General features: G+C 35.9%; 1 protein-coding gene across 2 annotated transcripts; it reads left to right on the top strand.

Annotated features, from left to right (window-relative positions):
- Positions 1 to 89,703: 89,703 nt before the first annotated feature.
- PTCHD4 (patched domain containing 4) lies at positions 89,704 to 282,202 on the top strand (the record flags this gene model as incomplete). 2 transcript variants are annotated; one of them, XM_081296193.1, is made up of 3 exons in its annotated part: positions 89,704 to 90,129; positions 149,030 to 149,510; positions 280,569 to 282,202. In XM_081296193.1, the coding sequence occupies 3 exons, from the start codon at positions 89,704 to 89,706 to the stop codon at positions 282,200 to 282,202; spliced, it is 2,541 nt and encodes an 846-aa protein (XP_081152319.1). The 2 variants fall into 2 exon arrangements, with proteins under 2 accessions (XP_081152319.1, XP_081152318.1); XM_081296192.1 differs by having other exon boundaries at positions 89,704 to 90,303.
- Positions 282,203 to 288,358: the final 6,156 nt, after the last annotated feature.

Raw genomic sequence — 288,358 nt, 5'->3', positions numbered from 1 at the left:
CATGCATGAAGAGTAAAAGAACAGGCATAATATGAGTACCAAGAAGTCACAAGAAAGCAAAAGGAGACATTAGCATTGATATTTGTGAAACTTGATTAAAAACATCAATCTATACATACAAGTTGCTCAACAAAACCCAAGTAAGATAAATACAAAGAGATCTGTATCCAGACACATCATTATAAGAATTCTAAAACATAGAATTGAAAGCTGCAAGAGAAAATGACTCATCACATACAAAGAAACATGAAGATGATTTACAGTAGACTTGTCATGAGAAATAATGGAGACCAGAAGGCAGCAGAATAACATATTCAAAAAGCAGGGGAAACAACTGTAAACTAAGAATATTAATTCCAACAAAACTATCTTTCAAAATGGAAGATGTGACAATTTCCCAGATAAATAAAAACTAAGAGAATCCTTTGCTAACTGCCTTGTAAGAAATACTAAAACAAACTGAAAATATATAGATCCAAGTGCTAATTGTTATGGGATGGATGTGAAGTGACCCACCCACCCCCCCCCCAAAAGCTCACATTAAGTAATTCAGGAATGTTCAGAGGTAAAATGATTAGATGATGAGAGCTAAACTTCATCAGTGGTTCTATTTGATGGTTGATAATCTGAATGGACTCACTGGGTGGTGAATGTAGGCAGATGGGGTATGGCTGGAGGAAGTTAGGTCACTAGGAGCATGACTTTAGATTTTATATCTTCTCTCCTCTACCTAGCTTTCACTTGAATTCTCTCTCTTCTCTCTTTCTCCCCAACTTCCAGGAGCTGAGCTGCTTTCCTCTGTCGAACCCTTCTGCCCAGAGCAATTAATGATATTTGTATAGGCAATGATTTTCTGAATAAGATACAAAAGTATGATCACCAAAAACTAAAATGGACCCATTTATTATCAAATTATGCTTCATCTGCACAAGAAGGGAAATAATATAGTGAAAAGACAACCTATAGTTGGGAAAAATATTTTCAAAATCTCCATTTGACAAGGAATTCATAGGCATCAGAATATACAAGGAACTCAAACAACTTAGCAGAAAAAAATCCAATTTATAAATCAGCAGATGATCTGAATAGATGTTTCTCAAAAACTTATGTACAAATGCCTAATAGGTATGTGAAAAATTGCTCAATTTCACTAATCATCAAGGAAAGTAAAATCATATCACCTTGTCCAAGTTAGAGGGTTATTATCAAACAAAAAAGAAAAAGAAAAAAATAACAAGTATTGATAAAGATTCAGAAAAGGGAGAACTCACACTCCAGTTGGAAATGCACATTAGTAAAGTCATATGGGAAACAATATGAAGTTTCCTTAAAAACCTAAACATAGCTAAGTACAGGGGGAAACACTAATAATTCCAGCTACTCGGGAGGCTGAGGCAGAAGGATCACAACAAGTTTAACGTTAGACTAGGCAACTTAACAGGACTCTTCTCTAAATACATACATACATACATATATACTTACATACATACATACATAAAAAAGACAGGGTCATAGACTAGTGCTTGCCCAAAATGCACAAGACCCTGGGTTCAATTCCTAGTACCACAAAATATAAAATAAAATAAATAAGTACAACCTAAACATAGAACAACACATGATACTGGAAGAAACAGAAATAGAATTATTGTATCAAAAAGACACCTACTCTTTCATGTTTATTGCAATGCTATTCACAATAGCCAAGATAGTGAATCAACCACCGTGTATAAAATGGATGAATCGATAAGAAAATGTAGTTCACATACACAATGGAATATTATTTAGCCATAGAGAAGAATGGAACTCTGTCATTTTGGGCAACTTGGATTGAAGTACATATCCTTATGTGAAAGGAAATAAGTCAGGCACACAAAGACAAGTGCTACCTGTTCTCACTCATATGTAGATTGTTAAAAAATGTTGATCTCAGAGAAACTGAGCATAGAAGATGGTCACTAGAGTTTAGTAGAGGAGGAGAAAAAGGAGATAGAGAAAAGTTAGGTAGCAGGCACCAAAGCATTTTTAGGAGAATTTAGTTCTTCTATTCGATAACAGTAACTATAGTCTGCAAACATTTATATTTCAAAACAATTAGAAGAGTTCAAAAGTTCCCAACACATATAAATGATAAATATTTTAGGAGAGGGAAATGCAATTACACTTAACTGATAATTACACATCATATAAATATATTGAATTCTTAAACGGAACACATACATAAATCAAACATGGACAATAAAATAAAAGAAATTATAAAAGAGAAAGTAGAACTATTAAGCACCCACTGATCTTTATTTCAGTATCTTGTGTACTACAGGCCTAAAAAAGGTTGATAGAAAGGTTTGCAAGCTAAGGGCCTCACTAATTTCCTGAGCCTAACTTTGAACTTGTGATCCTTCTGTTTAGCCTCCCAAGACACTGGGATTACAGGCATGTGTCACAAGGCCCAGCTGTTATTTAGTTTGAAAAACATTTTTAAAAGCTTTGTTTCAAGTTTTTTTTTCCAAAGGACAACTAGTAACAGTTATTACATAATTATTTATGATATACTCAAATATATACTTATTATTGCATTCCTTAACTTATGTAAAATCAAGTTATATAAGAAATGCACATAAAATAGTCTTTTGGTTCCTATAATATGCAAAAATTTAATTTATTTAACTATAACTGATAAAGGACTTGGATGAGAACAAAGCTACCTAATAATCTCTGTAAGTATATGTAGTTCAACTTCCTCTCTCAGGTTTTTATTAATAATTGGAACAATGTATCATTGAGTTTGTAACACATATAGACATAGTATGTATAATGATTTGGGGGTAAGAGAAGAAAGCTACATAGGCACAAGATTTCTATATCTCAGTGGAATTAAGTGAGTGTTCAATTAAATGTATTCTGATAAATTAAGATGATCTGTCAGTCATAGAGCCACCACTAAGAAAATAATTCAAAAGAAATATAAGCAAAATATACATTCTTCTTCAGTACACATGGAATATTCTTCATATGCCAGGACATAAAACCAGTTTCAAAAATTTAAAGGAATTTAAATCATGCTAAGTATGGACCCTAATCACAATGGATTGAAATTAAAGATCAATACCAGAAAGAAACTTGGGGATTCATAAATGTGTGGAAACTAAACAACATGTTCCTTAGAAAGCAATGGGTAAAACATGAAATAAAAAGGGAAATCAACATACAAATTTTAATTAAAAACACTTTATTGTTTAGAAAGGTTAACAATCACCTGAGCCTTTGGAGTGTTCCTGGTGGGTGGTAGTTGCTAATGATTGGGTTGACTTCATCAATATCTTTAAATAAGATAACAGTGAAGTTTGCCACATGAATTGACTCTTCCTTTTATGAAGGATTTCTCTGTAAAATCTGTTGTTCAGTGTGGCCACCTTCATCAATTCTATTAGATAGAACTTCTGGATAACTAACAGCTAGTATCTTGGGGCAACTTCAACAGCAGCTTTGTTACTCACCTTACACTTCTGTGATGAAGATGCTGTCTTCCCCTAAACCTCACAAATCAACCTCTCTTGGCTTCTAACTGTTCTTCTGCATCTTCTTCAGTGTTCTCAACCTTCATGGAAAAAAAAAAAATTGAACAGCATTGGACCTTGTTCTTGTTGGGTGTGTGGGAGACTCCCCCTTCTCCCAAGAACATCATGGAATCCCTTACCCTTCCCCATCCTCTCTGAAGGGCGCCAAATTCAGAGGTTTTCTTGACCAATCCCCAGCAGGACACAGTGTCCCCTCGCTGTTCCTGCCCATCAGCACCCACCATATCCCCTAAGCAATTCTTCTTAAGTCAAAGCTTGTAAGCACACGCTCGCTCTCTTCTCTCTCTCTGCCTTCCTTCCTCTCCTCTCTCTGTTCTCTTCCTCTTTGCCCTCTTCCTCTTCTTTCTCTCCTCTTTCTACCCTTTCTCTCTGCCTCTCCGTTTCTTCCCCTTTGGGCAGCCACCCCGCCCCAGCCCCCAGTAAAATCTCTTGGTTGAATCTCCATCTCGGGTGAGTCACTCACCTTTCAGTTCTGAATTAAGCTTTGGCTTTAGGGAATGTTCCATTTCATTTTATCTTCTCTCCAGATGAATACAACTTTCTCCATATCAGTGGTAATGTTTTGTTGTTGTTGTTTTTATTATTATTATTTTTTTTTACTTTCTAAATCTTCATATGTTCACTGGAATAGCACTGTTAATGTCATTAGAGAACTTTTCCTTTGCATTCACAACTTGGCTAACTGGCACAAGAGGCCTGGTGGGGAAAATGCACTGATAGCTTCAACTCAATTCAGGGATTTACATGCCTTTGGTTACAATTTGTAAAACGTGCAGTATCTGTGAAGCACAATGAAACAAGGTATGCCTGGACATATACATGCATATGTATGTATCTACACATTGAGCTCAACATGATGAGCTGAACATTATAATCTCCATTTGATAGAGGAGGGAACAGAACTACAGTGAGGGTAAGTGACTTCCTCAGGTTTCACAGGTTATAATTAGTGGAAGGAAGGAGAAGAGGGAGGTAAATTCAGACCACCTGAATCACCCAGTGAAATCAGAACAGAGAAGGGAAAGGTTTCCAAGACTCTCCCACCTTACAGCACTTGCACTGATGTGCAGAATCACGGTATTTTGGTGGATTTTGAAAAATATTTTTAATGGTAATATAAAATTTTATTAAATTTTTATTTTACTGATATGGAACATAGGGGTTTATTCTCTAATTGCCAATTTAAACTTTAATTTCAAAGTTTTTTTTTAAATGCACTTAGATGTGTTGGTTTTATCTACTTTCAAGAAATCTTTTAACTTCCTGATAGCCGTTAGTTTTGAAAACTCTTAATGAATTTAACAGCATCTGAGGAGGGTTACACAAATGTAAGATTATAACCCAGTGTGAGAAATAAGATTCATAGAGAAATGCAAACTACAAATGATTAAAAACTCTATGTGAATATTGTTAGTTATGGGTACTAAGGCAAGAAGAAACAGTTTAAGGGAACAAATGCGCTCAGAAAATAAATGTATCATTTTAGTCTTTCAAGAGGCATCAATTGCTGTTTGAACAAAACACAAACTATAAAAGCATCAGAGGAATTTATCCATACACATTTGGCTTGCTATTGGAAAGAAAGTAATATTTGGGAAGCACATCAATACCAGAGATATTTCTCTTCTATATAATCATAGCAACTACATTTTTAATAATTGAGAAAGACAGGTACATGCATAGGAGAGTAAAAAGAGAACTGCATCAAACGATATTATTAGTGGTTGTATGTGTTCCAATAAATTCTTGGACCACTACTAAGGCAGTATATAGAGAGCTCAAGAAAATGGCATTGAGAGGTTGTTAGGGCTAACTCATAAATAGGAAATGAGCTGCAGGATACAATGGAAAACAGTGACAGGCCAAATGGTCCAAATCCTAAAGTGCTGGGAGGAAATGATTAAAGGGTGGTGGGATGTTCTCCAGTTCCATCAATTTACCAGACAATAACATAATTTCATTCTTCTTTATGACTGAGTAAAACTCCACTGGGTATATACATAACAGTTTCTCAATCCATTAATCTATTGAATGAACCTGGCTGGTTTCCTAACTTGGCTATTGTGAATTGTGCTGCTATAATCTTGAAGAAGCTGTATCACTATCTTATGCTGATTTAAATTTCTTTGTGTAAACATTGAAGAACTGGATACCTGGTTCACATGGTGATTCTCTTTCTAGTCTTTTGAGGAATCCTCATACTAATTCCCAGAGGGGTGCACTAACTTGAAGTTCCATCAACAATGTGTGAGTGTACTTTTTTCCCCACATCCACATCAGCATTTCCATCTTGATAGCTGTCATTTGGACTGAAGTGAGAAAAGTACGGAAAAGGCAATCAGAATTTGTTAAAAGGCAGAGGTCAGATATCATAAAGATAGAGGGAAGATCAGTGGAGTCGAAGGAGGAGATTGAGAGGAGGAAAGGAGGAATGGGAAGGGGAGGAACTATGGAATGAATTTGACAAAATTATGCTATGTGCATGTATAAATATACCATGGTAAATTTCACCTTTATGTATACCTATAAAAAAACAGATTAAAAATAAACAAATAAATTAGTCGAAAGAAGACCAGTAGAGGAGAGGAAGGGGAAATAGAAGAGGGAGAAGGGGAGGGACAGTGGGGAGCACAAAGGTTTTAAATAGAGTCCATTAAATTCCATGAATGAGTGATTGTGTCAACATTAGCCCAGTGACTATGAATAATGTGTAATGCTCCATTAACAGCATAGGAAATTATTAGAAATATATTAATATTCTGGTTTTTTAAAATATTTATTTTGTAATCTTAGGTGGACACAATATATTTATTTTTATTTTTATGTGGTGCTGAGAATCGAACCCAGTGTCTCACAAGTGCTAGGCGAACACTCCACCACTGAGCCACAACACCAGCCCAGTATTCATGTTTTTAAAGACAAGGGAAACTAAGGTACACAATAGTTGAGACACTTTTCCAAGAGTGCCTAGTAAGTTTTGGAAGTGGAATTCAAACTTAAATACAAGTAATTAAATATATATGTTCTTTTTTATTAAATTATTTATTTATTCTAATTTGTTATATATGTCAGCAGAATGCAATTCTTTTCATATTACACATAGAGCACAATTTTTTATGCCTCTGGTTGTATACAAAGTAGAATCAAACCATTTGTGTCTTCATATATGTACTCAGGGTAACGATGTCTCTCTCATTCCACCGTCTTTACCTCTCCCTTACCTCCCTCCTCTTTGTCCTATCCAAAGTTCCTTCATTCCTCCCATGCTCCCCCCATCGCCATTATGAGTCACCATCCTCATATCAAAGAAAACATTCGGCCTTTGTTTTTCGGGGATTGGGTTACTTCCCTTAGCATTATATTCTCCAATTCCATCTATTTACCTGCAAATGCCATGATTTTATTCTCTTTTAACGCTGAGTAATATTCCATTGTGTATATATACCAAAGTTTCCCTATCCATTCATTTACTGAAGGGCATCTAGGTTGTTTTCACAATTTAGCTATTGTGAATTGTGGTGATATAAACTTTGATGTGGCTGTGTTCCTATAGTATGCTGTACTTTGGGTATAAACCAAGGAATGGGATAGCTGGGTCAAATGGTGCTTCCATTCCAAGTTTTCTAAGGAATCTCCATACTGCTTTCCATAGTGGTTGTACCAATTTGCAGTGCCACCAGCAATGTATGAGTGTATCTTTTCTCCCATATCCTTGCCAATATTTATTATTGCTTGTATTCTTGATAATTGACATTCTGACTAGAGTGAGATGAAATATTAGAGTAGTTTTGATTTGCATTTCTCTACTAGAGATGTTGAACATTTTTTTCATATATTTGTTGATTGATTGTATATCCTCTTCTGAGGAGTGTCTGTTCAGTTCCTTGGCCCCTGTATTGATTGGGTTATTTGTTTTGGGGGGGTTAAGGTTTTTGAGTGCTTTATATAACCTAGAGATTAGTGTTATATCTGATGTGCTGTGGATTTTATTTAAGCAAAGTGAATTAGGTGAGACATTATAAAATCACTGAAATCCAGTAGGACTAAGAACCAAGAATGTGGGTTTTAATCACTGAGTAACTGTCAGTTCTTCTTGAGTTAGAAGCACACCCCTTCCTGCTTTCATGAATTGCTTCATTGACTGTGAATTGGTGGTTCAATGATTGTTTGGAGAATGATGATTTGTACATAGGTGTATGTGATGATTCCCTGCAAGGATGAGGCATTCCTGCCCTCTGCCAAGTACAAGTCTACACTTACTCCATCGATTAGTCACTAATAATTTTACCATATTGTGATGCATCACCATACTGTTCTTATAAACATCTATTACACAGTGGGAGCCACAGAAATAGTGTTAATAAGAAATAAAAGGGCTGGGGATGTGGCTTAAGTGGTAGCTACATGGTTCGATTCTCTGTACCACATAAAAATAAAATATATTGTGTCCACCTAAAAAACTAAAAAAGAAATATTAAAAAAAGAAATAAAAAGTTTTATTCCAAATTTCAGAGCCCAAACAAAACCAATACAGAAGTCCTTTCTTAACTGAAAAGTTTGCTTTCTATGGTTTCAGTTACTCGTAGTTAACTGCAAACTAAATAAATAGAAAATTCCATAAATAAGCAATCCTTGAATTAAACTTATGTCTATTTTGAGTAGCATAGTGAAATCTTGAGCTATCATCCTTCCCCTTGCCCAGGCTGTGACTCATTCCTCTGTCTGGTATATGTCCACCCCATATACACTATCTGCCCATGAGTCATTTAGTAACCATCTCAGTTATCAAATAAACTTTGCATTATCATAGAACTTGTGTTCAAATAACCTTTGTTTTACTTATAATGTCTTCAAAGTATAAGAGTAATGATGCCAAGAATTCAGATAGGTAAAAGAAAAGCCACAGCTACTTTCTTTATTTGAAAGGACTGCAAATTGGTACAACCACTGTGGAAAGCAGTATGGACATTCCTGAAAAAACTAGGAATGGCTCCACCATTTAATTCATCGATCCCACTGGATTTAAAATTAGCATACTACAATTGCATAGCCATATCAATATTTATAGCAGTACAATTCAAATAGCTAAACTATGGAGACAACCTAGGTGTTCCTCAACAGATAAATGGATAAAGAAAATGTGGATATATGCACAATGGAATATTACTCATCCATGAAGGAGAATGACTTTATGGTATTTGCCAGTAAATGAATGAAATTGGAGACTATCATGCTAAGAGAAATGAGTTAGTTGAAAGAGGTTGCCACTTAGTACTAAAGATGATGAATGAACAGATGGGGAAAGAGAAAATTGCTTTGCATTATAAACTCTTTTCTATCATTTAATTTTTACCATATTTAATAAATACCATTATATAAAGTAAATGAACCCTTGAAAAAGAGTATCAGCTGTGTTTAAATCTTCAGCAGTACTAAAAGAGACTTTTACAGTAAAAAACACCTATATTTGAAAAAATAGTATTCAAATAAACAATGTAGTGAAGCATCCCAAGGACCTGAACAAATAGGCAAAAAACAAATCCAAAATCAATAGAAGAAAATAATGTATGAAGTTAAAAGCAGAAATAAATAAAAACAAAGTCTGAAACATAATCATAACAATAAAAAAGATCAATGAAAGGAAGAGTTAGTTTTCTGAAAAGAAAAACAGAATCAACAAGCCTTTACCTAGACTAACCAAGGTGAAAACACAAATAAATAAATCATGAAAAAAAAAAGACTTTACAACTAATGCCACAGGACACAATGGATCATCAGTGACTATTAGGAACAAAGATATGCTAACAGTCTAGAAAACTTAAAATACATGGGCACAGATGATCGAAGTTGAACCATGAGAACACAAAAACCTAAGGAGACCAATACAAGTACAGAAATTGAATCATTAATAAAAATTTCCCAGAAAACAAAAGCCTAGGACCAGATGGCCTCACTATTGAATTTTATCCAAGTTTTAAAGAACTAATACTAATTCTTTTCAAACTATTCCCAAGAATGGAAAGGAAGGGAACACTTCCAAACTATGTCCTATGAGGACAATGACTAACAGAAAAATAAACAATATCCTGATGAACATAGATGGGAAAATTCTCAGTAAAATACTAACAAATAAAATAAAATACTAACAAATCAAATCTAAAACATCATACACCATGATCAAGTTGGGTTCATACTAGAGATACAAGGATGGTCCAGTACACACAAATCAGTAATTTAACACATCATATCAACAGAATGAATGATAAAACATATGATCATTTGAATAAATGCAGAAAAAGCATTTGATAAAATTTAATATTTCTTCTAATAAAAGCCATGAGCAAATTAAGTATAGATTGACCGCACTGAGACAATAAAGACTGTATATGACAACCCACAGCCAACGTTATAGTAAATGGGGAAAAGCTGAAAGTGTTGTCACCAAGATCTGAAATAAGACAATGATGTTCATTCTCACCTCTCATTCAATAAACTACTGGGAGTAGAGAAAGTTTCAAGAGAAAGAAGTGAAAGACATACAAATAGAAAGTCAAATTATTCCTGAAGCTTGGTTCTTCATATATAGAAATCAAATATCAAAAAAAAAAAACATAAAACAAATTTAGAATAAATTTGCAGGGAACAAAATCAATATATAAAAATGGGTACTGCCAGGCTGATGGTTCATGTTTGCAATTCCAGCAGCCAGGGAGGCTGAGGCAAGAGGATTGTAAATGCAGAGTAACATAGCAAGGCCTTAAGCAACTTAGCAAGACTCTATACAAAAAAAAAAAAAATTAGAAAAGTGCTGGCAATGTGGCTTAGTGGTTAAGTGCCACTGGGCTCAATCCCTGATATTAAAAAAAAAATTCAGTAACATTTTTATTCAGCAATAATGGGAAATATGAGAAAGAATTTATAAAAATTATCCTATTTATGAAAGTTACAAAAAATGACTAGAAATAAATTTAACCAAGGAAATAAACAACTTCTACAATGAAAATTATAAAACACGAATGAAGAAATTTAAGATGAAATCCATGGATTAAAAGGTTTATTATTGTTAAGACATCCATACTACCTAGTGATTTTCAGATTACACACAATCTCCATTAAAATACCAATGACACTTTTCACAGAACTGGAAGAAACAACTCAGAAATTCATACATAAGAACAAAGGGCCTTGAATAGCCAAAGCAAACTTTGACTAAAAAAGCAAAGCTGGAGGCAACACAGTACCTAATTCCAACACTTATTCAGAAGCATGGTAGCAAAACAGCATAATATTGGCATAAAAACATACAAATAGACCAAGGGAGCAGAATAGAGATCCCAGAAATAAACCTGCACATCTAACAGATGACTGATTGTTTACAAAGGTGCCAAAAACATACATTGGAGAAAGGTCAGCCTCTTCAATTGGTACTGAGAAAACAGGAGGACATGGGTAGGCACAAGATTAAAACTTGACCTCTCTCTTTTCATTCTCGACAAAAATCACCTGGAAATGGATCAAATACTAATATGTAAGACTTGAAACTGAAACGACTAGAAGAAAACATAGGGAAAATACTTCAAGACATCAGTATAAGCAACAGCTTTTTGGATAGGCTACAAAAAGCACAGACAACAAAAGCAAAAATATATCAAACTGGAATGGAAAATGGAATTATATCAAACTAAAAAGCTTGTGCACAGAAAAGGAAATAACAGTGTAAAAAAAGACAGCCTATACAATGGGAGAAAATATTTGCCAACTATTCATCTGACATAGGATTGGTGTCAAGAACTGCAAAATCTTTAAAACAATTCATCCATGTTAAAAATGGGTAAATGATTTAAATAGACACACCTCAAAATGAGAAATGCAAAGATCAACAAAATATGGTGCAAATGCTCCATATCATTACCATCAAGGAAAGGCATATATTACATTGAGATATCATCTCACCCCAGTTAGAATGGCTATCACCACAACAAAACATAAATAAGTCAAAATAGATTCTAATAAGGATAAAGAGAATGTAAATTAGTGAAGCCATTATGAAGAGCAGTATGGAGACTCCTCAAAAGATAAAAATAGATCTTGCATATGATCCAGCTATCCTACATCTGGGGATTTATCCAAAGGAAGTAAAAGCCACATTCCAAAGCTACAAGACACTCCCATGATTATTGCAGCACTACTTGCAATAGCTAAGAGAATCCACCTAGGTTCCCATCAAAGAATAAACAGGTAAATAAAACTTGGGAGAAATACACAATAAAACAGTCCCCTGCCACGAATGGAATCTCGGCATTTACAGCAAAGTAGGTGGAACTTGAGGACACTATGTTATATAAAATAAGCCAGACACAGAAAGATAAATATTCCATGTTCTCTCTTATATGAGGAAGCTGAAAAACATCAACATGGAAAGAGATTACTAAGGTTTGGAAAAAGTATAGAAGAAGGATGGATAAAGAGCAGTTGGTAATGTGTGCCAAAAGAGTTAGATATAATGATATAATGAATAAGTTCTTGTGTTACACACTACAGAAGGAGGATTATAGTTTATAACATATATTTTATGCAAAAAAAAGACAGGAAAGAAGAGCTCAAAGTCTCCAAATATAAAGAAATGATGAAAAGAAAATGATGATAACCCTGAGATGATCAGTGTACACTGTTTGAATGTGTTGAAATATTACCTTGAACCTGATTAATATGCACAACTAATACATGTTAATGAAATGGATATAGATAACTACATGACCTGTAATAGATTTCAGTTTAATAAAGAAACCCACAAGGCATAAAATCTCATTGAATACTGTAAACTAGAAAAGGGGTTGGTTTTGAATTGGTGAAGCTGTTTTAACAATCAAAATAAATTTTGCTAACCTTTCTGAGAGTATTTGGAATCATAGTATCACTCCATTGAATGCCATTGAATGAATAAGGAATCCCTGTTTTGTCCCTGACCATGCACCAAATATGAAATCACACCACTGAACAAAACAGACACAAATCTTGTCCTCAAGGTTTACAATTTAGTAGAAAACAAAGAGTCAGAGACTTACTCCATTTTGTCAAAGCTCAAATATCATCTTTATTACACAGCAAATAAAGCTGACAGTGATTGCTTTACATCTTAAATAACTTAGAAGCATCAACAGTTTTCTAAGTTCAAATGTCAGCTCAGATATCTTTAACTTGAACTGTCTTCTGTTTGGAACATAAATCTATAACTTCACAATCAACCATAAGTATGCAATATGATGGAAAATATAAAATGTGATGCCACTTTGTCAGGCAGCAGACAAAAAAAGAATCCTATCAATTGTAATGTAGAAACATGGTGACTCTTCTTACTCCAGGATAAAATACTTGTCAAACAATTTCCTGCTAGGACTATAGCAGCAAACAGGTCACCCAGACTTGTTGCAAGAAACCGTAGTTAAATGCCTGTGGCCCTTATCAACAGTGCCCTTGGATTATACAAGAAAGCCAAATCCTGAATACAGCTAGGCAGTCTATTGTCAAATATAGAAGAAAATAAAGTTATAATAAAAAGAAGTGCTGTGCCTGAAACCTGTAATCTGAATTGACTGATCATCCATTAATTTGGGGCCTCATGGGCAGAAGCCAACTGTTTTGGCAAAGCAACAGCCTGAACATAAATAAGACTGCAGGCCCTCAGTCTTTTTCCTAGTACATTCTGTAAAAATTAACTGCTAGATGTAGGAGTCAGCCTGGGGACAGAGATCAGATTATGGGCATTGTCTTCTTACACATTGCTTGCTATTAAATTAAGGGGCACAGCTAACACATGGAGGCCATTAAATGAAATAAAGAGAATCCAAGCTTATTAATCATGTCTTCAAAGAGAAATCATTTCTCAAAGTTTAAAAAAAGCAGCCTATGTCTAAACTCCTCGTGACTTAAATTGCAAAATGTTGTCAAAACAGTTTGGTTCATCAAGCTGTAAATGCACACTGGCCATGGCGCCCTCCTACTGCATGTTAAACCAACAGAATTCAGCAATTAATCTCAGAGTCCTTCAAATGGCACCTCCCCTCCCCCCCCAAAAGAAAGAAGTAATATCACCAGCTAAATTTATGCTGAAAATCTGGGGTAAATTAAAAGGTGAGATGATTAGAGAAAGCGATACTAACATCCTTCTAGCTTATTTTCTTTTAATGACTTAGCAATTCCATAGCTCGGATATTGCTTTCCAATTAACCATATTCATCAACCTGGAGCCATTTTCATTCCTCCAAAGATTAAATATTGATGCCCTTGTACAGTGGCAATTATTATGCATTTTCCCTACATTTATGTTAACTTTATTGTATATCAGTTATAGGAAAATATTTTCCCATAAAGTTCTGGGGTCTTTTTTTTTCTCCAACTTGGAATCAGTTAAGAAATTTAATAAGAAATCATAATCATAAAACACTTTATGGTCAATAAAAATAAAATCTCATGGTTCATAGTTTTATTTTTAGTTCAGTTCTCATTCAGTGACTTCCTTTCCCTACAACAAATGTTATTAATAAACAATATCCATTGTTTTCTTTCTTATTCATCCTTACTGAGCTCTCTAGTAGCATAAAATATAGACAAGATTGACAAAAAAATGCAAATCTACTTGTCTAGTTATTAACAGAGAAGAATAAGTTTAAATAGTCAAAATCAAGTGACTCATCTCTATAAACCAATGTTTGTCAACCTATTTTGTTTTTGGTATTGCCCTCACCATGGAAAAAAAATGTGTATATTTTTTCCTAATCCCCTCCAGTAAATTAACAACACAGATACACTATGTACCCATTTATGTCTCTTAGTCCTTTTATAAAGTCACAAACCATAGTAATAACTGAAATTTTTCGGCCCCTGGAGAATCAAGTTGTTCCCTGAGGAGTATGAAGCCCTCATTAAGAACAAATGCAATAGATAAAAAGTTATCAAATATTTCCACCACAACATTAAACACTAAATTTAACAAGAATACAATAATGAACACTTCAAAAGAATTATGAATGTTCTCACCATGAAGAAATGATAAATATTTGAAGAGATGGATGTTAACCTGATTTAAACATTATGCAATGTATACATATATTGAACATTACATAATATTCATTAAAATGTATAATTTTATGCTTTTATGTTCCAGTTTAAATAATTAACAATTAATTTTCTGATATGGTGGGCCAAAATGCTTACCCGTGAAGCAAATTTTCTTTGAAGTTTTATTTAAAAGTTCTCACAGTTTCCAGTCTAAATCAGAATAGATCCCTATTTTCTTTGATTTGCAGTATATCTTTTTCCAAAATCTTTCATTAAAGTAGGCGCAGTAGAGAATGTGTCCTGTGCATCCTCTGGCATTTTGTTCCCTGCCGTGTTATGACATACCCTGCCTCATTGATATTCCAATTCAACTACAGTACTAAAAGGCTCATGTTTTTGGTCACTGCCCATAGATTAATAAAATGACTCATGCTGGCCTAAAGCAATTCCACGCCACTCTCTGGCCTCTTGTGCATTTTCTACCTAATTCCTGACTTTCTTCCTCAGGGATAAAAATGATGACCTATTCCCAGAATGTTGAGGCTACATGCTAAAGAAAGATTTTGCTAGAGTCGTGAAACTAGAATTAGTTTTCTAGGATAGAGAATCAGTGGTGTCTGCATATGTCTGCTGAACCAGGCCTTGTGTGTGCTAGGCAAGTGCTCTGCCACTGATCTAAATCCCCAATCCCCTGCCAGATGCCTTTCTCTCCACCCAAACATTCTACATCCCAAGTGTTATTGCAACAACAGAAGTTCTACTCACCTCCTAATACTATCGGGAAATAATTCATAACTGTTTACAACACCCCTGAAAATATGATGTTGTGTCTCTTATATATTATAATACTGATCTCTGGGATGTAGCAAATTAATCCAGCATGAAATGCTGGGGTATCATTCTGTTAAGTTATACAACATGACACACATAGAATCAAATGGTCAAATAATGAAGCAAATTAACATATCATCTCACATAGCTACACGCTTACCAAAACTTCTGAACACACTCCACTATTAACTCTCGTCTTCATGTTGTATATTATATCTTTCCACTTGTTCCTCCTATAGATTACTACTTTGTATCTTTCCACTTGACTCTCCCTTTTTCCTCTATCCACCCCAACCCTCAACAACTTTTTATTATCTATCTCTATGTGTCTGACATTTTTAAGAAAATCCATGTAACTGAAATCCTGAAATATTTTTTTTCTGTTTCTGGCCAGATTGCATTTTTTTTTAGGTTTGAAGAGAATTTAATTAAGAAATGCTTTCTACACCTCAATTCTACTATGACAACTATGCTAGATCAATTTTTAAAATAATATATAATTTTAGTAGGACTTTTTTCCCCCTTGTTCCACCATTAAGCTGAAATAAAATCAAGCTTAACAAATTATCTAATTTAAATGTTGTACAATGTATTAAATATTATGCAATGTACACATATATTAACTATTGCATGGCATTCCAGAAATATATATATAGTGTTTATATCAATTAAAAGTAAACTTAATTTAAAAGTAAAATAACATAGAACAAGAAAATTGATGTTGGCACAACACTGCCAATTCTACTAAAGTCTTACTTAGATTTAGTGAGTTTTTTCCATTTTCCTTTAATTGGTGCATTATAGTTGTACATAATGGTGAAATCTGTTGTTACATGTTCATACATGCAGACAATACAACAATATGGTTTGGCCAGTATCATTCCCCAGTTCTTCTCCTTCCCCTCCTCTTTTCACTCCCCTGGTCCATTTCCTCTACTCTGCTAGTCTCCCTTCAACTTTCATAAGACACCCACCTCCTACCTTTCTTTTTCTTTTTCCTCTCTAGTTTTACCATATGAGAGAAAACATACTTGAATTTCTGAGTTTGGTTTATTTTGCTTAACAGAATGGTCTCAAGTTCCATCCGTGTTCCAAAAATGACATAATTTCATTTTTCTTTACAGCCGAATAAAACTCCATTGGGTACATATGCCACAATTTCTTTGTACATTCATCCATTGATGGATACCTCAGTTGTGAATTGTGCTACTATAAACATGGATACACATGTATTGCTATAGTAAGTTGATCTGAATTCTTTAGGATAAAACCGAGGAGTGGTATAACTGGGTCAGGCAGTGATTCCATTTTTAGTCCTTACAGGAAACCTTATACTGATTTCCATAGTGGTACTAATTTATAATCCCATCAACAATGTAAAAATGTTCCTTTTCTCCACATCATCTCCAGCACATATTATTGTTTGTATTCTTAATGGTTTCCATAACAAATGGTATTTTAGGATCATACCAGTGAAAACATTCTTACTAAAGATAAATTATATGAGAGAAACAGAGGAGTAATAAAAATAAATACGATGAAAATTCCAACATCATATAACCTACCATCTACAGATGACTGTTATGAGTTAACATCCTTCCAACTTGATGTTATTTAAATTATTGTTTGTAATTTTTACATAAATTATATTTTATAGACTGAATATTTCACTTTAAGATATATATAAATATCCATATTTATATTTATCTTAGTCCTGAGCCCCAATGTGACTATATTTGGAGATAGAGCTTTAACAAGGTAATTAGGTAAGTGAGGTAATAAGGGTGGGTCCCAAATACATTAGTTCTGCTGCTTTTATGAGAGAAGGAAGAGGCCTCTATAGGACTGGTGTACTTATAAGAAAATGAAAAGGAGGAAGAGGGGCACACCACACATGCACACACAGAGAAAAGACCACATGAGAACACAGCAAGAGGCAGCCATCTGCAAAGCACCAGGAGAGCCCACACCAGAAAACAACCCTGCTGGCATCTTGATCCTGGACTCCAGGAAAATAAACTTCTGCTGTTTAAGCTATCCAATCTCTCACATTCTGTTATACAGACTGAGTAGACTAAAACATACCCTTCTATAATGATCTTTTGGTCATTATTATTCTTTAATACCTTTTAATAAATATTCTCCTATCATTACTCTAAATGAAGTGAATTCCTATTTGCTTCAATTAAGGAGGTAAAGATATACCTGCAGCACTTGGTATATCTTTATATCTAGAATTATAAGAAAGCCTGATTGAGTAAAATTAAGTACTGTTTTAATTACTTTTTTACTATTTCATAATCGATGGCTTGTTTTCAATTCACACTCACAATTCACCTTTGTATTTTCTATCAATTAACTTGAGTTATCATTCCTCTTGGGTAGTAACTTTAGAACTTATTTGATCTTCCGCAATATTCTTCCTCATAACTATTTAACACCTAGATAGTTATTTTACCTGCTTTAGATCACATAATAATGAGTTCAACAGCCAAATATATTATATATGATGAAAAAATTGGATAAAATTTCCAGTAGAATTGTGTATAGAAAGAACATCTTCACTATAGTTTGGTGTCCCTTCCATTTTTAAATCTCAGGTCTAAGTGACTGCTGTGACTAATTACTTGTGCTCACAAAATGGAAACTATGTTTTCATAAATGTTTATCTTTAATAATTTTTGTCAAGGAATACTTAATTATGCTGCTCACATCTATCTGTAAATATGCAGGCATAACTTAGGGAGAAGTTATTTCCAGTAGTTGTCACAGAATTGTTTCCATGTAAGATTATCCCTGGGATCTTAGAAATAGCATAATCCTGATAAGCTCTTAAAACAAAAAAACAGCTGCTGATTACAGCACTGAATAAATGGGTCATAGTGACCTCACTGGCCTTTGAGCTGACAGGTGCAATCATATAGTGAATTCTCCATGGCAGTCAGAGGTAAACTAAGGACACGTAGACTCTCTCATAACCTCATCCTTTATTCTAAGTATCACCGTCTGCAACTTTCAAAATGAACATCAATCTTATTCCCAGAACTCTACTTACTAATGTTCATAAAGTAAAATGCAAAAATCTTATGTATCAGTATGCAAACGAACCCTTCATGTAAGACTGCATATTGTTTATTCTTTCTTTGAAGAAATTAAATGAATTTAAAGTCTACATCTACACAACGTTGTCTTTTTCATCCCCATAGGCTCATTCACATATATACCAACATCATTAATATTAAATAAAAATAAATTTGAGAAATCACATTCATTTCATGTAGATTAATTCCCACAGGATCTGTGTCATTTCTTCATTAGTGTGCCCTGCAGGGGATGCCAGTGTTAGTGCTATGAATGAAAAGCCTATGCTTATATATTGCTTAACTTGATGATTAAAGTAGCCCAAACTGGTGATAATATTATTTTTATAGCATTGTTTCACCTATTTCCATTCTCATTCTAACCTTCATTAGGGTTCATTATTTGAAGTTATTGATCCTTCTTAATTTCAAATTTGGTAAGCACCTTCTCTCCAAACGTGCCTAAACATCTTCTTTCTGCCTGTCATTTATAAGATTTTCCAAGAAGTAAGTTACTACAATAAAGTTGAGATTCATGGACTTATCCCCAGATGTGTAGATGTGTAGACTAAAAATTTATTGTAGTAATACTAAAAAAAAAAAAATCCATTCCTTAGATCCTATCCCCCATTCCTTGAATTCTACCCCTCTTAGCTTTTCCCTCATAATACATCCCAATTCTCTTATCTCCTGTTCATATTACACACACACACACACACACACACACACACACACAAACACACATATCACACATATACATACACTCAGTGATCCTCAATTCTCCACACAGTGCCAGTGGTCCTGGGAGGAAAATCAAAAAGAGAAGTTCAAGTAATGCTGTGTCGGGATTTTTGTAAATATTCTGGGAAATGTTTACTTAAACACCCTCTCCATCTGCCCCCAAATGCATTTGTGTTTTCTTCTTTGTATTCAGTTTGTGATTTGCTAAGTTTGTTAACTATATAGATTTATATGCTTCATTAAATTCAAAAGAAAATTTTAAAGCATGCAGATGGATATTTTGAAACTGTAGAATTTCCCACTCTGTTTTTAAGGAAATATTACTAGTCATAGTTGACCAGTGAAACACATCAGTAGGATGGATGATGGATGGATGGATAGATAGATAGATAGATAGATAGATAGATAGATAGATAGACAGACAGACAGAAAGATGATAGACAGTTACATAGGTACATAGATGGATAAATGGGATTGGGTAGACTCCCAAGATTATGGAAACCAAGAGGTTCTTTAAGAACATACAATCTACAAGTTAGAGATCCTGGGATAACATAAGCCTCAGAACCAGAGATATTGATGGTATAATTCCTGGTCTGAGGCCAAAAACTTGAGAAGGGGGAATGGAGATAACTGATATAAGTTCTAGTGTCCAAAGATCAAAGAGCCTGGACTTTGGATATGGAAGGGCAGCATAGGGAGGGTGTTCCAGCTCCAGAAAGGAAAACCAGCAAATCTTTTCTCTCCTCTTTTTTTTTATCCAGCTGAATGGATGTTGCCAGTTCACATTTATGTCAGATCTTCATTCAGAATGCATCTCATACTCACCTGCAAATCTGCTCTGTAAACTCTCTCACAGACATGCCAGGCAGTTAAGGCTTTACCAGCTCTAGGTATGCCTTATCCAGCAAAGCTGACAAACTCAAAAATTTACTACCACAAGGACCTTCAGACTGCAGAATTTGTACTCTGTTTTCCTTCCACATGTTTTAGCTTGGGAATTCAGCAAATATATGAAACTTAAATTGGCCAAGTGTTGAGATTACTTGAATCTCCAGGGTTTTGTGTTGGGTTGGTGGGGTTTTGTTGTTGTTGCTGTTGTTATTTGTTTTGTTTGTTTGTTTGTTTTAGTATGATGTGACTGATACTGAGTTCTTTGTTTTCTCTGTGTGTCCCCAGTGATCCTCAGCTCCCACAAGTCCAGATTCTTAAGCATTAGCCCACAAACAAAACTGGCAGATGCCTCTAATGACAAGCAGATACAGAGTCCCGGTTTTGCTCTGAAAGGGATCACCTCTCAGGAACATCTAGGACCCCTTGCTGCTGAAATCCACGATACATATTTAAAATAAAATGATCATTTGTTTTCCTAGTTTGTTGGATATTTTTCAATTGTAAAGAAAGCATTGGAGTAACACAAATTACTTCAGCTTATTCCAAAACATTAATTTATAGTGTGGTAAATGTCTAAACAGCCCCTGAATGATTGATTCTACCAAAAAAAAAAAATCCACATCTAAAGAATCACTATAATAAGAAAGTAAACACTCAGAACATACAAAAGCATTGAGAAAGTAAATAAGAGAAATTCATAAATTTATCAATTTAATTCAAACAAATAACTTTGTGACATAACCTTGAATCTAAGGAAAGGTTATTAAATAGAAGCATGAGTTTTACAAGATAAATTTTAGTAGAACAAATATTGGGGGAATTGAAGTTATCTAAGTCATTCCAGTCAACCACAAGATGGAAGAAAAGTCTCAGCATAAAAAAAAAGAAATATGAAGCATAAAAGAAGATGGAAGAAATTACCACAAGAAGAAGAAAAGCTAATTCTGCTTCTTTCATTATTACTCCACAGAATGTAACAAGGTCTAAAGAGAAAATGATACCTTTTTAAAATTTGTTTTAATTAGTTACACATGACAGTATAATGATCTTGACATATCATACATTTGAATCATATGGGGTATAATTTCTCATTGTATGACCAATGTGATTCTGCAACCTGTACACTCAGAAAATGATATCTTTATTGTCTCCTCTTCATTCTCAATAAAGGGTCACAACATGTAAAATGAACTAACAGTGGGACTTTTGAGGAGTGTTCTATGGAATTCCTGGGACTCCTTTTGAAGAGATGAGGTGGTAGCCAGCCTTCACAATAGCCCTGCAGTGATTCTTGCCTCCTGATTTTCATGTCTTTGTATAATCCACTTCCAGATACAGTTTACCCAAGTAAATAATCGGGTTTGACAAGAATGGAGTGAGCCTTTCAAAGCTAGGTTCTAAGAGACATTACCACCTCCCCCTTGCTTACCCTCACATGAATCTCTCTGTGGGAAGCCATCTGTTAAGTGATAAGGACACTTGTGCAGACATGTGAAGGGATTTTTGTGGCAAGGAACCGAGGCCTTCTGCTGACAGCCCACAGCAACCACGAGCAGATCTTTCATCCTCAGTCAAACTTTCAGAAGGCTGCAGTCTTGACTCACAGCTACAATCTTACGAACATCAGGATGGAATTGCATAGGTTTATTATTCTGATCCACAAAACTGTATGAAAAAATGTTTATTGTTAAGCCTCTATTTTGTGGTGGGCATAATTTGTTACATGGCAAGGGAGAACTAATACAAGTAACTAATAAGGGTATGGCATAGGAACTCAGGAAAGAAAGATAAAAGGTAAAAGAAATACATAAAATCCTAGGGCTTCTTCTTTCAGCTTGTCAGTATGTCCAACAACCCTCAGGAGAAGACCTATTATTCTTTTCTAGGCAACTGAGCATTGTTTAGAAGTCCCTTAAATAAATGCACTACCTGTGACGATCTTCCTTTTAGATCCTTAAAAAATGTATTTTTGCCCTACATTTCAGATTACCGCCCCCACACACTTTTTGGAACCATATCCTTCTCTTCCTATCTCCCCTCCAACCTCAATAAGTCCTAATTATAAATATCAACCCCATTGTTTGCAAAACAATTATACATTATAAGAAAAATCATGGTGCTAATAAAGTTAGTACATATATAAGTTTATCATGAAAATAAAGAATCCAAGAAAATTCAAAGGGTGAAGAAAAAAAACAACACTCAGATATCTAAGTTGTCATGTTTGTAAAGTGTATAATTTCTTATGCACCTATTGAGATTTATATGAATTTTCAGCACATGCTTCCTGACACTTGCTTCAATGTAATTTTCTCAGAGACTTTGAGTAATTTTAATATCCATCCTACAAAAGACAGTCAGCTGTTAATCTGGGCTTACTAAATGTGCTATTGGACAAAAATAAATTAAATGGTCTAAACTACTGGTAAAAATTCTTGAAGTAAAAATAGAAAAAGTCACAGTTACAAACAGCCATTAGATTCATCCCGTGGCACTGAAGAAAAGTTCACTTCTTTTTAACTTTCCTCCCTCGCCTCTGGCCTTGAACTTTCCCCTCTATCTGTCATAGTATGACAGAAAGTTTGCACAGATGGCAAAAAGTTAAACAGCAACATAAAGCATTTACCTGAGTTGCTAAAAGCATTTCAAGAAGAGTTATGAAAGTTTCAGGGAGGATAGTTGCATAACCAGTTGTCTTGATGATCCACAATTGAGGTTGAAACTCACAAGGAGGATAGAGTAAGATATCAAGGGGAAACTAAGAATTCAAGGAAAACTTAATTTTTCTTATTTTTTTAAAAAAACTACTTAGATTTCCTTGGCCCAAATTCTTTCTTTCTTTATTTTTCAGTTTTAGGTGGACACAATATCTTTATTTTATTTTTATGTGGTACTGAGAATCAAACCCAGGGTCTCACGTATGCTAGGCTAGCACGCTACCACGTGAGCCACATCCCCAGCCCCCCAAACTTTTGATATAAATTTTTAGTAATGATAGATGTGTTAGTCATTGCTCTGACCAAAATGATAAGAAAAACTTAGAAGAGAAACGACTTATTTGGGGCTCACACTTTCAAAGGTTCAGTCCATGGTCATTAGATTTCATGGCTCTGGGTCACAGGTGAGGCAGAACATCACAACAGAAGGGTGTGGCACAGGGAAGCTTCTCAGTTAATGGCAGCTAGGAAGCAGAAAGAAAGGAGGCAGGGAAAAATATAATCCCCAAGGATATGCCCCTAGTGACCTACATCCTCCAGCCATGTCCACTGCCTATAGTTACTATCCAGTAATCCATTCAAATTTTTAAGCCATAAAATAGATTCATCCATGGATTAGATTATAGGTCGCATAATCTAATCATTTCATTTTTGCCCATTCTTGCATTTTAAAACATGAGTGTTTGGGAGAACACTTCATATCCAAACCATAACAACATCCTTGAACTACACAATAACTTTGCCAAAACTCCACTTAGCTTCATTTTAGAAAACTAAAAATTGAATTAGACATTCAATTTTGTGAGTGATAGAAATAGAGAAAATGTCAACAACAGCGTCTCATATTCTGTAGAGATGTTTCCACTAGATAAAATACACCACTGAGTTTGCAATGGAAATTTGCTTAAGAATGTTAGTAGGTTAGGTGACAGCTGATCAAATTTATTAATCCTAAAAAGATTTTATTATCTTTTTCCAAAAGGATATATTTCATATTAGAACTTCTAATTTTTTTTATTTAAAAGATGTCTCATTCTAAATGAAAATAAAACATTCAGGAAGATATTATTATTGATTAATATTGATTAATAATTGTGCATCTTACATGCTGAATTTGATCTTTAATCAGTCATCTTCATTAATGAAATAATAGGAGGAAAATTACCAATTGCAAGGCATTCAGAAAACATCTAATAAATACCTATAGTTAAGATGTAAATAGATGGTTGATAGTTAAAAAGTCACAAAGTCAATGAGTTTTTCATATTAATAGACAAGAAAAAAGTGTTCAGCCAAAATATATTTCATTCACCAACAAACTTTGTGAACCAAGATATTCCCTGTGACCCATGAACTTGTAGATCACAGAAGACCACCTAACCTCTTGCTGTGCAGAAACCACAAATGGATTGGGCAAATAGATTTCTGAAGAAGAGGAGGAAGAACTGTCAAAGGGTCCTGGAGAACAGAATTTAGCAGTTGATTTAGTTAATAACAATGACAACAGCAAAAGCCTCATGATGGTAAAGATTAGAAATTAGTTCAGTGCCCTTGGTTCTTTCTTAGTCTCCTTAACCTGTGTGGTATATTTAGAATTCTCAAAGCACTTCTCAGACTCTGAACTCTGCCTTAATGTTTTCTTCCTTAACTCCTCACCCAAAGGTCCTTGAATGATCTATGACCCACGTCACTACCATCGGTCTGGATCTTCCTTCTGAATCCAGACACGTACATCTAATCCATTACTTACCATGTCCAGATGGGATGCCTTAAAGGAAATCCAAACTCAGCAGGTCCAAAGGTGAATTCATCATCTTCCCTCTCAAATTCCAGGACTGGGGTGTGACAGCTCCTTGAATATCAACATATCAACTCTTTGGGCTATGACCTCATTTCCATCAGTCTACAAAGTTTCCCCATGAATGCATAACCTCTTAACCACCTTGCCTTGTCAACTCCAATTCATCCTTCAGATCTCAAAACAAATAGCCCCTCTTTGGGAAAGTCTGTCCTGAGCCTTCAGTTTAGACGAATTGCCTATTCTATGACTCTCTTGCTATTTTTAATATTATAGTTACATGTCACATTTATGTCTTTTTTATTTTATTTTTTTATTTTTTTCACCATTTTTTATTGGTTGTTCACAACATTACAAAGCTCTTGACATATCATATTTCATACATTAGAATCAAGTGGGTTATGAACTCCCATTTTTACCCCAAATACAGATTGCAGAATCACATGGGTTACACATCACATTTTTACATACTGCCATATTAGTGACTGTTGTATTCTTCTACCTTTCCTATCCTCTACTATCCTCCCTCCCCTCCCCTCCCATCTTCTCTCTCTACCCCATCTACTGTAATTAATTTCCCTCCATGTTTGTTATCCCATTCCCCTCACAACCTCTTATATGTAATTTTGTATAACAATGAGGGTCTCCCTCCATTTCCATGCAATTTCCCTTTTTTTCTCCCTTTCCCTCCTACCTCATGTCTCTGTTTAATGTTAATCTTTTCTTCCTGCTCTTCCTCTCTGCTCTGTTCTTAGTTGCTCTCATTATATCAAAGAAGACATTTGGTATTTGTTTTTTAGGGATTGGCTAGCTTCACTGAGCATAATCTGCTCTAGTGCCATCCATTTCCCTGCAAATTCCGTGATTTTGTCATTTTTTAGTGCTGCGTAATACTCCATGGTGTATAAATGCCACATTTTTTTTATCCATTCATCTATTGAAGGGCATCTGGGTTGATTCCACAGTCTAGCTATTGTGAATTGTGTTGCTATGAACATCGATGTGGCAGTATCCCTGTAGTGTGCTCTTTTAAGGTCTTCAGGGAATAGTCCGAGAAGGGCAATAGCTGGGTCAAATGGTGGTTCCATTCCCAGCTTTCCCAGGAATCTCCATACTGCTTTCCAAATTGGCCGCACCCATTTGCAGTCCCACCAGCAGTGTACAAGAGTACCCTTTTCCCCACATCCTCGCCAGCACTCATTGTTGTTTGACTTCATCATGGCTGCCAATCTTACTGGGGTGAGATGGTATCTTAGGGTGGTTTTGATTTGCATTTCCTTGACTGCTAAAGATGGTGAGCATTTTTTCATGTACTTGTTGATTGATTGTATGTCCTCCTCTGTGAAGTATTTGTTCATGTCCTTGGCCCATTTGTTGATTGGGTTATTTGTTTTCTTATTGTCTAATTTTTTGAGTTCTTTGTATACTCTGGATTAGGGCTCTATCTGAAGTGTGAGGAGTAAAAATTTGTTTCCATGATGTAGGCTCCCTATTTATCTCTCTTATTGTTTCTCTTGCTGAGAAAAAACTTTTCAGTTTAAGAAAGTCCCATTTGTTGATTCTTGTTGTTAACTCTTGTGCTATGGGTGTCCTATTAAGGAATTTGGAGCCCGACCCCACAATATGTAGATCGGAGCCAACTTTTTCTTCTATCAGACGAAGAGTCTCTGATTTTATATCTAGCTCCTTGATCCACTTTGAGTTGACTTTTGTGCATGGCGAGAGGAGGGGATTCAGTTTCATTTTGTTGCATATGGATTTCCAGTTTTCCCAACACCATTTGTTGAAGATGCTATCCTTCCTCCATTGCATGTTTTTAGCTCCTTTATCAAATATAAGATAGTTGTAGCTTTGTGGATTAGTCTCTGTTTATCTCTTATGCATTTGTGGAATTATTTACTTAATAATTGTTAACTGGTCCTTCCAATGCTACTGGTCCACGAGGGCAGGGAACACATTAGCTTTAATGACAATTACTGACACAAACAGGCTGAATGCCGAAAATAATGAGACAAAATGAAAACAGAAAAATGGCAACCTATATAGGATCTTCTGAAAAAGTCAAGTCTTGTGTACTTTCCAATATGAAGACTTAACTTTGTTAGTAACAAACCATTGTAGTTGTAATATAAAGGCTATATTAGTTGAGGAAAATAATAGACACTCTGTGACAAGGAATTAAAGGCAAAAGACAGATGACCAAGATTGTTTTAAACATTGTTAGGAATTACATCATTTTTTCAATAATTCAAAGTGATTGCTAAACCCAATTTTAAAAATTGAATGTTATTAACTAGAATGTTCTCCCTGAACTTAAGGTCAGTTGAAGGACTACTTTGTTATTTGAATTGAACATCCACTTACATAATATTTGTATATAAAGTTTTCATATATTATTCTCCTTGATCATCATTTTTTTGTTTCAGGGAGGATAATTACTTTCTTTTCCCCATTATAACATTTACTACAATTTATTGTTAATAATAGTATAATACTTTACCTTCCATGATTTCATTATTATTATACTTAAAGCTATATTGGAACAAACATGAGAATGCCATTAATTCAGATTATGAATCATTGCCCCTGTAAAACTTGATCTCATTCTTCATATTTTGCAATACTTTTTAAGTAATAGGATTTTTTAATTCTCTTTGCTATTTTTCTTGAAAGGAAGTTTCAGAGTAGAAATAAAATAGCTAAATTTAGCAGCCAAAAAGTGTCATCATAAACCATCAAAATCATTTTAATTTGTGATAAGATAAAGTTGGACTTCCTAATTTTAGACTATTTCTAAGCCAATTTTTAAAGGAAAAGCACAGGATTTACCTGAAGTCATGAGGAGGAGGCACCTCATCTAAGTAAGATCCAGGCAGGATACAGATTTATGGAAAATGCTAAAGATTCTATGTGTATATAAGTTCTCAATATTCAAATAGAATAGGCCCCTGGGTGTTGCTGTTTTAGGCACAGGGAAGTGACATCTGCTCATTAGAGGGAGGACATGTGATGGATCTTGCGTTCCTGCAGCATGTCACACATGTGTCACCACTCTTCTAGTTTGGACAATCTAAGAGAAGAATAAATAGAAAACTATTTTCTGTAAAAACATGGTTATATTGTCTATTGTGTGTTTTTGTTTTAATTTTTGCACTATTGAGTTGAGCCTAAATTTTTTATTAAGTTTAAATTATAGTAATAATTTAATGTATTAATAACACAGGGTTGTGGGGGGTACGGGTTAAAAAGATGTAGCTCCAAATATACAAACGTGCAGTTACAGATGCTAAATAAACCTAGAAATCTAACGCACAGAATGAATCTATAAATAATAACACTGTAATGTTTACTGGAAATTTTCTCAAGAGTAGGTTTTAGGTGTTCTTACCACACACAAAAAGATGACTATAAGATATAAGATATCATATGGTATACTTTAAACATGTATAATAAAATCGAAAGATTTAGAATAGACCAAACAATTAAGGAAAGGCTAGAAAACATTTGAGTACTTACATGATCTGTTTGTACTTACTGTATTATAATTTCATAGATTTCCTGTATTTTGGGTTGTTTGTGGTTTTTTGTTGTTGTTGTTCCTTCTTGCAGTGAATTTGAGTGGTTTTCTATCCTTTCAAACAAATGGTCTCATATAAGCACCACTGGAAAAATGAATAAATTAGAAAAAATTTGCTTTTTTAATAAAAATATTATTTATATGCTTATCTGTATATATTTCCTGCTGGAAGGACGTTCCAAAGCCTGTTGCATTAAACAAGAAAATATTTGCCATCTTTCTATGTATACTACTATAGACTAAATTGTATTCCCCCCTCTCAAATTCATGCATTGAAGCTTTACCTACCAGTGTGACAGTATTTAGTGACAGGGTCTTGAAAAAGGAAATCAAGGTTAAATAATGTGGTAGGGTAGAACCCTGATCTAATAAGGCCAAGCACCAGAGTTTGAATCTTCCCTCCCACTCCCGCCCACCCACAACACAGAAAGACAAAGTGGAAATGGCCCACTGTAAGCCAGGAGGAAATTCCTCATCAGAAAGTGACCCTGCCATACCTTGGTCTGGGAGTTTTAGCCTCCAGGTCTGTGGATAATCAAATGTCTGATGTGTTGAAGCCACCAAAGTCCATGTTTTTTTGTTACCACTACCTGAGCAGGACTAAGACAACAAGCCAACCCAGCATCTTCTAAATCTATTGTACTCTTAATATCAGGTGAATTTATATGTAGCATATTATTTCATATATAAGAGACTGAGGCAGGATAATTACAAGTTCAAATCCAGCCTCAGCAATTTAGCAAGACCCTGCTTCTAAATAAAACATAAAAAGGCAAGAAGGCCGGGGATGTGGCTCAGGGCTTAAGTGCCCTTGGGTTCAATCCCTGGTACCAAATATATGTATATAAAACCTCCATGATTGTGGATCTTGAGGCTGAATTTTATCAAAGAAGTAACTTGAATTGTCTCTATTTTAAAAAGTTTAAAAGAAGGAAAGTCTTTGAAACTCATTCTACAAGCAGAGCATTACCCTGGTAAGGACATTATATTACATTTAGCAACAAAAACATACTAAATATGCAGAAGAATGTTCCTGATGAACACAGAGACAAATATTCCCCCCCAAACAGTAGCAAACTCAATCCAAAAGCACATCAGCAGCATCGTACTTAATGACAAAGTGGGATTTATCCCAGGAAGGCAAGGATGACTCATCATGCGTAAGTCAATAATCAGTGCATCCCATGAACAGGATGAAGAACAAGAACTACATGATCGTCTCAGCAGAGGCAGAGAAAACGTTCAATAAAATCCAACCCTTTATGATATAAACTTCCAAGAAATTAGCAATAGAAGGGACACAATTTAAAAAAATGTCCAAATGTGGCAAACACACGGACATATTCATAATGAATAAGGAAAAGCTGTGTTTCTTTTAACATCTGGACCAATGCAAGGAAGGCAACTTTCACTATTCTTATTCAACATGGTACTGGAGATCTTAGAGCGATTAAGCAGGAGAAAGAAATAAAAGGCATACAAAATCCCTTGGAAGGAGGAAACCAAATTATAGCTGTTTGCAGATGACATGAATTTGTACACAGAAAAGCCCAACGACTCTATCAAACATTTTTTGAAAAGCAATAAGCAGATTCTGCAGAATTGAAAGACACAAAATCAACCTACAAAATATAGATAACATTTGTTGTTGTTGTCATTGAGGTGAGGCCTTGCTATACTACACAGTCTGACCTTGAATTCTGGGGCTGAAGCAATCATCCAGTCTCAGCCTCCCAAGTAGTTGGTACCCAGTGGTACACAACTGCACCCAGCAATCAGTACCATTTTTTATACACCAAAACATGCTTACTGAAAAATAAATCAAGAAAGTAGTCCTATTAACAATACTTACTAAAAAAATCACAATGCCTAGGATTGAGTTTGCCCTAAGGAGTAAATGATCTATACAATTAAAATTATAAAATAGTGATTTTAAAAAATTGAAAACATACACACACACATACACATATACACACACAAATAATGGAAAGTTATCCATGTTCATGGGTGGGAAAAAAGTAATAATATTAAAATGACCATACTACCCAAAGTGATTTACAGATTGAATTCAGTCCCCACTGAAATATCATTGGAATTCTCCACAGAATTACACATGCACACAAAATAAATAAATAAATAAGATCCTAAAGTTTATATGGAAACATATTTTAAAAATGGCCAAAAAAGTATTTATCAAACAGAACAAGACTTCAAATATCACAATATTTTATCTCAAAACACACTGAAAATCTATAATTAAAACAGCATAGTACTAGTGTAAAAATAGACACATTGACCACTGGAATAGAATGAAGAGTTCATAAATAAGTCCATGAACCTATAGACCACTGATCTTTTACAACAGCAGCAAAAAAAATAATACCTTAAAAAAGGTTGGTCACTTCAATAAATGGTGGAAGGAAACTGGAAAGAATATATGCAGCAAAATGAAACGATCTATACTTCACATTTTATCAACTCAAAATGGATCAAATACCTAAATGCAAAATCAAAACTATGAAACTACTATTTAAAAAGACAAAGGAGGTCTTTCTTTGGGCATTTATATAGCAGTAATTATTTGGACAAGACTCCCAAAATCACAGGAAACAAAAACAAAAAAAAATAGTCAAATTAGATTATATCAAAATAAGAGGCTTCTGCATAGCAAAGAAAATAAGAGAGTGAATAAACCACCTGAAGAATAGGAGAAAATATCTTCCAATTATTCATCCAATAATAGGTCAATGCCCAGCATATATAAGAACCCCCAAACCCCAAATCATCAATGTCAACAAAAACCACACAAATAATACAAATAAGAAACAGGTAAATGATCTGAAAAGAAGATCATAAGTGACCTGCAGGTCTATGAAAACATGCTCGACATTACTAATCATCAGGGAAATGTACATCAGTACTACAATGAGACATTCCATCATTCAAGTTATAATGCTCATTACCAAAAAAAATAGACGATAAGAAGTGCTGGGAGGGACATGGAGAAAAGGGGACCCTTGCATACTGATGGTAGGAATGTAAATTATTACAGTCATTGCAAAAACAGTAGGAAGGTTCCACCAAAAATAAAAATATAAATAGAATTAGCTGATTCTTGTTTAAATTCTTATGCTATAGGAGTCTTATTAAGGAAATTGGGGCTTAATCTGACATGATTGAGACTTGGGCCTACTTTTTCTTCCATTAGGTGCAGGGTCTCTGGTTGAATTCCTAGCTCCTTGATCCACTTTGAGTTGAGGTTTGTGCATGGTGAGAGAGAGAGATTTAATTTCATTTTGTTACATATGAATTTCCAGTTTTCCCAGCACCATTTGTTGAAGAGGCTATCTTTTCTCCAATGTACCTTTTTGGCTCCTTTGTCTAATATAAGATAACTATAGTTGTGTGGGTTAGTCTCTGTATCCTCTATTCTGTATGATTTTGGTGTCAATACCATGCTCTTTTGGTTTCTATTGCTCTGTAGTAAAATTTAATGTCTGGAATAATAGTGCCACCAGCTTCACTCTTCTTGATAAGGATAGCTTTGGCTATTCTGGGTCTCTTATTTTTCTAGATGAATTTCCTGATTGCTTTTTCTATTTCTATGAAGATTGTCACTGAGATTTTGATTGGTGTAAGGAACCAACTTTTTGTTTTGTCAATTTTTTCATGCTGCAGTCTGGCTGGGCACAATTCAGGAGCCACTTGTCAAAAGAAACTAACTTTATTTTTAGAACCACAAACGCCAAACAAAACAGCTCCTCAGGAAAAAACCCTCAGAGCCCAACTGCCACCACCGGCTTCCCACAAGCCTCTCACCCCCACACCACCCTCCCCACCTCCCACAATCCTCCTGTTCTTGAGGCCGATTGGCTGGGTCGTGTGGGCGGAGCCAAAGAAGTCCCCCAATGAGCAGCTCCGTGGAGGAGCCAATCAGCTAGATGTTGCTGGGGCCGCTGTGAGCCAATCATCAGCTGGCAGTCTGAAGGGCAGGGAACCAGCCCAATGAACATCACCTCAGAGGAGCCAATCAGCTAGATGTTGCTGGGGCTGCTGTGAGCCAATCATCAGCCGGCAGCTGGAAGTTTGCTGGCAGCTGGAAGTTTGCTGGGGCCCCTTTGGCTGTGGCTCTCAACATCTCCCCCTCTCTGTTTAAACAACAAGCATGTGGCTTGGGGACCGTGCCTGCCTTAGGTTGTCCAATACTACATATGGTCCTTACCTGTCTTCGGATGAGCTGACCTCAGGGCGTCAGCCTCCTGTCTTAGGTTGGTACCATTGTAATTGGATCTTACCCGTCATTGACTACCGGTCCAGTATACAGCCACACCTGTGGAGAGGTCTTTGAAGCAGAAGGGAGGAAGATACACCAAGCCAACTGATGGCTCTTGTTGGAAAAATTGTACCACCAATGACATCATCAGCAAAAATACCCCAACACTACCACAAGTTGCTGCACCAACAGATAGTTCACAATGCATAGTCTAGGCAAGTCTAGGCAAGTTCTGCACATAGTCTAGGCAAGTTCTGCACATAATCTAGGCAAGTTCTCCAAGCAGTTCAGTGATGGCTATTGCAGAAGCTGTAGATTAGTTTTATCTTTGTCTTCACCGGCACTGGGATGAAGATAGGAATTCTAGCAATAATGGCTAAAGAAAAAATTATGTAACATTCCAGAAGGCACTAAAAGAAAACAATTTTCTTAACAATTTACATTGTCTTCACCGGCACTGGGATGATGATAGGAATTCTGGCAATAATGGCTAAAGAAAAAATTGTGTAACATTCCAGAAGACACTAAAAGAAAACAATTTTCTTAACAATTTACATTATCTTGAAGAGAATTATTAAATATAATGAAAAGGTAAGGTGAGAATTATTAAATATAATGAAAAGGAAAGGTGAAAGTAAACAAACAGATCTGTTAACCTCCTTTTTTGTTTACATATTAAAACAATTCTTAATAGTTATTTACCCAATTTAAATTAAACCATTTAAATCACGTGAATAAAAAAATATTTGTATCCATTTTTTCATGAGCGCTCATCATATATGATATATGGACATACGTACATTCAAACATATAACACAAAACACAAGTGTGCACACATAATATAATACATATAACACATAACATAATAGTAAAGGCCTTATAACTTTTTACAGGTGAAATCTCCATTGCAATGTTTAAAAACTCTATAGTCAAAAAAAAAATAGAACTGATCAGCAAAACATTAACCTAGGTCTGTATGAGCTCAAAAAACAAAACAGAACTTCATGATATGGGAAAGGGCAATAATAAAATAGATATTGAAAAAAGCATCCTGGTTCTGTCGCAGATGTAAGGATAGCCAAATTGGAGTTTTGGATATCAGCTGTTATGGATTTGAGCCAAATCATCTTCTTTTTGGTCTGTAGAAATCGCGTTAGTTAATCTCTCTGGAATCCAAATCGGCTGCTGTTCTCCCTGTGGAAACACACAAACAGGCCCCCGACTCCAGACAATCACTGGGTCAGGACTTTAGTTAATCTCTCCGGAATCCAAATCGGCTGCTGTTCTTCCTGTGGAAACACACAAACAGACCCCCGACTCCAGACAATTACTGGGTCAGGACCTTTCCATTGTCCTGTTAGAATATCTTTCCAAAGTACCTTGGGCTTATGTACATTTTTTGGACACATATGCCTTTCTGCAGCACTAAGTCCTGATGAATCCAAATTTAAAAAGTTTAGAGTAAAAAGGGTTATTTTAAGTTTATCTTTGGGGAATATATACCCCTTCCCAATTCCATCTTTTTGCTTTAATAAGTACATTTTAATAGTTTGATGAGCTCTTTCAACTATGCCTTGTCCCTGTGGATTGTATGGGATTCCTGTTATATGAGTAATCCCAAATGATGAGCAAAAAGGTTTAAAAGAGGTAGAAGTATAACCAGGGGCATTATCTGTTTTTAACTGTTTTGGAATGCCCACAGTGGCAAAATTTTGTAAGCAATGAGCTCTAACATCTTTAGTTTTTTCTCCGGCATGAAGGGAGCCCATCAAAAATCCAGAAGAAGTATCAACTGTAACATGCAAATATTTTAATTTTCCAAATTCTGGCAAGTGTGTGACGTCCATCTGCCAAATATGGTTAGGTATCAATCCTCTAGGATTGACTCCAAGATTAACTTGTGGTAAAAAGGTCACACAATTTTGACATTGTTTTATTATTTGTCTAGCTTGTTCCTTAGTTATTTTAAAACACTTTTGTAAAGTATTAGCATTGACATGGAACCTTTTATGAAAATTTATAGCTTCTTCTAGTGTAGAGAAAATATGTATGTCATGTGTAGTTTTATCTGCTAAATCATTGCCCAAACTAAGGGCTCCAGGCAATCCTGTATGTGCCCTGATATGTCCTATAAAGAATGGATCTTTTCTGTCCCAGATTAAACTTTGTATAGTGGAAAACAAAGAGAAAACAGTAGAAGAAGGGGAAATCCTACCAGCATCTTCAAGGGATACTATAGCATTAACTATATACTGACTATCAGAAAATAAATTAAATACAGAATCTTTAAACATCACAAAAGCTTGTAATACTGCATTAAGCTCTACCTTATGAGCTGATTGTTTGGGTACTAAAAATGTAAAAGTTTGATCAGGTGTAACTATTGCTGCTGTACCATTATTTGACCCATCAGTGAATATATTTGGAGCATTCATGATAGGTGTTTTTTTTTTTTTGTCATTTTTGGAAAAATTACAGGATGCAATGACCAAAAAGACAATAAAGGATTAGATGGTAAGTGGTTATCAAATGAAACATTAGATTTGCACATGATTATTGCCCAAGTATTTAACTCATTAGCTAATTCATCAATTTGATTCATAGTATATGGAGTAATAATTTTATTGGGAGAAATTCCAAATACTCCCTTTGCTGTTTTTATTCCTTTGAGTATTAATTGTCCTACAGCCTCAGGATACCTAGTAAGAATAGTGTTAGGAGAATAAGATAAATGTATCCATAATAATGGACCTTCTTGCCAAAATACTCCTGTAGGAATATTTTTTGTTGGTAGTACAATAAATAATAAAGGCAAACTTATATCAATTCTATCCAAATGCATATTTTCCATATATGTTTCAAAGATTTTTAATGCCTTTCTTGCTTCAGGCGTTAACATTCGGGGTGAATTTGGATCTGATGGACCTTTTAGGATATCAAATAAAGGTCCCAATTCTCCTGTTGGAATACCTAGATAAGGCCTTATCCAATTTATGTCTCCTAATAACTTTTGAAAGTCATTAAGTGATTTGAGTTGATCTACTCGTATTTGAATTTTTGGCGGACGGACCATGGTTGAGGATAATAGAACTCCTAAATAATTAATTGGAAAATTCAATTGTACTTTATCTATTGCTATCTCTAGATTATAATTTTTTAATAAATTTGTAAGTGTGGCATAGCATTCTAGCAATGTGTTTTTAGCTTTTGTGCTAATAATACATCATCCATATAGTGAAATATTTGTAGTTCAGGATTTTGATTTCTAAGTGGCTGGATTACTTTGTTAACATAAATTTGACACATAGTTGGGCTGTTAGCCATCCCTTGAGGGAGTACTTTCCATTCATATCTCTGATCAGGACCTTCATGATTTAGTGCAGGGATAGTAAATGCAAAACGTGGACTATCCTCAGGATGAATTGGAATTAAAAAAAACAATCTTTAATATCTATAACTAAAACATACCAAGTTTTTGGCAAAGCAGACAATTGAGGAATCCCCAATTGAGCAGGTCCCATAATGACCATATCATTATTAATGGCTCTTAAGTTTTGCAATAATCTCCATTTACCAGATTTCTTTTTGATGACAAAAATGGGAGTATTATGGGGAGATACAGAAGGTTGTATATGTCCTTCCGCTAATTGTTGTTTGACCAGATCATGGGCTACTTGTATCTTTTCTTTAGTCAAGGGCCACTGAGGAACCCATACTGGTCTTTCTGATTTCCATGTAATTTTTATTGTCTCAGTGGCCCTTTGTGAAAATCCAACCCATGTCTGTCTGTTCCTTGATCTATTTGTATTGGTGCTGCTATACCTTGTTCTTGTTTTTCTAATCTTTTTCCTTTCCTAAAACCTTGTCTAGCCATAATAGTGGGTGCATTTTGATTGATGTTATTTGTTAATGTCAAACCTAATTGATCTAAGACATCTCGTCCCCATAAATTTACGGGAAAATGATCCAATACATATGGCTGTATAGTTCCTTCACATCCTTCAGGATCCTTCCAATCTAATACCATTGCACTTCTATCGGGATTAGTCGCCACTCCTAGGCCTCGAAGCGTTTGAGTGGCTTGTTGTAATGGCCAATGTTTTGGCCATTCTTGATGAGATATGGTGCTAAGGTCTGCACCTGTATCCAGTAGCCCATTAAATTCATGTCCTTGAATATTTAGTTTTAGCATGGGGCGAGAATCTAAATTTAAAGAAAGCATAGCCCAATCTACACCTGTGGAGCCTAATCCCTTGGAACCTCTTTCTACAGCATGACTGGAAAATTTATCATGTAGGCTTGGTATTATTAGTAACTGTGCTATTCTATCTCCTGGTGAAATTATTGATATACCCTTTGGAGAACTGGCTATAATTTTTATTTCACCTTCATAATCGGGATCAATTACCCCAGGACTTATCAAAAGTCCTTTTAGAGTAGAAGAGCTGCGTCCCAATAATAAGCCTACTGTTCCTTTGGGAAGAGGTCCTTTTACCCCTGTGGGAATGATTTGAACTCCCATCTCTGGAGTTAGAACTGATCTGGCGGAGGCGCAGATGTCCAACCCTGTGCTCCCTCTGGTTTGTCTGATGAGGGATCTGATGGACAATGTGTCCTGGGCACTACCCTGATGGGGTTGCTGGGTTCCTCCAGTGCTCCGTATATTTGTGGTTTGGGGCCCCGGAGCATTGGGGCCCCCTGTCCATTTTTTGGCAATGGAGCCCGATGCCTTTGTCCACGATATTGTGGATAAACACCTTGTCCTTGTTCGTTTTTTGATAATGGAGTACCCTCTATGGTGGTTTGAGAATGGCATTCATTAGCCCAATGTAATGGAGTACCCTCTATGGTGGTTTGAGAACGGCATTCATTAGCCCAATGTCTCCCTCTATGGCATCGTGGGCAAATACCCGGTATTCTACTCCTTTGATACCTAGTTTTGTTAAACCCTCCTCCTATGGGGCAATTCCTTTTAAAATGTCCTGTTTGTTGACAATTGTAGCATGTTCTTGGCCTGGTATATAAAGCCTGTTTTACTGCAGCTGCCACAATTTGCCCTTGTTCATTAATGTCTCTGGCATCTAAAGCCTGTTTTACTGCAGCTGCCATGACTTGCTCTTGTTCATTAATGTCTCTACATAATTTAATATATGTGTTTAAATCTTCCTGTTTCCATGGTCTAATGATATCTCTGCACAAACAATTCGCTTGGTCATAAGCTAGTTGTTTTATTAATGGCATTGCTTGTTCTGTATTCCCAAAAACTCTGGTAGCTGTTTGAATAAGCCTATCTACAAATTCAGCGTAAGGTTCATTAGCTCCTTGTATTATCTTAGATAATTGACCTTGTAAACCTCCATGTCCTTGTAAAGTCTTCCATGCCTTAACTGCATCTACAGCAATTTGTAAATATACACCAGGATCATATGCAATTTGTTGCTGCCGATCCTCATAAGGTCCCTTTCCTAACAGCATATCTAGATTTCTCTGAGAATAACCAGCTGCTGCATTTCGCCTAGCCGTCTCCTTGCAAAATTCCTCATTGGCAACCTTCCATAACAGGTATTGTCCTCCATTTAGCACAGCTTTACAAATATTAGCCCAATCTGCTGGCGTCATGTTTAAGTTGGTAATGGATTCGACCAAGCTTACAGTGAAGGGTGCTTGAGGACCATAGGTTGTTACAGCCTCTTTTAGCTCCTTCACTGTTTTGAAATTTAAACCCTGGTAAATTCGCTGCCCTCCTACCTCAAATACAGGGCATACTTGAGATCCTGTCTCAGGATCCCAACTATCAACTGTGGGGGTTGGGAGTCTCCTAGAGATTTTGATATGTTGTATCAGTGTTCTCATTTACCTCTAAGTCTTTTTAATCTCCTCCATGATATCTTTTGCAACCCATTGTTCATTCAAAAGCATATTACTTAGTCTCCAGGTGTTGGAGTATCTTTAATTTTTATTTTATCATTTATTTCTAATTTTATTCTATTGTGGTCTGATAGAATGCAGAGAAGTATCTCTATTTTTTTTATTTACTAAGATTTGCTTTGTGGAATAACAAATGGTCTATTTGAGACAAGGATCCGTGTGCTTCTGAGAAGAAAGTGTATTTGCTCATTGTTGGATAATATACTCTCTATATATGTCAGTTAAGTCTAAGTTATTGACTGTGTTATTGAGTTCTATAGTTTCTTTGTTTAGCTTTTGTTTGGAAGATCTATCCAATGGTGAAAGAGATGTGTTAAAGTCACCCAGAATAATTGCATTGTGGTCTATTTGACTCTTGAACTTGAGAAGAGTTTGATATTGATGAATGTAGATGCTTCATTGTTTGGGGCATATATATTTATAACTGTTATGTCTTGTTGATGTATGTTTCCCTTGAGCAGTGTAAAATGTCCCTCTTTATCCCTTTTGATTAACTTTGGCTTAAAGTGTACTTGATATGAGGATGGAAACCCCTGCTTGTTTATGTAGACCATGTGAATGGTACATTTTATCCCAAACTTTTACCTTTAGTTTGTGGGTGTCTTTTCCTATGAGAAGAGTCTCTTGAAGGCAGCATGTTGTTGGCTTTGTTTTTAATCCAATCTACCAGCCTGTATCTTTTGATTGGTGAGTTTAGGCCATTAACCTTTCAGTTTATTATTGAAACATGATTTGTATTATTGGACATCTTTGTTTATTTTTGGTAAAATATTTTCTTTGATATGAGGATGCTGACTCATAATGGTGATAGAGGGGGGACATGGAAGGAATGGAGTAACTTTAGATAGGGCAAAGAGGAGGGGGGAATGGAGGGGACAAAGGGGTAGGAATAATGGTGTAATGAGTTAGACATCATCGCCCTAAGTACATGTATGAAGACACGAATGGTTTGAAAATATTTTGTGTACAATCAGCGACTTGAAAAATTGTGCTCTATATGTATAGTATAAAATGAATTGCATTCTGCCTTCGTGTACAACATACTAGAATAAATAAATAATACTAATAAAAATAGAATTAGTATGAGATTGTGCAATCCTAGTGTGGATATAGATCCAAAGGAAATTAAATGTAGATGTTGAACAGACATTTCCATTCTCATCTTTATTGCAGTACTATACACAATAGTCAAAAATGGGAAACAACTGATGAATGGATAAAGAAAAATCACATATGTATACAATAGAATAATATGCAGTCACAAAAATGGATGATATGTCATTTGTAGCAATATGAGTGGAACTGGAATATATTAAGTACAATAAGATAAGCACAGAAAGACTACATACGAAATGATTTCATTTGTTGGTGGAATCCAAGAAACTTGAATTCTAGACCTTGAAAGTAGAATGGTAATTCCCAGATTTGGGGGAAAGCACGGATAAGAAAGGATTGATAAATATTGGTCAATGGGTATTAAGTCTCAGTTAAGTAGGAGAAACCAGTCAGATATTCTGTTACACAGTATGGTTTCTATGGGTAATAATAAGGTGCTACATATTTCAAAAAAGTTAGAAGAAATAAATTTTAATGTCTTCATGACAAAGAAGTAATAAATTCTTGAGGAAATAGAATAAGATATGCTTACCCTGATTTGAACATTACATAACACATACATTTATTGAAAGATTACATTTCACTCAATAAAACTATGCAATTTGTATAGGCCGATGTGAGAAAAACAATTGTCAGCAAGGATGTGGAGGAATTTAAATATTTGTGCACTGGTTTTGGTGGTATAAAATGGTATATCTGCTATGGAAAGTAGAAAGTTCCTCAAACATTAAAAATAAATTTACCATATGACCCAGAAATCCCATTTTTAGATATGCATTCAAATTACGTGAAATTAGTATCTCAAAGAGATATCTAAACTCCCCATGTTCATTGTAGTACTTTTCACAGTAGCCAAGAAATGGATTTTTGCAACCTTAATCAACAGATGACTGGATAAGAAAAATGCTCTCTCCCCCACCACCCACATACACAACAGAATATTATGCAACATTTAAAAAGAAGGAAATCCTGTCTTATGCTACAGAATGACTGAACCTTGAAGACCTTATGCTAGCTGAAATAAAACAGTAATAAAATGATAAATACTTTAAGATTCTACACATATGAGGCATCTGAAGTAGTCAAACTCCCAGAAGCAGAAAGTAGCATGGCCTATGCCAGAGCTGGAAGGAGGATTTATTAAAACAATAATAGGTTTATTGGTCACTGAATGTAGAGTTTCAGTTTTGCCAGATGAAGAAGTTCCAGAGATTTGTAGCATGACAATATGCACATAACTAATATGATAACATGACAACTGTAAACTTAAAAAATGGTTGTGACAGTTTTATGTCTTATGTTTTGACTACAATAAAAAGAAAAATTAAAAGCATGGGAGAGGGATGATACATTGATATCTTCATGTGCTTAGAAGGGACTTCATAGAGTTTGGCTAAGAATTGCATGTGAACTGGCTTCTTCCAAAGATGGCAATAAAATAAAAATATTATTTACTTGAACAGGCATTATAGAGATTTACCTACTTTTTCCCATTGTGTGAAATCATAAAAACAATGCCAAACTTCAAGTTTGGACTTTTTCACTCCAATAAAAATGTATTCTAGCAACATTTGCATATGGAAAGATAGAAATTAGATCAGGGCTTGAGATCACCATATACAGAGGTGAGATCAAATCTATGGGAGTGAAGGATAAAAATAGAGAAGAACAGAGGCCAAAGGATCATTGAGAAACATTAACAGTTTGTGGTTCCAAAAAAATAAAGCTAGAGCTCAAAGAGGAAAGCTTAAAAGGTCATAGAGGATATTCCATCACAAACATTTAGCTTCAGCTAAAAGATCACAGGTATTTTTTCCACAAAAACAAGTGGTTTGGTCTCTTCTTGTTTTCTTATTTTAGTACAAAATAATAGTCAATTCCCACAGGTAATGCTTTATCTTATATTTTATAAAGCATCACTGATGTTCCAAAAATAATACTGTAGGGGGGAACAAAATTAAATCCAATTCAAAAGCACAGCTTGATGCAAGTGTTGGAAAATTATTTTTAAAAAATAATTTAAAAAATGGTTCCTAAAAGTCACACAAGATCTGAAATGCAGAGAGAGGGAAATGTGTTTGGAAAATTAAAAAAGACATTCATGCTTTAGAAAAAATTGGATAAAGAGATTTCCATCTAATTGTTGTGTAGTCATTTTGCCAATAATGATAACCAATTTGCATGTTTAACTGAAAAGAAAACAGCAAACAACATCAGAATGCAAATGAACGTTTTGGTTGTTCCTTTTAATAGCAGGTAAAACAGTTACACAAAACCAAACATTGAACAGAGAGAGCAAAGAACTATCAACATTCAATTTAACATTTGGCCAGTTATTCTGGTAGTTGCTCTTAAATATGCATATGCATATACAAATACCTTGTCAAAAGCAATACCAAATGTCATATGTCTGGGGGAGAATGAAAATTTAAGGTTGTTGTTCTAAACATAACTGACCATTCTGACTAAAGTTTAATTTTAGCCAAAATTTCCCTATTATCAACTGTTTAGTTAAAAATTATAAATGTTTACATATTAATATTGTTAAAATGCCAAAACAATGAGTAACTGAAATAAGATTAAGAAAGTCAACTCAAAATGTTTGAGATAGGGTTTGGAGTGAAAAATTGGCAAAAGATGTAACTTAGAGATGGTAGACACTTCTGTTACAATGTCTTCCCAATATTTCTGATTAGGTTGCCCACTATACTCAGTATGCCATGATTAATCTGCTAAGAGAGAACTCAGAGAGGGAAAATATTTTTATTGAGAGATGGAGATGCAAGCATAAAATAAATAACACCATTGTTACGGAGAGGGATGCATTTGTTCTCATACCCCATCAGTTTTCAGGCCCTGAGTTCAATCTTCTTCATTTCTGGCAAGGGAAGGAACAGATCTTCTCTAACCAAGCAAGAGGATAGTGAGTTCAGGTCAGGGGACTGTAGGTTTACCTTCACCACACACTGTCACTCTCCATCAATCCTTCCTGTTAAACAGTAAGCTCTTAAAAGACAAAGGCTATTTTGTTTTTCATTATGTCAAGTAATAAGTAGTACTTTTTTTTTTTTTACAAATTGTTTGCTTTATTCCATTTTTTATTCCTCAGTCTAGAAGGTTCTAGAACAATTTATTCTATTCTCACTCATGTCCACATTCATTTTGGATATTAGCTTCTATGTTCATGGTGTAATTCTTGGCTCTATGGCCTTAAGGCCAATACCTGTAGCTTCATCTTCCAATTAGAAAAAGAAGTGGCCTCCATCCAGAGCCTAAGGGATGATAATAATGTAGGAAATCAAGATCATTATTCGTTACTGTCATATTTCACATGCCTCTGTATATTTTGAAATCATTTAAAAGAAACTAATACTATTATGTAGCAATTCCAATGTGTTAAACTATTAACTTGTATAACCTACAGCACTCCTTTAAGTCAGATAACATTATTAGCATCATATTTACAGAGAGAAAAACTGTAAAATTTGGACTTATTTTTTAATAGTTTTTAACAATTACTACTTTGCATCATGTTGTGTAATTAGAAGAACATTTTGGAGAACAAAAAATTCATTAAAAATACAAAAACAACAAAGAACTTAAGTTAGGATGCTAAGAAGACACATCAAATTTCAGTACTTATTTTATAAAGATGCACATGAGTAGCATTTTAAAAATGAACCTTTTCTTGCAAATGTACTTGCCCATTTTATAAAACAGTTAACATAAAAGCCAATAAAATTTACTTTCAAAATCGTTTTTATGCATGCAATGAAAACTACCTAAAAAGTTTGCTGTATGATTAATTAGGAATCATTGAGGACTAAGTTACAGAGAGAATTCTGAACCTCAACACTACATAAATTTGTAGGTGAAAAGATGAACATTACAAAACTACCTAGCATTTCAAAAAGTGAGGTTCAGTTCAATTACAAACAATATATGCACATTAACAAAATCATCTCAAACACAGTGGTGAGAACTTCATGATCTAATCCATATAAAATACCTGGAACAGTACAAGTCACAGTGGGAGCTCAATAAATGTTAACTGCCACAATAATTAGTTATCTGTGTAGTAACCCAGATGAAAGAGGAGAATCATCTGGATGCCACAGACAACACTCACAAGAAGATCTGTCTGTAATATTGTACAGTGTCATGGTTTGACATCAACAAAGACTACTACTTGGGGGGGAAAGTAAATCATAGAAAGTAGAGTTCAAAAGAACTAGAACACTGAATTATGGACCAATTTACATTTGAGATATTGTTGGTGAATCAACGTTTTAATAAGATAGCACAAACTGAACAAGGAAAAAATGAAATACAATTTCTTGCCCTGAAACAAGAGATGGTGAAGCAGCCATTAAAAGATGAGAAAGATGTCCTGTAGCTCAGATATTTAGTGAAGACTAACATTTCCCAGACAGAACATTAGAATGATCCCCCCTGCTACCCTCCCCCATCTGACAGTGGTAATGGTGAGACCTGGTTTCAAACACTTTCTCTGCATTCATGAATCATGTGACTTTGGACAAGTTACTTAAACTCCCTAGGCCTCAGTTCTCTCACCTATATACTGGAGATAGTAGTAGTAATATAATGTACATATAAATATATTAAAGGGTTGTAACAATAATTAGAAATACTGTAAGTAAAGCACCTGTGAACACAAGTACTTAGGTAAATAGCAGTGATTGTGTTAAACTGAAAGGGAAACTGAAGTTCATGTTGTTCTGCTATGAAATCAGTGCCTGATCTTGAGAAGTTGCATCCCCTCCCCAGGTCTCAGTTTATTCATATAAAAAATGAAGTCTGATTGGTTACACATCCTTTTATTTATTAGTAATCAGGTGCTCACTACTCTGCAAAGTATGAAAACTGTATAAAATATCTGCTGTATCTCTCAATATTTAAGAGAAATTTTATATCCTTCCAAGACTCATAAATATGAATCCTGGCCTAGAACTACTACTTCCTTGGACTTTCTAAATTCATCAGTACAGCAATATGTGTCAGTGAAAGCACATTATATGCACAAAAGAAAATCAGTGTATGTTTGTGAGTATATAAAGAATTTTGGAAAGGCTAACAAGAGTAAATGGGAAATATAGTTCTTGGAGTATCTCAAGAATTATACTCCAAATGATATTAGTAAGATAATGTGTATCAGTTATGACTATTGCTATATAGAAATTTTGAGTAAAACTTCATGTTTCCTCAGTGAAAATGTGAAATTCCAGTATATTAGCAGCTCTTATATTTGCAATTTAATGTAAGAAGATCAATATAAGAATGCATATATTAAAAATGGTAAGCAGGACCCAAACTTGTTTACTTTCTCTCCTTCAAACTCTAGCTTGAATTTACTTTTTGTATTTCTTTAAGTACCGATGTTCAAGAAATTTCCACCACATTTTTTTATTTGTGTAGTTTCTACAATTTGAGTGACTTGATGAATTCTTAAGGTGTACCCCAGTGTACACCTCTGTGGAAACCAAAGTCTTCTCTGGGATATTTTACTTACATTAAATAGCTGACTTATTAAAATCATCAATATAGAATGAAGTTTGGATTTTAGAAATTAATTAGGAAATAAGTTTAAGATCAGGCTGTTGATAATAGTCATCCCAAATGAGTACAATGATTCAATCCACAAGAATGTCTAAAAATTTTTCAGGTTGAAGGACTAGGTTCCAGTTTGTATATAGATTGCAATATGCTATTGAATGTCTCTTTAGCTTATGTGCAGCCTCCTCAGTTATTTATATATGTAATTATTTCCGGCATTATTTATGGTATTACATGGTGTTGATTATATATCTCCTCTACCTGAGGATGAATTTGCCTTACTATTCTTTGTTGTCTCCCAAACCACATAATATTCATTACATAAAGAAGCAGCCAACATATCACTACCTTTTTGTGTGTGTGTGTGGTGCTGGGGATCAAGCCCATGGCCTTGTGCATGCTAGACAAACACTTTACCAACAAGCTATGTCACCAGCCCAAAATATCCCTACCTTTGAAGCAGCTTACCCAATTCCTAGAAAGGGTGTAAGCATTCAGGGGGGAAAAAATCCTGAAATTTTACTAGAATGAACACACATGATGTTAAGTATTTACCTTTTAAATTTTGAATTATTAAGAGAATTACTAAATGATTCCATGCTTCAGTAAGAAATACAAACTATTTCCCTAAAACTAAAATCCATTTTGCTTTTTAAAACCTTTTAGAATTTTTACATACTACTTATGAGAATGTCAAGTGGTATTTGCTATGGCATACTATTCTTTAATGGGACTTAACAATTGTGCATATGGAAACATTATGCACTCATTGATATAAAAACCATACAGTTCCTAGGGTATATGTAGAAGATGCTTCATTTAGCATATATTTGTGTGTCTTCAAAACTCTTATATAGTCTGAATATTCTGGCCCTTTGCCATTCCCATCTTCCCATATCGGGTACAAGGTTAAATGAAAGACTGAGGAGAAAAGCAAACAGATTCAAAAGTTGAGAAACACAGAGGACGTGGGCAAGTGTTTTTAAAAGTTGTGGACTTCCAGATCACAGACAAGTCTTAATAGCAAGCTCTGATACCTACTAAATATGTAATAATATGCATTTATTTATGTTCTCTGAAATTTAGTTAATTTACCTGTAATATACAATTATTTTCCTTATCACATGTTTATTCGACACGATAATTTATGTAATATATATAAGAATAAATTTACCATAGATAAATATCCTCTGAATTTTTTAAGATACAAAGAAGAAGGGATATTAGGTGCTAGCAAACTTGCTACAGTTAACATGCTGCAATGAAGCTAATTTGGAATAAGCTCCATACCTCCTCCGTTCTTCTGCATATTCTTTTCCTTCTTTTTAATTCCCTGATATTGCACAATCCAACAATGATCAATTCTGCTACTAGCTCCCACGCACTAAACAAAACCATCAGTATGGCCAAGTTGATTTTGTTGGATGCATGTTTATGTTGAGAAAGTAAGATGGCAGAATGTAGGTAACAACATTTAAAAGGCAAAAGTGCTTAGTTGGTAGCAGTTACTCCATACACCCTGTTTCATATTTTTTCCAAAGGAAGGCAGACAGCAAACCCTTTTAATATAACTTCAAATGCACTGATATTATAATTCCATAAGAGTTTTCTTTGATGCACTATAGAAATAGGCCATTAAATTTGCATGTCTAAAGGAACTTTTCAGTAATTACTTTGCTTAAATACAATTAGTATATCAGTCTGTAAAACTGCAAGAAAAAGGAGGACAAAGTAAGTGATCCAGCTTTGTTTCACTGCATGTGTGTAGAGAGGAACTAATCAGTTTCTTTTAACAGCTATACCTATATTTTAATCTGGCCTAACAATTTGAAACAACAAATTTCATGAACCCTTTTTAAAAGGGATTGTCTGCTCCATCTTCAGGTATAGAAGTTTCCTGGTCTTAAATAAAAACTGATTTAAGAGTCTTCCTTAGAGGAAAAATTTGGAAAAAATACAGTTAATATTCCCAGAATGAAAGAATATTACATCCCAGAAGTAAGTGGTACATATTTTCTATTGTCAGTTCTAAGTCTAATTAGTAGTGTAACTTTTTGGAAAACATGTTTTCATGTTTTACCTTTCGGAGATTCAATTGAGTGTTCTATGAAACTACCTGATTGGACATCTAAGTCAGCTTTCTGTCATTACATCAAATGCCTGAGGCAATCAACTTAAATGGTTTATTGTGACTCAAGTTTGGGAAGTTGAAACCTATGATCAATTGGCCTTGGGGCTTTGGGCCTATGATGAGACAGTGCATCACTGTACAAGTATGTGGCATAGAAAAGCCATTCACTCACCTCATGGGTAACATCAAAGAAAGGAAGAAAAAGAGACCTGGGAACACAATCCCCTTCAAATGCATGGCTCCAGGACCTCCCACCAAGCCCCACCTCTTAAAGACCCAATGGCTCCACACTGAGGAGCAACCTTTACTATATAGATCTTGAGAGACAATTAAAAACCAAGATTTGTATAAATAAATAAATACAATCACATTGAATATATGGCTCAACATGGAAAGACCTCATATCTTTACAGTTTTGAGTCTTCCAATCTGCGAACATGATATATTGCTCCACCTGTTCAGTTGTATAATTTTATACTTTCTCCCAGTAATCAATTTTGGGTTTTTTTGGTAGAAAATATAAATTTTAGTTTTCATACCTTACCTTAAATCTACTTTTAGATATTTGATGTTTTCTGTTACAATTGTAAATCATGACATATCAAGATATCATGCCATATTTTCCTAATAATTCTAATCATTTTTCTTATGTCCTATAATCTTGTTAAAATCATTTATTATTATAATAGTTTGTCTCTAGATTCATTTAAATTTTTGACAAAACCATGTCATCTGTATGTAATAAAGATATTTTATTTCTTCCTTTGTCATATATACATGCCTTGTATCTATTTTTCTTTCCACTATTATACCAACAAATACTTTCAATTAAATGTTGTATAAAACTAGGCTGCCATGTCTTATTCTCAGACGCAGTGGAAATCATTCACGAATCACTATGTATACCACGATAGTTCTTATTTTTTTTTTAGATAATCTTTATCAGCTTAAAGAAGTTTATTTTTATTATCATTTATTTATAATATTTTACTTATTTATTTAGATGCACTTTGTAAAATGTTTGATGATATATCAGTATTGAATTTTACCATATACTTTCCTGTATCAGTTACTACAGTAAATGACATTTGTTTGTTTTTGGTAAATATTGAAAACCCTTGCATTCCTGAAGTTTCTGATATGCTGTCCTATTACCACATTACTGGATCCAATTAACTAATGTCTTATTTAAGATTTCTATTCCTAAGCTGGTGAAAGAGAAATGATTTTATTTTATTATTTTTGTCTTTTAATGATACAATCAGTTAAGGATCAAAGTTTCTCTTCTTCATAAAAATATTGGGAAAATATTTCTTTTTTATATTCTCTGGAAATATAAGGATTTGTGGAGGAAGAAAAAAGAACAAAAGTATACCACCAAGGTTCCATCCAGCACGCGCTCTCTCTCTCTAAGTATTATTTTAAACCACAAAGAGTTCTTGGAGGCATATTCAAAGATATATTTTTAATTGATTCTTTTGCTCTACAAAAAAAAAGAAGGGTAATTCTTTTAATTTATCCCTTCCTACTCCCTTGAAGTTAAACTGAATGCAATATTTATTACAAAAATCAATGCTTTCAGTGACTGTTACTTTGACAATTACATGATAAAATAAGTTCTGTTGCTGTGGCTTTACCAAGTAGAGCATCTTCTCTCACAGCAGATTTCCTGTGGATTTTTCCAAAAGCAAGATTTCTTAGAACATCTAGCAAAGAGGAATTCAGTTTTTGAAACACAAATCCTACCTAAACATTTCACTCAATACCAGTGTGAGCATGTGCAAGAATTTTAACTCTTATCCTCATTCATAAAATAGGACTCAGTTCCTTGTCCTTCCCACCAACTGAGTGTAGGATCAAACGAGATACTGGACAGAACAAAATTTATTTAAGCAATGTGTAAATAGTTTAATTTAGTATGTAATAGTATTTAAAATAGAATGATTTACCAAACAAACAGAATCCAATATAGACTTTTAAATAATGTTTACTTTGCTGTGAGGCATTATTCAAAATATCTTATAAATATAAACCTATTTAATTTTCAAAACAGCATGGTTAATAGAGCAATTATTATCCCCACTATATAAATAAGAAAACTGAGGCACAGATAGGTAAGGTAACTTGACCAAACTTTCACAGCTAGTATGCAATTGACCTGAGATTTTTAGCACAGTTAATCTGGATCTGAAATCTATTTCCTATGTACTACTCTTTCTAATTTTGAAAATTTTGATGTTTTGTACAAATGTTAGGAACTGTTATAATTATTATATATTTTTATTTTAATTGTTCTTCTCAAACTGGGAGAGTGATATACTGAAAGTTTATGATGATGTGTCACAGGTGTATTCCAAAATTAAGCCTTAGCCATAGACCACTTCTTATTAGAAGATTTGAGGAAAAACTATTAAATAATTAAGCTTGTAAATTCATTAAGACTTTTATTTTATATTAAATAATCAAAATAGCTTAGAAAATTTTAAAAATCACAAATTTTATGACAAAACATGAAACTTTAAATATTTTCAAATGCAATGTGGAAAATTACATTCCCAATATATTGATAGACAAAGATGAGAAGCTATGAAATACACATAGTCAGCAGCTGGTTAGGAACTAAAAATGTATTAATTGATAATAACACATTCCTGAGTTATATCTGGAACTTTTTATGTGGTGGCTGGCAGAGGACTTTGTGATTTTCATATATTTTTCCATTTCATATTCATTTTTTTTCCTCCTAGATCTTAGCTCTGGAATTGCACCATGATGACCAGAACCAAGAAGCTTATCCCCAACTGCTGGGAATATCACAGTTGATGGATTACAGCTATGTCCTTGCTGGGAACTGCCCTCAGCTGGCTACAGGGAGATGCCTTACTAAAGGTTAAGCCTCTCTTCAGGGTAGCCTTGGCCCTTCGCCTGTGACCAGCTGATGTGGGAACACAAGGTTAAGGCTTTGTGCCTCAATATGGGAAACTCTGAAAGACCAGCACAAATAGAGATCCAATAGGGGTGTCTCCCCATAGTAGGCCAGCTTCTCCCTTGGTTCTGTTCTTTCTTTAATGTTTCTTTAAGTATTTATCTTCAGAGATTATTCATCCAAAGCTCCACTCTGTGTGTCAGAGATTGTTTTCAGGGAATCCAATCTAATACAATTGCTTTTTGAATTATTTAGCATCGTGGACTTGATCATGGTTAAATTTACTTTTTTTTAAAGAGGGGGGGAAAGAAATTCAGAGTGTTGAAGGGCAGAATTAAATGCATCAAATTTTCAAGCATCATGTTTGGCTGTACAAATTAACCCTAAATTAATGACCCCAAGTCATGACCCCGACTCAGGAGCAAATGAGGTCACACAATATGGCTACCCACAAAAAAAGTCACAGCTGGTACAACTTAAGGAAGGTGGAGGTCTCACTGGCAGAAGGTGTTTTCCAAGGGAAAGGAACAAGGCTGAGTTTAAGGCAGGATTTAGAGCCTGAGAGTCCTAAGGCAAATGAGCATTGTGACAGTGTGCAGAGGGATTCAACAGTAAAATATTACAGTTTAATAAGGCAAAAGAAAAATGCCATGCTCTGTTGTTAAGCTATTAGCATCATTGTCCTCATTTTGAACCTTATTATAAATTATTTGTTATAGATCACATTTTCATCCCTAACTCCTGTGGGTTGTTTTCTTTACATAATAATGAAAAAAAATTCAGAATTATTTTCATTTAATAGCAAATAAAAGCATGTTGCATCTGAAACAATGCACAGATTATTTAGTGACTCCAGTAGTTCATCTCAGTAAGCCCTATTTTCCTTCCTGGCAAAAGAAGGGTAAAAGTAATAATACCAAAAATCACAGACCTTTTATCAAGTGTAAATTATCTATATATTAGCATGTGTGCAAAAATGCTTATTTTTTCAATCACTAAAAGCTTTTTATTTTCGAAATACTGAAAGTTCAGGATGGTTGTTTTAGTCATGCCTCAAGAAAATCAGGAGCATCCACTCCACTGAAAACAACACTGGACAAAATATAAGAATCATCTTCATAAAAGTTGCAGGAATTACAAGGTCAAAGCAGCAGGAAAAGCAAAAGGTAAATGAAGAGGGAAGCTACTGTTGCCCTGAGGATATTTGCAAATTGCAGCATATTTGAATTTTCATTTGATGGCCAACCAGGGTAAGGTGAACAGAAATTAAAACCAAGGAACAACAGCACTGGGAATTCTAATGGGACAAACTTCTCAAAATAATCTGAAACACAAAAGGGCTTCATTCTTCGCATAAAAGTGAGCCCCAGAGTCAATCAGCCTTCATGCTGATGGGTAGCCTCCAGGTCACATTTCAGGGATGCTCCAGCAAACCTCAGACTTTCCACAGGTTTTAGATGGCTTTGAATTTGTAATGTCTCAGGCACCTGTGAATAGTTAAGCACCAGCCTTCTCTGGAAGAAGTTACATTCATAATGGAGCTCATATCTGCACCATAGATAGTACACACTGCAAAGGAAGCACAGGAGGAAACCAGGGAATCAGAAGTAACAAAATAATAGAACACAACATTTTTAAGCATTGAAATCATTAGAAAACAACTAAAAAATAATAGTGTTTACTTAAAAAACTAATGAAAAGTTTAAAAATATCTGCAGAAAATTGAAAACTACTTTTAAAAAGTCATTGTGCATTTGAAAAATAATAGACTTTTTTTTTAGAAACAAAAATACATGAGAGTTAAAAGAAATTTCCCAAAGGCCCTAACTCCTATTACTATCACCTTAGCGGTTAGAATTTCAACACACAAATTTTAGGAAGACACATTCAGACCATAGCAAGCATCTACTGGAGAAATACTGAGTTAAATGAATGTGCTATAGGCACTTTATCTGCAGTTTTATTTAGATAATAATATAATGTGCTTCCAAAACATATTGCCTTTTTCACATCCAATACTAATATAAAATTTTGTAAGGATGCAAAAAATGATAAGCACTGTTTATAAAGTCCTTCTATGTGATTGTCATTATACTAAGCTTTTTTTAAATACACAATTCCATTTAATTATAATAAACTAGATACCATTAAGCTCATCTATAGATAGGAAACTTAGGCCAAACATCACAATTTTAGTCGATACAAAGACTAGGAGTAAAATTCAAGTCTTTTCTGATTTCAAAGAATATCCTTCAAAGTAATCATTATGCTCTGTCTGAGGGTTTTGTTTGTTTATTTTAATATGTCTCTGTAACATTGAAGAAAATATAGGTGCCACTGCTGGATGTGGTGTCCCACCCCTATAATCCCAGCAACTTGGGAGGCTGAAAGAGGTAGATTAAGTTTGAGACCAGCCTTAACAACTTAGTGAGACCCTGACTCAAAATTTTAAAAAGAAGGAATGGGATTGAAGCTCAGGTGTAAAATGCCCCTGGATTCAATCTCAGTACCCGTCCCCCACCCGCAAAAGGAAATTATAAGTACTACATACAAAAAGGTCAAAAAAGTTCAGCAAAAATTTATTAGTTTTATTTATTAAGCAATGAACTTCTTTATAACTTACTCTGATTATCTTTCAAAAATAATTTATAATTAATAGATTTTAGCAATCAATTATAATTAAGCAATTTACATTTATTGTTTAAGATATATTTGTGTTAAATGTGATTTTAGAAAGATAACTGCTTCCCATATAATTTGTATTAGAAAGATCATGCATGCTGACAATATTGACCTACTGCTATTTATTTATTAAATTTTAGAAAATTAAGTTTGTACTTATTAATTTAGAAATCTGGAGATAGACTATAATTACCATTGTAGTATTTTATCACCAACCACCATACTTACTATGCAAAGTGTTTACATTTTTTTTTCAGTCTAGGCCTAAAAACAGTGATTTCTATAAAAGTGCATTTGGGAATGTTTTTGAGAAGTTGGCATGAAGGGGATCATGTTCTTCTTTTGCCTGTCGTTGGTGTAATGAAATGAGACAATTTCGTAAATTTGAAAAATGTAGCTAATTAAGAAAAACATTTTGCAGACGGTTCTCCACTTTAAAAAATTAATTTAGAAGTCAGGGATTTGGACCTCTGAGCAGACTTCTCTATAAGCAATAAATTATTAATTTATCTTGAGCTCCCTAGAGCAACCCTTAACCTAAGCTTAACCCAGTGCTTCTGAATTCAGAGGCATAAAGTTCCCAGCACCATGTTGGGAAAGGGTTGGGGCTGCCTATTCTACATTTTGAATCAGCTTCCAAGCATGATATGGATCAAGGAGACCCCCAATTCTTAAAAATTGCAATTAACACTGGAAATAACCAATAAAACTAACAGAAGCATAGTTTGAAGAAGTCTTGTTACATTGTTTGAAAGGCTATAGAAAGTGCCAGAACCAAGACAGGCCAATTACCAAGTTAAAAATCATTCAACTGGCATGTCTATAGGATACCCTAAGTGCAATGAGGACCAAAAGGGATACTAACTGCCTCAAAGCAAACAGGAAAAACAAGAGATTATTCTGATTATTGCCCTCAGAGGTGGCAATAAGCTGTTCCATCAGCTCTCAGCCTTTTTCAAGTTGCTTGTGCTAAGATTGAGGACCTCACTGAGCCAGTATTCTCTGCTTACTTTGTTAGGTAGTAGCTAGTAATAAGCAGTGAAATGCAGGCAAGGTCACAGGTGTTCTTTAAATCACTTTAGAGTCTTCTTTAAACTATTTCCAAAGTAAAAAGAAAGTAAAGTGCTGTAGTTAATTTGTAGAAAAGCAAAAGGGGCTAACTGGGAAATATGTCAAGATAAAAGAATTAATGGGACTAACTCTTGCTAGGGTCCATTGGTGTTGACATGAAGCTAGGAATTAGATGGCTAAAGATGTCTTCATTTATCTGGGGAGGAATATTCCTTTAGTAGCTCAGGGCCAATAAGGTAACTTCTGACCAGCAATTGACCCTATTGCCCACATTAACATGGTATTGACTTGTTGTGAAGACCCCCCTAAATAGGATGGCCACCATGACAGTTCCAGAAAGGACCAACTAATGTCAAAATCTCCACCACCTGACAGAAAGGAGGAGTTCACAACTTATTGGTAAAGAGTACAGAAGGTGGTCCTCAGTTCTCCGGGCAAACATCAAATAGTAATAAAATTGGGGGACAACATTGTCTCCTTTGTCATTTTCTGCTTGGAGGTGCCTCTCTCTCTCTCTCTCTCTCTCTCTCTCTCTCTCTCTCTCTCTCTCTCTCTCTCTCTCTCTCCTGCTTTTTTGCTTAAGCCTCACTTTTCTTTTACTTTATTTTCCCCTCACTTTCACTTCTAATAAAGTTCTCACGCATGACTTTTGGTGTCTGACTTTAAATCTTCTTTCTTCAGAACACAAGAACTGAGATTTGGAGTTTCAGCTCTCTGCTTTCCTGTGACAACTTACTAGTTCCTGAATGGACACCAGGCTGACGAGCATGGCCATCCTGTAGAGAGAAGAAAAATCAGTAAGGGGAATGGAGTGTCTCCCTACAGCTGTCCCTGCTCCTGTCATGACATGCTCCTCACTGTCTGCTCTGTTTACAGAGCCCTAACAGGGCAACCTCAGTTTTTTCTTCTCCAACCTCTGGCTCTTCGGTAACAATGTTCACTTGTGATCACACACTGTGAACTAGAATATTGCACCGATGAGAAAACATTGCTTCACAATGTGTACCTTAAATTAAGTCATTCTTCCTCTGTGTTTAAAAATATGGTGAGACATAAACACAAATGAACTCATGTTTCACCATTTAAGATGTTTACTACTAACGTAATCAATAATAAGACATGCACCAAAATAATGAAATTGCAGTTAAACATGATGAACATCTCTCCAAAAATAAGATGGTGACATAAAGAAGATAAAACATCAACACACACACACACACACACACACACACAGCAGAAATTATTAGTATAAATTGACGTTGACTCTTTAGAGTCTATATCTCATATTTTATAACACTGGGACTTTGTTTTACTTCCTTAAACTTGCAAGTTTCCCCTTTGCCCATGCAATCCCAATTCCATACTTAGAAGTAGTTGCCTTTCCTACTTGGATGTTTCAGTATCACTTTCTTGGCATTTAAAAATGACAGAAGATGGCTTATCTGGATGTATAAACACTAGTGAATGTTGTAAATCTTTATAGTCTGCTTTTTGACCAATTTATAAACCAATGTGTCATAACCATTGAAGGAATTGTAGTGCATGCTGCTACTGTGCTGCAGACAGGGCACGATGCTTGGGAACAGTGCTGCAGCTGCCCAGCTGGTGTTGCCATGGAATCCTTGTTCCTGTGATACAGCCAGAGAATGTAAAACCTCAGAAAGGAATTGCATGGGTGTCACAGTATTGCTCCTGTGAATGGATTATCAGTCTAGGATTATCAGTCATTCATATTAAAAAGAATTAAAGTATTTATAAGGCCACTGAATTGTTCAAGAATGTACTATACATTTAAATAATTTTTATTATATGATATTATGGAATTGAAATATCTGTAATAACAAAACATGGCAAATCTTGGTTATTTGGAATAAATTATACATGTTAGGCATGGAGAGAGATATTTGAAAACTACCATATTCATAGTGAAATTGTGCTCTTGACATTACATATATAGTTCCACCTCACCTCTTTAATAGTGTTGTGGCAAAGCACAGTTTGTATATCAGTTATGGTTCGTATGAGTAACATTTGTGGGAAGGATTAAGAGAACCAGAAAGGGATGGTGAGGTACTCAAATATTGGCAATATGAGGAAGCAGTTGCCACCTATAAGGCTGAGGAAAAAGGAACATAATTTTTTTTTTCTTGTTACTGGAACCCAGTGAAAGCTGTGACCATGGGAGGCTCGCCCAGACTTGCCCAGTGGGAAGTCTGGCAGTAGATAGAGGAATACAGTAGCAGCTGTGTCTCTAGCAATGTGGCAGAAGTAGCAGTGTATAAATACCAGAAACCATTTCTCACTCTTCATTTCTGTTGGTACTTGTATAAGTGAATCCAAACTAAAAGCCAAAGGATAAGGGAACACCAGGTCAATCTCTCAGAAATCAGAGAAAGACAAGAAATTGGATATAGAGGGACTATCAAAGATGAAAGTTGAAAGTATATAAGGGTATTTCTAATTATTGAGCGACTACTGTGTGCCAGGCCAAGGGGATACAACAGTGAATGAAACAACACACTGCTTTCATAGAGAGGGCAATTCTGTGGGAGGGCAAAACAAACTGACATGTAATGTGCCTCAGCCCTCCATCTCTGCTCTCAGCCAAGGCCATTAATCAAGGAAAACTGGATGAGGGGCAATGAGGGATGAAGAAAAGACAGACAGTCATACATAGAGAGAAAAAGGTGGGGCCAAGTGGGACACTGCTCTTTGATGGAGAAACAGTTTCCCAGAGCTAGCTAAGCATGTTTATTATATAGGTTTCATCATAAAAAGGTTATTTGTAGGAAAGTTTTAGCAAAGCAAGCAATCTGAAGAACACAGGACTGGGGAGATAATAGGGTCATTTTGTTTTGTTCAGAATCCTTTATCTCTGGGAATTGGTGTCTAAACTCAAGGTCTTGAATGATAACTGTGGTGTGTCTTTGCATCCATGCTTCAATGTCACTATAGCAACTGGGCCATCTTGACCTGCACCTTTGCACAGGCAGTTCCCAGAACAACATAGCCACAAGAGAGTCAGAAAGACCCTGATTCAAATCACCTCTCTCCACAGTAGTGCTTAACAGGTGCCAACATTGTTCTCTTTTCCATATGTTGCCTCAGTAAATAAATTGATAGCAACAACTTTTAAACACTCTTTAGTGATAGAACATTGTAAGTTGTGCCCTATTTTTATTTTTAGAATCTTTTTTGTTTATTTGTTTTAGTTTATTATTTTTCTTAATTTATTTTTTGCATTGCCAACAAGATCAAAACAAATTTTACTCGGCATCCTTGGTGCACATAAGTGATTTCAGATATGAAACTTCTGAGTCCAAAGGAAAACATTTCTTTTTTAACCTATTAGGTTCAGAAAAATACCTCTCCAGGAAACTGCACAGATGTACATACTCATCAAGAATAGTGCCAGGTTCCCCAGATGCTTGCAGTAACTCACTGTTATCTCACTTTCTCTAATCATCCAAGAAGAAAGTGGTACACTATTGTTTCAGTGTTTTTCTCTGGTTACTTTTGGTGATAGTAAGCAAGCCCAATTTTATTTATTATCAATTTATATCTGTACTCACCAAGTACTTGTCATCATTTGTTCAGTTTTTTTATTGGGTTGCTTGACATTTTTTAAATTATTGGCATTTTTAACATATACTATCATTAGTAATCTATTATATGTTATATTTTTTACATTTTTTGCAGATATTTTCTCTCCATCTGGTGTTTGTGTTTTTACTTTATTTGAGATAATTTTCATTCTACAGAATATTGTAATAATCATGGTCTCATATTTCTCAGTCTTACCTTTTATAGATCTGGGCTTATAAAAATGTTAAGAGGTCATTTGCCATTACCAGCATTAAAAAAGATATTCTTGTTTTTTTTTCCTTAAGGATTCTGTGAACAACTTCTAAATGTAGGCTTTTGAGTTGTAAAGAGTTCATCTTTGTGTATGACCACAGATATAATTATAATATTAATTTTCCCACCTGGATTTGCAATTATGTGTGCTATTTACTAAAAAAAAAGTCTTTCCCTCAATTATTTCCTGCCAACTATCTATAAGATCACTTCCCTCATAAACTTAAATAAATTCCATTTTTTTTATATGTTCAAGTTGTACAACATGATGTTTTGCTATATATGTAGTGCAGTCTTTACTTCAGTCCAACAAATTCTCTTTTCATCACCTCCCATAGCTTCTTCTGTGTATTAAGGATCTCTGAACTATACTCTCTTAGGAAATTTCCAAAAAGCAATACCATAATATTAACTATAATCCCATTCTGTAGATCTATAAGTTGTCACTCTGTGTCTCTGACCCATATTTACCATCGTCCATCTCACCCCTTCTCTTTGCCCTTGATAGCCACTGTTTTACTATGTTTCTACAGATTCTACTTTTTAAAAATATTTCTTGTATGAGTGAGATTGTGCAGTATATTTCTGTGTTGAGTCTTGCTTCTTTTACTTAACATAATATCCTCTAGTTTTACCAATGTTTACACAAATGGCAAGATCTCCATCCTTTTTGAGATGGAATAATACAACACAGTTTCTTAGGTTGATTCTTTATCTTTGTCATTGTGAATAATGCTGCCATGAATGTGGGAGTACAACTGTCTCTTTAACATACTGATTTTATTTCCTCTGGATATATGCTAGATAGTAGGATTGCTATATCATACAGTTGTTCTAGTTCTAATTTTTGAGAAAACCTCATATTGTTTCCCATCATGGCTATACCATTCCACGCTCACAAAAACACTGTACAGGAATTCTCTTGTCCATACTGGTGCTTATCTATTTTTTTATTTATTTGGATTTTTTCAATAATAGCTATCAGCTATAAGAGCTGTGAAGTTATTCCTCATTCTAGATTTTCTTTATATTCCTTGATGATTAGTGATGTTGGACAAGGCCTATGAGCCAGAAGGAAAGAGGAGGAGTAAAAGAACTAGGGAAAGACAGAGAGATGAAGTCAACCAGTCTCATTCATTAGCCATCTTCCTTCAATAGGGCATACAATGAAAAAAGGAAATTCCTGAAATCAGATTGGAGTTTTTGATTATAACAAAGTACTGGATATTTTAATGGATAAGTTGATAAACTGTAAATTAATGCAAATAGTAATTATTCGTTTAGAATTAACCAAGTAGCTTCACAGTTTGCTTGAGCAGGGAAAAGTAGGAATTCCCCACAGAACACTCATGAAAGGACAATGAAAATCAAAATAGTTGCTTTGTGACTAAATCCCATGAGTCATGTTTATTTACACTGTGATTGTAGATGTTTGATTTGATGACTTCTGAGAAGAAGAGTAGCATCTCCCTTCCAGTGATGTTTTTATCTACGTCCATAGCATGTTTCATTGGATTGACTTGCATACTTTAAGCTGATGCAGCTAGGAGAACAAAGGCTCCCAATTCTGTCCTAGTAAAGTGGACCAAATATCATAATAAAACAGGCCTCTTTACCCAAATAAATAACCTTCACATTGAATTCTGTTCTTTATTATAACAGTATTGCCACATCCATTTTTTATATTTTACATCAGATTTTTTCCATCCTACATTTTTATGCTCTGTATTATTTTGTCTGGAGTACATTTCTTGAAAAACAGCATTTAAGTAATGTTGCTTGAGCTGTCTATTTGTTTTTATTCTTAGTTTCTCTGTTTAACTTTTTTACCAAATCTAATAGCTCCCTCCTAGGAAAACTTAACTATTCATATTTATTTTCATTGTTTTTGATGTATTTTAATTACCTGTATTGTTTTTATTTTTATTGGTGCATTATAGTTATTCATAATGGTACTCATTTTAATATATCCATACATGCACAACACAAAATTTGGTCTGCTTTTTTTTCCTCTCATACTTGTAGTCATGTTAATTTTACATGTTTAGATATAATGAGACTTAAATATGGTAAATTATTTTAAACTATTAATATACTATTGAATCTTGATATCACAATTGTTTTCTTCTTAAGCTTTTGGTTAAGATTCTATATTCCAAGCAATAGATGCACAACGCAAAAAAAAAAAACAAGTAAAAAATGTGCATGTGTCCACGTGTAGGCTTATGCAAGTTAAAATAGAACAATTAGAGGGAATTGGTATAAGCAGGATGTCTGGACTTAGCCAGTGTCAGGGTGAACTCTTCCCTCCTGTCTCCAAGCTTAGATTACTTTCTTTGCAGCATCATTTTCTTGAACTCCTTCTCCACACAACCCCTATTTGAATACTGAATGACTTAAGTTTCATATTCTTATAACTCTGAGTCTTAAGTGGGAACAAAAAATCTTTTAAATCTCATATTCCATAAAACAAAGTAGCAGAAAAGAATTCTGTTGCACCTAGTTTCAGTCATGTTAGACCAATAATTGTCCCTTGGGAGGTGGGTCACCAACACTGGAGATACTCTGTCAATGGAAGAAAAAGGAAAGATATCTCATTTCCATTTGTCTCATTCATTTGGGACAATCAAATTTCAGTATTTTAGATATTTTACAATTTATATTCATTCTTTGTGAATGAATTAAATTGAAATCTAATACACATTTGAATTACTTTTCTACTTACATTTGATTTTCCCAGTATCTATATCCAACTCAAAATGCAATAGAAACTAGAAACTTTAACATGTTTTTATATCCCCTTATCCACTTTGTCAACTTATGACCTAACTTGTAAAAGTTTCAGGTTCATTTCAATTTTACATGTCATATTGCCAGCAATTTTAATTATGCTCTTCCTGGCCCATCTATTCTCAATCATAATGATTTTGTCTGGATTTACCTTACTGTTACAAATGGTCAACACAGAATACAGGGTTGAGATTCACTAATATGGCTAATAGCAGAAATTTCTTGTGGGAAAATTCAAATGACATTCTTAGTAGAATATCTTCTTGTGGTAAACACTGTTTACATAAAAAAACACGCACCTAAAACTCTGGAATATATTAAGTAAACTATATTAATTAAAATATATCTCCAGCTCTATATCAGAGTACCTAATTTAGAAGCTCTGTACACAAACCAAGAAATTCAGAGAGGTCAAAGAGTTTGCATTAGATGTGCATCAGACATGCACTGACATAATTGGCTCTAGAGTCTCTGTCCTACTCCTCAGATCATAATTTGTCATTGCTATGAATCTATTTTTTAATATAATGAGAAAAGCATGGCTAAAAATAAACATTTGTTTTGGGGTACTGAGTTAACTGGTAAAGACTGTGCTCAGGATTTATTTTCCACATCTCTGTTCTAGTTTTTTTTTTTTCCTTTTCATCTAACCTGCCTCTCATGCATACCTCATGTTGCTGATATCCTGTGGAATTGATGTCCTGTACCAGGGCATGCAGCAGAAATGTAGCAAAATTTGAGTTACCACCATGAAGAAGAAATACAGTAATTTTGTCAAAGTTCCAGAAAAGCAAAAGTTCCAAAAGCTTCTAGAAGGTATGCTTCTTTCAAAGGCCCTTACAACATGTCCATCTATGACAGCAACTGTTGACCTTGGGAGCAGGTAGCCCTTTAAGCACTGGGATTGTGCAAGCTGGCAACCACCATCCAGAGATCTTGCAGTTTGGAAAGCCCTCTCCAAGTGCGCATTAGAAATCTGGATCAGGTCTGCTTCAGTGATGCCAACCTCATTACTGCCAGGAAGGAAGCAGCTTCTCAAATGAAAGGAAAATAAATAAGCTTCTTTGTCATATCAATTCCAGCAAAAAAAAATATAGCTGAAATGCTATTTAATATGAAGCAAATTGCTGTGGAGGTTCAGAGCTTATTGTCATTTTAAGGAATCTGCATCTAGTTACTTACATCTTCAAAAGGAGCACAAGATACAATGTACTGTTTACTGAGTAATTTCAGTGGTTCCCTTTTAAAGTATAATACTAATTTAATTTTTATGGTGATTCTTATTGCCATTATTTGAATATTCTTTTCCCCAAATCCACTCAAATAGGATGGGACATCTCTTGAGTTGTTAAGCTCTAGACAATATTTTTGTTGAAAACATCACTCTCTTTCTTCAAACACCAGGTGGCAATAGATAGTATCAGAAATAAGCATAATTATGACAAGGGAAACATCAATTTCATACGCATAAAATTCCACTACCTTCTTCAGAAAAGCTTGAATTTCTTTTTTGCAACCAAAGTTACTCCTATATTTGCCTTTTGTACCTTGCATCAGAATTCAGTTCTTCTTGCTGCAGTAGCTTTGCTGGAAACCGTGACATTAATGTTACTTGAAGATGTCATCAGTGTTTTCCGCTCCTGGTCCTTTTCTGATGTCTGAGAACATTGGTGTGGATGATTATGGCTGACAACCTTAGAAACAGAAGTGGGCCATCGTTGCTAAGGCTGGAAGACCTGACAGATAATATACAAGATCTCATCTATTAATCAGGGACATAAATGATTAAAGTAACCTATTCTTTGTTCCCTACTACATTTGCCTGAAATTGATGTGAAAGGACACCTGTAACCTCTCCTTCCTGCTAACAGGCTTGACTATACTCACTGTATTGCATCTATACTCAGGAAGGTGAGCTGTTAACTATTCACAGACGCACTGAAATGAACTCTATTGGTGATCTCTTTACATTTTCCTTCTTTTACACAACCTAGACTATACCCATGTCTTCTATTTGCTCTTATTATAATTTTATACTAAAAGCCTGTCTTACTCATTAATCATACTCATTCTGGGTCTTACTCATCTCAAAGGTGCTGGACACAGAGTAGGTGGACAGTGAAGCCTGTGAAATCTAACAATTTGAAAACAAGGTGGACTTTAAAGAGGCAGCTTGGATGGTACCTTGAAATATTTCTTATTCAATGGTTGACCTTTTAACTAGTGATTTATTAATTGCAAAGGAATGAACCTTCAAATTTGATTCAGCTAAATTTGTGTTATATTCCAAATCTATCAATAATCAATGGTAAAATTGAAATCACTTGAGTTTCGATTTCCTTGTCTTTCAGATGGAATAATGATGCTACTTTCAGGATTCTTTTAAGACAATTACACTAAGTGACAAAAAACCATTAAGCATTACATTTGTCATATATGATATGAATTTCTCCATCTTAATAATAACAATTTAATTATTTCTATCTCTAGCATGATTATATTCATGAAAGCTTTTTGAATTTTTGTTAATTATTCAGTTCTTAAAAATAATCAAACTATAAAGCTTTATTGGAACCATAGAAATTGTGAAATATAGTGGTTTGCACGTTAACATAGCTGTGAGATAACTCTGGGCAAGCAAAATCCTTTTATGTTATCCAGAACTAAAAAATAAATTAGCTATGACATTCCGGTTGAAGCAAAAGTAGAAATACTTGAGTTCCATCTCAATGAAAATCAAATAGGAAAATCCCTAAATTTATAAGATTCTTCAAAGAGTACCTCTTAAATCCAATGATGATCCAGTTCCATCATTTCATAGATTGAAAAAAAGCCAAAGATCCAAGACACCATATTGTCCCCTTCATTAATATCAGGCTGTGACAAGAAACAGGCATTCTTATGTCCAATATATAATTTTTCCATTTTTTATAGGCCCCATATATCCAATCTGAAAAAGACAATTGGCCATACACTGGTCTTTTCAGTCCCCTTACAACCAGATCACAATCATAATATCTAACGTTTGAGAGTTTTCTTTTTATCAAAAACTATGTTACACATTTTGGAATTATTGTTTCATATACACCTTACAAAAAAAAAAAAAACCCGTATGGTTTGAATACTGTTAAAGTGCATATGTATTGAGCTACCACACTGTGCCCTATAAATACTCACAACTATGTATCAATTAAAACTAAAATATACTTTTAAATTTAAATATTTAATCAAACACTTTTACTCTGGTTATTTTAACATACTCATTAGTTTTTCCTTGTCTAGTACAACATATATTTGTACTGTTGTTATATTAATTATGCATGTTGATATTTTATTCAAGGTGGCAGAAAAGGCCACCACAATATTGCCCCAAACTATCTTCAGATTCATCTCCCAGTGTTCTCTCACACTTTTCCTTTCCTCGAAGCCCAATGAATTTCTATATATCTTCCTTAAAATGTGTTGCTTTATGAGTCTATGCTATTGCACATGTTCTCCATAGTCAACCTCCATTCTCCTGTCCATTGAAATATTTCTTCTTCAGGAAGCAATTGAAATATCATTTATTCTATCCTCAGATAAATTTACTTTTTATGTTAACGTGCAAACCACTATATTTTACAATTTCTATGGTTCCAATAAAGCTTTATAGTTTGATTATTTTTAGTTCCTTCCTCCTCTGCACTTTTTCTCTATTTTTTTTTCAAAACATAATAACATATTAGGTTATCTTATAATCGATTTTCTTATCTGTCAGAAGCTTCTAGAGAGAAGGGACCATGTCCTGCTCATCATCTTTAAACCCTATGAACTTGCATAGTGCCAACAAATCTATTATAAATATTTCTTTATAACTTCATTTTTTAAAAGTCTGTGAAGTGTGGTGTATATATTTTAATTCACATTTTGCAGGTGATAATATGAGGGTAGATTTGGCAATTACAGTAAATCCGAGTCATAGCTGGCATCAGATAACAAGCAAACTGGCAATGGATACAGGACCGTTCCAACAAGGAATTGCAAAGATGTTCTATGTTTCATGGACATGCAATAGTTTAATTATTTTTTAATGTAACTGTGGAATAAGCTTCCCTATTCCATTGATGAAAAGATATTCAAGTAAGGGGTTATCCAAGTAAGTATTTGTTAAGACCACTATACATTCTGGGAACAAAATGTGTTTGAGGTTTTTTTTTTTATCTATATTATCTCCTTTTAAAACTATTGCTTTATTGAGATATAATTGACACACTAGAAAATGCACATGTGTAAAGTATTTGGTAAGTTTTGACACAAGTGCACCTCTATGAAACTATCAACATACTAAGAAATGAAGAGCTAGAGCTGTGGCTAAGCAGTAGCACACTTCACACTTGTCTAGCATGTGTGAGGCACTGGATTCCATTCTCAGCACTGCGTATAAATAAATAAAATAAAGGTCTATCAACAACAAAAAATATTTTAAAAAAGAAGTGAAAATGCTCATAAAAACCAAACGTTTCCTCATGCCGCTTCATAAGGAAACCTATCCTGTCCCCATCTTCAAGCAGTTATTAATTGGTTCTGTCCCTAGAAATTAGTTTGCTTTTTCCAGAATTTTATATAAATGGAACTACACAAAAGTGGTTTTATTGATTTGTATATTTTTAATTTGGCTTCTTTCACGCAATGTAATTATTTTGAGACTCATCTGTGTGGCTATACATTTCAACAGTAATCTGTAAAATCCCTCCTTCCTCCTTCAACCTACTATGAATTCAAGGAGACAACATATATTTTTACTTAAAATATCACCTACTCACGTTTATATTATTGTCTTAACGCTTCCTCACAATCTTTGGACATCAGTCACAGTTCTTTCACTGTGTTTTTTGGAGAAATACATTTCTTGATTTCAAACATGTCTCTTGGAAAAGAAGGATTAAGGAAATTGATTTTATAACTTATTGAAATACCTATGTTTTCTAATGTGGTACTGCTATTTTTAGTTGATTACATTAGGTAGCATTCAGTGGGAGCCTCTATAGACTTCCTTCCTCTCTCATTGATCTCAATATCTCTCCATTTCCCCCTTTTTTCTCAGTATCCATCATTCCAATGGAAGAATTTTCCCAAAATGTTTCAAATCATTTCCCTGAAGTGCAATCTCCTCATTGTTACTAGTCATGATTCATATCTTCATTTTCTTGCATTATTTTTTTCACATATTAGCCCATTGGCTGCACCATAATACTGTAATTCATTCCGGGAACAAAGAAAGAATGTAATGCATCAGGTAGAATATGTTCCTTTTCACCTGGAATGCCTTTCTGTTTTCAAACCATTTTTATAGAATATTTTTTTCTAGACTCACTTTGAATTGCTTTTTGAATCTTCCCAAATCCATCTTTCTTTTTAATTTTCAGTACTGCAAATTGAACACATGGGTGCTGTACTACTGAGCCTTTTTTGTTCTTTATTTTGAGACAGCATTTAACTCATTTAACTCAGATTGGACTTGAACTTGCAATCCTCCAATCTTAGTTCCCTTAGTAGTTAGAATCACAGATATATGCCACCACATCGAGCCCCCAAAAGAATGCATATCTTCTTTCCATTTGTTCCCACAGCAATTATCTTTATAATACTGTTTGCATCACTATTAAAAATTTAGTCCTATTAACTTTATGGTAGTGTGAAAAACACACACAATTGTTTTTCTGTTGCTTTCAAGCTCTCATTGGCAGCTTTGAATCACTGAAAGAACCTTGCACCCATAGTGTTGTGGTTTGGATATGAAGTTCCCATATTAATGCAGGAATGTTCAGAGCTGAAGTGATTGGATTGTGAGAGCTGTAACCTAAATAGCCCATTCTAGTTTAAATGGACTAACTTCCAGGGTGGTAAATGTAGGCAGGTGGGTTGTGCCTAGAGGAAGTGGGTCACTGGGAGTGTACCCTGGAAATGTTCATCTTCACTATGGCCCCTTCTCCTCTGTCTCTCTGACTCCCAGAATCTAGGTGCTAAGCAGTTTCCCTCTATTTCACCCATCTGCCATGATGTGCTGCCTCACATTGGACCCAGAGCAATGGAATTGGCCCACCATGAACTAAATGTCTGAAACCATGAGTCAAAACAAACTATCTCTCCTTTAAGTTGTTCTTGTCAGATATTTTGGTCACACCAATGCAAAATTAACCCACAAGATGGTAAATAAATATGATTTTAGTAGTTTCAGTGCCATTCTCCCTCTTCCAAAACAAAAACTTCCATGGTAATATTTACATCACCCTACTCATGAACAAATATTGTCTTCATAGCCAATTTTCTTCTTATCCCAAACACCTTCATCCTTAAAAGTGAGAGAAGATTAGTATACTGAGATGGGAAAGGGGGTGAAAAAGTAATAATATGTGATTGGATATAGGAATTAAAAGGGGAGGAGAGGTTGTCAGATTTAATATTCTTTTCTTTATTTCTCCCAACCCATGTCTTGAAATTTAGTGAGTATAAGTTACATTGTTTTTTCCTGCTCAAAGTATTACAACTTTTTTTCTAGTCTATTGCTCATTAATGATGAATAATTTTACAAAATTTCCTCTTTACATTCCTCCAACCCACAGTTCTGCCTTCAGAGAAGATAAAGTGACTTCCCCCCTGAGGCTAAGGAAAGAACTTTTAAGTTTTAATTTCTACAATAATTAAATATTTATTCTATGGCTTGGAGTGATTCCACTGTCTGAAATTCATGCTTTCAAAAAGAGATCTGCTTGGTCAAGTCATTTCACCTTTTAAGATGTTAATTTTCCTTCTGAAATATGAAGGGAGTTGAGATAGATGATCTCTGAAGTTCCTTTTATCTCCAAGTCTCCATGAATCTGTGACTCTATAATACGTGCCTTGCAGGAATTCTGCAAGAACTAATGTTTTTGAAACCATTTAAGACTCAAGGCTGAAAGGTTTTATGCTAGTGCCAAAAACTATTTTTAGTAAATGAAGCATGCCAGGGAAATCTGTTGTGCCTGGGGATAGCTGCTGTCAGTGGCATCCCCAGCACTGCCTGTGCCCAACATTGCTCCAAAAAGGGGAAAAGGGTAACAAGAATTCTACAGATGGAGCCGGAAATCATGGTGAGTAGAGAATATACACATGCCTGAATGTCCAACAAGAAGGTGACAACTAGTAGAAAAAAAAAAAAAAAGAAGGTGACATGTGTATGTAAATACAAGCGCTCAGAGAAAAGAGTTAGCTCAGGAAAGGCTCTTAAATTTTGCCTCAGACAACAGATTACTTTCAGAAATCATGATACATTATATAGTTATCCCAGGACAGAGTAGCAGGCCTGAGTCTTACCTGATGTTTCTTTTCTCAGACCTTTTGTCTTAATGTTCTCTCATCTTACTACCTCTCACTATAGACTGATGTAGATGTAATAAATGCTTTTGGTACATATTGACAGAAGACTTCAATGCTTAAACTGAAAATAAGGATTAGAAGTGCATAATCTAGTGTTTAGGAAGGTTGTAGAAGAGATAGATTGTCATCAATATTGAGAAAGCAGGTATGAATTGGGATAATAAAAGAACGAAGGCAGGTTTAACCTCCACTGCCACTTTTGTTATTGCATGGTCACATGCCCTGTACCAATGTCTTCTTCCAAGTTCCAGGCCACACTGAAAGGGCATGTGCATGCCACTGAACAACCAGAGCCAAAGCTGGAGGAAGGAGGTGGTTACCATGGAGACCTGACTGCAGAGCCCATTCAAAGACTCCTGTGGTTCTCAAGTTCCAGGCTGGAAATCTCAGCCTGTACCAGTACAATTCCAATAACATTCTGCCTTACCTGGACCACTCCCTTGACTCTGTTGGAAAGATGAGCAGGAGGCCACCCTGGTGGATACTGACAATGATTGCAGTGGAGGATCTCCACTGCAAATGCACCACCTTCACTGACACCAACTAGGAGACTGGCATGGATATCTGGGCATCTGAAACCTTTAAACATTCTGCTGTGCAGAGCCCTCCCTTAGAATCTCTGCAGAGATTTTGATTCAGAAGGTCTGGGGTGGGGGCGGGAGAAGCTACCAAACTCCCAGGTATTGCTTAACTGACTGAGGTCTGTGCTTTGAATACCATTGCTCTGAGTTCTGAGATGCCTTGTGTAATTTCATTGCATTATTGCTACCACCAGATGTTGAAAAATGAAACTAATATTGCTTTTGTTTTAGGTTAAAGAGCATAACAGCTATTAAAAATGTGAAAAGTTAAAAGTCAGTAAAATGTGAAAATGTAAAGAATTTTAATATTACAATGTTCATCTATATTGTCCCTCATTTCACTTATGCTAAATAGTTTTCCTAGATTCATCTTGCTATTGGAGACCATCAACCCAGGATATGGTAAGCTCTCCTAAAATAGGTACTATCAGAAATTGCCTACTGTGGGACTTTAAAGGAAAACTACATAGAAAAAGTGGTTATGTTAGGCAAGTATTTATAACTTTGAAGACTTAGTTGCAAATTAACATTTGCTGTAAATTAAATTAAAATGATGAAATAAAGCATACATTTAAATATTGTGGAAGCATGCTTTAAAAAAAAAAGGATGATTAACCACACCATTGTGACTTTATTTCTGCGGAGAATGAAGTAATCAGCTCAAGACTTAAGGAGGACAATAAATGATTATTACACACAAATTTTCTTAGTGACTTAAACTAGAATGGATTACAACTGCTACAAATGCTCATTCTATATTGCAATTTGTTCTGTGCGTTGTTTAGTGACAAGTCCCCATGCATGGCGATAACACGCAATTCAACAATCATTATCTGTCTTATTTTCTCATAAAATAGTGATATTCTTTCTGGTAATTTTTTTACCATTCTAGTTTAGAAAAGTCATAAGCTTTGGAATTGGTAAATTTCAGTTCAAATACTAGCAAAGATGATTATTAGCAGGATGACCTCTCTTTTAAAAAAAAAAAAAATTTAGTTGTAGATAAACATACAGTACCTTTATTTATTTTTATGTGGTGCTGAGGATCAAACCCAGTGCCTCACATATGCAAGGCAAGTGCTTTACCACTGAGCTACAGCCCTAGCCCCAAGATGGCCTCTCATTAGCTGCAAAATAAGCATCAAGAACATCAGTTTCACAGGGTTGATATGAGGACTGAAGACAAAATAAGCTAAGTAACTGTTACTTAGTAAAGTGGCCAAGAGGTAGTAGATTATTTTTTTATGGAGGAGTGATGTTTTCAAAAACTTCCCTGGGAATGACTTTATCTAAAGATTATATTAAAATATATATTTTCACCCATATGAATATGCTAATTCACAATAAGGCAGGTGCTAGAGAATACAGGTACTTTGGATTAGGCAGAGGGGAGTGAAGGGAGGGGATAGGCATGGGAATAGGAAGGATAGTTGATGAATTGAACATTATTAACCTATGCACATATGATTCATGACTAGTATGATTCTACATCATGTAAAACCAGAAGGATGAGAAGTTAGACTCCATACATGTATGATATGTCAAAATGATGTGTCAAAAAATAACAATTGTTAATTTATAAACATTGACATAAAAGAAAGTAGATAAGAAGAAACTGAAAGAACTGTGTGTTTTTCTGAATTCATATTTACTTAATATTTTTTAAAAAAATAAGTTTGGAACTTCTAATGCTAAATACCTCACTGTCTGAAATTTAAAGAGATAATCATGATTTTATAACAATGTAGGTTCAAATTCTAATTTTATTTAAAAGTTTCATATATTCTGAATAATATATACTGATAGTCCATATTAATAAATAAAGAGTGAAATTTCTCAGAGAAACCAAATTAGTGGTAAACATTAAAGGATACAATGCAATTGGGCTTCTCAAGCAAAACAAAATTCTGTATCAAGATGGCAGATGGAGAATACTAAAGAAAGAGAAAAAACAAATTGAAGTGAAAAAAAAACAAAGCAAACTAATTACATACTATTTCAGAATGTGAACAATTAACAAGCCATAATCAATATGGAAGACATAGGATGGGACACACACGACAGAAAATTCAAATTCAAGACATTGGGAATAAAAATTTCAAGTGTCACTGGTAAGTGTAATGAGTGCTCTCATGATAAAAAGTTTTTCTCAACCTGCTCTATGAGGTATCTTCTTCATTTAAAAACACATTTAAGGGCTGGGGATGTGGCTCAAGCGGTAGCGCGCTTGCCTGGCATGCGTGCGGCCCGGGTTCGACCCTCAGCACCACATACAAACAAAGATGTTGTGTCCACCGAAAACTAAAAAATAAATATTAAAAAATTCTCTCTCTCTCTCTCTCTCTCTCTCTCTCTCTCTCTCTCTCTCACTCTCCTCTCTCACTCTCTCTTTAAAAAAAAACACATTTAAGTGAATAGGCACTTCAGAGCAGCAACAACAAAACTACAAAATTGTGTACAAGAGAGAAATTCAACAATGAGTGTCATGCTAACGAGTGCCAGAATTAAACCAATACTCTATATATTAGTTTTCAAAAGGTTATCATTTGGATTTCAAACAGATCTTCTATTAATATAATTATTAGTTGTCTTTATAACAACGTGGTCAAATTGTATTAAAATGTTAATATTTTATTACCAATAAAATATCAAAAGAATCTGTTAGAAAAAAAATTATGTGGATATTAACAGATGCAATTCTTCATCTTATAGAGACAGAATTACAGAATTTATACCTGTTCCACAACTTAATTAATAACTGGAACTTCCTGGAATTTTAAAATCCAATGTGATAGAAAATATAAAACAATAATCCTCAAAACCATGTCTGCATCATAATAAGCACATTGTAAATTCTTCTATTAACATTATTATTTAATTAATATTAATTTTTTTGGGACTTTCTGGCCTGGGAGCTACAAGTCTCACTCTATTGTGGTGTCAGTATACTTCTGTCTTCAATGTGGGCAAACTTAATCAGAGTGATGATTAATCCCATGTTTCCCAAAATCAGAGATTTGAGCAAAGCCTTTATGTTGGAAGAAAAGAGAAATTATTTCAAATTTTGAAATTTCCACTAGATAAAAACCACAATCCTTTAGTCCCTCAAACACTTAATGGATATTTAAAGATTTTCAGATCATTCAAGTCACCTTAAATAACACACATGGGCATTTTCACAATTATCTACACTCATGAGGTTTTACTTCATGCACTACTTTTGTTTGAACTATTCCATTACCATCTGTAACACAATTTATAATCATTAAACAGAAACCAAAAAGCCAATTGCTATTTATGAAGAAGGGAAATATTTTAAACTCTAAATCACTTACCACATCAGAACTTGGGATTTTTACAAAATAGATCTTAAATCAAATCAACATAGTTGTTGAACATCTAAATTATGCAAAGGGATGCAAATTAATCAATACTTATTGAGGAGACCAGCCTTCCAAATGGGGCATACTAAAAGGTGATCAATGGTGATCTCTCCCTCAAAATACAAGATTTTGCTGTTTCATCAGATCAACCACACATTTGGGGCTACCTTATGCAACCTCTTACAAGACATGGCAAGTCATCTATGATCCTGAGTTTTCTTATTGATAGTCTTACAACATAACATGCCCACACAAAAATTTATTTTGATTTTTGAAATAAGATATAATTACTAGTTATACTCTCAACTTTTGCAGCCAATTGAGCTATATTTTATAAAAAATATTCTTACTGAGAAGATATTTGTTTATAATGTCAGTAAAGCATATTTATTATATGTTTTATCTAAAATTTAATAGCTTAAAGTTTACCATATAATAGCTTCATTGAGAACAGAAGTTGGCCCTTTTCTTAGCCGCCCAACTTATAATAACTGAGAGCTGAAAGAAGTGATAGTTCACATCATATAAGGCTACTTCTTTTTAGATAGTTATGACTTTCCATTTGCTTCATCAGCTTTTTCTTTAAAAATTATAAGATTTGGAACAGGACACATCTGGATTTGAATCCAGGCTCTGCCATCTAGTGGTAGTAAGACCTTAAGAAAGTTATTTGTCCTCTTAGAACCTCAATTACTTCATCTAGAAAAGTGTAACAATTAATATTGCTCACAAATTTGTGAGGATTAAAAAGACAATGTATGCAAAGGCCCCAGCTCTTAGTAAGGGTCCCCTAAATGTTAATTATGATGATTAACATCATTAACATCAAAATTGCTTTATTAATAAAGGGCATTAGGAAAGACAACTTGGTTTATCAAATTTGCTGTTTTATTGTTGAAAAATTAAAAGATAGTGATTTGAGTGTATGTTATGGGACAAATATCAGACTCCAGGTGTTAGAGCTCCTGAAGGTGTGAAACAGACACACGGAGAGAAACACTGAGAGAAGTTTACAAGAAACTAACACCAAATCCCATTTACAACATTCTAGAATGAGGTTAGCCCTGTCCTGAAGCAATGCTGGGTCACATCATGACATAGACTTAGGAAGGAGGGGAAGGTCATTAAGTAGGTGATAGGAGGAGAACTGGTAGCAGCCACTGTCTCTCCCGTTTTCATATTTTAAATGCTAGACTACTCCATCTTTGCTTAATGTCTACTTTCAAACAAACACTTCTTTTAAATTTAATATATAATTTTGAAAATATATAGCAACTAAAGACAGAAAATCAATGTGATGTTAATTATTCTTCTTATTTTCCCTTTTAGAAAAGAACAAGAGAGCTGGGTGAGGTGTTGTGTACCTGTAGTTTCAGCTACTTAGTAAGCTGAGGCAGAATTTTAAAAATGCATTACAACTATAAAGAGTCAAGGGGGAAACATTTCATTTCTTTCTACAGGTATAATATTTTTCTCTACAAATATTCTTACTTTATTAATCCAAAATGAGAAAGGCAAGAGGAAAAGTTCAAATGCCACTGCTCATTTACATCACTCTACCATTTCCTATATGTAGTAGACACATTCTTAATTTACTTGTAAGTGGACTTGCTCTGAGAAATAAGTGAATATGTCTTTTCTTTTTCACCTACACATATAAACAATCCTCATTCTACCCTACTATTTCCCACAGAGACATATCAGGAAAAAAACCAGAAATGATCAATATTTAGGGGTTTGTATTTACCTTAGATTTTTATTTTTCTTAAAGAACATACTTCTAGTGAGGGCATCTGCAACCTTTAGCCCACAGACTAAATTCAGACTGTTATCTGTTTTTGTATGAAGTCTGAGCTAAGGGTAGGATATTACTTTTAAAATAGCTAAAATAAAATCAAAAGAAAAATACTGATTTGTGGCATGTGAAAACTCTCATGAGATTCAAATTATAGTATCCATAACTCAAGTTTTATTAGGACACAGCCATGCTTATTTGTTTGCACTATCTATGGCTGTTCTTATGCCATATAAGCACAGTGGAGTAGTTTTGACACAGACCATACTTTGCATTCTCATTGCTGCAAATCACAGTGACACAATTATAATTCCACAAAATTTCCGGTGCCATGAATAACACTGTAGTATAACATTTTAAAATTATTATTAATGTTGTGGGTCATGACAAAAAAAGAACAGTGGACTCTAAATATTTCAATCTTATGTTAAAATGGAAAGTGGATTATTTCATTGTCATTAAGATAACAAAAATACTTTTTAAATGTAATGACACTGTATCTATGCTTTAAAAAAAGTAACCCTGTTGATAATACCAAACTAAGCACTCATCATGCTTCTATAACTCATTACAAGGCAATAATCAGAAAAAACAGAAAATTTCAAATGGAGTATCTCTTCACCAAGAATTTCTTCACAAAAATAAAAAGGTAAAACTGAAGATGCAACTAAATTTCTCAGCATTTGCTCATCAGCCAAGTTAGGAAATCTATTTGCCAATGTTGACTTATAAAATCATTATGATTAAAACAGCTGAAGAAATGTAGCCAGAGAAAGTAATTAAAATGAACAACTCTTTGGCAGGAATGGTTTCTCAAAGAGTTCAAAACATGGGGAAGCAATGTTAATAGTTTAAAAACAAGGCAAAAGCTCTTGAGTTGTTTTCCCTGACTCTTGATAAATTAAATGTTATCCATGCTAGTCAGCTGTTGACTGTTAGAAACATGGATGAAGAGTTTCAAGTGAGTATCAATAATCTATGTAAAACAAATACAGGTAAGAATATTTTCCCAAGAGCTAAGAAAGTACTAACTTAGTACTATCTGAAGTGGAATCTGCTAAGATGTGTTACAATATATGTTGGTAATCCGATATATGAACTAGAAAAGGACTTACCATTTATAAATTTACAAAGGTTGTGATGGAAACTGTTGAAAGCCTATGGTTATTCATTGTATTATTCATCAACAGGTACTTTGCAGGAAATATGCTAATATATTGTATAATATTGAGTTAGTAGTGTCAACAGTAAATTTCATTCACTCTTGTGTCTATTGAGTGAGCTTCAACTTAGAATCCAAAATGAATATTTTCTGAATAAATATTGTCAACCAGTATTATAAAACACTGAGCACTTTTAAAATTACCTTTTGTTATGAACTTGATAATGTTTCTTAATGAAGATTAATAAGGCCAATGAATTCTTATATTGAAATGTATGTTCCAATAATGTCACTTCCACACAATATGAAGTTGCTTGAATCCATACTGTCAAATGCTCTATATACCTTGTGCTGTTAAAACAATCAAATATATTTTTACTCTTATGCAAATTGTTAATAGTTTAAATTATGATTTAGATATAAAATATTTACAGCAACCTTTTCCTGATAAAGATGAAAGTCTGGATGAATTTTCAATATCTCAAAATCCATTTTGCCCTACAAATGACGAGCTTCAATCTAACCTTCAATGGGAGGTGATTAATCTACAATGTAATCACATGTTAAATGTCAAACTTCAAGAAGAGTATTAGAATATAGAGTTGCCGTCCAAGATGGGAACATGTTCAAATCATATGCTTACATATCAATATCAGTTTTTAGTAGTACCTACCTATGTAAAAAGGGATTTCATAGATGAAATATATAGAATCTCACACCAGATGGACATTGAGATAAATACTTGCAATTGGTTTTGATATTATAGAATACAAAATTTGAACCTCAATATATGTCCTTTAAATCAATGTTTTAACAACTTACCACAAATTTAGTCACTTAAAACCTCCCTCAGAAGACACAGTGGTACATACATGTAATTCCCAACTCAAGAGACTGAGGCAGGAGGGTTGAAAGATCTATACTACTCTTGGCAACTTAGCAAGAGCTTGTCTCAAATGTAAGAGTAGGTTTTGTAGCTCAGTGGTAGAGCATCCCTTGGTTCAATCCCCAGTACCACAAAAACAAAACAAAACAAAAACTCTTTCACTTGCTATCTCACAGTTTTGTAGGTCATAACTCCTTAGTAAATTATGGCTCACCTGAGTCCTTTGCACAGAATCACCCAAGGCAGAAAAATCAAGTGTTAGCAGAGCTGTATTCTTTTCTGGAGGCTCCAGGCATGATTCCACTTCTAAACACATTCTGATTTTGGACAAATTCATTTCTTTGTGATGATTATAGCACTGAGAAATTTATTTCCTTGCTGATTATCTTGGGGACCAATCTTTGCTCTCTGAAGTCACACACCCCTTATTCCCATGCATTACACGTGGACCCTCCACTGCTGGCCAAGTAAAGTCCCTCTCATGCTTCTAATTTCTCTTCTTTTGTTACATTTTTCCAATTCTGACCGGAGAGGGCTCTCTGCTTTTCATGGGCCATGTGATCAGATTAGGACAACCTGAATAAACAAGGCTAATCTCCTACTTTATCCTACATAACCTTGATTATGCCTACCATGTCCCTTTTGCTACACCAAAGGATTCCAGGCTTAAGACGTAGACACATGAATCTTCCTATAATATCCAATTGAGTATAATGTTATTCTCCCCCAAAAATCCCTTTCTTATCTTTAATAGTTATGTGTTATAAAAAATGTACTTTATTATTATTGTTCTTTTTTGAGTTTTGTTAATTATAACCCATGTGTAAATTTGTTTAATCTCTTGCTGTATAAATAAATATGTAGTATCTTCAATTTTGACTTTAGGTTGATAAGCCTAACATGTTTATTATCTGGCCCTTCATACACACAAAAAAAAATTGATGACACCTGTTTTAGAGGAAAAATAAATGGATGCTGACTTTCTGGAAGGAATTATAAAAATATGTTTCCAAAAGTAAAAAACAAAACCCCAAAACTGTGCAAATGTGCCAACAATTATATTACTTTTGTCCTAAGAAATAAAGTATGTGTGGGTTCACATACAGTAACAGGCTTTTTTCTTTAATTCATAAACATTAATAAAGACAGAAATTTGGAGCCAAGTCACATATTTATCAATAGGAATAGGGGTATGGTTAAGTAAATAAAGTAATTTCATTCTTCTTAAAATTATATTAAATACAAATAATGTTGTATTGATTACAGGCATTTTAATATTCTTGCAATGAAGGTAGATTTTAAAGAGAACTATAATTAACTTATTTTATAAAATTAATTGATTTAATTTGAAAATATATTGAAGAAACAATAAAGCCAGGCTTTGGTCTGGAGTGGTTAATCCTCATATAGAGCTTTGTGAGTATGGTTTAGAGGTGTGGAACAATCTTCAACAAAGGGCTAAAAAAAGCACAGAGGCTGCCCTTTGGGAGTGAGACTGAAAGTGGGTGATGTGGATCAGGGAGTCTTGCTTGTCATTGCAGGGTTAATATACTATTTGGTTTACTTAGATATAAGTAATAGTATGAAATTATGCATAGGTGTGTACACTTGTATGTGCACAAAGTATGTGTTCTATTTCTTTAATAAATGGGTGTTAGGGCTATCCTTCCATCGGGAAACCATTGTAGCTGAGGAATTGAGAGAACTAATTACCAAGATTGCTCCCTTTGACCAAACAGACCAGAGTTGAATGAAAAAAAAAAGTTATTGATTGAAATTTCACAGCTCTTGAGAACAATATTTCACAAGCTATATTTTTCCTTTTGATGCTCATGTTCTAATGTCTTGCTTCAATGTTCGTGACTAAGGAGAAGTCTTCTGAAATATGCTGGTTATAAAATTCCTCCCTTCCCATAAAAAAAAAGGAAATCTTTAAGCTAAAGTCTTCTTTTATATGGAAAATCAGGCATGATAGACAGAATATTTTTCCTGGATACTTGAATTGATAATTTAAAAGCCAGTCAGGAGATACATAGTTGTTCTTAACAAAGAAATATCCAAGATATGCCAAGAACACAGAAGACCCAATATCAGCAACCAAATATCAGAAACTCAAATATCAAAGAACAGAGGATTTGAAATAAGCAGGTCTGGAACCTCCACTCTATTATCTATAATAGGTGGTAATGGTATATGATGTCACAGAGTTCCTTAGTAGTCAAATAAGAAATAAATATAAAGTAAATTTATAGTATTTAGAACACAGCAAACCTTAACATAGTGAAGTTTCTCTGCTATTATAAACTTTCCTCCCAAAATCATATCCTTCTTAGTGTCTATGATCACATAAATATATCTAACTATATCTATGTACCCTTTTTTCTTTTTTATTAATTTTTTAAAATTTATATATGACAGTGGAATGCATTACAATTCTTATTATATAGAGAGAGAGCACAATTTTTCATATCTCTGGCTAAATATAATGTATTTTCACACCAATTTGTGTCTTTTTTTTAAAAGAGAGAGTGAGAGAGGAGAGAGAGAGAGAGAGAGAGAGAGAGAGAGAATTTTTAATATTTATTTTTTAGTTCTTGGCGGACACAACATCTTTGTTGGTATGTGGTGCTGAGGATCGAACCCGGGCCGCACGCATGCCAGGCGAGCGCGCTACCGCTTGAGCCACATCCCCAGCCCCCCAATTTGTGTCTTCATACAGGTACTTTGGATAATAATGCCCGTCACATTCCACCATTATTTCTAACCCCATACCTCTTTCCTCCCCTCCCACTCCTCTGCCACATCTAGAGTTCATCTATTTTTCCCACGCTCCCCCTCTCTACCCCACTATGAATCAGCCTCCTTATATCAGAGAAAACATTCAGAATTTGTTTTTTTGGGACTGGCTAACTTCACTTAGCAATTATATTCTCTAACTCCATTCATTTACCTGCAAATGCCATGATTTTATTATCTTTTATTGCTGAGTAATATTCCATTGTGTGTATATGCCACATTTTAATCCATTCATTTATTGAAGGGCATCTAGGTCCGTTCCACAGTTTAGCTATTGTTAATTGTGCTGCTATAAACTTTGCTGTGGCTAATATCTATGTATCCTTAAGTACAGTTATTATGTATATTCAAAGTCACTTCATTATTGTATTTTACTTTCAAGTAATTATATGTTTCCTTTGACATTAGATATATATTTTAAAGACAAGAAGCACTCAAATAATCATTGCATGATTTATATAACAAGCCCCCACTTCTATATATTCAGAATTCCACTTAATCCTCATAATAGCCCACGAGGTGTGAGCTTGCATTCTCTCTCTGCTATTCATGATGATGATAAAGCTTAGAATGATTAAATAATTTGGCCAGACTAAAAGCTGGCAGACTTGAGGCATTTGAACCAGGATTAGTCTGTATCCAGTGCCCACATTCCTATCGTGCCATATTGCCATGATCCTCAAAACACCATAAAAATGTTATTTTCATTGCTTTTATGCTTATTTTCGTAAATGACTGAAGGATGTTCATTGTCTGTTTTAAATGTACATATCTACATTTAATTCATTAGCAAATTGTATATATTTTCACATTTGTGTAACTCTCAAGTTCTTTCATTTCTCATCATCTCATCCTTAGTACCCTGATCCAGTTTTCCCTTTTCATTGACTCAAGTATTTGTATCAGTTGTCTAAAAGTCTCCATTTTTGCAGTCTCAAGTTCCTTCTCTATGCTGTAGTAGAGGTAAGTTTGAACCCCAGTCTATGTTTGTAACACTTCCCCATTGCTTCTGGGAAGAAGACCTAATTAACTCTATCCTACCTTCAATGCAGTCTTCATTAGGAGTCGCAAACCTGCCTTGCATGTACAGGTGGTTTTATATAGTTGGTTGTTCAGTAAATCTTTGGTGAAGGTGTTGAATGAAACTGGATTCCAAGCCTCTTAATATACTTGCTTTTGCTCATTCCTTCAGCCTCATCTTTTGCTACTCCCTCCCTTGACCTTACACTTTGTAATTAATTTGTTCAGATCCTGAAAGCACAAGGAAAGAATTAGATATCAGAAACACAATACTAAAAACAAGAAAGGTAAGCCCCAGGACCTAGGCAATCTCTTAACACTAGGAGAGCTGAGGCTAGTGACTGGGCAGCTAGGAGGTCCAAAGAAAGAGGTACTTAGGAACAAAACAAGGACGGACACAAAATAAACCAGAATAGACCTAAATCAACAGCTGTAAGGGCTGACCCTCAAGATCAAAGCATTTTGTCCTATCTTATCCTTAGTGACACTCATATTTCTCTTATCTTTCTTCTTTTATACTTCTCTTAATTTGGGAGAGCTACTCTATAATAAATTAAGTAACTATTATACTATTGTATGTAGTTATGTGCCAGAAAGTCCAGAGACTGGGGATACAACTCCTGAGGGTAATGGGTATTGCCCCCACGAAGCCCACAGGCTATGTAGGTCATCTCAATACAACAGAGCAAAGTCTATACTTGATTTTATGACTATTCAGGGAAGGAGGGGCACTTGGCCAAAGATGAGGTCCCAGAGAAAGAAGTTCATCACATTTTCTATGTGATGTTCATCACATTTTCTATTCATATGTCAACAAGACAACTAAATATCCAGACATTTAGTCTGCATGTTTTCTGGAGGTGTGTGGATGTATTATGGCACATTAATAGTTAAGTGAAATGTATTTTAAAAGTTTGCATTTGAATATAAACTCACTGTGCTTACATTGCTTGTCCTGACTAAAAGACTGAATATTTTCCAAAGGTCATAGTAGAATTCTTCACTTTGTTTGACAAGCTGAAAACCAAATTTTTGAATGTAAAAGATAGTCTGAGTTTGTCTGTTGTCTAATGCCGTTTCACTTACACTTTTTCCGAAGAAATCCATTTTTCCCCAACAAGAAAGCTCTATTTGAAATAAAGTCAGGTGCAGGTTCTGTTACACCAGGAATTGGGTTCTTCCACTTCTTTTTTTTCTTTTTTTTATTGATTGTTCAAAACATTACAGAGCTCATGATATATCATCTTTCATACATTTGACTCAATTGGGTTTTGAACTCCCATTTTTACCCCAAATACAAATTGCAGAATCACATCGGTTACACACTCACATTTTTACATAATGGCATATTAGTGACTGTTGTATTCTGCTACCATTCCTATCCCCTACTATCCCCCCTCCCCTCCCCTCCCCTCCCATCTTCCCTCTCTACCTCCTCTGCTGTTGTTCGATTCTCTCCCCTTATTTTTTCCCTCCCGCTTGCCCCTCACAACCTCTTATAATTTTGTGTATCATTGAAGGTCTCCTACCATTTCCATATGCTTTCCCTTCTCCTTTAGAATGTCTGTACCATTGTAAAAGGAGAGGGAGGATCCTAAGAGGTGTGGTAAAAATCATGAGTAAATCATCTAGTTCATTCATATTATTGTCCCAGGTTCTCTGTAAATTCCTTCCAGGTATCTTCAGCAATATGCAATAACATCAAAAGGGAAACTATTCAGAAATCACTGTTATAGCTTTTAGGAGCAGCGATGTACCAAGGGTGGAGAGGGTGAGGTGGTGGAAGCACCTTACCCCAGGTGTGGGCGATAATCATATTGACTGTAGAAAATTTAAGGAAATAATTAAATGGAACAAAATCTGGTATTCTTTTTATAATCAGCACTATTCTCATTCTAAACAAGATCAGTGGGCAAATGTTCCTCCCAACCATGTTAGACAATACCCTCTGTGTCATCTCTACCACTACAGCCCCCTTCTTGCTATTTATCTCTCTCCTTCTACCCTACTAGGCAAGGGCTGCTGTTACTGGAGCTAGGAAATACTGTGCTCTCCCACTACTGTTTTGTTTCAAGTGATGTGAATATTGATATTAGATGTTTCAATAATAAACATGGAGCTATATTAAGGGGTGGTATCTTTTAGTAAGCTTCCCCATTAGAATGCCTCTTATCTGATGCCCACTTTTGCTCAAGAAATTGCTTCATAAAATTAGTTATTTTTCCAGGCTTTGTTGGGAGAACTGCCTTGTTGGGGAAGAGGATTCATTTCATGGTCAGGACTGCATGGTAATTAATGAGCAACTCATCCATCCTTAAGAAGCAGGTTTCTCTCTGGGCATAGCAATAGCATTTCTGAAAGCTCAGTTTGCTAACTGACCTGATTTGAATATAATCACAAGCTCTTTGGGAAAGCATTGTGATTTTGCAATAAATGATATAACAGAAATACAGTCCTGAGTTGATCCTCAAGAAAGAGATGTATTTTAAGATTAATTTAAGTAAAACTTTGTTAAGCACATTTCAGAGGAATAAAATAATTCCCATTGGAAGGGAAGTAATAAGGGAGAAATAAATGTAAGAAAAAAGAAAGAAACAATTGTAGAAAATTCTTGAGTTATTTTATAGGAAAAAATGACTTGTATTATATTTGAATTTAAGAAGAAAAAACAAATGCAAAATTAAATTCTCTAGAAAAGTGTGGTGGACTTCTTTCTACATTAGAGAATGTTTATTTAAATGATTAAAGATCTAACATGTATAAAGCAGCATGTATCTAAAAACAAGTAAAAGAAGTAAACTTTATGTATTGATCCAGTAAGACTATACTGTAATTTGACAGACAGATTTAATCGTCAACCCAGATATTCTTCTGTCTCCACAGTATTCCAAGTATTTCTCCAGCCTCCATGAATCTTTTTTTTCAGACCAATATCAACCTTTGTGTTCTTGTATTCTGAAGAATACCACTCCCAATCCTTTGATAGTGTGCAAATACATGAGTTACCAGGAAAGAAAGGTTGAAACTTGAGCAGATTATCAATGGTTACTTTTTGTTCAGATGTAGCAACTATATCAAAAGGAATCCCACAATATCATGTAATCATAGCTGACTATCTAATTCAAGTCTTACATTATTTTGCACATATATGTCTAAAGCTTATTGATATGGAATGATTTAGTCAAAGTAACACAGACATTAAGCAGGAAAAGATCCTAAAGGTTAAGACAAAGCTAGAATATTGCTTGTGTGAAATCTCCAGAACTTCGGTCACTTTATACTATGATTTTGTCAAAATTTTGATTTTGATTCATTTGAAACAGAAGTGGGTATCCGTAGCCATTTTTTCTCTTTTTGAATACATAGTTGAATATTTTACATTTAGAATGAGAATGGTGTTTACTTTAGATTTTAAGCATACAGAATACTATAATGTGATAATAAGGTTGAACCTACAAACCACACTTGGTACCCAAATTTGGGTTACCAGTTAATGCAAACCCTTTCTAAACTTCTCACCACTTTAAGATATTTGCACGGACTCCTCAGGTCAGTGAGTTCTAGCCTACATAGACACGGTGATCAAACACAGATTTTTCTATACCCGTAACCAATTTAAATAGAATTTTTTAAAAATATCATTAGACCTCCTGTCCATATTATTATAAAGCTTTTTAACAAAATGAATTAAATCAGGAAAACAATTCCTTTGACAGAATATAGCTTTATTTTCTATTCAAAAAGTTTGGTCTCCAGAAGCAAATGTGATTCATACAGAAAACCCTACCTAGCACCCAGGTTAGTATCACCTGCCCAATATCCAAACATCCCCATGACCATACCATTCTTCCTAAAAGAACTTTGATTTAAAACAATACACAAAGTAAACCCTAGATAAACTTCCACATGACAGTATGCTCAGAGAAAAGGCTGGCCCTACTCCCAGCCCTAGTGTGACCCCAGATTGATCTAAACTGATCACATTATTCTTCTTCTCATCAGTGATTGATTTAGACATGACCACAGGAAATGAGACTTAAGAGGAAATCTGTTGGGAGTCATCTGGGAAGGTGCTTCTTCACTCTTAGAAGAGACACATAGGGTAGGTTGAGGCTACTTTTTCTTTCTTGGAATCTTTTCTTTCTTGCCTGGATGTCTTACCTGCAGAGCAAGCACCAGTCTAGAACTCATGCTCTATGGAAAAAGCAGAAGGAAGAGAATGATGGAGATTCCTAACGACACCCTTGATCCTCTAAATTAGCTAGCTCTGTAACTGTTCTTTTAGACATCTTGTTATGTGAGATAAGAAATGTCTTTATAATTTAAGTTGGTTGCAGCTGGAGACATCCAAAATGCTAATGACTAAAATTACATTTGAAATGGCATCTCTCAGCTGTGCCCTTCCTGGATACAAGAAGCCTGAGATAAGAGGTCCCCAGGAAAACTCATTAAGGCCATCATAAAAGGAGGTCAAAGAGTATTTTTTATAACTCTAAAGCCAGCATTGCTTGGGACATCAGTGGCTGAACAAGCCCCATACAAAATGACAGAAGGAGATCAGACATTAGTCTTGAACATGTAATGGGGACTTGAGGCCAACAGAGCAAGAGAATCCAGCAGGAAGGTGAAAAAAGAATTTGCAGTTGGATAGTCCAACTCAGCTCCTCTGCCCACTGGGCACACAGCTAAACTGCATCATTCAGCCTCTCTGGAGTTCCAATTCAGTTGAAGAATGCAAGAAAGGGTGCATGCTATTTTCAAACCAAGCTGTAAAAATGTACCAGGTGTGCTTCTCCAAGTTCTCTTCCCCTGTCAGATGGTTAAGTAGAAATGATTTCAAGAATAACTTTAGAAGTCACTAGTAGAAGGTGGATGAATAACTTTGTAGAACCAAGGCCTCTCTCTTTCCTTGCCAACCAGGAATATCCACAAAGAACGCTAACTGTAAATAAGATATAAACTTTCATTATTTTCTTAACCACTGAGTTTTAGAGGCTTATTTGTTAATTGCTAGTATTACAGGGGTTAATTAATACAGCATATATATAGTTTTGATTAGAAGTGATATGACCACAGTGATTAAGTGGGTTAATGTCATCAAAGTTTATACACAAGGAAACTGAGAATCAGAAAATACAGTATCTCAGCCAAAACACCCAGGAAGGAAAATGTGGACTGGCTTAGAACTCAGCTATTCTGTGACTAAGCAAGGGTTCTTGCACACCCTGCAAAAATACAAGCAAATAAATCTCATTTTTGTTTCCAAGGCTTAAAAAACAATATTGACCATATATCAGCAAAGATGAATCCTGTGTGTACTAAGTAGTTTTGATTATGATGTTGTTACTAATTGGCTCCTAAATGCACTACTTTTGGCTTTATATTAAGCTTTATTTTAAATTGAATTTGCAAGAATTATCATGTGATTGATGTCCACTAACATTTTGGTGATAATGAACTCTTTGTACATTGATCTGGAATAGTGCTAACATGTTCCTTCTTCTTAGCCTATAATTTATCTTTTTAATGAATTCCTAATAGAATTTAACATTAGCTTTTCACAATATCAAAATTAAGCAGCCATGCCCTTCTTCCTTCATTTAAATAAATTTTTCAAATAAAAAAATTAATAACTTTTTTGTTATAGAAAAGCAATTTGAAAATTATCCATAGAGCCAGGATTTTCAGTGTTGAGAGAGAAGGTTACAATACAAGTAAGCAAGAAGAAGGAGCTATAGTGATCTGTGTGGCAACAGATTAGAGTTGAAGGCATCAGTATAAAGACATATTGATATTTACTTTACTATAAACTCAGATTTAGTTCAGGATAGTCATAAAATAACTACTTGTAAAGTATGCATGTATACAGAGTTCTACACACCCAGATTTTAGCTGAGAGAGATTACAAGCAAAAGGATATAATGACACCAAACACATCTAGCCCTCAGATATGTTTCTAATACTGTTCTCAAAACATCCTTGGAGATATGCTGATTATAGGAAAGGTCCTGGAAAGACACAAGATGAATACCTTGCAACACTAAAAAGTAAGTAATACTTTTTAAAAAGAGAGAAAAATACCCCAGAATAATACAGCCTGTCAAAGCAACACAGGAATCAACCAAAAGAGCTCCCAGTGGGGCTATAGTTGAAATAATTGGAGCAACAACATAGCACTGAATTATAAACCAAAGTAAAAGAAGAAATATGCAAAAGTCTATGAATTTTTATCAAAATAAATAAAAGAATGAATGAATAGAGTAGACAAATAGCCTGTGCAGAGTTCCAAATAACTGAGACTTCAGCCTCTAGAAGGAAGGGGGTGGAATCTAGCTGCCCACTTCTTCAGTGGAAACTGCTCACTGTAACTCCCCCCCCAAAGTAACAGCATGAAAGAAAGTAAAGAATCAACCTGCAATGAAGAAAGCCTGACCTAAGGAACGCTGCTTCAGGCAGGTGATCAAGTTCATAGGAACCACAGTAAGACACAAGGATAGAGTATACCCCTGAGGTGATTTGATGAAAATGGTACTTCATGTTCTTCCCCCTAAAATTTCTAATCCCAGTATAACCACGAGGGAGATACCAGATAATTCCCACTTAAGGGAAATTCTGCAAAATATCTGATTATCAGGCCTCAAAGCTGTCAAGGTAATCAAAACCTAGGGAAGTCTGAGAAACTGTCACAGCCTGAATAGGCCTAAGGAAACATCACAACTAAATATAATGTAGTATCCTGGATGGACTCCTGGAATAAATAAAGGGCACAAAGTCGGTAAGTAGTATATGCTTATAATCCCAGTGACTCTGGAGGCTGAGGCAAGAAGATTGCAAGTTCAAGGTCAGCCCCAGCACCTTAATGAGAACCTAAACAGCTTAGCAACACCCTGTCTCAAAATAAAACATTAAAAGTTCTAGGGATGTAGCTCAGGGTAAAGGACCCCTAGATTCATCCCTAGTAAAACACACACACACACACACACACACAAAGAGAGAAAAAAGAAAAAGGACATGAAATAGAAACTAATCTGAATACATTATGAACTTGATTTCATAATAATGTATCAATATTGCTTCATTAATTATAATAAATATACCATATTAATGAATGATATTAATAGGGAAAACTGGATACAGTTATAAGGGAACTTTCTGTACCACCTGCAAATTTTCTATAACTAAAACTAAAAGTGTTCTAAAACAAAAGAGTTTTTATAAATCTTTTTTATTAGATGATGGGATCATCATCTAATAATAAACAGAAACATCTTAATACAGACTTCATCTTTTTTTTCTATGTATACTTTTATTTTTCAAGATAGTTTCATACTGTATATAATTTTTCACTTAACATTTAACAAATGTATTTCCATGCATTATGATTCTAAAACATAATTTGTGTTTACCTCATAGTAGTTCATCTCAGGAACACACCATACATTATTTAGTCAATCATCTTTTGGTTTCTTTGTTCTTCCCTAATTCTATTGAATTTATTGGAGGAGGAAGCAAGGGAAATGAAAAGAGTAATAAAAGATGACATCATTCGGACATTAGTTTATTGGCAAGATGCGAGGAGTAGGCCTATCCATTGCTACCAAAGGAAACACATGGGCTGAGAAAGAAAACACCCATATACCATCCCAGCTTCACAAATAACTGAGTGTGACCTTGAAATCAATCTCTACAATGTCTAGTGTCCTTATTTATAAAATGGACTGAAAGGCACTGGATAATTTATTCAACAGTGTCCATTCCTAAAATTTCTTGTAGCATATTTTGTAAAAAGACAATTTCTTAGAAAATTTGATATAAAAGATATGGCCAAGTATGCTTAATGTAATACAGAGGCTGCAGAAAATGGATAACAGATAACACTTTGTCTGTGCTGTATACCCAAAAGTTTCTGATCATGTGGCACTACTGGAACACATTTTCTGAAATTATATGAAAATCTAACAGTTGGATACAAAGGGAACATCACATTAATGGAGAAAGACTACTGTATGAATGTTGCAAGGACACTGTGTTCATCTGAACACAAGGAGAGACCGTCTAACAATTGAGCGGGCTTCCTAGAAAAATTGCTGAGTTCTTAGATGTGGAAAATGTTGTTGCACTGGTGGATGCAGAACCGTCAAGGATATTGCAAAGCTATTCCTGCACTCAGTAACAATTCAAATTGAATGGTCACCAAGGTCACTTTCAATTTTAAAAGGCTAGAAATTTTTCTGTAATCTTATTTATGACACCATCCTTTAGACTCTTGTCCTTAAGCAGAATCTCTATTTCTGAGTTCTCTGCTGTCTCACTGATTTCTTAACTGAAGAATCAATTCCACCACAAAAAAATAAAAGGCATCGATTTAGAGGATGAGTTCTTCAGCTTGTTTGTATGCATAGATGGGTACCTTTCTAAGCATCTAATGAAAAATTGGTCCTTTTGCTCTTAAAAAAGTGCATAAAACATCTCTCCCAATTCCATCTTCTCTATGAAGTCACTCCAAAGAGAATGGAAACTTTGAAAAGCCGATCTCCAATTCACAAACTTCTGAATTTGTCCTCAAGATTTCTTCATATTTTTTTTCTACAACATAACTTGTGAATGCCCCATTAAATGAAAAATAAATAAATAAAAATAATATACACGGACACTAATGTTTGAAATTGATCTGATCTGAGGGAAAGAGTTCCTGACCTTCACACTTTAAGGTGCTCAGGGAGACATTATGGGTGTTTTTTTTTCCCCCATATGGTGAAGGAGACTCATTGTTTTCCACAGGGACTATAGTGTGTTTACCTGTTTTCTACCTAGCTCTCTTTCTTAGGCAAAACTACCTGACCTGTTTGTTTCTTGAATTCCACTCAGGAGAAAATGAATCTAAACTACATATCTTGAAACAGTTCCAATGGTAGGGAAACTTGGGCGAGGGGCTTGAAACCAACATTAAGAACTTTCTGTTCTTAAACCTCAAGAGTAGAGGAAGTGAGTGTATAAGAAACCACATTTGCCTGTAGATCTTCACTTTGAGAAAACACACACACACACACACACACACACACACACACACCCTAAAGCACAAGACACTTCTATTGGCAAATGCCTCCTCTCTAACATCCAAAGGAAGGAAGGCATCCTGAAAGCCCCGACGCAGCACAGAGGATAAAGGGGGTCTCTGGCAGCCCCCAGCTGCAGTGGACTGGTATTGAAAGAAAATCCCTTGCCTGCTTTGTGGGATGTTAAAATTGCAGCATCATCCTCTACTGCTCCTTTTCTTTGGCCAAAAGGCAGAATTCGAGGGCACAAGGAAACTGGTGGGACAAGAAGGCTGCCTTCTCAAGCCCTGGAGCTCCCTCCCTCCACGCCCCACTCCTGCTTAGATTCTAATTGCCCCTGTTCCAATGGGCCAGCAGCACCTTCACCCATTTCCTCTTCCATTCACTCCAGCGGAGAAGGAAGAGGGAAAACAAAACTCTAAAAATAACTGTCAGCATCTTAAAAAAAGAAAAGCTTAGCTGCCCCCTTTCCCCATCTACTCCCGCCCTTCTCTTCTCCCCCCCTCCCCCCCACGGGGCACATGTCTGCTTCTTACAACACCGAGGCACATGGTTCCAGTTAGGCACCGAACCCCATCAGGACAGAGAGGAAATCCACATCTGTGGGACGCTCCGCACAGAACCACCTCCAGCGAGGGAGGCCGGGGGACTGCAGCACCGAGATGAAGGGCTAGACCAAGGGAACGCGGCTCATGCGGTGAGAGGCAGAGCGGGAGGCGGCGAGGGCGCGGGGAGGCCAGGGAGGGGGTGGGCCCCGCCGCGCCCCCGCAGCGCCCGCCGCCCGCCCCCACGCGCGCTGTCGATATTTGCCCGCCTTGCTGCAACTTGCTGCAGTGTTTGAAAGAGTAGTAGGAGCGCATGGAGGTGGGGCCGGGGAAAGACCAGGAGGAGCGGTTGGGGGGTGAGCGCAGAGGGGGTGGGGAGGCGGCGGCGGTGGGAAGGGGGGTGGCCCCGAGGGGATGGGATGGGGTGGGGGAGAGCGGGATAGCCCGGCGCTTACACGTGTCACATGTGCTTTTTAAGAAGGCCGGGAGTGCCTGCGAGCTGGATCTGGTGGAGGATGCTGCGGCAGGTGCTTCGCAGAGGGCTCCAGTCGTTCTGCCACAGGCTGGGCTTGTGCGTGAGCCGGCACCCGGTCTTTTTCCTCACCGTGCCCGCAGTCCTGACCATCACCTTCGGCCTCAGCGCGCTCAACCGCTTCCAGCCCGAGGGCGACCTGGAGCGCCTCGTCGCTCCCAGCCACAGCCTGGCCAAGATCGAGCGCAGCCTGGCCAGCAGCCTTTTCCCCCTGGACCAGTCCAAAAGCCAGCTCTATTCGGACTTACACACCCCTGGGAGGTATGGTAGGGTGATCCTCCTCTCCCCACCCGGGGACAATATTTTGCTTCAGGCTGAGGGGATCCTGCAGACCCACCGAGCCGTGCTGGAAATGAAGGTGAACCACAAGGGCTATAATTATACTTTTTCCCATCTGTGTGTGTTGAGAAATCAGGATAAGAAATGCGTGCTGGATGATATTATTTCAGTGCTAGAGGATCTCAGGCAGGCTGCCGTCTCCAATAAGACAACAGCCAGGGTGCAAGTGAGGTATCCCAACACTAAATTAAAGGTATGCTCCTCCTGCATGCTTCTGCCAATTAAAGAGGCAGCACTTCATTTCTTGCCCTAAACAAGCAAAGAAAATGCAGAGGTCTCATCCTTAAGACTCAGAAGCTGATGCTTCTTTCATTTCGGGGTGGTGGTGGGGGAGATGGGTAACTGAGAGAAGAAAACAGGCAATGAATGGTACAACTAGATACTAAGAAATTCAAAGCCAAATCAAACAAATGCCAAAAAAAAAAAGAAAGAAAAAAAAGAAAAAAAGTTTCTGAGACCCTGCAATTACATCTTTGTTCGGGGTTAATAAATCAGTGAATGGAAGGGGGAGGGGGAATCCTGATCAATTGGGGGATTTCTTTTCATTATGGGGCTCAATGTATTTCTTATTACTGATTACACATCCACCTGGTGCCATATCCACCTGACATCTTCATCCTGGCTTGATTTTGACATGTATGGAGTTTGTATTTTGGTGCCCTGTGAGCATGTGTCTGAGAGCAGTGGGTTATGGATATAGTAAGGCTTCCAGGAATTGTGCTGTGTGTGTATGTGTGTGTGTGTGAATAGCAAAAGAAGCAGAAAAATTCAATATATATAAAATAGGGATGTACACCTAACTGATGACTTCATTTACCTAGTCCTGCTTTATTCCTTTCCCATAAAATAAATTCATACCAAAGCATGGTTATTATAACAGCCCTATAACAAATGGAAAGGAAAAATTCTATAATCAGCAAAAATTACAAAAAATCATTATTTCAGCATTAAATATACGGTGTTCTTTGGACTCTCAATTCAAATTTTATTGCTCACATGAGGTTTCTAAACTCATTCTACATTGTCAGGACTGAGTTGCTGCAGGCAATGAGGCATGCAGTCTCCAGGTGACTGAAGTTTCAGGGACAAATGTGACTTCTAGAGGAGTCACTGCACCATTCATGTGCTTGACCCTGAAGACTCAGAAGATGCACAATCAAGAACTCCCAAGACAGGTGTTCCCCAAGAGGAAAGAATGTGCTTTCTGCTAATGTGTATGAGGATGTGTGCATGCTTCCATGGAGAAAATGGAATAGGAAGGCCCCCCAGCTTCAGTAAATGAACAGCCTAACATAGAAAATCATTAATATACTTATTAATTTGTTTAATATAGTTAGCTTGTGTGTACAGTTAAAAATAACTTTCTCAGGATTGTTGAGTGAAAAATATCCTCCTTTTCCTGAATAAAGGAGGGCTTAGTTAGGGATTCCTCAGGAAACCTCATAACTTGCCTCCTTTTAACATGGCATCTTGTTTGAATGGATCCAGAGGATGAGAAGAATCTCAGTTTTACAAAGCTGAGCAGTCCCTTGAGGTTTAGTGAAACTGGGCAGATGATTCATTTGCTTTAAATCTAAGTAGAGGGTTTGCCTACTTCATACTTATTGATGGGAGCATGTTGGGTATGTGTGGTTGGGCAGCATGCTTTTCCTTTCCTGAATCCTTTGCCATAACCATTATTGCTTGCTAAAGAAAAGATGTGGTGGAGAGGTAATTTTCCCAGCCTATTTTAACTGAGTTCTTTCTTATGCCAGTCATCTGGAGTAAAGAAAAATTTGCAACTGTGTCATTTAAATTTCAATTTGTCTTTCCTATTGAGTCAATTTTGTAGTTTATTAATATGTGGTATTAGTAGGGTCTCAATCACCTCTATTAAGCAGTGAGAAAAGGTGAAAAGACTGTGACCAATCGGCAACTATGGATATTTTGTTTATCTGGCAATATCATTTTGACATTTACAATACAAAACCCTTGGGGGTAGTTATTTTACTTATCTAGTGATCATTGGTTGTGCTCATATGGTTTATTATGTGCTCTTCAAAGCACCTGAGACAAACTTAGGGCAAGAAAAGCAAACTTCTTACCTTTGGGGGTTTAAAAGTAGTAGATGCCAGCATCCTCACCCAGAGTTACCTGTTAGTGGGGACTCTACAATCATTGGGTACACCACTGAGCTGACATGATACTAGACCCATAATATGTGTTCCATGTAAACTTTTTGACTGATTGTTTGCTTAATATACATATGGATAGTAGTCAGTGGATAATCATAAAGAAATGGAATAATTGATTACAAAGGCTAATGTAGTAATAGTATAATTATTTTATTAACCATAAAATGAACAGAAGAATTACAGAAGGACTAAAAGTCCTTATTATATTGTATTCTAATATCAGTGTTTCCTCAAAGGTGTTGGTTTGACTCTGTATGCATGTCATCAGTGGGAGTCCTTAAGCTGTATTTGGGTCAATGAGCCCTTTGAGATCTTCTGAGAGCAATGGGCTCTCTCAAGACCAGACAATCTCACACATGCTCATGCAGTATAAAAAAAAAATTATAAGTATCATGAGTGACTAGAATTCTACCAAAGGCACTTCAAGGGCTCCCAGGATCAGAACTCACTAGCACAGAGTGAAATGAGAGGCCTTTTGGTTTTATAAGTGTTATTTGGAAATTAATTATGTGTGGCAGTGGTTGTCAAAGTGTGTCTCTGTGATGCTGATGCATGCTAAAGTCGAATAACTACACCTATAGGGGATGCAAGATAATATTTTATATGTACATTTTCTAGCTTTCTAATTCATTTACTTTCTCTACCATCCATGGGTTACTGCTCTTCCCTACTCTGTTTAATATGGAAAATTTTAGTGCTGAAAAATTCTGTTGGTGGGCAAGGATCAGGAGTTGAGGGAAATTGTAGAATAAATATCGGTGTCCTGGATAATGTAAGAACTGAAAATCATTTGATATGATAGAAGCAGTAGGTCAGTGCTGGAAGATAGTCTGAAGATGTGTAAGCACTGATTGACAGAAAGAAGTAGTCAGAAATCTGAGTTATGACAATCAGTTCATCTTCTAAGTACTGTTAAGACATACACTTAGTCCTGAGCAGAGAAAGGTTTAGAACTTCTGATAAACATGATTATATTGACAAGGTGATCCAGCTAAGCAGGGACACAGAAAGTTGTCTTCTATGGAAATCAAATAGTGACTTAGATTGGAAAAAAAAAAAAAAGCAGTTGGCATAGAATGCCATAGAAGAAACGAAGCACACTCAAGTTTTCCAAAGCTATATAAAAAGTATGCCAAAATCTGAAATCAGTTCACCTAATAATAGTATTCTACAAACTGCTCTTCATTATAATCTTTATGTTAAATCTTTGATGAAGCCTAAGGGCCATGTCTTATATTGCTTTTGTACCATCACTTCTCCCAATCCAACCTCTTGCATGTCTATGTAGATAGTGTCCATGACAAACACTCATTACCTAGTTTATTGGTTAATTTGTGCCTATATTCTGCAATATCACAAAACTATGACTGCTTTTGAACCTCTGTGACGTGCTTTTATTTTAAAGATTTCTGTACAGTGATTTTATAACCTCAATAACACACACACACACACACACACACACACACACACACACACACACAAATGCAATATGGCCAGGTTAAATTTTTAAGTAAAATGCTTAATATAGTGTTGAAACTAGCTTCTAATATTTAAAGTGGGATAGGATATTAATGTGGAACAGGTCCTCAAGATTGGTAAACAAGGACTGTTCTAGCACCAAGAAATGTTTTATCATTCAAACAACTCAGGTGACTGTGGGTAATATTACCCTGATTTTTAGGTAGGCATCATAACCTTACTTGTCAACCTAGTTAGTTCCATGAATGTAGCATTCTCATATGTCCCCAGTTCTTTATACTGAAAGGCATAAGTAAAAATGAAACAGACAATGTGGTCCTTGGAAATGGGTTTTTAGCTAGTCTAGATTCCAACCTCCTGGCAGACACAGAAAAAAGAATGCAGCAGATTTGACTTCCTTGAAGTCACACTTCCTATTAAATTCCACCAGTAGACACATTCCACTAGTAGATACACCTCTGAACAGATTTTTAAGGGAAGTCACTGTGTACATCAGTGTACCATGTCTGAGAATAGGAACAAAAATAGAGTCCCTGCTTCTTAATAGAAGATGTTGTTTTTTTGGGTAAATTTTGGGTGCATCCTCAGTGCTTGGAAGATATTGCAGTGAACTGTTTGTTTCTAATTTCAATAGAAAGGCAATTGGCCAACATGAAAAAATCAGGACCTGCATTATTTTTAAAGACTTCCAAGGAAAGCTACTTTATAAATTTTTTTTCCTTAATTCATTCTAAAACCCTATGAGATATAGATATTAGGACCTTCTCTGATATTTTGATTTAAGCTTATCTTTCTGATTCTACCTCTTCATAGGGGAAAACATGTAACCTTATTAAATATTCAATTTGTATTCTAAGTGGTGTTTTATATATGGTATTTCATCTAATACTTAGAATTGTGAGTCAAGGGGAATATTTGAATTCTTGTTTTATAGGTAAAGAACAAGAAGGTTAAATGATTAACATGAGGTCCCCATACCAGTACATATTGGAGGTGGGATTTAAATTCAGTTCTATCTGATACCAAGACTTATATTCTTAACAACACATTATTAGATCCTGTCACTTCCTGCACTAATCTACGTAATTAAAACCCTTTGTACTAAGAAAGAAGTTGGGCCATACTTGCAAAGCCATTTCAAATCCATGTTAAAAGACCACTATTGATCTTCCACCCACTTCCCTTGCTCACTCAGAGTGACAGGCTCCTAGGAAGATGTCATGGCATGAAGCATCTAGTTGGGACAAATTCTTACCATCTGACGAATGTGGGACCTGCCAAAAGAGTACAGCAAATACCTCATTGGCATATGATCTCACCTTTAATATAATTTCCCATCAACTCAGAACAAACTAGGGTAAGGCTTTAGGATCAGCTGAAAGTTTTAAAGTTGTGATGTGGCCCAAGGTTTTGAGCCAGAAACTTTTGTGCCAAATAAGCTTGGTCATTTCTGGCTTAAATTTGCTTCAAGGGGGGAATAAAAGATGGCATAGTGCAATGCACTTTAAATTGAGCAATATTCAGGAGCCTACTTCTTTAAAAACTGGTTTTGTGACATTAGACAGATCTCATCACCAATTGAAGTATCAGCTTCTTCATCTTTTAAAACAACAGAGCCAGTTTAGGAAACTGCAGGGATTCTTGCCAACCAGTAAACTTCTTATGTAACATTCCACCCTGTAGTAGATCGCTATGATCATAGTGGATTGAGCATATATTCTAGAATATTTCTCCTCTGGAGTAAAGTAGATATGCTTGATTAGATTTGAAGGATGCTGTTAAAAAAACATTAGTCATAGTGTTCTAACTAAATTACCACACATATATTTTCTGTCCACTGTACCAGGATTTGTTTGTTTATTGAACTTTCCTGAGCTCCAAAAGTGAGCTAAAACTTCCTTGGCATTGGGGCCTGTCTCCTGCTCCTTGGCTTTAGGAAAGACCTATTTTAACCCAAATTAGATAATTTCCATAGGTGGTAATGTGTTTTTCCATTTTGGGTATTCAAGGATTAAGTAAGGGTTTAAAAAAAAAAAACTCAAAGGAACAGAAATGATTTTCTGAATTCTTCTTTCCATTTCTTTACTTTCAGCTAGTCTAATCATGGTTTTCTCAGTGGTTCAGGACCACTAAGGGCTTGGCATGGAGATGGGAAGTAAAAGTCAAAGAAACACTTATGTGATAGAAATGTATGAATGGTCTAAGTTATCTCCCTACCCCCTAAAAATAACACTTATTTTCCTATCCCTGATACCTTAACCAATAATTTATTGCAACAGTTTTCAATGTTTTTTACTTTAAAAACCAACATAATTGAAATCATCTTTATGTAATGCTATTCAAAATATATTGTGTTTAGAGAGTTTTTCATTTTAATCTATTGGCTTTTATACCACAATTGGACCACATTGCTTTTAATTCAGTTTTAGTGTTGATCAACATATTCTTAGGTCTACTTCAGATATGTCCAGACATTTCTGTAAATATTCAACTTAAATATCTTTAAAGAAGAAATATGAAAATCCCAAGCATCTAGATTGACCCAAGATAGCTCTAGATTGGAGAGCAGGCTGATTTCTCCCCTAACTTTGTCAAACAAATCACTCAGGCCCCTACCCCAGGATGGAAACACAGGAATGACTCATTTTTCTGAATTGTTCTGCCAGTGGGCTTGGTTGATAAGGTTGCATTCATAAGGGCCCTGGCACACAGAATCAGTTAAGCAATGCTTATGACCTAACTTAAAAGCATGCCAAATTGTATTGTAATCCACAAAATTAATTTCATTTTTGTTTTCTAAGACCTTCCTCCTTAAAATATTGTGGATAGGCCAACAGCATCAGCATCACCGGGAAACTTATTAGAAATTAAAACTTCCCAGGTATCACCTCAGACCTACTGACTGGAAATTACACTTTTTAAAACAGGTGATATATATATATAATAGAATTTGAGAAGCTATGAGACCCAAGTTTGACCTCTGTACTACTAATTCATGACTTGAGTTTAAAGTCACATGTGTTGTTTCAGATCAAAAGTAGCATAAGGACATAAGGTAAAAGAGCCTCTCACCAATGAGGTATGTGATGGAAACATAAGGAAACGTGTGCTGAATTATCAAGGGGCCATTCCAAATTGAAGAGCCCTCATCCCTATCATCTACAATTGGGTCTGCTACCTACTTAAGTTTAAAGCTCACTATTGTCATTCAATATTTTCTGAAAATGTTGAAATTAAATCTAACCATCTCTTTAAGAAAAAAAATAGTTGCATTTTTCTCAAGCTCTTTTGCATTTGTTTCACAATAATAGCAACATTAAGCCCTAGTTAGCCTAATTATGTTAATATGATATGAGAGCACAAGGTATAGGAACCATACATAGGAGCAAGAATATTTGGGAGAAAATTAAACACAAAATTATAGTAGAGGGTACTTTCAAAGTGACATTATAATCCCTGCTTTTTTTCAGACAAGATTATTATGGTAGAGTTGTTCATTGAAATCAAGGCTCATTCTCTATCATTCTGACAAATTCAGGATCCCTGAAAGGTTTCTGATGAGCAGCACTCAAAAATGAATGGACCCTGGTTAGGTACAGGATATGTATTGGAGCAGTCAGTGTTTCCTTTCTGGAGCTACCTTCCTAATGTGGAGAGGTCTTACCTTGGGTCTTCTAACTTGTCCCCTGCTGTCTCAACAATTACAGGCAGAGTGCAGTTGGTCCTCGATATCTGTCGGTTCTGCAATCATGGTTTCAAACAACTGTGAATGGAAAATATTAGAGAAAAAAAATGCATCTGTGCTACACATTACAGACCTTTTTTTTTTTATTATTCCCTGAACAGAACAACAACTATTTACATGTCATTTACGTTTCATTGAACATTATAAGTACTCTAGAGATGATTTAAAGTATACTGTAAGATGTACATGCAAAGGCCATGCTATTTTATGTGAAGGACTTGAACATTCCTGGAGTTTGATATTGGCAGATACCAAGGGAAGACTGTATAGGCTCTGGGTTCTACAAGGCCAGGAACAAGTTTAAAGGGTTCTCATTGCTGCAAGGGGTTCTAAAACAATTCCTGGTGTTCATGGAAGATGCTGGTTTGACTGGATGTTTATGGTTCATCCTCAAAATTGCCTCCTTTCTAATGATCAAGTCTATTCATGAGTTGGAGAAAGACAGTATATAGTTCTGATTGTCAATGCAGGTCATTCTAATGAGGGTAAGATACACATCATATCATGTAAGTAGGACTCCAGACATTTACGTATGGATTCATAAAGGTAGATACTAGGTCTGCTTTGTGTCAAGCACTCTGTTAACCACTACAGATTCAGTGAGAAATAAAACATATGTGGTTACTGTCCCCTGAGGGCTTGAGACGAATTTAAAAAAAGAGAAAAGTTACACATAAAATTCATAATCATAGATTACCATGAATGAAAAATACATGGTAGTATGAGGATAGGTGCTGAGTCTTATAGTATTGAAAACTATTTTTTCTGAGGAAATGACTGAGTGAGCTGTACTCTGAAGGTAAGAGGAAGTGAACCTAAAGGGTGGGTTAGATGGTGAGGACAAAAGTTTGGTGGGGAGATGTTGGAAAGGGAAGGTACTGAGGTATGAGATTGATTGAATTATTTTATGTGTGTGTAGGAATATGGCATACTGAATCCCACTATTATGTATATTTATAGGGCACCAATTAAAAAAAGGAGTTTGATGGGGAGAATGTGGTACCTTAGAAGTGCTGACATCAAGCCACTATTGATGCAAGTTAAAGATTGATGATGATGATGATGAAGGTGGTAAAGGTCATGTTAAGAATTTCACAGGAATCAGGAGTCAGTGTTTATGACATAATTTAAACCAGGGTTTATGGACCAAGTTGGTCTAGGTTTACATCTTTACTCTTACTAACTGTATGAATTTTGGCATGTTGTTTAACGTCTTTGTAACTGAGTTTCCTCATAAGAACTCATACTACTTAATTTTGAATGTATTAAATTAATTCATGAAACCTGAAGCAGTGCCTCTCAAATTCTTGTCCCACCTGGAGCTTCTGTTAAAAGTGCATATTCTGTTTCAGTAAGGAGTCTGAAGTAGGTTGCATTTCTAGCAAGCTCTTAATGGAACTTGTGTTTCTGTTCCAAGATCCACACCCCAAGTAGGAAGGGTATAAGACCCTCAGAACAGCACTTGGTTCATTGTACATTCTTAAGCATTTAGTGGTTAATGCTTGAACACTGACTTTCTACCTTTATCCAGAAGACTTATGGAATTGACTAATTGACATTTTTGTGACTTCATTATCAGAGGAAAATGCCTTTTTATGTTAGCCCTCAAAGCTGCAAAATCTGTCTACCTGGTAGAATAGTGCTCACTGTTTCCTGAGCCAGAGCAGTGTGATGGATCTGGATCCCTCTGCCTTTTGCACTGCAAAGCTGGAGCCTCCTGCAGGATCTTCATTCTGAATGTGACAACTCTTTGCTAATAACAGCTTTTGTGTTACTGTGACCAAAGGACCTGACAAGAAAAGCTTAATGGAGGAAAAGTTTATTTTGGCTCACAGTTTCAGAGGTTCAGTCCACGGTTGGCTGACTCCATAGCTCTTGGCCTGAGGTGAGGCGGAACCCTGTGGAGGAAGGGCATGATGACAGAGGAAAGCAGTTCAGGACATGGCAAGCAAGAATAGAAAGCTCCACTCATCAGTGACAAAATATAAAATATATACCCTTAAAGTATGCCCCTAGTAACCTATCTCTTCTAGCCACACCCTACTTGCTTACAGTTACCACCCAGTTAATCCATATATCAGTGGATTAATCCACTGTTAGGTTAAACCTCTCATAATCTAATAATTTCACCTTGAAAAATTTTTGCATTGTCTCACACATGAGCTTTTTGGGGACACTTCATATCTAAATGATAAAGTTTCTCAATTTTACTGGTTTACTTTCCTTTCCATTCTCATATGTATGATTTTTTCCCCGTAAAAAAGTCTTTTGATGATGATTATGATTCCGACCATAACCACTGAGAATTTTCCTTGGCTAAGCCCCCAAATTCACTTGCAGTTTCAGACCATGTACATTATATGCTGCAAAATAAAACAAAACAAACACCCATCCCGAACTTCCTGTTTTCTTATCTATAGTCATGCTGTTTCTTTTGCCTAGAATATCTTTCACACTGTCTAGATCACACACATTTCTTAAAAGCTGAGACCCCAAAGTGACTTTTTCCATTGAGCTTCTTTAAGTGCTTCAGAAGTGGAAGTCACTCTCATGCACTCTAGGTAGTTCTCTTAATCTCAAGCTAAATGGTGTTATGGATTGGTATCAAGTCTCTGCTAAAATATAACTGAATGTGCCAAATGAACTAATAGGAAAGGTAGTCTTCTGTGCATAAGAAGGGGAGGATCTAACCAACAAGAGGAAGTCTGTGGAGGAAGCCCTTGGAGAAAGTTGTGAAGGAAAAGGGCAAAAACCCATTCCAGTCAGTCTAAAAGTCCTGTGTCTGTGTCTAAGCTCTCATGAGAGACGGCTATTGAAAGTCATTGAAAGCTATTTCTATGAGTGGTCCTAAGATACATGAGACACACACACAAGACAGCTTTGGATTCAAGAAACAAAGTGCCACCAGAAGAGTGAGGGAAACTTGCCCATCTGTATACAGCATCTACAGGGCTTCAGCTCAGGAGAGGCTGCAGAGAATGTAACATGATTTGGGCACCCTGTAGAGTTGTCAGATTTAGCAAATAAAAATAGACCAAGGACACCAAGTTACATTGGAATTTCAGATAAAGATATATATTTTTAGTGTAATGTAATAAATATTACAATCTTTCCTTATCTGAAATTCAGATTTAACTAGGTGTTCTATTTTGATCTGGCAATCTGAACTCTGTAGAAATTCACAGAATCACATCCATAGACTTTAGCACAGACTTCAGGGTATCATGGGATCACTAGTACTCATTCTAATTTATGGTAGGGGTCACCAGCCAGGAGACTAGAGAGGAAGAACAGGAAAAATCTATTTGTAGACAAGTAAAAATATTCATTCATTCTAAAAACTCTAAGAAATGCACAGGCAAAAGTTTGCAGGGGCCACAGTCTTAGTCAAGTGTGGAAGTGAGCAACTAAAAATTACTCTTAATATGACCTCATTTGTATACTCTGGCCTTAAGGAACCCCAGTTACATTTATAGTTTTTAATAGTTCTAAGAGACTTAACTGGATAAGTTTTCCATTTAGCCTGAATGCTTTTGTTTTATATTTTAACAGATGAAACTATTTAAGAGCAAATTTTGATTAATGTAAATAGAAAATGGGTGCATCTGAGTGAGAATTTATTGGTTGGAAATGCTAGCAAACCATAAAGCTGAACCCCTAGACAAGAGAATTTACCCATTTCATGTATGTAACATTTCATTGAAAACAAAGATGATGCATGCTGTTAACATCTAATAAGTATATGTTTGCTTTAGAACTTGTCTTACTTTCCTTCGAGATTAAGAAGCTCTTAAGAATAGATATATCTTGTTTGCATTTGTACCTTTCTCCTCATAATTTAAAAACAGTATTTTACATGTAAGGAAGCCCTCAGTAATATATATATATATATATATTATATAATTAATATATATATATATATTTTTTTTTGGGGGGGGGGAAGGGGATTCTCATTGAGTGTTGATTTGGGTTACCTAGATCTGTTTGAATATCTCTGACAATACTTTATCACTAAGAATAGAAAACAATGGTTACCATCCTCGAGGTCCATAGGCAACTCTCACATAGTACCCATTTTTCATGGGAAAAGCCTAGCTTGCCATTTCCCTCTTCCCAGGAGTTGGCTCTTCCTGTACAATTCCATGTTGGAGATAATCTCCATAGGATGGAGGCCTGAGTAGGTGAGTCAGAACATGCATAACAGGGCATGAGGACAGGAGCAGTAGGGCACTACTGAATGTCCCTAGACACAGATAACTTGCTTGAGTTCCCCAAGGAATGAGAAAAGCCCAGTGTCTGAACTAGTTTAATGACCTCCTTTCATAGATAGTGCATACTTCCCTAAGGGAATAGCACATAAAGCTGATAATAGCAGGTTGGCACTTAGGTTCATTACATGTTTTTGACCATTTTTTACCTTGGGGATTGTTTTTAAGGAATTAGGTTATTTCTAGTTTGCAAAACCTAAGATATTTTTCATTAACTAATCACATCAGAGTTTCTCTTCCTACAAGTTTTATATTATTAGAATTAACTTGTCATAAAACGTTTATTATACAGTGATATAATATTTGTCATCTCCTTGTGATAGAAAAATATTTTGGTAATTTGTAACTCAAGTGATGCTACCTCCTCACTCTCCATCTCTCCTTCAGCTAAGTAGGCTACCGACTGGATGGTGATTGAGCTATAAGCATCATTGGCAATCTGCTCCACAGAGCCTAAAGCAACAACTGTTTCTATTGAGGTGGGTCCTGTTTCTTCATGGATTAAGATAGGGGAGCCAGTTATAGACTATGAATGCCTTTTAATTTTTTTTAAATTATGATTAAAAGGATAGTAAATAGGAAACAGACAGTTTTTCCTTTTCCTTTGTCTGATTTCAGATGTTTTACTTAACATCTTTATCCCTCTGCTTTTATGTGTTAAAAAAAATGCTTTTGTTAATTCCCACTCTGCAGAGTTTCAAAAACTCTTGCACTTGGTAATTTCCCAACAAATTGTACCCTATTTTATTAGTAATACCCCAAATCATGACAAAACCATAGAAAGAATAGGAAAAAAAAGTGAAGAATCATTTGCCACCCCCCTCACCAATTGCATAAAACAATTTTCAAGTCCTTGCCTGTAAAATACACAGTGGTCATGATAGGGTTCGTGTCCCTTTTGAACCTATTTATTTTCACTGTTTCATAAGTATGGTCATAATTATCATTTTACTGGTGTAACAAAATGTTCAGCAAGGTAGCTGTGACATGATTTATATAACATGCATTCTGGGGCAGTGTTTGGGGAGTTATTTTCACAATCCTTACCAGGCATAAGGAAGAGAGCAAAACTTTCTGGCATGACAATTGAAAATGTAGGAAAAGAGCCCTTTCTTATGTGATTTAGAATTTTGCTTTCATAAGTACATCCATTTGTGAAAGTAAAATATAAATACAGGTCAACAAGTTCTAGGGGAGCAGGTGTCCCAAGAAAAATCTTGGAAAGAAATAAGGAGAACCTGAGTTATTTATAAACCAATGCAAAATGTTATAAATTGCTTTGTTAAAGACCACATCCAAGGTTTCACTTCTAAGATTACCCTGTGGTTTATCATATTAAGAAATAATTTGGGGCTAGGGATGTGGCTCAAGTGGTAGCGTGCTCTCCTAACATGCGTGAGGCACTGGGTTTGATTCTCAACACCACATAAAAATAAAAATATTGTGTCCACCTAAAACTAAAAAATAAATATTAAAAAAGAAGTAATTTTTACTGTTTTCCACTTGGTATAGATCAATGATTCTTCAAAGAAACACTATAGAAACTTTTTAATTACATGATACCCAGGGCCTCTTCCCAGACCAATTAAATCAGATCCTTAGGGAAATGACCAGGGCACTGGTATTTCCCAGCTCTTTGAATTCCAGTAAGTAACCAGATTGAGAAATACTGAAGGACCTTAGACCAGAAAAAGACACCACCCTTCCCCTATCCTACCCAGTTCTTGTGTAGATAAGATGAAAAGATAAAGAAAAGAGTTTCATCAAGACTCATGCTGCTTCTCCTGAAACTCAGCCTCATGTCCAGTCTGATCTCGGGTCCCAAAAGAGAGAACAAATACCCTGACACTAACTACCACTGTACTATTTTCCCTCTAGGTGAGCTACTTCTGTAGGAGCTCTAGCTAAATGAAGCAACTTTATCCTCTTTCGTGCTTCCCTAATCTCTAATAGACTGCTCAGAAATATGATATCTAACTCAATTTTCTGTGTTATTGCTCATCATTGGGAATATGTATCCTTTGACACTTTAAAAGACATCCTCACTTAATACATTTATGCAAGGAGATTAATAAAAAGAAAACTATAGGCACATGGTAAATGCATTTTTTATTATGGTGACGGAGCCAAATGTAATATTAGGACTTGAAATAGACTTTCAACTTTTATTAAATTGTTATTAGCTTCCTGGTTTCCATCAAGATAACCTAAATCCCTACCCATCCTGAGATAGCCAGTATTTGGCCACCTTCATATTAGTTCATTAATACTATCTACTGTTAGCTTATGCTTTTGATAAGCATGTAGTAGGAGATAAAAAAATGTATCAAATGAATGAAAGATCAGATAAATTAACTCTTTGGCTTTTTAACTGTCATAAGAAATGTATGATATGAAAGAATTATAAAATGTTTCCAGTTTTAGGTTAACCAAGACTTACTTGAAAGTCTTCAGTCAAATTACATATCTTTTGTCTCTTCACCTGTGAAAGTAGCAATATAATTATTTTCTAGATGTATCTTCTGATTTTAGCAAGCTTGAAATCTTTAACTCATTCATAAATAGATCCTGGCTGCCCTGGATTTTAGTGTGGCAAGTCAACCTGTACTAAAACAGTATTAACACAATGTTTAATTAAAGAAAAAGTATGTTCATTAAAGTGTAATGAATATTTAAAGTAGTTTCAACTACATAGGAGCCATAGCAATCTAGGTGCCCTTCTTGGGTCACTAGAAGGCTTTTCCATTAGCTACACAGTAGGTTTACAAATCATATACTCTTTCTCTTGTTATTTTTAAATGGCAATTATAAATCACTTGATACACAGGGTGAAAGGATGTTTTCCCAGTCAATAAGAGCAATGTGGTGTGCACCATGGCCACTGGTAACTGTTATACATTACAGTAGGAAAGCCGAACATATGGCATCTCACTATCACCTTTTACTTTAAATACTTTATCTGGCAAGCAGGTAAACACATTTTACAAAGTTGAATCCCTATGCATATTCACATAAAATAAGAATATGAAATATGCAGTTATCCCATATAAAATAAATAATTCATCTTATATTTACTGCTCTTAAAATGTGAAATAATTGTGACTATTATAAAGGAGTTAAGCATAACAGCAACATATTTTGTGCATATAGTTTCACATGCCTTCTTCTTCGAGAGAGATTTTTGGAAACTTATCTTACCAACACACTTTAGAAAGTTTTGTTATATATAAAATTTCTTAGTAGACTACTCACTATTTAACATCTCTCTAAGAGAAAATTATTCCTCATATATATTTAAAACAAATGATTTCTGTTTGTTCTTCTTCCAGTAAAGAAGGAGAACCCTTGAGAGCTTGTTTGGAGGATATTTGGGGTAAAAATGGGAGTTCATAACCCAATTGATTCTAATCTATGAAATATGATTTGTCATGAGCTTTGTAATGTTGTGAACATCCAATAAAAAAGAAAAAAAATAATAATAATAAAAAAAAAGAAGGAGAACCCTCTTCAAGCCTATCTTTTTTGAATCATCTTCTATTTATGGCCTTAGAATTTGTGATTATATTCTCTTAGCCTTCTCCTCTCTATTGAGAACTTCTTCTTAACCTTTTTGCTTTTAGCATCAAAAACATTGAACTTCTGCATTTGAAATACTGATATGTCTCCTGTCTTAAGTGCATATGTGTTCTTTTTTAAAAAATTTTTGTAGTTATAGATGGACAGCATGCCTTTAGTTTATTTGTTCCATTTTTATGTGGTGCTAAGGATCACTCAGTGCCTCACACATGTTAGGCAAGTGCTCTGCCACTGAGCTATAGCCCCAGCCCTGATGTGTTCTTTATAAAGTTATCCTGTATCTTCCCTGCTCTAAATTTTCTTCTCCTTATTTTTGCCTTATTTCAATGAATAGCTTTTATCAATAGAAATGTATTCCATGCTTACATTTTTTCAGACTCTGTTAGGCACCAGGGCTACCAATTACAGAGATAAATCAGAAAATTTCTTTTTCCCAAATCTACAATCTAGTGCGGAATAATGACAAGTAAATAGGAAGCAGCATGGAAACTTGAATTGTAGAGGTTTGTCCAAAATGATCCAGAACTGAATAATCCAGAGCCGGTACTTCATCAGACTCAGTTTCAAGAGCTCTATAATAAAGTATTTTTTTTAAAAAGATATTACTGGTAAGAAAAATCTTTCAGAGATGCTTATTTCAATTGGTAACAAATGTTTTCAAAATGTATTCATTAAAATTGGGGTCAGTGGAAAGCTGCTCTCTGTAAGCAGGGAAATATTTTGCTATGATCAGTTACTCTGAAGGTTATGAAGTCAGCATAAAATCCCAATAATGCTATAGACTTAAAATTGAATACAAAGCAGGAAATTTTTATGGGTATGGACCAAGAAATAGCAAAATGAAAAAACATGAGGGTTATTAATCATCTTCAGAGCCTGGCTAGAAGATTGTTGAAGAGTGGAACTTTCCATGACCCCAAAATCATCCACCTTCAGGTCTTTCATCCATAGTGTACAGTAACTGTTAAAGTAAGTGTGGGATTACTTAATCAGTAAAACTAATGCATTTACACAAGTACAGGACATCATTTAGAAATCATGAAGCATCTACAGTGAAGACCTCAAAACTGTGGAGCAACATAGCATAGGTATTAAGCATTTTTAATAAGGACAAAGAATAAGAAGCTAAATTCTACTTTTGTTTAGATTAATAACTGATTTAATAATCATCTGCGATGTAGTGCCCACCTTACTGGTAAATTAGCATTTTTATTCTCATAAAACAAATGAGTCATTTTTATATCTTTGACAAAAGGTCACATTAAATATTTCTGGAACAGAATGGGTAAAAATAGTCAACAAAATCTCACATTTTACTAATTGAAAAGTTGTTTGATGTATCTTCCTGAGAATTAATATTTATCTATCAATTATATGATTCCAAGTGTCTGTGTTGAGCAACAGACAATGGAAATTAAATTTGCATTTTATAAGGATTTTTTGTGCTAGAAAAGTGAAGTATTAAGTGATTTTCAACGAATTAAATCATCACAGGTAGAAAAATATAGATATTGTTAACTGACCATCCTATAACTATATGTTTATTTTATTTTACATATCTCAGTGATGATTTCAATTCCCTGGATTCTTCCTTTTATATTTATTTGCTTTCTCTAATGCAGACATAGTAACATTGCAGGTTAGGAAGTCTCTTTCTTCAAATATTTTGAAGGTATAGATAGATTGAATCCTGTCTGATCATTTGGAGCAGACCCTGACCTAGACAACATTCAGGAACTCATTGGATTGTCACAAACAGCCCAGTGAGAACACTATAGTATCCTAATTTTTAAGAGTGAGAAAACTGAGCAGCAGATAGTTAAATAACCTAAAAGTCCAACTGAACAGGTTGGAGCCAGTATTTTTATTTTAGCACCTATGTTTATCATTACTAAACCATGGGCAAGCCATATAGGTCTCTCAATTTTTAGTTTCATTGCACATAATATTTCTAAAGTTATTCCTAATGATTTTCATGGGAAACTCAAGATTAAAAGTAGAAAAGGATTCACTGGATCATCAAACTCATCCTCCTGCAGAACTAATAAAAGTATATTCCCTACAGAATTTTTTCCAGAAGCAATTTAGTCAGTTTTATTAAGTTCAATTTATGTGCACCTCAATTAATTGATCGAATTTCTGCCACTTTTCTTGGAATACTCCTTCAAAACCCTAATAAACTTGACTAATAACATGACACATCTCTATTATAAAACTATTTCTCTTTATTATGATATTCTTTTGTTCCTTTTTCTATTAACAATATAGAATGACCTTAAATAATTCTTCTTATTGTAATAATTCATGCTGATACTTACTTTTTATGAAGTCCAGAAATCAAAGTCCTTTCCTTGGCTTTGTAGAATAGGAACTGTTGTAAACAAGGATATTTTTGATGCAGCTTTTCAGGTATATCCTTCTGCCATAAATATGGACTGTTGGAAACTAGCAACCAAAATCCTTCTAATTTTATTTAACAACTGCTACTCTGGGGGTAACCAGAATATCTTCAAATAAGATACTGGTAAATAAACATTTACAGAGTTCTTACGGTGTGCAAAATAATAATGGATTGTGTGTTTCCAAAGCAGAATATGATAGTGTTCCAACCAGAAAGTAATTTACAACTTAATTGGCATGTCACATATATACAGTGAGTCTACAAGGCAATAAATGTCCCAAGAGGGACGCAGACACTACTCTTATCACTACTGCTATAGATAGGAATTTAGAGAAATAATGGATTACCTTTATCATTCCCTAAGACTTTTAGGGTGAAGTGAGATTTGATCTAGTTTCCAAAACAATGGTTGGAATCAGTGTGGATAAATTCAGGGAGAACACTTTGGACAAAAGAAGAACCAGTGTTCAGAGATTTTCACTTGGGTGGTAAATCATTTTATCCTCAATGAACAAATGAGACAATAATCCTGTTTCCTTGAACTGGGGCAGGTAGGCCAACGAGAGTCATAGAAATCTCTCTTGAAACAGTTTATTAGAAGATCATCAAGTATACCATTATCTAAGTGAATTCAAGAACATTTTAAATTCTTTAGGCTTGGGTTTCTTAACCTTGGCATTGTTGGTATCGGGGGTTAGATAATTAGTTGTTATAAGGGCTGTCCTGTATATTGTGAGATGTTTAGCAACATCTTTTGCCTCTGTGCAGTAGATGCTAGTGCATTCCTCCCTTTCCCCAGTTGCAGAAAGCAAAAACAAACTCATCTCCAGACATTTCCAAATGTCCCTGGGGTACAAAAGTGCCCCATTGAGAACCACTGTTCCCATCCTATGAACATTAAAGGAATTGGTTCTTTTGGATTTCTCTCCTGTAACACATACCATCAGGAAAATTATCTTTGTACCCAACCTAAATCCTACATATGGCATGCTGTCAGTTCTCTTCAGTGGTCTCAAGAGTGTGCATCTTCCACGTTGGGAGGATTTAGTCCACTTGGCAGGATGCTGGACACTAATCTCTCTAGAATTTCTAGGATGCCCAGTGAAAACCACAAAAAAATGCTCACTAATATTTCTTATTGATGAAGGAAAACTCTAGGCTTGTTCGCTTGTCAAAATTGTCGTCCTGTTTAGATTAGAAACCTATTTCAATTGTAAATCCTGTTGGTGGGGGAAGCTCAGCATTTAGGAGATAGCACAGCTGGTACTTCCTGGATGTTAAATAATTCATCTTCCTTAGTTTGGAGAGTCAGAAACAGCGAGCTGCAATGCTAAATCCTCAAGGTAATATTGCAAAGCCTAGTCACTGGCGCTAAGGAGGTAAAGTCATACTAAATCACAGAGGCTATCCTCCACAGCTTCGGCAGAAGCCATAAAGAGAATATAATTTGCTAACCTGATTTTCCACCATTTGGTAACACGGGGAAGATAGGTTACTCTGGGAGAATCTTTTGAAACTCAGCTAAGAAAATTTGGCCTTTATATGTATTGTATATATTGTCATACCTGTGTCACTTGTGCATACAGTTCAATTTTTAAGTGAAATGTTTTGACCTTCCTAAAAAATATTTTTCTCCGAAACCAGAAGGTAATCATGGAAATGGGGAACCATCTGTTCAATTGCAGTTTATAGAAAATAGATGACATATGATCAACTGTTTGATGATAAATATTTCTCATTAGACTTTTGATTGTCACACTTAGCTATTTACTGAATAATCCATTTTAATCCAAATTGTCCTACTACTTGTTCTAAGCTTATCTTGGATTTTTGGGTTACTCTGAAGCTGCGTTAAATCCTACAGTTTTCTGTAGTAGTTCCTTATCACTTTTTAGGTAACCAGTAATCTTAGAACTTCTATTTCTATACTTAAAAAGTGGTAACACTCTTATCAGAATGCCTATTTTATATCTTAATAAGAAACCTCCTTCACATATTGCAGGGTCCGTGTGTGTGCTACTACATATGTATGCTCCTGTCTTAGTCACTTCAGGCTGTTATAACAACAACAACAACAACAACAACAACAAATGATAAACAGAGTGACTTAAACCACACCAATTATTTCTTACAGTTCTAGAAGTTGGTGAGTCCAAGTCAAGACACAGACAAATTCAGTGTCTAATGAGACTTACTTCCCGGTTTATAGACTGCTGTCTTGTTTCTGTGTCTTCACATGGTGAGAGAACTCTTCTGAGTCTCTTCTGAGGGCACTAATCTTATTCATGAGGGCTCCACTCTCATGACCTAATCACTTCACAAAATCCTAACCTCCAAACACTATCACATGGGGTTTGGGATCTCAACATACTACTTTTAGGAGGACACAAATATTTTGACCATTATATTTCAGTGTAAGCAAATCTCATTGATTATGAGGCTCTATGACTGTAAATGAAACCCTTATAATCTGATCTATGCTATTTGAGTGGTTGAATCCATGTGATATAAACAACTAAAACAATTTTTTTCCCATTGGTCAGGCTCTGTACATTTTTATTTAGCTCTACTGAGTGTAAATGTAGGAGGTAAAGTATAGAAGTCTGCATGCAGCCCTTACTGTTATAAAGGCAATGCAAGCTTCTAAATGACAATTTAGTCTTTTTCCAGGGGGATTTTCTCATGGTATATCTAGAGACAAAAATTGAATTTCCCAATGGAAAACTGATCAGGTGTTGTCTGTAATAGCTCTATTCTTTTGAGAAAAACAAAACTGAAAAACACTATAATCATTAGAACAAGAAGGAAGGAAAGGGAGGAAAAGTTCTAGAAAACAAAATCTCAATTTCAGTTCATTTATTAAACTCTTACTTCATAAAAACAACAGGGGAAAAGACATTCTGGTGATTGGACCCATGGGCCAGACAACCTAATATTCAGGCTCTGGTAGTGAATCTAAGACACCACAAGCAATATTCAGCTTAGAGAAGTGGTGCCAGGGGAGATTTTATAGGCAGCCACACTATTTTTCCCTTCATGATGTTTTCTTCAGAAGTTAGGCATATAACCTGAGCTTCTTAATAACACAGCTTCCTTTAACATACCCCAAAGAGGAACATTTAATTCAAACAAGCTTCCATTTTATTATGTTTTAAAGATGTCTTCCCTGGGAAACTTCATTTTATGAGAATTTTATTTCATTTTAGGAATTGACAAGTGGTATCATAAATCAGGTGTAATGCTACATGATATGATATATATTATTAAATAACTTATGGGACCTTTTAAAAGTCAGAACAATTGACAAAGCCATTTCAGTATAATATTAGTAAGTTTAGAAGGATGCAATGGAATGAAAATAGAAATTCCTAGAGAAGTTTAAAATGAGGGTCTCTAAGGGCTGGGGTTGTGGCTCAGAGGTAGAGCACTTGCCCAGCATGCATGATACACTGGGTTCGATCCTCAGCACCACATAAAAATGAAATAAAGGTAAAATGAGGGTCTCTAAAGATAATATCTTATCTCTAATATTACACATTTTATAGTCAGATGGTAAAATATGTAAGTATATTTAATATTATAACTAATATTAAATGGTAAAAAAGAATCCATCTTATTAGTCAAATATATATTTGATTAAATGAAGCCATGGTGGTAGGAATATACCTAACACTTTTATCTGACAAAATTCCATTCAAAAGAGGTTAGGAATGTTTACTAATGTCTTCAGAAGACTGAGACTGCCCAACAGAGCTCCTTGCATCTTGAATTATTTTATTTCATAGAGGAGCTGCTCGAATAGGAATGAACACGAATTGAATGTGGGTGAATGTCAGGGAATCAGTAGCCACGATAAGGAATGTGAAGGGTTTACCCATGAAGGAAAGACATTTGAAAATTACCTCAACTGTTCAGCTATGGCAAATTCCAAGGTTGTTTTGGACTTGTTCTCTCAAGCAACTTATATTCATTTGTTCCCTGGCATTATTTACAAATCTGAATATTGACTCTCCAATTTTCCATTTTTACTGTTTGTCAGAATGTCTATTCAAACAAATTATGAAGTAGCAAGCTTGACTCAGTCACCACTAAACTAAGACCTGGCAGGTACTAAGCCTACAACTAACTTTTGGACATAGACATTAACCACCTTGTTAAAAATTTTAACCATTCATTCATTCATTCAACTTATATTTTAATAAGAAGCTCCTGTATGCTAGGACATATACTGGACACTGAGGAAATGAGGGTACATTAAACGCAATCTCCCTCTCCAAGCTGCAGAGATTAGTGGGCAGAAACCTGATTTCTACAATCAGATAGACCAGGGATTGCTTTCTGGCCTTGTCACTTACTAGCTGTGTGGTGTCGGATAAATGACGTTATCTCTAAGCCATGGCTTCCTCGTTTTAAAATGAGGGATAATAATAGGAAGTATCCTATAGATTAAAGGAAGGATTGAATGAAACACACTTTTCCAGTGACAATAATAAAATGAGCAAGGATCTTTTATTAGTTTTATGCTTTGAAAGGAAGAAAAATTAATTAACTAACTCATAGAAGTATTTAAGATGGGGATCCTGGGAACCTCTTTTCATCATCTAAATAAGAAAATGGAAATGAAGTACCTCATGTGGCTATAGATATTTCTGGAATGATCAGACCTTATTATTTAGAATTATTTTAGAATTACTACATTAGAATTATTTTAGAATTATTACAATTAAACATTTTTAAATGGGATCCAGGAATTACTCACTTTCTTATTTCTGCTGAGTTAGAGAAAGGAAAAGAATTATCCTATAGTGAAGCATTAGGCCTAAGGAATACTTTCTAACTCTAAAGGTTGTTAGTAAAATTTATCACCCCCAAAAATGTATTTTTGGAAATATGACATGCTGCTGTCTACTCTGAGTGATTTGGATGCGGAACTGACTGGAGCAAGAGGGGTGAAATCTTTAGGATCTTCCTCTCCTCCCTTGATTGATGTAGGGATGATATGCAGAGTCGACAACTTATAATAAAACACCATGGTAGAGATGGAAAGGGTGTAGTAAAAGGTCAGGAGAAATAGATGCCAGTTATATTTCTAGAAGGAATGGGGCATATTCTGTAATGCGTGGAATTGCATAGTCTTTTGAAGGTTTCATACAGAAATACTTAAGATTATATATTCTGTTTGCAAATCTGCTTAAAATTGCAGTCTCCAAATCTTATGGTGCTATTGCATTGAAATCCAATGGCATTTCAGTTAATAAGATGCTGTTTGACAGGATTTTTCAGGCATCATTTGGAATGCATGGCAGGAATATTTGGAGACTTAGACCTCTAAATTCCTATGTTCTTTCATTTTCAAAATTCATATGTTACTCATTTGAATAAAAGAGGACTCTAAGAACCCCAAAATGATGAGTAAATAAAATTGGAGTATACAGATGCCTGTTTTACATGCTACAAACCAGGAATTGGCAAACTGTTCTGTAAAGTGCCCGGCAATCCATAAACAAATGAGAATGACTATGTGCCACTCAAACTTCATTTTTAAAAACTGACAAGGGCCAGTTTTGTTAGTGGGATGTGCATTGCAAACTCCTGCCTTGGATATTTTTAAAAATAACCAATTTTTCAAAATGATGAGTAGTGCTTTTCCTCTAGTGGGTATCATATATCTACAGCCCCAAATTGGGATTGTATATCCGTGTTTTCTTTCTGTCTTCAGAATATAGCATCGAAAACTGAAATTCAACCAGAAAGACTCCATTCTACAAAAAATTAGACAAATATAGTACATGTTCTTATTTCATAGTTGCATTCAATTTGGAAGTCATTTGTGGACCATGAAAGGATGAGTGAAGGGAATGCAGTTCAGATGACCGGAGAATATCCTGAAAGTGCGTTAAAACTTTCTGACAGCTGAGTAGAAAATATTAGATTTCTTTCCCTCTATGCAAATATTGTTCCTTTCATAAAAAGGCCTCAGTATGCAAGTGTAAAAATTAAAATATTAATGAAATTACACAAAATAGTATCATTCAACTCCCCCTGGGAAAGGCCTCATAAAATGAGACATTTACTGGGCCCTGTAATGAGGCTCAAATGAGGAATAGAATGTTCCTATTCTTTCCTTTCTCCTGTTCTTCCCCTCAAACCTCTGCAGTCTTTGCATTCTAATACTCATATATTGGAGACAATTTTACTGTAGATTCTGGATCAAGGGTGTAAGCCTGAAGACTCTCTGCTTCTGTCTCTGGGTTAAGTAGCATTTCTTTTTTAGACCTGGTATAACTGGTACAGTGCATCTTTTAAGTTTTATCCCCTCCAGGAGGCAGACAGCCTCACTTTTATAAATACCTGACATCTGGAAGCACATTTTTCATTTTTGAACATGGGCAAAATAGGTGCCAATAGCTTAGCACTTATTTTGGTGGTGTTTCTTAGTCATTATACATAGAGAAGTGAGCAAAGGCATTCAAACTCAAGGAATGATTACTTTGAGAGGCTTGAGATCTTGTTCATTCTTTCCTATTGTAAAGAATACCTTGAGGCAAATATGTGCTACAAGTTATTGCTTTAATGACCTTAAAGAAATGTACAGAAGGAGCAAGTATACAAAAGGTAATGCTGGTTGTGATTGTTCAACCTGTAATTCCAGCTTCTCAGGAGGCTGGGAAAGGAGGATTCCAAGTTTGAGGCCAGTTTGGGCAATTTATCAAATGCTGTCTCAAAATAACATTTTAAAGGGGGGCTGAGGATGTAACTTAGCAGTAGAATGTTTGTCTGCCATGCTTGAGGTCCTGAGTTATTTTCCAGTACTGAAAAAATAAACTTGAGAATAAAATGCAAAAAGTAAGAAAGTAAAATCTTAAAATCACAAGTCATAGTCTTCTGATTTTGAAAGTCACAAAAAGCTACGTCTCAGCAAAGAAGAATAATCAAATACTTTTACAGGGAATGAATAATACTTATGTAGTAAATTTATAAGGCACGTGTCTCAAATTGGCATCTTCACATTGCTAATATTGTTTGGATACAAAAAAGAACAGTTTGAGCTAGAAAGAATTGCTGGAAAACAATTTTGGAAAGTCTTGGGGTTAGCACAGAAATTTATTGAAATATTTTTGTGCATTCATTTATATTAAAGGTCCGATCATATCTTTATAGCAAGGAATACATTTAATAGATGGGTTTGCTTATAACTTTGGGCTTTTAAAAAAATGTACTGATGCTCTGATTTGTCCCTGTTCTAGTGTTTGTTCCCTTGAATTATCAAATTTGTTACTAATAATTTCTCTCTGTTCTGTACACAGCAGAAAATCAACAACTATGTTTAATACATCAGCTAAAGAACTAGACCCAAGGCCACTGACATTCACCAGAAATCAGAGTAGACCTCCATTTGGTCATCTTTTTGTGGTTACAATCCCTGGATAAAAATTAAGCTAGTGAGAGAAATAAGGCAGCTCTTTGAAGTATTGAATTTTCTTGGTAGATTTTTTTCTGATTTATCACTTTGTTGATTGATATGATATTTATTAAGTTCCCACAGTATCAGAGTCTGCCTAGTGTTTTGACCAAAGCAAGACCTAGAAACTGCAGAATACAATCTGTAGGGCAGAAAAGTAAGGAAGAAACTGCAATGCAGTTGCCTGGGGAGGTTGTCTGAAAGAGCAGTCCAGCAAGCAGCATCTAGAATAACAAAACTGGGTCAATGACTTGGTTGGAAAGGGCAGCTGTCTTCATTTGGGTTCAGTTTTCTATCCAGAGGGCCGAGCTGGTATTTCTATCATACCTGTCAGCCTCTGTGTAAGAATTGCTTTATAGGGAGCAGGGGCCCTTTCCACAAACTTGAATCAGAGTTTATATTTCTACTGCATTTTACATGGAGATACATTGCTTGGCACTATATTTCCATTACTATCCTTATTTTACAGGTTGAATAACTAAGATTTCTAGAAGGAAATTTTTTAAAGATGCAAACTCCAGCGATACAGAGCTAGGACCCAGAGGGTTTAAAGGCAAATCTCACTCCAAGTTTGTGATGTTTGCCCTCCTGCTTGCTTGATGGAAGCTATGTGTTTTCATTTTTATATCTAGGTAGGAATGCCCTGTACGGAAGTGTGGATTGGGATTAAAATTGTTGAACACCCATATGAGAGTAAGCGAAAATATTGAAGAAAAGTTGAGGAGTGGAAAAATTTCTTTCTCCTTCCTGGAGTTAGTCAGTGAGAAGAAAATAACGTATTTATACCTAACACCGTGTAGCTGGCCCTTGTTAACATCCCCCACCATTCAGATTGTGAACTTTGAAGGAGAAGAGACCAGTCTGTTTGGCTCCTACAGTTTTGACCTTGAGCACCAAGATTCTAATTAATCTGCCAATATGTTTCCCTGCATGTCTTAAACTATATCAGTCAGCAAAGGAAATCTGCAATGTGTAGCTTTTTCTTCCAGCGAACAAAACACTTTGGATTTTTTTTTTCTAATTACAGAATTATTTTTACAAATAATTTCAGATGACTTTTAAAAGATAAGGAAAAGACATGGAGTAAAAGAAAAGATATGTCTATATATATGCTAGTCATTATATAGTTACTAAACTTCAATTCTAAATTTGGGTCAGTTTTCTGAATAACTAAATGGCTAATTTTTTTTTTAAGGAAACAATGCATGAGCCTTTTTGCTAGACATTAGGGGAGCTACTGTTTTTTCCAAACTCTGAATCACAAAGGATTGGTGTGCTGGACAATAATTTCTTTGACATTTTTGGTAAGCGCAGAGGGAGATCATATGTAGCTTTGGATATTAGTATCCTATGATAAAAATGGAGAGGGTGGTGTTAAAACAATTTAATTATGGGAGTTCTGTGAGAGGACTAAATGGATGTATTAAGGTAGCTAGACCTCACATGTTTAAACTGGTACCAAGGAGAGATTTTAACATATCCCGTGGAGTGAGTGGGCAATATGTCCTTTAGGTAGTCTTCACCATGGTTACTTTATTTAGCTAAACGTTTGGTAAGAGTTGGATTTCACAGTGTTTGAAGTTGGATTCTTTTATAGGAGCCTAAGAGCTGGTGTCCTATATTACTAAGGGAAGTTGAATGTGGTCAAAAACCAGAATCAGCAGTAGCAAGATCAGTATTCTATTATGAAAATGGAGACTCTAATTATATTCTCACCTGGGTGGAGGTCTGCTTTCAGTGGTATGAATCAGTTTATTCACTAGATTGAACTCATTACTGCTAAATTCCCTAGGAAATGGTCTTTAAAACTAAGTTTATCTCACCATGATACAGAGGGCCTGGTAATTTACAAGTAATAATATTTAGATTCAAGTTAAAACATGCTCTTTGGAATGGATACCTGTTGTAATCATTACCATAAATACAATGATGCTGCAATTTAAAAGACATCTTGAAATGCCCTCAAATGCCTGGACCTTCTCACTCACACTTGAACAAAATGAGACCTGCCTCATTAGGTTTTGCAATGCACCATGAGTAGTGAGGCAAAAGGGGATTCTAAGCTTGACTCCATCTATTATGGGATGTGTTGCCTTGGACAAGCTTCTTGACTTCTTTTGGAACAAAAGTGAATAATAATACCCATTTCACAGGCTTTTTGAGGCAACCAAAGCATAGTAAAGTATCTAGCCCATGGTAGACACTTAATATTCAGTTTTGTTTTTCACTGTTGCCTCCTCCTTTTCCATACTACCAAGTTGCTGATGAAACACTCATTGTCTGTGATTTAGAATCCTCCCCCTGCTGGACCTCAAATGTATCAGTGATCATTAAAACTCACTAATGGAAACTAGAAAAACAAGACATACTCTTTTCCCCCTTTCTTTTTCCTCTGAGAAAAAAACTGAATTACAGTTTGGGCGTCCACTGACAGAGGGAGGAAATTGCCTCAGGACCTGGGAGCTGTACTTTTTGCTAATCTACTTGTGTTAAGGAAAAATTTAGTATGAATAGTTAAGAGGGTCCATTTCTGCATTTCAGAACTGAAGAAGGTAGACTTTTTGCAAATAAAGATGAAAAATATAAATTAATATATAAAAGAAAATGTGAAGAAGAGGGAAAGCTGACATTACCCTGTGTGGCCGGCTGGCATGGTCTCACAAGACTGAGACTGATACATGCATGTACCTGAATCAAGAATTAGAATCATAGCATTATTAGTGTTTTAGGCCAGGAAAAGAATTCCTATTCTCTTGCTACTCAAAGTGAATTTCACTAATCTGTAGCATCAGCATCATCTAGAGAATGTTAGAAATGCAGAATTTCATTTCAAAAGCACTGAATCAGAATCTGCATTTCTGCAAGATTACCAGATGACTCTTCTGAACACAAAAGTCTGAGAAACACTGGCCCCTTTTCATGTGTGCTTCATATCTGATATGCATTATCTTTTTTTTCATTGAGTCACAGATAAGCTGATGCTATCAAATAGGTTGAAGACAGTGTCCTCCAATCAACCTCTGAAAAACTCTCAATTCTAGTCTGATATCACTGCTTAAATCAGCCTGTTGTTCAGAAATACAGATTCATCTCATTAAATATCATCATCATGAATATTTTTCTTCATGGTTCCCTTAACAATATCATGAGACATTTTCTCTAGCATTTTAATTGTGCAATGTATCATGCATACAGAAGAACACATGAAAGAGAGATGTATAGTTTAAAGGATAATTACTGCCTGGCAAACACTCAAATAAACATCGGGGTCAAAATATAAATCAAATTTAGCTCAGCATCTCTCAGACATCTTATCCCAGTTGCATCCCCTTTCCTCCTTTGTAGTGATAATAAACCAAAACTGTGAAAATTCCTTTTCCTGTTTTCCTTAATAGTTTTCCCACCTAAGCATACATCCTTATATAATATAATTGGTTTTCACTTATTTTTGAACACTATATCAATTGAATTCTATGGAATGTGTTCCTGTCACTAGGCCTTGTATTAGTGTGATTTATCCATGTTGTTTTGTTCAGTTTTAACTGATCCCTTTGCTTTGCTGTTACAATACTTTACTGAGTGCTGACTTTACAGATTATCTTTTCTGATAATTATGGACGTTTATGTTTTCTGCTCTTTGGGACCATAAAAGACAATACTTCCAGGAGACCACGCACCTTTCCTTGTGCATTTATACAAAAGCTTTTCAAGACTCCTTAACAGAGAGAACCTCCCAGAGCCATGGAATCTCTGCATCTTCAGTGTTATTCCACAATGCCAGAGGTTTTCCAAAGTACTTTTACCAATTTGTGTTCTTACAGTCATTAGAGACTTTTCAGATGTGGCCTTGAAGAAGTCCAGGTGCACTGGGTTCTCTAATCCTTTGGTATATCAGCCTGTGACTCTGTTTAAAAACAAAACAAAAAACACAATTCAATTCATATTTTCATCATCCTTACCTATTGTTTTAGTTTCTCACCTTCCTGTCCTTGAACAATCAAGGCTCAAATCAACATTGATCCATATAGACCCAACCAGGAATCTGCAGTTGCTCATCTCCAGGCTTCCGAAGCCCCTCTGTTCTCTGGCATCATCAGCACCTCTGTAGGCAGTTCACAGTCACCTGTGTTCTCTTAGAAGAGAGGGTGGCAATTCACCTAGGTCAGGAGTCACAAATAATTTAAAGATATCATTCAGCAAAGTTTTCATCATCTATTCCTTCCTCAATTTAAATCTCATTTCCCTTATATTCTTTGCATTTCTTCATTCTCACTGAAAGAGAAGACCAAAATTACATTGTAGTTTTAGTCTTTATTTTCTTCTTTTTGGTCAACCAGTAGGAGTTATATTACTAGCCTGAAGCAGTGGGTGTATTTCTTCTCCAGTCTTTATCCAAACAAGGAAAAACAAAACAAATCAAACCTTAACAACAATAAACAAAAATAACTTTTATTATTATTACTACTTTAGTACTTGTTAGCTCACTTTGAATTTACCCTTCTGGGCTCTTCTTACAGATCATAGTATTCTTTTAAATTGCCTCTTTTTTTATTTGGACTTATCCTTTTAAGAGTTAAGTTTACTGGGGGATATTATGTGTCATCTCATTTTCTATATGTTCTTCCACATTTTCTTCCTTGGTGGAATTACTTCTGTTTCCTTAGTCGGAACAATATTTTTGAGATGTTGCCAACCTTTGATCTCCCTTTTTCTGTTATGGAGTTGCATGTCACGGATTCTGTCAAGTTTTTCTTTTAAACCTCTGAAATCTTCCTTTCTAAAGTTCACAGTGCATGTCTGACTAAGCCCACACTTGATCAAAATGAGAATTTTAAAGTGAAGAAAAAACACACATGTGTGTGTACTTCCTTTATGATGGAAAAGACCATTGGCTTTTAGATTTTCTGTCTCTACATTTTGACGGTGTGGTATGTGTCTTCTTTATCTACCGACTTCCTCATCTTCTTGCTTTCCATCTTTTCTCATAGCTGCTCATGACTCTTAGTCTGAGTTTTTAGCATAACCTCTTTCTCTCTGTACATCATATTCTTCTTGGCCAGCTTCTCTTAACCATCTCTGTGTATACACAAGTTCTTAATTTCTCAGGAAAAACAACAAAAATATTAAATTTTTTCCAGAGTGCAGTGTGACTCATTACCATCATCTGACATTGCAAGCATTCGATAAAGGAGGTCTATGGACTTGAGTTTCAAAATTGTAGGTGCACCTGTTAAAGAAAAGATTATCCAATGCTACTGCATAAATAATGATAAGGCAGACTTTATTCAGAGAGATTGCCGTGGCAGGCTGCAGCAATGGGGTTTTGCAGTGAGGGAGAGAGATTGGACCCAACTATGGATACAGCAAGGAAAAATGGGAATTTATAGCCAAGGAGCTGAATGGGAGTTGGTAGATAGAGAAATGACAATGGACTTGGGAGGATTCTTGCTGATGGTGGAGGATGATGAACATGATCAGATATTCAAAATGATCATACATGGAGGATGCAGGATTCTGACACAACTAACCTAGGAGAATTCTTGATAAAATTGGGCAAATACATACATGAACATGGAAGTCCAAAAGTTAAGGTCTAGTTGAAAATTAGCTCAGAAGTCTGAGTTTGCTCAAGGAGAGAGTATTGAAACTCACCTAAGAATTTATTAAAACAGATGTTCCTAGGCCCCACACCCTTGAGTTTATGATTCAGAGAATCAGAATTTGAGAGTTTGAAGCCTACCAAATTCCTCCGTGTTTTCTGGCTATTGGCCTAGGGAACATGCTTTGAAAACCACTGTGATAGAATGAAACAGCATTTTTCTGAAAATTTTATTTTCCTGATTCAGAGTGACCCAATTCATCCTCATTTTGTTGTTTTGTTGTGTTTTTTTAATAAATGGTAGAGTTTGAGCCATTAGTGTGGAATTCTGTGCTCTCATCTTTTGTGTCTTTCAGCAGTTGTCATGAGGAGGCAAAATTTCGATGTATGCAGTTGAGGAGAGAAATAAAGAATGTCCACAAGCTTCTGCCCCTTTCAGTGCTTTATTCACTTAAATTACTCAATACAATTTCACTCTATAGGTTCTTAATCAAGAAAACGACAATCCTTAGTACTAGGCACTGCAATAGACATAATCAATTCACATCAAACAATTCTAGATTAATTGTAGGCATTGCAAACAATTCTAGATTAATTCTAGGCACTGCAAAATACACTTAATCATGACGGGCTAGTGACAGACATTCTCTCTGCATGCTAAGTTCAAAAGTCTTTTTTTTTTTATTGGATGTTCACAACATTACAAAGCTCATGACAAATCATATTTCATAGATTAGAATCAATTGGGTTATGAACTCCCATTTTTACCCCAAATACAGATTGCAGAATCACATCGGTTACACATCACATTTTTACATACTGCCATATTAGTGACTGTTGTATTCTGCTACCTTTCCTATCCTCTACTATCCCCCCTCCCCTCAGCCTTAGGCTTTATGTCCAGCAGATGCCCACTCACTCAGACTTCGGTGACCAGGTCCGAAACCAAGGCAGGCTTTTCCTGGCATGGAGTGGATAACCGGTTGAGGAGAGGGTCCTAGGGAGAAGTTGTGGCTCTTACCAAGGTCCAGACAAGGCAGTAGAGTTTGAGAGCAGTGAGGATCACACAGAGGATCAGGAAATTATGACAGTGACGGGATGTCAGGTCCTTATCAGGCTCTCCAGCTCAAGTGCATTTTTGTTTCAGCTGGCTGAATCCCTGTTCATTTGCTTTATTATGTATACTAAATTTGGGGGCTTTTGACCCCCCTTTCAATCCTTATCAGCTACCACCAGATTTCTCCATGACATCATTTGTCCAGGGGTCAGAAACATCTGGTCTGGTGGTCTCCACTATGATCTTCTCTCCTTTCCCTGTTATCATTGGAGGATAGCCTGGCAGGGACTTCACCTTGTTTATCAGGGTGAGGGGAAGTACAATGTTTGAGGCCATACTGGTGGGTTCTGTGGTGTGTCTGGTGAGACTGTAGGTTTCAAACTGGAGTCTTTAAAATGGAGTTGCTTAGGCTCAGGCCTAAGGCCATCCTCACAGAAGTGTATTATATGTGTTAGGAGAATAGTACCTCAATGTATTTTTCTGCTAAAGAAAGGAGTTTTTATTCATCTACCACACAGATAATAAGGAAAAAAGATGATAAAAGGAAGAAATGTAAAATTATTTATACCTTGCATGTGAAAAACATTTTAGTAAACAGGAATAATAGAGCATCATGATGATGTAGTTTGATTCTTGTGAGAAATGTGTTGCCTCTTCCTTCTTGGGGTGATGGTGAATGTAGACTGTGGGTAACAGTAAATGACTCTAGAAAGGAAGGTTCTTTCTGTTCCTGGTAAGGTGGCTCATACCCATATACCTCTAACTAGCAAGACGTTAGTTTACTTCCTCAAATTTTTTATCTCTTAATCACTGGGAAGGGAGATGATTAAAAAGTGAAAATCCAAATTTTTACTGACTGGAAAGAGTTTATCCTGATAAGAGGTGGAGTCTGTAGTGATTAGGTCTTGGGTGAAGGAGCTGCTGACAGACTTGGGGAAGCTACAGTATGTCACAGCTTGGAAGTAAAAGGAACAGTAATGGAACAGGACACAGGAGTACCAGAACACCCTCTCCTACATCAGCACCCTCCCAGTTACACTACTCAAATATATGCATAAAATTTCCCTCTGTTCAAATATTAATAATGCTATAAATCTCTGAGATCCTAAAACATTAATATCTCTAATGATTTCCCAGCATCAAATGTGTTCTATAAAATATTGATCAAAAGGTCCTTGGATAATCTGTAGTTTTTCCAAGGAAATTAGAAGAGTGCAGTAGTGGCCAACCACTTACATTGACATCTAGCCCCTAATTCTGTTCCTTGTGGTAAGGCCCATACCCCAAAGTCTCATCTGCCAGACTCTACTTTGGCAACCACAAGTGCTCAACTAGTAATGATTGTCCTTAGACATCTTTTATCCAGATGTGCCATCATGGAGATCTAAACCTGAATTTTTAAAACCTCCCTTTCAGGCTATGAGTACCTGAAATTGCTCTATTTTTGTGTATACGTGAGCACATGCATGTGCATATATACATCATGCATTTGTTAAATAAAGGAAATAGCACAGCTAATAGTAGTAAGAACTGTGCAGTATACTCAAGCTCCTTTTTTCCTCCAGTGTCCAGTGCCCTAGGGTTCCCTAAAATACATAGTTTCCGTGATGCTTCAGGAGCTGCCTTATGTTTCACTTTTCAAAATCTGTTTATTTAATGGGTGGTTACTTCAGTGTCTTGGTCTGTGCTTTTAAAAGTAATAGAAGTTTCTGAACTGCTTTGCTAGTGAGAAATAAATAGCACTCAAATTAATCATTTCCCTCCATAATTAATATTCTTAGGGGTGATTTTCCAGCAACTACCCCGCCCCGTATACCTTGTTATCTAACACATGAGAGTAGCTAAAAGTTTTAGTCCAAATAAGAGTTTGAGTGTGAAGTTAAAGAAATCAGTGGAAAAGATGTTTAAGAGAAAATAGAAACCATGTAAATATACTTGGGCTGGTCTAATTACCATTTTGACATTAAGAGAAAGATATTAATTATCTGAATCCCATCCATCAGCCTGCAGTTCATGCTTTGCCCTTCTCTACCTGTTGTTACAAGTCTCCACACATCTAGAGTTTTCATTGAGTGGACTATTTCTTACTTCCTCCTGGGCACTAAGAAAAGGGCAGACATTTGGCCTGAGGTGGTGCTTGCAATGGAAGCATGCAAACTCCACTGAGTCCACAGAGGCAAAGGTGGAGGCCTATGTCCCTTTGGGTGACTGAAGCAGCACCCCTGGAGACATTCATTCTTGCAGTTGACAAATGCTGACATTGGTCCTGGAAGTCAGAGAGAGAAAAAACCATTTAGTTCCAAAGATTACTGGAAAGGATGGAAAGAGTACAAAGCATCAGAGGCCCTTAGGCTTCTCCATCTTCATTTTCTAAAATCACCCACTCACACAAAAACAATGCAGCTAATTCCCTTAATTACAACATTCTAGATCCACATATTTCAGGTAAATGGGATTTCCATAATATTGGAAGGAGGTTAATCTTTGTAACCCTGAGAGAGATGATTTATTGTAGTGGCTGCATTTCAAACTTAAAATTTGCATATGTAGATTAGAAGACCAATTGGTTTTTCTATGAATCATACATAACCTTGCCCTTTCTGTTCAGAAAAGACATGACACAGGAAGAAAAGATTTTTTGCTGGTGAGGTGTATACTTTGTTCCATAAATGATTTTTTGAGAAGAAGCTTTATGGTACGTGATTGCAAAGCAAAAAAAAAAAAAAAAAAAAGGAAAAAAAAAAGAAACATTTATTCTGCCTTAAAGGAATTTCCAGTAGAGAAGAAACAAAAATAATGAAAATACCACATAACAATTACAAAGTCAGTAGTGATATAGAAAATATTGCAAAACTTCAAAAGAGAGAAATTTTTTCAAGCTTAAGGTTTTTGAAAATTTTTATGTCAGTTCTGACTTTTTGTTTTCTACTGATAAAAACTTCTCTTACAAATTAACTGATTTATCATAGCCATTTTGGGATGTTTTCTTAGAAATACAGATTTTTTTTATGGCCATATTAATCCATCTTGAAAATCTGCTCACTTTATTATAACAGGCAAATGTATTAAGTTATCAAACTTATTCTTAATGCTACATGCTATTTCATAAATAGGGGCTCATTTTCTTGATTCCTTATTAATGAAGTTTGAGTCTGTCTACTAAAAATATTGGTATGTAAAATTAAGTTAGAACTTTGGAAACATTCACACACACACACACACACACACACACACACACACACCCCACTACCACTTCTTAAAATGCACTACTGATTCTTGTGGCCCTGAATACTGAATAATGAAATTTCTCTTTACAAATAATTTCTAGCATATTCAATAACCTAATCTAAAAACAGCACTCTTTTCAGGACTAGCTCCATTCTTACAGATGCCTGTCTGTGAAAGGGGAAAGCTGTGGGGTCACCTCTAAAGATTTTCTTTATGTTTTACCCAGCACAGAAGAGTATTTTTTTTTCTCATTCTTTTAGCTGTTTTTAAATGTCTGAGATAAGTTTTCTGGAATCTGTCATTACTATATGCTAAGCACATGGTCCAAAGAAGTCCCTGCTTCTGTGGAGAATAACCAAGTCAAGGACAAGGGTACATCATTTTAATGAAATGCAAATTTCTCATTAAAAGGCAAATCCTTCATCTTCAACTTGACTGGTGGGAATTCCCTATTAAAGCACTGAAAAAAAGTTCCAGCTGAAGACAATTCTTTGGATCTGAATTACTTTCCTTTTAACGAATTAGAAAATTTGAGCACATTTTAAGCCCATGTTCTACAGAAAAATTATTCTGAGATAGCTAAGCAAATGTCAGTAAATAGGTTGAGCTAATACTGCTATAAATTTTACGTTCTTAGAGAAGAGATTATTTATGAGACTTGTTAGAGACAGTAAGGAGACTGATTGAAGTGGGTCTATCATGTGCATAGAGAACATCGGTGTTGTATGTTACCATGGAGGATAGAGATTCGCTAATTGTGAACAGAACAAGAAGTGAGGGTTTATACCCAAGAAGTAGGATGGGGGTCAGTGAATGAAAAATTACTAAGACGTAATTAATGTGAGGAGTTAGGGGAAATTCTGCCTAAACTGGCCTACCTGGATTCTTGCTGAACATAGGCCAGGTGGTTAAACATCACTAAGGGGGTGGTGAAGGAAGAGAAACACAATTAGATATCAAGGGTGGGAGGTGCCTGCTCAATTGTCTTTTCAGGTTTCCTACTAAAACTGGATTTTATAGGGAAGAACGCAGATGTGTCTAGAAAGAAGTTTCAAGAACCTGATTAAAGTTTGTTCAAGCAAAGAATCTTTGCCAATTTTTTCTTCTTAAACACTGTGATACATTTTATGATTTTTTTGTCACCTTTTATTTGTTCATTAGGGACCAACTGAATCATCCACTGCAACTTGTAAGTAGAGGATATTTGATGTTTGCTTGATGGTGTGAGCCATCAGGCATTTGGTGAAGAAATTGAATGAATTGTTATGAAAAAAAAGAAAAAGAAAACCAAAGATTAATAGTTCCAAATCCAGATAAGAGTCCAGAGGGCAATCAATTGAGATTTTTTCATCATTAGGTGGCAGAGTAGGAATGGCAGTGATAATCTGAGAAGTGTTCTCGTTTGCAGTTTGAATGTCTTTGATGACATCACTGGTTATTTTGGTGAATATTCTTAGTATCCCACACAGTGGTAGGCATGTGTATGATTTGCAGTGTGAAGATGTCCTCAACATTCATATCAAGTTGTCCACCTTCAGTTTATGAGGCTTTGGGAAAAGAGAAATTTTATTCTTTAGCAATGCCATGTCAAGAAGGTAAGAGATGAAAAACTGGAAATGTTTGTTTTGAGAGTTGCAGCCAGATATTGTAGGAAGTTAGAATTTAAGATCTCCTCTAGTTTTCAGAGAAATAACAAAAACTTAGAGACAATAAACAGTCCTAGAATTTCACAATGACAAGATGTCCTACAGTTTTCACAAAACATAATTTTTCCCTCTATAGTCACCCCATTTCTTTCAAATAGAATTACACTAAAACTTACTTATTTGCAAATAAGTAATCTTATTAAATATGGTCTGATTATTTATATAAGTGTAGCACAAAAGATCACTGACTACATGGGTCCTGTTTTTTGTTGTTTGTTTTGTTTTTAAGTTTTATATGTTGGAACTTTTCATAAACAATCTCAAATTGGACATTTTAAAAGCCTATCAAAAGTAGGAAGCCAAGCCAGGAATTTATCACCAGACTTCCTATAGATTGTGGTGAATTTTATCTTCTTGAGATCTCCCAAACACCCTTAGGTTCCTGGGCTTGCCAGGGATTGATCTTCTGTATGCACCTAGAATGTCTGTAATCCTGTAAGCCAAATATTAGGCTGTTTTTAATTTTTTTCTTTGTAGTTGTAGATGGACAAAATGTCTTTATTTTATTTGGTTTTGTTTTGTTTTAATTTTTATGTGGTGCTAAGGATCGAACCCAGGGCCTCATGCATGCTAGGCAAACATTCTGCCACTGAGCTGTAGCCCCAGCCCCTGCCCCCCAGCTGTTTTTTAAAAAGGGTCTTTGTGAGCATTGGCTGCTTAGTTCTTTTAAAGTGGTCACGTTTTGATTTTATGCATAATTTTAAAATACAACATTCCAGTAAAACCTTGGCAATGTAATCAAGGTTTTCAATTACATCCTGTTATATGGATAATAGATTATTATTGAATTCATTTAAACAAACTATATAGGAATGAAAATAAAAGCTCTCAGTAAGCACTTCTCAATTCCAGAGGGAATTAGGTAAGGAGAAAAAGTAATTGTTTTATCTTGTTCATAAATATATTCTTTACCAGATTTCCATAACATATAGGTAATGTAAGAGAAAAGAAAAGGTTTCTTTAAGTTGGAAAATAAAAAAGAACCAGCAAAGTTCCTAGCAGAAAAAACCCTAAAACTTGTAACCACTTGTATCCGTTAATTCAGTCCCTTAAAATTAGTTATTGTTTTGCTTAAATGTAGGCCAGTAATTTTATGAACCCATCATTTTTTTTTACAGGGGTTCTGGAAATTCTCACTCAGTCCAATGTATGATCTCAAAATTATCAGATGTTTGTATTTCAGGTTACCTTTCAGTCTATTCCATGAATCCCTTTGAAAATGAAACATTTGGCCTAGAGTTGACAGCAAATTCTTCTCCAGAAGAAACAAAGTCAAAAATTATCTTTGGTGATGAAAGACTAAAGTGGTTGACATTCAAGATCTAATGAATTTATTTGATAAGGAAATTTCATTATTTCTGTGGCATATAATATTTAAAATTATAACTAGAATTATTACTGATAAAATTATACCAGGACATATCAAATTTCTTGGTATTTCTTACAACTTCTGGAACACTTTATGTCAATAACATATACAAAAAGTAATACAGGGTTGGGGCTGTGGCTCAGTGGTAGAACGCTCACCTAGCACGTGTGAGGCCCTGGGTTTGATCCTCAGCACCACATAAAAATAAATAAAATAAAGATATTGTGTCCAAGTACAACTGAAAAATAAATATTAAAAAAATTAATACAAAGAAGGTCTTAAGTCACTTCTGACAATACCTCCCATGGGAATTAGCATATCAGGTAAACAAAATTATTTTTTAACATGTAATTTTTTTCCTAGATTAAAAAAAAAAAGTCCTTTGAGATTTTCCAGAAAAAAATTCAGGGTTATCTGAGAAATTTCAAAGTGAGTTTGGGGTCAAAAAGACATTATTTAGAATTTGACTTGGGGGAAAAAAATGGCAAAAGATCCAAACCCTTCATTGAATAGGATCCCAAGTCACTATGAAGCAATTCTCTGGCACTCTGAAGTAAGTAAGAACATGATACAGTTTATCAGAAAGCATAGAAAACCATGTTGAAAAGACCCATAATCTTTGTTTCCCAGGAGGATTACTTAAAAGGCAAAGAAAAAGCCTTGCAGTTTTTTATTAACAATCGAAAGATAATCCAAGAAAAATTCTGGCTTTGCCCTGGTGTACTTTTGACATTGTCCTTCTCTTTATAAACTTATAAATAAATCTATTTGAGTCTTTGCCAGCTTGACCACACATAAAAGCCCTTTTCTAAGATTCCTTTTCTACACTACCTTCTACAATTTTCTTATGTTCATTCAGGTTTTGTCCTATATTTTTCTCTTTCTTGTTCTGGAACAACCAGTCATTCTACTTTAGGAGAAATTACTCTCTTTTAAACTTAACAAAAACATTATCCTTCATATCTCATAAATTGTCTTATCAAAAATACATCCTACTTTTCCTGTCTACTTTTCAAACAGCTGTTTTCCTTCACCCTTATTGTTCCTGGACAGTCTCAATTATATATATTGAGAAAAAATTAGGAAGTAGACTATCTTGACTTGTCTGTCACATACCAGGATTCTGTCGCAGACAAGCAGATTTTATAAATATAACATCTCACATTTTTATAGGCATATACTTCCTCATACTACAATTTCTCATGTTTATTACAGATCAAAACATATTAAGCTTCTCTATACCATATAAAACAAAATTCCAAAGGAATGATATCCTTAAACGTAAATTCAGGAATGAACATTTTAGGAGATTATCTTGTTTAGGAATGATCCATATTTTAGTGAGTATCTATTATTTAATTTAGTATAACTCCAAGGGCACAAATTGAAAGGAAAGCAAGGAACTGGGAGACAGGCAAGCGAGAAACGAAAGACAGAGATCAGGTAGAGATACACAGGAGAGTTTATTTGTCAGAGCTGACAAATAAAGGCACATCTCTCCGTAGCCAGAGAGAGGAAAAACAGGCTTGAGGTTCTGGACTTTTATGGGGCAGGCTCAGGGATTAGAGCTGGGTGGGTCCTAATGTAGGTGGGTAAGGGTGAGATTGGTATAAAGGAGTGGTGAGCCTTTCTCAGAAAGGCCTTGGTCAGGAAAGTGAATTTTTTTCTCAAAATGGCGGCCATCACTTAAGATGGCCAACCAGATGCTAGGCAAGGACCTTACACAAATTACCAGAAAGATTTTGGGAACTGTTTTCAGGCAAACAGTATGAAATTAAACAATTTGAACCATTGTAAGTTATTTCCCTGTTATCTAAGGTTATGTTTAACCTTATTTGACTAGTAAATACAAGCAGAATAAAAATATATGTTCATACTGTAATTACTAACAACTCAGAAAGCATAGTTGTTTTTATTAAATCAACGATATTAAATTACTGTTATTTATCAAACATTTAATTGAATTACACAAATCTGAGAAACATTTGAGTTATTCTCTTTCTGGGAGTTTTAGGGATATTTAATTTATATAAGCATCCATCTACCTCTGAGTTTAAATAGAACTCCTGTAAGAGACTTCATAAATTAATTTGTTAATACCATCTAGATATGTAAAAATACTACCTACATATGTATGCGTACACACAAATAAGCATGCATAAACATGTAGACAGATGTGAACAGTTACCATGCAGCATTCGTTTGGAATTTTTAGGCAAGAGTTGCTAATGTACGACAATACAAAACTCTCAGGTTTATATAAAATAGTTACATTTTATCTCATCTCTTCACCTCTTTATATTTTTACATGAATTGTTTTCCTGATAAAAATGACACAAGTTGAGCTTACCTACTCAATAAGAGCTAAAGCTTTTTATATCACTCTTTGTGGAGAAGACTTAAGATTTTCTTTTGACCTGATATGTAAAGTAATCCTGTAGAGGTTGTGGACTGTCTTTTAGATTGAGGATGTTGTCCAGCAGCTATCTGGTTTTCTCCAAAGCCTATTCAAGTAGATAAAACACCACGTTCCCAATTAGCCTTTTTGTCTTTCAGCCTCAAGTGGTGGTTTTTAAGGGACTGCAGTGAAAGGTCTGGTTGGAGTAGACTAAAAAACAGAGGAGATAGGGTGTGATAGGGACATATTAAACCATATTAAATGTGATAAGAGGAGAAAGGAGTATTGCTGATGATTGAAAGGGGGAGGTCTTAGAGGAGCAAGTTCAGGAAGATCTTAGGCTTCTCAAAGAGATGTTGAAGTTCCAAATTAATGTCAGCAAAAATCATGCCAACAAGAAGGACACAGCTGGCAGAGGATATAGTTATCAAGGGTTCAAGAAGAGAAGATTCAGTTGGCTGAGAAGTCCCCAGGAGCCAAGCAGGATCAAAAAGAGAACAAAGAAAATATGGTATGTTAAGAACTATGTAATGTTATGAACAACCAACAATAAAATAATTAAAAAAAAAAAAAAAGAACAAAGAGACCTCAGAGAGCCAGAAAGAATAACTTCCAGCCCAGGGTGTCATGGAATAATACTTACTCAGGGAAGATCTGGGGAGAAGAGATTTCCACCCCAGAGACTCAGGGAATAATTTCCACTCAGAACAAAGAGCCAGGAAGATCTTTCAGGAGATATCTTTCAAAAGAAACTCAGGACTCTAATCCAGCTTCAACGAGTATACCCATTCCTTAAGAATCACATCTGCCCTTACCATCCTCAACAGGTGATTGTTGGGAACAGTGGCACAAGTTCACCTCTGAATTCCAAGGGGATCATTTAGTAGTGAATGCTGAGATTTCAAAGATTTGCACTTAAAGAGTCCTGAGTGAGAGCTCCAAGAGTCTAATAATACATCTAATCTTATTCCAATCACAGCACAATAACTGTCAGAGAAAAAATTATTCATGACACACTTAAAAGTGGTAAAGACAATTATTTTCAAGAGGAGATTATTGTGATAGATATAGAGATTTTCACTGGGAGAGAGTGTTCGGGCTTCGTTCTGAATATACCAAGGAAAAGTGGGAATTTGTAACCAAGGAGCGGGGTAGAGATCAGCTGATGGAAAATTGCTGAGAGAAAACATCAGGGATAAGGAGACTCTTGCTGAAGGTAGGCCAGGGGGATCAGACATCACCTGGGGCATGATAGGGGATGAGAATCCCACTTAGATATCAAAAGTGAAGGGTCCTTGCTAAATTGTCTTAGCATGGTTTTTTGCTAAAACTGTGACCAAAAAAGTGTAGAGATGGGCCTAGGAGAAGATTCAGAAGCCTGACTGAAGTTTGGTCAAGCAAATAATATCAATTTCTAGCCTATGTCTTAGTCAAACTGTCTATTATTTTACTTATTTGTTAGTATCTCCACCTTGGTGCTTTTTTAGATACCTAAAACTCAAGATATAAAGCTTAATTCCAGGTCTCATAATCCTACATAAATGTGTCTTCTGTTTGGTGAGTTTCACTATTATTTCAACTTCCTGAACAACTGCCAAGGAGTCTTTTTTCTGCTTCTCCCTGCTTTATTCCTTTTCTCACATTCAGTCACTGGATTTTGTCTGTTGTACCGTTTTTTAAAAATATTTTTAGTTGTAGATGGACACAAACCTTTATTTTTTTATTTAATTTTTTTATGCAGTGCTAGGGATCAAACCCAGTGCCTCAAGCATCTTAGGCAAGCTCTCTACCACTGAGCCACAAACCCAGCCCTGTTGTACCCTTTAAACATCCCTTTATTAACTCTTTTTCTCTTCTCTTGGCTTAATTTAGGGATTATATCTCAACCCTGGTATCTATTGAGATCCATCTTCCAATTAGCATTATTATTATAAAATTCTAGCATTGCCTTCACAATACACACATGCAATTCAGACCATTCCTCACATTGCTACCAGAGAACTTCTAACAGATACATTTCAGCAGGTAGATTTCAGTATTTTCATTGGCAACTATTTCACATTCCTTAGGATGGTACACAAGGCACTTCTGATGTCTTCCTGGGGTTTATCCTTATTTTCCATTCTGAATGAGCAATAGCTGTCAGCTCATTTCTAAAATTGCTGTTTGAGGGTGTGGTGGACCTCATTGCTGTTTTGCATCAGCAATTCTTAATTTGTCCAAACTTAGTTGCCCAGTACCAAGTGCCATTTCATTCCCTCAAATCCTCACCCAGTATTTCCTTGTAAACAGTTCTGATGAGATCCAGGCAGCTGCCAGCTCCAGTTCTGAGGGAATGTTGTTTTTGGTAAATGTTATTATTGGTATTTTTAACAATGCATTAACATAGCATTATGCATTTGAAAGGCCTCCTCCTAAATACCTGCTTATGTAACTAATTGCTGTGGCTTCAAATAGCCCTGAGCTTTCAGTCAAAGCAGACACCCACTTACCAAGCTAAAGTACCTCCACGTAAATGAAGGATGTTTGATTGTTTTCTTTATGTAATCTCTCTTAGAGTGGAGAGCCTCTCACCTTATTCATAAGGCGTGACATAGTCACCTTGAATTCTCTTACTACTTGCAAAATTATAGGGAATTAATTGTGGCGCATTGAGGGAGGGTGACAGGGAATGTATTTAAGAACAATGGACCAGCCTTGTATATTTTTGTGCCTGTAAAACAGCTTTGTTTGTAGCAGGTGCTGTCCAAAACTAGTTCTTTTTAAAATGTGTTAAGTTGGAGCAATGTCTATGTGTATCCTTTTGTATTTGCATTTCTCACTACTTTTTCTGTATCTTCACTTTTATTTATGCAAGTCATTTGAATTAAGATATCTGCTATTGATGGGAGTGATAAAACACATCAAATTTATATTAACACTGCAATAGACACAGTGTTCTTGGCATTCTTCAGCAAATATCAGTGATGCCTGTGACAGTTACAGTATATTAAAACATTAATATCTAGAGGAGGCATGAAATGTTTGAAACAAATACATTAAAGTCAAACTTTGCTGTAGATTACCTCAATAATATTTTATATATATATATATATATATATATATATATATATTTTTGTGTGTGTGTGTGTGTGTGTGTGTGTGTGTGTGTGTGTGTTTGGTGCTGGAGATTGAACCCATGGCTTTGCATGTGAAGCAAATACTGTACCAATTGAGTTATAGCCCCAGCCCCTCAATGAAGTTATATTCTGAACAATCCAGTAAGGAATTCGTATAACAGGGCAGCAAACACAAAATGACATCATGTGAGAATAGAATCACTTCATCTGCCTTTTGCATACTGCCATTTTATATATCAAATCTACAGATAGGTGATTTTTAAAAAAGGAAGCTATGAGAGGCTCCTTTTTGCTTCACTAAATGGTTTAGTTACAGGACTCTTCTTTGGAAGGACCTGTGTATTGTGGAATTGGGTGTATTCATTCTTTTGTCTCAGTCTTACCTGAAGAGAAATATTTTTTAAAAAACTGCAGATTTTCTTTCCACTGTGGAATTTGTCACATTCCAAAGTCCCATCTGTTTGGTGCCTGGAATAAAAGCAGATGGCAGTGATGACATGTAGACCTGACTTTAGGTCCCAAAGGATCCTGAGATACCTGTAATGGAGGAGGGTAAACTCTAAGCTCAGTTACCCCTACCAAGTTTGCTCTGAAACTGAGTTGTTTCCCAGATTATAGAAAAAAATCGTATCAATGTAGTTACCTGTGTATATTAGAGGGAAATTCAGATCTTTTTAGTTTCTCCCAAAAATATAGGCAGCATTAAGATCTTTTCTTTATCCCTTTAGCTAAATATAACCTACTTAGAGAGTCCTAGAAACATATTCTGTGTTTACAGTGTAAGTTGAAAGTTGATAGAATGGTTTTTGGTGTCAAGAAATAGGTTCTGTTTTTATTTATTTTATTAAGATCAGGGAATCATTTAACTATCACTTTGTAATTAGGTAATAACTGTGGATAGAGACCTTATAAAGTAAAATACAAGATGCCATCCCTCTTCAAATATCATCTGACTTAATTCTCACAATAGAGTTCATTAGCTAGACATTACCAATATATAGCTGAAGAAAGGCTTAGAGAGCCTAAGCAGCTTTATAAGAGTCACAGTGATAATAATTGGACAACTCAGCATTCAAGGCAAGATTTCCTACACTTTAAAGCCAAGCCACTGTTACCAGTCATACTACCCATGAGGCCAAAGCTGCCATGTAACCGAATTCTGTGACCTCTAGTTCTGCCTTCTGAATGGGAAACAGCCATAGACCATTTCTTAACACTATAGAAACAGATTTGAGAGAATTCACTATGTCAAATTTTTATCCTTTAAGAAAGGTAGTATTTTATTGAAGAAAAAATGTTGATTGTCAAGAGTATGAGAAACCAGGCTTCTAATGCTGAAACCAAACTAAATGAGGAATTCAACTTTGATTACAACTTGTCTCCAAATCCTATGATATAAGACTAGGTGACCTCAGAACGGACTTCAGAAGGATAGTTATGTGTGGCTGGAAAAAGCAGCAGTCATGTTTATATAGTGGAGGCAATTAAACACTCCAGGGCTAGAATGTGGTTGTCCTGCTTCAAATTGGCCTAATTTTAAATGGTACATTCATGATGATGATCATTGTTTTCGTTATAATGAGACTGGCCACCTTAATATTTTTCCCTATTGCATAAAAATCTAAATAAATCAGTTGTCAAGATCTTTTGGAGTTATCCAGTTATTTATGCTTTTACTCATTGTAATTTACTACCGCCCTTCTTACTTCTTCCTCTATCCCATAGCCGTGTGAATACCCTCACAGATCTTGAATGAGTATTCTCCTACCTCTGAGCTCCTGCTCAGGTTGTTTATTCTACTTGGAATGTACACATCCTGCATAAACCAAAACAGCCAGCTTCTAAGCGTCTTGAAAGAGACTTCTCAGCTGATGGAGGGATTCATTAAACAGGTCTGGATCTTCTCATTCCTAGACTTCCCTTATCCATTAGCTTCCACCCAAAGCCCAAGCAATTGCTACTTTTTTGAGGCTTTACAATAAGCCAGATACTGTGGGAAAAGATTATATGCTTAGCTTTACCAGAGCTGCTACAAAGGGTACAATATTTTCCAAATAAAAATGGGCTATGTGATCAAATGAAATAATTTAATTTGTATTATTAGCTGAAAAGCATCACAAAGGTATAAAACTAAAGATACATATAGAGATTCCAAAATACACCTAAATGTTCTATGAATTGGTCTCATTTAATAATAAAATGGCATGAAATTTTATCTTCCTTACTAAAGCTGGTTTACAGCTTTAGTAAGGAAGATAATGAAACATCATTCAATGTGCTTTTGACTTATTTCCTCACTTACAACCTCCTTAGCTTAGTTGAATCACTTCTCTTCTGCATCAGACACATAATTGTAAGGTGAAGGCAAGCTATCTTTAATATTTGCTCTAAAGAAAACCAGAAAGGCAAAAGATAACTACTCTCTAAATTTTAATGAATTTTGGTTAATCTAATCTTTTTTAGTAAGGCAAATTGTCATGCAAGGAAACTTGCCTGCAAAATAACTTTTTATTCAAGTGTAAGTTTTCTTTAAATGTAATTTACAAAGGCATCTAGATGTTCCTTTGCTAGATACCTAAAAGTATAAAGTTTAATATAAAGACAAGCCCATGTTCTTGTCTTAAATGCATCACATCCGCCAAGAAATGTTAACACGCTTGAAAAGGTGAGCCATCGCCCCCTCGGTGCCAGGCTGAAAAGTAATATTTAACTTGAACATGGAATGACCAGATAGGAGGGTACTTACTTTCTTGACTTTATCAAAAGGCTTTCAATTATTTTAATAATTGAGGCTGAAGATCTTGGTCATAGTAAAGAACAATTGTGTGGATCTCATTAGGCTGTATATCACAAACGATATTTTCAAAGCTTGTCGTTCCTTTTGGGGATTACAAAGAAAAGTTAATTTAGTAAAGATAAAAAGAACTTAAGCAAGTGTTGTATTCTTTATCTAGCATTTTAGTGATATAGTTCAATAATTATATAGTTCAATAATCCTTTAGTGTGATTATTCTTTACTGTGGCTTTAAGGTAGTTTTGTCTTTCAAATAAAGGACAGAGATGGAAGGGTGAAAAGGAAGAACACAGGGAGAAAGGGTCAGAGAGAGAGAAAGAGAAAGAAATAAGGAGAAATGGAGGTGGGAGAGAGGAGAGAGGAAAAAGAGATGATCCAAGGAAGAGAGGTACGGGTTCATATAAGATGACGAAGGAATAAGATCTGAATCATCTTCTAGAGATACAGTGGTAACTTGCTTATTTTATCAAGGAATTAAGACACAGTCAACCTCACCCACAACTGCAAATGAAAGCTGTACTATTGATTTCACCTTCTTTCAGGATATCTGTTCCAATACATTTCCTTGAGATGTATGTCCCATATTTGTTTCCTTTAGCTTGAAAAAGGTACCATCTTCCTTCCCTATCTTCAATGAACTTGAATGGCTAGTTGAGACCATAAAACAGATACTAAAAATGGCAAATAGCAACATGTATTAATTATCAAAATAGGTTCCTTTGAATGAAAATGCCCCCATGATCTTTTCTTCGAAGAGAAAACATCAGTTAGCCAAGTGCAAGTTCGGATCAGCTCAGGAGCTGAGTGTTAGCACTTGACCCTGTCTTTAGCAACCAGGAATCTGTTAGCAGTTACTAACCTGTAACTTTAAGTAGAATGCTTCATTCGTTATGTCTCAAAGGGCAAAATTGAAGTCTTTCAGGAGGAAGGATGAACTGTCCCAACTCTATCTATAAAGCAGATTGCCTAGAATTGAGTCAGGTATTAAAGAAGTCCTGGGTCCTCCTTCCTCCTCCACTGACTAAGGGAAATTTGACTAGATGTCATACATAACTTATCCCACCCCTTCAATTCACTTTTATTTTTTTTTAATTATTTTATTGTTGGTTGTTCAAAACATTACATAGTTCTTAATAAACCATATCTCACAGATTGATTCAAGTGGGTTATGAACTCCCATTTTTACCCCGTATACAGATTGCTGTGTCACATCAGTTACATTTCCATTGATTTACAAATTGCCTTTCTAGTGACTGATGTATTCTGCTGTCTATCCCATTCTCCACTGTCCCCCCTCCCCTCCCCTCCCCTCCCCTCCCCTTCTCTCTCTCCATCCCCTCTACTATAAATCGTTTCTTCCACTTATATAATTTTTCTCCTACTCCTCCTTTCCTCTTATATGTAATTGTGTATAACCCTGAGGCTCACCTTCCAATTCCATGCAATTTCCCTTAACTCTCCCTTTCCCTCCCGCCTATCATCCCTGTTTAATGTTAATCTTCTTCTCCAGCTCTTCGTCTCTACCCTGTCCTTGGTTACTCCCCTTATATCAAAGAAGACATTTGACATTTGTTTTTTAAGGATTGGCTAGCTTCACTTAGCATAATCTGCTCTAATGCCATCCATTTCCCTCCAAATTCTATGATTTTGTCATTTCTTAATGCAGAGTAATACTCCATTATGTATAAATGCCACATTTTTTTAATCCATTCATCTATTGAAGGGCTTCTAGGTTGGTTCCACAATCTTGCTATCGTGAATTGTGCTGCTATGAACATCGATATAGCAGTGTCCCTGTAGCATGCTCTTGTTAGGTCTTTAGGGAATAGACCGAGAAGGGGAATAGCTGGGTCAAATAGTGGTTCCATTCCCAGCTTTCCAAGAAATCTCCATACTGCTTTCCAAATTGGCTGCACCATTTTGCAGTCCCACCAACAATGAACAAGTATACCCATTTCCCCGCATCCTCGCCAGCACTTGTTGTTGTTGGACTTCTTAATGGCTGCCAATCTTACTGGAGTGAGATGGTATCTTAGGGTGGTTTTGATTTGCATTTCTCTGACTGCTAGCGATGTTGAGCATTTTTTCATGTACTTGTTGATTGATTGTATGTCCTCCTCTGAGAAGTGTCTGTTCAGGTCCTTGGCCCATTTGTTGATTGGGTTATTTGTTATCTTTTTGTCTAATTTTTTGAGTTCTTTGTATACTCTGGATATTAGGGCTCTATCTGAAGTGTGTGGGGTAAGATTTGTTCCCAGGATGTAGGCTCCCTGTTTATCTCTCTTATTGTTTCTTTTGTTGAGAGAAAACTTTTTAGTTTGAGTAAGTCCCATTTGTTGATTCTGGTTGTTAACTCTTGCGCTAAGGGTGTCCTATTGAGGAATTTGGAGCCTGACCCCACAGTATGTAGATCATAGCCGACTTTTTCTTCTATCAGACGCCGTGTCTCTGATTTAATATCGAGCTCCTTGATCCATTTTGAGTTAACTTTTGTGCATGGCGAGAGAAAGGGATTCAGTTTCATTTTGATGCAAATGGATTTCCAGTTTTCCCAGCACCATTTGTTGAAGATGCTATCCTTCCTCCATTGCATGCTTTTAGCCCCTTTATCAAATATAAGATAGTTGTAGTTTTGCGGATTGGTTACTGTTTCTTCTATTCTGTACCATTGGTCCACTCGCCTGTTTTGGTACCAGTACCATGCTGTTTTTGTTACTATTGCTCTGTAGTATAGTTTGAAGTCTGGTATTGCTATACCGCCTGATTCACACTTCCTGCTTAGCATTGTTTTTGCTATTCTGGGTCTTTTATTATTCCATATGAATTTCCTGATTGTTTTATCTATTTCTACAAGAAATGCTGTTGGGATTTTGATTGGGATAGCATTGAACTTATAGAGAACTTTTGGTAATATCGCCATTTTGATGATGTTAGTTCTGCCTATCCATGAGCAGGGTATATTTTTCCATCTTCTGAGGTCTTCTTCTATGTCTCTTTTTAGGGTTCTGTAGTTTTCATTGTATAGGTCTTTCACCTCTTTTGTTAGGTTGATTCCCAGGTATTTTATTTTTTGGGGGGATATTGTGAATGGAGTAGTTGTCCTCATTTCTGTTTCAGAGGATTTGTCGCTGATATACAGGAATGCATTTGATTTATGCGTGTTGATTTTATATCCCGCCACTTTGGTGAATTCATTTATTAACTCTAATAGTTTCTTTGTAGACCCTTTTGGGTCTGTTAGGTATAGAATCATATTGTCTGCAAATAGTGATAATTTAAGTTCTTTTTTTCCTATTTTTATGCCTTTAATTTCTTTTGTCTAATTGCTCTGGCCAGTATTTTGAGGACTATGTTGAACAGAAGTGGTGAGAGAGGGCATCCCTGTCTTGTACCAGATCTTAGAGGGAATGCCTTCAATTTTTCTCCATTCAGAATGATGCTGGCCTGTGGCTTATCATCTGTTTGGTGCCTGGAATAAAAGCAGATGGCAGTGATGACATGTAGACCTGACTTTAGGTCCCAAAGGATCCTGAGATACCTGTAATGAAGGAGGGTAAACTCTAAGCTCAGTTACCCCTACCAAGTTTGCTCTGAAACTGAGTTGTTTCCCAGATTATAGAAAAAAAATCGTATCAATGTAGTTACCTGTGTATATTAGAGGGAAATTCAGATCTTTTTAGTTTCTCCCAAAAATATAGGCAGCATTAAGATCTTTTCTTTATCCCTTTAGCTAAATATAACCTACTTAGAGAGTCCTAGAAACATATTCTGTGTTTACAGTGTAAGTTGAAAGTTGATAGTATGTTTTTTGGTGTCAAGAAATAGGTTCTGTTTTTATTTATTTTATTAAGCCACAGGCCAGCATCATTCAATTCACTTTTAGTTCACTTCCACTAACACGTGTACTTTTATTAATTCTGTTGAGTCAAGGAAAGTTTTTCAAGATAATATAAAACAATCTAACCAAAACACAGGAATGGCCTGTAAACCTACACCAAATGCATTTATTTTGAATGTTTATATGTATGTATTTATTTTTACATGGTTGGGATCATGCTGTATGTAATTTTGCCCTAGTACTTATCTTGATTTTTTAGCAGGCTTCTGTACTGCCATGTTCCTTGACGCTTTATCCTCTTCCCATCATATTTATGTGCTTTGTTTCTACAAAAACAGCATAAATTCTTCCAAGGAGGAGACTTGATCTTCCCTTCATTTGTCTTTATGTTGTTTCTGCACCAAAACTAGCAATCTACCTTCCCAGATCCTCCATACACATATTATTTGTTTTAATTTATTGGAGTGATGGGAATCATTAGAATTAGTATAACACTTCCAATGACTCTCACACCTCTGAGAAGTAAATTTTTCTCCAAGATGCCTTCAGCACTCCAGAAAGGTAATTCTCTGGAAGAAGCTTGGCTGTGGAGAAAACTTATTTTCAGAATAGTATACATTCCATAAGATCTGAAAAATATATATATCTTTAATTTATACAATGTTAGATAATTGGTATATGAATATATATATATATATATATATATATATATATATATATATTAAACACACACACACACACACATACCCTTTCTAGTGCCCACTTCCATCCCAAGGCACACCAGTAGTTAATTTTTACAATTTAGTAAAAAAGAGCTTTTGAATAAACACATCTCTGTACTCATCACCAGTCCCAATCTCTGCATCAGCCCAGCCTCCACATTGTACACCCCAGTCATTCTTTAAGTCCCGGGAGCACAACATACCTACCGTCCTTTCTGGGGCTCATTCATGCTGTTTTCTTTTCCTGTAAGACTATTCATCTGCAGCAATCAAATCCTTCATCCTTATTTGAATAATGACTACTATTGCTTCAGGTGTCAGATAAGAGGCCACCAGCTTGGAAAGCACTCTTAGTGTCTCCTAGGTTAGATGATTCCTGTCTGGCGTTCCCTTAACAGCATATGTTCACCAGTACCTATATATGTGTATGTGTTATGCCAACCTACTCTCCCCACCTCGTCTCCCAGAGCTCTTTAAAGTTAACTGTAGCTGTTCATCAGTCTCTCCTCAGAAGAAGCATCAGGAATAGAGTGTGTGCTCTGAATATTTTTTGAACAATGGATGATTCTGCCCTTCTTGCCAGGTTCCACTTGGTATCCTGGGTACACTCAGGTGCTTGCAACACTGGTGCCTCCTGTAGACATCTGCAGGGCCTGAGCTTTTCCCAACTTCCCCAACTTTACCACTGCAGCAGGGCGTGGTGAGCTCTGCTGGGAGGTCTGTCTCCCTGGGTTGTCAGACTGATCTATTTTTCACTTAGAGGGGCTAAAGGCACAGGTGTCACATTTCTTATGTGGCCTGTGATTGTAACCTGAGGCTTTTTAGAATAGAGTTTCTTAGTTCAGAAGAAATGATCTCCACTAAAGGGGGTCACTATACCTAGGGACTTTACCTCAAATGCTCCCATGTAGGTGATGGCCAACCTCCATAATTGCTGGTCAGCAATAGAGCTAAGTGTTTTTTGATAGGAACTACTTGGCCTCAAGTAATGACCATGATCCCTTTGTGAAAGATGTACTTAAAAATAGTAATAGGATTTTTATAAAGATTTTAGGGATAGATAGGATTGCTAATAGGATTTCCAGAAAAACAGAAAAGGTAGTTTTTATATGGCTCATTTTTAATGCAGATGTTTAACTCTACTTCTACACATTGTTAGTAAATTTGTATAAAGATTTTGGGGAAAAAAAGAAGAAATTTGATGTATTTATGCTGTTATGTACTACGCAAATCAATGCAGTAAAAAGAATAATAACAGAGATCTGAAGATAGAAAAAAATTTTAAAATATAAAAATCTGGGCTAATGAGAGATGATTTTTATCTCAATAAATTGGAGCAAATCCTTATATTTTTTTTCCATTTGAGAAGAATTTTCTCTGGAGATTACCCGAAGAAAGAGAAGAAGCAACTGGGTCCAGATTTAGAAAAAAGATAAAAAGCTTCTTGTTTCTATAGAAACGAACATAGGTCATCTTGCGTTTCCCCTTCCTTCTTATTTCTACCCCCTACCCTGTCTAACACAGGTTTCTCTAGCATACTTTGTGGTGTCTGATAACTTTACTGCCAGTGAATCATTAATTGAAGAGCAAATCAGACCTTTAGAGATAATAGGAGCCAAACCTTATACTTTGGAAAGGAGGGAATTGGCATTCAGAGAAGTCAAGCAGCTTGTCCTCTTAAAACCAGGTGACTTGGTCCTGTGCCCTGTGTTTTTTCCATCACATTATAGACATTTGCTGGGAGATATGGAATAATCTTAGATGGCTAAATGAATAAATTGTATTATTTAAATATTTCATTTGTGATTTATATTACTGAGAATAATACCTGATCCTTCCTGAGTACTATTTAAATACTTTACATATACATTAATACATTTGGTCCTTAAAATGCCTTCTGATTCTTGTTTTAACAGTAATAAGCCTGATGTGTAGGGAGCTTAAGACACCCCCGCATGGCTTACTGGTGTCGTGGCTGGGACTCGACAAGACAATTGACTTCTTGAATCTGTGTACATAACCAGTATATTTTACCTCCTCTCATTCAAGTATATTCATAAATTATCCAAATATATGTGCTGTTGTGTTAAGAACATGAGTCTTGGAGCCAGAAACAGAGATCAAATGATGATGCTATTTCATAGCTACCTGAACTTACTCTTCTTGCATGGTCTCTCGAGCTCCCAGGCCCTCATTTGTGACTTGTAGCGCCTCCAGTTTAGCACTTCCTCATAGAGTGACTGGAAGACTTGCTGAAAATAATGCAAATAAAGTTCCAGAATCTTGGAACCATGTCTGCCACGTGTGTTAAAAATTTCTAGCCAAGCCTCAGTTCATTGATATGCCAGAGTGCTTTGTTTAACTTATTTCATATTCTGTTTGGCTAAAGTTTTATTTTATTTCGGCAGCACAGAAACCTTGTTTTTTAACCTTCCTCTTTGAAAAATATCTGAAACACACTACTGCATTTTCCTAGCTTAGCACTGTGACAAAAGAGATTTAATTTATTCTTTATTTGGGGCATTTTAATACTTTAAAGTCCTCATTTTGAAAATAACTTTTGATTATTTTTTAAAATAAATTCCTTGTAGGAATGTGCTTTCTTACTATTTGCTTACTTCTACTAAATATGAAATGCTGGAAAAGAAAATCAAGATAACCAGTGGTTTCATTTACTCCTCGTTTGTGTATACACTTGACATTGGGGAATGAAACAAAGAAATATAAGCTAGGAATAATTCTAAGGAAAAATATTTTTCAAACAAACAAAGCCTTATCATTCTTTGAAATATGTCACCATTTATTACACAGGAAGATTTTCTTTTTAGCAATAAAAGAGAACTGACCATCTAAAAGTTTCCAATATTCTCGCCGTGTCTGCCTCAACAAAAATCAATGAAATCTGAATTACAATTGCCCTGGACAGGAACTGTGCTGCCAAATTATTTCACAGTCACAGAAAGTATCTGAATGTCAACCTAGCACATATATTGAGCAAATTTTACACTTGCTCCCTTATCATTTCCAAGCATCATCAAGTAATTTTTTTTTTCTCTGCACAACTGCCTATGGCATTAAAGTCTTCATTCTTTAAGAATTCATTCGTTGAGTTTATCTCTAAGAGTTTAATTTTCTTTTTGCTGGAGAATGTGGTTTGGGTAGGGGTGATTTTAAAAGCGACAAAGTAGTAACCTTAATCTAAATAAAAGCTAAAGGATCCAAGAATTTTTTTTTCTATATTATATTGCTGGAAAGAGAATGTGTTGAGATGCTTCATGTCCATGAGATAGCATCATGACCTGCACTTTTGTTGATTCACCTTGGAACAATTTACCTGCCAGACACTGCCTCCACTGACATTTTCTTATGCTGCATTAAGAAACAAATACTGCAGGAGCTTTCTAACTGCTCTTTCCTTCAGGGTCCTCTCTACTGCCTCAGTCCTTTCCCACAGCACAATGAAAGTAAGCATTACAAAAAAGGAAATCAAGTCATTCCCCTGCCTACAACCTACCAGTCATTTCTCACTGAAGGACAATTAATCCCAGCACCTTAATGAGCTTTCTGCTGCCCTTACTGAAGGAAAACGAAAGGAGCCCTGCTTCCCTCTCCGACCACCCTCTTCCATTTCTTGGGTGTCTGATGCCGTCCTTTGACTTCAGAGGATGGTGCATGCAAACCCTTTCCCCTAACTTTTCCCCAGTTCCCCTGTCTGTTGACTAGTTTACCACACTTGTTTAATTCACAGTGAAAATGGAACAGGAACATATTTTGAAGAGATATTATTCAGACTAAGAAGGTAGAAAAAGGGAGACAAGTGTCTCTTTATTTCCTGACCTTAGTCAAACAGTCTTTAAAAAAAAAAAAAAAAAAAAAAACCTATGATTAGTAATTTACACCTTCAGGTGAATTCACTCAGTTAAAAAAAGGTTAGGGAATGTTCTAGAACAGCCTTGTTCTAGGGATAGGGAAGTTATTAGTGAGAAAAACAGGAAAAATGCTGACTTTCAATAAGTGTATCTTCTCTCACAGAGGAGACAAAATAAGGAACAATTTAGTAATTGTATAAGATCATTTTAGTTGGGAATAATTATCAGGAATATAAAAAATAGGGCTATATAATAGAATGAGTGCAGGAAAGGAGGTTCCCACGAGAATGTGTAATTCACATAGTTTCTTCAAAGCTAGGACCTCCATGGCAGCAAGTAGTCTTGACTATAAGACCAATGTAAGAAAATATTTCAGGCAGAGAGGACAGCAAATACAAAGTAAGGTGGAAATTAGCTTGCATTTAAGGAGTAGGAAGAGAGGCTAGAAGAGGAGAAGAGAGGGATAGGAGACAAAGACAGACGTTTCCTCCAGCCATGGGCCATTGCTGGGCCCTGCAGGCCAGGTAGAGGGTCCTATTTTCTTAGAGCAAGTGGTTGCTAGTGGAAAGTTTGGGGCATGGAAACGATGCGATCCTGTTTAAAGTAGACTCTGGCTATACTTTGGAGAACAGATTGAAGAAGAGCAGAATTGGACATGGATATGAACTAGGGCCCTAAATTCATCTCATGTTATTGACATCAGTCCAGTTCAGCAATGTACTGAAATAGGGATGCATTGAAAACAGTATGTTGCCATCTGGTCATATTTTTATTTTAAGGTTTCTCTTCATTAGAACATAAAGGTGATTTCTGCACTTAAAGGAATCTTGGATCTTGTGTAAGAAGTAAGTTCCTTTGGGAGGAAGAAGTTGAAAATGTATGTGTTAAATGGTAGGTAATTGCTTTAGTTGGAGAGAAACGTGTTGGAAAAGAGGAATCTATGAGTAATATAAGTTTTAATCACAAAAAGTATTTATGAGAAGCAGGAGCTGAAGTGGTTCCCCTGATTGATCCCATAGGATTCTAGAAAGGATCAGACTTGGAAGAGAAGATCTGGTTTGAAACCCATGGTTCATCACCTTGACCAACAGATTTTCCTTCTCTAAGTCTCCAGGCTTGCTCATTTTTTTAAACAAAGCAGCTTTTCTTTGTTTAAAAAGATAAGATCTTGCAAGATGTGAAAATAAGCAACTCATGCCTCTATTAATTATCATACCAATTCCTGACACTCAGATCTCTTCAAAATATCTATATAGGTCATATTTTCTTAGAAATGGAGTTGCAAATTTACTTCAACATCATGTCAACATTTCCTCATAGTTACATGAGGAAATGTGTAAGATCATTTTAGATGGGAATAATTTACCCATCTAAATGAGATGCTTCTATTATAGATGAGAAAACTGAAATTTAGAAGGAAATTAACTAGCTATGGGTTTAATGTGCAATTAGTGTGAGCTGTTTGCTGCAAATCGAGTCATATGGATCCTAATCATTCATTCTCTCCACTAATCCTACTGGATGGCTTAGAGTCCAGAAGTTCTGCCCCAAATGTGATTACAATATTTGTTGCATTTGTTCTTTGTTTCTCCTACTTAGAAGCTTCTAAGAATTAGCATGAAAAGAGAAACTCTTCTGCCACATTTATGAAATAGTAGATTTCCATATAAATAGTGTCTTAAAATGTATATACATGTTGTAACTCTTCAGTGGAGCCTTTAGATTCCAGAATACCCAAAGAAATTTATTTAATTTGCTCAGGAACATACATAAAGTAGATCTGAATATGAGAGGGAAATTCATTCTGTTACATTTATTTAAGTATAATGAACAAAGATAGGATGGAAGCATACCTTTGATAAACTATTTTTGTAAAAAAAAAAAAAAAATGGAACTTCAGCAACTTCAAAAGGAAGGTTAGCAGCTAGCCAAACTCAACAAAGTTCTGTTATTTAAAAATCTATATTTGTCTTCTTTAAAACTTTGACTTTTCCCAGACACATTGCCAGCACCCTCTTTGATCCACTGAAGTCTCCAAATGGGGCCTAAGGGAGAGATAATCTCCATGCTGCTGCTAAAGTTCCCTGAGAAACCTTTGTGATGACAGAAATGAGTAAAGGCAGATAAAGCTGCACATTCTTAAGTAAATACTTACAAAATGCTTTTTAAAATACTTTCCCTAGGAAGCACAAGTCTGCACCAAAGAAGGGATTTCACAGAAACAGAAGGGCAGAACCAAAAATTATACCAAGCTTAAAACAAAAATAATCAAGCCTAATTGAGGAACAATTTGGATCTACTGAACAAGTACAAATGATTATACAATCTCTGGATTCTGGGGGAAGGCTCCTGCCTCCTTCAAAGTTTGCCCATCTTTCTGCTGAGAGATCACTGGAACACTCCAAGAGATTTAATTAATCAAGAGAGAACTTTGGGAACCTTCAGCCAAACTTTCGATTTGATTTTTTTTGTTTTTTAAAGAGAAGTAAAGGGGAAATTACAAAAATGCCATGGAAGTGCAGGAAAAAAATGCCATACCCAGCAGGAAAAAAAATCTTTAAATCAAATTTACTTACTAGAAATACATTTTCATTTGGAATTGGTCAATTTGAACTAATGAGATGATTTTAATTATTTAATGTGATTATTTAAAATGGGTCTATGGAGTAACTATGGAACTTATCTCTTAGAATTCTTCATGATCCTACTACCAACATTTGTACTCTCTGTAAACTTCTTAAACTTTGTGTTTGCAATAGACTCTCAAATATTAAAGTTGCTTTAGTGCATGTTAAAAATACAAATACAAATAAGTGCCTCAGACATAGATGTCTGGATTAAACAAGCCCCCAATAATTACTTCATATGTGTACAAGATGCCCCACGGTTCTGTGAAGACATCCATGCTTATCACCTTACTGTATTTTTTTGCCTTACCACTGTCCTCTGTAGAAAGAACTCTTTACTGTCCTGACTTTACCCTTTTATATCCCCATGAGATGAGCATCTTGCCTGATTCAGTTCACACACAGTCTACTTGTGACATAAGTTCACCTTAGTTCCTGTTGTCACTCAATTCCTGCAGCATATTTTTAAAGCTGTCTTTCAACTTGCTTTCTGCCACCGGATTCTACATTCTGACAACCATTGCCATTGAAGCACACGACAATTGTGGCAAAAATAAAATTCCCAGGTGGTCTAAAACTTGGTAATGGCTGTCAGGAGTTTCTTCCTGAGTGATGAGGCACATGGGATGAGAATTTCTGTTTGGAACCTGTTTAAGGGACTCCATGTCCACCCAGGAAGAATGATTGCTTTTCCTACCAAACTCTTACTCATGAGTTTGCCTATACTACAACATGTCGAACTGAAATTCAGATAACTTTCGGCAATCATTCCTGAAAATCTTACCAGTTTCATTTGGGGGTTTTGTCCACTAATCATCTAGAGGGAAAGATCAATCTGCATCTAAGGAAGGTGTTTGGAGGGAAGATGATAATGAGTGAACATATTTAGGAAACCCATCGACATCATTAAATTAGTTGTGAGAAAGAATATTTTTGTATTGTTCTAACTATGAAATTATATTGCCAGATTATAGAGAAACAAGGTATTCATGTGTGTGAGTGGGTATGTTTGTATGTGTGTGTTGGTGTAGGTATATGTATAGAACCCTAGAAGGTTCTAGTTATAGAAAAGATAATTCAATTTTTTTAAATGTTTTTAACTCATGCAATGCCTCTGATTAAAACTGAATCATAAACTTGATCCTCCATTAAGGAGTTATAACATTGTTATGGAAGGAAATATTTAGAATAAGGGTATTTGGGGAAATCAAAATAAGAATATTTATGTACATTTCCCTATGCATGTGATGAGTCTTGTGTAGCTTTGTAGTACTCTTTGCATCTTTTCTAATTCTGATCATCATGCATGGTATCCCACATAGCTCCAAAAAAGGTTGAATATATGATCTGGACTTGCCTCTCCACCCACATCAGTTCCACAATTAGCACCTCTCTTTGCCTTCCTTGTGCTCCTTCACTTAGAGTAAGAAACTGTCCCTTGGAATGTGCATCCTTCTGGTAACTTAAGTCTCCCATTTTCTTTTCAAGGATGGGAGGAACAGTTTTATTGGACACCAACTGGGCGGGGTAGTGGAAGTGCCAAACAGCAAGGACCAGCGGGTCAAGTCAGCCAGAGCCATTCAAATCACCTACTACCTCCAGACCTATGGCTCTGCCACCCAAGACCTCATAGGGGAGAAGTGGGAGAATGAGTTCTGTAAGCTTATGAGGAAGCTTCAGGAGGAGCACCAAGACCTCCAACTGCACTCTTTAGCATCCTTTAGCCTCTGGAGAGACTTTCATAAGACCAGCATCCTGGCCAGAAGTAAGGTCCTAGTGAGCCTCGTGCTGATCCTGACCACAGCCACCCTCTCCAGCTCCATGAAGGACTGCTTGCGCAGTAAGCCTTTCCTGGGCCTCCTGGGGGTGCTCACAGTGTGCATCTCCATCATCACTGCAGCAGGGATCTTCTTCATCACGGATGGAAAGTACAACTCCACCTTGCTGGGAATCCCGTTCTTCGCCATGGGTAACTATCCATCCTTGTGGTAATCGGATTCTTACCGGTTTGGGGCAAGGTAGTACATTTCTTGAATTCTCAGGTGGAAATCTGTTTTCATTTTGCATCGGTGTGTCTGTGTGACTGTGTAAAATCTTACTTGGGGTTGTGTCTGTTTCACCTTCTTGGGCCTTTCAGGAAATCCCAGAATGATAAAACCATCTTCCCATCTAATTTAATGCTGTCAAATGATTTTAAGTTTGCAGCATTGGAATTCTCTACTCAGTTCTTTCAAAGATGATAGGTCAGGTATAACAGGAAACTGAGTTAAGGAGATCCAAGATCTACTTCAAACAAAATTTTGTGGATCTTATCATCGGCATCCTAAAGTTACATATAAGAGGTTGTGAGGGGAATGGGAAAATAAACAAGGAGAGAAATGAATTACAGTAGATGGGGTAGAGAGAGAAGATGGGAGGGGAGGAGAGGGGGGATAGTAGAGGATAGGAAAGGTAGCAGAATACAACAGTTACTAATAGGGCATTATGTAAAAAATGTGGATGTGTAACCGATGTGATTCTGCAATCTGTATTTGGGGTAAAATTGGGAGTTCATAACCAACTTGAATCTAATGTATGAAATATGATACGTCAAGAGCTTTGTAATGTTTTGAACAACCAATAAAAAAATTTAAAAAAATAAAGTTAATGCTAGTGAAGAACAACGACCATGAGAGGAAACTTCTGAGAACCACTGATAGGTCCTAAACTCAAAACACTTAAGTAAGTTTTCATCAATTTCAATTTTTTTTTTTTTTTGCAGAGAATGTACTCCCATCCCCCACCTCTATATAGAGTGAAAACTTAGACCTATCCTCTCTATAAAGTGAAAGTTTTGGCCTTTGCCATTCTAAAGAGAGAATTTTTAATAGGAAAAAAACATATAGTTCTTTAATCTCTGGTGAAAATAATTAATAAGTACCCTCAGTCACTCTTATACCTTCTTCCCAACCATATGTAAATGATCTCCCAAGTGTACATGTGTGGGTGTTGTATGCATGTGTGTCCTTGTATAAAAGAAAATAAAGTCTTTCAATAAAAATGAGTGAGGAATCAGAGCCAAGACCAATGTGTCATACTAGAAATGAGAAGAGATGGGTGACATGTATGGCTGCCGAGGGTTTTGCTAGGAGTAGTGTAAGTCCCTGCATGTAACAATTTACTGTGTGCCTCAAGGTGGTGCACTGACATGAGCAAGAGTGTTCAGATACAAAATAAATTGCTTTTGAGTCCCCAGCTTAACATCAGTTGTAAATTAGTTTTTGATGATTAAATGGAAAAGATGCAAGTGTGTTATCAGAGGGATCTTAAATGACCAGGCACCCCCCCCCTTTTTTTTTTCATCTTAGCAAACATTTTTGTGAATAACACCACAAAGAGGATTTCTATTGTAGGTGTTGAAGTCAAACTCTTTTATCTGGGAACTCAGTGTTATTATGTCCCTATTAAGTTGATCCATCTCCATAAGCTTCAGTTTCTTCTTGTATAAAATGAGAATAATAATTATTATGTCTTCACATACTTGTTTTTTAAAATGTAATAGAATATAATTAAAGTTAATGACACATATTCAACACTGAACAAGTACTAAAATGTTTTAGTAGTTAACTTGGTAGGTTGAGTGGTGGTAAATTCAGTCATGAGTGGGAAGCAACCCACAGCTTCAAGAAATTGAGTCTTCCTGGATTTTGTGTATCACTTGTAGATACATATTCATCCTATTAATAAAGTGTTTCTTTTTTTTTCAAAGAAATATATGAGAAATTTTTGTCACTAGGGATAAAGATGAATCTAGGTAGGTCTGAACCATTTATACTTGTGCATTTTTTAACTTAGTCTTATGACCTGAAATAATAATCTAAGATCTATAAGAATCATGCAGTGTGATTCAGACTGAACATGGACCACTTAAGGTTGACAAATTAAATACCTTAGAGCCTACTAAAGCTTTTTCTAAAACAGGTAGGAAACTAGTTGATTAATGGAAAGACTTTTCAAGTAAAGATACAATTACATATTCTGTAAAAATAAGAAGAAAAGCTACCTGTACTTATACTGAATTGTAATGTTGGCTCTACCAAGTCAAAGTGGTAATTTTATTCCTTAAAAAAACAACAAGAACACTGAAAGTCATGCTGAGGGGCAAGTCCAGATCTCATAACACACTTTGCAAATCTTTTTTTAAATATTTATTTTCTAGCTTTAGGTGAACACAATATCTTTATTTTATTTTTATGTGGTGCTGAAGATCAAACCCAGAGCCTCATACATGCTAAGTGAGTGTACTACTACTTGAGCTATATCCCCAGCCCTCGAACTAATCTTTAAAATCATAAATCAACCTGGCTTGTGTAGGTTCACACCTTAGGAAGACGTGTGTGTGTGTGTGTGTGTGTGTGTGTGTGTGTGTGTGATTCATGCAATTCTGAAAAGAAAATTTCTGCTGTGTTCTAAAAATATAGCAATGAAAGACCTATAAGCATATATTTAAGATTTTTGCTTGATCAAGGGGAATTTTGTTTTGTATATAAAATCTTTGTAGCTAGTAAAGATGTCAGGACTGAGAATTGGTGAAATGAAAGGAATGCTCCACAGGGTAAAAAGGTGTGGGTTTTCCTCCCAGTTTTTCTAATAACTTTGTGTACTATATTAGGTGGTTATTTGTGGTCTTTTTCCTCAGGTCTTTTATATAAAATAGAAAATTTGAACTATTCAGTTTTAAATTTTGAGGATCCTACAATATCATTTTATTATTTTACTGAAGTCAGAATTTGATTGTTTCTTTATAAAAACTTTTATGGTATGTACTCTCCTCAAACCTCTAGTCTCCTTTGTTGCCTTTCTGAGAAAAAGGAAGAGATACTTTAGCATAGGAAAACATCACACAGACCTGCATACAAAGCCTCAGACACATAGGCTATAAGACCAAGAAAACACATTGCTGTAAAGGTCGTGAGGTAGAATGTGATGTTAAACACAAATAAATTGAGTTTACCAAATAGATATCTGCTGGTACAAAACAGTACATAGACCGTGTTCAGAAGTAAAACCATCAGTTGGAACAGAGTGTATAAATTTAAGATTCATCATAATATAGTTAATATTTAAAGTCATGCAATCTAATAATGGGAATTAGAAAGGCAAATAGTCGTTGAAACCAGTCCTTTGGTGCATTATAGTTTACATGGTGTCAAAACTGCATAATTGAAAGTCAGTAGGGGAAGGAAGGTCCAACTATTTTTCTTACCTCTATTTTATTCCTATCTTCCTATAAGGATTTCTTTGAGGTCGTGAATATGTGTTCCAATATGTGCCAGTAATATTCAAACCATTCACTCTTATCAAAACTCATCCCAGATGCTAGGTATGTTACTTAGTGTATTTGTTCTTCAAACTCACTAGCACAGTTGACTTATCTTTGACAACCTATTTCTCTGCACTCATCACCTATTTGTCTATACTCATCAGCCCACCTGTCATTTGTCCAGCTGATATGCCCAGTGTCATGTCAGAAGCATATATCCTGTACCTAAATATTTTACATTTTAAAGTCAGTGCCAATTTTTTATAATTTGTCTTCTTACTTCCATAAGTAAACTTATATATCTCCAAATTATATGTTCCAGATTTGGATTGAGAAAAGAAGGCAATTATCAATACAAATAATCTCTCTATAAAAGTATTCAGAGACTAATTCAAAATTAGTATAAATGTTTGAATATACTTAACATGACTTCACTGAGCCCAACCCTAATGTCCTTTTTCTGTCTAAGCATGGGCCCATCAGAATGCCAGTCACCTAATTTATAACTTATTGTCAGTCTTTTTAAATTGGTTTCACCTCATTTACTTTTTGTGGATTGTTTCCTCTTTCTGGAAGCAGCACTGTGAGCTTGTATCTCACACAGACGCCAGGCTGGCTCATGCTGTACTTTGCTGGTCTTCTGTGGATGGTTGCCAGGGCATCACTAGCCTTGGCTCACTGTAATTCCTTTTCTCCATTCCGAGTTTGTGCTACACACTGGAATCTTACCTCAGTCCACTTGACACCACTTGGTGCACAAAGGTGACTTGGCTTTTATAGGTGATCCCAAAGTCTCTAGAAACAGGCCTTCACATATCTCAAACTGAATCCCGTCTTCATTTACTTATTAATTCATTTACATATTTATTTGGCACCTACTATGTTCAAGGCATTTGGGTTTTGTGGTAGAAGACACTGAGCAAAACTAATCAGGTTCTGATCCTGATGGATTTTATGTTTTAAGCCTACAGAGGTAAGAATAATACAATAAAATAAAGAAATATAAGCTAGACTGTATTGTTAATAAGTGATTGAAGTATATAAACAAAGCAGGATAAGGCACAAAGAATGCAGATGGCTGGGGAGGAAAGGCCTTTCTAAAATATAAAATTGAAGCAGGAGAGCTAAATGAAGTGAAAGAAAGATTCATGCAGAAATCTGAGAAAAGAGTGTCTCTGGTGAAGAGAAACTATACTTGAAAAGACTCTAAGAGAGGATCTTGCTTGGTGAAGTTGAGGAAGGACTGGAAAAGGAGTGTGGCTGGAACAAAGTGGGCAGTTGTCTGAGTATTAGGGGAAGGGGATGGAAGCAGTTTTGGGCCAGATCATGTGGGGCATTGGGAACATAGTACTTCAGAGTTTAATCTGGGTAAGGTTTCTGAAGCATTTTGAGACAGAAGGGTATGATCTGACATATATTTCAAAGGCATCTTTGGCTACATTATGCAAATTAGCCTGCAATAGGGAAGGGATGTTTTATAGGGTGACTATTTAGGAAGATTTTGCAAAATCTGCTAGGGATATAATAGTGGCATAAAATAGCATGGGAGCAGTGAAAATAGTAAAAAAGGATTAGACTCAGAATATATATTTAAAAATAGAATTGACAGGATTTACTGAAGGACTAGATATGGCATGTAAGAGAAGAGGAATCAAGGGTAACCCCAAGCTTTGAGAACTGAATAACTAAGGGAATGCAGTTGCCATTTATTCTAGTAGGCTACCTCTCAGGCATCCCAGTCGAGAAATGTGGAGTTACCTGTGTAAGATATAGTATATAGACTGTGTTGAGAAGTAAAATCTGTCAGTTGGAACAGGAGCTATAAATTTCAGATTCATCATAATATAGCTAATATTGAAAGCCATGCAATCTGATAAGGGTAATAAGAAAGACAAATATTAGAAATCTGAGATTTGAGCCCTGGAGCATTCTAATGCTTGGAGGTTGGGAAGATGAGGATGATTTAGGAGATAACACTAAGAAGAATCAGGCAATGAGATAGTGTCCCAGCAGCAAAGTAGAGAACGTGTTTCATGAAAGATATCAATTGTTCCAAAAGCTGATAAGAAAATTTGTCCAATGAGAACTGAGAAGTGTCCATCTGACTTAGCAATGTGAAGGTCAGTGGTGACTTTGATGCTAGGCAAATGGTCAGGTAAAAATGTGATTTAAAGGGAGAATTTCAATAAAGATTGTAGGAGAGGAACTAAAGATAGTGAATAAAGATACTTGAAATAAGATTACACTAAATGGAAATTAATAATTCTTGCATGCTGAAGGAAATATACAGGATAGAAAACCTTTGTAATAAAGTAGAAAGAGGAGAAGATTACAGAAGCAATGTCATTGAGTGAAAGAAAGGGGACAACATTTAGAGATGAGTGGAGTCTTTGATTCTGTGTAAGGCATATATAAGTCATCTACTCTATGAAAATAAAAGGCAAAATATATGGACATATGTTGACAGATCAGGGCTTGAAGAGGTGGAAGTATGTGGTAAATTCTCTTCTGTGGCTTCAATTTTGTCAGTAAAATATGAAGAAAGTCAACAGCCGAGCATAAATTTGGGGAAGGAGGTGTTGGTTTTTGGAAAATGAAAGAAGTGTGAAAGAGTCACTTGGAAAATTGGAGATGAAATTAAAGAAGAAAATTTAGGATAACTAAGAAGTACTAAGGATTCACATTTTAAAAAATCAGTGAACAAGGTTTCCTGTAGCTGGGTAGAGCAGTTGAATAAGCACTGACTTGAATATAGTCAGAAAAAAATTAAATATGAATTTACAATATAGGTGAATGAATGACTATAATAATAGATCATGAAAAGCACACTCTTCAGATTCAGCTAGATTATGTTGTGGTAACAAATAATGCCCTAAGTCTAATTAACATAACACAACAAAGATGTATTTCTTGATCAGATTTCAGTTTAGTGTGGATCAGGAAGCCCTTTTGATAGCTCTCTTCCCACAGAGACTCAGGGATCTAGGATGCCTCCATCTTGCAATTCTGCTGCCTCAGAGTTTAGGCTCCCAGTCATGTACACAGAAAAGAGACTAGGGAAGGCAGCATGTGCTTGTTAACTGCCTTGTGTCATAAGTCATGCAGTTACTTCTCAAAACATTTCACTAGTCAGAAGTAGAATCATAGCCATAAATCAACAGAAAGGGAATGTAGCAAATTTAAGAGAGAAATGGATTGTTTTATGAGCTTCAACTACCTCTTCCACATAAACTAAACCAAACAATAAAGGAAATGACAGTATTATTCCTCTTCATCATCATTGTGAAAAACCGCTAAGGTCAAATATTAAAATTCTTTGTGAGATCAGAGAATTATTTTAGGCTAGAGCCTGTTCTAATTATTTCTGGTGTATAACAAACATCACAAAAGTCAATAGTGCAAACAACCATTTTCTAATGCTATGGAGTCTGTGTGTCAGCCTCCAACTGGAAAAAAAGCAAGGTAGTGTCAGTTCCTCTTGCCTCTACAGTGTCTGGAGCCTCCACTGAGATAACTCTAATGACTGAAAGTGACTTGAATGTCCGAGCACTGGAACAGCTGAGGATAGAGCCACTGCTTCTTTGCTCATGTGACTGGTACCAAGTCTGGGATCACTGAAGGAAAATCTCAGCTGGTATTGTGGAAGAGAGTATTTAATATGACCTCTCCAGCATGATGGTCTCAGAGAAGTCAGACCTCTTATATAGTGGCCTAGGGCTCCAAGAACCCGTGTTGCAAGGGAGTAAGGCAAAGGTACAAAACTCACCTAGACACAGAAGATGCATAGCATCTAAACAGCCATATTCAATAGACTGCATACCAGTCATAAGGCCAGGGACATAGAGACAAGGCTTTACTTCATAAACAATTTTATTTCCCTAAGCATGAACCAACATAGTGTTTAGTATATAGTGAGCCTTCTAAGTCTTGATATTAGTTAGTGTTTTTTTTAATGATTACATTATGGTATTAGAAATGTTTCCCAGTATGTTGATGTTGGACAGGGCCTGTTTTACTTAGGGTCATTAAATGCATCAAAATCCTTCCCAAAATAACCCCACTGCTAGAAAGAGAAAGAAGACTTTATTATGACATCAACAATGCTTAGTTGGAGCTATTTCTCAGCCATGTTAAATTGCAGTCATGCTAATCTAAGTGACAAACCATTATCTCTTTGGGGACATGCTGCCCGATGTTGTGAAAATATTCCTATTCTTTGAGGCTTGAAGCCAGAATTATTGGAGTCTAGTCCAGATCCTACCTCTGACCTACTAGAGGTCATCTCTCTGGGCCTCCTTCATCTTATTCTTCCAAGTGATGAAGAAATAGATGGGTTTTGCCTTCCTGTCTCTTCAGTCTTTTCTCTTTAATCATACTTATGCTACATGTCATTCCATCTAGATTTTTGACTCTTTGGAGGACAGAACTAGATCTACTTGGTATTTTTGCTATTGTCTAAAGTACTCATAGTAGGCACTTTTCAAATATACACTTATTGATAGCTTTTGTAATTGTTAAGCATTTTTAGAGAAAGAACCTTCTAATTTTTGGTTGTTTTTAGCTTGTATATCTTAATATCTCCTATGCACAATTGTTTAGTTTAGTTTTAATTTCCTTATATATTAACCTCTGTTATTTTGTAGCTCTGACATGGATCTTCTGGGTCAGAGCTTTTAATGAATTAAGACATTATTTCACTACTTATTTTCATAAACCTTTTGAAAGAGATGGGAAAGGAAGATATTTGGGCATGAAAATTAAGAAGTTAAATTTTATGCCAAGCGTTTGAGGTTGCATTGACTAGTATGTACTTTTTGTTGTATATCACTGCCCAATACTAGTAGAAATTATGCCCTGATTCCTTAAACTTCTGCATTATCTATGCAATTCAATTCTGTCTTTTGCATACTTTACTGCCAATGAGCTTCCTCAAGTGGTGAATGGAGTTTAGAAATGAGAAACAATACTGTTACATAACAAATTTTGCTTGGCATGAGAAGCATGTAGACTCATTTTGATGATCTTGTTTTTCTCAATGAGATATGTAGTTTAGACTTGATATGTTAGTTTAGACTTTTTAGATGGGAAGATTTGCAAACTATATCTCATGCCATTCAATATGTGTTGTCCTTACTTTTTATTTCTTGAGTCAGATGGTAAATCAAGATTGAATATTAAGCAGATGGTGAAATGAATGTTACATCAATTTATCCAGCACTTGGTGGAATTATTAATATGCCAAGTAGCTCCTCTTCTCCAACTTGGACATCTAAGCTATCCTCAAATACGTGTCTGTCAAAGCAACTTTAAGAGTCCTTATTAATTGACATTGACTTGGCTGTCAACTCAGTATTTCCAAAAGAATTATTTTTGATGCAGGACAACTGCAACTGACAAACAGAATGGGATTTTCCGCAGTGCTGCATCAACGTAAATACTGCCATTCAAAGTTTGGAAACTTGAAGGGTGAAAAATGCATTAAAGTTTATTCTATTGCTTTTCTGAAGAAAAATGAACTCCCTTCCAGATAAAATTTTAAAACTAGAGATTTTATTTCCTAGATTCAATTGTTTATCAAACCTGTAATTTCATTCCCTGTCACCTAACAAAAAAGAAAATTGGAAGAGAAAAATAAAACCTATCTTATTATTATTTGGTGGGGGTCCTAGAGGCCAGCCTCCTAAGAATTGAGAAATTCTTATGCACTGATCCCAACCTGTCCTCCTGGAGCCTTGAGACTTATTTATGAATCAAATACCTGTGTTGGTTGTTGGCTTCTCTTTTAGTGATTGAGCAATGCCTTCCTTCATTCCAAAACAAATTCTAATATTCAAGACCTGGCTTATAGATATCATTATGCACCCTCAGAAATTCAATCTGAATAGATCTGTGAGTTTGAATTTTATACAAAGGTGTTGTTATTTTTTTTTACTATTTGGCCACATTGGGCCTAAATAAGAATATGATCAGGCCAGTAATATTTTAAGTCATTGTTTCTATTCATAAACTAACTGATATTTAATAATATAAATTAATACAGTATTAGAGGACTTATTAATAGTACTTAGGATGACACATTAAAAGAAGTAGAAGATAAATTTATTTAATGAGTGTCAAATAATAAAGGAAAAGGAAATAATTTCACAAAAAGAACTAAGTATAATATTGACTAATGTTCAGAAAAAAAGGGATATGTGTTAGGTGGGGAGCTATGTTATATTGCTCACTTCAACAAAGGAAAACTAAATGAGATCACACAGAGAGATCCATGAAGGCACCTCACTTGTAACTTTTGAAGTGAGATTGCAATGAACATAATGAGGACTCATTTTTCTTATCACTTAACAGTGAATGTCTACAATTTTGCAACATATCTCCTCCTTTCCTCTGCCATGTTCAAGAGTCAGGACAAGTTTACATACTTTACTGTGTGGTCACAATATTTGGCAAATAATAATTGATGTGCTTCGTAATTTCTGAACAAACGCCTTATCATTTCACTGGTTCACATGAAAGATTTTTTAAAGAAATGAATATAAATCTGAGTATAAAAGTAGACACCCTTTTAAAAAATAGAACATTAGCTTTTTTATTGATTTTTTTAAAAAAATAAATGATAGTGGAATGCATTACAATTCTTATTACACAAAAAAATCTTTGAAAGTGATTGGATGATGAGGGGATTTCCAAATATGAGAGTTGAATCTTTCCCTTGGTGCTTCTTTGTGCACTAAAAGCATTTCAGTGACCATTTATCATGAAAATATTATTTGTGAAGAATTTAAATAGGGAAGCTTTTTCTATTCAATAAGGAAAGTACAGTAACCAGAACCATCCTCAAGTTTCATTCAGAGCCAGAATCAGAATCCATATTTCTTGACTTTTCCTACCAGGTGTTTTGACTCTGCCAGCTGTTCTCCAACAGGAGAGCATCTTGGGGCCTGCTATGGTTTTCGAGGCCTGAAAACAGTTGAGAGAATAGGACTGCTAACAATTTTCTCCTGCTTCTGTCCATGTATTTCACCTTGATTTTTTTTTAATGACAAGGTTCCATAAAGCTTAATTTAAAGAAAAAAGTGATATGATTTTTTTTTTTTTTTTAGTTTTGAAAACTCTAGCTCCTCTACCATTGCATATTGCCTTCTTCCTGATATAATAGAAGGTAGAAACTAAACCTGGGGTGAACTAAATGGGTTTCAGAGCCTGGGTGGCTGTACTTTAATCAACTATTATATCCAAATTCTTCTTGTAGCCTTTTTTTTGAAGTATTTCTGAAAGTGTTATTTTTTTACTTAACACCTTAACTTTCTCTCCTGGAGTCAAGTTAACCTAATTTAATGGGTTGGAGGCAATGAGGGCTATGGTTGCCAGGGAAAACTGAGGGAGAGCGCCAAGAGACTCAATTACAGAATTGTCTGTTATTTCACTGTATTCCAGAATTAGAATGTCTGTCTTACAGGTCAGGAAATTGTATTATAAAGGCACAGTGGCAAAACCAATTCTCAGTGCAAGAATCCCATTAACTAAATTGACAAGAGATAATTATGTTAGCCGGAATCTCTATTCTGGTAACTTCTCCATAAGGCGGTTTACATATGCCCATTAATAAGGCTTCACTTCCTCAAGATGTGTAAAAATACCAATAAAATACCAATTATTACCCGGAAGGCTATGTGACAAGCAAAATTTAAAGCAGTGTGATATCTGATGAATTTCCTTGTTCTGCTCAAAGAATGGTGATGTTGTCCTCCCACCCCCACCCAACCTCCAAGATTCACTGTCATTTGTCCCTGGAATGTTCTGTGTACATGACATTGCCTCTGACTTCACTGGGCCCTACCTTTTGATGCTATCCTTCTCCTTTTGTGGATAACTATCCTCTAAGGATGAATCAGTTTCACTGACTATGTATGATCTAAGCAAATGATGTTTCTGCTGGGACTAGGATGCAGTCTCTCTCCTTTGGTTAGATATTGATCAAATGAGTCTAAATCTTAGAGAGTGTCCATTTGCTCATGACTTCAAAGTGTTTGAGATTTTCTCAACAGTTTCTCCCTAGGAGATTTCTATATGCTTCTTTTTGGTTGTGTTATTTGTTACAAGCCGTATATCTCTTTGACTGTTCTAATTCTTTTTAATCTTATCCTAAAATATGAAAACACCAACACAGCAACACATTGTATGAGAGTTCCTGTATTCCTCTCACCCTAGGCAAATGCCATTACAACATGAAAAATAACCCAGTCAGCTCTGCTGTGGTCAAGAGATAGGTTCACCCAAGGAGGTCTTGAGTTTAGGATGTCTAGCTTCTAAGTCCAGTCTCCTTTACATTCTTTGCTCCAACCAACATAAAACTGAATTATGTTCATGTACACAAGGTTGCTTTATGTCTCATGATATCCCTTTATCCAGAAATCCTTGTTCATCTCATGCGGTCTAGTTTTCAAGGCTCAAATGCCCTTCATTTTATGGTTCTTTTATTTTATTTTTTTGTACTGACCTCCAAACTCATGATTGACTGATTGATTTCCTTTTTTTTAACACTCTCTGTAGCCTTGTTTAAATGCCTACTGTTCCTGCTCATGCTAGTTTGTAAAGCCTTCATTAAAGGATCAAGACTTACTATTTTTGTAGAGGACCCAGCACCATGTAGGAAGTATTTTAAAATTACTTTAGGACTGACTGAATGGAGAACTGCTCTGCACTTTGGCCCACTATGCATAAATGTCTTCGACCTTGTGTTCCTCACATGGGATTTGTGCTGGATACTCTCTGTTTGCACTCTCTGCCGCTGGTGTGTTTTCTTTCCCACCATTCTTTTTCCTGATCATTGTTCTGGCTTTTTTCTTGGGTTTGACCAATCAGACTCACTGGCAGAAGATAATAAGAAGAAGGGGAAAAGAGGTACAGGTTTTTCTTTCTTAACTCCTTCCTCCCCTGCTTTGGCACTATTGTTTGTTTGACAACAACTCTATTATGGTGAGCAACCCCTCTTCTATAGCTACAGGTCTCACTGAACACTGATAAGATTATTTTGTTTATCTCTTTAGGCTTAAATTGGTAACAACTTTCTGCTGTGAGAGTATCTAGTTATTTCTTGATCCCTTCTTTCATTTTGTTTTTTCCATTGGCTTTTTCTGTATCTATATAAATAGTTCCTTAATAAAGAAGCTTTCTTTATCCCATCAGAGGGATGTCTGTGTCCTGTCAAGCCTCTCAGTATCTTTCAAGATATGATACTGTACCCCAATATGCTGCTGGATTTGAAGTCTTGTCCTGGAATACATTTACTTTATGTAACTCTTGCCAGCAAACCTTTTTTAAGGACAATAGATCCTACACTCTACCAAACAAGTCCCTAGCCATCAACAGACCTAGGAGCAGTCTGCATTGCCTACTGACTTTGAATATCAACAAACACCTGAACATCTGCTGCCCTATTCTGCATGCCATTTTGGACATCTCAAGTTCACATTATCCTTAGTACCTTGTTCATCGTTTCTTCTTTCTGAGTTCAGTCTAGAGATTCATCTCACCTACTTTTATAATTCCTAGAATTTGCTTTCTCTAATAAGTTGAAGTAGTGAAGGCAAATCCTCCTGTGCAGACTTATTTTTGCATCTTTACTGGCTTTTGTGATCAGTGTCTGCTTTAAGAAAGAGCCTGAAGAAAATTTCTCAACTATGTGTTTTTTACCATCATCCTTGACCAAAGTTAGAGTAGGTTTTTAAAAAGACTGTCCTCTGCATGATGCAAGAAAAGGAAAATTATCTAATTGGAGAATTCCATATCCCCAGACTGATTTTCAAGTCACAGTGGCTTCCTCATACCAAGTTTAAGCTACAAGTAGTTTGATATAAAATTGTTGCCTTGCAGTCAGACTTTCCACTTATACATAAGAGGAAGCTGCCTATCTTTGTTTTGTGCCATGATGCCTGTGCTTTTGCAGCTAAAAATATCATTGGCACTCATTCCTGGCACATTGCATTCCAAGCATCTGTCTAATTTGCTGTCCACACTCACCCTGAAGCCTTTTCAGCATTACTGCTTTCCAAGTATTTCCTTCTCATTGAGTATCTGTCTCACTCTCCACAGACCTGTTCATTTTTCATTTTCAAGGTTGACACATATCCCTCCACCAACCTCTCTTTCTCTAGAAATTCTATTTTCTGTTCCTGGAGAGTAGTTCATCCGTTGGCTTGTTTGTTCACGTATATTATGTTGCAAGCTGCTTTTCCATTAAAGACAAATCAAGAAGGTCCATATATGCAGAAAATGTATAAAACCTTTGTACATGTGGCTTACTGATAGTTCCATTTTAACACATGTAAATACTATTCAGATGAATATATAGAATATCACTAACATTCCAGAAGCTTCCTGAGTGTCTCTTTCCAATCACAATCATCCCCCATGTGATCACAGGTGCCCTGGCTTTTAGAGTGATCAGCTGTTACATTTTCTAGAGTTTCACTATGTTGTTGTATGTGTACTAAACATTCCTGATGAATTTAATATTTTATCTGTATAAGTCACTGTCTATCTTTAGAAATGTTTTTTCTTTTAATGTCAACTTTTAATATTAATATACCTTCATCAGAATTTTTCTTCATGTATATTAAGAATGTTTTCCATTTTTTATTTTTTTTTATTGTTGGTTGTTCAAAACAGTACATAGTTCTTGACATATCATATTTCACATTTTGATTCAAGTGGGTTATGAACTCCCATTTTTACCCCGTATACAGATTGCAGAATCACATCAGTTACACTTCCATTGATTTACATATTGCCATACTAGTGTCTGTTGTATTATGCTGCCTTTCCTATCCTCTACTATCCCCCCTCCCCTCCCCTCCCCTCCCCTCTTCTGTCTCTACTCCCTCTACTGTAATTCATTTCTCCCCCTTGTATTATTTCTCCCTTTCCCCTCACTTCCTCTTGTATGTAATTTTGTATAACCATGAGGGTCTCCTTCCATTTCCATGCAATTTCCCTTCCCTCTCGCTTTCCCTCCCACCTCTCATCCATGTTTAATGTTAATCTTCTTCTCATGCTCTTTGTCCCTACTCTGTTCTTAGTTACTCTCCTTATATCAAAGAAGACATTTGGCATTTGTTTTTTAGGGATTGGCTGGCTTCACTTAGCATAATCTGCTCTAATGCCATCCATTTCCCTCCAAATTCTATGATTTTAACATTTTTTAATGCAGAGTAATACTCCATTGTGTATAGATGCCACATTTTTTTATCCATTCATCTATTGAAGGGCATCTAGGTTGGTTCCACAGTCTTGCTATTGTGAATCGTGCTGCTATGAACATCGATGTAACAGTGTCCCTGTAGCATGCTGTTTTTAGGTCTTTAGGGAATAGACCGAGAAGGGGAATAGCTGGGTCAATTGGTGGTTCCATTCCCAGCTTTCCAAGAAATCTCCATACTGCTTTCCAAATTGGCTGCACCAATTTGCATTCCCACCAACAATGAGCAAGTGTACCCTTTTCCCCACATCCTCGCCAGCACTTGTTGTTGTTTGACTTCCTAATGGCTGCCAGTCTTACTGGAGTGAGATGGTATCTTAGGGTGGTTTTGATTTGCATTTCTCTGACTGCTAGCAATGCTGAGCATTTTTTCATGTGCTTGTTGATTGATAGTATGTCCTCCTCTGAGAAGTGTCTGTTCAGGTCCTTGGCCCATTTGTTGATTGGGTTATTTGTTATCTTTTTGTCTAATTTTTTGAGTTCTTTGTATACTCTGGATATTAGGGCTCTATCTGAAGTGTGTGGGGTAAAGATTTGTTCCCAGGACGTAGGCTCCCTATTTACCTCTCTTATTGTTTCTCTTGCTGAGAAAAAACTTTTTATTTTAAGTAAGTCCCATTTGTTGATTCTTGTTATTAACTCTTGTGCTATGGGTGTCCTATTGAGGAATTTGGGGCCCGACCCCACACTATGTAGATCATAGCCAACTTTTTCTTCTATCAGACGCTGTGTCTCTGATTTGATATCAAGCTCCTTGATCCATTTTGAGTTAACTTTTGTGCATGGTGAGAGAAAGGGATTCAGTTTCATTTTGATGCATATGGATTTCCAGTTTTCCCAGTACCATTTGTTGAAGATGCTATCCTTCCTCCATTGCATGCTTTTAGCCCCTTTATCAAATATAAGATAGTTGTAGTTTTGTGTATTGGTTTCTGTGTCCTCTATTCTGTACCATTGGTCCACCCGCCTGTTTTGGTACCAGTACCATGCTGTTTTTGTTACTATTGCTCTGTAGTATAGTTTGAAGTCTGGTATTGCTATACCGCCTGATTCACACTTCCTGCTTAGCATTGTTTTTGCTATTCTGGGTCTTTTGTTTTTCCATATGACTTTCATGATTGCTTTATCTATTTCTACAAGAAATGCCATTGGGATTTTGATTGGCATTGCATTAAACCTATAGACAACTTTTGGTAATATCGCCATTTTGATGATGTTAGTTCTGCCTATCCATGAACAGGGTATATTTTTCCAACTTCTAAGATCTTCTTCTATTTCTCTCTTTAGGGTTCCGTAGTTTTCATTGTATAAGTCTTTCACCTCTTTTGTTAGGTTGATTCCCAAGTATTTTATTTTTTTTTTTGAGGATATTGTGAATGGAGTGGTTTTCCTCATTTCCATTTCAGAGGATTTGTCACTGATATACAGGAATGCCTTTGATTTATGCGTGTTGATTTTATATCCTGCCACTTTGCTAAATTCATTTATTAGCTCTAATAGTTTCTTTGTAGACCCTTTTGGGTCTGCTAGGTATAGAATTATGTCATCTGCAAATAGTGATAATTTAAGTTCTTCTTTTCCTATTTTTATGCCTTTAATTTCTTTCGTCTGTCTAATTGCTCTGGCCAGTGTTTCGAGAACTATTTTGAACAGAAGTGGTGAGAGAGGGCATCCCTGTCTTGTTCCAGATTTTAGAGGGAATGCCTTCAATTTTTCTCCATTCAGAATGATGCTAGCCTGAGGCTTAGCATAGATTGCTTTTACAATGTTGAAGTATATTCCTGTTATTCCTAGTTTTTCTAGAGTTTTGAACATAAAGGGATGCTGTACTTTGTCGAATGTTTTTTCTGCATCTATCGAGATGATCATATGGTTCTTAATTTTAAGTCTATTGATGTGGTGAATAACATTTATTGATTTCCATATATTGAACCAGCCTTGCATCCCAGGGATGAATGCTACTTGATCATGATGCACAATTTTTTTGATATGTTTTTTAATCCGATTCGCCAGAATCTTATTGAGGATTTTTGCATCTAGGTTCATTAGAGATATTGGTCTGTAGTTTTCTTTCTTTGAAGTGTCTTTTTCTGGTTTAGGCATCAGGGTGATGTTGGCCTCGTAGAATGAATTTGGAAGTTCTCCCTCTTTTTCTATTTCCTGAAATAGCTTGAAAAGTATTGGTATTAGTTCCTCTTTAAAGGTTTTGTAAAACTCTGCTGTATACCCATCCGGTCCTGGGCTTTTCTTAGTTGGTAGTCTTTTGATGGTTTCTTCTATTTCTTCAATTGATATTGGTCTGTTTAGTTTGTCTATATCCTCCTGACTCAATCTGGGCAGATCATATGACTTAAGAAATTTATCGATGCCTTCACTATCTTCTATTTTATTGGAGTATAAGGATTCAAAATAATTTCTGATTATCTTCTGTATTTCTGAAGTGTCTGTTGTGATGTTGCCTTTTTCATCCTGTATGTTAGTAATTTGAGTTCTCTCTCTTCTTCTCTTTGTTAGCATGGCTAAGGGTCTGTCGATTCTTTTTATTTTTTCAAAGAACCAACTTTTAGTTTTGTCAATTTTTTCAATTGTTTCTTTTGTTTCGATTTCATTAATTTTAGCTCTGATTTTAAATATTTCTTGCCTTCTACTTCTTTTGCTGTTGTTTTGCTCTTCTTTTTCTAGGATTTTGAGATGAAGTATGAGATCATTTATTTGTTGTTTTTTTCTTTTTTTAAGGAATGAACTCCAAGCAATGAATTTTCCTCTTAGGACTGCTTTCAATGTGTCCCATAGATTCCGATATGTTGTGTCTGTGTTTTCATTTATCTCTAAGAATTTTTTAATTTCCTCCTTGATGTCTTCTATAACCCATTGATCATTCAGTAACCTATTGTTCATTCTCCAAGTGATGCATGATTTTTCCTTCCTTCTTTTATTGTTAATTTTCAGTTTCATTCCATTATGATCAGATAAGATGCATAGTATTATCTCTACTCCTTTATATTGTCTAAGAGTTGCCCTGTGACATAATATATTATCTATTTTTGAGAAGGATCCATATGCTGCTGAGAAAAAAAGTGTAAGTGCTTGATGTTGGGTGGTATATTCTATATATGTCAATTAAGTCTAGGTTATTAGTTGTGTTAGTGAGTTCTATAGTTTCCTTATTCAACTTTTGTTTGGAAGATCTGTCCAGTGGTGAGAGAGGTGTGTTGAAGTCTCCCATGATTATTGTATGGTGGTCTATTAGACTCTTGAACTTGAGAAGTGTTTGCTTGATGAACATAGCTGCACCGTTGTTTGGGGCATATATATTTATGATTGTTATGTCTTATTGGTGTATGGTTCCCTTGAGCAGTATGTAGTGTCCCTTTTTATCCCTTTTGATTAACTTTGGCTTGAAATCTATTTTATTTGATATGAGTATGGACACTCCTGCTTGTTTCCGAAGTCCATATGAGTGATATGCTTTTTCCCAACCTTTCACCTTCAGTCTATGTATATCTTTTCCTATCAAAAGTGTCTCCTGTAGGCAGCGTATTGTTGGGTCTTGTTTTGTGATCCATTCTACTAGCCTGTGTCTCTTAATTGGTGAGTTTAAGCCAATAACATTTAGGGTTATTATTGAGATATGGTTTGTTCTTCTAGCCATATTTGTTTATTTATGTTACTAAACATGGTTTGTTTTCCTCTTTGATTATTTCCCCCCCTTTACTGTCCTACCTCCCACTGTTGGTTTTCATTGTTGTTTTCCATTTCCTCTTCCTGAAATGTTTTGCCAAGGATGTTTTGAAGAGATGGTTTTCTAGCTGCAAATTCTTTTAACTTTTGTTTATCGTGGAAGGTTTTAATTTCATCTTCCATCCTGAAGCTTAATTTCGCTGGATACACGATTCTTGGTTGGAACCCATTTTCTTTCAGTGTTTGAAATATGTTATTCCAGGATCTTCTAGCTTTCAGAGTCTGTGTTGAAAGATCAGCTGTTATCCTGATTGGTTTACCGCTAAATGTAATCTGCTTCCTTTCTCTTGTAGCTTTTAAAATTCTCTCCTTATTCTGTATGCTGGGCATCTTCATTATAATGTGTCTAGGTGTGGATCTCTTATGATTTTGCACATTCGGCGTCCTGTAGGCTTCTAGGATTTGGGATTCTGTCTCATTCTTCAAGTCTGGGAAGTTTTCTCCTATTATTTCATTGAATAGATTGCTCCTTCCATTGGTTTGGACCTCTATACCTTTCTGTATCCCAATGACTCTTAAGTTTGGTCTATTTATGTTGTCCCATATTTCTTGAATGTTCTGCTCATGGATCCTTAACAGTCTTGCTGAGCTGTCTATGTTCTTTTCAAGTTGAAATACTTTGTCTTCATTGTCTGATGTTCTATCTTCTAAGTGTTCTACTCTTCTGATAGTATTCTCAATTGAGTTTTTAAGTTGGTTCATTGCTTCCTGCATTCCTAGGATTTCTGTTTGTTTGTTTTTTATTACCTCTATCTCCCTGTATAGTTGATCTTTTGCTTCTTGGATTTGTTTATGTAATTCATTGTCGAAGTGATCTTTCATTGTCTGATTTTGCTGTCTAATGTCTTCCTTAAGACTCCAGATCAACTGAAGCGTGTATATCCTGAATTCTTTATCTGGCATTCCATCTGCTGCAGCTATTACCTCTTCTAAAGTTGAGTTGACCTGCATTGTTTGTGGTCCTTTCTTTCCTTGTCGTTTCATACTGCTTGCGTTTCTTTCTGCTTGGTGAAACTGTTGTGTTTTTGAAATTTTCCCCCTATATATTTATATTACTCTTGTATAGTTGAAAAGTCTCCCTTGCAGGGCGGGCAGCGGCCGTGCTCCTCCTCCAGTTGGTGTGACGTGTCTATCACGCCCGCGGAACCCTGGGGCTGTTCTGCCGGTCGGTCGCAGGTCTGCCTACCTTGCAGGTGCGGGCAGCGGCTCTGCTCTGCCCTTACACCAATTGGGTGACGTGTCTATCACGCCGGGGGGTCACTGGGCCCGTTCCGGGCGCGGGAGGCGGCTCTGCTCTGCCCCTACTCCAATTGGGGTGACGTGATTTCCACTCCGGCAGGTCGCTGGGCCTGTTCCGGGCGTGGGCGGCGGCTCTGCTCTACCCCTACTCCAATTGGTGTGATGTAACTACCACACCCACGGGCCACTGGGCCTGTTCAGGGTGCGGGCAGAGGCTCTGCTCTGCCCCTACTCCAATTGGGGTGATGTGACTACCACGCCAGCGGGCCTCTGGGCCTGTCCCGGGCACGGGCGGCGGCTCTCCTCTACCCCTCCTCCAATTGGTGTGACGTGTCTACCACGCCTGCGGACCGCTGGGCCTGTTGTGCTGGTCGGTCGCAGGTCTGCCTACCTTGCGGGCGCGGGTGGCGACTCTGCTCTGCCCCTTTTCCAATTGGGGTGACGTGACTACCACACCTGCGGGTCGTTGGGTCTGTTCCGGATGCGGGCGGTGGCTCTGCTCTGCCCCTACTCCAATTGGTGTGACGTGTCTACCACGCCGGCAGGCCGCTAGGCCTGTCCCGCCGGTCAGTCGCAGGTCTGCCTACCTTGCGGGCTCGGGTGGCGGCTCTGCTCGGCCCCTACTGCAGTTGGGGTGAAGTGATACCACGCCGGTGGGTCGCTAGGCCTGTTCCAGGCGCGGGTGGCGGCCCTGCTCTGCCCCTACTCCAATTGGTGTGACGTGTCTACCACACCAGCAGGCCGCTGGGCCTGTCCCGCTGGTCAGTCGCAGGTCTGCCTACCTTGTGGGCTCGGGCGGTGGCTCTGCTCGGCCCCCACTGCAGTTGGGGTGAAGCGATACCACGCCGGCGGGTCACTAGGCCCACTCCGGGCGCGGGCAGCGGCCCTGCTCTGCCCCTACTCCCATTGGTGTGACGTGTCTACCATGCTGGCAGGCCGCTGGGCCCATTCCGCCAATCGGCCGGTGGCCTGTCTACCTTGCGGGCTCGGGCGGCGGCTCTGCTCAGCCCCCACCGCAGTTGGGGTGAAGTGATACCATGCCGGCGGGTCACTGAGGCTGTTCCGGACTCGGGCTGCAGCTCTGCTCTGCCCCTCTGGCCCCCACAGCACTCAGCAGGATCCGGACCGAGAAGCAGTCTCCGCGGGTTCCTCAGCCCTGGGCCAGAGCAGTTCCGGGAGCCAGAACCCAGCAGCTCTGGGCTCCGTGCATGCTCTGATAGGAGCAGGCTCCAAGAAGCAGCCTCCACGGGCTCCTTAGCCCTGGGCCAGAGCAGTTCCGGGAGCCAGAATTCGGCCGCCCCAGGCTCCATATATGTTCTGATAGGAGCAGGCCCCAAGAAGCAGTTTCCGCGGGTTCTTTAGCACTGCGCCTGAGTAATTTGTCTGTGAGACGCAGGCGAATGGCAGCCTGAAATTACCTGTTCTGTGGTTGAATGAGCTACGATCAGTCGAAAACAGGGATGATGATGTCAACTGTCTGTTTTCCATTTTTTAAAGGTTAACTTGTTGTCTTTGATTTTCCACATCTATTTTGTAAATTGTGTATAGTTGAATGTGGAAACTTTTCTAGGCTAATGATTTTTGCCTCTTAGCTGAGGAATTTAGTCTCTTTAGTGACTTCAATATAATTTGAATACCATGGATTTAAATCTATCATCTTATTTTAATTATTTATCTACTTATTTATTTATTTTTTTTCAATTTATTTCATATATCTATATATTGGTGTTATTTTTCATTTTTCTTGGCCCACCTTTTGGATTGAATTAATATATTTTGTAATTTCATTTTCAATTTTAAAATTTTTGCTTTTGACTTTGAGATTTCTTTACACAGTGTGCATACTTCGCAAAATTTAAATTTAATCAACCTTTATTTTCTTCAAAATATAATAAATAATTTGATCGTTTGAATTCAATTTAGACTCCCCCCCACCCCTCAACTTACATGCTGGTTTTGCCTAGCAGTTTAATTCTAATCTTATTTTTTAACTTCATTAGATCTTCTTTTCTCATTTGATATAGTTCACGATCTATTAGTCACTTTTTAAATTTTCATTTCCTTGTATGTCTCTGACCTTCCATCTGGGATTCCCTTCTTCTTCCTAAAAGACATTATTTTGCTCCTTTAGAGATGTTCTGTTGGTGAAAAACTCTCAGTAGTTGTTTGTTTGTTTCACTAAAAATGTCTTGGCCTTCCTACTTGAAAGTTATTTTTTCTGGGTCTAGAAGTCTTTCACCACATTGAAAATGATTCTCTGTCATCTTTATTTTACTGCTTTCTTCCTGTGACTGACTGCTTTTATGATTTTTTCTTCTCTCTGTAGCTTCAGGATGTCTAGATGAGGCTTCCTCTGTATCATGTCTTTGAGGATTCACTGGGCCTCTTGATTACTGTTGCCGTTCACGAATTCTAAAACTTATCTGCTCTATTTATGCAAATAGAATTTATTTCTTATTTTCTCCTATCTCTTGGACTCTAGTCAGATACATATTAAAGCTTTTTATGTTTCTTACATTTCTTTTATATGTTCTCTTTGTCTCTGTGCCGCTCTCTGAGTAATTCCTTCTGTTTCATGGAACAATTTACAATTTCATGGAACATTTTTAAACTTTTACTAATGGAATTTTAAAATTCCTATTAGTTTGATTTGGTTTTGTTTTGAGTCTCCTATGTCTGTATCTTTTCCTGTTATCTAAAGATACTTTCAAGGTTAGCTGTATTTCTTAACAAAGTAAGCACAGTTTTAGAGCTTTGTTTAATTATTCCACTACCAGAGGTCCCTCTGGCTCTGCTGCAGTTTTGAGTGCAGGTCTCAAGCAGATCACCTGGTTTCCTTGTGAACCCAGTTATCTATCATTGTGTGGGTATTTTCAGTTTCCTAGGGTGGTGCCCTCTCTTCCACTGGGTCTCTATATTTGTATCTATATGGAACATGGAGTCACTACTAAATATGGGAAATATCTCAAATCTAGTTCAGGATTTGAAATTTCCCATCTAGTGAGTCAGTGTACACAAATACCCACCTGTAAACATGCTCTTAAATACTTTGTTCCTTCTGGCCTTTCTCCTGCTCTGCTCACCATGGAGACAAGTCTCTCTGCCATGCTCTGGGATTTGGGATTGAGGTGGAGATTAGTCCTAGTGCTCTTACTGCCCTAATGCCAAGGCCTCTGAAATCCCTAGCTTGATGTGGGGAAAATGTCACTAGAAGACTTCTCATCTTGAACAGTCCCTGGAACTAAATTTCACAATCCCTTCACCCCTTGGGTTAACTAGCTTGAAGCCCAAGTGTGCAGTGCTATAAAAACCACTCACAGAAAAGTTCCAATTAATCCCCTCGATTCAGTTTTTCCTCAAGAATTTACCCTTAAATTAGTCTATTATATTTGTAGCTCTTTAGTAATTTTCAGTTAATGAAATTTGTTAACGTATTTGTAGTTTTATTTCATCCAGCATGTTTTTGGTTTCCAGCTAACAGGGCTGATCCAAACAACACAATCTTGTCACAGCAAGAAGCAGAAGCAGCTACAATGCCACTTTTAATGGCTGTATATTATTCTAGGCCTTGTTTTCAAACCATCTCTATTTTAGTACTTTTCAGATCTATATGTATTGTATGCTTAATATAATAGTAACTGCCTTTAAACCCAATTTTGTTTGTCACATAATTTCATGACAATTTGTTCACTATCTTCATTTCTAACCAGTAGATAATATTCAAATATGAAGTTTTCAAGCTTGTTTTTACTTTTTTTTTGTTAGAGCATTATAGTTATACATAATAGTTGAGTTCATCCCTACAGAATCCTACATGCATGGAATTCAATTTCAGTTTATGATATTTCTATTTTCCTTCTGTCCTCCCTTTCCTCCCCTCTTCTTCTTCCTTTACTCTACTAGACTTCCTTTTGCTCATCCATTTATATTTGATTGTTGTTGTTGTTTTTTGACTTATACATAAAGGTGAAATTCCCTGTGGTATATTTATATGTGCACGTAACATGATATTTTAGGAACTCATTCCTCATTGCCTGCCCTTTCCCATCCCTCCACTCTGCCTCTCAGTCTCCTTCTATGACATTACTGATCTTCCCTGGATTTTTATGATATTTTAACTTTCCTTCCCCGCTTTTCTTTATTCTACTCTAGCTTCCATATACAAGAGAAAACATTTGACCTTTTAGTTTCTGAGTTTGGCTTATTTCACTTAGCATGATATTCTCCATTTCAATCCTTTTACCAGAAAATGCCATAATTTCACTCTTCTTTATGTCTGAGTAGAACTCCTTTGTGTATATATACACAAGTTTTTAATCTCTTCATCTCTTGATGGGCACCTGGGTTGATTCCATATTTGGCTATTGTGACTTGTTCTTCTACAAACACAGAGGTGGCTATATAGCTATCGTATGCTGATTTTAGTTTTTTGGGAAAATATCAAGGAGTGAGATAGTTGGGTCATATGGTGATTCCATTTCCAGTTTTTTGAGGAATTTTCATACTGCTTTCCAGAGTGGTTGTACTAGTGTGCAGTGCCACCAACAATGTAAGTTTACCTTTTTCCCCTGATGTTTGCCAGCATTTATTATTTTTTATATTATTGGTCATTGTCACTATGACTAGAGTGAGATGAAATCTTAGTTTATGTTTAATTTTCATTTCCCTGATTACTAGACTTTGAACATTCATTCCTGTATTTGTTGGTCATCTGTGTTTCTTCTTTTGAGAAGTTTCTGTAAAAAAAAAATGGTTCTTTTGCCCATTTATTGATTGGGTTATTGGGTCTTTTTATGGTGTTAGGTTTTTTTGAGTTTTTTATATATTCTGGATATTAGTCCCCTACCAGAGAAATAGCTGGCAAAGATTTTCTCCCACACTGTAGGCTCTCTCTTCATGTTCTTAATCATTTTTTTTGCTGTGCATATCGTGTTCAAATACAAAATTTTCAAGCTTGCTTTTCCTTTAGACCAATTATTTCTTTCCTCTTGCTACTCAGAAGTAATGGTTTTCCAACCTTAAAAAAGTTTAATCTGAATGTAGAAACAAAGGATTTGAGATACAAGGTGAAGTGGAATGACTGACTTTATCCAGAGTATGGTGCTGCAACACCTTCAAGGCGGAGTGATACTATACAGGTGCTGTCACCTTGCATTGACTTGCTGTCCATGATCAGAGGATGAGGGAATGTTAATCACTATATTACTGGTCTGTATTGTTGATAATCCTCTCTTAGAACTAAAATATATTATGGGAGAAAATAGAAATAATGTTCATGATGGCTCTTACAGCTTCTGGTTCAAAAATGTGATCATTTAAAGTACTATGGGTTGGAGTTTTACTAAATTGATAGAAAATATAATCTAGCTCCATTAGGTAGAACAAATACATGATTGGATGACAGGAAGTTATAAAGAATCTTGTAAAACATGAAGACAGATAAGAACAGTCACATGCACTTTCTATCAAAAGGTTCTAATTCAAATGTCTCGAGAGGTAGGCTGCTAACACTTGTTAAGTACAGTAGACTCTTATAGTCCAATGGGAACAGTGGTAGGAATTTGTACACAGGAGAATATATACACTGTCTAAAAGCATTCAAATTCAATTTTTACAAATGCCTCACCTATGTTAGACACTTCTGAAATGAGACTGTGTAGTCAGAGAACCAGTGTGACTAACTGACAAAGTATATTTAATAATAACTAAAATGTACTGAGCACTTATAAAGGTCTCAAAGATGAACACATTACAGGTATTAATTGACTTAATCTTCACAGTAATATAATTTATAGGAATATTGCTATAAATCAGGACAATGGCATAGAAGTAATTTTTATAATTGGCTAAAGGATATATCATACAATATGTAACAGTTAGGATACAAACCCCAGAGTTCTGCCTCCATCTGAGCTCTCTGTTCTGAGCATATTATCTTTTCATGTCTTCATAAGTAGCTAATTATTTCAACTTCTATAAATAAAATTTATGCCATCTAACAAGTGCTCTCAGATCTCAGACATTTCTCATCACAAAAAAGAGAAAAATTAGATATATAAATTCTATATATTAATATTATAATAGTTTGTTAAAAATTAAATATGTATATTTACTTATGATATAATTACTTGATTCAGTATAAATCAAAACTTAGCATGGTGAGGATGGCTTTGTCCTCTATTAAAAAATAATTTAAATATTGAAAAAAATTGAGCCAAAAAGAGCAGATTTGAAAAAAATACCTCCCACTTAGGTAATATCACAAGTTTTTCTCAGAGTGTATAGGTATTGCTAAAAAAAAAAAAAAAAAAAAAAAAAAAAAAAAAAAACTTAAAAAGCAACATTTTTAAAGAATACCTTTATGCTAAAATTATAGCCTTTCTTTTCCTTAAATAAACAATGAAAAATAGGGCACAGAGATAAAATATTATTAAATATGAATACATAACATAAATAGCAATTGAATCAGCATGAATTTTATTTAATTAAAACTCCATTCAGCATCCACAAAATGAAGGATTTCTTCTAAGACGAGAAAATTAACTAGGGATATTTATATCATAAATTGTTCTTCCCCTATTTTTTATTATTACCAACTAATAATGTTAAAATATTTTAAGACTAAATAAATGGCTTTCTTAGCATCTTGCTATCTATGCAGATTCTTTGCCGATGCAAATAATTTTATTACCACCTAAAAACATTAGACCATTCTAGCTAGTTACTTCATAAAATTCCATCTGTGTCTTAACATCTGTCCTGTACCATTTATAGGTTTTAGCATGTTCTTTATTTTCTGCTGTGTTGCCTCTTTTTTTTTCAATATTTATTTATGGCGTAGAAAACCAGTCCTCTCAGCATGATAATTTTTACTCAACTATGTCAGCTTAAAGGAGCATTAAAAAAGGGAATGATGCATAAGGAAGTTGGGAGTCAGTAAAAAGTTAGCATCTCCAAATAATTCCAAGAATGTCATGAAGAGATACATTATATTTGATGGATAAAAATCACTTCCCCCAACTAAATGAAATTGTATTTGAATGGTTAATTACATTTGAATTTCCCACATTATGTATTCACTGCAGAGCACTGAGTTAACCTTATATTAAATTTATGCAGAAAATTCTAATAAAATAGAAGATATGAAAGTTTTTCTTCAGGATTTAAATGAAATTTTGACTTAATTATATAATTACTTTCCCTATCTTTGAAATTTCCCCTAGCCAAGTTATATTCCATGTCTGTTTTATTTTAGATCACAAGGTGCAATTATGAAAGATTACCAGCATGTTAAAAAATTAAGTCATAAAGTAATTTATTAACACTTATTTTCCATTTGGAAGCCTAATCATTGGTAAATACTTTCCCAAAGTATGTTTATATATTTTTTCTTAGATATTCTTCAAGTATTGATTGATCGGCACTGAAATTTTATATGAAATAGAGGTTTTCTCATTTAAAGGGATCATTTTTAGTGCAATTGCCCTTAATCCATTATTTTAAGACTCAATTTAATGTATGACAAAGTAGTGAATTTTTGAATGTTTTGTAGTTTAACTATGAAATCAATGATAGTTGTCTATTTGTAAATATATTTATATGGAAACACTGCTAATGCAAATATCTGAAACATTTTTTGACACTTGTGACTATTTTAAGCCTATTATGTATATTTAGATACACTATATGACAACGGGAAGGAAATAGGTCCTTTTGTTTAAACATTATATGCATGGTATTACGTGAATTTACATAGGAATTGGCTCATGACATTCTGTTTACTGCTTAATGCTTGATATCTATGATTCAGATTTTACATGTTGTAAATGTAAAACCAGAATTACATTAGTTTAACAGGTTTTACCATTAGAATGTCAGCCCCAATTAACATAATATCTAGATATTTTCAATTTGGACTTCATAAGAGTTTAAGCTATTAGTATATTTTGCTGAGTTTACTGGTAATTTATTATCTTCTTTATTCTTCCTAAGTACGTTAGAATACCTTTAGGCATTTATCAGCCTGGTATCCTATGACACACAAAGACTGAGATTTGTCATATGATTGCAGGATAAGAAAATAAATTTGGAAATCTTAGTTATATGCCCTTCAAGTTGAAATACCAACTGTACCTTCCTGAATAAGAAAGAAAAAAATTTTTTTTCAAAACCGTTTTAATGTCAGGCTTTTGAACTGCTCTCCAAATGTTCGTCTGAATAGTAAGAAAACTAAATATTTAAATCACCAGAAACTAATCTCTTCTCTTCTGAAATTTAAAAACAACTTCAATCATTCATAAATCTAACAAAGGCATCATTAAAGCTTCCTTCAGTCATATTCTTTTAAAATAACAAGAAATCATTTTTTTTCTGCTGGAAAAAACAAAAAAAGCAAACAAAACAACCTCATATGTTTTAGTGACAGCTTTCTTTCCTTCCTCCATTCTATCTCTAACATAGTTTCCTTGCCTCTATCTTATAATATATTTGAATTTTAAATTTTACATATGTATTTATTTAGTTATTTCTCCAACTTTCAAAAATATATAATTTAATTAATCTTTCAAAGGTATTTCTGTAATTCAGTTATCAAGACATTTAGGGCTTATTTACTTTTGGTTTGCCATGTGCATAACATATATTATTTTAAACCTGATTTTAAAATTTTAAAGTAATTAATCTTGATATTCTTGAATGCCCTCCAAGAGATTATAATCTTGTTTGAAACTCATTGTATACTATATTCATGAGTGAATTCATCCTTTCATTCATAATTAATATTAAACACCTATCATCTTCTAGGCACTGTACTAGGTAGTGGAGATAAGAGATAAACCTTTTGCTCATGGAAAGTATTCCTGATGTTTGTAAGTATGAAAAACAAATTAGAACATAATCTGATAAAGTGATAAGATATCAAGCAGTGTGAAGAGGCTTAGATCATGAAAGAGGATCAATCATGTTATGGTTGATTTGCTGGAGAAAAGTCAAAGAAAGATGGACTTGATGTCAGCCTGACCCATAGGCAATGCTTCCAATTAGAGATGCTGCTACAGATGTTTTTAACAGCTCTCTCCTTTACAAACCAGTGAAAGTCACCAAATAGTCATCCTCCCAAATTATTAACTATGAGGAATATCTGCTCTGTTGGACTAAGATGAAAAAGAATAAAAGAACTCAACATATATGCATCTCCTTGGATGTGTGTCAAGCTGGAGAGTTTGTGAATTAAATGTCACAGATAAGAGAAGTGCACCAATCATCTTTTTATTAGAGGGATGAGATATAGAAGCTGAGACAAACCTTGGGAGAGACAACAGAATGTCCCCTGAGACCCTGGTCTAGTATTGTAAAAATGTTAGGAAATGTGGAGCAAAGCAGAGATAATTCTCCCTAACAAAGGGAGTCCTGGTGCAAGATGGAAGGGGAGCAGTCTGCACTGTCTCCTGAGCCAGGAGATCCCTCTTTTAAAGAGGGTCTTTCTAAGTGGCTGTAACTTCCTGTATGCCAAAAGCTCAGTGGAGGTGCACTACCATAACAGAACACAGCAGATGCAGTGAGAAAGGCTGTAAGTAAGTAAGTAAGCCAGGTCTCATTTACCTGAGGGCAAGCCCACCTCCCTTCTACCATCCTCTCAGGATTTAGCAAATAGCTGCTCCAGAGAGTGTTGCATCCATGCGGTAACTGGAGAGATGCTAGCACCTCAAAATGAGAAAAGAACACAAGCAAAATGCAGATGGTGAAATTCTACTAAAAAAGTCCGTTTGTCCCAGAAAATAGAAAAACCTCAAAGCATGTCTCATAGAAGATACAAACACCATGACCCCTCTAGAGAGTACAAAAATGTGAAAAATAGACACAAAAGAAAACAAAAACTGAAGAGACAGCAAAAAGAGAAGAACAAGCTGACAACACAGGGGGAAAAAAAGGGAAGGAAAAAAAATAAGACCATTATTAGAAATGAGCTATTCTAAAACCAATGAAATAGAAAATAGACAAGAGTGAAAATATATTTAGAAACATGGAAAATAGACTTGAGGGAATCACATGAAATGAAGGGAAAGGAACAAAAATAGGAAAGTAACTAGAGATTACTGACATAGAGACAGAAATATCAACACAATGATAAACTGTGATTCTGGAGAAAAAAATAGAAGTATAGAATGGAAATAAAAGACTCATCTCTACCCAAGTTGTCCTTCAAGCCTTATGATTAAAGGTGTGTGATTTTCTGTAATGACCCAAGCAATACAGAATATAGGACTCTCTCCTAAATAAGAAACTCCTTTTTCAAATGTAGTCATGAAAAGAGGATCAAAATGGAACTCAATGGAAAAGCTATGATAAACATACATATATATACAAAACCAAAGAACCAAAGTCCACCAACTCTGAGAATTACAAAGGCAAAACAGAATACAGAATGCAAATATTACAAATTGTAGAAATGTTTATGTGTATTATGTGTGTGCATATCTATATCTATATATATGCACACACACATATATATATATACATTTAATAAAATTGAAGAGGAAAAAACAATGTATTTCTCATTTATTTTATAATAAGGAATATGATAATTAGCATTGAAATGTTAAGTTAAAATAATAATATCCTATTAATTTTAATATATTTTATTATTTTTACTTTGAAGAATCATGTAAAAACCTTATAGCTGTAAAAAGAATTCTATGTGAAGATTTTAAATTTATTCTGAGGAACTTTTTTAAAGAAAAAAAAGTGGTATTCCACTATTTTCAGGTGGATTCAGTAATCATCTCTGTTATTAGACAAATGGATTTAAAACATGGTTTGAAAAGTCATTTATATGATTAAATTGCATTTCTTTGAAAGTCCACTAGGGATAAAGGGAAATATAAAAGTTTTAAATAAAATAAACAGTTATGGAGAAAAGTATGATAAGAATGTTGAAAAAACAGAACTAAGAACACAAAGAAGAAAGGAATATGAAGAAGTGAAAATATGATGATCAACCAGAGGTAGATTTTTTCATGAATAAATGAAAATTGTAGCCTACTCATATGTGAATATGAAAACGTGGAGTGTTTTTGTGGTCTAAAGGCCATGAGTTTAACCTTATTATACTTAAGGGAGATCATCTTTCTTTGTGTTTTAATATATCTACATATAAAAATTGAATCATTCCCTTCCAGCTCATGTGTTTGTAACATTATTGTGAAGAAACATTTTGGAATCTGCATGTGGTATAAAGTGACTATAAACAAATATTCTTATTACTCAAGTCCACATATGTCAGTCACATCAGTGTGTCCATGTTGAAGAATGAAAAGATGTAGTTTATTTGAAAGATTGGTAGAAATAAAATCATTACCTTGAAAAACAATATTACTATCCAGGGAAAAAATCAGGTTTAATAAGTAAAAATGCATGTTTAGGCATGTCAGCAATAATGCCAAGAGAATCAATTATATGAGACGTTGATTGATGTCAGAATTTAGATTTCTATAATGCTTTACCTGAGGACAGTTCTCTCCTTTTCAAATTTTTAAAATAATTTTCTCTTGCTATATGTATATCTGAGAAATTAAACACAGACTGATAAGTATATGGAGTAATGTTCTTAAATATCTAATTAATACAACCCATTTGCCAGGTAATAAAAAACAAACAAATTTCACTTATTTAATAGCTTAACTTTTCCCATATTTTTATTATAAACAATTTAAAACATACCAAAAAAACTGAAAAAATTATATCTATCACCTAGATTTTAAAATCTAATAAGTACTATGCTTCTTTTTCACATAGCTGATCATCTGTACACCCTCTGTTGATCAACCATTTTATATTTTTGCTACATTTTACTTTTTACCCCTAAAACGTTGATGTGCATGCCATTTACTAGAGTTCAATTTTTGTTTATGTTTTTTCTTTTAATGTAAAATAAACAAACAATAAATACATATTTTCATTGTACAATTCATTTACTCTGGGAAGGAAATGCACCTATATGACCCAAGCCTCATCAAGCTATAGAACATTCCATTACCCAGAAAATTACACCCCTTCTCAGTAAATCCCTCCACCACACCACCCCTCAGATTTAACCACTGTTCAGATTACATCTCACCATTGATTAGTATTGTTCTTTTTAGACCTTTAGAGAAATAGTCATGGGGTAGGTAGCTTTGGGTGATAATTTTTTACTATTATCCATATTCATTAATTTTTTTTAATATTAGTAAACTGAATGTTAACATTTTTAATGAAAACATTAAAATGAAATAGAGTATTCTAATCATTCCTAAGTTTGTGTGATTCTTGATATAACACAAGAAATTAGAAAATGAATTCATGCACCAGTGGTATATATCCCAAAATTGACACTCCCCCAAAATCCATGACTACATCCATATTTTATTTTTTCTATCATTTTATTGCTAGATGAGTTACTCAACTTTAATTTGATTCTGTTTGCTTAGTCATCATTGGGATATATTTGTCTTCCAGGGTTATAGTTCACAACAAATGATAAAACATACATGAAGTGCTTAGACACAATACCTGTAACACCAGAGGGATGAAATAATGGGTAGCCATTATCATGATTACAAACTGGTGAATCATTAACATGCAAAATATCATAATAAATGTTAACAATTATTGGATCCTTACATTGCACTGTCCTAAGTGAATTAATCATTTAATTTTCACACACACACAAAAAAAAAAAACTGTAAAGAAGACATTGGTATTGTCTCCATTTTTATAGGATGGAACTTAAAGTACAGAGAGCTTAAGTTACTTTCCCAGAATACATACAAAGTGATGGAACAAAGTTTCATGCTCATGCAGAATGTTTTTGACCACAAAGTCACACTTCCTCTTCATAGTATAGCAGAGCTCTGTGGTAAACATGTATGGAAAGTGGTCATAGAGCAATGACCGTGAGCACCAGTAAGACTGGTAGACTAGTATTATGAGAAATGGAAATAATCATGAGGACACCAAATCTCACAGTGAAGTAAGGAGACTCTGGAAAACACAAAAGGAGAACACAAAAGGAGAACACAAAAGAACAATAAGGAAGAGGAGGCATAGGAGGAAATGGAGAAAGAAGAGTGAAGCAATAAGGCCAACTGTAGTCATTTCAGATTTCCCTATTTTTAGTTCTAACCATAAGAAAAAAAATTTTATTAAGCTTTTTTAATTAAAGCTTTGTAGTTGGGTACATTATGACAGACTCATATGCACTGAATTCAATTTCAGTTCATGACACCTTCCCTCTTTATTATTTAGGGAAAGTGTAGTCAGAATTTTCCTGGTCACATGGTAGACTTTCCCTGAAGCTGTAAGCACAGCCAAGTTTACTCTTATAGACTCCATAGTGTTAACTGATGAAAGTTCAAAAGTTATTGAGTAAAAATTATTTGTTGACTTATCTATATCTTTTTCTTATTTTTTAATGTAGCCTTTTCTGATTATGTAAATAAAACCTGCTATTTATTTTTTTAAAAAAAACCTCAAGTATGAAACGAAGCAAAGTTGCAACGATGGCATTCTTATAACCATATTGTTTGAGGATGATATTATAAATATATAATTCTAAAGTTACTCCAAGACTTACTGTCTCAAAACAATGATTATTATCTACAGTTTCTAGAGGTTAGAAACCTGGGCATGGCTTAATTTGGTCCTCTGTTTCGGACCAAACAAGGCTCAATCAGGATCCACCTGGGGCAGGATCCCTTCCAAGCTTACTTAGTGGTGGTCTTCAGGGTTCAGTTCCTCACAGTCTTTTGGGTTGAGGGTCTCAGCTCCTCCCTAGGTGTTGGCCAAAGCTTTTCCTCAATTCCTTACCACAGGGAAGGAATTTGCTTTATCAAAATCCACAAGAGAATCTGCAAGTAAGCAAAGTCATATCCAGAAGTATTCTGTTTGCTGAAAGCAAGTCACTTAGTCGTACATAAGTGCAGTGGATTACAAATGTACGTAAATACTAGGAGGTGCAGTTCAAGGGAGATCGCTTAAATGTCTGCCTATACTGTATATGTAACTTAATTTTTATAAAACTGATATTAGATGAAAAAAGGATTTCAATTGTTTTATTTATTCATCAATATATTGTGAACATTGTCCAATGCAGCTGAAGATTTAAAATTATTAAAAGTCTATATAACATTTAATTCTATGGAAAAGTGATACATCATCAGCCTTCTATACACTTAGTGATTACAAACATACAGTAGAGGTAGGTTGCCTGAGTTAGAATCTTGTTTCCATTGTTTAGTATCTTTGAGATCTTGGACAGCTACTTAACTTATTTATAACTCAGGGTTTTTTATTATTTTTATTAGTGAAATGGAGCTAATAATGATAAAGACCTTAAAAAGTTGAGATCAGTTCCTGACACATGGTGAACATTCAATGAATGCTATTAATATTATTTTCATCATCTTTATTACTGTTACTTCAATTATTAAAACACTGCTGTGATCATCAGTGAACATATGATTAATTTTACTCACCTCTTTAATTATTTCCTTATGATAAATCCTAAAATTGAAATTGCTAGGTCAAAGAATATATTCACTTTTAATACTGCCAAATTAGTTTTTGACAGGGTTGTGCTACTTTATCTTCACAGTGGGACTTGATGGTGTCTATTTCCTCAATCTCTCAGCAATTCTTAAGAATTTCCTCTTAATAACTGATGATAACTTGAAATCAAGAAATGATCTTGCTTTTTCCATTTTGATTTGTATGTCCTTACTATTAAGGTTGAATTTTAAACTCTTATTGGCAGTATGCATTTTTTTTCTTTTGTAAATTATCTCCTATTTTTCCTATTTTTAAGAGGATATATTATTTGAATTATTTCTGTAATTTTATCTAGTTCTATAATGTAAATGCCTCTGTCACATTTGGTGTTTTAGTAGACTTTTGGCCAGATAGGAGAACTTTTTTCCCATATGGGAGCAGAGAGATGAGCTGGCTCTGAGAAATTCATCCTTTTTCTCTGGGAAGGTAGAATTGGGCCTTTAACCCTGCTCTCAAAAGACAGGTGAGAAAATGTTTGTTTCCTAAGTTCTGATCCATACCCAGCGAGGGCTTCCCAGGGGGTTAGGCGTCTAGCAACAAGCTGTGTAAAGGGTATCAACAGGATAGCAGTCTCAAGAAGTCTTTAAAAAAGTAATTTACCTAAGAAATTAGAGGGTGACATGATCTATAAGAGCCTTCAAATGGTATTGTCAACCCGAATCTGAGTCTCATGATGATTGAAAAGGAGCAGACACACAATCAAAAAATAGAGGAGGGGAGACTTGCTGGAAGACCAATCTCAAAACATGACCCACCCCTTCTAACATTTATTTTGTGTGCAGATGACCTGAGATGTGTATGTAAAGTTGATGACGCTTTTGGCACACTATGAACTTTCCAAGGCAGGGACTTCCTTAAGCACAATTTCAAACTTATTAAAAGGTACTAGAAATAGTGCTAAAGTAATACCATTAGTTCGACTAAAGAATAAAAGTAGAAAAAAATGGTTAAGAAAAGGCATAAGTAGGTTCAACAACCAGACTTGGATGCATGCAAAAAGGAATCTATAATGTAATGAATAGTGATGGAATAGCCATCAAGGTCAACTTCACAAAACAATATGATAGACCAAAGGCAAGGCAAAATTAGTATCTAGCAGATTTCCAGGAATTGAGAAATTCATGCACTAACAATGTTAGGAAACAATAAAGCAAAACCCTGGTATTTATATAAACACCTGCTGGAATAGGTCATAAATGTTAGAATCCATAACAGCAAATTATTCCCAAGTTGATTAGTCACTAGTTGACATATTCAAAAAGTATACATTGAGCCCTCAATATGTGACATAATATGCTTCTCACTGGGTATATGATGTGAAAAGGGTATACCGTATAATTTAACTGGAGAATTACAACTAAGAATAAAATCTATCTTGCCAAAAGGAGAGTTTTTAAAAAGTTCCAGTGGAAAACATGGAAGCGATAAAGGATTCTTAGAGGAGATGAGTCAATTGTCTTTCTGAGCATCAAATCCTCAAAATTTCAAATGTTGCCTGGTAAATACATATTCATGAATGAAAGTAAATGAATTAATGACACTGCCAGTGCTTTATTATGAATATGTAGTCAGTATGAAGTGTTTTAAATTCCAGATTGGTTTCTGGCTGACATTTTCTATTAGTAAACTTCCCTGCTTGACAATAATTTTTGGTCAGCAAATAAAAATCAATGTTAATATTATCCAAACTTAAACATAATTAGAAAGGAAAATCTGCAAAGGAAAAATTCTGTGCCTTCCAAAATCAAATATTTTTCAAAAATTCTTAGAGTATTCTCAACCAGAGGCAATTTTGCCCCCTAGGGGATATCTGGCAATACCTGGAAAGACTCCTGAGTGTCAGGACAGGAAGAAGGCTACTGTAGGTAAAGAACAAAAAATGCTTTAAAGGTGTACAGGACAGCCCCACAACAAAGAAATATCCACCCAATATGTTGGTTGAGAAGTCCTAGATTGTGGGAATCAAAGTCTCTGCTTATTTTGTTTAGATCATCAAAAGATGGTTTTATTTTTGAACTCTTGGAACCCTTTTAGCTCACAAAGTCCATGTTTAATTACAATGAATGTATTTGGCTCCTTAATAGAACAAAATATAGTCGGGAGCATGGAAGAAAAAAATAGAGTTTGGCGTTGAAACAGAGGACACATGAAGGATCAGCCATTTGCCTGCTGCTAAAATGAGACAAAATGTTGGAGCCAACTTTTCTTTTTTTATTTTTTTCCACCAGAATAGAGCCTGGAAAAATTAACAAATAGAAAATGGTTGGCTCTGGCATTTCTCCTAACTCATTTCTTGTTGGTATTCACCATCTTCCACTTCTTTTCTGTCTTTCCATGTGATTTTAGCTCATCCATAAAGGACTCCTTTATTTACATTATTCCCCTTTGGCCCCCAGTCTCCCAAAACTGCCCTTCTCTTGGTGTACTGATTTTAACCATAGGAGAGATCTCTAGGTCAGTGTCAATAATTGACAACAGCTTTGATGGTATTACTTGGTAACTATTGTCATTGTAAAAGAAAGATGATAAAAATTAACTCAAGGTAACGGATCAACAATGGTGAGATTTCAAGCAGTAATTTATAAGAGCACTTCAAATCATGGCTTTAATTTTATCTTTGTTCTTTAGGATTGTATTTGTATGTAAACTCTAACTCCACAAACTTACAATACTGTAGTCAAGATTTCTCTTCTTCCATGGTTACAGTATTGGCTATAGTTAACCACTGGTAGTAGTTAGTTCACTAAACATTCCCATATGTATGGATGTATAGTTGCTGCCCTGAGCTTCCTGAATGCCCAAGGTCATTCCTGATGACCCAGACCTACTGCTGAGCCTTCTCCAATTCAGCAACTACAGGGTTAAAACTTGCTCCTGGACTGGGGTTGTGGCTCAGTGGTAGAGTGCTTGCCTAGCATGTTTGTGGAACTGGGTTCAATTCTCAGCACCACATAAAAATAAGTAAATAGAATAAAGGTCCATCAACTACCAATAAAAATATACTTTAAAAAATAAAAAAAAATTGTTCCTTCTGGTCCCTCCCAGTTCAGCAGCTTCTGCTCTGATTGGCTGGTTCCAACTGTTTCTATGCCTTCTGGTTATTAGATAATTTGAAGAGTACTTTAAAACTAAATTCTTAGTTAAAACTACAATTAAGTTGTTCTTACTGTCATTACTATTAGTGGAAGTGAAGCCAGGCTCTGAGATTCTAATAAATAAAAGCAGGTGAAACTTTACTTTCCTTGATGTTTATTTGAAGATTTCAAGAAATACAGAAATCCTTAGATGTCAACCAAAATTTGGCCTTCCACAATTATCCTTCTTAAAGTTCCAAAAATTAAGTAATTACACACACATACACACCACCCCTTTGTCAGGAAAATTAATTATGGTAAAATATCCACTAAAAAATTTTGATCATTCTATTGGTGTCCAATTCAAATGTAAAATATATAGAAGGTTATAAATAACACTATAAATTAAGCACAATTTTCTGACTCATAGAAATATGAAATATAACGTAATGATGTGTATGTGAAAAAAATAGTAAATGAGGAAATGAGCCACATGAAACAAGAGGTTTAATTATGAGAGTACTGAAAGTATATAATAAGAGATTACAACATGGAATCATGATAAAGAGGAAATGACATCATTCAACCCACAAGCCTTAAAATTAATGAAAATATATTTTTAAAATTTCAAATCCATAAAGATACTTTAATACTGATATTATTATTGTAAAAAAATTCAATTAATATCAAAAACAAAAATATAAGGTTAAAATTCAAAATCTCACTACTTAGAATAATCATCATTAACATTTGGTGAATCTCATTCTGGATACTTCTCAGGATTTTTATAGACATATACATGGTTGGATGGATAAATGGAGGGATGGAAGAATGTTTAGATAGATAAAATAGTTCCTGTTTGAAAAATGAAATTATTTTACATGATATTTTCTTACAAATCATTGCATTTTACCTTAAATTTTTAAAAATCTGAAGAATCTTTGGACTCAAAACATTTTGCTGAACTTTATACAACGTTTAAAAAATTTAATGGGTGAGAGAAAAAAGATTATGCAAAAATATAGGAGAATGGAGGTTTGTAAAAATGTTTGTTTCCTTTTTTGAGGTCATTCCTATTTATTCCTTATTATGAAATATTTTTAAATTAGCATACTTCATTTCTTTATGGATATTTCCCAGTTCCTGACCTTTGCTAGCTATTACATAACTTTTTAAAACATAGCCAATATCCTCCCAGTTGTTTAGTTTTACACTAAAATAAGTTTAGGCCAGCCACTGGCCTTTACACTAAATTTATACACAATTATTCTATCCTTTCTTGATTGATTTTACAATTGTATATTATCTATTGATTTCTTTTCTTGAAATGTGACGATCTAGCCCACTTATACCACTTTTACCCTACATGTTTCCCTACCCACATCCTCTCATTATGGTGATATAATTATTTTTTAAAAAATCAAAGATCGGTGTTCACTATGACTATGTAAGTATTTTTCAAAACTGAGCAGAGGTGACATTTCTCTCTTACTCAGTTTCTTCCTCAAGTTACTAAATGCCTTGCTTTTTATGTTTAGGTGATTAATTCTTCCTAACTTCATTGTTACTTCCCACATGTTAAGTAATTATTTAGGTCCATTTTTCCCTCCCAGAGACACTGGTTCTGGAGCCCTGTGTTTTCCTGAGCCACCTTCTGGCTACTGCAGATCTGCAGCACTCTCCTCACTCTTGGAATTTCCTACAGATACTGTCCTGAGGCTCCTCTTCTAGATAATGTGAAGGTGGCCCCATTTAACAAACCTCCTGTCTTCTCATTTACCTGTGTATGCTCTGTGTAAGGAAGCTTGTGTGGTAAGTTTTTGAGATCTTGAGTAGCAGAAGATGTTTTTATTCTGTCCTCACACTCTAAAGATAGTTTAGTTTGGCATCAGTTAGAAACTACTTTCTGAAATCTGGAGGCATTTTTCCATTGTCTCCCAGGAGCCACAATGTGGATGCTGCAGTATCAGATGCCATTTTCATTCTCCAACTTTACATATCATCTTTTTTCACCTCTCCCTATTTTTGAAATTTCACATTCTGAAATGAGGCAGGTTTGGGTATTTTTGTTGTTGTTGTTGCTGTTTGTTGTTGTTGTTTTATGTGTACTGGGTGCAGTGTGGGCCATTTCAATTTGGATGACCTTCCAGAGGGGTTCTTTCTTTCTTTCTTTCTTTCTTTCTTTCTTTTTTTTTTATTTTAAGCAGTTATGCTTTCAATTTCCAACAAGCTCCTTCTTGTTTTACAATTCGTCCTTTTTAAATCATCTAGTCTGGTTTTATACAGTAAATCTCTTTCCTTGACTTTCTGAAGATACCAATTATAGGTTTTGAAGTTTCATCTCTTCTTGTCAATGTCACACTTCTTTTTATGTCCTTTTTCTTGTTTGTGTTTCTGTATTTCGTCCTCTGTTCTTTCCTCAAATACCTTGTGATCCCAGGGATATAGCTCAGTGTTAGACCACTTGCCTAGCATCTGCAAGGCCAGGGTTTGATCTGCAGCACTGCAAAAACAAAAAACAACAATAAAAAAATCGTGTGATCCCTTATGTACCAGGTACATAAAAAGTGCGTTGGGAGTTCAGTGTGCTTACCTGGGGTTAGCCAGCTGGCAGACTTTGTGGTAGGGTGATATGGTTGATACCAGACCTCTTGGACCTATCAGTTCATCGGCTTCTCTGAAGAAGCACTTTTCAAATTTGAGTTTGAGATTCAAGACTGAGTGCTTTAGAATCACTCAGAAGGCTTGTTAAAACCGAAATTGATATTTAGATTTCTTTCGATTCAGTGGGCAGATAGCATTTTAATAAGATTCAATAGGTAGTAGCATTTTAATTAAGTTTCATCCTGCTATTGGTGTTGCTTGTCCCTGGGGCCACAATTTAAGAACCAATGATTTTGAGAAAATTTCTGGTTTCATCCTTCTTTATGTTCAGTCAATTGCCAGTCTTCAACCTGTTTCCATTTCTCCCCTTTGTTAACATTTCATTCATTATTCTTACGATTTTATAATTTTTATAGATTTTGTACATTAAAAAAATAACTATGTCATTTTAATGAGTCTTCAGGAGGAGCAAACATAAATGCATATGGTCACTCTACCTGAACAGAAGTCTCCTCTTCCTTGGTTATCTTTTTGCTCACCTTGGGTGGTTTCCTTAAGCAAGAAGAAAAGCATAGACTAGTGGGCTGGTCAGAGTCCTAAGGATACTGCATTTCTCTTATTCTATGCTGCACCCATGGGCTTTAGGGACCAAAAGTGGTCCCTAAAACTTAAGGTTTTAAAGAGTTTGTGTCAACTTTCTCAGCACTTTCATTTACTGTGGTCCCTACATGGTAATATTTTATTCACTGTTCATTAGTTATGTTGTCGATATGATCATATATCATTGAGGATAAATTTTTCTTTTTTCTTTTTTTTTTTAAAGAGAGAGTGAGAGAGAGGGGGACAGAGAGAGAGAGACAGAGAAAGAATTTTAATATTTATTTATTTTTTCTTAGTTCTCGGCGGACACAACATCTTTTGTTGGTATGTGGTGCTGAGGATCAAACCCGGGCCGCACGCATGCCAGGCGAGCGCGCTACCGCTTGAGCCACATCCCCAGCCCAAATTTTTCTGTATTATTAATTTTATGTTAATATTCCTAATTTTTTAAGAGAGAGAATTTTTAATATTTTTTTTTAGTTTTTGGTGGATACAACATCTTTATTTTATTTTATTTTTTTTATGTGGTGCTGAGGATCGAACCCAGCGCCCCGCACATGCCAGGCAAGCGCACTACCACTTGAGCCACATCCCCAGCCCCAATATTCCTAATTTTTAAAGAAGGATATCAATGTAGAAAATTGCATTCTACCATCTTTAATTGAAATTTTTATTTGTGAGGATTTTATGAGCCCTGAGTTTTTATTTGTACTAGCTTGAGGCAAAGTGAAAATTACCATTTTAAATCTTCAAGCTCACTGAGAAAATATCTGTTACACAGCTATTAAGCTACATAATTTTATTTATATTTTCTTAGTTTATTTTTTATTTTCTACTAGTGATATTTAATCTTAAACCTTTAAGTATTATTCTAATATTTAAGTTTACTAATTCTCAAATTTAAGTAGAATTTTACCTTTACATGTAAATACCATGATAGATAGTAAGCATAATTATTCTTTTTAAAAATTCTTCTAAGGATAGGTCAATAATGATGTAACACTTTTTTTTCAGATTTCTTTGGTGTGAACCCTGCAATAATAGATGCTCAAAGACATTGTATGAACCAGTGAATGTAAAAGTAAATCCCATCAATTGCATGTATACTTGTTAATTCTGATGCCCTCTTGTTATCTCTGTCACCATAAGCAAATCACTAGTAGAAGTACAGGAGGAAAATGCAAGTGTATAAAAACAAAACCTACTCCATCAGGACTCCTGAAATTCTACAGTTTGGAGGATAAATAGATGATCAAACTAATTTGTCTTATGTTGACAAAATTTAATTTGTAACATGTGTTTCTATTGACTTTATCAAGATCCAGTTAAGTTTTAAGAAACAAGAAGTCTTGCCAATATCTCCAGATTGTTGTATAGTTGTTGCAATATGTTGTTCATCATTAGTTAAAATCAGTAAGTGCTTATTAAAATAAGGAACTAATTCTGTCTGTAACATTTTGGGTTTTCCTGAGGTTATTTTAAAATAATAAAGACAGTCTTCTTTTTCAAGATCCTTTAAAAGATATACAGCTGCTTTAAAATTTCAAGAACATTAGAACTATAAATAGTATTTTTGAATCTGTACACCTACTAGTGATATTTTACCTTTGCAACTGATTTTCATGAAAAATTATATCATAATGGGTTGAAATTAAAAATCAACTTGATTTAACACATTTTCAGAACATTCAAAATTGCTTATTGAAGTGCTCAAATGCAAGGAAATTACATGAAAGGACATTTTTTGCTTAAAATCATATCTTCTATTAGTACCCCCATGGAAAAGGTACAAAGTCATAAGAGGAATAATGAAGAGCAGCTGCAACTCATGAGAAACCTAAACAGTACCAAATGCCAAGTATTTTTCAACTAATGACTGGCAGGAATTCCCTTAGAAATAGAAATATGTAATGACAGCTATCAATACCCTAGAAGACACATCATTGCAAAAAGAGACACTTGAGTTTCTATTTTTAAATCTTCACAATACTCCCCAAGACAGCATGGACATATTGAATAGGAAATCAATTGTTATTTCAACTACCCTTTAGTGTTGGAGGAGAGAATATTCTGCTAATTACTGTGAAATGATTGCAGCCCTCAAGCGATCAAAAGACTATCAAACAGAATGTTTCAACAGAGTGTGAGGTTTATGGTGTTGACATGACTGTGATAGGACTAAACCACTTATTTCCAGGATGTAACTACTTTATAGAAAAGAATTTTTCTCAGTACTGAAAATTAGGTGACTTAAATTCGATCCAGAAATGCATTTGAGATATTTAGAACTGTCATTACACACTTTTTCCAAAAATAAAATAAATAAAAGTTTTCCTAGTAATGTCACTGAATATATTATCATCAGTCCATGATGTGGTGATGTCTATGCTTACCTGCATTTCCCAACGCCTTAGCAGTTGAGCAGATCCATGTGAATAGGTCTGGCCAACAGTGAGTGAGCAAATGTGATGTGTATGTTACTTAAGGACCAGGCTATGGAAACCTATAAGTGATTCTCTAGTCTTGCTCATGCTCTGCTTCAGCGGAAGTGGAGTCCCTATTGTGGTAAGAACATTATAATGAGATCTAGCCACTTACCAAATGTTTAAGTGTCCAATACAGTACTGTTAACTGCAAGCACAGTACTGTACAAATGATCTTTAGAAAACATTCATCTTTCTTTTTTTATTTTTATTATTGGTTGTTCAAAACATTACATAGTTCTTGACATATCATATTTCACACATTTGATTCAAGTGGGTTATGAACTCCCATTTTTACCCTGTATACAGGTTGCAGAATCACATTGGTTACACATCCACTTTTTTACATATTGCCATACTAGTACAACATTCATCTTTCATAGCTGAAACTTTACCCTATTGAATAGCAACCCCCATCTTCCCCTTCTCCCATTTCCTGAAAACCACCCTTGGACTTTCTGCTTCTATGAGTTTGAATATTTTAGATAATGCATACTAGAGGAACCAAGCAATATTTGCTCTTTATTACTGACTTATTTCACTTCTAGCTTCATCCACATTGTTAAATATAACAAGACTTCCTTATTTTTTGATTTTGTTATTTTTTCCATTGTAAGTATACAACCTGTTTTGTTTATCTGTTCATCTATTTACAGACATTTAGATTGTTTTCACCTCTTGGCTTTTGCTAATGATGATGTAATGAACGCAGAGTGCAGGTTTGTATTTAAAATACTAATCTCAGTTCTTTTGGCTGTCTACCCAGAAGTGGGATTGCTGAATCATAGAGTGTTACTATGTTTAATTTTTTAAGAACCTCCACACTGTCATCCATAGTGGCATTTTAAATTCCATCAACTGTGCAAGGGTTCCAGTTTTTCACATCTGAACACATATCTTTGAGGTTTGCTTGTTTGCTGTCTTTTGTTTGTTTTTATCATAAGTATGAGGGGCTATCTCATTGTGGTTTTGATGAGTGATGGTGACCATCTTTACAAATACTTGTCCCTTTGTGGCTTTGGAGAAATATTTCAATTCCTCTGCCCTCGTTTTTGCTGTTGAATTGTAGGAGTTCTTTATGTGTTTTGGGAATGAACTATTTATGAGATATGTGGCTTGAAATTCTGTCTTCCATTCTTCATGATGCCTTTTAACTGCTAATGGTTTCCTTAGCTTCCACAGCCTAAGGGATTAAATGAAGCCAAGTCCCCATTAACCTGCAGATGACAGACAGCATTAACAAGAATGAAATCTTGTCTTTGTTAAGTCATTGGAAATTTAGGGAGATGGGTAGTTTGTTTCACTCAATAAAATTTTCCATTTTATCTAAAGTACCTGATTTATTGCCATAATGCTTTTCACGTTTTCCTATCATTTGAATGTCTATAGAATCTCTGTGACTCCTATGACTAGTAATAATTTTTGTCCTTTCTCCTTTTTTCCTAATATATCTGGATAGAGGTTAGTCAATTGTTTTTTCTCTCCTCAAAGAATAGCTTATTTTTTTCATTGATTTTCTACACTTTTAATTTCTACTCTGGTTTATTATTTCTGCTTCCTGTAATTTAATTTTATTTCCTTTGCTAATTTCTAAACTGAAATAAATTGATTTGAGATTTTGGGTTTTTTTTTCCCTAATATAAGTGTTTAGTGCAATTTCTCCCTAAGTATTATCTTATGGGCACATAATTTTTGATAGTATGTTTAATTTTTATTAAGTTCAAAATACCTTCTCCTTTGACACAGAAGTATATTAAAATTAAGAAATGATTAAGAAGTTAACTTTATTTAGAAATATACTAATTTCTTATTTGTTGTTGTTTGTCTTATTTTGTTTTTTGGTGCCAGAGATTAAACCTGGGTCCTTAGGCTAGTGCTCTAGCACTGAGGTGCTGTGTTGTCAATCCAAGCTTTTTTTTTTTTTTTTTTTTTTTTGAGACAGAGTTTCACAAGATTTCCCAGGCTGATCTCAAATTCCTAGGCTAACTTAATCTTCCTCAAGCAATCCTCTTGTCTCAACCTTCTGAGCAGCTGGAGATGTACTGATGTACATGTCTCATTTGTGTGTGTGTGTGTGTGTGTGTGTATGTGTGTGTGTGTGTGTGTGTGTGTAACCCAGGGGTGCTTTACCACTGAGCTACATCCCAATCGCTTTTTATTTTTTTATTTTGAGACAAGATCTCGCTAAATTGCCTAGGTTGGCCTTGAACTTGCATCCTCCTGCCTTAGCCTTCGAGTATCTGGGATTACAGGTGTGAACCACCAGTCCCAGCCTGGCTCAAATTTTCAAGGACACTTAAAAAATGCTTCTGTTATTGATTTCTAATTTAACTATATTTTGGTTAGAAAATACATTTTATGGAATTTGAATCCTTTGAAATTTTATTGAGACTTATTTGATGGCCCAGAGTGTGGTCTGCCTTGATAAATGTCCCCCTGTGAATTCTGCTGTTGGTTATTTCATAAACTGCACTAAATCAAGCTAGTTGACGGCATTTTTTCCTAGTCATCTCTTAACTTATGAATTTTTGTCTACTTTTTCTATCAATAATTGACAGAATATAACTGAATTTTCTAAGCATAATTGTGAATTTATATCTGTCTCTTTGTGATTCAGCTTTCCCTTCATAAATTCTGAAGCTCTGTTATTAAAATAAAGTGTTCTAAATGCTACTCTTAGAGGACAGTTTGTTATCAGATAAAAACAATGCAAAACCCTACTGTATGATATCTATAAGAAACTCACTTTAAACATAAACATACAGGGATGGGGTTATAGCTCAGAATGTTGTATTATGTGCACTCAGATTGGGGAAGATGTCTCTCTTAATTCTATGATTCAAATAGAATTTCATCCCTCCTTATTAACATCCTCACAGGTATTCCTAGTTTTATGGAGCTGGTACCTTCTGAGAAACTGAGGCACCATGAAGACTCCCTTTTTAAACCCTGATTCTTGCAATCAAGTCAGAAAGATTTCAGACTTGTTGCTCCGAGTAACACACTTAAGCTTATTGAACGTATAGGAAAAAAGGAAATGGGGACACTCTCAAGGGAGAGAGTAGATCCTCTCAGAGAGGAGAGGGACAACATGCCCTCTCCTGTACTCCAGTTCTATTGGGGATCCCAAAGAAATTTCCAGAGAGTCCCACCCTTGTCCACCTCTTGACTTTTGACTGACAGAAGGGTGATATCAGGCTTTCAAGTCCCCACTGTCATGGCAATTCTAGGTCACCTTGACCCATGCTGATCAGTTCTAAATGGGTTCTTTTTTTTTTTTACTTATTTTTATTTATTTTTTAAAATACATGACAGTGGAATGCATTACAATTCTTATTACACATACAGAGCATGATTTTTCATATCTCTGTATATAAAGTATGTTCACACCAATTCATGTTTTCATACATGTACTTTGGATAATAATGATCATCACATTCCACCATCATTGCTAATCCCCTGCTCCCTCCCTTCCCCTCCCACCCCTCTGCCCTATTTAGAGTTTGATGGGATAGGGAGGGGGAGCATGGGAAGAAGAGACAAACTCTAATTGTATTCTTAACCATGCATTTTTCTAGATTTTATGGTTAGGAGGAATATCTTTATCTCCCAGAGTTTCAGAATCTGGTCACAAAAATCTCTTTCAGGGTTCCTCTTATCAACATTATTTTGGGCCTGTATTTCTCCTGCAGTGAACAGGTAGTTTGCTGAAGAATGTGACATATCCTGTCCTGAGGCCAGCCAGGGCCCCAGGTAAATTGTTTCTTGGAAAAGAAAGCTTGTGGAGGTCCGCACAGTGGGCCCATTTTATAGAATAGTCTCAATCTCATGTCCCCACCATCATCCTCATCTGTCTATTCTCTAACATTAAAATAATGTTTACTATGGGCACCCCATGCCTAATAAATTTGACATACAAAATTAACCATCACAGTATTTACACATTTTTACATATTCTCCATGATTATCTATTTTATTACAATATTCCATTATCTGAATGCCTCGAATTTCCTGAATCAATCACTATTCTCACCTAAGTTTTTTTTTATAATGTCATCATAGATAATGCTACAAGGAACATCTTCATATATGTATCTCTATTTCTGTTGAATGATGTATCATACTAGGACTATTGTGTAAAACTGTTGTAATCTGATGCTGTTTTCTAAAAGGGTTGTACCAACATGCAATGCTTTCTTACACACTGATTTCTTGGGTTATTCATTAGTTTAAAGAAATAATTGTTATTTTTAATGACAACAACCTAAACAGGTGGCAGATGGAAAATCTTTTCAAAATATTAAATTTTTAACTATGTAAATTTTCAAGATGGCTTTATCCACAAAGCTGGATGGTTAACTTTTTTAAAAATCCAGACCATTTTGAAATGCTTAATAAAGGATATAGATCAATAAGCTTCATCTCAATTGATATATATAATATTTCTCAATGCAAAGAATACATCATTTGATGACATGAAAATTCTAATCCTGTGCCCATTTATCCAAATGGAACCCAAATAAGAGTAGACAATACAAAAAGAAGAATGAGATACACATTCTCAGATAATTAATGTATTATAAACTTTATTATATATTGACTAAAATCAATATGCATTCCTAAATAAATATAGTTTATAAATCACTTGAACAAAATTTTAATTTAGGAAAACCTTATGAGAAAGTAGGGGATGGCTCTGGAACTGAGGCTTGGGGTGGAGCAGGATTGGACTCCTGCTGGCACTCCTGTGTTCTGTTGTATTGTCTTCCTAAATGTGTATGCAGACTGCCAGTGTTCTTCAGATATTTTTGATGCTGAATTGCAATTAGTCATTTATGTCATCACCTAGGTCATACATCTATGTAATCACAAGTAAAGATTTTACAACATCATTCTTATTATTACTAGATGCAGTGGACTTTCTTCTTTTCTATCCTGTTCTGTTGTGTTCTAGGTCATTTTGTTTAAATGGTGGACTCATTACCTGAAATGATTGTGTGACCCACTAGTGACTCTCTGCTTCCATTTTGAAAATTTTCCTATACTCCAAGAAAATTGGACCACTTACTTTTATCCAAACCCAACCACCATTTTCAGTTATCTTGGTATTTACTTGAATTTCTCCTTCAATTGAATGCCCTTACTTTGTCCCTCATCACATGCCAGTCCCACCCTCACCAGTTTATACTGTGGTCTTTTCATTTTTTTAGCACAGAACAGGATAATATGCTTGTTGTGCACATAAAAACCTTCAATCACCCCAATTTATATATATATATATATATATATATATATATATATATATATATATTTAAAATGTCATTCTCAAGCCTTTTTAATTCCTTAGTAAATTTCTAGTCAGCTATCTTTCAATTGTAAAATGGAAAAGACTATGCCAAAAGGGGTTTAAGGACTCTTCATAAATATTTAATTAGGACATAAACTCTTCCCCACAGAAAATGTCTGGAAAAAAATTACACATTCAAAAGACGCTATGATATTTAGCATCTCTTGCAATTAATTTTGTCAGACAGCATTCAAAATCGAAGGAAGATTCCAACTTAGACCAGGCAGTGTTTAATGTAATGTAAACTTTTAAGCAGTGTTTTCCTGGGAAATTATTTCAGAGTACTCAGTCACATTGGTATACATGACCTAAATACTTTTTAAAATACTTTTATTTATTTATTATTTGTTTATTTTTATGTGGTGCTGAGGATTGAACCCAGTGTCTTACACATGCTAGGCAAGCACTCTACCACGGAGCCACAATCCCAGCCCTACATACTTATTCTTAAAGGAATATTTTTACATGCAAACACTTTGGACAAGATACACGTTATAACTCTCCATTAATGCATGTTATGTGCTTTATGCTATACCCTTCAGTTCCAATTTTTCAATGCCTAACACAGTTTTAATCTAAATCAGTATAATACCAGCTTGTTTTCATTCTAGGTGCTTTTCTGTGGGGATCTCTCAGAGCTTTTTTAACCTAATAGAATTATTTCCGAGATGTATAGGACAGAGGTATTTTTAGTCATATTTTAACTAGGAAGCTAAAATGTAAAAAGATTAGTTCTTGATAAATCCAGAACTTGAATGCAGATAGATTTCTCAAAATGGTTTTACCCACAGGGCAGGATTGTTAAATATTTTTAAAATCCAGAACATTATAAAATGCTGATTGAAAGATAATAACCTCATCCTCAGATTTTAAAAAAAAGGAAACAAACAACAACAACAACAAAAGAGCACACAGACATGATCTCACAGTCACACTTTTTTTTTTGCATATAATTGTTGAAGTTGTCACAAACTCTTCGGGGAACGTCCATTAGCCAGAAGCTAAAGTTAAATAGGAGCTTTGTTCTGGAAGGTATATCTATTGTCCACATTACCCTTACCCTTGCCATCACAATAACTGCATATTGTTTCTTTAGTTATTTAGGATTTTAATGTATTACATGAATCTATATCATTGGATTTCTAAAACTATTTTTGTAGGTATACATGTGTGTGCATGTATAGATATATGTGTATATATACATGTATATGAATATGCATGTGTATATAATTAGTATACAATTAATTTAACAAACATTTACCAATGCACATGTATTGTGTGTCAGGTAAAGGAATGAAATGTGTCCTGGAGGAGCACAACTTCTTTTGATGTTGATAGATTCACAACAAGTAATTTTAGAGTTGCTGGTATCCTGAGCCAGGAAAGCTGTAGCACAAAGAAACAAGAAACTGTTGCAGCAGCCCAGCCCAGGAGACAATGACTTCTTCCTTAGGCAAACTCCACAATGAGAGCTTTCATTCCCTCAGATTTGTAATACCAATATTGCATCAATGAAATAAACTCCAATTACCTCACTACAATCAACAATTTGCATTGTTCCCTTTCCTAGAAGATTTTATTTCTGTCTAGTTCATTCCAATTTTTTTCTAATCCATGTACATGATTAACCTCCCTGATCCATATTCTTCCATATGTCACTAATAAGATTAAAAATCTTTTGCTATGACATTATAAGGGATATTGCTTTTTCCCTATTCTAAACAACTTTTTTTGACATGCAGTATATTTTCTACTTTAGAATTATGTGAGAACTTTAATCATTGATATATTATGTTAGTAAATTACATAATGTCTCAATTCCATTTTTCCCTTTAGATCATTGGCAACTTTTCAAAGATTATTATAATATTCATATGCAAATTAATCCATTTTGTGCAGATTGTCTTTCACATTTATCTTTTTAATATTCTTATATTCTCTCACTTTCTGACAGACTAATACCTGGTCAAATATTATTCTAGGGTTTAAAGAGGGATCTTCTGAAAGAGGTAGAAGGGTCACATTAGAACCAAAAGATATGGAAAAAAATAAACCACTCTTCCTTGATTATAGCAGAGTCTATCTTTGGCTATTCAGTAAATAATCCCGAAGTGCAGAACTGGCCACAAAATTGACAGAGTTTAGTACCAAATAAAAAGCTAGGACTCAGCCCCTTGCTTAAAATTGAAAATTTTAAGATTTCAATAATAGAACTCTAAGCCAGGTGTTGGACTCCTCTAAGCATGAGGGACTGCACATGAATAGGGATCTGTCCTATCAGGTAGCTTGTTCCACCACCACTAAGTGTCTAGACTACCAAGAAAACTAGGAAGAGATCAACACCTTGCAGAGAAGACGGACAAGAAAGCAGATAATTACATTAATAATCATTTAGAACTAATAAGCCTAAAATTCACAATATCACAATCAATAGAGCCATTGTTCTGCAATCTAAGAAGCACTGAGAAACAATTTAAGTATCTATTAAAATTTCTCACTTAAGGTGAAAAGGGAGGGTACAGAGAAGAAAAGTCAGGACTTTCATTTTATGCCATTTTTACTATTATAAACTGGACAAGATTACTATAAATGTTCCATGTAAGTACCCCCAACATCTTAGATCCAAAATTTCAGACCTCTTTGAAATCATATCTCCAAACTTGCCCAGAATGGCTGGGTTCCCCCCCCCTCTCTTCTAGTTTTTCACACCTTTTTGAGGATTTTTTTCCCCTGAAAAGATGCTACTTCTTGTCCTTTTAATGAATATCAATCTAGCTGTCTCTGGCTTTCCCAGTTAACTTTCTCTTCTAAACCCTTATTCCAAGCCCCTCCTCACATAAAAAAAAAAATGCCCAGGAGAAGGCTGGAATAACAGAAATCTATTGAGCAGATTGAAGGAAGGGGAAGAGAGGGAGAGAGCAAGAGGGCTGGTGCCCGCCTGACTTCATTGACACTGACTAGGGAACACACACATGGTCCTCCACAAGTCACTCCTCCTCCATTTCTGTGTGATTCAGTTCTGAGGATGATTACCACATAGCACTAGGGTATCAGTGCTAGGGTATCCAACCCCACCCAGGATTCAGGAGCTGCTCTTTTCCAAGCCCCTTTGAACCTGAGGGTGATAAAGCCTTCCAACTTATTAGCCCTGGAATAACGAGGTATTACTGGAATTTGTGGGTTCCCTACATCCTGCCAAAACCTAGCTCCTAGAAAAAGTAATTGATTTTTAAAGAACAAAAAGAATCATAAGAAAACACAGAAAAGGTGATCAAGTTAGACCCCTACCACCTACACAGTGAATACATTGTATTATTTTGCTCCCATTTTAGCAAAACTGGAAATTTCCTCTTTTGAACTCACTCCAATCAGGCTTTTGCTCCCACAATCTGACCAACAATATTGACAAAGTCACCATGAACCCCATCTTGTCAAATATAATTGGTTGACATGTTGACCACCCCATTCTTTATTTGGCCCACAGGATATAGAGTCTCTTGTGTTTTGTATCCTAAGTATGATGTTACTTTTCATTCTCTTTTTATTTTTTTGATTTATTTTCATCTTCTCAACCTTTAAAAGCCAGTAGTTTCTCTGTCTCTTCCCTCCTTAGTTGATCTCATCCAGTCCCATGGCTCTTAATTCCATTTATACTTTGATGTTCCCCACATTACAGCTTAGTTTCCTTCTTCCCCTCCTTCTTCCCCATCTAGATATAATTTCTTAATAGTCATTTTTCATTTATATTCCAGTAAGCATCACAAAACTAACTTTCCCCAAATCAATTTCTTCCTCCCTGAAAACTTGCTTGCTTTCTTACATAAAAATTTGTTCACCCTTCTGCTCTTAACTCTGACCAAAAATTTGAGTTCTCTATCAATTTCTCTATATGCTTTGTTTTTTGTATCTTCAAAACATACCTGAATCTGGCTTCTTCTCTATACTAGTGACATCATCATCCTTACTCAGCTGAACCCTGCAATGCCCCTCCCAACTACTGTCCTCAGTCTTGTTGCCACCCAGCTTCTGTTCGCCTGGTGGGAAGCAATGATGTTTAATATGTAATTCAGAGCATGCAACTTCCCTGCTCAAGCCCTGCAGAGGCTTGTCAAAATCATCATCATCATTATCGTCATCATCATCCACCTTCCTTTCTGCATCTCTTAGGGCCCCTGTAGGAAAAAGAAAGAATATTTAAACTGGGGTTTTTGAGATGTTGATGAAGGGATTATTTACATGCACATGAGCAGAATATAGGGGGAAATCATCATTTATAAATCATTACCTAGAGCCAGTAAGTAATGGAGATTGTCCCTGCTAGTTCTCAAGGGTCAGTGGAAGAAGGAGTTGCAAATCTGAAGAGCTGCATGGGGAAAATTGCCTGATATGAACTGTGACCTTGAGTGAAGGGCACAGACAGTCACAGCAACTCCTCAAGCCAGGTCAATGCAATAAGTTACCAATCAACTTCTCCCTCCTACAGATGCCCTGCTCGTGGCTTTGCATTTCCTGCCAGGGAATCTGTGGACATGATCTATACAGATCAGCCCTCTGGGCATAGAGCAGGTAGAGAAGGCTGGAGGGGAGATAGAAAGAATATCGAGGGCACTGATCAAGGCTTAAAAGACCCTTCCTTTCCCACCTGGTCATATCTGTCAATACCCTCACCTTACTCTGTTCCATCCATAGCAAAACTTAGAACAAGCCATAGGGCCTTTACAGTTGTACTTCCCTCTGCCTACACCCAAAATCTTCACATAGACTGTTTCAACCCATCATTCCAGTCTCTTCTTGCCCATCTCTTCATAGAGAAGCCTTCCTACCCCAGTCACTCTGATGTACTTACTTTCTTAATACAATTTACATTATCTAAGAAAAATAGTTATTTCTGTTTACTTGTGTTTTATTTCCTAGATTACTTGTTTACCTGTCTCCCTAAACAGAATTTAATTTTCAAGAATGAAGTATTTATTACGTTAGTTCAATACAAGTTCCTAGGCTTTGAAGTATGGTTCAATAATTTTTTTAAGTAAGTGAACTGCAGGTAATTCAGTAAAGCTGGAGTAAGGGTAAAGAGAAGATCAATGAAAAAAAAATGGCAAGATAAATATAAAATTTCTAAGCAAGTCCAGACACAGAAAGTGGACTAGATTCCAGGGTATTTATGAAGCCACTGAAGGGATATAAGCAAGGTTGCTCCATATCCAGGTATACTCTGTTGGAAGGTCATATGGGCTGCTATTAGGAGAACAGATTGGAGAGAAGCCAGCTTAAAGTTGAGAATAATCAGGACAGTATTACAGAAACCCAGGCAAAGACAAAGGCATGGAGAAGCAGGATGGATTCCAGCTCCCTCTTATATTGATGCATTCTATTTCCATTTACATTGTGTTAGAAACATGTAGTTATTTCTCTATATTATAGCTTATAAAACCAAATAAAGTTGTAAAAATAAAAATAAGCTAAAGACTGTGTGGGATGCACAAACTCTATGCTAACCTTGTGACTCTCAACTCCTGATGTTCTTCTGATGTTCATGTCCTTATGTGATCCTGTCTTGAAGGTGGATGGAGTCTTTGTTTGCTTTAATTTGAATGCAGATGCCCCATGACTTATGATGGTGTTACATCCTGCTAAGCCCATCCTCAGTTGAAAATATCATAAGTCAAAAATGCATTTAAAATACCAAACTGACTGAACATAATAGCCTACCTTAAATTTGCTTGGAATACTTACACTAGCCTGCATTTATACAAAAATACCTAACACAAAGCCTATTTTATAATAAAGTGTTTAATTGTCTAATTATTAATAACTATGCTGAAAGTAAAAAATCAGAATGGTTGTATAAGTATTCTTTACATCATTGTAAAGGTGAAAAATTATAAGTTGCAATATTCTAAGTCGGGGACAATTTGTAAGGAAGGGTGATGCAATGTCACCTGTGTGATTACATTACATGAGACTATGACCTCTGTCTAGCAAAGAGCATGTCCATATCATGGACTTTGATGAAGAAACAGCCCTGTATAGGAGTCCCACGAGGTAAGGAACTGAGGGTAGCTGCTAAGACCTGAGAAATGCTACAGTTGGCCGCCAGGACATAACTAGCACCCTAATACAACCATAGGAAACCAAATCCAGCAAACAACCATGTGAGTTTGGAAGTGGATCCTTCCCTGGTTCTGCCTTGACTTGAGACCACAGCCACTTTCACTGTAGCCTCAGGAGACTGAAGCAGAGAACCCAGTTAAACTGTGCCTGGACTCAACACCCACAGAAAATTGTCAAGAGAAGAAAAATATGCTGGAAAACAGAGCCAAAGAAATTATAGAATACTGCACATAGACATAAAGAAAAAAATCATGAAAATGAGGCCAAGGGACGTGCAGAATAGAATGAGAAGATGTAGTCAACATTTAATCATAGTCCCAAAGAAAAGAACACAAACAATAGCAGAAAATTTCTATTCAAAGAAATGATGACTAAGAATGTTTCAGAATTTACAAGAGTCTCCATTTCTCAGAGTGAGAAAAGAGACTGATAAACATCTGACTTTCTGAGTTAAATACATATATTAACATTTCTAGAGTACTCATTAAAAATAAAGAAATAGAATCAAATGTTATAAAATTTAAAACTAAGAAAAATTATTTGGAGAAAAAATATAAAACAAGGCAAGAGAGAGTAGTTAAAAAAGGAACTCAAAAATAAAATAAATTAAAAGCACAAAATAAGAAGGTAGAAATAATCCAAATACTTTAATAATCACAATCAATGCAAATAATCTTAACTGTCCAGTTACAATTGTCAGATTGGGGTTTTTTAATGCAGCTTCATGCTGTTTAGAAGATACATCCTAACCTAAAGATGAATATGAAATAATAAAAATTATACATCAGAAATAATAATCAAAGGAAAATAAAATTGTCTTGATAGTAGGCGGGAAAAAAATAGTCTGATAAAAGATTTTTAGTAAAATCTTTTAAGAGGAAAAGCATCCCCAACACTGACAAAAGGCTTCAATTGTCAGGTGGATATAAAAATTCTGGTACAATCTTTCTCTGTTAATATAAATACCTGGAAAATATGTTTCAGTTTATTGGACATATTCTTGCTGAATCTCCAAATTTATTATTTAGGAACCAGAGGAAGTGTTTTACACTGAGAGAAAAAAACGAGACTGAGATTATTTCCCTCTCTTTCTTTCCTGGGTGGCATCTGCCAGTAATAAAAAGTGTTCCTCACTGTCTTAAACTGAGCAATACCTGCAAGGAGAAGCACAGGATGCCAAACACTAAGACACTTGCCTTTGGTAACTAGATTTCTTTCAAACTTGAACTTTTAGGTATAAATAGGTGCTAGGAGCCACAAGCAGATAAATGATGCATGGCACCTTTGCTTGTAAAGTGACGCCAGGTAGCCACTGAGATGATATGATTATGTTAAGATTTACATTCATATGCAAATTGAGCTCCTGCTGTTCACCTTGGCCTGCTACCGGACTCAAGTTATGGGACTCCTGGAGAGTTCCCATTGGTTGGGGAAGGATAGTAGGAGGAAATTCCGGGGGAGGTCCGCCCCCCCCTTCCGGGGGAACGCACGGGTTTGGCTTGCCGGCGCCTATGGAGTATTGGCGGCTTTTTCAAAATAAAGTTTTGTTCCTGCTTGAGTGGCTCGTGATTCTGTGCCCAGCCAAGACTGCGGCAAATAGGTGCCTAGCAATATAGGGACACCTTGGCAACATTTGCCAGTGGTGATGAGAGCAACAGAGAGATCACCACGACCCTGAGTTTACACCTTTATCCTTGAAGCTCTGTGTGTGTGTGTGTATTGTGCTGTGAGTTGCTGCCATACTCTATTCTCACTGTAATCCCTGAGAATTTATGAAGGACAACGCCCACACACTTATGGCTTTTTAAAAGCTCGGAACAAAAAACTATTTTTCTTGAAATGTATCAATCAAAGAGTTCTTCCTTTTCAAGATTGTTACTGAGGTCATAAGCTTATGTCAGTGGCAGTGCCATTGTCTGGGATATGTTTGCAACTCCTCAGTTGGAATTGCTTTGGACTCTCTGCAACACTTTTTTGAAATCCCATCTTTGAGTGTAGCAATGCTTCATCCTTTGAGAGCATGTTTGATTTTGTATAAACAGCCCTAAATCACTCAAAGCTAAAGCACATGAATGAGGTGAATAGTCAAGTTATATAATGCAGTGTGTCATCCAAAATTGAGGTGGGCTGTTAGAGAGATTAGGGCTTGGGAGCTTCCTGCCCTGGGAATAATAGTCCAAGGTCTGCAACTGTTGCTTTTCTAATGTGACTGTCAAACAAACTATCAACACCATCTCAAAAATGTCCACATTATAAGAATATTTGAAGCACTGGAATTAGTATCTAATTTCCCAAGGGCATCACTTTTAAGGAAATACCAGTATGTGTGTTTTTTAATCATAGTTTTATCTTTATTTATTGATTGCTTAAATTAAATTTATTTTTAATTCACATGCAAAAAATAAAAATTGTACATATTTGTGGGTTATGGTGTACTGTGTAATATTTAAATCAGGGTAAGCATATTTATCTCCTCAAATGTTTATCATTTATTTTGGGTGAAAACAGTTGAAACCTCATTTCTAGCTTTTTGAAATATATCGTGTATTTTTACCCTATAGTCAACCTCCTGTGCAATAGCCCACCAGAATTCTCATTCCTCTCCAACTATAACTGAGCACAAGTTGATCAACTTCTCCTCATTCCTCTCTATCCTTTGCTCTCCTCAGTCTCTGATAACCCCATTCTACTGTCAACTTCTGTGAGATCAACTTGTTTTACATTCAACATATGAGTAAGATAATCTGGTACTTGTCTTTCTCTGCTTTGCATATATCACTTAACGTAATGATCTCCAGTTCCAGAATGACTAGTGGCTAAATAGTATTCCGTTGTATAGATGTGCCACATTTCCTTTATCCATTCATCTTGTGATGGACATTCAACTGTTGTTTCGATTTGTTGGCCACTGTGAATAGTATTGCAGTAAACGTGGGTGAGCAGGTACCTCTTCAACAGACTAATTTATTATATATATATGTATATATATATATATATATATATATATAAATTATTTTTATGAAAAATCATGTAGTACTAACCCTGTATCAGTTCTCAGAAATCAATCTTATTTGAGAAGTCTGAATAACTGATATAGTGAAAAAAGAGAAAACTGAAAGAAATGTTGGCATTGCATTGTGAACACATTTTATAAATATAGTACATTAAACTACTACCAATGCTAAGAGGTATACTTTATGGCTAACATCACTTGACAGACGAGCAATAACTTCTCCAAACAAACAGCCTAGTGTTGAATTATCTCCCCCTCAGTTCCAATGCAGAGCACTTTAGCATGTCTCTAGGTGGCCTCAGCTTTGTCTCAGCTTTGCAGTCTGTCTCCTAATAGACTAACCTACCCATCGTGGGTTCTGGTAGAGAACTTCTCTTTCTCAACTCCTCTCCTTCTTCATAGTGCCCATATCTTTTGTTTCTTCTGAAAGAACATGAATATGTGTTCTGTTTTTCTTCTTCACAGGATTCTCAAAATTGTCTTAATCAACAATCCTTAGTCCTTAGGATTCTGGAAAACAAAGTTCCCACCTGTACATCCTGTGTCTTACTAGGGAGAACATTTAAGGAGGAGAACAATGCTAAGTAGCTAACATTAAAACATGCTAGAAGTCAGAGAAGACTTGTTCAAAAGCAAAAATATAAGGTCTGTAAGTTAGACTTAATTTCAGGGAGCCCGTATTTATCAGTAATCTGCTATGGATCAACATTGGGGAAATGCAAGGAGATTTTTAGCCCTACAACCCCTTCTAGTTTATAATATCGATTTGATCATTAGCTTGGGGTGGTCAATTCTTCCTTCCTTATATTGAGCAGGAATCATATCCTGATACTAAGCAGAAGTGAATGAATAAAAGGAAAGAAAAATAAAAACATGTAATTTGGATTTTCTCTTGTCTTATTTTCTGGGTGACTCTGTTTTTAAGGCATATTTTTCAAAATGCTTTTTCTCCTATAAACAAGCAGAGGAAGGTAGAAGGAAAATGTCTATTTCACTAGTTTTTAGGGTAATAGGGAAGTCTTTCAGTATGTGTAGTTTTAATTTTAAACTCAGATTCAGTATAGTGACCTAGAAAGGCTAATGCTTTATGGTATGAAGTTTGAAAAATATTCAGTGGAATTATTCTTGGAAAGTCCCTTTAGAAATGAAAATAAAAAATCATCTGTTAAATTGCTTTTCTCTCTCTTTCATTTCTTAAAATTTTTTGTAGAAAGTCATCCAGTGGAGGAAAAATATGCAGACACCATGGACCCAAGCTTTGCTGAGCAGCTACTAATACTTCTTCCTAATTATACTGCAAGGGGCATAATGCAGGAAAAAAATGATATGGGCAATTGAAATTCAATATATAGCTTTGCTATATATTGTTGAGTTGTCCAATGAAAAAAGATAATGACATTAAATATGCAACAGAAATATTTCTATATATTTTTCTGTAGTTTCATTATTTTTTTCTTTGTGATCATGTATGATATCTAATATAAAAAGATGACAGAGAAATTGTGGTCCATTCTGTGTCTACTCCTGCATGAGAAGTGTGCAGAAAACAATTTTGATTATAATCATGGTTTGCATCTATGTGATGATAGTGCTTTTCTGTTATGTCATGTCCTTTACATCATTCCTGGTTTAAAAAAACACATTTCTAAATTGCCAAAAGTTCCATTTGTTACAAAGAGTCAGATTTTCAAACTCTGAATAATAGTTTTTAAAGTACAGGGTTTAATACCAGTTCAGAGGTTAAAGATCAGTTTCAGGGCAGCTTAGGGGTTCCAGGAGAGCTTCTTTAAACAGAGAACATGAAGAAATTAGGACTAGGTAGGACTATGCTAAGTTAGCAAGCACCATGGGTCAAAATTGTCCTAAGAACATTAGAATTTTGACTCATTTATTCTCCCAACAACCTAAAGCTTTTGATACACTTTCTAGTCCTACTGTAAACATAATAAAACAGAGATACACAGAGGTAAACTGCTAGTCTAGGATCACATTGCCAGAAAAGAACAGACTGAGAAACCAGCTTGACTCAAGAAATCAATCTTATTTGAGAAGTCTGAATCACTGATGTAGTGAAGAAAGAGAAAACTGAAAGAAACGTTGGCATTGCATTGTGATCACATATTGATCCCCATACCAGATCATTGAGACTTCCACTACCAACCTCTGGGTCACTGCCTCTCCACCTTATATTTGACAATTTCAGCCCTAGACACAGTGTTCCTCTCTCTGGGATTGTTCCTCCCTTAATTCTTGGTTTTTTTTTTTTTTTTTAAGAGAGTGTGAGACAGAGAGAGAGAGAGAGAGAGAGAGATTAATTCTTGTTGATTTCACTGTATCTATAGGATACATTTCACCAAATACAGTCCCCCAACTGGCGATACCAATACCATGTAATTCTCAGGCCCCAGCTCAAATCAACTGCATTTTAATATATGGCAATGGGTCCTAGGAATATGGGTTCTCATAGGATTCTGCTTCAGCAAAAGTTTGGAATCTGCTGCTGTGGATAATCTACCTGCTTGGTGTTTTAGTTCCTTGACCTCCTTTTCTTCACAGAGTTTGCCCTCTGTGGCATCTCAGACACTTGTTCCTATAAGTCATAGCCAATGCTTTCTGCAATGCACTCCCTAAGCTCAGTGTTGTGCATTCTTCTGTAGGGTGGACTTGGAATGTCTCCCCAAGGTCCATGTGTTAAAGGCTTGTCCCCTAGGTTGGCACTCCTAGAAACCTTTAAGAGGAAGGGTCAGTCTTCCAATATTGGGGGAATGCTCTGGAAGGGGATATTGAGACAGCCCCCTCTTCTTCCTCTCTTTTGTTTTCTGACCCTGAGGTGAGAAGTTTAGAGCTAGCTTTCACCATGATAGTGTTTTCACCTTGCCATAGGCCCAAAAACAATGGAGCCATCCAACCACAGACTAACCGCTCCAAACTGTGAGCTAAAATAAACCTTTTCTCTTTTGAAGTTATCTCAGGTATTTATTATAGTAACAGAAAGCAGATTAATATGCCACCTGGATCCTTCCAACACATTCCCTCTTGTATCTTGAACTGCCTTTCCACTTGACTGTGACCTCCAGTACATTGATTCTGACAACTTTCACTGTCCCTTGGCCTCTTAATGGCCTCTCTTCCCTCCTTAACTTCCGTGGTTAAATATTATAATCACTCTCTTGGGAAAATTCTTAACTTCTTGACCCTCTTCTTCCTGACCTTACTTAGTAAAACTAAATCATACTTAAACGTAATTCTGCCCATTCTGTACCTGAACCTTGTACAGGTTAAACATAGTTAAACACAAAACATAGTTAAACACAAAAGCCCACCAACCATTTTCACTTGAAAGTAATTGCTACTCAACAGAGATTGGCCCCAGTGCTGCCCAATAATCCTGATAGGCATCCCCAGTCTATCTGCCCTGCTTGTCTAGCAGCTGAGTTTCACCTTCCCTCTTCTCAAATACAACAACTCCTCCGTCTTCACTTTCAGCTGATGATCTTAGCTAATTCTCCATTGAGAAAATAGGAGCAGTCACAGAAAAACGTCAAGTTCACAATCTACCTTTTAGCATCTGTAGTCATAAGCTCTCCCTTTTCTTCCCTGGCTCCCACCTAAACCAAACCCTCCTCTTCTTTTCTAGATTATTGCTACCTGAAGTGTGGCCATGGACCAGCATCATTAGCATCACGTGAAAGCTTGTTAGATGGCATGCCAAGCCCTATCATCTTACCAAACATCTCTTCTCGATTTCCATGGCCCTTCATACATCTAATGCCAGTGATCAATTGTTAGTCTGTACTTTCTTGACCTTCTAAAAGCATTTTGCAGTTGATCATCCTCCTCTCTCATATATTTTGTTCACTTACCTATCAGACCTCTTTCTTGGTTTTATTCCTATGTAGCTGCTTCCTCCTTCCAAATCTCCTTTGTGGAGCCCTTTCATTTTTTCCCACTGTCTTTCATTCAGAGTGCTCAGTTCTTGGTCATCTTTTCCATAAACTTTCATTTCTTCAGGGTTATCACCTAGTCCCTTGCCATTAAATGCCATGTGTGGATGTCTTGCAAATGTAGCCCAGAGATTTTTCCTGAACCTGGTTTGTCCTCATGTCCATTTACCTAATAGCCACTTGACAGATAATAAACATCTTAAACCTAGAAACAAAACAAAGCTCCCAATTTTCCCTCAAAAAAAACCTGCTTTACCTATAGCATTTCCTATGTAATTAAATAGCAAATTCTATCCAGCCAACAGGTATGGGAATAATCTTCAGTTGTTCTCTTTCTCCCACACAATTTGTCTGTACATACTGTTAATTTTATTGCCACAATTTGGCCCTATCTTGACTGCTTCTCACCATCTCTACATTAAAGTGTTGGTCCAGGCCAACGTCATTTTTCATGACACTTCAGTATCCTTACCCCCTTACAGCATTATGAAGAAGCAGTCAGAGACATTCTCTAAAAAACACAGTGCATTTCTCTTCCTTGGCTCAAAACTGTAGTGGATTTCAAATTTACCCAGATGAAAATCGAAGGGCTTCACAGTGGCCAATGAGACATTATGTGACCTGGCTTCATCATCGTCACTTTGTCATTTCCCAGACTCCTGATTGTCCACTGTGCCTTACCTATGTAGGTTCTCTTGCTATTTTTTGAACATACCAGATCTGCTATTGCCTGGAACCTCTGTTCTAGCCATTCCCTCTTCTTGCAGTACTCTCCTATTTAATTCACTCACCTCCTTAAACCTACCTGACCACCTCTAAGCTAATACTTTAGACTAATGGTCACTGTCCTGCCTTTTTTTCAATTTTTTTTTAGTTGTAGATAGACACAATATCTTTGTTTATTTTTATGTGGTGCTGAGGATTAAACCCAGTGCCTTACACATGCAAGGCAGGTATTCTACCACTGAGCTATAATCCCAGCCTCCTGCTCTTCTTTTTCCATTGCCTTTAACGTATTCTAACATACCATATATTTTACTTACTATATTTATTGTTTATTGTCATTTTTATCTTGCTAGAATGTAATTTGTATAAGTGTAGGGATCTCTGGTTGATTGATTTGCTTCAACTACTTAGAACAGTGCCTGGTACATAGCAATACATCTTTAATGAATGATGAATTACTGAATGCATGATAAATGGAATATTTGTGTCTTATAGATATAACTTGACTGGGATTTAGAAGAAAGAATATTGTGATTTAAGCTAAAAAAAAAAAACCTGGTTTGAAATTCTGGTTTGCCATTACTATCTGTTGCTTTGGACAAGTCACTTAATCACTCTTAGTTTCTGAGTCTATCAAAGGAGAATCATGATAACTGCAAGGACACTTGCAGAGTCCATGCAAAGTCCAAAGACTACACCACACCTGGAATCTCACTGGAGAGATTTTTTTGTCTAGTAACATGAGATAGACTGGCAAGGCCGTCCCTTGGAGGAGAGCAGCAGCCTTTGGGCACTCACAAAGCAGCTTTATAGCCCACAAGAGGAATCTCATAAGCTTCTTAGGAATTTAAACTGGGGTGGGGTTTATTGTAAATTGTTTAAATGGGGGAGGGTTGATCTCAAACTGCTTAGGTGTTTAAACTAGAGTGAGATTGATAGCAGGCATATGTTCTTACACTAACATATTCTAACACTCCAACATGTTCTAACACTCCAACGTATTAATTTCTTCCCTAATTTATACTCAGCATAAGAACAAGCCTCTAACTGTTGCAACTTAAAGCCACAAGTTAAACAGCTTTGCCTCAGAATGGAAACTTTGGAGCCTCTAGATAAAATGGCTCCCAACAGAAATATAATGGTGAATCTGATGCCAATATTGATTTGATGCTAATAGTATCTAATTTATCAGAGTTTTTTAGGTAATGTTTGATGAAACCCTCTTGAAATTGTTAACTATTATAATAAGGGGACCACATAACTTATTATCCAAACTGGATACTTTGAGAGTAAAAGAGGGCAACCCTTAATAATTACAACTAGGGGTATCCAAAGCAAATCACGGCAAAGAGTCATCCAATAATGTATCAAATCCTGTGAATCTACCTTCAAAATACACATTTAGAATCATACAGTTTTTATCACTTCTATCACCACCCAAATTCAAGACACTATTTCCTTTCATCTGGTCAACTGCAAAAGCCTTCTATCTTGTCCTTTCTGGATCCCTATAAAGTATTCTCTCCTCCTCTCCCTGGATGATGTTATTACTTGTAAACCAGACCAACTCTTTTCTCTATTTCAAATGACTCAAAGCTTCACCTCTCACTCAGGAGAAGATCCCAACCACTTAGCATAGCCAACAAAACCCACTGTATTTCAGAAGTTGTCTCTATGACATCCCCTGGCCCTTGGGGTCACCCCCCATGTTTCTCCAATATCTCAAGTATGCTCCTGCTTCAGGTCTTCACGATTACTTTTTCTTACCTGAAATGTCTTTATCCTTGTATATTTGCAACTCTCCATGTCACTGGCACCTCTCTACCTAAATGTCTACTTATCAGCCTGTGTCTTCCCTCTTAACCAAAACTGTGACATGCATCTTCCCATTTCATCCATTTCACTAGTTTTCTTTTTCTCTGTAGCACTGTTATTACCTAACATCTGCTGTGTCTATACTCATATATTGTCTGTCTCATCAGTAAGAATATAATACCAATGAGAGCAAGAGTGCTTTCTTTCTGTTGCCATATCCCAGAATCTAAAACAATGTCTGATACCTAATCAGCAGTCTATTTGTTGCATAAATGAATGAATGAAATTGAAGACATAATTACATGCAGATCAGATTGTTTAAAGCAATAACCACCAAGCTAGAATATGCAAGTGTACTGGTCCCAATGAATTCCTCTCAAAATGCTCTCAAAGTGTTTAAGGCCTCCCTTGATGTAGCTAGGTATTAGGGGAAGAGAATGTTAAGTCAGCCTAGGTGGTGACATAAATGAGAGTTGTCAGAAAGCACAGGGAGAGCCAGGTGGTATGACTCTCTGGAGTTCATGCAGACATGTGAGCAATGCAAAGTACCCTGTGGCATATTCTCATTTTGAATCACTCCAATATATTAATTTTTCCCTAATTTATACTCAGCATAAGAAGGAGCCTCTAACTGTTACAACTTAAAGCCACAAGTTGAAAGCTTGTATAAGCTTGATATACTCCCCAGTTGGCTTTGATGGCTTATTTGCTTATTTAACTTAGAACAGAATTGGGTGCTATATGTGAGAACCTCATAAAAGATAGTAACTTTATTTCTATGACATGACCACCTTAAAAGATCTGGTTTCTAAATCTATGACCCTGTCACATGAAAACAACTCACTGGAAATGAAATATTCACTCTAAACAATACCAAATTAGTAGTTAGATGAGATTTTTTTCAATCAATTTACTTTGTTCAATTAACTTGGACTTATTTAATTTTAAACCCAGGTGGAATTAAATATTTTAAAAAGTAATTTAATAATGCTGTACATATCCAGTAATTTTGATGGTTTTATAAAGTCACAGACATTTGAAAATTTATTTAAAATGTCTCTTCTCAAAATTGAAAAGTTTTACAATGAAATATGAATAATACCCTTCACCAAGAGATGAAATAACAGAATCAGAGTGGGTGAGGAAGTGAGTGAATATATAAATTTAGAATTTTGCAGGGAGAGATTTATTGAAGAGCTGCCACTTCATTTCAATTCTATCACAAACCCTTTATGAAGAAGATACAGTTTTAGGAGTTCAAGAAAGATCTTTAAGGAGAAAGAATTGTGAAAAGTGAACCAAAAGTCAGAGTAGTCAAGTTTAACTCTTTGTATGTGCTTCTGCAACTGTCAGATACACCAAATATATGTGAGTATGTATGTATGTGTGTGTGTGTGTGTGTGTGTGTGTGTGCACGAGCGCAGTTACCAGCTTTAGATCTATAAAATGTGCTGAAACTCAAGCATTATGTTAACCTTGTCTTGACTTAAAATCCAGAAAGTTTATATAAGTAATAGAATTCAGTGCAATAGTTTTATGAGGAATTTTGTGATATTGATATTTACATAAGTAATTATATAAATAATGTACATATTACTATTTTAAGTTATGAGCAGATGACATCACTATCCTACCAAGAATGTATAAAGACAAGACCCTTTAGGTTAACATGTAATAATCATAAAAAAACACAACAAATTAATCATTCAATGAATAGCATTTTATGAAGCAGTCATTTGTTTTGTAATGCCTGGAAATCAAAATAGATGTTTAGCTGTACCAAAAAATATTATGATAATCAAGTAAATTTTTGTTCTTGTTTAAAATGGACAAAAAAGGTGGTGTCACTATTTTTGTTATTGTAGATAAAGCATTTGCTATCACAAGTGAAAATCTATCTCAATAAATAATATAAAAATGGGCTTATATAACTCCACTAATGATAAAACCATGATTTCCCAATACAGTACCCTATCATGATGCATTTTACTGTCCCATGTATAAGATCAAGATGCAGTTATCAGAGGTATAATTGAATTCAGTTCACCTTACAGGATCTGTTAGGCATTTATAGCATTTGAAATGTTTTATGGTTCCTTATTGAGACTTATGGTCAGAATAGATAAATATTTATACAGTACTAACTCTGAAATTTCCCCACACTAAAATTATTTCAGTCAAGCTTTATCTATTGCTTAGAATTCAGACCCTTGGCGAGATATATATATATATATATATATATATATATATATATATATATATATATATATATATATATCTTAGTGGACCCAAAACTCTTTCCAAAGACAACTTTGAATTCCCCCATAGGAGTATCTGGAAAAATATCTAAGAATAAGTATATTTTTATTATATGCTTGTTCTTAAAAATGTATCTGAAGTTATTTAGAGCACCTGTAAAGCTCATGGTAGGGGATGGTCTCCTATTTACCATATATTCATTTGGGCTCCTGAACTTAAAATGAGATACGAACTCCACCTTCCATTTGTTTGATTATCAGAGCATACGGTTCCTTCCTTAATCAGCCATACATAATTTCTGACTCCCAGCATTTGTCAGAATGTGTAATCTCAAAAATCTCACTTCCTTACCATGATTAAAAGTGGTGCAGCAAGAAATGGTATTTATTGTACACGTGGCCCAAATTGTGTGCAGCCTTTCTCTGGATATTCTATACTCCTTTGATTAATAATAATGAAACATTTGTGCTAGTGCACTATTCCAACCCTTCATATATATTAATTTAGTTTTCATTAAAAAAACCCTATGAAGTGGATGATATCATTACTTTCACTGTACAGATAAAGCTACAGAGATAAGGAATTTTGTTCAAGACACATAGCCATGAAGTGGCAAGATTGGGTTCCAAAACCAGGTAGTTTGTCTACAGAGCCTGTGCTCTTGCCCTAACACCAGACCTCATACAACTAGCCTTGTACTTATACACCAAAATATGTGTGTCCCTCAAAACTTGGCCTTTCTTTAGTTTTCCTTTGGCATGGAACTCCCTGTTGTATTTTCGACTTTTCTAGGAAGTAACTGTATGAAACTCACCGTTGGACTTATTAAACATATTGCTCTGAACTTAAGTTCACTAGGTCACACCATATACCCCTTAGGAAAAGAAATTTCTCTCAGATGTCAGAAACAAAAAATTGTATTTTTCTCATGTGAACACCATTAACCTTCCTCTCATAAATTATGGTGTTTATCCCTTTATTCTAGCCACTGGTAGGTGCCAAACCTAATGTTTACTCCACCTCTAGTCTCACCTTTGCCCTTGGCAAAGACTTTCTTCTGACCCAGCTTGAATCAGCTTCCTCCAAGCTCCAATTTTAACCAGACTCCAAATTGGGCTCTGTTTTTGTCCCATTTTAGTCCAGTTTTAGCAAGAATTCTGCCAAAGTCAGTTTAGTGAAAACCTCCCCAAACCCTTGATATCTGATCAGATTCCCTATTCCCTACCTCAATATCTTATCACGGTGGCTAGTTTTCATTAAGGATTCCGTCAAGTTGGTTTAATGAGAGTCCCCCTTACCCTAATATTTCCACTTAGTAATTTTTTGTCCGTTCACCCCGACCTTGCTCCTTGCTATAAATTTTCTCTTTGCCTTGTTGTATTCAGTGTTGAACCTCATCTCTCTTTTCCCACTGCAAGGCTCCATAACAGTGGTCCCCACACCTGTCGTGACATCCTGAGTAGCTTGCCTTACCATTCTTTAACAAGTGCCATTGCCTAATTTTTAAATACCTTCTTAGTATTTTGTGCACTATTATTCAGCCTTACTTTCCTGCATTTATCTTCCTTATTCTGTCATTTGTGCCAAGATAAATAATTTCCAATACATTTTTTAAAATGTATTGAAGCATCAAACAATTATAATTATTGCTAATAGATCCAGTGAAGTCAGAAATGCTAATTTGTTTAAGAAGGCATGATTTAGTGGTTCTAAAGAGAGTATTACATGGTGCAATATTATTTTAATGAGTGTAATAATATTCATGTTTAGTCAACAAGCTTTCTGAGGTCAACAAGCTATAAATGACGGCTCCCTACTCCAGTGGAATATAGGGGACTTCAGGTTTGTGTTCAAAAACTGAAGGGCAATGGGGAATTTGAGCATCAAGCCTATGTATGATGGAAAAGAGAAGAATAAAACAGAGCCTCTTCTAAGGCCATAGAGTAGGAAGGAGCTCTAGAAGCAAGGAGGTGAAAGAAAGGGCTAAAATTCTGGTCTCTGACTTTAAAATTAAGAGTAAATAAAATAATCTTATAACAAATCATCCAAAATGGGCCCTATGATAGTCAACTGATTTTCTTTTTGAATTTAAGAGAAATGCTTCCAAAATGATTTTCCAAAATCTAGAACCCTAATATTGGGGATTTATTTGGATTAATAAGAAAATACTCATAAGAGAATGACAGGGCAACAATCACATGATCCAGTTAATGCATATAATTAATATATGTAGTTAGCTTTCTTAATGCCTGTCTGAGCACTACCCAAGGGAATCAGAGTTTTGATGGAAGGTGGGAGAACAAGAGGAGCAAGAGGTAATTTGGGGGAGTGGAGCATCTCAGAGAACCACTGGGGTGAGTCGCTACTCTGGGGAAAGTCCAGCCTGAGGGAAAGATACCAAGTGCAGTTCCACACATGCTCAGCTTTGGTGCCTTTGGAGCATGTGAAGAAGTGAGACTTGGTACACATTTTGATGGTGTGGGTTGGAAGTGCCAAAGAAGGATTTGGAAATAGATTTCCTCACTAGCAGTCATGTAAGTGAAAGAGAGCATCTGGGAGTGAGAGTACATTTAGTGAGTGGAGATAGGAACACAGAACAAAGACCTGGGGGTAGGAGATGGAGAAAGGGCATCCAAAAAGGCAACTGACATGAATTGAACAGAGAAAGGAGGAAACTGGGAAGAAGAACAATGGAAGTCAAGGACCAGTGTGTTCAGCTGTGACCTTGACTGTGCTCTAAGCAGAATTGTGAAATATATATATTGCACTCTCATATATATGTATATATTGTAATATGTAGCATAAAATATTATACTATCATAATAATATATACATTATACAAAATATATTTAAACAATATAATATTATTGTTTCATGTATGTATGTATGTGTGTGTGTATATATATAATATATAATATATATATATATAATATATATATATATATATATATATATATAGGGTTTTGTGGCATTATATGGAATATTAGTGTCTAGTGTGTCCTGAGAACCCTACAGTTCTTAAGTCAGTTTACTTTTAGGCCTCAGTTTCCCTACCAATAAAATCTCTATGATACTGACTATTCTTTATTGACTATAGGAACTCTTAGAGGATTCAGGCATGCTATCTAGGAGGATTCCCTGGCCCCTAAAAGAGTATTATTATTATTATCCCTGCTATTGTTACATCTATATCATGCTAACCATACCTTTTATTATCTTTAGCCAAAGGAAGAATCTATAAGTTTATGAAAAGAACACACATCCTAAATGAATAAAAGAACTTATTGTTTCTTCATTTTTAAGCATATACACACTTGGAGAAGATGCTTTAAAAGCAGAGCATTTTAACAGAAAGTAAAGGAAGCATTTCATTGCTCCTCAGTCAAGCAGTCATCATTATACAGCTATCTGTTTTTCTCAATCTGAAATTATCACACCCAAATGTCCTCTTTTATTCATGTATTTAATTCTTAGCCTTTCAGCTGCCATTTGAAACAGTTGGCTTTTGATGTACATCCTCAATGCCATGTTTGTTCATCCAGAAATACTTCTCTTTTTAAATATTTTCCAAATATGGATACACCTGTCAAGGAGAAAGTGCTCTGTGTGTGTGGAACTTTCATTGGACCCCGATGTATTTGCATTTTCTTACTAATAGTAAGAAAAGCTGCTGAGACAAGGAGCAGGGAGGCTGATAGTGTGACCGGTGACCATGTCAGACATGGATGCAGCCACCTTTTTGTTTGTGGTGAACAGGAATGCTAAGCAGGAGATGTCCAGACCCCTTACTCAGGGATCTCAGAGGTTGATTAATACACCTTCTGGGAAGGATTCTGTCTTATACAAAGGCAATGTCAAGTAAAGCCAAATATTCTTCATAAATCACATGAAGTGAGGGTGCTTCCATTTCTAGAAACCTGACAAATAGTCCATAAAGCACAGCAGCTGTCTGTCCTGCCCAATCAAGGAGGAACAAGTACCCTCCAAGGCAAGATGATCACATATTCAAAACACTCCCCTCTTGCTCTTACTCGCTTCCTACCTCTTCTTTTTCTAGGCCCTTTGGCATTCTACCTTGATATAAACTATAATTTTTAACTCTTTCCCAGTATCCCCACTGAAGGACCGAGTAACCCCACATTTACTGATTGACAGACCCAATTAAATTTTGACTAAAATCAGTTCAACAGTGTTATCCCAACTTCATTTTAAGCCTCATGTTAAACACTCTTTCTAAACTGTCTCTCTCTAAACTAAAACCCTCTCTCTCTCTCTCTCTCTCTCTCTCTCTCTCTCTCTCACACACACACACACACACACACACATACACTTTTAAAGCTGTTTTTATTTTCCTAAGTAATAGCAAAGAAGTAAAGATCATGTGCAGAAGCAGTCCCTGAAATCAGAAGAGACCTGTTTGAAGACCAAGGGAAACTTGACTGAGAGGCTATAGGTAGCAGAGGGAGTCGTACTGTACTCCCTTGGAAATAAAAGTCTATAATCTGCCTGCACATGGAGAACATGGTACCCTCCCAGGAATCCAGGCCACTTTATCCAGTTTTGGAATAACTCTGCTTCAAGCATTGCTTAGGACAAAGAGCTTATTCTCTTCATTTGTCACCTATTCTGTTAGAGCCAGATTCTTCCTTGCCCATATTTCTGTGGATACATCTCTTCCCAGGAACTTCTTTCCCATCTTACCTAACTTGAAACTTATCTCTTTGTTCCCTTCTGTCAGCTTTCCATGTCATGGATATAAACACTTTTAATATTCCATATTTAAAATGTTGCCATTTCTGGTTTTAGAACCAATCTTCCTTTCTCAAATAATAAAAAATACACACTCATGACATCCATATTTCATATCTATCTGTTGTAAGAAGTTTATGAGAAGCATTTCTACAAAGAGTATTTTCTTGCTGAATATGAGAAATAATTAAGAGTATTATGCTTACTGAGTAATTTGTCTAGCTTTGTGGGAAGTTCAAAATAGGAAAAAAAGGCAGGGTTCTTCAAGGACTTTACAGTTTTAGGAAGTCTGTTCAGCTCACCATGTATGACAATTAACAAATATTGGCTAGTTATCTTCAGTGATATGCTCCATTCAAGAAAAAAAAAGGAATATGAGTGTCATCATATCCAAAAAAAAAAAAAAAGTCAAAATGCATTTAGTTGTGCCTGAATTCTCTAAATAATGTAATCCAGTACAAAATTTGTCCTGAGTTACTCAAATAAGTGTTGCTTTAGATCTTTGAATGTTCAACCATTTGTAAGCAACCAGGACCAAAAAAAATTTCAGATATTTATATCCAATCTATATTTTTTAATAGTAAACACTCCCCTCATAAATAGGTAAAAGGAAAATTGGAGGATATAGTATAGAATAACACTTCATGAGTGAATTAGCTTCTTTATAATATTGATATTTATAATATGGAAGCAGAAATATTTTTCAGGCCTTTCCTAGTTATGTGAAATTGCTAATACTTTAATTTTGAGTTGTTGCAGAATGTTGTTGGAATGTGCATTCTGATGGGATCCAGTGTACCATCTAAGCATATACAGCTCTCATGAGTGCTTCATTTTACATTTCCTGCAAAGGAAAAAAAATCTTACAAAAAATATTTTTTTTAATGTGCATCATGAATCCCTGGGAATATGTGCCTGTGAATACAGAGAAATGTGATGGTTTCATACACATGGCAGCTAAAATTTGCTATGAGAATTGATGTTGCAGACACTAAGAAGAACTTTATCTGGGAATCTGTTTCTTTTACAGATTTTCTATCAAATCTAAAGTGTGCAGAAAACCAAAATTTACATCCAATAACCTGTATAGTTTAGAATGGATCTTTGGATTTATCTAACATAGATGAATGTTAAGATGAAAACTATGTCCAATGTATAAAAATACCTGCTATTATTACTCTTTCAAAGAGCATTGTGCTTACCCTAATGTACTGCTTCTCCACCCTCTCATTTTTTTCCTTCCTCTTTTCTTCTTTATTCACTTTAGAAAAAGCATACTATTTTCTAACAATTGATTTAAAGCCACTAACCCATCTTCCACCACAGGTCATTCATGAGGTCAATGGAATTAGTCCAAACAAGTTTGGGGTTAACATTGAATAGCAATTTTCTTACAGTAGCTTATGCATTTTGTCTTTCTAAAAATGAACCTAAAAACTGTAGAAAAGTTACAGAAAAAAAAAAGAGTGGGAATCACTGCTTCTGTTCATGGTATCTGACTGGCTGATCTGCAAGGAGTGTGGAGTGCTCCCACCAGGGTGAAATGAAAGGGAAAGCAAACCCAAAAGGAGGCAAAATTCAACCATTAACAGAGAGCTGGCAGTGAGCAGGGCTGTCATGGTGGCTTATGTTGACATACAGTTTTTATGTGCTCTGAATGTCCACAAATCACCTGAGAACCAGCACCAAGGTATACAACACCCTACTTCTCAGGCAATGATTCAAACTCCTCAGAACAGCCCAGAGTTCCTTTCTGGAAATTCATAATTCCACATCTCTAGATGTATATGGCACCAGAGTGTCATAAACTAAAATGCAGTGGTGGTTTATCAGAGTTTACAGCTTTTTTACCTACTGCAAGTTATTTTCTCTTCACAATAAGAGGGACTCAAAATGCTCACAGGCTTCAGAGAGGAAGAATTATACAGTGAATTACTCCAGAACATGCCTTTGAGTTTATCAGATGCCTTCTTCTCTTACGGTTTGATTAAAAATAATATTAAAAAGTACAATAATCACTTGCTACCTGGGTAAAGGAAGGATTTTGATATTCAGTGATCTATTTTAAAGTTTCTTAAAGTAGATCTTTTTAGTTTTTCTATATCTTCTTCCTGAGTTGAAGTCCTTAGTTCAGATGAACTTTTTCATTTTGGTACATAAATTGTCTTTTCTATGTGGATTACTTTGTGTGCCTTGCCAATTCTTTTTTTCATTCTGTGCTGTTTATAAGAAAGATTTTGCACATCAAGGTACTTATATAGGATTTGTAAGGAATCTACTTTAAAATAGTCTCATTATTAAGATTAAGTATTAGGTACCAATTCATGACTTTAATAATAGCCTCATTCTAAATAGAGTTCCATTTAGAGCTCCGAAATTTAAAAACATCCTCCATATTTCAAATGTAACTAGTTTCCATTCAAATCTTGTTTTCTTTTAGAAATTTCCACTCTAATGTGGAAAACCCATGATTACTTGTGATTCTTTATCTCTCAAGCATCATTAAATCCGTTCCTTATATTATTATTACCTTGCACATTAATTCACCCTTTCAACATTAAAAACACATTTATTATCACTGCAGTAAGTGTTGCCTTAGCAGCTCAAAGGACAAAGATAATTAAGACATGTCCACTCTCCCCATGGAATTCATAATCAAGTTAGGGTACAGAAATGGGAATTGCAACCTAGGAGGATAGGTGAATAATGTTATATACATAGGTAACAATAATAGAATATGGCTATCTAGAAAGCTCTAACAAAGATGGAAGGATCGATTCTTCATGATTCAGAGTGTACAGGGAAATACAATTTTCAGGATGAATTCTTATAAGGAAGTATCTGGGTTCAGTGGGTAGTCCTGTTTCCACTGGTATAATTTAATCCAAACTGGTGAAGACTAAAGAAAGTGCTAAAATAACTTCAAGCATCTCCTTTCTTCTGTAGTTTAAAGAGAGCTATTTTGGAATTTCACTCCTAGTCCTAGGTCCCTGCCTTTGGATCGACTTCAAGTCAGCATATTTTTAGGTCTCTTGGTTTCATGCTACCAACTTTCCTATTTATAGAAATAATTGTCATTGCCAGTTGTAGAAACGATTCCTTGCTAAATTTGGAATGAAAATCTTTCATTCATCTTAGATAAGGAATACTCCTTTCAAAATTATTTGGATCGACTTTCTTCACTGCCATAGGAGCAGTTCTTTCAAACTCAGCCACCTGAGTGTGCTTAGTGAAGGCATTATTCTAGAAAAACAGTCACTGAATGGAATAACTCTTCCTCCCCTCACATGGGCCACAAATTGTTTGCATGAAGAAGGAAAGACAAAACCAGCACTTTTTAATCTAAGTGGTATAAATTTTTATTTGACAGATGATGTTGAAATCTATCAAATTTTCAACAAAAGGAAAAATCTGGGTTTTCATCTCAACAAAAATAAGATCAAAAATTAAAAAATAAACTACTGAGTTTTCATTCTTTGCCCAAATAATATTGTGGGGTCAAGGGCTCCAGCACAAGTGAGTAGCATCACTGGGAGCAAGCTGGAACTCAGAGCCAACAGGATCAGCGATTCAGGAAGGTCCTCTGTTTCCACATCTTACACCAAATCATAGAGACACCATGTGGCCTGAGGCAACATGCTGATCCCCACCATCACTAGCATGTACTGTACATAAAGGGCCAGTGAAAGGGGAAACTGCCCCCCACAGACATCTGTTCAGTACAAGCAGGAGGTGGGCAAAGAGAGGACATATAAATATGCTGAGCTCAGGATATGAGTGGTTGAGCTCAAGGTGCCAGCTCTTTAGGGTGGTCCAGGGAGATGATGGCTTCCAGCACCTGGAAAGCAGCTTGGGGATCACTACTAGTCCCCTAAGAAGTTGAGATAGGTATAACATTGGCCCTGGGAAGTAAAGGGCCTAGACAATCTAGAAGGAACTCACTGGACAATGCTGGACAATGCTGGACAATGCTGCTGGGCTCCCACCAAATGAACTTCAAATGAATAAAGAATTTCGAGAATTCTCTAACCATGTAGATTTTTTTTTTTTAAAGAGAGAGTGAGAGAGGAGAGTGAGAGAGAGAGAGAGAGAGAGAGAGAGAGAGAGAGAGAGAGAGAGAATTTTTAATATTTATTTTTTAGTTCTCAGCGGACACAACATCTTTGTTGGTATGTGGTGCTGAGGATCGAACCCGGGCCGCACGCATGCCAGGCGAGCACGCTACTGCTTGAGCCACATCCCCAGCCCCAAACCATGTAGATTTTAATGAAAGAGTAATAATAATTATTAGGTTTTAATGCTAGACCTTGTGTGTCCAGCTGTACATATTTAAATTAACTTTGCATGTGTAATATTGAGGTGAGGATGTCCTTCAGGTGCCCTTTGATAACACAGATGAGTTGAGCCACACACTCTTTGAAGGCAGTGGCATTTTGCTTTCATTAGGCTTGGCGGGAGGAGGAAAATGAATAGGAGCTTCATACGCCTGACTCCTGGAAGCTCTTCCTGCCAAGCCCCAGGTGAAGCTGCAGCCTCTGCACAACAGAGTGCTCATTAGTGTGAGAAGCTCCAATCATCAATCCCCAGAAACTGTTCTTTGCTCAGTTGAAGAATGATGAGATAAAGAAGTCATATGCGACTGGGAGCAAGTTGGGAAACAAGCCCTGATAAATTGTCCCTGAGATTGAGAGCAGAATAAGCAGCACATTGCATCTGATGGGAAGGAAAGGCCATGCAAATTTACTGGGAAGAAAAGCATGATTAAAAGTAAGCAAACAGAGCAAGCCACAGACTCTCATCAGTTCTCACTTTGTTATTGTCACTGTGGGTCATGAGCTCTGAAAGATAAGACAGTAAGAGATTAAGGAGTTGTGATGCTTCTGGCCTTCTTTTAGGACTGCAGCAAATCTAGAAGAGACTCATCAGATCCTCTGGAGAACAGATGCTTTGCTTTGATGGCATAGGTATTACCACATATTAGAGAGGAATTTTATAGCCAAAAGATCTAAGAATATTTTGGAGAATCACCAACCAGTAATATGTGTAGCTCTTTGTAATTGTGGTGCAGATATTCACAACAAATACAGTATATTCATAAACATGGAATAAATGATTCATCTTAGTTCCTTTGAATATTCATGAATGCTTTCTTTGTCCCATTTTTCCTAAGTACTAAGGATAGAAGAGGAAACCAAAGTGTCTTCCCCCATTGGCTTGCACTGGTGAAGGAGGCCACCAGCAGCACTAACTATATATACATATTTACAAATATGATAAAGAAAACAAATCAAGATAAGAGGAAAGAAGCTGATTGAAAGTGTGGTTTTTTTCATACTGTACTGTATAGAGGATCTCTCTGAGGAGGCAACATTTGAGCAGAGGTTTGAATAAACAGAGAAAAGTGAAAGAAAAAAATCTTAAACTGAAACATATTATCATCTTCTCTCAGCTGAGTTTTGAAGAGAACCTCAGTGGTAATTCCTTAAGAGTCCAAGACCAGAATTCTTGAACCTGTTCTTTGGAGCTGCCAGTTATAGAATCATACTATGGCCTGACATGTGCTAAGTAGGTCACAGACCTTATCTCCTATAATCCTTACAAGTCTGTAAGGGAGATATCATGATCCTCATTTTACAGATAAGATAACTGAGAATCACAGGGGTTAAGAAATCAGCCCAAGGCACTCAAAGCAAGTGACAAGCGTTGATTCATTCCGGGGCCTTCACCTACCTGTCCTTAACCTCCAAGCATACACCTTCACTTTGAATGCTTGTGTACAACTGGATTTCAAAACCATTTTCATCTTCACTTTTGTAATAACTTCAAACAGCCTCTCAGACATCCTTCTGTCTTTTTCTCTCTCCCCCCATCTTTCTCTCTTGTATTCATTCCAAAGAGAATCTTATCTATTTGCACTTTTCAGTGTAGCCATAACTCCATGATAATGGGCAGCAGTAGGACAATGCTTGATAGGAATGACCTGGAGGAAGAATCCAGCTTTATAAGGTGAGAAAGCAGTTTAAGAGAGGAGAAGGCTCAGAAAAACCAACTGATGGCACTAACCAAGAGACTGAATCCCATGTAGAACTCAGAGAAAAAAATAAAAGAGAAATTAGTCAGAGGATAAAGGACCCAGCAGGCAAGATACAGAGCTTAGATAGGAAAAAAATACTTAGAATAGTGTTAATAAGAACTTAAAATGGCCAAGGGAGCTCTGCCCATCCACACATCATTTTTTGTTCTTCATTCACATTTGGGTTAGTGATGTTAAGATTTATCCCAGCACTGTAAAGTGTCATTCAGAAATCAGAGGATCTCAAGGGATTGCTACCCTTAGCTGGGACCAGCAGAGAGCCCGTGGTGAAAGTGATGTCCATTGTTCACCTGAGCCAATCCCAGGGACCTCTTTAACTTTGCAATTAAACATTCTGGTGTGCTCAAACTAGTTTTTATGTCCAACAGACAAAAGCAAAGATGAGAAAAAGCTAATGAAGAGCCTAAACCATTTGCAATGGTTATCTAGTCACCATTATTATTAATATGATATAGATATCACAAACTAGACAGGATCTACGCTCTTTGCATTTGGAGCCAGCAAAGGAATCAATTGAAGAGCACAGAAGCAACACTGTAAGGTTATGCCTCATAGGGAAATAACACCAGCATGAGTTCCATTCTTAACCCCAAAAGCATCCATCTAGAAATGACTGGGAGGTTTAACAAGCCTTGATTTTATTTTAGGTTGTGACTTGTACAAATTTAAAATAACGTGAGAATTGCAGAAAATAAGATATAAAAAGTGTTTCATGCCATAACTTAGGTAAGGCCAGGAGATCTTGGGATCTGTTGGTGGTGTTCAATGGCGAGGCCTTTGGAAAGTGACTGGATCACGGGTATCTGACTTCATCGTTGGATTAATGCATTGGTGGATTCGTACTGTAACAAATTTGAGGGAGAACTTGAAAGTGAGCACACTCTTCTGTTAATGGAATTTCTAATAAAATACTGTATTTGATATACTACCAAGTCCCACATATTAAGGGAAAGAAGACCCATAAAGAAAATAGAACGGTATATTTTAAAGCATGAGTGTCCATGTCAAATACTATTTTTCCCTTACATTTTAAGTTTGAAGACTATTTTTAAACATTATTTATATGACGAACACATTAAACTAATGGCAGATGAATTCAATTAATTTTCCACTTAATTTAGCTGGCATCCATTCACCTCTACATCCTTGTCCAACACCAGTCCATAAGACATCAGCGCAGGAGGAAGCTGAGAACTGAGATGATAAGCACCAGAAATGTACCAAGGGATCACAAAAGCAAAATAAATGTCCATATGGGCAAGCACAGGCAGTGAAAGCTATTAAAAAAAAAAAAAAAAAAAAAAAAAAAAAACAGTGCCAGGAATAGAGATCTATGTAATCAACAAAGGAATTCTGGTAGGAGTTACAGATAAAATTGGGCATAAAATAAGCAAAGAGAGTAAATATTTAAGTATGGAAAACCAGTAATAAGAATGACACCTACTATGGTTTGGATCTGCAATACCCTCCAAAAACTCACGTGTTGAAGGCTTGGTCCCAAAGGCAGCAGTATTCAGAGGTGAGGTCTTTGGTAGGTAATTGGATCAGGAGGGTTCTGACCTCATCAGTGGATTAATCTACGATGGATTCATAATCTAATGGGTATGAGGGAGGGGCTTTATAACAAAAGAGAGCTCTCTCTACCTGTCACTGTTTTCTGAACCCCATGAGATGAGCAGTTTTCCTTCACTGTGCTCTTCTTCCATGATGTTCTACCTCACCACTGGCCCCCAAACAACAAAGTCCAGTGTCCATGGACTGGAACCTCTGAAACCCTGAGAAAAAATAAACTTTTCCTCCTTTTAAATTTTTCTCAGGTATTTGATCACAGTGATGGAAAGCTAACTAGCACAGCAATTGATATTGAGTCCAAATCACTGTTCTCTGAACTAGGGGACCCTCATATACTTCCTTGTTATCAGAGTCCTGTTGCAAATGAGCTGAATCTGTAGCAAATATGTGCATAAGTTTGTTGCACAAGGGCTCCCAGCCAAAGAAGTAAATGGATATGGAAATGTAGTTCACGTTCTACTTGCCAAGTCTTATGTTCTGTGTAGGGCTGGATCCTCCTGGAGAAAGGGCACATTTCTCTGATCCTCACATCAACCCTCTTGCAAGATCATGAACCAATGGAACAGCAACCATCTTGATAATTTTCCTTCTAATTCCTACTGAGGCAACCATTGGGCTGACAGAGGCCTGGGTGAAGAAAAGGCACTAAGATTCAGAATGGGAAGATGATGATGAAGAGATAATAGGGATGGGTGTGATGGAAAAGGAAGAGTCTGAGCAAAGTTATCAAGTCAAGGTATGAAATCTGAAAAATTTTTAAATAAGTTTATTTCATAATTTCTTCTGACACCTATCTTGCATTCAAGAAGTCCCTCAAAAAGAACATTCATATGAAAATAAATAGTTTTATTCAAATTGCTACATGAGTTAAGATTAGGTTTAGCTATGATTAACAGAAATCTGCAAAACAGTAGCTCAAACAAAATAGAAATCTATCCTTCTGTCATGTCAAGGTTTGGATATTGACAGTCCAGGGCTGGTATAGGGAGTCCTCTGTCATCTGGAACCCAATATACTTACAAGCAGTCTACTATGGAGGGTGACTTGTCCTTGAGAACCAAGATGAAAATTCAGTCATCAGGTCCATATGTTAAGCAGGAGGACAAAGTGGTAAAAGATTCATGCCAATATCTCTTAAATTTCTCAAAAGCTATTAAAACTATTTTTCAACTATTGCACAATTACTTAGAATTTAGTCATAGGACTACACCTTGCTGAAAGGAAGCCTGGAAAATGCTGTCTTACTTCATGTGGACTTAAGCACAGCTAAAAACAAGTGGTCCTAAGAGGGGGGAAATGGATATTCAATCAGGAAAATAGTCATTTTTAATAGACAAAAGCTGAATTTTAAAAACAAAGCCCAGGGATATGACCAGCTAATTGAATGCTAAATAAAACTGGGTAATTAATAGGAGGGCAAATGTGTGATGTATTATTAATTTTTAAAAAGTAAATCAAATTAACTTCTCATCCCAAAATGCTGAATAATTTATAGAAAAGTACAATAGTTCACCATTGTTATCTCAGAGCCGTGAGTTTACAATGTATTTTCCCCAAAACAGGCATGTGTAGATGAGCATGATGGTACATGACTGAAATCCCAGCAACTCAGGAGTATGATGCAGGAGGATCTCAAGTTTAAGTCCCCACTTGGCAACTTAGCAAGATCCTAAGTAACTCAGCAACACTCTGTCTCAAAATTTAAAAAAAAAAAAATGAAAAGGGCTGGGGATGTGGCTCAGTGGTAAAGAGCCCCTGGATTCAATCCCTAGTACCAAAAGAAAAAAAGAGGAAAAAAAAGTTTTAAATTTAAAAAAGAGGTGGAGGCATGTCCTAATTTTAGACTGGAGACAATAATAATACATTTTTTCAATGTTAGCAGATGTTTTGTTTGGCTGGATTTTTTTTTCAATGTTCTTTATTTAGTTTTTACAGATGACAATTTTAGTCCATGTCTCAGTGACCTAAACAGTATGGCAAATGGAATTACACTTCAATGGTCATCTGTCTTCTTTCCTTCTCCTCTAATCTCAACATCAGAAGACTCTATTTAGCACTACTTAGGAGGTCCCAGTCTTCTTGTCTTGTCCTTTTTGTTGGCTCTTGGGTGTTAGCCATCTTTCTCTAAGGAATGTAATTTTAGCTGAAAACCTGTATGTCTATCTGTGGGCTAATTCTTCACACTATGTTAACTTGCTTATCCAGGCTCATGTCCTTTTAAAGTTTTTCTTTTTTAGTGGAAGAATCTTTATAAATGTAATGACCCACAACATAAGACATTGCTAAGGAGTGGGTTTGCTTATAAGAAGCAACCAATTCTGTGGACAAAGCTTTTAAATTCAAATGTTGATTAAATTCACAACATCCATTGATGATTCTGAATTTTTTGAATCTTCTTTCTCCTCTGGTTTAGATTTATGCTTACAATATTTTCCTTTTGGAATGTCAAATTAAGACTTTCAAAATGGGTAGGAGCAGTGGTGCCCATTTGAAATCCCAGAGGCTCAGGAGGCTGAGAAAACAAGATTGTAAGTTCAAAGCCAGCTTCAGCAAAGACAAAGCACTGAGCAACTCAGTGAGATCTTGTCTCTAAATAAAAATACAAAATAGGGCTGGTAATGTAGCTTAGTGGTCATGTGCCCCTGAGTTCAATCTCCAGTACATCCCCCCCCCCAAAAAAAAGAATCTCCAAATGTATTCTAGCTGGGCGTAGTGGCACACATCTGTAATCCCAGCTGCTCATGATGCTGAGGTAGGAGGATCATAAGTTTGAAGTCAACCTCAACAACTTAGTGAGGCCCTGAGCAACTTAGCAAGATGTTGTCTCAAAATAAAAAATAAAAAACAGGCTGGGGTTGTGGCTCAGTGGTTTATTATGCCTTGGTACAATACCTGGTACTAAACAATAAATAAATAAATAATGTATTCTAGATGAAATAGAAAGCTTGATATCTTTTACCCTGCTTATACTTGTTCAAGTCTCCCCCACTCAAACCCCAACTCCAATCCCCTCCCCCTATAGTTAATGGAATTGCAAACCACACAATTGCTCAGGTAAAAATCCTAAAGAATCGTTTGTTGTTGTTGTTGTTGTTGTTGTTGTTGTTGTTGTTTGTTGTTGTTTTTTATTTTGGTCCTACCCTTTCTATCTCCATTACATACATTAGTAAGTCCTGTTTGCTACACTTTCACATTATCACTCAAATCCACTCACTTCACACTATCTTTTGTTCTACCTTTGGGCCAAGCCATTATCATTTCTTGTTCAGACTGCCACACTAGCTGTACATATCAGTCAGGTTAGGCTGACTGCTTAAACATATTTGTACCCAAATATATTTCTTTCTGACTGCTTAAACATATTTGTACCCAAATATATTTCTCTCTCTCTCTCTCTCTCCCCCCCCCCTCTCTCCTTCCCAACTGCCATGAGTTGAGCAGCTTTCCTCTGTCATATCCTCCTGCCATAATATTCTGCCTCACCAAGGCCCAGAGATTGGAGTGGGCCAACCACACACAGACTGAAACCTCTGAAATTGTGAGCCCAAATAAATTTTCCTCTTCTAAGTTATTTTTGTTAGATATTTTGGTCCCAGCAATGAAAAGCTGACTAACAAAATCATTCAGTGACCAGGTTTCTTCAACCAGTGTCTCCACCATCACCTAAGGCCTCTGAGTACAGCCTCCGACAAACAGATAATGGAAGAAAAAAATCGTGGACATTCACATGAAAAGATTCAAGGTCAAAGCCCCAACATAATCTGCCTCATTTCCACCCACATTCCATTGGCCCCATTTAACTACAAGGGAGACTGGGCAATGGAGTCTTCCTGCCTGATCAGAAAGAAAATAAAAGATGTTTTGTGAGTACAAAGCATTGTTTTTGACACACCCATTTTCTGATGCTACAGCAGTTAAAATGTCTTTTCAAAGAGATTAAAAATCATAGCATATCACTGCCAGTTAAAAACTCCAATTGCTTCCCCCTGCAATTGCACCAAAATGCACACTTCTTACCCAGTTTAAAAAAAAAAAATGCTACATGATCAGACAACCATGTGTCCTCTTCAGCTCATTTATACACTTTCTTTTGTTTATTATTTTCTGACACTCCTCAACACAAGCCAAATTTGGAGTTGGAGCTTTGGTACAAGCTGATCTCTCTCCCCTGGAACACTCTTATTCCATCTCCAGCTTTAACTCCTTATCATTCTGATCTCATCTTTTTTTGAGAGAGAGAGAGAGATAGGGAGAGAGAGAATTTTTTAATATTTATTTTTTTTTAGTTTTCGGCGGACATAACATCTTTATTTGTATGTGGTGCTGAGGATCGAACCCAGCACCACGCACATGCCAGGTGCACATACTGCTTGAGCCACATCCCCAGCCCTCTGATCTCATCTTAATTATCACTTCCTCACACAGGCTGTTTATGATCAACACTTTGTAGATAGGCCCTCTACATGCCCATTAGCTGTGTCTGTTAAATTACAATATTTTATTTTGTTTATATCATTTATAAATATGATTAATTACTTTATCCATTATTCCTTTTTGTCTGAAACCCCTCACTTCATTAAGTCCTGAGAAGGTTAGGTCTTATTTTCTTATTTCACCCTTGTGTAAATGATCCAGCCTAGATTTAAGAAGTCTAGGTTGTAACACTGTTTTTGCAGAATCAAAGCCTCAGATCCCTTCCACCTTTTTGCTCTGCTGTTCCTGGGGGTTTGCCCTAATCTGACTGGTCCACAATGACTCACACCTCATTCATATCCCACCCAGCTGGTAGAAGAAAATAAGACCTAACTTTCTCAGGACTTAACATTCAAACACACCATTTATTCTTATATCCCACTGCCCAGAACTTAGCTGGTCACACGAAGTTTAAGGAATGAAAAACACAGACTTATTCTGTGTAGCCATTGTGCCAAGATTAAAAACTGGAGTTCTGCTATTATAGAAGAAGGAGAGAAATGCTGAGGGGAAAAAATAACAGTCTCTGGCATAATATTTTGTTCATGTAGAATTTTATAAGGGAAAATATCCATTAAAAATAGACAAAGAGGAGAGAGAGGATTGGAGGGGGCATGGAAGTAGGAAAGATGGTGGAATGAGCTGGACATCATTACCCTAGGTACATGTATGAAGACACGAATGGTGTGACTCTATTTGTGTACAACCAGAAACATGAAAAATTGTGCTCCATATGTCTACTATGAATTGAAATGCATTCTGCAGTCATGTATAATGAATTAGAACAATTAAATTAATTAATTAAAAAATAAAAAAAATAAAATGAATCTGCAGTTATGCAGTGACCTCTATCATATTTGGAACAGCTATATATATCTATAATTAGCTAACTACAAATAGTGTGCAAATATTCTAACATTAAGGAACCACTGATCCCTCTTAATTAGCCCTAATATTTTAGCTGAAATTGTATAAGACAATCTCTGTCCTAGTTCTAATTCCACCTCTCTGCTATCTGGATGCCCTGGTTCTTGCCTCTTATTCACCTCTGCATCCCACACAGTGTTATTTTTCCCAGGCTGATCTGGATTCTTTCTAGTTTAGGGTTGATAGACTAATTGCAAAGAGTTCTCAATTTCAGAATGAATCTTCAAAACACAAAAGGATTCTATCTTTACTACAGCAATTTTATCAATGACCTTTCTATTGCTTTAGCTAGTTCTTGTTCTCCTTAAAAATGCACTCACAAGTGAAAACTGAGAGTTTGAAAAGAGCAGTTTTCTGATACTATCATGCACTTTCTCAGCCCTAAGAGTATGTGAATGCCATCTGCAGCTGCTCTTGCAGGACATTTACAAGGCTTCCCTGCATTCTGTGAGGAATGGATCACTTCTAGGTTTGAGTCTAGGCTTAGAAAGCATATACTGAGACATGCTTGACTGATTTTTTTTCCTGTCCCCTCTCATCAAACCATCTCCTAAGCCCCACCCAGTCTCAACCACCACTAGGTTTTATTGCTTCAGCATCTTAAGTTAGATATTTCATGAGATGAAATTCTGACCAGCTCAACTGCAGTTTTAATTTTTCTATTTCATGTACACTTTTAAAGGGCTACAACTGCATTACTCACCATGTTGCCACTTAGATTTGCTTTATTTTTTTTCTATGAATGTTTTCAGCATTATCAGGACACAGATACAGATGGTGTTGACTTAGCATGGTTTGACTTACAATTTTTTTTTTTTTTGTTAATTTACAAGGGTGTGAAAGTAACATGCATTCAGTAGAAACCACACTTCAAATATTGAATTTTGATCTTTTCCTGGACTGGCTATATGCAGTCAGATTCTCTTCATAGTTCTGGGCAATGGCAATGAACTGCAAGTCACAGTCAATCACACAATCACCAGGGTTATCAACAGACCCTGTAGTGTACCGAGTTCCCAAGCTATGATATTTGGTGGGTCATATGTACTAACGGCACTTTTTCCTTGCAATTATTTCAACTTACAATGGGTTTATCAAGGAGTGACCCCATCATAAGTAAAGGAACATCTACAGATTTAAAGCATGTCTATCTCCAAGAAAATAGACAAGATCTCTAGAGAGGAATATTTTGGATTTCCAATACTCTATGTTAAAACATATATACTGTATGTTCATTTGAAATTTTTGAGTCTTCAAACCTCTTTTCTCCAGCAAGTGTCTCAACTTATTTGTTTTTGAGAAAATTTATAAAAGCATACATATAATAGAATCAAGTGTTTTCCTCAAGACGATTGATGATATAAAAGAGTTACGGGATACAAAGACTTCTAAGACCAGTATGATGTGGTTTACAGATTTACTGTATTTTTAAGAATCTGCCTATTTAATAACACATATGATCAAGGTGGACAAGTCATGGTCCCTTTCATTGATTTTGAATTTTTTTTTTTTTTTTTGGTACTACAGATTGAACCCAGGGGTACTTAAACACTGTGCCACATCCCCAGCCCTTTTGTATATTTTATTTAGAGACAGGGTCTCGCTGAGTTGCTAGGGCCTCACTAAGTTGCTAAGGCTGGCTTTGAACTTGTAATACTCCTGCCTCAGCCTCCAGAGCCACTGGGATTACGGGCGTGTGCCACTGCACCCAGAAATCGTAAATTTTTATCAGTTTGCCTTTTGCTAGTGGGATCATGTGGGCTGAGTAGTGACGTATTCAGTTCTAAACCAGTTAAAAGGATAATCTGGAGCAATTCCCTAACTTCTTTTTGCACTAGGGATTTTGAAAGAATGGCTAGTTCTTTTACTTGGATTCTTTGAAAACATACTAGATGTTTTACCCCAAATTGGCATTATTATTTTTAAAAAGTATACATTGAATTGTAAAAAATATAATCATATTTTAAATACAGAATCGCTTACAAAATGTGACTTCACATTGTGGTTAAATTTAAAGAGGGGGTCTCTGTAAGACAAACCACTGAATTTTGTTTAAATTTGGATTATTTTAAATCAGAGAACCTCTCTAAAATATTTGTGAAAAAGTGCCAACCTAAGGGAGATGTAAATAAAAAGTGGTTTCATTTTTCTCCAAATACTGCCTTCAGCGTGGATCTTAACATTATGGACAGATTGTATCATTTCTGGTCAACTTAATGTATTATATGATAGCCTTTTTCACTATACATCTTCAATTATTTGTCCCTTTAGCCGTCATCAACTAGACTTGCAGGAGGAGGCACAGTGTGTTTCTTGCTCTATTTCTAAACCTCTGAAGGGGGTATGTGTGTGTGTGAGTGTGTGTGTGTGTGTGTGTGTGTGTGTGTGTGTATGTGTGTGTATATTGAAAGGTGTGTGGGAAGGTTGAGTTTAGGGGTGCTTGTTTCTGCCCTCCAAGGTCTTTATAATCAAGAATGGAGAAGAAGAGTTGGAGGGACAGATATTCCTGAACAACTCATTACCATAGGTATTAGGCAAGAAGCCTTTTTCTTGCTCTGGTCAATACCATCCCACCTGCTGCTGGAGGCAACCACAATAGTGGAGGTCTACACATGGATGATGGGGGTGGCTGGTTGAGGGTCCTGTCAAAGAGGGACAGTGGTATCTCCTTTCTGTCTCACCAGCATGTGGTTTCCTCAGTGGGTGTTACCTCATTTGGCCAGTTTATGCTTTTACAGTCTGTATCTCAGCTTTCTGTTTACCTTCTTGCTCTCTCAGTGTAACTAGAGGAACTGCTAAGGTCCTCTTCCATCTTCTCAGACAGCCAGAAAGACCCAGAGGAGCAGTTCACCATGCTTTTATCCCAAGCCACATTATACTTTAGTCTTGCCATCTGTGGGTGTCAGCTCCACCAGTAGCCTACTAGCACTATTGGAATCAACACACCAGAAGCAATCAGAACCAGCTTCTTTGTTCACACTCACACCTTAGGGTATGCACACACAACACATTCTGAAGAAACCTCTCATCACACACTGCTGATAGCACTGGAATAAGCTTCAGGTTCTGCAGCTCAGAAATTTTACAGGATTTATGTGAAGGATTTTGAGCATATAACCAGCCACCCCACTCCCCAAATTTCCTCACTTTCTTTCTCGTGCTTACATACTCAGTAGTGTCTTTCAGACTGTATTACTGATCTTGTGCAAGTAAGAATTGTTCTTAAAGTACTTGGTGCTTCTTTGTCCCAGGAATGGTTATTCTAAGGCAAGAGGGAAATGACCCAGTCTATGTTTATAATAAACATAGTAATCATTTTTGGCAATCTCTGTATTTACTATCAAATTTGTTGTACATAGAATGGCCTCATGAGTGATCTAACTTTAAGAGTATACCTTTTAATTGTTCTCTCTTTTGGCTTTAATTTTCTTATTTGCAAAAATAACTTCCCTTGTGTCTATTAGAAGTCTCTTCTACCAACTTAGAAGCTTTTGAAGCTATCCACAGGTTTACTGCAGAGCTAATATAATTCACTGCTCTATGAAAACTGCTTAGGACTTTCAAAGTTAATGCATAATTCTCCTCCACACTCAGGAATTGTCATTATCTTAAAGTGATCTCCATCTAGAGTGTTTTTCTCTTTTGGCATACACTTGAATTCTGACCATGCTTCAATAATGTTAAATATTACAATATAAACCTAATACATAAATCAAAATATCTAGTAGGGTAAAGAAACACTGACAGACTAGATATATCATTTTCTTGAATAAATAAGAACTTATGGATTTAACATTAACCTCTGAAATCCATATTGACAAGCACTTTGGAGAGCCTGAAGCAACCCTTTACATAGCTTCACTTTTTTAAGCAGAGAAGTAGTAAAAAGTCTGTGGCACTTAATTAGGTTTCTTTTCCATGGAATCACCATGGCAAACCTTTCGATGAGGATAGTTAATTATTTCTTAGGCAGACATATTTTATTGCCCCAAATCTGAAATGAATTCTAATAAGGGCTCAAGAACTATCTTTGGGGAATTTTGACAAAGTTGATAAAAGAAAAAAGAAAAAGAACTTCATGATAAATAATTTTTATGCTGCTGTAAACTGAGTTGTAATACTCATTCCTTTTTTCTTTTTTACTTTACTATCTTACTTAACTATATTTGATCAGAGTCCTCCAGAGAAACAGAAATAGAACCAATGGGCAATATACTATTCATACATACATACACACACACACACACACACACACACACACATATATATATACATATATACATATATACATATATATACACACACATATATATGTATACACACACATATGCATATACGCACATATTAATACAGACATAAAGGAAAGATTTATTTTTTATCATAAAGAAACTTTTCACAAGACCATGGAGGTTGAGAAGTTCCACAATAAATCTTCTGCAGATTGGGGTATAAGAACCAGTCTAAATGTAGCAGGAAAATTTTGTTCAGCCAAGAGTACAAATTCTCCCTGACCTTGCCTTTTTTGCTATTCATGTCTCCACCAAATTGGATGAGGCCCACCTACAGTGAGGGGGACAATCTGCTCGGTGGTCTACTGATTTAAATGTTGATCTCATCCCCAAATGGCCACAAATACACATAGAATAATGTTTAACCAAATATCTGGGCACTCTGTGGTGTAGTCAAGTTGACATATTAAGTTATTCATCACAATGACATTAGGAAAATATTTAATATTTAAATGGCCACTGAAGCAAACATGAACCACCCTAGTAAGAAAAAAAAAAGAGATTCTGTCATCCAACAGATTTTCCATATACATAATACTAAACATTCAGATATTTGAATATATAAATGTATTTGATAAATTTCTCCATTGTTATTTATATATTTTTTTAGTATAGCAAGAACACTGGAAGGATTAAATATGGGAAGAAAAACTAGATCCTTAACACAGGAAGTGATGGGGAAGGGATTTGGGCTCCCTGCTTTTGTACTCTGGGCCTACTGCTCCCAGTGATGGTGCTTTCCAGAGGGATTGCTTCCATTTTGAATTACACCACTTTCTGGTCCAAAATTTTTCATCTTTTCCCCCCACGGTGAGTCAGGACTTCATCTTATCAAGCACCACTTCACTATAAGAGTGCAAAGCCTTCTCTCAATTCAATTTCTTTCTTTCTCTAATTTTTCATTAGAGTAAGGAGACAAAAGTTATAAAATTAAAAAAAGCAGAATACTGCTTCTGTTTTCAGAAATGAGCATTGGGATTACAGGTCACCCAAATTGAAATAAGCTAAATAGTGTGAAATAATTGTCCTCATTAGAGGAACAAGTGAGAATTTTCTTGGTGGGGGAAATGATAAGAACCAAAGCCCCAGTGGGAAGTGCCATAAAATGAAATTCATGGAACATATACACCACCAGGATCCTTCATTGATAATAACGTCTATTTGTGCCAAGTAGAAGAAAGGAAACTCGTGGAAATAGAAAGGAGCTGAGTTAATTATTGCTTATTGTAGAAGCCTTTATTTTTGCAAAACTGTGCTTGCTGAGTCTGAGATTTAGCTCACCTCTTGGTGTAAGTATTTGCCGTTCTTTTGAAAATTTTCAGGACAGAGGCATGTCCAAATTATTGGAAAGTTTGATGAAATATGAAAGTTCAAATATAACCAGAAGCCAAGCCCTGAGATTCTTGGTAATTCCATACACAAAAGTAACAGTTTCTAAACTGAAACACCTAACTGCATTTAAGACATTTCACATTTATATTATCTTTAATACCATCTGCATAAATATCTCAAACAGTGAATTTAGGGAATTTAATGAAAGAAATTATGTACAAAAATGCAAGAAGAGCTAGAAAATCAAAAGCAGAAATGGCCTAGAGGAACAAGAAGTAGGAAAACTGATACCCACAGATGCTGTGATTGCTGAGCTGGAGCTACAAGGTTATACCTATTACTACTGCACCTTTTGAAATACTACTGTGGTTGGTTCTGTATCCACCAGAATTGCCACCTTGATCAGATATGAAATCATTGTCAATATTCCTATGGCTGATACCTCTGTAGATGCTGTTGTGCTGGCATCTCTACAGCTCGTAAAAACTTCCCCAGAACCCTCGAAGAAGAGGAAAGCCACCTTCCTTCCTCTTGCTCTCCATTTGTCCACTAGCTCCTACTCTTGATAGAAAATAACCTGAATCCAACTTCCAGAGAACCTGCAAAATAGTTTACCCACTTCCAATGACCCACACTACATATAGGAGACTACAAAGGAATGGGGACAAAGAGCAAAGACAAGTAATGGCAATCTATGCGATGCATTGCAAAAAAATCAGCCTCATGAGGATATAAAAGTAAGTGGTAAACAAGTAAAAATCAAGATGGGAAAGTATTTATTCACTTTGAATCTGATGACAATTAATGAGAAAGATTTGAGTAACTAAGTTTACTTGGGGTTTGTACTTTATGAAAAAAGAAAATGCCCTGTAGCTTTTTTGAAAGAACTTGGTTTATATATATATTAGTTTTAGGTGGACACAATGTCTTTATTTTACATTTACTTGTGCTGAGGATCAAACCCAGTGCCTCCTGCATGCTAGACGAGCACTCTACCGCTGAGCCACAACCCCAGCCCCAAGAACTTGGTTTTTGAGCACACATTATGCTCTGGAAACCATGCCACTTAGGACTATCACTTTACAACCACAGCAGGTGTGATTTTCAGGTGTAGAATTTAAGATTCAGTCTTAACTATACCTTCAAGACATTTTTTTAACTATGTAACCAGGTCAGAAGACCTACAAATGTCTAGTCTATAAAGTGCTTGTATGTGAACTAGGCCTTTTTTTCATAAAGGCTATTCTAAAAATATATATTTGTTAAAATTTTTAAAACAACCAATGCATAAGAACAATCATACTAAACAATAACAATAGCTAACATTTATTGAACATTTACATTCTTACACCCCAGATTTTTTCATAGTAATTATAAGCAGAATTTTATTTAATCTTCTTAAACACCTTTTGATATAGGTTCCACTAGTAAATTTACACTATACAGATGGGAAATAATGAAACCTAAAAAATTAAGTGCCTTGCACAGGCAATACAGCTAGCAGGAGGTAGAACCAGGACTAGAACCAGAACCCAGGCAGAATGACGTGATCTTGATCTTTTAACAAGTCTAAAATGTAAAATTAAGGACAAATTAGTCTTGTTGTAACAGTGCTAGTAGCTCAGAACTAAGAGGTGTTTTCTCTAAGATGACTTTCCAGAGAGACTCTCATTCTTGTCTTACACAATAGCATGAAATAGAAAAGGTAAGATAAGAGAACATCTTAAAGGTTATTCCAGGGAGAGGGAAGGGAGGGACAGGAGTTGTCCACTGAAAAAGAATCACCCAACATCACCCAAGAAAACATTGATACTGAAAATGTCCTACTTTGTGCTCTGGGCAGTATTAAGAACAAAGCCTTGCAGGCATAGACATTTAAGTAAAATATAACTATAAACATAAGTTGAACTGAATAATATCATTTAACAAGATGAAGAGTTTATTTTACACTAGATTGTCTCCCTACCATTTTTGCAATTTCCTACTTGTTTATATCAATAATAATGCCCTAATATTTATTCATGTGAATTAACAAATGTATAAAAAAGAAAACATCCAAATACGGCATGAGAGAAGGTGATCAGTGGGACTAAAGAAATGGAACTATAGATGGAAATGAAAAGCTTTAGAGAGTACAACAGCAAAGGAAGTTCAATCACCTCAGCATCTAGTGTTGGAGAAGGGGTCACCAAAGAGACCAAGTGTGCTATCATGCACAGACCAATCTTTCAGTAAGGAATTGAACTTCTCAAAATGTCTAAATACACTCAACTGACAAAATGCTCGTCTAGAATGACAGGGTAAGACGTGGCAGGCTTTTCTAATTCTAGAAACTTGCCCTTCACTGGGGTTGGGGAACAGAATTGCTTTTTTTTTTTCCAAGATAAGAGAGTTTTCTATTGTTTGGTGGATTGAAGGAGAATCTATTTCCTTTGGTTCCCCAGAACTATCCACAGTGGAGCAAAATTCCACGACCATGAACATAGAAACCCACTTAATGGTCAATTCTCTATCCTTTTCTCTGTAAATCTCAGAGCAACATTTGACACAATTAATCATCCTCTCCATTTGAAACACTTGCTTCACTTAATGTCTTGGAAACCACATTGTTTCAATATTTTCCTGCCTTCCCAGCTGTTGCTCCAAGGACTGTGGATCTTTTGGTTCAAGGATCTCTTTGGTTTTTCCCTAGACCTCACCCAGTATCCATCCCAACTACTTATTAATTATTCCCAAAAGTAATCTCTAGTTCTGTCATCTCCCTTAGCCCCTGCGTACATATATCCAAAAGTCCACCTAGTACCTGAACTTAGATGTCTATTAGCAACTCAAATTTCACATATATAAAATTAAACCCTTGATTCCTGTTCGCTCCCGTAATGCCCTCCAGGACTACTCCTCATTAAGTTTTTTACCAACTCAGCCAATATCATCACTATGCATATGGTTTCTAAGATTCAAAAACTTGCAGTCATCCTTTATTTCCTTCACATCCAATGTATCAACTAATTTCATTGGCTCTGCCCTCAAAACAGACCCTACATCTTCCCTATCTCATATCCTAGTCTGACATACCATCATGTCCTACCTAGACAGACTACTACTATGGCTGTAACTCTGCTCCCTGCACACATACATCCTTCAGTCTAGATCTAGTTCCCATGTACCATCCAGAATCAACAGCTCAAGTTACTTTTCTCTCGAATTACTCTGGTTACCTCTTATCAGAAGTTATATATTCTATTGTGTGATCTTGTCCCCTACTAATTTTCTCACTGTACCTACATTATTCTTTAATAACACTGGTCTGTTTCTGTTACTCTGACATGTGCCAAGCATATTTCCATCTTAAGGCCTATAAGGTGACTGTCCTCATCCCAGAACATTCTTCCCTGAGACATTGTGGTGGCTCATACAGTCATCTCATTCAGGTCTCTGCCCAAAAGCCACCTTTCCAGAGAGGCCATTTCTGCCCACCTTATGAAAAACAAAGTCCCCTTTCCATCTCTATTCTCTTACTAGTTATATTTCAAAGCATGCATGACATAAGGTCCAAAAATGGAAAAAAGAGTGCACACTTGGAGATCTGAAAGAACTACAATGTAAAGAAATAGTAGCAAAGGTGTTGGAAGAGGCAGCATGGAAACTGAAGAGAACTAGAGACAGCCTCAACTTTAGGGTTAGAGAGAGAAAGAGGAGTTGGTGTCCCCAGAGCCCAGGAGCTACTCTTGGGGTGAGGGGTGATTTACATAATGGCATATTATAGCAGAGAGGTGCTTTATTTAGAGTAGAAACAGCCATCAAATGAACTACCTGAAGTAGAGAGAAGGGAGGAGTAACACTCTGTATCCCCCTCCTGTTGTCCTCTAGTCTCATGATAGTAGTGCCTAACTATGACCAAGACTAGCTGGAAGCCGGGGTACAAGGGACGTAGGGGTTTGGGACTTTTTCAAGGAGAAGAGTTAGGAAGGGATCCAACAACAGTTAGCAAGTGACCCCCACCAGCATGGATCACTCCTTGACCTTATTTACACATTCAACTCCTTGTCACTAAATATCTGTCTTCTCCATTAGAATAGAAGCTTCATTAAAAAGATGCCAGTTTTGTTCTCTCCTATGTCTCTGGTGCTTAAACCAGGGCCCAAGAAACTGCCGTATGAATAGAGGGATGGTATTATTTTTCATTCAAAAATATTGAGGGTATTCCTTTTATATAAAGTCTCAATGAGGGTCTTATCTTCACTCAGAATTTCTTAACATCTTGAAGCATATAGTTAGGAGACTACATATTTTCTCAGAACAAGGCATACTAAGGGAGGGTGGGAAGAGAGGAATAAGAAAAAAGCCCTACCAGAAAATAGGAATGTGTGGGACTCACAATGAGATGATAGTTCACAAGAGCTATCTTGATTAAAAGAATCATGAGAGTTCCTAACACAGCTAAAATGATGTATTTTTCCAACACATTTTCCTTATTATTCACAGGAAAACATGTAGGATGAGGAAATTAGCATAACTAGGTAGCTCTTTCTAAATGATTTAATCAAGTAGAAAGGTTGGAAAAAAATTAACAAATAAGTGAGAAATAAAGCTCTGCTTTTAGAAACATAAATATTCACAAGCAATGCATCTTTTGTGTGGTTGTCCACATTAGAGAGAGCTGGCAAGCACAGCTTTAACTGACACTTCTCCGTCCTGCAGAAGTGCTTTGAGCAGCTCTAATGGATATCTTAGATGAATGAGGCAGGAGGTGACCACTGTCCCCTTCACTGGCCTATAATATCATAAGGTAAATAAATGGTAAAATAAAAAATATATTAGATAAATTCTGCAAGATGACATAATACCAATGTGTGCAACTAGACAGTCCTAGAGAAAACACAAATGTTTTAGATATTCAGGAAAGAGCAACAGTGGAAAGACCAAGATCTTAATTATTCCCCACTGGGCTCAACAATTCTGGTCAGAATTTATGAACATTGATTAGTTATTAAGGAGCTCCTAACAGCAGCTAGGTACAAAATAATTTGCAAGTTACTTCAAAGTTTCCCCCAAACATTAGAGATATACACTTTAATACTGGCCCTGGCATTTCTCATGGTGAGTCAGACCAAGAGGTATGACATGCAATGCAATGTCATGATTTAGAAGAGAAGGATTGGAAGGGACAGAGGGACGGGTGGAAGACAGAAAGGAGGCAAAGAAGAAGAGACTTTGACAAGAAGATCTGCAAACAAAGAAGCAAGAAAAATTAGAATGGGGAAGAGATAGAAGTGTGACATGGATTGCACAGGGAAGTCACCCACAGGGGGAGAAACAATGGCACGGAAGATGCCCCGGTGACTTCTGCTGAAGCCCTTGAACACAGGGACTGTTGATGTGGCAAAATGAACCTGAAACAGACAAGTCCAGTTGTTTCTAAGCCACAGGAGGCCAGGAACGAGTCCTCATGCCTCATCTTCCTGTTTGTTATTGTGGTGATTGTTGTTTTCCAAAGTGACCTTGGAATAGCCTATTCTAAAGAAAATGGTGTCACAAAAGTTTGGCATAAGAAAACAAGCTGCTATTCAGGTTCCTATGTTCTACTCAGCTTCTAGGACCCAGGACCAAAGATATGCTTTGCTGGAGTGATTAAGAGGTAGCCAAAAAATATTTGGAATGAGTCTCTGCATATGTGTGTGTGTGTGTGTGTGTGTGTGTGTGTAACTGTGCTTGTGCAGTGCATTTCACCTGACCTGACCTTTCAGCTACTATTCTAGCCACACTGTCAAGGTCTCAATAATCCTCAAAAAACAAAATAAGCTGTTATATCCTGAAGATAGCAGGTAAATAAAACATCAGAAACTAGATTTTTTTTCTAGATTTGAGAATTTAATACTAGGTGAGACCTTACAAACCATGTAGTTCAAAATTCTAGTTGTAAAATTGAAGGTTCAAAAAATTAAGAGGCCACTTTAAACTCAGTTGGCTGGAAAGAAGTAGAATATGTTTTTTTCTAACCAGGAAAAAAATCCTAAAACAAATCCTCTCATTGCATAAGCCTCGTCTCCCATGCTGAGGTAGTTCACCCCTCAAATTCTGAGAAACAGGGTCTGCATTTGTTCTGATATGATTCAGGAACAGGCCTGCCAATGTGCAAGGCAGGGAGACCAGAACTTAGCAGAGGGAAGGCTTACAGAGTCCAATGGCTCATCTACATTGCTATCGTTCACCTCTAGACACAGTCAGCTCATTATTAGTTCTTGTTTATTCATCTGTAAAAATGGGGAATAATATTACTGACTCATTTCAAAGAGTCCTAGAGATGTAATAATAAAAGACTGAAAATGGCATCGTAATTGAATTTGAACTATGTGGTAATAAATCATCATTAGACAATTGATAAAAATATTTTTCATGTGGCTTATGATAACTATTTTCTTAGTTTTAAAGCCCTGACCTTCAAACCAATGAAAGTATTACATCATAAAACTAGAAAATATTAACATCTATCTATAGTTTTATTCTTTACTAATAATATGATTGGTTTTAAATATATTAAGGGAATGTGCATTTTATTCTTAGAGGTTTACAATAGTATTGGATTTTTAAATTTTTAATTTTTTTTAGTTATAGATGGACACAATAACTTTGTTTGTTTATTTTTATGTGGTGCTGAGGATCAAACACAGTGCCTCACATGTGCAAGGCAAGTGCTCTGCCATTGAGCCATAACCCTAGCCCAGAGGTTTACAATAGTATTACATAAGCAAACCCTTTGAACTTCCCCAGGAGGTAAGCATTTGGTATGTATTACTCGTCTACTTCAAATGATGTGAACAAAATATTTAAGTAAATATTTCCCTGGGGTTACAGAACTCACATGGCTTTGCAGAATCTGCAGTGTCTAGGTGTTATATATGTATTCTCTCTGGTATTTCAAGTACCTTAAAACTACAGTGCTAATTTCCATCTCAGAATTATAGTTTGCTTCTACATTTCTTTTGGCCATGTTGATTAAACAAGCATTGAGACTTCTTATGAACAAATTATTCAAAACATAACTTGTGGTTTTAATTTCAGCAAATATACATGAGCACCCACTGTACACAAGGCACCTGGCTAGGTATTTTGACATTAAGTTCATTCAGTATTCCTAAGAGAGAAGCTTTTAAACTAAGGAAGCCATTAGGTCTTTTCTATTTACATCATTATTATTATTTAATTATTAATGTATTTTAATCTTCTCACACAGATCATTAGCCACCCATAGTTTTACATTCACTCTAAGGGAGAAAGTTTATTAAAACTAATATTTCATAATCAAAGTTAGTAGGAATGACATGAGTCTTAGGATGAACTTATAGAGTCATGGCATAATCTGATGTGACCAAAAGATTAACTCAGCCTTTCTCATGGAAACCATAGATTCTTAAGGAAAATATCGGCAGAAACCATGTAGCATGTCGACCTCAGTAGCATGGGTAATTTCAGAATTGGAAACTAGGCCGGCCAAAAGCAGCATCAGGGAAACTGACCTAGTTCTCTGGTTCCCTGGGGCATTCTGTTCAAAAGACAACCCCCAAATGGGGCAATGTCACATTGATTTCAACAGGTCCTTTCACTATAGTCCATTGAAGGACATATGTAGCAGAATCAGCTGCTTCTCCTTGACACATTAGTTAAGGCTCAGAGACTTGGGTTGGAATCAGACTTGGAGTTATAGGTAGGGAAAGAAAGACAAAATCCTAACTCATGTACCATGCCAAATGGGCAAGAGCTGGAGGGTGGGGGAAGTCTGAGAATTGACTGATGGCCATTAGAGTGCCCAGTGCTCATCCTAATAGCAGTTAACAGACACATGAGATACCACATAATAAAACTCTGGATCATAACTTTACTAGCAGAATCCCTCCTTAGACGCTTCAATGCAGATCCTGGCCTATATTTGTGGAATATTGCTCCACAATAGCAACCTAGTTTTCATAGCCTTTGCAGAGGTATTCTAGTCTGCTTTGTCAGTGGGCTTCTCAGAGGCCAATCAGAACTTGGGTACTATTATATGTTATACCTGACTCAAACCTTTCCCATTGTCAAGTCCAATCAGTTTCATGTGTGCGTTATTGAGCATCTGCCCATTTAATGCTTAAAAGAAACTTTTTCTCCAGCTCCTTCTCCAAAATCCTCTCATCCTTTTTAATTGATAAAGGGAAGAAGACAGGCTGAGGTGAGAGTGGGGGAGTTCAGATTTTCCCTACAGTCAGCTGACATGTGCTACTGCCAGGAGGAACTGAAGTCCACTCAGTCTCTGCCAGAACCAGAGGAGAGTAGGGGTGGGCAGGGTCTTTTTCATAATGTTTAACTGAACGGGCAGATATTTTCTAGTCCTTTGTATGGAGAGAGCAAACTTTTCAGGGGACTGTTTTGGCATCCACTGTCTTTTGGCATTTCCAAGTTAAGGACTTCTCTAGCCAAGCCTGAGTATGTAAGAAGCAATATGAAATCATAGGGAGCTCATCTCCAGTTAGCATGCCTACCCTGTTTATTCCTCTTTCTGAGTCTTTTTATAGTTCTCTCTTACCTCCAGTGTTTTTATAATTATACTTAACAGAAAATAGAGGATGTGGTGAGTCTTCTCCATCTTATTTAAAACTAGAAGCCTTGTTTTATTTGTCCTAATCATTAACAACATCCATTCCAGCTTGGTAGCTACATTTCTATATGTATTAACCAGGGTTCTCTAGAGGAACAGACTCAATAGGAAATAAGATTATAAAAGGGGGGTTTTTCAGGTTGGCCTATGCGACCTGAAGCTGGATAGTTCACAATGGCTCTCTGCAGTCTGGAGAGCTGGAAGAATCAGGAGCTGCACAGTCCAAGAGACTGAAGTCCCAGAACAAGAGGGTTAAATGGGTGCTACCCTAGTAGGAGACTGAAGAATCACTGGCAAGAGTCTACTTTGGAAGAGTAAGGAAGTGAGAGTAGGATATCCTCAGACAATCACAGCCGAAATAAAGAACCCATTCAAGAAGAATGGGGCTTGCATCTGCTGCTGTTTCCTTGTTCTTCCAACTTTTATTCCATCCAAGCCATCATCCCATTGGATAGTGCTGCCCACACTTAGGGAGGGTAAATTTCAGTTGGCTATCCCACATGCCAATCATTCCTAGATTCATCCTCGTTGACATCATAAGCCTCTTGATCATCACCATCTCTTAATCCAATCAAGTTGACAATTCAAATTAACCATTACACTAGGACTCTGGACTGATTCAATTCTTAGTCTATAGATAGCACAATCTTTGGAAGAACAGGCAAATAGTCTTCATTGAAGAAATTTCTTAATTCTCAGGTGCACTAAATCCCAGCATCCCTTACCACCAGTTCCACTTGGCCACTAGAGACTTGTAATTGCATCTGAGATTCCATGTTTATTTCAAAGGGAGTTCTAGGTGGAAAGAACAAAATGCAGGCATTACGTCAGTGTGGTTTAAAGTGGTTCTGCTTTAAAAAAACAAAGATGGGAAGAAATGTGTCTGAGTTGAAATTTTCTCTTTCCTAGACTGACTTACAATTAACATCAAGTTTCTGCATAAGTAGTAATCTCATATCTCAATAAGTAATAATACATTAAACTCAACATAACTCTGTAAATGAAATCCAAAAAAAAGTCAAGGATATGTTGTTGACAAACTTAATGAAATGATGGAGGTGAGCCCTTTGTGAGAAACTACAAATCGCCTTATAGCCCAAATTTGTACAATGGACTATATGTGCAATGCATGTCACCACAGAATTCTCACCATAGTTACCCTGTATCTAACACTGATATCATGTCAAGATTTACATTCAGGGATTTATCCTGCATGGAATATTTCATTATTGTCCTCCTATAAATTAAGTCATTAAGATATACAGAAGTTAAGAAATTTGCCCAAAGTCATAGCATCTAAATATGACAGATAAAAGGAAAGAACTCTAAGCTTCAACCACTTAGTTTTAATCAGTACTCTATTCCTTACCCTCAAAGAACCATGGACTATGACTCCTGGCCTATTTCCAGGCTCTGTTTCTCAGTGTGAGTAAGGTTTGTAATATGGCCCATACTGGATGAGATTAATCTTATGGGGGAAGGTGATTCTAGCTTGGAGGGAAATGGAAAGAATGGGAAACATCCAGGAGGGGAAACATCCTTGAATAGTGTTAACTGTGTGAATGACTGCTGTGGAAGAACCTAACTGAAACTTCAACAGTTTGCCTTTTATGTTTTGATTCAACTAATATTTATTAAACCCCTAGTGTGTGCAAGAGACTCTTGAAATGGCTGGGAGTCAGCAACTCTCCTATACATCCAACCTGAATTGAATAAGCCTGACCCCAATGCAGGATAAACGTATGAGATCCTGGATTTCAATTAACTATGTCACCTTATTTGTAGCATTCATTTCTTATTCCTGGCTTCTTTTCATGCTATGAAGACAGACACAGATTGACAGACAGGAAAACAATTACTAAGCCTATAGAGGTCCAACAAACAACAGTAACCGGCTATGAGGAGAATAGGGGTAAAGCAGGCTGCTAGTACAGGAAAGGGTGTAGTCATCTCGCAGGCTGTTGAGCCTCCTGATGGCAGGCAACAAGGTGGCTGTAAGCAACAGAGCAGTGTAGAAACAGGTTGAGATTGAAACATCCATCTCAAACCAGTGTGTTTAGAAGCTATAAGATAAGAACCCAGAGACATGATCCAGCACTTTTTCACCGTATTTCAGGAGCCTCTATAGAACATGAGGTATTGTGTTCCCTGGGGATACAGTGATGACTCCATTCTCTAGCTACTTAAGGTGGTAGAAAATTCTTTTCCTTTGGACTCCAATAGTACTCTTCTTTCAAGTGGTCATATAGAACTTATAATATATCACAGTAGGCTACATATAACAACTATTTGTATACTTCTCTTACTCTTGTTAGCTGTATATAGATTTATTGAAAACAGAAATAGTCATTATTTATCTTTAATCCCCAACATAGAACCAAAGCTAATATTTAATTCATAGTATAAAATAGATGTTTATTGAATTAAACTACAGACACCAACTAGTTAAGCTACCATCATTATCTAACTCTAAAGACACTGCAAACCAGCTCCTGACTGGTCTCTGGACTTTAATTAGTTGCCTCTTCAATCTAGTCTTCACTGTAGCCAGGGTGCTATGTAGAAGCAAAACTTTGTATGACACTCTTGCCTTATACCCTTCAATGGTTCCCCATTAAATTTTCAATAAAATCAAAACTCCTTCACATGATCTCAAACTGAATATTTTTCAGCCTATTCTTCCTCTCCAACCACATTTCATTATTCTTTCTTCATTCCTGTCAAAGGTCTGGTTATTCGTGTGTGTGTGTATGTGTGTGTGTGTCCACTGTCTATATTTTCTTCCTAATTCTAATTTTCCATCTGTTTTGCCAACTTGGTACACCCTGTTCCTTGTTCATGTAATACTCCTTTTTCATCTTCTCCCCTCTTTAGTTCTCACTGAAATGATGTTTCCATTGATCTGCCCTAAGATAAATTACATCTCTTATTGTTCTCTTCATTAAGCCCTAACCCTTTCCTTCAAAATTCTTGGTACTTTGGTCAATATATATTTACTTATGGGTTTATTTTTTTGATGTCTCTCCAGCATATTCAACTTTAAGCTGGGCAAGGTGGTGCACACTTGTAATCTCAGCAACCAGAGAGGCTAAGGCAAGAAAACTGCCAATTTGAGGCCCTCGGCAACTTATCAAGACCCTTTTTCGACACATAAAATAAAAAGCACTGGGGATGTAACCTAGGGGTAAAGTGACCCTAGATTCAATTTTCAATGCAAAAAAAACCACTTTTATTGATAAATGTTTTCAAAGAATATTTCTCCAGTGACTAAATGGTATTCAGTATCTATTTTTTTTCCACCTCTAAGATATTTATCAGTATTTCCTGTTGAAAGAATAATCTTATTTTTCATGCTGTCCCTTTTACTAAAACCCAGATATCATTCTTTTTGCCTTCTCTAAGTTCAGAGCCCACACAGAACTGAAGTGATGAGAATAAGTGACTGTGCCTGCATAGCTTTGCAGGTCAGAAGGCAGCTTCATTGGTGTCATTCTCCTCCTGGGAGATTCTAAGTCAGAGACTGGCAAACTTTTCTGTAAAGGGCCAGATACTAAATATGATGATGATGATGATGATGATGATGATGATGATGATGATGATGGAGGAGGAGGAGGAGGAGGAAGAAAATCAACCACAGGAAATATGTAAATGATGGGACATGGCTGTGTTCTAATAAGGAGTATTTCTAAAACAGACAGCCAGCTGATTTTGGTTCACAGGCTGTCATTTGCCAACCTCTGCTCAAAGTAACCAGAGACACAGCTTTAGATAATATATCAGTGCTCTGTAGAGTATTGCAAAAACCTCCTAACTGGCACTGATCGTTCTTAGCTTATACCCTGCCTTTTATTCTTCTCATAACAACAAAGGTGATTTTGTCCCAGGGCCTCCCATCTAATGCAACATAAAAGCCAGAGTCCTCACTGTAATCTGTGAGGCTCCATCTGTTCCTGATCCTATCTCTGAGCTCAGCTCCTACTGATGCTCTTTTCTTTCAGTCCACTACGCTGGCCTTGGGCTGTTCCTTGAGCATGTCAGGCATCCTGTTCCACTGATTTTCCACATAAGCTTTGCACTACCTGGAAAACTCATCTAAAAGACATCACAGCCAGCTTCTTCATTTCTTCCAGGCCATCTTCCAAACGTGATTTTCTTGGTGAGGTCTTTGTTAAGTACCCTATCTAAAATCTACCATCCCTAACCTGTGCAATGCTGTAGTCCCAGTGACTCAGGATGATGAGCAGGAGGATCACTGAGTCCAGGAGCTGGTTAACCTGACACTATCTCTAAAAAGAAATAGAAGGAGGAGGAGGAAGAGGAAGAGGAAGAGGAAGAGGAAGAGAAGGAGGAGAAAACTCACTCCCAGTCCTATTCTAGATACTTCTAACTCTCCGTTTATGCTTACATTTTTAAATTCATAATCATATAACATGTTAAGTGTTCTCTTTCTCACTAGAATGTAAGCTCTATGAGGGCATCAACTTCCTCTGTCTTGATCATTGCTGCATTCCAGTGCTAATATTAGTGGCTAGTGCACACTGTATACTCAGTAAATACATACTGAATGAAAGGATAAATAAATAAACAGGTCCTCTTCCCTTACAGATATTTCTGTGCTTGAATTAAGATACGGACACATCAATTTTTCTTTTAATATTCAAGAAAATTAAACAAGTTTTTAGCTGAGAAAGCTTGTACATGTGTACTCATCTGTGTGTTCAAATTCAAAATTCTAAAGGGGCTAGGGTGTAGTGTGGTGGTAGAGGGCTTGCCAAGCAAGCATGAGGCCCAGGGTTTAATCCCCAAAACTGAAAAAGAAAAAAAGAAAGCTTAAGAGTAGCATTTTTGTCATTTTTTTCCTTTTGAACTATCCTTCTCCACTGACAGAACAGATCTGGAGAGAGGAAAATTAATCTGCAAATCTCAAAAAGAAGATGAACCTTTTTTCTCAAATGCATGCACGGAAATTGGGTATTGGGAAATTGTGCTTAAATTCTCTGGGTATTTGTGAATGTGCTGACCAGACCTTTAGCCCTGAGTCATAATAATTCCATAAAAATTCTTCTTAAAGAGCTCCAAGGAAAATGATTCATTTTATGACTTTAAATGAAAAGAACCATGTGAATATATTTCCTTAGGAACAAAGAAACACATCAAGGCTTTTAGTATTCAAAAATGTACAGAGGTTATTTATGAGCAAATGAAATTGGCTTAAGATAAGTTATATTTTACAATAACCCCATCATAGAAAAAGGAAGAGTAGAATTTGAATTTACTTATATCTAACGAAAAGGAGACCAGAGTAAGGAAAATTAGACAATATTTTTTTAAACTGGTTGCTTTGTTCAAAATGGCAAACCATTGCTAATTAATCTTCAGGCTGAACTCATCACTAATGTCTCCTATTTCTTTCTCAACCATATCCTGGTCATCGTTCTGAGTTCTAGAATCCTTTCTTTCATGGCAAGCTTCCCATTTGCACATTTCCTAGAGCTGTAATGCTTTTACCTCACCTCTGAATTAACAGCAGCACATTGAACAGAGCAGGTGAATCACAAATACCTGTTTCCCTAGATGAAAGTGCCATTAGAATGTCTCAAATTCTTATTTAAGTGTTTCTTAAATCAATGCCTTCTTTTAATGAGACAGTAATCCTCTAAAAATAGGAAGTGTCTGAAACACCCCATATAATCCTTCAGTATTCAGAATACAAGTGGTACCAAATCAAACATGAAAATTGAAGGATTCTAATTGTACAATATTTACAGGGAGCATGTTCATAAAGCCTAGAGTTATAAGGGGAGTAAGAAGGTGTTTGTTCATCCAGAATCAGACAACTCATTTTGTTATTTTTATGGTTATATAAATATTTGATTCCCCTGTGTAAAATCAGAAATACAAATTAGGCAAGTAAATAATAATGATAATAACAACAATAATAATTAATACCCCTTCCAACTATAGCTATTAGCTTGCTTGTGTTATTTTTAATTCATCAATGAGTAACCTTCATAGACTGAACTCAAGCTAGTAGCAACTTCAGTTTTAAGGTGGGAGGAAGGACTCTAGTGGGAGGGAGAAAGAAAGAAGCAGGTTTTGGATATCAGTTGCAAAACCCCCTTTCCTAGAGTCTGGGGGGGGGGGGTAGGGTAATCATCCCCACCATCAGAGTGATCTGTGCGATCCTGAGATTTCATTAGGATAAGTGTCCTTCAGGCACTTCTCTGCTCCCTATGCTGAACAGCTGCACATCTGCAAGACGCAACATCTCCATCTCCCACCTGACTTCTCTCATGGGAAAACTAAATTGGCTTAAATCATGTGGGAGCATTATAAATACTGTTTAGTGATGAGAATAAATTGGTTCAAATCACATAGGTACTTCCCTAAGTACTGACTGATGAGGAAGTTTAGATGTGCTGTAATTTATAAACAGAATGAAGGAGGTTACCTTGCAAGACACAAGAGGAAGGAACAATTTTTCTATTTAAGAGATTTAAAGAAACAGGAAGGAACACTCCCCAAAGCATTCGGAGGCCAGAATTATCTGAATATCAAAGCCAGACATCACAAGCAAAGAAAATTACAGGCCAATATCTCTTATGAATATAGATGGAAACATTCTCAACAAAATACCAGCCAACCAAATCCAGCAACATGTAAAAAGGATAAAACACCATTACCAAGTGGAGCTTGTCCAATAAATGCAAGAGTATTTTAATATATGAAAATTTATGAATACATCATATCATTAGAATAAAGGTCAAAATCCACATGATTGAGCTGGGCACAGTGGTGCATGCCTATAATCCTAGTGGCTCGGGAAACTGAGGCAGGAGGATTATGGGTTCAAAGCCAGCCTCAGCAAGTGAGGCACCAGGCAATTCAGTGAGACCCCTATGTCTAATTACATACAAAATAGGGCTGGGGATGTGACTTAGTAGTCAAGTGCCCCTGAGTTCAATCCTGAGTCCCCCCTCCCCAAAAAAATCCACATGATTATATAAATAGACACAGAACTCTTAACAATATTAATGATAAAACCACTCAACAAACTATCAATAAATGGGAATTTCCTTAACTTGGTGAAAGGCATCTATGAAAAACCCAAAACTAACATCACACTTAATGGTGAAAAACTCAATGCTTTCCCTTGAAAATTAGGAAAAAGACAAGGATGTCCACTTTCAGTCGTCCTATTGAACATTGTTCTGGAGGTTTTATCTAGGACCCGTAGGCAAGAAAATAAAATAAAAGGCATTCATGTTAAAAGGATTAAGCAAAACTATCTTTATTTGGAGATGACATGATCTTATATTGGAAAATTTTAAGCAATCCACTAAAAACACATTAAAACTCTAAACAAGTTCAGCAAGGTTGAAGGAGACAAGATCAATACACTAAAATTAATTATAGCTTTATATAACAGCAATAAGCAATTCAAAAATGAAATTAAGAAAATAAGTTCATTTATAATAACATTTAAAAGAATGAAATTTTTAGGAATAAATTTACCAAAAGAAGTATTAAACTTGCCCTCTGAAAACTACATAGCACTGTTGAGAGAAACTTAAGATATAAATAAATGAAAAGATGTTCCATGTTCATACATCAGAAGCCTAAGATTTTTAAGATGGCAACACTCCCCAAATTCATCTCTATATTAAGTGCAATTCTTGCCAAAATTCTTGCCAAATTCCCTGGTTTTCTTGAGAAATTGACAATGTCATCCTAAAATTCATACAGAAATGCCATGACTTAGGATAACCAAAACAATATTGAATAAGTAAATCAGAGAACACACACTTTCAGATTTCAAAACTTGGTATAAAATTATAGTAATGAAGACACAGTGTTACTGCACAAGAAGAGATATATAGAACAATTAAATGAAACTGAGACTTCAGAAATAAATCCTTACGTAAGGTCAATTGATTTCTAACAAGTCTAGGTAATCCAAAGAGGAACAAATAGTCCTTTCAATCAATGATGCTGGGACAACTATATATCCACATGCAAAGTTGGATCTCTTTCCCATGCCCTAAGTAGAATTTAAGAAAAAAATGGATTATAAATTTATATGTAAGGCCTAATACCTTAACAATTTTAAGAGAAAATTAGGAGTGATTTCTTATGCCTTGGCTAGACTTGGCAAAGCATTCTTAGATCTGACACCAAAGGCAAAAACAACAGAAGAAAAGATGGATAAATTGGACTCAGAGAAATTAATTGTTTTATATTTTGTAAGGTACCACTGAGAAAGCAAAAAGACACCCCACATAATGGGAAAACGTATTTTCAAATCATATATTAGATAAGAAATGTTTTATCCAGGACTAGGGGTATAACTCCATGGTAGAATGTCTACTTATCATGTACAAGGTCCTGGATTTTATTCCAAAAGGAAAGAAGGGAGGGAGGAAGGGAGGGAGGGAAGAAGGAAGAGAAGGAAAACATGTTCAATATCATTAGTCATTAGAGAAATGCAAATCAAAACCACATTGAGTATGCAGTATCCATAGAATAGTAACACACCTATGTTACATCTATGGAGTACTGTAGAATATTACAGTTCTCATGGCCTTCTCTCAAATAACATCCCATTTGGTTGGGGAAATATTTGTATTCAATTTATCAAAAATATTTCCTAAGCATCCATGGTAATCATAGTACAGTGAAAACTCAGGGAACAAAGTGGCATCAAATGTTACATCAGAGTAGGCAAAACAAGTGAGATGGCAAGAACAATAGGGAAGCAATTTCTAACTATGTGCCAAATATGGGAAAAATTCTCTTGAGAATCCCAGCATTTCTGCCATATGTGAAATTTGATAGTCCTGCTGTGGGGACCTGCATCTACCTTGATGTTCTGCTTTGGTATTTTGTTCCTTAACTCTTGAAGCAGCAAATATCTTTCCATTTATGAATGCTTCTAATATTCTCCCTAAAGGAAGAATGTAAGAGGAAAGGCTTCAATTTATTCCCGATTCTTCCACAGGAATACAGTGACCTTCTGTGATTGGACAAATAGGGAGAACTTAATGGCCCCCAACTAATAGCAACTCAAAAAGCAAGGTTGGTTCTCTTCCTTTCTCTACTTCTTTTGTTCTCATTCCTCATTCCTCTTTATTTCCCACACTAGCATGATCTTGCTTCTCTTGCAAGGGATGCATGTCTTGCTGAAATGACTTTGCCTTTAACTGGATGGATACCAACATCAGGTTGGGAGCTAGAAAGCTCCAGTATCCTCCCAACTTGTTTTGCCAAAAGTCAACTGATAAATCATTGCTTCTTAGCTCAGATCTTTATGTTAACTTTACTTACAACAATCCTTGAAAACAAATGTGAGGAGGAACATGCTAACACCAAACTGATGCCAAACTGATGCCAGCATCAATGATGAAACTCTTTTAATGGCCCCAAGTTTCCACTCTCATTCAGGAAAGACCAAAGCAACAGACATATGTCCATACCTGGACATAAATATTATTTTGCCTGATTACTATATATAGGAAATAATTAAGAAGCACAGGATCAAGTTTAATAATGGGAATCATACTCTTTCAGCAGACATTTAAAAATTAATATGAGGCAAAAAGTCTCTGGAGGTAACCTAAAATTTTAGACATGGAATTATATAGGTTAAAATACACTCTAAAATGCAAAATAATGTTTTAGAAAGACAAACTAATAACAAATGTAAGAATCATCACTATGGTGTATTTATGACATACTATTATGTATCTGGTTCAGACTAGTGAATTAGAGAGGTACAATTACACTGATCATCTCAAGATGGTGTCTGGAAATCAGTCATCTCAATCAACTGTCCTCCTTCTGGGCTCTCTGCAGTGGAATGAGAGTCAAAGTGTTACTCTTGTAAATGGTGCCATCATATTTCCCAAAGTCCCTAGTAAAGCGGAATGGAGACCTCATATGCCTCTAGAGAACTGTGGAGGGATTTCATCTAACAAATCTAAAATTTATATTTTCTCCTAGTAGGAAAAGTTAGGTCTCCACGGCCACCCCCCTTCTCCAAGATTTATTTGACATCCAGTAACAGAAGATGGGTTTGTCACACAAATCCAGTCAATGTTAGGAAAGAGTACACCAGAGCCCATTGTTAAGAGATGGTGATTGCCTTCCCTTCTGAAAAGCAAGACCAGAGTGCTTTCCCATAGGGAATGAGCAAGCTGAAGGCAAGTCTTGACCCTTCTATTTATCAATTATACAAATGGTACAATGGAGAAAAATGGAGTTCAGCTTAATGAGATTTACCTTACTTATTGTTTTCAAGGAAAACAAACCCATTGATAAATTGCCACGAGTGTTCTTAGGTTCTTATCAATGAATCAGTTATTCTCAACACTTAAGAAAGAATGGTCAAAAAGCAAAAGGTAAGAATGAAATACTCACTACTGCTGCCCAGGTGAGAGTGAAGTGGAGATCCCCTATTCGTGAAAACATGAGAAGTAGGAAACAGATATCTCCATGTCAGCCTCCTAGAACACCACAAATCTTGGAAGCTGAGGGGGACCCATATATTTCTCAATTTTACCATAAATATTTACTAAGTATCTAGTACTGCCATAAGAACTGGTGAGACAAGAACCAATCACTGCCCTCACAGAGATCACAGCCTGATTAGACTGGGACGAGAGACTGAAGATGTGGGTTTTGGTCCTGATGACCAAAGAACTCTATATGCTCTGCATGTTGCTGATCGTTCTGTGTCTTTATTTCTTAACCATTAATTGGAGGGTAAGTAATATGTCTGCCTTCCAAGGAGATCTTGAGCCTCAGTCGCAACACTCACTGGGATCCTTTGCGTACATCTCCTCACTTATTACAGGGCAATAGAAAGTGCTCCCAGTCTTTGTTCACATGATATATCTTAAGGGCTCATTTGCCCCAAGAAATAAAGGACCACTATGCTTATAAAAGGAGTCTGCCCAAGATCTTTACTCTTTTATGAAAGTTGAATTTTTTTTTTAATTTTTTAAAATTTTTTTATTGGTTGTTCACAACATTACAAAGCTCTTGATATATCATATTTCATACATTAGATTGAAGTGGGTTATGAACCCCCAATTTTACCCCAAATGCAGATTGCAGAATCACGTCGGTTACACATCCACAATTTTACATAATGCCCTATTAGTAATTGTTGTATTCTGCTACCTTTCCTATCCCCTACTATCCCCCCTCCCCTCCCCTCCCATCTTCTCTCTCTACCCCATCTACTGTAATTCATTTCTCTCCTTTTTTATTTTCCCATTCCCCTCACAACCTCTTATATGTAATTTTGTATAGCAATGAGGGTCCATGCAATTTCCCTTTTCTCTCCCTTTCCCTCCCATCTCATGTCTCTGTTTAATGTTACTCTTTTCTTCCTACTCTTCCTCCCTGCTCTGTTCATAGTTGCTCTCATTATATCAAAGAAGACATTTGGTATGTGTTTTTTAGGGATTGGCTAGCTTCACTAAGCATAATCTGCTGTAGTGCCATCCATTTCCCTGCAAATTCTATGATTTTGTCATTTTTTATTGCTGCATAGTACTCCATTGTGTATAGATGCCACATTTTTTTTTATCCATTCATCTATTGAAGGGCATCTGGGTTGGTTCCACAGTCTAGCTATTGTGAATTGTGCTGCTATGAACATCGATGTGGCAGTATCCCTGTAGCATGCTCTTTTAAGGTCTTCAGGGAATAGTCCGAGAAGGGCAATAGCAGGGTCAAATGGTGGATCCATTCCCAGCTTTCCCAGGAATCTCCAAACTGCTTTCCAAATTGGCCGCACCAATTTGCAGTCCCACCAACAATGTACAAGTGTACCCTTTTCTCCACATCCTCGCCAGCACTTGTTGTTGTTTGACTTCATAGTGGCTGCCAATCTTACTGGAGTGAGATGGTATCTTAGGGTGGTTTTGATTTGCATTTCTCTGACTGCTAGAGATGGTGAGCATTTTTTCATGTACTTGTTGATTGATTGTATATCCTCCTCTGAGAAGTGTCTGTTCAGGTCCTTGGCCCATTTGTTGATTGGGTTATTTGTTATCTTATTGTCTAATTTTTTGAGTTCTTTGTATACTCTGGATATTAGGGCTCTATCTGAAGTGTGAGGAGTAAAAATTTGTTCCCAGGATGTAGGCTCCCTATTTATCTCTCTTATTGTTTAGTTTAAGTAAGTCCCATTTGTTGATACTTGTTATTAACTCTTGTGCTATGGGTGTCCAATTAAGGAATTTGGAGCCCGACCCCACAATATGTAGATCGGAGCCAACTTTTTCTTCTATCAGACGCTGAGTCTCTGATTTGATATCAAGCTCCTTGATCCATTTTGAGTTAACTTTTGTGCATGGCAAGAGAAAGGGATTCAGTTTCATTTTGTTGCATATGGATTTCCAGTTTTCCCAACACCATTTGTTGAAGATGCTATCCTTCCTCCATTGCATGCTTTTAGCCCCTTTATCAAATATAAGATAGTTGTAACTTTGTGGATTAGTCTCTGTGTCCTCTATTCTATACCATTGGTCCACCCGCCTGTTTTGGTACCAGTACCATGCTGTTTTTGTCACTATTGCTCTGTAATATAGTTTGAAATCTGGTATCGCTATACCGCCTGATTCACACTTCCTGCTTAGAATTGCTTTTGCTATTCTGGGTCTTTTATTTTTCCATATGAATTTCATGATTGCTTTCTCTATTTCTACAAGAAATGCCATTGGGATTTTGATTGGCATTGCATTAAACCTATAGAGAACTTTTGGTAATATCGCCATTTTGATGATATTAGTTCTGCCTATCCATGAACAAGGTATATTTTTCCATCTTCTAAGATCTTCTTCTACTTCTCTCTTTAGGGTTCTGTAGTTTTCATTGTATAAATCTTTCACCTCTTTTGTTAGGTTGATTCCCAAGTATTTTTTTTTTTTGAGGATATTGTGAATGGAGTGTTTTTCCTCATTTCCGTTTCAGAAGTTTTGTCGCTGATATACAGAAATGCCTTTGATTTATGCGTGTTGATTTTATATCCTGCCACTTTGCTGAATTCATTTATTAGTTCTAGTAGTTTCTTTGTAGACCCTTTTGGGTCTTCTAGGTATAGAATCATGTCATCTGCAAATAGTGATAATTTAAGTTCTTCTTTTCCAATTTTTATGCCTTTAATTTCTTTCATCTGTCTAATTGCTCTGGCCAGTGTTTCGAGAACTATATTGAATACAAGTGGTGATAGAGGGCATCCCTGTCTTGTTCCGGATTTTAGAGGGAATGCCTTCAACTTTTGTCCATTCAGAATGATGCTAGCCTGAGGCTTAGCATAGATAACTTTTACAATGTCAAGGTAAGTTCCTGTTATCCCTAGTTTTTCTAATGTTTTGAACATAAAGGGATGCTGTACTTTGTCGAATGCTTTCTCTGCATCTATCGAGATGATCATATGGTTCTTAACTTTAAGTCTATTGATGTGGTGAATAACATTTATTGATTTCCGTATGTTGAACCATCCTTGCATCCCAGGGATGCATCCTACTTGATCATGGTGCACAATTTTTTGATGTGTTTTTGTATTCGATTCGCCAGAATTTTATTGAGGATTTTTGCACCTAGGTTCATTAGAGATATTGGTCTGTAGTTTTCTTTCTTTGAGGTGTCTTTGTCTGGTTTCGGAAGCAGAGTTATGTTGGCCTCATAGAATGAATTTTGAAGAGCTCCCTCTTTTTCTATTTTCTGAAATAACTTGAAAAGTATTGGTATTAATTCTTCTTTAAAGTTTTTGTAAAACTCCGCTGTATACCCATCCGGTCCTGGGCTTTTCTTAGTTGGTAGTCTTTTGATGGCTTCTTCAATTTCATCCATTGATATTGGTCTGTTCAAATTGTGTGTATCCTCCTGACTCAGTCTGGGCAAATCATATGACTTAAGAAATTTAACGATGTCTTCACTATCTTCTATTTTATTGGAATATAGGTTTTCAAAATAATTTCTAATTGTCTTCTGTATTTCTGTAGCATCTGTTGTGATATTGCCTTTTTCATCCCGTATGTTAGTAATTTGAGTTCTCTCTCTTCTTCTCTTCGTTAGCATGGCTAAAGGTCTGTCGATCTTATTTATTTTTTCGAAGAACCAACTTTTAGTTTTGTTAATTTTTTCGATAGTTTCTTTTGTTTCAATTTCATTGATTTCCGCTCTGATTTTAATTATTTCTTGCCTTCTGCTACATTTGCTGTTGTTTTGCTCTTCCTTTTCTAGGGCTTTGAGATGAAGTGTGAGCTCATTTATTTGTTGTTTTTTTCTTTTTTTGAGGAATGACCACCAGGCGATGAATTTCCCTCTTAAAACTGCTTTCATTGTGTCCCATAGATTCCGATATGTTGTGTCTGTATTTTCATTTATCTCTAAGAATTTTTTGATTTCCTCCTTTATGTCTTCTGTAACCCCTTGATCATTCAGTAACATATTGTTCATTTTCCATGTGATGTAGGATTTTTCCTTCCTTCTTTTATCATTGATTTCCAGTTTCATTCCATTATGATCAGATAAAATGCATGGTATTATCTCCACCCCTTTATATTTACTGAGGGTTGCCCTATGGCATAATATATGGTCTATTTTTGAGAAGGATCCATGTGCTGCTGAGAAAAAAGTATATCCATTTGATAATGGTTGATATATGCTATATATGTCAGTTAAGTCTAGGTTATTGATTGTGATATTGAGTTCTATAGTTTCTTTATTCAACTTTTGTTTGGAGGATCTGTCCAATGGTGAGAGAGGTGTGTTGAAGTCACCCATAATTATTGTGTTGTGGTCTATTTGATTCTTGAACTTGAGGAGAATTTGTTTTATGAATGTCGCAGCACCATTATTTGGTGCATAAATATTGATAATTGTTATGTCTTGTTGGTGAATGGTTCCTTTTAACAGTATATAATGACCTTCTTTATCCCTTTTGATTAACTTAGTCTTGAAGTCGATTTTATTCGATATGAAGATGGCCACCCCCGCTTGCTTACGAGGACCGTGTGCGTGGTATATTTTTTCCCATCCTTTCACCTTCAGCCTATGTATGTCTTTTCCAATCAGATGTGTCTCCTGGAGGCAGCATATTGTTGGATTTGTTTTTTTAATCCATGATACCAGCCTATGTCGCTTTATTGGAGAGTTTAAGCCATTAACATTCAGAGTTACTATTGATATATGGTTTGTACTTCCATCCATGTTTGAATGTTTATCCTTTTTTAAAAAAATTTAGTTTGTTTCTCCATGATTATCTTTCCCCTCGCCCTCTGTCTTTACTGAGGCACTTCCTACTGATGGTTTTGGTTATTGTTTTTCATTTCTTCCTCGTGTAGTTTTTTGCTCAAAATGCTTTGCAATGCTGGTTTTCTGGCTGCAAATTCTTTTAACTTTTGTTTATCATGAAATATTTTTATTTCGTTGTCATACCTGAAGCTTAATTTTGCTGGCAACAGAATTCTTGGTTGGCATCCATTGTCTTTCAGTGTTTGAAATACATTGTTCCATGACCTTCTTGCTTTCAGTGTCTGTGATGAAAAATCCGTTGTTAACCTTATTGGTTTACCCCTGAATGTAATCTGCCTCCTTTTTCTTGTAGCTTTTAATATTTTCTCTTTGTTCTGTATATTGGATATCTTCATAACAATGTGTCTTGGCGTTGGTCTACTGTGATTTTGTGTGCTCGGTGTCCTGTATGCATCTTCAATTTGTATATCTGTTTCCTTTTTTATTTCTGGAAAGTTTTCTGTAATTATTTCATTCAGCAGGTTACTCATTCCCTTCGTTTGAATCTCTGTACCTTCTTCTATCCCGATGACTCGTAAGTTTGGTTGTTTTATGTTATTCCATAACTCTTGGATGTTTGTCTCGTGATTTTTTACCAGCCTTTCTGAGTTGGCTAGACTCTTTTCAAGATGGTATATTTTGTCTTCATTATCTGACGTTCTGGCTTCTACTTGCTCCACTCTGTTAGTGATACTCTCAAATGAGTTTTTAATTTGGTTTATCGTTTCCTTCATTTCTAGAATTATTGTTTGATTATTTTTTATAATCTCTATCTCCTGATAAAGATGCTTAATTTCTTCTTTTATCTGTTTATGCAATTCATTCTCAATGTGTTCTTTCGCTGCTTGAATTTGTTGTCTTGTATCCTCTTTAAGGTTCCATTCCATCTGTCTAAGGTGTTCCTTGAGTTCTTTATATGACCATTTTTCTGATGACTCTAGGTCCTCCTGAATATTTAGGCTGTCCTGCATTGTTTGTTCTCCTTTTCTTCCTTGCTTTTTGAAGCTGCTCATGTTACTTCTTGTTCTGTTTGACTGCTGAGTTACTGTTTACTCCTATAAATTTATTTGATGCTTGGGAGGAAAGGTATTAGAAGGGAAGGGAAGAAGTCACTGTAGCCGCAGGTTTCAATGAAGTTATCTCCTCCGCCGCAGTCTGATGACGTCAGTTCTCTGCCATGGTGGTGTCTCTTGCAAATGGCGACAGTTTGTTTCCCTTTGCCGGGCGACCAATGCAACGGGTGGGTCCTTACTGTCTCTCCCAAGCCCCGTTTCAAACCTGTGGCCACTACTTATGAAGGCTCCATAGGCATTTACCTCCATAGGATGAGAAGGGCTGACCAGTTGTTTCAGCCAGATGGATTAATGCTGAGTCACAGCTGTTTGTCTGCGGGAAGCAGGTGATCGGGAGCTTGAATTCAGCCGATCCGGGCTCAGTGTGTGTTCTGAGAGGCCCAGACTGTTCGCCCCAGATCCACGTCAGCTCAGCATTGCCTAGTGATCCTGAGAAAACAGATTTAGGTTGTTTACGACTCCCTATGCCTGCACAGCTGAAGAGGTCAGAGACTTGATCTCTCTGCGCCCGCCGCCATCCTTCCTGTATCTTGTATCTCCGAAAGTTGAATATTCAAAGAATTTTCATTTGTAAATTTCCACATAATACAATTTTCTTAGCATTATTCTAACATGGCAGGCAACTCCATTGACAAACACGACTGGCTCTGCCACATGAAGAATGGAGAGCCAACATTGAAATCTACCTCTTTTACTTACATTTCATTGATGAACTTTGTAACTTTATCCACAAAGTATTCCTAGGATACTATGTCTCATGAAAGAGAAAGCAGTCTTTTCTTTGAGGACATCCTCAGTTGATGAAGACAGGTTTTGTACAATATTGACTTGACTGCATCTGTTATATAATTTACCCATCCATGAAATTATAAGAGTGATATCACCCTCTGCAGCATAGGAGAAAATGGGAGAAATACAGCAATTTACGGCATACATATCTCAATCCCTCTACTGTGGTTCTCTAACTGTAACATCACAGGGGTTATCATCTGGTATTCCCTGTCTGCTCTGTCTGCCTTTGAGCTCAGCAAGTTTACTACAAAATATTTTAACAGCACTAGACTGAAAATAAACAAAAAAATTCTCTAATTTCTACATGTCTACAACACTGCTAGATACTGAGCAGAAAACAAAAATTGAGACCTGGTCTTTGGATTCACTCTTTTTGCTGCAGATGGATTCTAAGCAGATATTATCTGAATATCAGTAGAAGTAATGAGATGATTGGTCCAGAAAACATGGAAGGTACCACGCTACCATCTCCAGTATTTGAAGTATGGTTATGTGGCAAAATAATTGATATGCAAGGGTACAGTTGGGAACAGATTTTAGAAGTTTCATTGTGACTAATTTTAACTCTAATTATGAAAGAACATTCTAAATTTCAGAAAGTATCTTGGTAGCATGTGCACCTTTTGGGAATGTAGAAGAAATCTATTTCAGGGGGAAGGTGGAATGTGCTCTCACATAGCACTGTGAATTACATATGGTAGGTTCTTGATTAATGTCTATTTATTTGTTCATTGATTGCTTTGAGAGGTGGGCCTCCAGGGTTAATATAGTCTACCTCTTGAGAAGTCTCAGAAAGTGTCAGAGTTTTACAACTGCTGACCTGCTTTCATTAGCTTTTTCTTTAACATTTCTTTGTGAAAGACATGTTCTTCCTTTGTTGTCAGATACTTATAGGTGAGACTGTTCTGAAACAATGTGAGCTTGTTTTGTTTTTTTGTTGTTTTGTATTGTAATTGCTGAAAAAGCTCTAGAATTATCATATATCGCTAAGCAATGGAAAACTTCAAATAATTTGCCTAAACTTTCTGACAGTCATGTGACTAAACTCATCCTTCCCTAGAGCCTAGTTAGCTGTTCTGTAGCTTTCTGGGAGGGTTTTCATTGAACTGTTTCTTATTATTGTTTCTTGATGAATCTCCTAATGGAAATGGGCAGGACAAGTCCACAGGGATTATCAAGAAGGAATAAGATTTATCATAAGAGGGCAATAAGGTCCTGATGTGCTATATTAACTGTCATTTCTGTAGATAACTTCAAGAATGATTCTCAAAAGTGTATTTTAGTACATTGTGAGCCTATAGCTAAGATCTCAAATGAATATTCACCTATAAATTTTTTAAATGATGGCTAATGTTTATTGAGTGTGTAATATGTGCTAAGGGCTGTGGTAAATGCTTTATGAGGACCCCTCATTTATCATTCCCAGCGGCACTGAGATAGATGCTTATATCTATTCTACACATAAGCAAACCTTCATGGAGAGGTTTCTTGTTGAAGGTTACCTAGTTAGGAAGTGATGCAGCTAGGATTTGAATCTGGGTATAAGTATTAAAGCCTGAGATTGCCAGCCTTCCACCATCCTGCTTTCTACTCCATCCCTTATTCTCAATCCTCTGCCTTCAGGATTTAACACCACACATTTTCTGACACAACTTCTTTGCATTAAATTGCAAAAAAGCAATTGCAATAAAACCAAGCTAAGCCATGGATAGCTGAAAATGGACAAATTGAAGACAATTATGGTGAGAAAAGCCCTTTACCACTGAAAAGGAAAGCTGAACTTATCAGAGATCCCTTCAGATTACAACACTCCATCACTTCAAGATGATCCTCTATCAGAGGTCTCCTTGATACAACTCAGCCTGCTGCCCAGAAACTCAGCTCTTGTACTCCTGAGAGTGACTCTAATTGGCTCTGAGTCACAGAATAACTTAGAGACTAGAAATCTCCCTTTCAGCAAACTCCCTGCCAAAAGAGAGCAATTCTATTAGCATAGAATAGAATTAGTTCTTAATAAGAACACACATATAAATAGCTCAATTAGTTGAATCTAGTTAACTAAAACTCCTTGTATATCAGCATTTTACCACAATTCTAAAGACAAAACAGCCAAATTCCAAAACAGAAGAATACTTTAAACTCTGCTTTAGGCCTGGTGCTCTCTCAACATAAATGCACAGATTTTTACAACTATATTTATGGGAGCAATAATTGTGCGCCATGTCTTTGTACTAATGTACACATGTGTTATGCCACCCTCTGAAGTATTTTTGGTTATTCCCTTTCTTTTTTATTTTTCTTTTTTATTTTTTTAATTTATATATAACAGTGGAATGCATTACAACTTTTATTACCTATATAGAGCTCAATTTTTCATATCTCTGGTTGTATACATAGTATACTCACACCAATTTGTGTCCTCATACATGTACTTTGGATAATAATGATCATCACACTCAACCATCATTAATTACCCCATGCCCCCTCCCTTCTTCTCCCATCCTTCTGCCCTATCTATAGTTGGTCTATTCCTCCCATGCTCCCCCTCCCTATCCCACTTTGAATCAGCTTCCTTATATCAAAGAAAATATTTAGCAATTGTTTTTTGGGGATTGGCTAACTTCATTTAGCATTACCTTCTCTAACTCCATCCATTTACCTGCAAATCTTTGCAAGTTAGTAGATAGAGCCACAGAGCAGTTCATTTATTCCAGGCCAATATCTAACAGATGATAGCGAGAAACTTTAAACCCACATTGCCTAAAGCCTTAGATAATATATCAAATTACCTTGTGTTTTTTGACACACAAGAAAATGATGACTTCAAAATATATTATTCAATAAATAATAATATAATTAATACTAATTCCTATATGCCAGGAACTATTCTAAGCATGTGACAACTATGATCTTATTTCATATTTGCATCAACTCTTTAAAATTTCCAGATGAGAAATCAAGGCTTTTGGAGATTAAAATAATTCTCCTTAATCACATACATTGATGAAGTCAGAATAAGAACCAAAATGCCTAATACTAGTGTTTATATTTTTAATTGCTACACATGGAGCCTTTTCTTTTTCCATTTTTAGGACTATAAAAAAGATACAGGTCTAATGCATTTTAGAAAAACCTTTTCCCAATAAAGTTAATCAACCAATAAAAGCAGAATCTAAAAGGAAGTTCTGCTTGATTAATTTAATGACTATTCAAATGATCAGAGCCATCCCATTCCTGAGCTTTCTGGTTAATTGAGTTTCCACTGAATTTGACTATTATGTTTAGAGAGAATTCCTGCTATGGAATGATTTTATTTCATCTTCATGGATAGGAAAAGTAGCAAAACATTCGGGGATGCCCCTGGAAAGCCTGTCCTTTGATGCATTATGCTTTCATTAAGAATCTGTGCTACAACTCTGAAGTGTTTCTCTAGAATGATACTTAATATATCCTGAGATGTGCGTAACTTAAATTTGCAAAGTAAGATCCATTTCATTTCAAATATATTTCCTAATGATTGAATCAGACATTCTAAAAGCATCTCCAGCTCTTGGTGCTACAGAAATCCTAAGTCATCATCCACTTTACCCTTTATGGGATAAAAGATCCCAAAAGCTTGCAATTAATGAACTGTTAAATTCAGACATATGGATGTGATATGGTTTTCAAATGGGACAAATAGGAGTTATTAAACTTCAAAGTGATCACATTTTGCCATATCTTTTCAGTACGAGGCAGTCAGGAAATAACCTTCAAATTAATGAATTAAATATTCTAATCAATCTTTGTTCTTTAAATGGTTCTACCTCAATAAATTCTAAGGCTATCTTAATTTTCATTCTTCTTAATATCTTCTTTAATATGATCCTTTATTCCAGATCTTTATTTTTTAAAGTGAATATTTGCATTTAATCTGTAAACTACTGTTTTCTAGGTCTTTATTTTTAAACAAATGTGTACATTTGTGTTTAGTCTGTAAATCACCAATCCATTCCTCATGAAGATCACATAATTTTCTGCCCACTCCTAATATTTCCATTCATTACCTTGCTCTGCCTAAAGCAATGAATTTTTATTTCTATGTGGCTCCTCCTTTTTTCTACCATAATACATCCTTGTTAACTTCCTCTCAGAAGATCTTTCCGCTTCTCATATGTCCAACTGGCACTCTCTTTTCAGTGAGAACACGACTGAAATATCAATTCTGCCATGAAGCCACCCCTCTTATGGATGATATGTATGGTTTGCACATGCAAATTCTCCTGGACTAACCTGTCAGCCAGTGCTTCTGCTATAACTCCTATACTCAAAGATACCAACTTATGAAGTCAACAACAAACAAAAGTTTTAATGTAAAATATTTTTCATTTTCCAAAAATATTTGTCAAAAAGTATTAATAAACTCCAGTCAAAGACCAAGAGAAATACCACTATAATTGAAAAAAGTTAGGTTTATTGACTTATTGCAATTAATAAAATCCCACACCACTGAGAGCCATTGAATAATTTTATACAGAGGGTATTAGAATGGTTTTATTTTATTATTTTTGTCAGTGTCACATGATCTAGAAGAGGGTGCAAGGGAGCATGGTTGGTTAGCATCAAGAAGAGAAAGTAATTCTACAATCATTTATCTTAATAATTTTTATTTCTAGAAGGAGAGAATATCATGCAAACTGAATCACTGATTGCAAACAATGGATGAGATTATGTGCTTTTTCTTATATATTAAGACTATTATAAAATGTACAACAGTTCTGAAAAATCACACAGTAAGAAGCTATTACTAAGTTCCATGTTTTCTTTTGCAAGAGCAAACTTAGTAAAGAAGTAGCAATCAGTTCTGTTGTTTTTTTTTCATTTTTAATTTTTTTATTTGAGCTTTATGGCTATACATAATAGTTGGATTCATCCCAAATAACTCATACATGCCTGGAAATCAATTTCAGTTTAGTCCTGTTGTTCTTGATGGAAAATTTGAACCATTTTAGCTTTCAGGCATTGTTTGTTTCTTATTTGTGCTCACTCATGGTTATGGAGGGGTCTTGTTTTGCCTCAATCCATCCAGGTCACAGACTGACCTTTCCTGATGCTGTTTTCGTGAGATTATCTGTGGTCAACAGAACAACATTAAGCCCTGTTTTGAACACCAGACTAGCTTCTGACAATGCCACAGCCTTCTTAGCAGGACCCAGCTATGAAGGATGCTTTTATTATTTTTTCCAATAAACAATATATATATTCATTTATAAAATTTAGAAATCATAAAAAGTATCAAGAAAAATAATGAAAAGTTCAATGGTAATACTTTTTATCAGAGAGAGGGAGAGAGCAAGAAAGCAAGTTTTCATGGGTACTGGCTCTGTGGTGATGCTTCAGCTCTAGGCAGCAGCCAGGCCCTGTAACAAGGAAAGCTGGAAAGAATTCCAGGGATCCCCCAAAGCTAGCTCAGCTGTGGCAGTGAAGGTATCAGTAACCATGCTGCATTCAGAAGCTTGCAATTAGAAGTTTGCATTCAGAAGCCAGTGATTTGGAACATTGTTCATATCAAACATCTTGCAGTTGCCAGCACTGTGCTTTTCCACCCCATAAAGTACTTACTGTGGACCAAGCACATGTACTAATTTTTTTTTAATTTTTTTTATTGATTATTTATCGCATTACATAGTTCATGATATATCATCTTTCATACATTAGACTCAAATTGTGCTTTGAACTCCCATTTTCACCCCAAATACAGATTGCAGAATCACATCTGTTACATATTCACATTTTTACATAATGCCATATTAGTGACTGTTGTATTCTGCTACCTTTCCTATCCCCTACTATCCCCCCTCCCCTCCCCTCCCCTCCCATCTTCCCTCTCTACCTCCCCTGCTGTTGTTCAATTCTCTCCCCTTTTTTTTTTCCCTCCACATGTACTAATTTATCTAAAACTCATAATGCTCTTACAGGTAAGTCCCATTGCTATCCCATTTTATAGATGAATAAATGGAGAGATTGGAAGAAAAAAATAGTAAATAACTGCCCAAGATCACAGAGCTCAATGTAGAAGATCTCAGATTTAAACTCAATAAGTCTGTTCAGGGGAATGTGCTACTAACTACAATATCGAACAGTATGACTTACCTAGTTTTGCCCAAAGTATGAAAATTATGAAAGTAATACTATTACTACTGTAATAGTCAGTAGGTTTTAGATGGTTTTACCTCCATCTCTCATCTGTATTGGACTCTGTCTTCCAACACACACACACACACACACACACACACACACACACATATAGAATGTGTATGTGTAGATTTTTGTGTATTTGTGTGTACAAACACACACATACATATATACACTGGGTTTTTAAATTTTTAAACTATATGTGGAACTGTAAATTCTCAAAAATGAATGAATGCAAACTCTGGAATAACATTATTTGCATTTTTCCTGTACACTAAGAGATATATAAAATGCTCAAAAGCTTTGAAAACCATACAGTGAGAATCTGATACTACATTCAATTTTTTTATCATAAGGGAGTGAATAACATCCTTTAACCTTCTTCAAAGTGCATGGGATTACTGTCCAGATTGTAGTTTCCTGCCTCCCTCTCCCTCTACTGTGTTTTACCTTCATCATGCACTGGAATGTGGACATTTCAGTAGAAGTCACTTACTACCTAAAGACAACATGAACCTAGACCCTCCCTATTGCACAGCACCATGAAAGTTTTCCAGGTGAAACCATCAGACACAGTACTGCCGCAGTCTGGCTAGGCACAAAATCACAAGCCACTTAAGCAGGAACAAACTTTATTTCTGAACTCCACCAGCACACTCCACACACGCTCCCGGGAAAAATGCTGAATGCCATGCCACACAGCTCCTCCTGGGACACACTACACCAACAGGAAATCCCTCCTCCGAAATTCCCTCCTACCACACTTCCCCAACCAATGGGAACTCTCCAGGAGTCCCTTGAGAGCTCCAAAGTAGCAGGCCTAGGCAGACAGCAGGGGTCTAATCTCCAATTGAATGCATATCTTAACATATCATCTCAATGGCTTGCTGGGGTCACCTTTCAACCGAAAATGCCATGCGTCATTCCTACTTGGCTATGGCTCTCAGCATCTCCTCCCTTCTGTATAATTAAACAACAAGCAATGTGGCTTATGGACCGTGCCTGTTAGATTGTCCAATACAACATATGATGCTTACCCGTCATCGGATGAGCTGACCTCTAGGCGTCAGCCTCCTGTCTTAGGTTGGTACCACTGCAATTGGATCATACCCATCACTGACTACCGGTCCAGCATACAGCCATACTTGTGGATAGGCCTGTGCACCAGTGGTGGGGTGAGGTTCTTTGCCTCACCTCTGTTGGCCCCCAAATTTGGCCTTTGCACCAGTGTGTGGGGGGGTGAGGTTCTTTGCCTCACCTCTGTTGGCCCCAAATTTGGCCTTGGTGCCAGTGGGGGGGTGAGGTTCTTTGCCTCACCTCTGTCGGCCCCCAAATTTTAGACCATCACTAGCAGAAGGGAGGAGGATACAGAAATGCCACGACACCAAGCCAATTGACGGCTCCTTTGGAAAAATTGTATCACTGGTGACACCATCAGCAAAGATACGCCAGCACTACCACAATTCACTGTACCAACAGATAGTTCACAATGTATACAAGTGATACATAGTCCAGGCAAGTTCTGCAAGCAGTTCAAAGCAGAGTAATCCATCAATATGTCTATTTCCTAAATCGACTCCTTGATTGAGCATTACTTCTTGATTTATTATTCATTGATGCATCAGTTTATACAGTTTGTTGTGATAACTATCGAAGAAGCTGTAGTTTGGTTTCATCTTTGTCTTCACTGGCACTGGGATGAAGATAGGAATTCTGGCAATGATGCTAAAAAAATTATGTGACATTCCAACAGGTACTAAGGAAACAATTTTCTGAACAATTTACATTATCCTGAACAGAATTATTAAATATAATGAAAAGGAAAGGTGAAAGTAAACAAACAGATCTGTTAACCTCCTTATTTGTACACATATTAAAACAATCCTCAACAGCTGTTTACCCAATTTAAATTAAACCATTAAAATCACGTGAATAAAGAAAAATTCGGATCCATTTTTTTATGAGCGCTCCTCATATATGATATATGGACATACGCACACACAGACATACAGCACAAAACACAAGTGTGCACACAAACGTACAACACATAAGACAATAGTAAAGGCCTTATAGATTTACACAGGTGAAATCTCCATTGCAATGTTTAAAAACTCCACAGTCAAAATATAAAACTGATCAGAAAAACATTAACCTAGGTCTGTATGAGCTCAAAAAATAAAATAGAACTTTATGATGTGGAAAAATGCAATAATAAAATAGATATTGAAAAAAGCATCCTGGTTAATCACTGTCGCAGATGTAAGAATAGCCACGCTGGAGCTCTGGATATCAGTTGTTATGGATTTGAGTCAAATCATCTTCTTTTTGGTCTGTAGAAATTGCTTTGGTTAGTCTCTCTGGAATCCAAATCAGCTGCTGTTCTCCCTGTGGAAACACACAAACAGAACCCCGACTCCAGACAATCACTGGGTCAGGACCTTTCCATTGTCCTATTAGAATATCCTTCCAAAGTACCTTAGGCTTATGTATATTTTTTGGATACATATGTCTTTCCGCAGCACTAAGCCCTGATGAATGCAAATTTTAAAAGTTTAGAGTAAAAAATGTTATTTTAAGTTTATCTTTGGGGGATATATATATCCCTTTCCAATTCCCCCTTTTTACTTTAATAAGTACATTTTAATAGTTTGATGAGCTCTTTCAACTATGCCTTGTCCCTGAGGATTGTATGGAATTCCTGTTATGTGAGTAATGCCAAATGATGAGCAAAATTGTTTAAAAGAGGTAGAGGTATAGCCAGGTGTTTGTGTAAAAACCACTATGGCCGTTATTTAAATTAAACAAAAGGGGGAAATGTTAGAGTCTGTAAACAAGTCAGGATGGCACCTGGCATTTTGCCAGAGGGAGTGGTTTGTGAAGTAACGCCAGCGAGCCATTAAGTGTGGAGATTCCTTATTGGTTGACTGCTGTATCTAGTTTATGTTAATTAAGATAAGCTGTGTGGAATGTATATAAACCCCTCCTGTCCTACAATAAACGGCCCCCACTCCTGCTGTATCAATGTACACAAGTTGCTCGTCACCCCCCCCCCGTTATTTTGCTGCAGCCGGACTTCGACACAGTACACCCCAGGAAGCAGCAGTTTGGAGAATTTCTGTTGAGTAACTTCCTACCCCTTGTCTTTGTAGGCTATATAAGCACCAAGAGGTAAAAGCCTTGGGCAATCTTAATGAACTGACAACCTAGTAGGGCTTGATAATCACCTATTTATTCTAGATGAAATTTTAGTGAAAAGTAGTCTATGAAAACACACTAATCCCTACCTCCAGCTCAGACAACTTTAGGATTAGAAAATATCTAAAAAAAAAAAACTTTTCAGGAGTGCCTTATGGTCCATTTCTAATTTATCAAATAGCAACTTAAAGCAAGGTCCTTCCTTTCACATTCCAATTCCTATTTGACATTCATAATGCTGAACCAGCCAAATTTTTAATGAGTTATATGCTGATTTTACAATTAGGCATCATTAGCATCTATCACCACTTCTACCAAAAATTACTGCGTAACACTGATCAAGTCTCCTTCTCAGTAAAAGGAGGCAAATTATATCTATTTCTAAATCCTGTGATGAATAAAGGACTCTTAATAATTATTGTAAGAACTAATAATAAATGTTATTATTGAAGTTGTGTTTTATATTTTTATTAGCCTATAAAATATATAAATAACAAATAGTATAAATAATTAATTATATAAATAGTAATAGATATAACTAATATAACAATCTATTTTATATAAACTGTACCTTTTGATATTTTTAAAGTAATATGATTATTATAACAATTGTGAAGAGAAGGATGTGTTAAAATAGATATTGATCATAGCAAACTCAGTTCTACAAATATATATTAGGCACTTATTCAATGCCAAATAATTTGGATTCAAAAACAAAAAGGTAAGTGACTGTCCTAGAAAGTGAGAAGCTTCTTTGGAGCTTCTTCGAAGGAAAATCAACCGAGCATAGGAGTAAATGCCCTAAAGTGATTTGAAACAGAGGAGAGGCTTCAAACTGCTGGGGTGGCTTCGGAGGGCGAAGGGAAGCTACTAGGAATGGGATCATGCTCAGGGTGAGATTCTGCTTCAGATCATCCCAAGTCGGAAACACCCAACTGAAGACTGTAGTGAAGAATGAATACATGATCAATTGATCCCATGTAATGCCAAACAAGTAAAAAAAAAAACTCAAAATGCTGATTAATTACCTAGATTTTTTTTCCCAATTGCTTAGCTGATTCAGATGACTAAGATGTTACTGTTTCATATATTATTCACTTATTTATTTGGCGGTCCCACAGTTAAAAATTCCAATACAAAGTCAAAATGCTCTTTTCCATCCGTGCTTAGGGATGGCATCCATAAGCATATTTATTGAAACAGTAGCTAACCAAAGAAGACATAACTGCAAAGAGAAAGCAGAAACTTTCTTTGGAGTAGGTCATGAGAAGTAGTATTTTTTTTTCACCTTTATATCTTAAGTCTCTGATGTAAAGGTCAAACTTTCATGTCCTACTGAGAGCTTAACATGTGCAAGAGAAAAGGGAAACCCACCCACATATCTCCCCAAGGCAATTATAGAGAATTCTAATTACACTGATTAAAAAGAACTAGAAGCCCACATAGGGTGCTTATTAAAACAATATATCAAAGAAAATCCCAACAGGGAGTACTAATGGAGTCAGTTAGAATTAGTTCCAATTGGAGTTGATGTTTATTAAAACTATTTTGTTTGGATTCATGGGTTTGGAGAGATTGGTTTTGAGATAAAAATGTCATCTGGGAAGACTGTAGTGGATTTTTAGGAAAATAATTCTGTTCTGAGAAAAGCCACTTTAGGCCTAGCCATGTCACCAGAGAGTTTTTCTACAGCAATAAGAGAAGAAATCTCAAGCTGATTCAATGACACTGAAAGTAATATCTACACAAAATATCACTTCCACATATTCTATTCTTATTTCGTGTCCCTGCTTCTTTATTTTTAAAGAGGTATTGATGGTTTTGTCATAGTGGCAATATATTTTTCCATGTATATTTCCCTAATTTAAAAACAGTTGCATTAGAAGATATGATTAAAATTGAACTCAGAATTATCCAAGTGAAAATGACCCAGATTGACAAGGTTAAAAAAGATTGTGTTTCTTTTTTATCTTTATACCATATATTGGCTAGAAAAAGTCCTTATATACAGAAACTTTAAATAAATATATATGGAATTGAATAGTATATGGTTCTTATGGACAAAATTGATAAACATATAAAGATGCATAAAATCTACACTTTAGATTTTATGATAAAAAGATGTGATTTGAGGAGCTGGAGATATAGCTTAGTTGGTAGCATGCTTGCCTTGCATGCACAAGGGCCTGGGTTCAATCCTCAGTACCACCAAAAAAAAAAAAAAAGATATCATTTTTGAATCCACCTAGACTCAAGAATCAGAGTTGATTTAATTTAATCAACTAAAGGATATTTCTTGGCATCTATCATCTATTGTTTTGTCACATATTCTACATAAAATGTATTGCCTGCCCTTGAAGAGCTTGCAATCTAAGCAAAAAAAAAAAAATTGAACATATCTTGAGAAAGGCATTTTGTTTCCTAACAAAATAGCCCATGGTTGAGAATCAAAATGAGTATATAATCACTACAGTAAGAGTTTAAGGAACAGAAAAAAAATCATGACATTTTGGGTCACCAGAGATGCTTCATAACAAAGATGATAATTGCACTGACCTGTAACAGATTAATGAATATGACCAGCAATGAGGCTGTAATATAAAGCAGAAAAAATGACATGAACAAAACCAAAAAAGATAAGACTGATCATGGGCATGATTGTGGACAACATTAGTCCAGTCTGTAATAAATTTCAACTTTTAGGAGGTGGTCAGACTATGGAGAGAATCAAATAAGTATATATCAACAGGAAAGCTCTGTAAAATACATGACCCAATAAATGAAACATGCCATTTGGAGATCAGGTTTCCAGTCTCTATCTCACTTAAAACAATTCCCTAACATAATGTGGTTTATCTTCATGCTCTCACACATACAGACCTTTGAACTACATAAAGCAAAAATCTGGCCTACATAGTGTACCTAATGTTCCATTAAAATGACCATCAGCAGTGGCAAGCCAAATTTAGCCACAGTGCCATGTAGCCTTTGCCCCTTGTGACTACAAAGATAGCAAGAGTCCTCATTTCTGAAGAGAGATGCTCTAATTAAAGCATTACTTCAATTACCTTAACCACTGTCCTAATATTTTATTTTTGTCAAGGGAATAAGAGGCAGTATCCTGTTTAGTCAAGGAGCCTTACAAAAGATAGGAATGAATACTGAGTGTTATTTGTTAAGAATCATTGGACTTAATACAATGACACATATGTTGAGCTCATAATTAAATGCGAGAAAGAATAGATTATTGCCTCAATAATTAAAATTAAAATCACTGGCCTTTTATTCAAAAGTAGTACTGTAGTAGTTTTCATAACCCTTCCTACTTGTTAGGGTAAATTTATCTTTCCTGCCTAGAGATCAAGAACAGAAAACTTTGGAAAATAAGTAGGATTTATATTTCCCCAATACCTATTTCCCTTTAGTAACAATTAGTAATTAATTACAGTTCCCAAAGTTAGTCAAGGTGTCTTTAGAATCAAATATTTATAATATATACAATTAAAAGTACAAATACTATAATCAAATTAATTATGAAGCAAGACTCCTTACATTCCCTTAAAAGAGGTCTTAGTAAATGCAACTCACCAACAAAACATTATTGGTTAGGAATAGATTCAGCTGCATATAACAGTAGCTTAGTCAAATGGATATTTAGGTCTTTTTTAAATAAAAGAATTCCAAAGGAAGGCAGGTTATGGCTCTTATTAGTGACTCGATGATGCCGTTTAGGATAAAGTGTTCTCTGGTTTTCTAATAAGCATCCTTAGATGACTACCAGTTATATTGCGTTGTCCAGAACTACTAAAAAGTTTCTTCTCAGCAAAAGAAACAATCTGTAAGGTGAATAGAGAGCCTACATCTTGGGAGCAAATTCTTACCCCTCACATATCAGATAGAATACTAATCTCTAGGGTACATAAAGAACTCAAAAAGCTAAACACCAAAAAAAAAAAAAAACCCAATCAATAAATGGGCCAAGGAACTGAATAGACACTTCTCAGAAGAGGATATACAATCAATCAACAAATATATGAAAAAATGTTCATCATCTCTAGCAATTAGAGAAATGCAAATCAAAACTACTCTAAGATTTCATCTCATTCCTGTCAGAATGGCAGCTATTATGCATACAAACAACAGTAAGTATTGACAAGGATGTAGGGAAAAAGGTACACTCATACACTGCTGGTGGGACTGCAAATCGGTGCAGCCAATATGGAAAGCAGTATGGAGATTCCTTAGAAAATTGGGAATGGAACCACCATTTGACCCAGCTATCCCTCTCCTCGATTTATACTCAAAGGACTTGAAAACAGTATACTGCCGAGACATAGCCACATCAATGTTTATAGCAGCTCAATTCACAATAACTAAACTGTGGAACCAACCTGGATGCCCTTCAGTAAACGGATGGATAAAAAATGGAATATTACTGAGCAATAAGAGAATAAAATCATGGCATTTCCAGTAACTGGATGGAATTGGAGAAGATAATGCTAAGTGAAGTTAGCCAATCCTCAAAAAAGAAATGCAAAATGTTTTCTCTGATATAAAAAGTTTGATTCATAGTAGGGTAAGGAGGGGGAGCATGGAAGAAACAGATGAACTCTAAATAGACCAGAGGGGTTGGAGGAGAAGGAAGGGGTCAGGGGGTTATTAATGATGGTGGAATGTGATGAACATCATTATCCAAAGTACATGTATGAAGACATGAATTCGTGTGAATATACTTTGTATACAACCAGAGATATGAAAAATTGTGCTCTATGTGTGTAATATGAATTATAATGTTATAATTTAAAAAGATAGCAATATTTTTTTTAATTCTGTACTGTGAGGTACAAGTTTAGAATAAAATACTTAAGGCTTTTCATCCAAAAAATTAAAATAGCAGGCTGGGGAATAAGATTTTTAATCATGTATGTTGCAATCTAAATAAAAGTAAATAAAGATAGGAATCATGTAGGTCAATTAGCAAAATCTACCAGCAGCCCAAATTCAGCATGATTACCATAAGACTCCAGTTATGTACTATCTTTGTTAAAACCCTACTAAGTGAATTGGCTATGGAACACATAACTCCAATATCTAGGTGCCACACAAGGTCCATTTTCCAGGTTTTTGTGAATTAGGTCATTTTGTGCCTTTAAGCTGCATCATTGTCTAATGGATTTCTTGGAGAACAGCCCAAGCACAGCTTGTATCCATTCACATAAAAGGAATGTGTTTAGGGTTGCTCTTCCTACAAGGGCAAGAGTAATCTATGAAGATTTCCACTCATTCAGAAAGTCACCAACAGACATATTGTGAATGGTGATTGACAGATCCAATTCAGAGAACTCAATAAAGTGGGGAGGGGGGTTGTAGATATGGTGTAACACTTTATTTTCCCAGCTACTTTCTTTTTTTTTTTTTTTTTTTTTTTTTTTTTGCCAGTAAGGAAGTAGTGATATCTTAAGAACTATCAAATTCCTGAAAATAACAGCTCAGTAGCTAACAGAGTCTGGCACACAGTGGGTGTTCTAGTAATATCTGTTGAATAAACCTTTTGCCTATTAACCCTTAACAAAAGCTTCTAGAGGTTGGTTTAAAACAAGCATTCTTCATCTACTTAAATAAAGAAAAGGCACCAGTCAGCATCCACTCCATGCGAATTAAAGCTCACTGAGGAGCCCAAGGGAAAGTGCTAGCTGCGATCTCTCACCATGAAGGTCTTGCCCTCTCTTTGCATGACCTCGTAATTTTTTATTCACATTCAATGTTAATTAATCAGTTCTCTATGACTTGGCTTCTACTCTATTTAGCCACTAAGCAAATTATCAACATTATAAAAATCAATTTCATGTCATTTTTAAGTGTTTAATATCATCTAATAAATTTCTATATCAGTATATTAATCACCTTGAAATAGAGGTTAAGAACTGTAAGTTGACCAAGTACTTGAACTGATGTCAAAGGTACACAAAGAACATCCCCTGCACTGGACCGCTTATGATTCATTTAGAGACACAATATGTGATAAACTGTGTGACAATGTAATGTTAGGTCCACCACTGTCAGATTACTAGAACAGACAATGAATGCTTCATCTTTGCCCAAAATACCAATATATTTGGGCTGTACTAAAGTGGAAATAAATACCAAATACATCCTGTGTGTAGCTCAATATTCTGAGATGTGATAAGCGGGTCACAGCACTTAGAAGATTAGAATATGTCTGTTTAGCATAGATAATCTATATGGAATTTCAGTTGAACTAGAAGAAAATAAAAACAACTCTTCTTTTTCTTCTTTTTTAAACATTAGGTCATGGAACTAAAGGAGTATTTGAGCTTCTGTCTGGATGGCGGAGAACCAAAGAGAATTTACCCTTCAAAGACAGGGTAGCAGATGCCTATTCTGATGTGATGGTCACCTATACCATGACCAGCTCCCTATACTTCATCACCTTTGGCATGGGGGCCAGCCCATTCACAAACATAGAGGCTGTGAAGGTCTTCTGTCAAAACATGTGTGTCTCTATTCTGTTGAACTACTTCTACATTTTCTCTTTCTTTGGCTCCTGCCTGGTCTTCGCTGGACAACTAGAGCAAAACCGCTACCACAGCATCTTTTGCTGCAAGATCCCTTCTGCAGAATACCTGGACCGCAAACCTGTGTGGTTCCAGACAGTGATGAGTGATGGGCATCAACAGACATCCCATCACGAGACGAACCCCTACCAGCACCACTTCATTCAGCACTTCCTCCGTGAGCATTACAATGAATGGATTACCAATATCTATGTGAAGCCATTTGTTGTCATCCTATATCTCATTTATGCCTCCTTCTCCTTCATGGGGTGCTTGCAGATCAGTGATGGAGCCAACATCATCAATCTACTAGCCAGTGAGTCCCCAAGCGTTTCCTATGCCATGGTCCAGCAGAAATATTTCAGCAACTACAGCCCTGTGATAGGATTCTACATCTACGAGCCCCTCGAATACTGGAACAGCAGCGTCCAGGAGGACCTCCAGAGGCTCTGTAGTGGATTTACTGCAGTGTCTTGGGTGGAGCAGTACTACCACTTTCTGAAAGTCAGCAACATTAGTGCCAACAACAAGAGTGACTTCATCAGTGTCTTACAAAGCTCATTTTTAAAAAAGCCAGAATTCCAGCATTTTCGGAATGATATCATCTTCTCCAAGGCAGGGGATGAGAACAACATCATTGCTTCTCGCTTGTATCTGGTGGCCAGGACTAGCAGAGACAAGCAGAAGGAAGTCATAGAAGTGCTGGAAAAATTGAGGCCCCTGTCCCTCTCCAAGAGCATCCGGTTCATCGTGTTCAACCCCTCCTTCGTTTTCATGGACCATTACAGCTTGTCTGTCACAGTGCCTGTTCTGATTGCAGGCTTTGGTGTTCTCCTGGTGTTAATCCTGACTTTTTTCCTAGTGATCCACCCTCTGGGAAACTTCTGGTTAATTCTTAGCGTCACCTCAATTGAGCTGGGCGTTCTGGGCTTAATGACATTATGGAACGTCGACATGGATTGCATTTCTATCTTGTGCCTTATCTACACTTTAAATTTTGCCATTGACCACTGTGCACCACTGCTTTACACATTTGTATTGGCAACTGAGCACACCCGAACACAGTGTATAAAAAGCTCCCTGCAAGAGCATGGGACAGCCATTTTGCAAAATATTACTTCTTTTCTTATTGGGTTGGTCCCCCTCCTATTTGTGCCTTCGAACCTGACCTTCACACTGTTCAAATGCTTGCTGCTCACCGGGGGTTGCACACTTCTGCACTGTTTTGTTATTTTACCTGTGTTCCTAACCTTTTTCCCTCCTTCCAAAAAGCACCACAAGAAAAAGAAACGTGCCAAAAGAAAGGAGAGAGAGGAAATCGAATGCATAGAGATTCAAGAGAACCCTGATCATGTCACCACAGTCTGAGGGGTGTAGACCAATGGATTGTTTTTATTTTCCAATATTGCACAATGATGCAGGGCGAGTAAAGCTCAGACCTCAGCAGCTTGGGCTGGCCAGGGGTAACAAGGCAAGTCAGAGCAAAAGCGCACACAATTCATGACATGTCCAAGTGTCTGCTTCTTGGGCCAGTGGGGAAGAGGGAATTAAAAGGGGTGGGGAGTTCTTTGCAACCTTGTTCTCCATGAAAGATAAATTTCTGGACATGATCTTAGAGCCCTTCCAAGAAAAGGATGAATCAATGAAGTGTTAAGATAGAAGGCCAAAAGAACCAACTGCTTTTATAAAGAAAAGGCTTCAGAGAGATGCAGAAGAGAGAAAGGTGGCCTCCAAATAAGGAAAAAGACCTAGGAAATGTCAAAATTGCCATGTCAGTTTTCATGTTTGTTTTTTGAACAGGTTGGTCAAAGGAAACCTATGCACTTGGGAAGTACATATTTAATCCCGTCTAAACCAAAGGACTTCCCGATCCATTTTATGTGTACATATATATGTATATATGCCATATATACATATACTTAGATTTGTCTTTATTGTACATTGATGTTTGTGTGGGGAAAAGTGTCCATTTGCAGATAGGCTGGCCTTTCTCTAGAAAGTCAAATCAGCTTTAGCCAAATATATAGATTCATTAATGGCCATTCAAAATTTATAGACTCATTAATAACCATTTAAAATCAACACAAATGTCTAGTCAGCAAGAGGGTTATTCAGCTGTGTGATAAGCAAGAAACAAAACAAAACAAAACAAAAAACAAAATGTGAATCCATTAGATTCTACCTATCATCAGTCATTGAGACTCTAGTTTTGGAAGAGTTAGCAAAAAAAAAAAAAACCGCAAAAAGGCATTTGAATTAATTATCACATTGACAGTGTTTAAAATCACACATCAAAGCTAAGTAGTTGATATGGCTTTTCATTGGCCTTAATAGTTATCTGGATTTGGAGGGTTGATATGGTCGAAGAGCTTACCCACCTGCAAATGAGCACTTTACACATGTTACCCATATATATGTGTTTAAGGGTGCACAAGTTTTGTGTGGTGTGTATGTGTGTATGTGTGTGTGTGTGTGTGTTTGACTTGGGATATTCCATACTTATAGCATTCTTATTTTAGATGGTAAAAATATACTGCCATGGTATATAGGTAATTAACATAGGAGAAAGGAAACAACTAAGAAACACTGTAGAGTGAAATAGAGTAAAATGGACTCTCACCACTCATCACCCAGCAACAAATGGTTCTTAGTGTAAGGAAAGTATTCTAATGCTATAAACTCTAGTGTGTTCCTTGCATTAATATTTGAAACATTAACCCAGGCCATGATTGAAATAGTAGTGGTCACAGTAATTACTACAATATCATTTCGTAGCTTCTTGCAGTATCATTGTTCTTGTTACCTAGAAAGTAGCCTCAGTTACTCATAGCTCTCTACAGGTGGTATACTAACTGCAACTGCTGCTGAATTCTTTCTCAAAAAACAAAAACAAAAAAACAAAAAAAATACTGAGGTAAACATTTCCATTGTGTTAAAGTTTTAAACTGCTCCCTTGCAGATAGAATTGGTCTGTTGGGTGCTTACTTGGATTAATGTTATGCTTCCTGTTGGAGAAAATTACTAGAAAATGCCTTTTTCCATGTCAGGCAGTAACATAATTTATTTCCAGGTAGGACAGAACAAATGTCCAATGAATAAAAAAATCTGCTAGTAATTTTTGTCACCTAAGAAAGCTGCTGTGTCCCACCAACTTTTAATAGAATTAATAATATTAATATCTAAAAAAACAAATAAGAATCCTAGCCTCAGATAAGTCAAAGAAGAGATACAAAAACCACTCCTTCTTACTATCGTCTTTGGAGATGAAGTTGATAGATTAATGAAGAAATAACAAAACAACTGTACTTTTTTAAATGGTTTACCAGAATATAAAGAGAAAGGAGAATAAATTCTAGATTGAAAAACATTGAAATATAATGTATTTATTGAATAGAGTTTGTTTTGTCCTACCTTAAGGTTATTGAGTTTCTAGTAGAAATGAGCCATGTCTTCTCTGTTATGTTCATTTGGGCCCAATAGCAATACACTTGAGTATGGAAAGTAATTGCTCATAACCATAGAGTTGTTTTTACTCTTTTTATATGTGTAAAATCATGTCACCAATAACCCTAGCCTTTTACCTCATGAACTGCTATGCTAGGATGAACTGTATGCGGACTAGTAAACCTCCAGCTCATGATCTCATATTAGAGGTAGAAATTTCTGAGGAGATTTTTGGTTTGGGTTTTAGAGTTGGGAGGCAGTCCTCTTGCATATATTACCTATCATTTTTGAAGTTTTGCTGTTTTATTTTGATTTGATTTTTGTTATAGGTTTCAGTGTTTTTTGTTGTTGTTGTTGTTGTTTTGTTGTTGTTGCTGTTTGCCTCCCTTTCAAAAAAATGGGAGGTAATCTAGGAAATCCCACTATCGCTTCATTTCTTTCTATGGTATGCCATACTCCTTTCATTTTCACCTATTTTATTTAAGTTTGCTTTTGGGGGGTTGGTTTTTTCCTTTATTACCATAAGCCATTCCAGATACAAAAATGACTAGCGGGCTGATTTAAAAGAAAGAATCAAGCATGTTCATTGCCAAATCATATGGTATAGTCTAGAAAACCACCAGAGCAGTTCTAATGTCATATCTCCATCCAAACAGTCTTTGTGCAGATGGGGAATGTAACTTTATTTATTCAGGTTATGTCTTCAAAGACAAGTGTCTAAGATAAATGTGAATTTCTCATTGTTCAAGAGACTAGAGAGGTGGCATTTTTGAAGGGACATTATCTTTTCCAGAACACCATGGTACTCTAGAGAACTGTAGCAATAATTTACTGAAATGGAACTTCTTGTTCTGGAAGAGTTAATACACCACCCAAAATGCCTTAATCCTAGGAAGTAATTTAATCCCAGAAGACTGTACCTGAATATCATCTGATCTTCCATCTTCACTGTGAAACAGGTAATTCCAAGAATTCTGTTTACTGAGTACCAAGATATATCCTAAAATATGAGATCATGATTTGCAGGGAGTCCCCAGCCTCAGCCTTTTTGGAAAGTTTGTGTGCACCTCTTTCTAGTTTTTCTAGTTTACTGTTATTGTTTTGTCTACTTGTGAAGTAATGACAAGTGTTCAAATTAGAAAATTGTCTACTATTAACAGATGACCAATCAAATCCTAAAAGACAAGAAATGTGTGGAAAATATTTCAGATTTGTGGAATATTTTATTTAAATGAAATATGTTTTTCCTTTTGATTTTAAAAGCTTTCAAAATCCAAATTTTCTGTATTTAAACTGGAATGTTAATTTGTTCTCCCACCCCACTGGAATTTTAATTTGACATAGAAATACCATCTAAACACTACTCTCCATGATGTTAATAAAACTTCAAAGAGGTACTCACTTATGTTACAGAAAGAAATTTGGCTAACAATTAGATTCCCATCCTCTATGTAAAAGGCAGTCAACAGCTAATTGACACCCTGCTTGACTCTTTGATGAAAGGTGTGATTAGGTGTCCTCTCATGAATCCTTACAGTGACCTTGAACCTCTTTGAAGATTGTGCAATAATATTCTATGACAGAATTATTCTCTGTGGTCGTATCTTATGAGTGTCTCCCTCTAATCTGCTTCCCATTTATTTCCACAGAAATAAATTCAAAGGTCTTATCTTGTGATGTGAAAAGAAAACCTATAACAAGTGATGCTCCTATGATGCTATAATAGCCATTCTTGTATGTTGAACTCAAGAGGATGAGAGCTTTGTCCATTTTGTAATTATCCATTGTACTTTCCCATAATAAGCTAATCCTTTTAAACTTGTGGTTAGAGCTAGGGATTGACGATTGACACTCAGATTTACATGTATTTTTATAAGTTGACTGTAAATATCATTATTACAGTCACATATTTTTATGATCAAATAGTTATAAATGCACGGCACTATGCATGCATTGTTACTAATAGTACATAGATTATTAAAGACACTATTTTCAGGGTTAGTGCACCTTTTTTTTAAAATTCCCATATCACTTATCATAAATGCCTCATGGGTTTTGGTCTCAAAGGCCTAAAGTCCACAGAAAGTTCCATCTTAAGGAAAACAATTTGAAAATTGCCTTCCTTGGATGTCAATACCAGCCACCTATTCTAGAATGTCCTCTGGAAAATCCCAGGGGCTACATCTGGCTCCCAGGTAAAGGTCTTACCTGGTTTTACATTAAACATACTTTCATGTCCTTTGTTTGCTAAATATAAGTGAACCAGAGGATATGATACCTTGAGACTGGAATTTAGATATTGTCTCCTAGGGACCCGAGAATTCAATGATTTGGTCAACCTCCTACCGGAGGGTTCTCTCTGTTCATTGTTTGTTGGTGTTTGTACATAGTATTGATAATCCTTTCAAATGTGAACCTGAAAACTTTCATTTTTTTCAAAGCAGCTTTAAAGTTACTTTCCTTTCTGTTATCAAAAAAATTATGAGAAATTTTATGACATTGACTCAAAACTTATCAATGGCCAAGTTGGTGTGCCCTGGAAATCTCCCATAATCTAAATACAAAAGTCAGCATCAGCATTGTGGCCTGTTATGCAAGACTTTTAGGCAATGATCTTCAAATATTTTGTGTAGGGAATGAAGATGCTAGATTTTTTTTTTTACTGTTTAGCCTTGAAAACAACTATAATGATATTGACTGAAATTAAAGCAGCAATGTGAAAATGAAGCAGCAAAGCCTCTTTGTATGAGGTCTGGCATGGGAGACCTGTGTACAGATGGTGGCAGATAATTACATTGGTCTAATGGACCAAGGTTCATCCACCATCATGTTTTAGTGAGGAGGGCAAGAGGAGGGCAAGTATTTGAAGTGTGGTGGAGTTGGGTTAGATTATGTTTGAGGTGAGTAGTTCTGATAGGACAAGTGAAACAATTCTGTATATTTTATGGTTTTGCGTATAGCATAGAGAATCAGATGGTGCCTCAAAACTACAGCTTCTTAACTGCAAGTGATTATTTGCAAATATAACCCACTTGAAGATTGTGTTCTCATTTGTCGGATCAAACCCCGAGCTTTGCAGGGAAAGTATTCCTGAATTTCTAAGCAGGAAACAAAGCCACAGACCCATTTGTGAGTGAAAATGAGAAGGCAAGGGGACTGTGAAAAGAGACTTCAAGTAAGTGTTGAGGAATGCATTATTCATCCCCAGGATAGCTGTCAGGATTGCTTGGATTTGGGAAGTTTTTTGAGACAACGATCCATTGTTTTGATCCATTTTCTCTGTACTTAACGAGGACCTCTCTGTTGCTAATTGTCACTTGCTTTTATTGTGAAATGGGAAACAATTCAAAGAGAGCAATATATGAGATCGAATACATATTCACAGTATAGACAGTCTATGAATCACATCTTATCCCCTCTGCATCTCTAAAGACGTTGTCAAAATAAAATAGGCTTAGACTCTATACTGGGAACCTCTATTAGATAGATATTTTTAATACAAAGAAGTGTTTATAAATAAAAGCATTACTAATTTTGCACTTTTATAAAGTATAGAAAACAAATCCCTACTATTTTTCCTAGGTGAATTTTCCCTAAGAAAACTCTCATAGGTCATGCTAATCATGAAGACTTAAAAATCAGAAGGAAGCTTTAGAAGCAGAGCAGTAGGAATAATCCACTGCTTGTGGGTGATTTCTGCTCTGTACTGTGTTAGTGCTTATCTGAGCTGGAGTTTTAATAAGCCATTTGTCATTGTGTTCTAGTTTCCCACAAAGCTTATGGCATGGCCCGATATGGATTTCTTCCCTTCTGCATTCACAGTTATTAGAGCAACCATGTTATCCACAGGGCTCTGTCAAACCAGTAAAGAAGTGACACTTTTAATGCTTTGGGAAGATTTCATTGAAGAATTTCCTAAGAATAACTAGGAGAGACTGTCATAGGTAAAAGATAAAGGGAATTTATCTCAAATGTGTCACTTTCCAATTCTGAATGGATTTAACTTGGATTCTTAGTAAAGGCAATCTACAATATGTTGTGGGATACATTTAAGCTATCTAAATGTGAGATGTGTAGACT

The sequence above is a fragment of the Spermophilus citellus genome, assembly GCF_964194105.1.
Source record: "Spermophilus citellus genome assembly, chromosome: 5".
In the NCBI taxonomy this organism is placed as follows: Eukaryota; Metazoa; Chordata; class Mammalia; order Rodentia; family Sciuridae; genus Spermophilus; species Spermophilus citellus.
The sequence above is the reverse complement of the archived record's forward strand: the minus strand, read 5'-3'. Positions and strand labels throughout refer to the sequence as shown.